The sequence below is a fragment of the Pelodiscus sinensis genome, chromosome 1, assembly GCF_052426305.1.
Source record: "Pelodiscus sinensis isolate ZL-2025 chromosome 1, ASM5242630v1, whole genome shotgun sequence".
Lineage (NCBI taxonomy): Eukaryota > Metazoa > Chordata > Testudines > Trionychidae > Pelodiscus > Pelodiscus sinensis.
The window spans coordinates 42,554,771-42,843,128 of record NC_143052.1 but is presented as its reverse complement, the minus strand read 5'-3'; the positions used below and the strand labels follow the sequence as shown (position 1 = coordinate 42,843,128).

At 43.2% G+C, this 288,358-nt stretch overlaps 5 protein-coding genes across 18 annotated transcripts in view; 2 read left to right on the top strand and 3 right to left on the bottom strand.

The window, feature by feature from the left end:
- The window catches only part of LOC102456381 (V-type proton ATPase subunit S1), a 105,499-nt gene extending 8,443 nt beyond the window's left edge, over nucleotides 1–97,056 (bottom strand). Inside the window, exons 1-10 of one of the 8 annotated variants that reach the window (XM_014573383.4) lie at nucleotides 96,796–97,056; nucleotides 86,446–86,542; nucleotides 83,507–83,651; nucleotides 67,521–67,647; nucleotides 67,349–67,417; nucleotides 55,068–55,261; nucleotides 51,063–51,103; nucleotides 42,887–42,972; nucleotides 14,450–14,691; nucleotides 13,748–13,801 (exon numbers count right to left, since the gene is read on the bottom strand). In XM_014573383.4, coding sequence (XP_014428869.2) covers nucleotides 13,748–13,801; nucleotides 14,450–14,691; nucleotides 42,887–42,972; nucleotides 51,063–51,103; nucleotides 55,068–55,261; nucleotides 67,349–67,417; nucleotides 67,521–67,647; nucleotides 83,507–83,601 — 908 coding nt within the window. In that variant the 5' untranslated portion in view covers nucleotides 83,602–83,651; nucleotides 86,446–86,542; nucleotides 96,796–97,056. Of the gene's footprint in view, nucleotides 1–13,747; nucleotides 13,802–14,449; nucleotides 14,692–42,886; nucleotides 42,973–51,062; nucleotides 51,104–55,067; nucleotides 55,262–67,348; nucleotides 67,418–67,520; nucleotides 67,648–83,506; nucleotides 83,652–86,445; nucleotides 86,543–96,398; nucleotides 96,506–96,795 lie in introns of those variants that run through there. The other 7 variants (XM_006122584.5, XM_075928732.2, XM_006122585.5 and 4 more) reach the window with 7 other exon arrangements.
- A 24,570-nt stretch (nucleotides 97,057–121,626) lies between these two features.
- On the bottom strand, nucleotides 121,627–178,174 carry IQUB (IQ motif and ubiquitin domain containing). Of its 4 annotated transcripts, none has more exons than XM_075928662.2 (14): nucleotides 177,901–178,174; nucleotides 176,656–176,762; nucleotides 175,518–176,320; nucleotides 173,671–173,805; nucleotides 171,750–171,917; nucleotides 171,466–171,641; nucleotides 170,837–170,992; nucleotides 167,812–168,022; nucleotides 160,930–161,105; nucleotides 149,111–149,281; nucleotides 146,311–146,487; nucleotides 136,875–137,123; nucleotides 125,106–125,291; nucleotides 121,627–122,016 (listed from the first exon to the last, which is right to left on the bottom strand). In XM_075928662.2, exons 3-14 carry the CDS (start codon nucleotides 176,314–176,316, stop codon nucleotides 121,849–121,851), a joined length of 2,772 nt encoding a protein of 923 aa, XP_075784777.2. In that variant the 5' UTR covers nucleotides 176,317–176,320; nucleotides 176,656–176,762; nucleotides 177,901–178,174; the 3' UTR covers nucleotides 121,627–121,848. The 4 variants fall into 4 exon arrangements, with proteins under 4 accessions (XP_075784777.2, XP_006122704.3, XP_075784786.2 ...); XM_006122642.5 differs by lacking the exon at nucleotides 177,901–178,174 and adding an exon at nucleotides 177,687–177,833; XM_075928677.2 differs by lacking the exons at nucleotides 121,627–122,016; nucleotides 177,901–178,174 and adding exons at nucleotides 124,027–125,021; nucleotides 177,687–177,833.
- Nucleotides 178,175–180,260: 2,086 nt separating this feature from the next.
- NDUFA5 (NADH:ubiquinone oxidoreductase subunit A5) lies at nucleotides 180,261–194,063 on the bottom strand. The gene is made up of 5 exons (XM_006122589.4): nucleotides 193,619–194,063; nucleotides 192,952–192,996; nucleotides 190,426–190,542; nucleotides 189,630–189,695; nucleotides 180,261–180,445 (listed from the first exon to the last, which is right to left on the bottom strand). The coding sequence occupies exons 1-5, from the start codon at nucleotides 193,637–193,639 to the stop codon at nucleotides 180,344–180,346; spliced, it is 351 nt and encodes a 116-aa protein (XP_006122651.1). The 5' UTR covers nucleotides 193,640–194,063; the 3' UTR covers nucleotides 180,261–180,343.
- Nucleotides 194,064–197,911: 3,848 nt separating this feature from the next.
- On the top strand, nucleotides 197,912–241,691 carry ASB15 (ankyrin repeat and SOCS box containing 15). 4 transcript variants are annotated; one of them, XR_016349763.1, is made up of 11 exons: nucleotides 197,978–198,124; nucleotides 205,677–205,810; nucleotides 213,284–213,336; nucleotides 213,421–213,552; nucleotides 214,404–214,562; nucleotides 219,205–219,450; nucleotides 229,737–229,908; nucleotides 230,396–230,966; nucleotides 232,938–233,091; nucleotides 235,167–235,862; nucleotides 238,415–241,691. XR_016349763.1 is itself a non-coding variant. In XM_089779047.1 (10 exons), exons 2-10 carry the CDS (start codon nucleotides 205,695–205,697, stop codon nucleotides 235,337–235,339), a joined length of 1,776 nt encoding a protein of 591 aa, XP_089635173.1. In that variant the 5' UTR covers nucleotides 198,115–198,124; nucleotides 205,677–205,694; the 3' UTR covers nucleotides 235,340–236,892. The 4 variants fall into 4 exon arrangements, 3 of the variants coding, with proteins under 3 accessions (XP_089635163.1, XP_089635168.1, XP_089635173.1); XM_089779047.1 differs by lacking the exon at nucleotides 238,415–241,691 and having other exon boundaries at nucleotides 198,115–198,124; nucleotides 235,167–236,892; XM_089779037.1 differs by lacking the exons at nucleotides 232,938–233,091; nucleotides 238,415–241,691 and having other exon boundaries at nucleotides 197,912–198,124; nucleotides 235,167–235,317.
- A 23,146-nt stretch (nucleotides 241,692–264,837) lies between these two features.
- Nucleotides 264,838–270,750, top strand: LMOD2 (leiomodin 2). Its single transcript, XM_006122591.5, has 3 exons — nucleotides 264,838–265,223; nucleotides 268,018–269,388; nucleotides 270,500–270,750. The coding sequence occupies exons 1-3, from the start codon at nucleotides 264,951–264,953 to the stop codon at nucleotides 270,524–270,526; spliced, it is 1,671 nt and encodes a 556-aa protein (XP_006122653.3). The 5' UTR covers nucleotides 264,838–264,950; the 3' UTR covers nucleotides 270,527–270,750.
- Nucleotides 270,751–288,358: the final 17,608 nt, after the last annotated feature.

Below are 288,358 nucleotides of genomic sequence, written 5' to 3'. Positions count from 1 at the left end.
AGTAGAATGGACACAATGTATCAATTGTCTGACTAACAAAGATGATATAACTGAAGTGTCTGAAAGCCAAAAACAGTCCTTAGTTTGAGCAGAAAACTTCTCATTATAGTAGAGCTTCAGGTTATTGACTTTCCTCACAATATTACTTATAATATGTGTGATTTGTATTTCAGTAGCATTGAAGGGTTCCGGTCACATACAGAGACCCCATTGTGCTACAGAATGTCCTGAATTTTCAATAAAACATAGCCTCGTTTTAATTAACACACAATACTTGAACTGTTAATTCTACTTTTCCAACACCAGCAATAACTAAGCCATATTTATCAATGGATAAAGGCTAAGTGATCAGCTGAACCATTTGCACATGGCCCAGTAACAGAGCTGCATGGTGGAGTCCTCACACTATTACGTACCTCAGGGATGGGCAATAATTTTTAAAAAGGGGCCACTTCATAAATTTCTGAAGTAGCCCCAGGTCACCCCAGAAGGGGCAGGACCTTTGGTGGAAGGGCGGGGCCAGGAGACTTCTCGGGCTTCCCTCCCCTCCCCTGCCCTCCCCACAGACCCTGATTAGTCTGGGGGTGGGCAAGCGCATGAAGTCTTCCCCCCTCCCATTGCCCAGAGAGAATCGCCAGCTGTTTTTAAACAGATAGCAGTTCCCTCTAGGTGCTGCAAAGGGAGGAGAACTCATGTGCTCCCACTGTCCCCAGGCCAATCAGGACCTGGGGGTGGGGGAACATGCAAAGTCTCATCTCCTATCCCCAACCTGCCAAGGGCACATGGCAGCTAGAAAGAAACGCTGGCAGTTTTAAACAGCTGGCATTTCTCTCTAGCTGCTGTGCACTGTTGGCAGAGTAGAGGAGTCTTCACATGCTCCCCTGTCCCCAGGTCTCGATTGGCCTGGAGGCAGGGAAGCATCAGGGTGGCTTCGGGCTGGATCCACTATCATGGCAGGCTGGATTTGACCCACGAAGGCCCCTTTGCCCACCTCTGATGTACCTTCAAGGTTTGCAGCATCCTCTATCAACCCTGCAAGGCCTGTCAGTTCTGCTGGCCTGTACATGAATGAAGTTTCAGTCCTGACTCTGCCTACTTACAGCTCCACCATACCCCACCCACTGGGGAAAATGTGCACCCTGTGGGAATAGCAAAGAAGCAGTCACTGTGCCCCAGTGGGCATAGGTATTGCAATTCTATCCAGTCTTTGCAGGGGCTGTGCATAAAATGGAGCAACTTTCTTGTTCCTTCTGCTACTGTTTGCTTCCACCCAAGGCAGAATGTAGCCCTCCTTTAGGAGTCATAATTGAAAATCAAATGAACTAAAGTGACGCAGAATGGAGAGGGAGGGGAGGACATTTTATATATATATCTATGGATTTTGGCACCTTACAGATGAACCAATTTATTAGGGCATAAACTTTAGAATCATAGGGTTGGAAGAGACCTCAGGAGGTCATCGAGTCCAGCTCCCCGCCCAAAGCAAGACAATCTCAACTAAATCATCCCAGCCAGGGCTTTGTAAAGCTTTTGTGAAATACAAATCACTTCCTCAGATGCTTGAAGTGAAAGAAAGACAGGGATACAGAGATGGAAATGTAACCTCAGTACTAATTAAATCACGATGGATGTGGCTCACCTTGACTAGCGATGAAAAGGTGAGAATACCTAAGGTCTGCCATGACTCTCTCATTACAATAAATCATTTCCCCTTCAGGCAGTCTCACCGTCTCATGAATAGTCAAGGTGAGCCACACCCTGTAGGAGGCATGGAGTCTCAACCTTCGCCAGTCCCTGGAGCATGGGGAGGACAGATAGCAAGAGCCCTGCATGGATACAAAATTTTGTATCCACATCTGCATCTGTATCTGCAAAAATGACCTGCTTTTATCCAACTCCATATCCAGGGATGCAGATACATACGGCTATAGAGTGGATATCCGCAAATTTGCAGGGTTCTAGATACAAAATTTCTATCTGCGTGCATATCTGCAAAAATGAGCCACAACTATCTGCATCTGTATTTGCAGATGTGGATACCTGTGAGTAAAAAGTGGATATCCATGGATTTACAGCAAGGGTGGGGAATCTTTTTTGAGTCAGGGGCCACTCACCCACAGAAAAATCAGTTGGGGATCACACACAAAGGAAAACAACCCCTCCCCCCACAGAACAATACAAAACAAAAAAATGGACCCCTCACTGATGTGGCCCCTGACTGAAAATGAGAAAAGACACTCCCCACATTACCCTCACACACCAAAGCTTGGGGGGCCCCCAGCCTAGTAGATTTTATGTGCTCCAGCCCTGCAGTAGGGCGGGGGAAGGAGGAGGAGAAAGCTGGAGTGCCAATGCAGGCTCCCGAATGCTGGGGGGAGGCCCTGAGCCTCAGGGGCTGGATCCAGGCAAGCTGGGGACCACATCTAGCCCCCAGGCCTGAGGTTCCCCACTCCGATTTACAAGGTTCTCTGGATGGCGCATGGCCCCAGCTTCCCCCAAAGCATGGGAGGGTGGTGGCTCTCCCCCAGCTCTGGAAGATGTGTGGTGTGCAGTCCTGCTGGGCCCAGAATGTGGGCAGCCTACGATCCCAGCTTCCCCAAGGGATGAAGCCCAGTCATCGCCAGGACTGGGGTAGCCATGCTGAATGGCGGAGGCTGAGGGTGGAGTGTGGGCTTGCACAAAGTGGTTGTCTTAGGGCAGTGAATTTGTAGTATAAGTATAAACAAGGAAGCCTTAGGGCTTGTCTACACAGTGAATGAGTGCACGGTAGTGCAGGATGTGAATCTACAGCACACTAGCTTCCCATGTATTAACTGGCCATGTGGATCATGTTACTGTGCACTGCAAATTAAGTGGATGGTAGTAGAGTCCACACAAGCCGTTGGTATGCAGCAAGCTATTGCACTGTAGATCCATGTCCTGGCTTACTGTGAATTAGCTTGATGTGTAGACAAGACCTGAGTTCTAATCATAAATTAGACTCTTATTTCATCAGCTGGGGGAAGTAATTTAACCTTTCTTTTTAACCATCCCTATCAGTAAAAAAAGGAATGATGATAATTAGCTCACAGCATGTTCTGAAAAGTGCTTAGTTAATGTTAGGAAAGTGTTTGAGGACAACAGATGGTAAGTACAGTACATATGGCTAACTGTTCCCATAATTATTAGGAAGGGTTTACATTTGCAATTTAGATATTTAATTAAACAGGAGCATGATCCAAGATAACCACTGGGAGCATGTCTGCCTCCTTTATGGCAGGTTCCAAGAACACAAAAACATATTCTAGATTGAGGGAGAAAACATACTCCTATTCTGAGTGTTCTCCACACAACCATTCTTTTACACTAAAATCTTTCCAAGTTGCTTTAGATTTCTTCTTCTCCAGATGCATGTTGGATGCATGGTCACAGTACAGTTATTTCCCAATAATTAATAAAATGGACTGGTTTTAGCAAACAGGTGATAATGAGTATTATTCAAACCTATCACAAAGTCCATAAACATGCATTAATGTCACATTTGATATTCTTATATTCTTAGCCACCACCATTGAAATTTAAGATATCTGAGATTAACTTTTTACATTCAAGAGTCTTTTGTTTCTATAGTAGCATTCCTATGAGTTTGGCTTATTTTGAAATTTGGCGCTGGTTAGACAACGTCAAATTTCAAAATAAGCTCTTTCTACATAGATTCAGAATAAGCTATGCAATTTGTGTAGTTTAAATTCCGTAGCTTATTCCGACAGAAGGGTGCTGTCTAGATGTACCCATGGAGTCAACTACCAGGGAGTCAGACGGTGGATGTGAGAAAAGAAGTCCATTCCTTTGGGTGTGACAAATATTTACAGTCAGCCCTTTTGCTGGTGGGTGATATCGATGCTGCGATGGTGCCAAGCTGGGCTGTACCATGGTCGGTGCCAATGGTGCCAGTGATGGAGTCAGAGATGGTGCCGGAGATGGTGCCATGTCAGTGCAGGGTTTCTTAAGTGCTGCATCTGGTGCTGTCTCTCGTGTTGTTTTCAGCACCGACCTGTGGTATCTAGTTAGCACGATGGCAAACAGTTCTGGCAGTTGCTGCCAACTTCTGCCTGGGCTCAGAATGAGTTCTCTTGTGCGGTACCAAATGGTTAGATGGTGCTGTGTGCCAGAGGTGCCGGGCTTATCTCCTATACTCACTCTAGATAAGCTTGGTGCCAGAGGCAGCAATTTGACAAGAGAAACCAAGGTTTTCACTTTTGTCTTCTCAGACGAGGCATACCTCTGGCATACCATACCTCTTGGTTTGTCTGCTTCCTTGCTCCTGTGTGGAGAGTTGTCTCATGAGGGCTGAAGTGACTTTTTGTATAAGTAAGACTTCAGCCTATTGGCGTGGTCTTGCCATACCCTAGCAATCAGGATTGAGCAGTGCAGATACTTCTGTGTCATATGGGCCTCCCTGGGGCACTTTATACAGGAGGCATGGCTGACCAAGGCTGGCATAGCCTCATGATAGGAGCCGCAGCATTTAAAGCCTGGGGAGCCCGCAGGCATAGGGAAACAGGGTGACAAACAATGAAGTACTGTTTTGTCCTGGTTTGTTTTTTGAGGAAAAAGGGTTTTTTTAAGCAAACTGGTAGGAAAGGGGTCAAAACTTGGAAGTAAGGGGGAAACTGAGGAAATGTAATGAATTTTGATGTGTTTTTTTAGGTGAAGAGAGGGCAAGTCAGAGGATCTCCATCTACTGCCGAGGATGGTAGAGAAGGAACAGAGGGGCTGTGCCACACGTGTGCCTAACTGACACCAATGGCATGAGGAAACACCGCGGTTCATGTGACGCACAGAAGGGCACTGCAGGAAAAATCTCCAGAGGTCGGCACAAGGATGCACCAGCACCCAGAGTGGCGCACTCACAGGGACATCACTTGAAAAAGAATCTTTATTCCCCCTATATTCGAGAAAACATATGGTTATGCTAGGAGGCAGTGAAACCTTTTTGAAGTTGGTAGGTTTGCCTCTTGCCCTTCATTCCGGATAAATATAAGAAGCAGGTAGGCAACAGTATGGAATAAGATAGCTGAAACACTAGGAATCACCACCCAAAACACAGGCTACATGCAAGGCTCAGAAACTAAGCTACATGGGTTGTGGGTTTTCAGTAGAAGCTAAATGCAAATGCAGGGAGTTGGTATTATTTTGCATGTTGAGGTGTGCCTGTGTGAGAGGGCTGCAGAGAGGGTGTGCGCATGTTCACATGCAAGAAGCTACCAAGGCAGAAGTGGCAGAAACAATACAGAAGCACACAGAGAAAGCAGCAGGGAAGCCCCAGAAACAGCCAAAGAAGTGTTTGCAGAATAACCCTAAGAAAAAGCCAAAAGAGAGGTTATGGGCAAGCTGCTGACTTGAAAGTGGCTTGGAATTCAGAACAAAGAAACTGTCTCCTGTTGTTTCACTCCCATTGTGCTCAGAGAAACATGTCTTGTAAATAAACAGTATTGAATCAAAGACATACTTTACTCCAGCATTAATTTTTCCCCCTAACAGAAACAATCTGCAAAACTGCATATACTGCGTAATTGCTTGGGTCAAAAAGGAAAGTAATTTTAACTCTTCATAATCTCCCCTGTGCTATCTCTGCTTGCTAATATCTGACTTTTTTAACAAAACATCGTAGGCTTTGTCTACACTACCAAATTTTGTTGCCAGACACTGCCTTTTGGTGACAAAACAGTGAGAGCATTCACACTGCAATGTGACTTTTGTTGGGAAAAACACTCAGCTTTGGTGACAAAAAGCTTCTATCCCTACCAGAGACTTTTTTCTTTTCCCCTCTCTTTATCATTAACAAAGAGCCAGGGTAGGCCTTGTCTACACTAGCAAATGTTGTTGCCAAAAAGGGTTTTTTGGCAACAAAACCTAGAGAGTGTTCACACTGTACAACATGACAAAAGTTGCAACAACACCCAGATTTAGTGACAAAAATACTTCTACCTCCACAAGGAACTTTTGTCTCCTCCCCCCCTCCTTTATTATCGACAGTCATGTAGGGTGTACCACAGTAGGTTTTTTGTTGAATGTATTGAACTCCAGCATGTTTCCCACAATGCTCGACTAGCCACACTGGCCAGCACTGTGAACTCTGCTGCTCTGTAGCCACGTAAAAAAGGTAAACTAATTCCGCCCCTCACCCCCCCCCCCCCCCCATCTGCAAACACCAGGATATTTAAAATCTATTTCCTGGTGATCCTCATGTCATCTTAGGGAAATAGGGATGGCCATCGCTCAAGTTGCTCTCCTGCTTGGAGCACCACAGAGCTTTGGGATCTTATCAGTGTGTGGAGTGAAGAATTGCTTCAATCATAGCTGCAGGAACTGGGACACGTACAGTCACATTTCTCAAGCTTTGCATGAGAAGGGGTATGAGTGGGACACCCTGCAATGGAGAGCCAAGATCAAGGAACTCCCGCATGTGTACCAGCAAGGACTGTCATTCTAGTGGCGCAAAAGTGAGCTGAAAGCCCTGGGAGAGCTGGGAAGCAAAGGGGTGGCTGATGCCTAGTGCTACATTATGCATTTAACACCAGGCACTATGGTACGCTTACCCACATTGCTTCACTCTTATTGTCAACAGGAGAGCTAATAATATAGCCATGAAATGTCAACACTGGGAGGCAGAATCATAGAACACTAGAACTGGAAGGGACCTTGAGCGACCATCAAGTCCAGTCCCCTGCCCTTATGTCAGGGCCACGCAAGGTCTAGACCATCCCTGATAGATGTCTATCCAACCTGCTCTTAAATATCTCCAGTGATGGAGAATTCACAACCTCACTAGGCAATTTATTCCAGTGTCTTACCACCCTGACAGTTAGGAAGTTTTTCCTAATGTCCAACCTAAACCACCGTTGGTACAATGTAAGCCCATTGCTTCTTGTCCTAACATTAGAAAAACATGTCTGGAAAATTTTCAGTTTTGGTGACTTTTGTATGTCAACAGCACTTTTGTCGCCAAACCTTTCCAGTGTAGACATAGTCATAGACTCTGCACCCGGTCTTGCAAGGAACTGTACAGCTAGCTCCTGCATTCTCCTCAGCTCTCCTCCCCCAAGCAACATAACCCCATGGGAGGTGCTGGGGGCTGCAGCCAGGAGGCAGGGCAGAGGCTGAGAGTGGGAGCCAGTGGCCAATTTGCAGCTGGGAGTTGGACCAGGGGCAGAGCTGTGGCTGGGAACAGGGGCTGGCAGCCAAGAACAGAGCTGCAGCCAGGGATAGGGCTGAAGTGGAGCTGGGCGATGCTCCCTCCATGCTGCCTGGGGGGCTGGCCTGTCCTCCTACCCCCGCTCATGGGTGTTTTTCTGCATCCAGTGGGGTGGCACACTCCGCAGTACAAGGATCACTGGTTTATCATTTTTGTCTCTCTTCGCTGGAGTCTCTCCAATTTTTCCTACATCTTTCTTAAAATGTGGTAGCCAAAACTGGACACAACACTCCAACTGAGGATTCACCAGTACTGACTAGAGAAGAACAATCATCTCCCATTTGTTACATATTATACTCCTTGTAATACACCACAGAATGACATTAGCCATTTGCATAACCTCAAAACATTGTTAATCCATATTCAATTTGTGGTCCATTACAATCTCTGAATCTTTTTTTTTTTTTTAAGTATTTCTGCCTTGCCAGCTATTACCCATTTTATATCCGTGTAATTGATTTTTTTTCTTCCAAAGTGAAATATTTTGCTCCTGTCTTTAATGAATTTCATCTTGATTTCAGACCAATTATCCAATGTATCTAAGTTACTATGAATTCTAATCTAATCCCCTAAATTTCTTGCAACCACTCATCTTGGTATTTTCTGCAAACTTTATAAAAATACTCTCCATTCCAGTACCCTAGTCATTAATAAACATGGAATAGCACAGGTCCCAGGCAAATGGTATCCTATGTGACCCTTCTAGATATATCCTTACAGCACAACAAGTGAACATTGGTAACTACCCTTCGAGTATGATCTTTCTACTACTACTCTTTGTAGTACAGTAAACTTCCGATAATCCGGCACCTTTAGGACCCAGGGGGTGCCAGATTATCAAATATGCTGAAGTACCAGAAGGGGGGCTATGAGGGGTCTGGGGTGGGGGATGGGGAGGTCGGTGGGGAACTGCACAGAGTGGGAGAGGGCGGCATTGCAGGACTAACCTGGAAGCACTCCAGCTGTTTTGCCTCTGGCTTCCCCAAGTCTGCCGCTGGTCAGTTTCAGCAGCGGCTGACTTGGGGAAGCCAGTGGCAGAGCAGCTGGGGTGCTGTCAGGTTGGTCCCGTAGCACCGCCCCTCACCTGAGCGGCGCTGCAGAACCAACCCAGCAGCACCCCTGCTGCTCTGCCCCTGGCTTCCCCAAGTCAGCCGATGGTCAGTTTCAGCAGCAGCGGACTAGGGGAAGCCAGGGGCAGAGCAGATTGGGTGCTCTGCCCCAGGGCTTCCCCAAGTCCGCTGCTGCTGAAACTGACCAGTGGTGGACTTGGGAAAGCCGGGCGCAGAGCAGTTCCAATTGTCCAGCTGGCTGGATCACTTCCGGGTTCCAGATGGTGCCGGACTATCAGGAGTGCCGGACCAGTGGATGCCGGACAATTGGAGTTTTACTGTAGTGTCATCTAAGCCACATTTCTCAAGTTTGCTTAATTTGGAGGGAGTATTGGTAAATATAAATGTTTTATTATTTTTGTATGTTAAACTCTCATAATTCTTTGTACATAGATGTGGGAAGAAATGGTGCCGGTGAGCTGCAGTACCTTCAGTTTTGGGGTGCGCCAACCCCACATCCCCTTGTCAGCATGGATCCTGGCTGCCAGTCCCATGCCTCTGCTCCTCAGGTGTCCTGGAGGCTGGGCCTCCTGATGGCTAAGGGTCCAGCTCAGCTGCTAGTGCTAGGTCCCACTTGGCAATCAGCCACTGCTGTCATCTAGGTCCCACCTGCTTGCCAGCCTTGCATGTAGGGTCCTAGCTGCCAGCCCTAACTTAGGGAGTGGTGAGGGATAAGGAGAGGGGTAAGGCGGGTGGCAGTAGCTCAGCATGCCAACCTAAAAAACTGTTCCAGCACTGTCTCTGTATATTGACTATAGTATAATCCTTGCTGTATTGCCCCAAATCATGTCTGAATTCTAAGACTTCATAGTGTTCATTCTTAAACTGAATTAGTGCGTGATCAAATAAAGGCATGCATACGATTTTCTACTAGTTCTGATGCTCAGGAAAGGAATTTCTGTAAACTAATAAATATGTTTATCACCACAAAAGTGTGTTAGAATAAACAAGACTAGGTAATTGATTATGATTATAATCCATTTATGTTCTGCCACATTCTGCAAATGTTCTGCAACATTTGTTAGCACAGATGTTTTCTATGATTTATAAAATAATGACCCATTGAAATATCTTTTTAACTCATTAGAAAGGATTGTTGAAACGTGTTCTTATAAATAAAACCTGGGTTAGAAATCTCTTTAGTTTATCAGTTAGATAAACTAAGGTACCAAAGAAAAAAATTCATAAGTAATTAGGTAAAATGAGAGATCAAATATAGGGCTTTCAAGTGATTAAAATTAATTGTGATTAATTTAGTCATGATTAAGTGCACTCTTAAAAATATAAAAGAATACCATTTATTTAAATATTTTGGATGTTTTCTACATCTTCAAATATATTGATTTAAATTACACAGGATAAAAATTGTACAGTGCTCCTTTATATTTCTTTTTATTGTAAATATTACCACTGTAAAAACAAAATAAATAGTATTTTAATTCTCCCATTACAGGTATTGTAGAGAAATCTTTTTATCATGAGCTGAACTTACGCATGTAGAATTATGTACAAAACACAACTGCCTTCAAAAACAAAACAATGTAAAACTTTAGTCCACTCAGTCCTACTTCTTGTTCATCCAAATGCTCAGGCAAATAAGTTTGTTTACATTTGCAAGACATAATGCTGCCCACTTCTTGTTTAAAATGTCACTTGAAATTGAGAGTAGGCTCTCAGAAGGCATTGTTGTAACCGGCATCACAAGATATTTACGTGCCATGTGTGCTAAGGATTCATATGTCCCTTCATGCTTCAACCACCACTCCAGAATATATGCATCCATGATAGTGACGAGCTCTACTCAATACTGGACCAAATCAGTGCAGACCAATGTATGTTCATTTTCATCATCTGATTCAGATGCCACTAGCAGAAGGTTGATTTTCTTTTTTGGTGATTTAGGTTCTATAGTTTCTGCATTGGAGTGTTGCTTTTTTGAGATTTCTGAAAGAATGCTCCACAGTTCCTCTTTCAAAGATTTTGGAAGACACTTCAGATTCTTAAGCCTTGGGTGGAGTGCTATAGCTATTTTTAGAAAATTCACATTGATAACTTTTTTTGTGTTCTGTCAAATCTGCAGTGAAAGTGTTCTTAAAGTAAATGTGTGCTGGGTCATCATCCAAGACTGCTATAACATGAAATATATGGAAAAATCTGGGTAAAACAGAGCAGGAGACATACAATTCTTCCCCAAGGAATTCAGTCACAAATTTAATTAAGATGCACCATAAACATTGAAGTGTATTCTTTTGGAATGGCGGCCAAAGTACCAAAGGGGATATAAATGTTTAGCATATCTGGTACGTAAATTACTTGCAATGCTGCTACAAATGTACAATGCTGCTACAAATGTGAATACTATTCTCACTTTCAGATGACACTGTAAATAAGAGGCAGCATGGGCAGCATTATCTGCAATAAATGTAAATAAGCTTGTTTCTCTGAGGGTTTGTCTACATTACAGAGAAGATCAACCCTCCTGAGGTCGATCTTCTAGCGTTCGATTTAGCAGATCTAGTGTACACTCCCAATTCAAATATTAAGGGAAGCCCCCGCTGGCATCCTGTACTCTTCATTCTGTGAGGTGTAAGGGAAGCTGATGGGAGCGTGTGTTTCTGTTGGCCTCTCACAGCGTAGATGCTGCAGCGGCTTGACTTAAGGTAAGCCAAATCCAGCTATGCATTTTGTATAGCTGGATGGTGTAACTTAAGCCGACCTGCCTGGTCTAGTGTAGACCTAGGCTAAGTGATTGGCTGAACAAGAAGTAGGAGTGAGTGGACTTGTAGCAGTGGTAGGCATCCTGTGGCCCACAGGCCACATGTGGTCCATCAAGCTTCTTATCTGTGGTCTGCGAGACATTCTGTTTACTGTTGTCCACACACAGGGTTTCTAGATTCCACTGGTTTCTTTCTATGTAGTTTTTTTCCTACTTGTATGACATGCACTTAAAGCAAGGGCCCGTGAAGTGAGGTGTGCGCTGATTACACACAACACTTACTGTAAGAGCCATGTGTTCCCTCTGCTTCCAGTCAAAGCATTGCTATGGGCCAGTCAGCACACTCTGCAAATTCTAGGCACACAACTGGATTTAGCAAAACTACCCTATCCTGAGGGGACCATCTTGTTTATGACAATCTTGCAGCTCACTGAAATGAAGGAGGGCCACTCATGAAGCCCACTCACTAGCCTAGGTTACCCATCTCTGATTTGTGGGCTCTAAAGCAGTGTTTCTCAAAGTGGTCCATGAAAAACCTGAGAAACCTGCTAACTGGCTGCTCCGGTGTGTTTATGTATCAGCTCTGTGGCCATGGAGCCTTGTGGCTCCCATTGGCTCTGGTTCACTGCTTGCAGCCAAGGAGAGTCACAGGAAGCAGCAGCCCGGATCATGCCACTTCCCACAGTTCCTCTAGGCTGAAACTGGCAAACTGGAGCCAAATGGGAGCTGTGAGGCTCCAGGGCTGCAAAGTTTGTAAATAAACATACCATAGCGGCCAGTTAGCATGTTGCTCAGAGTGGTTTCGTGGACCTCTTTGAGAAACACTGTGCTGAAGTTTTACATTGTTTTGTTTTTGAGAACAGTTATGTAACCAAAAAAAACCCCATCTCTACACTTGTAAATTGTGCTTTCACAATAAAGAGACTGCACTACGGTACTTGTATGAGGTGAACTGAAAAATACTATTGCTTTTGTTTATCATTTTGACAGTGCAAATATTTGCAATGAAAAATACCAATATCAAGTGAGTGGTGTGTGCTTTGTATTCTGTGCTGTAACTGAAATAAATATATTTGAAAATGTAGAAAAACATCCAAAATATGTAATAAATTTCAATTGGTATTGTATTTTTAATAGTGCGATTAAAAGTGTGATTGTGATACTTTTTTAATCACAGTTGATTTTTTGACTTAATCACATGCATTAATTGCAACTAATCAACAGCTCTAATCAAAAAGAAAATATAGTGAAATCATTTGCGGGAAAGTAACTTTTCCCTCCCCATAAAGGACTTTCTTTTTCTCACAGTCTTTACAGGAAAAAAAGTTTTTAGGAGTGTGCTTGGAAATGAACCAGTCTCAGAATTCCATCAATTATAAAAGAAGAGAACCGGGTGCCATCATTCCTTAAAGGTGGTAAAGTATACTTTCCTTCTGTATGACGCATAGTGCTGTTTTAATCTTTGACTAAATAATTTCAACTGAGCCAGTTATTTGTGATCACAAATGATTACAGGTTGGACCCCCTGTTCTGGCACCCTCTGGACCTTAACTGTCCCAAATCAGAGAGTTTGCCAGACCAAGGGAAATCAGTGTTCCCCTGCTGGCTGTACCACTCCCAGGCTCTGACACAGGTTCTCCACCTGCTGTCCCAGGGTCTCCCAGGGTTCCCAGGGAGGATGGTGAGGCTTGGCAGCTGCCAGCCCGGCTGCTACAATATTCCCTGGGTTCCTGTCTGGGGACACCCAGCTGCTACTGGCCCTATTGTACCAGGGTTCCCCAGCTGGGGCCACCTGACCACCCTGCCCCACTGCAAGGGCCACCCCGCTGCTGCTGCTGTGGATTCAAGTCGCCAGCTTCCGCCAGCCCCGGCTTCCCACGCAGAGACTACCCAGTCACCCTGGGCCCTGCTGCCACTTTAGGATGACTGGCCAGGGCCAGCTGGCCATCGGCAGCCCCACTGCAACCAGGGATTCCCCGGCTGGGGCTGGGACTTACCAGTCACGTGGCCCAGCTGACGCTGGGGGTTCCCCAGCCAGGGAGGGGTTCCCCAGGCACCTTGCTCCAATAACACCGGGTCCTCCCCAGATGCCACTTGTCCCAGCCAAGGCTCCCCAGCCCCTGCATTGCTCCTGTCTCCAAGGCTCTTTGGCCCTGCTGGACCATGGATGTTGCCAGACCAGAGACTCCCCGATTTGGGAGGTTCAACCTGTATTACATTTAAATGTGCAACAGCAGGTACCCTCTCACAAGAACTGGACCATTAGACTATAAATTCCATTACTGACTCTTGTTTCATTTTGTAGAATGCTGAATACACTGATAGTGTTTACTGAATAATAAGACTGCAAGCATAGTGACGGAAACAGAACTACTTTATATATATAAGATTTACTTCTACATTTGTGTGCATCCTACACTATAACTATATCTATCAATCTTATTGGTTCATGATTCTTCTATACAATATAAAAAGAGTTGGCATAGAAACAAACACTGGTTAACATAATATTTTTGAAAGATATCAAGATAACTTTACAACTTACTACAACCTTATTCCAGAGCAGAAATAGTGAATTAAAAATGGCATTCACATTTGATTCTCTTCTGTTTTGTGTTTTAATTTACAGGTATATTACTCATACCTCAAGCAGAAAGGTTTTCTGGAAAAAACCCATAAGGATACCTTATTTCTAGGCTGTTGAGTCCATCTAGTAACCCAGTATAGTCCAATGACAACCTACGAGTAAAAACAATTAAATGTTACCATGTGTCAGTTTAAATTAGGGCATTGCAGCTTCTTAAAATCAAACTTAAATTTCCAAATTAATACATAAATACAACAAAATTAAACAGCAAAAAGATACAGTAAACTGGACAAAAATGACAAACATTTCTAACAGAAATGCTTCATCTCCTTCCAGCATGTGGTTCAAAGGAACAGAAAACAGAGAATGCATTGACAAGAGACCTTGTTCCATGAACATACTCACAGCGGGATTAATACCGGGTATTTGCACAGCTTCACTGTTGGGAAATCTTACAATGCAATTGCTGTTTCAGTAATGCAGAAAGAATACAACATTGAACAGAAGCTGAGAAACAGCAGCTCAGAGGCACTAGGGAAAGTAAAGGCATCTGTGCTAGCCAAAACTCATTTTAACTGTACTCTCATAATCAAATCAGGAAAAAGACAAAAAGGAAAACAGGCATAAACCCCCCCCCAAAATTAAAGAATTCCTGGGGTGTTGTCTCTGTCATTTTCCAACAAGTCAAGTTGGCCTACAGATACACAATTAAAGTAGTATTAGCCTGTTGAAATTGCACTATTTCTGATGAGCTGTTAGAATCACTTGCACTTTATGGTACTGAACTTTGTCCTACTCACGTTGTATTGGTGGCTGAACAAACAGATGAAGTGAAGTTCACCTTACGGGACACAAATGTTAAATTTGTCAAATCGACATGAATTGAATTGTTGGCTGTGAGGCTGAAATTACTGGCATAAAAAAGGATGCATGTGTTGGTCCCATTGGTCACATTCAGTGGAGGGTCTGGAACTGTCACTGTTGCTTCAACGGCCATTAGTTGTCGTCTGGACTCCAACACTACATCAGGTCTTGTGGGAACCTGGGATAATAGCACATTAATAATTAAATTACTAAACAAAAAGAAAATTGGGCCTGGAACACAACATTTCAGTTTGATATTATCAGTTGGAAGCCAGCTAAGGAGTGCAATCACTAATAGTTCTCTTACAGCTCGTCACCAAACTCATTTCATACAGACCATAGATCTTACTCTAGTTTCCAGTGGGCAGGTAGCCACATCACAAAACCAGTCCCACTAATAGTAGGTAGCAACCTTGTGTCAGGCTTGATGACAGAAGACTATATAGACATGGCACCTATCCTATCCTATCCTCACCTCTCCAGGTGGCTTTTTCAGGTCAGTGCAGAGGCACAGTGGCTGGGATTTGTGGAGACACTTGTTCCTTGACTGTCCATTGCTATACTAATGTGGGTAAAGATGCACTGCCGACTGAGAATGTGTCATTAATCCTAGTTTCATACTATTGAAAACCTTTAAAATAATGATAAAAATGATAAAGAGGTTCAATGGAAAAAGCCCAACATACTGAAAAAAAAAAAGAATGGCTACATCTTATGATCTCCACCAGCCAGGTGGAATAATATTGTTCCTAGTGGTATTTCTTAGGAGAATTATTTGATTTTTTAAAAATATGTTGTTATAAGTTCAGTCTTTTCTCTTATGAAAGGGCAGACAAATTTCAGTTAGCCAGGATGAAGTGCTGGGTTTTTCTATTTTGTCTTTGGCATGCTATTAGTTTAAAAATTGCTTAACATTTCTATATTTTTATGTTTAAAACAGGCTAGTGAATCAATGAGAATTAGGCTCCTCTGGTGTTTTCTGGAACAACAACTTGTAAAGTGTTCAGAGGGCCAAGATGTTGAAGTTTAAAAGTATATATGTTCACTGCACATGCATAGTAGTAGCTCCTTAATAAGAGGCACCCCAGGATTCCATGTGATAGATAATATCTTATAATAGCTGCGCCATAGGCAGCCTGGGTGAAATCCTAGCTCACTTAAGTCAACAGCAGAACTTCCACTGACATCAATGGGACCGTGACTTCATTCCTTGGTGTTAGGCAATCCACACGACATGACTGTGGCTGCAGACTATCGATGGCCAAATCTTGTTCTATTAATGTAAAGTTATTTTACAGCCCCTGCACATCAAGGAAGTGGTCTCTGTGCTAGTACCATATATGAAGGTACAAAGGAAAAACACAGGGGTAGGACAGAGACCACTATTTCCATGGTTCCATTAGCTGAAAGCCCTTCTCAAAGGAGTATCAAGGCCATTATTACAGCTTATTGATTGGACCGGGGGTTTCATTACAGACCTATACCCTATGTGGACTGACACCTCAGAGAATTTGGTCTCCCTAAATTACTACTTAGCTCCTGTATGAGGGCTTATTCCTTCACCCTTCCACTTCCCTGGTTCTCCTGTGAACAGAGAACAGCCATACTCAAATTCTAGAGATGCAAACAATTTGATATTTATTGGTGAAAGATGCAGTTAGCTCAGCACCAAGAGCAGGACCCTGTGTGTTGAACAGTTAGGAATTCTTACCCCCAGGTTTTTGTCCCGGCTCTGGGAAAAGAGTGGGGGTTGTTATCTTTCCTGCAAATCCTGACTTTTTTACTTTGAAACTTTTTGTTTATTTCTCTAGGACCAACTGCTAGCTCCTATCTCTTTATATGGTCTGTTAACTTTGCTTTTGACTCTAAACCCTGTTGTGCCAAATTATTTTAATGACACCCTACTTTAATCCACTATCCTTCAGCAGCCCTAGAACTTGAAAGGCAGCTTCCCATTTGCCTTTATTTCAAATCTCTTACCTGTAGGCTGCAGTGCCTCCTTTTCCTGGAAGGCACCCTGTCCCCATAGTCACAGACCTTCTTCCGCTACTCAAATACCCAGGAGAGTGTCTCTGCCCACATTCATCCTCTGGATCCACTAACACTACTTCCATTTCCCTTTTAATCTCAGGATGACCCCCCCCCCCCCCCCGCCTGAAATGGATCCTGATTCTTCCATATGCCTTTATCCTGGCTTGCCAGAACCCATAACTTCCATCATGAGAGTCCAACATAGTAACCCCTTCCAACCAGCTGTGCAGATTTGTGGGAGGGAGATTTACAGGCTGTTATTCATCAGTATGATGTGATGTATCTGAGAAATGGCACCAAGATATTGGAGGGCATATCTCTTCTCTCTCCCATTTCCCTTGTCTTTCTCGCGTGACCAGAGAACAGCAATACCTGAAGTCCAGAGATGCAAACAATTCTATATTTATTGGCGTTAGCTTCCAACAAGTAAGAATTCAGGATTTATTTGTTTTGAGGGGGTTTAATTTACCTTTTGTTTGCTTTTAATGTCTATAGTAATATTTTTAGGTATATCCTAACTAATCATTCTATTGAAATTTAACTAACCAGTTTTAACTTATTGTAATATAAGCAGTGTCTGAATGAATGAATGAATGCTTCCATTACATCCAGCTGGAATGGGAGAGAAACCCTGGATATGTCTATGTAAATACAGTTTGCTGTTGCTTTGCTTGGATGTGTTAGATATTCTGCTGACCGAGTGGTGTTTTGCTCATTGTAATCAACTTGGCTGGTATTGTGTCACAAATTGTGGCAATATTAATTGCAATGTCTGTAATTTTAGAGGGAATACCAAAAGAAGAAAACCTGGGCTTAACCTGGCACAAACTCTCAGTTTAAAGAATGAGAGTCTGGGTCTGTGGATATAAACATAGTTCACTCAGTTTGCTTAGGCCTGCTAAATATTCAGCTGTTAGAATAGTGTTTTGCCCATTGTAACCAATTTGGATATTGTGGGGTCACAAACTGTGTCAACACTAAATGCAGGAATTGTGAGATATGATTCTCAATGCTTGCAGTTAGTGTGGGAATGCAGAGAAATCAGACTGTTTAACTCAGTTCAAAAGGAGACAGACTGTCAGTGTAAAGAACCTCGGATGGACAAGGCTCCCTTGTGTAAAGGGTATGGACAAGAGCATGTGAATGGGACACTTACATTGCTGGACTTGAGAGCTTGAGAGGAAAAGGACATTGCCCAACCTATTTGAGCTGGGATGTTTACTCGTAGTTTTGGTTATGAACTTTTTTTGTGGTGGTTTCCCAAATTAATGCCACGTTACTTCCCTCCCCTTTTGTTAAAGGTTTCTTTTCTATATTCAGACTCTGTGCTTATAAGTGGAGAATCATTGCCTTCCAGAGACACCCAGGGATGTTGTGTGAATTTCCCAGGTTACTGGGTGGGTGCTCAAGCCAGTTATGTGTTGGATGGATGGAGAAGAGCTTCTAGATAGTGAACCCAGACCTTGCTGCTGCTGGCGCTATGTGGCACAAGAATTACAGTAATTTAATTATTTAACCAGTTATATTCCATCACCTTAACTGGTTTACATCCAGCAAAATTAATTATACAGCAAACAAAAACAATTTAAAAACCAAACAAAATCAATACAAATAAACAATACAAAGGAGGCATAATAACACAAAATAAAAATGTCACAACCCCAACTATGAATAAATGGGTCCTTGCCAAACAGAAAGCTATCAGCCTAAGTTTCCTTCAAATCATCTAGGTCCTGCTCTTTATCTGGAGGCAATAGGTTGGATCATCTTTCTAACAGCCCTAAATTGGCTTATTTTAACATAACTGGTTTGGAATAGGTCAGTACATTACTGTACATTTCCTATCTTATGGATGCCCTTGCTGCTTAGCCAAAATCCTTAGCTTAAGAACAACGCCTCAGACTACAGGTTGAACATCTTGAACCAGAGAATTTGCTGAATAACAGGAGGTCAATATTGTCTAGCAGTGTTACCAAAAGTTCCACTGCTCACTGGTCTCTTAGAAGATATTTATGGGTAAATTAGAGTTAAATAACAGCACAGAACTCTGAGAGCCAGGACTGGTGGCTGTAAACCAACTTTATGGGACTGCAGTAAACTTGGCCACACCCATGATAAGTGGACATCTGGCTAACTAAAATCATGCTGGAGCACAGATGATGCTGGACCAGAAAGTGCTGGACTAGAGAAGTTCAACCTGTATCATATAGAAATAAACTGTAATTTAATTCTTTGTTTTTATATCCCTGTAAAAATGCACCCAAATTCTTAAAGTATAGGCCATAACAGGCAGGCTGAAATATCTATATCCTAACAGCTCCCTTCAAAACAATTAATACGTAAAGTATACACTGGTGTGTTTAAACCCCAAACTGGCAAAGAAAGGGTTAAGGAGCCATCCTGGGCACAGGTGACTTCGCTCTGCTGCTTCTGAACTTAAAAGAGAGCCAGGTCAGCTCAGAAAGGGGCAGACAGGAGAAACCTATTTTGGGTGTCCCCTTTAAGAAGGATACAGCTGCAAAGAGAGGCTCTACTGGAGGAACTAACCTTTCCCTAGAACTAGGGAACTCTTCATTCCCATTTCTGGTGGATCATTTATGGGGCTTTTAATCACACCTTGGATAGGGAAAGTACATGGTAGGAAGTGGCCCCGGAAGGCACTCTGGAGTGTGTGCTATTGCTGCCTCTTGTATGCCCTTAGGTATGAGCCCCATGTATAGGGAGGGCCTGGGCTCCTCTACCACCTTTTGTGAAGAGAGCACAAGCCCCTTCAGAAATAAGGGGGAGGGAGACACAGTAAGGTCTGAGTCAAGAATGCAGTACCCACAGCAGTATGGAAGTGGGTTGAAGACACTTTCTTTTCAGACTACATATATGTTGTTGGACTTCTTTACTGTAAAGGGAATACTTAACTAGTGATATGGCGGAGGACTGAGTCACTACCCACCCAAAAATGGGGACTGCTACAGCATTGGAGTGATTGCTGGCAAGGGACATGGAATATAGAGTAGAGCTGGGACTCAGTGACCTAACCACTAGGAAGCATCAGTAAGCCTAGCCCCATTGTAATTTCTTTGTGCAGGGAGAGGATTATTTTGCTTAAAAGACACAAGCATAATGGGCTAAATTAAAAAGCTTTGCATAATATTAATCTAAATCATGTACTCAATTATATTAGATTCCCCCTCCCATCTTAATACAGAGTACTGGCTTTTAAAATGTAAAGTTGATCCTTTGTGAGCGGAGCAGCTATAGCCATGTTGCGGATGTTCCAGTTTGAAACAGAAATTGCTAGAGTCTGGCTTTCTTTGATGTCATCTTGTTTATTTAAAAGTATTCTAGGAACTCCTGCTCCTCTGAATGCAGGAAGACCCAAGAACAAAAGGAGCAGCTTCTTAGCTTACAGCCCCACCCCCACTCCTTGTTAGCCAACAAGGCCAAAAGCTCACTGGCTAGCTTTTTCTAACACCACACTGTCATTACCAGTCACTGCTTGGCTTTCTTACTTTTTGCTTCTCTCTCTCTCTCTCTCTCTCTCTCTCTCTCACACACACACACACACACACACACACACCCTCAGTGGGGCCCCTTCCTGCCTGCATAGGGATAGCTTCTGAACAGGCACTCTTTATCCTTGTTTTAGGTGGATGCCTCTTGAATGTTTCTTAAACTATCTTAAGTGAAGGGTGCATTAACCTACACACATCAGTTTGAATTAACTCAACCTATAACATTTCACCCAGGTCATAATAATATATTAACCCACATATTTTAAACACAGAAAATATCTCTAAAGAAGATAATTTTACAAAGGAAAATATTCAATGATAAAATAAAACTTTGAATCTCTCCCTAGGCCCTCCTCCCAAAATGTTATTATTTTATTTTTGTATTGAGAAAAAGATCAAAAGACTAAATTATGTTTTGTCTAATAACTGACTGCACATTATGGGGAATGGGCCCAGCATATCACCTAAAAGAGTTTTTCAAACCACTTTCTAATGAACAAAAACAAGACTATACGAGAAAATAACTAAGCTATGGGGATTAGATGAGTATGTTTGGAAAAAAATATAAATGATACATTTTCAGAAGACTAAAGCTTTATTTCCACTACTGCCAATACTTTAACAAGGAGGTCTCATAGAGATTTTTCCTTTTATCCTCTGAAAAAGTCCATATATCAAGGCTGCATTTGCCTGCAGAATCTATCCATTTGTTTCCCTATCTCATGTCCAAGAAAGGAGGCTACACCTTTAGTCTTTTCAATGCACTCTGCTGGAATGCTTTACATTTTGTTGCTGAAAATAGAGAAAGTATATTGATACTATAACACAGTATTCAACTGTTTGTGCTATTTAAAGGAGGGCACAAATAACTTTTACAGTAACCTGGAAGTACCCTGTCTCAGGAAAGATTTGAAAATACCTACTCTTAAGCAATATTTGTATGATTCCCAGGGATAAGTCATCTATCTGTGGCAGGCATGATTTAGCAGGACCAAAAGAGGGAACGAATTCCTTCAAAGGCAGGAGAATCAATCCAGCCCTTCCTTCAAGATGATGCTGGCATTTTAAACACAGGGTCCCTCCAGCACATCACTGCCTATTTCTATTTCAAACATGCATTTAGTGAGCCTTTGTTTTTTAATTTGATGATCTATAGTCTGCTGCAACAAACATTAATTTCTCTTCTTAGAACCATCCCACCCAACGTATACATATAATAAGAACTACACACAACAAATTTCCTTACTTGGAAATGCATGAAGTTTAAATTTCTTTAAGAGAATACAATATAGCCACCAGCTGTGTCTAGACTGGCCAGTTTTTCCACAAAAGCAATTGCTTTTGCGAAAAAACTTGCCAGATGTCTACACTGGCCGCTTGAATTTCCGCAAGAACACTGACGATCTCATGTAAGAAATCAGTGCATCTTGTGGAAATACTATGCTGCTCCCGTTCGGGCAAAAGTCCTTTTGCACAAAAGCTTTTGCGCAAAAGGACCAGTGTAGACAGCTCAGATTTGTTTTGCGCAAAAAAGCCCCGATCATGAAAATGGCAATCGGGGCTTTTTTGTGCAAAAGCACGTCTAGATTGGCATGGACGCTTTTCCGCAAAAAGTGCTTTTGCGGAAAAGCATCCGTGCCAATCTAGATGTTCTTTTCCGCAAATGCTTTTAACAGAAAACTTTTCCGTTAAAAGTATTTGCAGAAAATCATGCCAGTCTAGACATAGCCTCCATGTTCTAACTTTTTAAAGGGTATTATTATTTTTCTTACCCTTTGTCTTTCTAGTGGGTTTACAAATAACAGTTTTGATCTCAGATCTACAGTGAACAATCACTGTTGCTGAGAGAACAAGAGACCTAATGAAGGGGTGCACTTCACATTGTCTTAGATCAAAGTTGGGCTGACGTGGTAGGACTGAAAGTTAGAAAGGACCTAATTCTTCCCTTTGAGCCACACCGTTTGACTCCTAATTCAAAACAATCTGGGTAGTTTTGTTTTGTGACCAAATGAAAAAGCTTCGATTGCCAGTGTTTTGACCCACTGACATTCCTCTCTCTTTCTGAATGGAGCAGATCCTTGGATGAACGTAACTGGTATTTTTCCGATGGTGCTCCCAAAGCAGTGTGGTTCATAGAGCTGGTGCAGTGGGATCCTGGTCTACGCTCCTAAGCACTGTGGTGCGACAAATAACAAATACTCAGAACAGAGATTTGGGGCCAAAGTGCTATTACACATATTGTGCATGTGCAAGAGAATATGACAGAATGGAAACTGGTTATAATAAATGCAATGAAGAAGTACAAAAATAGTGGGGAAAATATCTGTATATGATTCCAGGATAGTCATTATGTGTGTCACTTTGAAGCCAAGAATGTCTGAGTCAGTGAGGAGCAATGGAAACCAGCAGGGTGGAGGAGTCTTTTGATTCAGAGTATCAGCAGGTTGAATCGTTACTGGGATTCACAGTCTATTTCCATCCAGTTTTTAAAGTTCTCAGCCCTGTGACTTTACAAATTACATCTGTACCGTTTATAGCTGCAGTAAGTTCTATCTAACGCCATGCCGAGAGCCCTAGAGAACTCTGATCTCAGAGATAGCCAATTTCTACCCTTACTCAACTACTAATTTCCATGGAGCAGTTTCTTTTGGTTAGCTGAGGGAGACTGCACTGATCAAAGATTACCTGGTTCAGCCGCAACACTCATGCAACACAGGCTTTCAGCTACTAGTAGGATAAAAAATGAACACAGCGTTGTAACAGGATGAAAATTTTCCATTGTAGCTAAGGATCGGGAGCTTGGGGGTATTTGTCCAAAAGGCAATACTACTTTTTCTTCCCCAAAGAGAAGTTTCTCCATATTCTTTTTTATTTGGTTGTTTTATGACCCACATAACAATGGCAATAAGGAAAGGTCCTGGTGGCATACAAACGAGTATGACACTCATGAAGAAATGGCTTATAAAGTCAGCAATATACTGGCCCCTTTCATTGTGCATCATCTGGATGAGATTCTGGCTGCCCCTGTAACTAAGCTGCCCTGCCATATCCCCAGAACTTCTGCACAAGTGCTGACCAGAATTTCAATGGGAAATGTAGTTCCTGCTCCCTCCCCCAGCAGCACGCACTATGATACTCTATTTATTCATTAATTTATTTAACTATTTGGCACCCAGAAATTATTTAATTGTAATAGTATATAAGACTGAGATTTCTCAAAGCTGAAGATGGGATTTAGCCCTATAAAGTTTCCATATAAATTAACAACACTTGAAAATCTCAACCTGAGATCAGTTAGTCTGTACAGGTTATAAAAAAGGGGTACTGTGGATCTGAGAACATATGCATCCTAGATGATCTGCACTCATATGTGTTCTCAGACCCACAGTTGCTGCCAGAATCCAATCTCTTCAAATGGGGATAGAAATATTCTCTTTTCCTTCTGAACTAACCCTCTGGAATATAGGCGGCATTAGGATTAGCAAAAATGCTATTTCGTGAGAGGACAGGCTAGGGAGAAACATGTACTTCATGCGGATTTAGGTCACTTTAGAAATTTAGGCTTTAGAAAAATCAATGTGAAAATGTATTGAACAATTTGATTAAGCTGTTTCAACTGTGGGGCCAAGCCTCAGTTCTTACTCAGACAACATTTCCAGTGGCTTTAATGGGTGCTTTGCCTTAGTGAAAACTGCAAATTATGGCTCTAATTGCCATTGTGTGAGAAATAAACAATCCTCTCACAATTATACTGTACTGATGTTTTCTGTGTCCACAGAAGTAATGACTAGAAAGCCAGTTCTGAATTAGACAATCAGAAAGAAGTCCCTAGTTAAACCCCCACATAATTAGATCTTCTATATGACTTATGGATAGTTTAAATACTGACAATACTTGGCACAAATCACCAGTCACCAGAATACAGTGGTGTATAGGAATTCACTGACACGTGGCATTTCGATGAGCGCAAAGATCCTCAGAAGAGGACAAATTGTGCCAAAGAACGAATGAATAAACTCGTGCTTCACTCAGCAGTCTGTGTGGATCTGTGACCCAGCTATACATTGTAGGGCAGTGGACTTGAGTGCGTTCACCAGAAGGAGAGAGAATTGAAGTAGCAATCCTATTTACAAGTGCACAGCAGGAAATGAATTTTCAAAATAGGATTTAGTTTCACTTGCTGAAATTGAAACGAGCACTTTAGCTCCTCACACAGATTAAACGAAACTTTCAGAAAATGTACTGCTTCTGAGAGTATACTTCTTGCATTTGTTGTTGCTTTCAGCACAGTTGGTAAAAAATCATTAGAAGCTTCCTCGCTAGCATTGTGAAGTGAATCACATTTATTTTACATCTGTGTAAAGCAGGTGTAATAACTGCAATTGCAATGAATTCATGTCACTTCACCTTGTAGACTCTCAGGATGAGGCTCTTCTACCTTTTTTCCCATCCCTACCTGCCACTCTCATCACACTCTATCCCCTGTTCTTCCCTTTTGAGTTAAGACAAGTCACTCAAGGCAGAAAAATCTGTTCTTCTTAAGTAGCTATCCTGGATGTGTAAGAATGAAAAAGGTGTGTGAGTACACCTGCAAAGAAGCAGGGAAGAATATGGACCTAGCATTCTCTTAATCACTAAAGAAGAGGCCTTGCTAATGCTTGCATCAAGCCTCCAATAAAACACGGGCCTGCTGACATTACCATACTTCCAGTCCCCCACTTGTTACCCTAGTCTCAAACACACACACTCTCATCAACAAATAACATGGTTCGGGGTTCGTCAGCATCTATTGTGCTTCCATGTCCTACTGACTCTCACATTATTAAGGCTAGAATTTTGACTTTAACATCTTAAGTTTCTTCAGCTATACATAGTTGAAACAACACAGGGATGTGAAGCAATGCCTATAAAGCACTCTGAGATCTTCAGATGGAAAAATACAAGTAACAATATGGTGGCCGGTTAGTGACCAATGTGAAATGACTTTGGAGTGTCATCTCAACTTCTCTACAGTTTGATGTATACCTCACAGAAACTTCATGGGTACAAGGTTTCACCCCAGCAGATCTTTTTGCTGACTGGAACCTATGATATATCTTTTCAGTACCTCACAAAGAGCTGCAGAATTCCCCTCAATTTTTGAAGAAAAATTATGACGTTTTCTGTTATTTTCTTCCTACAGTATTCAGTTTTGCAAAGAAGGCTTAAACCTCAGTCATCCTATACAGTTTAGCCACCAGTTTATTATATCAAAGGTTTGCAACTGACTATAATGCAACCAGGATAGAACCCTCAAAATAAAAAGATTGCTTTGAGGAATTGAATGATACTAAAGATTCATTTTGTGAGAGGGTTGTTTTTTCCTACATTTCTCAACGCTGGGACAGAGAAAATAAATGTTAACTGTTCTACTCAGAACAGACAGTGTTTTGGTTTTCTATCACATTTTTAAAACTCAGGTTTGTCCTGTTATTCAAACCAGAATTTTTAAAACTAATATTAACGGGTTTAATTGTTTTTAAGATATTGCACTGGAAAACCAAAGTGCTATTGGAAGGAGTATTTAAACAACATATATTGGTCAATATGTAGGTGCTCGCTGTTGCTACCTTTTAAATAATGAGAATAATTATGCTCATAATAATTAACCACTGGAACCATTTATCAGGAATCAGGATGGATTCTCCATCACTGGCCATTTTAAAATGAAGACTGAAGGTTTTATCTTCTAAGAGTTGTTTTGGGGAAGTTCTATGGCCTGTGTTATGCAGGAGGTCAGACTAGATCACAATAGCTTTGGACTTTGTGAATCCTGCCTCAATGTTATTGCAAGTAATGGAAACTCGACCTGCTATAGGTAATCTTCCCAAAACAATTAGGGAAATTGAACCTTCATACCGTTTTCAGAACTCTCAGGGAAAACATGCTCTGACTGGCTCCCTGCTTCCTCACCTCATAATGAAGAGCTGCCAATCAGAGCCGTGGGAGGAAATAGACAGGGAGTAAAATCCTTCCCCTTAGGAACTGAGAAAAGTGTTGTTGTTTTTTAAATAGGGCAGAAGCTGAGGGAAGAGGGGGCAGTAAAAGCACTGCAGGTCAGGGGAGCCCCACTCTCACTTCTCCAACGCAATACAGTGTACAATTTTCTGCTCTTCCCACCTTCTCTTCCCCTCTTTGAAGGTTTATCTTCACTACAGATGCAGGCTCTAGCCCAGGTACTGCCCCTGTCCCCTCTTCCTCCACACAAAATTCCTTTTCAGTAGTTTGATGGTGCTTCCAAACCCAGGTAGTGGACATAGATGAGTTTATGTGTTAGAGCCAGAATGAAAGAAGAGCTCCCTGGGCCAATAACCTACACACTTTACAGGGAAAATGCAAGTTAAATAATCTCCTTCCTCCACACCAGTGTCTTCCCTCTATGCCCAGGAGAGAGATTCTTCCACAATTCACTAGGAAAGCATGCACACACTGCAATTTAGAGAACCAGGGAACATGTCCCCAGAAATCCTACTGAAACACATGGGGGGAAGTGCAGCACCAGTTGGCACACAGTCATTGGGCATGGCTTTGCAGCATGAATGTTCATGTCCTGGCTAGGCTAAACCAGGTGCCAACCCTCCAGGCTAATTCTGCAATGAAGACATGCTCTAGTGCCATGCCATCAGGCCTAGTAGGGTATTGACAGCCACTCCTATTGGAACTGCTCACTTATCCCTCACCTGGAAAAGTGGGTACAGCATACCTAGAGGTCCCCCTTCCCAGTTCTGGTAGAGAGGGAAGAGCCTCTGCAGCTACTGGAGAAATGTACCAGAGAAAGGAGTAGATTTTCAGCTAGAAGGATGGAGTATTGATTGCAGCACATCACTAGCAGACACATAATTAACTGATGTAGAAACAATAAGGAGTCCGGTGGCACTTTAAAGACTAATGAATTTATTAGGATATTAAGGCATAAGCTTTCATCAGCTACAACTCACTTTATCAGACATGGAAGAAAAAAAGAGAATACAGAGATGGCAGTGTGACATCAGTGCTAATTAAATCAGAACTGATGTGACATCTCCAACAGTGATGATAGTGCCTGATAGGAAAATTAGCTATTGTAATGTGAGAACCACTCAACATGTCTTCATGATACAATATATTTGTTAGTCTCTAAGGGTATTTCTACACTGCCACCCTAGTTTGAACTAGGGTGCCTAATGTAGTCATTCAAACTTGCAAATGAAGCCCGGGATTTAAATATCCCGGGCTTCATTTGCATGTTCCCGGGCGCCGACATTTTTAAATGCCTGGTAGTTCGAACTACCTGCCCGCGGCTACATGCGAGACGGGTAGGTGGTTCGAATTAAAGCTCCTAATTCGAACTACCATTACTCCTCCTTCAATGAGGAGTAACAGCAGTTCAAATTAGGAGCTTTAATTCGAGCCACTTAGCCCGTGTCGCGTGTAGCCGTGGGCAGGTAGTTCTAACTACCGGGCATTTAAAAATGGCAGCGCCCAGGAACATGCAAATGAAGCCCGGGATATTTAAATCCCGGGCTTCATTTGCAAGTTCGAATGACTACACTAGCCACCCTAGTTTGAACTAGGGTGGCTAGTATAGACATACCCTAAGGTGCCACAGGACTGTTCATTGTATTTAAATCTTGGTTTAGGGTATTACATTTGCATATGAATTCCAGCTCAGTAGTTTTACTGTTGTTGTCTGGGGTTGGGGGGGAGGGAGGTTGTTTTTGGTTTTTTTGGCCTGGTAATGGTAAATGTTTGAAACTGTGTGACCGGGGTGGGGTTCTGACTTGCGTGCTGCCACTTTCTAGCAAAACAAAAACAAAACAAAACAAAAACAAAAAACAAAAAAACCCTCCCAAAATTAGAATATGTAATTTCCCAATGAAGCACTTTCACCTTCCCATCACTGTTGAAGGTGAGCCACTCTGATTTAATTAGAACTGATGTCACACTGACTTTTCTGTATCCTCGTTTTTTTCTTCTTCAGCATCTGATGAAGCGACTCATAGCTAGTGGAATTTTATGCCTTATTACCCTAATAAATTCAATAGTCAAGTGCCACCTGACTCCTTTTTGGTTTTGCTGAAACAGACTAACTCTGATAACTGATGTAGGTGTGCATGGACCAAATTGAAATACTCATTATAAACCAGTGAGAGTTGCCACCACTAATTATCAAAGATACATTTATTAGGAATGGAGAAGTTCAAAAATCACTCTTTAATCTTTTTAGAACATGATATTTTTTAGGCCAGTTTCATGTTTGTTTGTTTTTCAGATTTGGAGGTTCGCAATACCATCTATTTCAATTTTTATTTTAAAAATTATCCTTTTTATGGAATGTTATTTGAAACCTCTGTATATAATACATCACCATCTTCCATTCTTGGGACCATTCATAATTATACATGGTAGACTGACTAGATGTAATTAGGCTAATGGCATTCCCTGGGTCATATACCCATATGGCTGTAAGGAGAATCTGGGCTTCTGTCCTTCACAATACTGGTGAATCATAGGACAAAGGACAATATTGTTAATAAACAGGACCTCTGTGACTAGGTCTTTCAAGGGAACTTAAATAAAGCATGTCTTTTGCCACAGAAGAATGTAAATAGAAAGATGCTTGCCTTCTGTTCTGTTTTCATCTATTCAGTAGCACAGCTGAGTTTACTGACAATATAGTGGAATTATGTAAGTTAAAGTGTAAGCATAAAACCCAACCCAACACACAAGAGAGAGCATGTTTTGCAAAGATAATCGTATAACTAACAGATGTGCTCTTTGGAAGGAGACTATTCAGAATTTCTTTCTACTTGACAAACTTGCACCACCCAACATTTATCACATGATGACCAAAAGTGCACTGAAGTTCAATTAACCCTTCTAGCAACACAGGTCCAAATGTATAAACTCATCTCCTGTCTCATCAGAGAGTTAATCCACTTCCTTGACAGCTCCTGAGCCATGATCTCAATCAAATGAGTCTCCCTGCACTTCTGAGGTCTCTGTTCCCTGTTCCCCACTATTTAGCGCGAAAGCATGTACCCCTTACTAACAAGCTGACCATAACTGTAGGCTGCTGGAGTTTATGGCTTCAAACAGCAGCATTAAACTTTGAAAACCTAATTGATGCCAGGTGACTGAGGCCAGAAAATAACGACAAATTTCTTGCCAGCACACCCTTGTGTTACATCTTCACTACACCAAAAAATGCTGTGTCCACTGTTATTTTTCACTCCTGTACCCAGTCCAGCCCTCCCACTCTGGACAGCACTAAGCCTGGCCCCTGGTGTGGACATCCCAATATGTTGATTCTCAGCCTGGCAGAAAGATCAGGAACAGTAGCAGAGAAAACATCATCTTAAGAAAATAATAGATTGGGAGAAAAGAGTCATTGCCAGCAATAAGGAGGTAAAGGCTGGTCTGAACACAACTTCCAATAGTCCAGCCCAACTCTGAGACAAGGAATCCTCTCCCATTCTATGGCCTTCTCAGTGGCTTGGCTGAAAGTCTATGAAGCAGTCCAGTTCTTCTTCGCTTTGCATGCAGATATGTATTCCACTGAGGTGTGTGCATGCCCAGTGCTCCAGAGCCTTTTGGTTAGCAGTACCTGTAGAGCGGCAGCACATGCACCCTGTGGCTGTGCTCCCACCCACCACCAAGTTATATGAAAAGGAACCACTCTGAACCCCTTCAATTTCTTCTCATCACCAGTGGCAAGAGTCAGAGCTCTGTGTGGTTGTAGTCTCACAACCTCACATTTAGTCTTAGTCTAGTTTATTTTAGAACCAGTAGATAGTGTTAGCTGATAGTATTTCCAAGTGATATTTTTCTTGAATAAGTAGTTTTTCCATCAGAAAATGCCTGTTTGTCAAACTTGGAACAGCCTGTGGAACTATGTTGATTGTGATGAAATTTTGTTTTAAAGATTGAAATGAAGCACTTTACTTTTATATTGTAATTCTTTTCTAGGATAAAGTAAAACATAAAAATATAATTATTAAACCTCACTGTAAAGTAAAAATAAGGCCTTATCTAATGAGCCCAATGTGTTTCAGAATGAGCATGCCAAATACGTGTGTTTGGCTAACCTGTTTCTAACCACCAGATCACACACACCCGCCAAAAGCCAGGCAGGGCAGCCCTCAGGGAGATGCAGAGCCTGGGACAACTCCCCACTTCCCCCCACCGAGTGTGCCAGGTGCAGGGCAACCCCTCACCACAGGCTAGGCCCTAAAAGTGGCTGCTTAGGCAAGGTTACAGCACTGTTCTGTCCACACATGTGATTTGCTTTAGCCTATCAATTAGAGTAGCTATCACCCTTCCTAGGCAGCAGTATCTGGGTACTTGCACCTAACCATTCACTTTGCCAAAAGTACACTGCAAATCCCCAAAGTCTTGAAATAGATCCCTTCAGTCATGACATTATTTGGGAATACTGTCTGTTTTTGTAATTTTTTAAAATACCTCTGTGTGTCAAGGGTGGTCTAGTGCTTTGTGGAGCTGGATGCATTACAGCAGGTTTCTGTATTTTATAAAACTCTTATGTTGCCTATGGGCTCATTAAATGAGTGAATGTGATATAAATGGAGTATGAAATATAGTTTTATCTTGTTCCCTGCCCACGCCCCTCACCAGTATTAGGTTTATTTGTGCTGAAGCATTTTTCTGTTCCCACTCATTTCCTACTTTATTTTCTTTCTAATGAGCATCCGAGAACATTGCCACTTGGGAATCTGTTGGGTTGTCTTAACAACAACTAGGAAGAAAAGGCCAGAGATAATGCCTTGATCAAATCATGAAATGCCAGGTAAGACTTGAGGAGTCCGATCATGGGCAGTTAAAACAGTGCAGGCTTCTGAACCTAGAAACTCAAGGTGGAGGAGAAGGAATAGCTAAGATTCATGTGGAGGGGAGAACTCTTTGAGGACAGCAGGCTGAACACCCCTGCTGGGAAACTCAAATTTTGACTTAGGGGTTCTACGGTTGGAACATCTGTGCATATTTTATTCCAACATGGGGAAGTACAGAGAGAAGCACATACAAAAGCCAGACCCACCGCTTGAGACCTCCTTGCAAGACCTTGATGCTTGCAATGTGTATGTGACAATTACAGCATTCCCAACTCTTGTCAATATATTCAAGTGATGTGATTATGGCCCCTGCTATTAGAGCTAATGGTGAAGGGACTATAACTGGGTCTGCCACCTCTCATGGCTAGGGGTACTTCTGTACCCTGACTGTTCTGAACAAGGACTAGCCAACCCTGATTAAGACATTAGGTTGGATAGGGGTACTTCTGTTGTGCCTTGTTAACAATTACCCCCTTCTTCAAGGCTCTCCTGTTCCATTCAGCTAAACATAGTCTCACAAGACCTTCTAGCTAGCTGCTTACCCTTTTTCATTTCCCCAGTACAATAAACCACAACTGAAAACAACAACGTAACATCTACTCTGCTAGTCTTGAGATCTGTCCTCCGGAGTTTCTCTTCTACAGCTTACCACATAGCTCCTCTATCTCAGTTTCCTGCTGCTTCTTATAGTAGAAATACCTGACCCAACCTAACGTCTTAATCGGGGTTGGCTAGTCCTTGCCTTCCAGCCCTTAAGGCCAAGCCACTCTGTTACAAGGCCCAACCAAGATCAGGATCCTATTATACTAGATGCTGCATGTAGTACAGAGACAATCCCTGCCCTCAAGAGCTCAAAATTCAATGCAAAGAACAGTGATGAGTTTGTGACACAGGAGCTGAAACCCACTACACTCATTTCATGTGAGGCCCACTAACTTCCATTAAGATGGAAACAATTTTTAATCTTTGCTGAACGGGGTTGGGATTCAAACACACTCTTCAATAGAATACCTCAGCCAGCTCTCAACTCTCATTATGTAGATTATAAACACAAAAAATATAATCAAAAAAATATTAACTCAAGAGACTAATTCGCTTCTAAATACATTTTTTGCAATGGGCAGCCTTTCCAGTAATTACTTCAGTGTCTTTACATTTATTTCCATACCTATATATTTCTTCTTTCACACATATAATGGCTATCAGCAGAACTGAGCCCACAATCTTCAGTTCCACAGCAAAGCCCTTCTTTCACTTTAGCCATAGGATAGTGAACAGTCCTGTGGCACCTTTGAGAATAACAAATATATTATATCATGAGATTTCATGGGAAAACCTCACTTTATCAGGTGAGCTGAAGTGGAAATTACAGAATCCAGAGTATATATAACAGCAAAGGTGGTTATTTGTTAATTGTAGGACTAATATTAATGAATGACGATAATTGAATCAGGCTGCATGTGTCCCATTCATAGCTTTTGTTGTGTAAATACAAATATCAAAGGCATGGGAAAGTGCCTTTGTAGTGCATTACCCAGTTAATATATTTATTCAAGCCCAAGATGATGGTGTCAAACTTGTAAATGAATTCCAGTTCAGCAGTCTCCCTGTGTAACTAGGTAATAAAATTCCTTTGTTGAAGAATGGCTACTTATAAATCCATTATTGAATATCCAAGGAGGTTAAAATGTTGCCCTATAGGTTTATGGGCATTACCATTACTGATGTCTGATTTGTGTCCTTCTAGCCTTTGTTGCAGAGACTGTCTCCATTTTGGCTAATATACATGGCAGAGGGGCATTGCTGGTACTTGATATAGCTCATGATATAATATAGTTTCTAATGTGCCACAGGACTACTCTTTGTTTTTGAAGTTACAGACTAATATGACTATCCCTCTGAGACTTTCAGCCATAGGAGCAACTCAGAGAAGTGAAGCATGCTATTATCCTCTAAGTGAGCCAGAGGGTCATTTCCTGTGCTTCTATCTCCCATTCCCTTCTCCCACTTTTTAAAAGGCACAATCCTATAAGTATTGGTGGCCCTGAGTCAGGAGGGAGATTCAAAGCTGATGCAGAGGTTCCATGTTGATTTCCTTGGGGTTCAGTGTTGCTAAAGAATCCATAAGTTTGCTACAGGAAGTATCTTACCCTGTGGAGAGAAGGGAAAATTCCCACCCAACCCAAATGGAAAAACGTGGCGGGAATTCTATGAACTTTCCTTTGTGTAGTGTTCTCCTTTTGGCCCTTTGTCAGTATTGTGACCCTTTCAAGTTCTTGGCTCAGAGAGATATTCTATACATATGCAAACATCCTGGGCCTCAGACACTGAAGATGTGAATAATTAAAGGTGAGTTACTGACTCATCTGATAAGAAGAGGTTCATTTCTTCATTTCCAAACAAAAGATGAACTTCAGAGAGGGTAGAAAGCACATGAACTCATAAAGCACTAGAGACATAAATGTCTTTGCTGAGAAAAGCAGCACTTCAACATCTAGTGTTAAAGGTTAAAATATTGGCTTGAATTTATTTACCTGGATCGCACATTAGAACACGAAACAAGTTATGGGATATTGCTAAGCATATTTCATGCTCCTTTTTCCATTCAGTTTCCAAAATAACCAGGCTGATTTCCCCTCTCCCCCTAGGGCAGTTCTTTGGTGATTATTTTAAATAACATTGAATAGAATGTGGAGAAATCTGGCTGAGTTAACTGGGAAATAATTAAGTATACTTTTTACAGCTACAAGTTAAGGTTTATTTTTTACATGTAAAGGAGTGTTCAAAGCTTGGGGGGAAGGGTTGAGAAAACACAACTATTTCTTCCTCCTTGTATCTAACAGCTGTCTGTCTCAGTATGGCCTGTGTATCCTTCTTCCAGGTTTGAAGACTATAAGGGTATGTCTACACTGCAGCGCTAATTCAAACTAATTTAATTTGAATTAGTTAATTCGAACTAAGCTAATTCGAACTAGCGCAGGTAGACTTAAAAACTAGTTCGAATTAGCGTTTTGCTAATTCGAACTAGCATGTCCACACAGAGTGGACCCTGAACAGAGGTTAAGGATGGCCGGAAGCAGTGCCGGCAGGACATCAGATGAGGACTTAGAGCGTGGAGCTGCTGTCTCAGGCTAACTGCGGGCTGAGCTTAAAGGGACCCAACCCCCACCCCGGACAGACAGTTCTCAGGGGTGCCCCACTTGCAAAGCAGTCCTGGCTTGGATTGCCCGGAGTACCCACACTGGGCACATCACAGCACTCGGCCATCAGATCGGCTGCACTTGCCGCAGGCTGCCATCTGGAGAGAGGGGGCAATTAAGTTCGAACTAGTGTAGCGCTAGTGTAGCGCCTATCAAAGTTAATTCGAACTAACATCCGTTAGTTCGAATTAAATTTGTAGTGTAGATATACCCTAAGAGAGTAAATGAGTGAGTGAATCCCCTAGTACTATGTGTGCATGTGAGTGCGCATACACCACCCCCCCCCTCAGCCCAGGAAAAGGCCACACACACACCACTCAGCCCAGGAAAAGGCCACACACACACACACACACACACACACACACACACACACACACACACACTGTGATGTCAGAGATTATTAAGTGTGGGTATGTCTACACTACAAAGTTAGGGTGTGTCTAGACTACCTAGTTTTGTCGACAAAAGTGGACTTTTGTCGACAAAACTATACCAGCGTCTACACTACCGCTGAGTTCTGTCGACATAACGTCGACAGAACTCAGCAATTTTGTCGACGCTGGTATACCTCATTTTACGAGGCATAACACCTTCTGTCGACAGAACTCTGTCGACAGAAGGTGTTATTACCTGTAACATTGCGTCCAGACTACAGAATTCTGTCGACAAAGCAGCTTGCTTTGTCAACAGAACTCAATGTGTCTGGACGCTCTTTGTCGACGGAAGTTTTGTCGACAGTATCTGTCGACAAAACTTCCGTCGACAAAACGCGGTAGTCTAGACGTACCCTAAGTTCGAACTAACGGACGTTAGTTTGAACTAACTTTCATAGGCGCTACACTAGCGCGCCGTTAGTTTGAATTAAATTTGAACTAACGGAGCGCTTAGTTTGAACTAGGTAATCCTCATTCCACGAGGATTAAGCCTAGTTCGAACTTACTAGTTCGAATTAAGGGCTGTGTAGGCCCTTAATTCGAACTAGTGGGAGGCTAGCCCTCCCCAGGTTTCCCTGGTGGCCACTCTGGCCAACACCAGGGAAACTCTATGCCCCCCTCCTGGCCCCAGACCGCTTAAAGGGGCATGGGCTGGCTACGGTACCCGTGCCAGGTGCAAGCCTGCCAACACCCAGCCAGCCGACCCTGCACCTGGCTCGGATCGAGCCACCCACCCAATGCCCTCCAGCCCTCCCCCTCTTCCCGGGACCAGGCTGGCGGCTCCCGGGAGCTTTCCTGGGACCGCAAGAGGCGGTCACCCGCCTGGGCTAGTGCAGACATCATGGACCTCGTCCACGATCTCCGCACTAGGCACAGGAAAGTGGCCGGCTAGGGCAGGAGAGCTGCCAGCCTATCCACCCAGGAGCAGGTGTGCATGAAAATCAAGGGGGTCCAGTGAGACCCCCGACCCTGAGCCCTGAGCTTACAATGGCCGTCCTGGGTCAGACCAAAGGTCCATCTAGCCCAGTAGCCTGTCTGCCGACAGTGGCCAACCCTAGGGATCCTGGAGGGGATGGACCGAAGACAGTGACCAAACCATTTGTCTCGTGCCATCCCTCTCCAGCCTTCCACAAACCTTGGGCAGGGACACCACTCCTATCCCCTGTCTAATACCACTCCATGGACCAACCTCCATGACTTGATCTCACTTCCCTTTAAACTCTGTTCTAGTTCTAGCCTTTACAGCCTCATGCAGCAAGGAGTTCCAAGGTTGACTCTTTGCTTTGTGAAGAACAACTTTCTGTTACTAGTTTGAAGCCTGCTACCCATTCCTTTCCTTTGGTGTCCTCTAGTCCTTCTTTATGGGAAATAATGAAGAACTTTTCTGTATGCACCCTCTCCACCCAACTCCTGCTTTTAGAGACCTCTATCCTGTCCCCCCTCCGTCTCCTCTTTTCTAAGCTGAAAAGTCCCAGTCTCTTTAGCCTCTCTTCATATGGGACCTGTTCCCAACCCCTCATCGTTTTAGTTGCCCTCCCCTCTCCCAGCCTCTCTTCCCCTCTCCCACCTCCTTTTCCCAGTCTCCCCAGTTTTGTTCAATAAAGAGAGATTCCATTTTTGAACACAATTGTCCTTTTTTTGTAAATCAAGAAAAGGGGCTAGGGAAGGGTAAGTGGAAGGAGGTGAGGGAGGAATGGGGCACGAGCCCCCGATGGGGAGGACTGGGGTGGAACCTCTCCTGCAGCCCCCCAATTGCCCCATCTCCCCAGATGGCAGCCTGCGGCAAGTGCAGCCGGGCTGATGGCCGAGTGCTGTGATGTGCCCAGTGTGGGTAGTCCGGGCACTCCAAGCCAGGACTGCTTTGCAAGCGGGGCACCCCTGAGAACTGTCTGTCCGGGGTGGGGGTTGGGACCCTTTAAGCTCAGCCCTCGGCTAGCCTGAGACAGCATCAACACGTTCTAAGTCCTCCTCTGATGCCCTGCCGGCACTGCTTCCGGCCATCCTTATGCCCGGTTCAGGGTCCATTTAATGTGGACATGCTAGTTCGAATTAGCAAAACGCTAATTCGAACTAGTTTTTAGTTCTAGATGCGTTAGTTCGAATTAGCTTAATTCGAATTAACTAATTCAAACTAAGTTAGTTCGAATTAGCGTTGTAGTGTAGACATACCCAGGGATAGTAGATAGTATCAGTTTAACCAGAGAGAGACAAGGTGAGGGTGCCAACTGCAAGTGCAGGAGGCAGCAGTTGTAATGCATTTACAATCAATTAAAAAAAGTTTCCATATAAATGGAATTTTTCAATCCTGTCACTGGCAACAGATGTTACAATTATTTTATAGACAAATAAGCAGCTGTTACTATTCTGAATTCAAAGTCATATTCTCCAGGCCCACTGACAGAGAGCAGGGTGGGCCAAGGGGCCAGTTGCTTCAGGGCCCAGTGATTAAAAGGGGCCTGGGCATCCCAGCTGTCACTGCTGCTATTGCAGCAGCAGAGGCAGCCAGAGCCCTGGGTCCTTTAAATCGCTGCTAGTGTGCCAGCTGGGAGTGCCACACCAGGCACTCTGGGCAACTCTCAGGGCTGGGGAGCTGGTGTGGTGCATTCTGGGTGGTGCTGAGGGCTAGCTGCCCCTGGACCCACCCCTTCAATCTGAGGCTCTGGCCCTTCCAGTAATGTTGAGCCAAGCCCCCACCCACCTTGCCCAGGGGCCCGCAGAGGATGTCGGCACCCCGGCATTTCCTGTATGTTTTCTTAGCCAAGAGTATCACATTCACCATATGGAAGTTTTTTAAATGCCTTATGTCATATAGGTCAATGAGGAATTGCATTTTGAATCTACAGTCCTGTCACATACAAAATGCCTATTGACACCAGTAGAAACAACTAACTAGGATCAGGCTGACATTCAAAACCACAAAGTCTGAACAAGCTTCTTGGAATTTTTCTCATTACAATTCATAGGAATTGTAGTGTGGCTCTGATTTTCATGTGGGTCACAAAGGTGAGGAAGTGTAGCTCTATCAGAAGTTTACATGTTCTATAGAAAATGAATTGTATAACTTGGGTTGAGACTCTCAAATTACTACAAATACAACTGTGAAGAAGCTGCTCTTCTTGACTTTTTTAGGTAGCTCCATCCTTTAGCTGTTGCTAGGCAATATGTGTCAATTGCAGTCCCTTCTCTCTATTCTCTAGCTATCTTGTACCTTGTGAAAGAGCTTCTGGCCAAAGCAGACAACTGAAATGGCGAGAGCCATGCCTTCAAGAGATGAACTAAGTATTGAGCACCCATAGACTGGGCCTGGTACCACGGACCTCCCTAGCTTTTTGGGACCTTCATGCTCCCCTGAGAGGATAGGGAGACTCCAAAAAGACACAGCTGCTCTATTCTAGTTAAGCACATACTGGCCTCCAATATGGAAGATATCAGGACCTAGGTAGGAACACTAAGAATTGTTCAGTCACACAGGAAAGACTGTGATTCCATTTCCTGATGCAAAAATAAACCACCAAATTTGCTGCTGAGGACTGACTCCCCTGAAGAAGCAGTGACTGAAGGATAACTCTGTGATACTGCACCTCATATTCTTCACAGTAAAATTACTGTGATATGAGCATGGAATAATTATGATGCATTTTGCATTTTGTAATTGCATTTTGCAATTATGGTGCATTTTGCATGTTGTATAACATGGGTCATGTGAGATATCTTTGGAAAAATTTTGCTGAATACAATTATCCTATTTATATGCACGTATCGTTTTTGTATCTGAAGATATTAATATTGACTGAGGGTCTGTATTTCTAATGTACTTACTCTGGAAAACACCTATTTGCTATGTCTAGACTGCAGACTTCTTTTGGAAGAATCTTTTCTCAGAAGAGATCTTCCAAAAAAACTTCTTCTGAAAGAGTGTCCCCACACAAAAGTGCATCAAAAAAGCAATCTGCTTTTTTGAAAGATAGCATACATTCAGTGTGGTTGCTATCTCGCATTTAAGCTGTGATTATTATGGACGGAGTGGCCACCAGGGCACCTGTGCTTTTTCCTCTTTCTTCTTCTTTCGAAAGAACTCCCTCTTCCCCATCCACAAACGTGTTTTTCTGAAAGAGCTCTTTTGGAAAAAGGCTTCTTCCTCATAGAAAAAGGATTATCAATGATGATGAAGCTAGATAGCTCTAATGGCTCATCAACAAGAAAAATGGGTTATAGAAAAGCTAAGGTATTCCTGTAAACATTTCAGCCAGCCTATATGTAATGGCTGCTATGATTCACCAAGGGTTAAAGAGAAGCTAGATAATTTCATAGAGGTTAGGTCCATAAAAGGCTATTAGCCAGGGGATAAAATGGTGTCCTTGGCCTCTGTTTGTCAGATGCTGGAGAGAGATGGCAGGAGACAAATCGCTTGATCATTGTCTTCGGTCCACCCTCTCTGGGGCACTGGTGCTGGCCACTGTCTGTAGACAGGATACTGGGCTAGAATGACCTTTGGTCTGACCCAGTACGGCCGTTCTTATGGCATGTAACCAGACTGAATGATAAAGAGCTCCATTTTTAGTACCTGTACTTTTCCACAAAACTAGGCTGGGAACTGTTTGAGACAAAGGGTTCCCACCACCTGCTAAAGCTATAAAGGTGGGGTGTGATATTATCTTGGGACCTCACTCCTCACACATGGACGCTCCTGGAAACACTTCAGGAACAAAGACTGAACTGGAGGCAGTGCTGGTCCCAAGCTAAAAGGATTTCTAACCTGTGTGTAGAAATTTGGGGGGTTCCTAGTATTATCAGACAGGTTGAGAAATTGCTAATTCATATCCAATCTTTTTAGCACGTAGGTTTGCTTATTTACTAGGTAACCTGCTTTGATCTGTTTGGTGTCACTTATGATCACTTAAAATCCATTTTTTAAAATTAATAAACTTGTTTTTTGTTTTATCTAAACCGGCGTGCCTTTGCGTGAAGTGTCTGATGAAAAATCTCGGCTTGGTTAACACAGGCTCGTCTTTTCCACATCAAAGGGAGAACAAACAATTTATGAGGTTATGTTGTATAGATCCCTTTGCAGTGCAAGACAATATAATTTTGGGCTTACATTTGAATGGGAATTGTGTGCCTGGGGCACTGGGAAAATTGGATTATGTCTGCTGTTTGCACTCAGGTAACTCAGTTTGGGTGAATGGTGTCACCTGCTGTTGTGTTGGGTGGTAACAGGATGAGGTGAGGCTGGCTATGTCTCCAAGCAAGCAATGTGAAAACAGGGCCAACCCAGATGTATTTCTTAAGAGGAGTGCAGTGGTTCTCACAGATTCCAAACTTCCCTGGGGGTGACAATCTATCATATTACATGTGACAGAATCTAATATCCAGAGGAATCTTGAACTGGTTATCAAAACCAGTTCAATTAGTTCAGCATAGACCTGCTGCTCTATGCTATTAGCCATCTAACTCCAAGCTTGTAGCCCAGAAGCTATGGCAGAAACAAACAGAGAGAAAAACTGGATAAAGCTCTATCTCCTGATAGATTTTCTTTATGTTGCTTCCTTGGCTGTGGTCATCCAGGCCTGCTCACTAACTGCCTCTCAGCCACAAGAGAGCTCTCTGGACTCTCTGACTAAAACTGGTCTTCTCCATCAATAGAGAAAAAGGACTTTAATTATAAGAGGATTTTGATTTCTACCATATTAATTCATTTTCTCTGAGAAAGAGAGTCTGGAATCCTGCCCAGGTTCTGTCGTTGATAAGCATTTCTTATAATTGTTTTAGTAGTGCTTGAGGCTATGGAAGCTTCCACTAGAGAGAGAAGGCTGGTGCAAGGAAGCATTACCACTAGTCATAAATTGCTTAGCAACTGCTATGAAGCAGAATCACCTGCAAGGGAGCTAAGAGGAACAACTGCTAGCTCTGGAGTAAGGATCCCCTTGGTAGAAAGTGCATTTACAAATACAATACCAACCTTTTTTATAAGAAAAGCATCATGATTAAAGTCACTTTCCTTTATCAATGGAGAACGCCAACTTGGTAACAGCAAATCTCTCATACCAAATCTCTTAAAACTGAATAGTAATTAGAAACAGAAGCATTTTCCCATTCCTTTGCAACTAAACTATTTCAAATGAGCTGTCTGAAGGATAAATGCTATATATGATTAGACCATCCAAGGAAAAGTACACTGAGATATTAGCTTATAAATAGAAGTGAATGCCAAAAACATTGTGCTGGATATAGTATAAAGAGTTTAATTTAAATATAGAGGCTGGTGGCATTCTTCAGAAGTAAAAAATAATGTCAAATTCCCTTTCACACAATAAATATTTGTGCTATATATCATGATCAGCTTCTTGATTGCCACTGGGTATTGAACCAATTGCATTAATGTAGGACCTAAACTTCTACAGCATGAGGTGAAGGAATAAATTTGGCTTTGGATGATAGTTGGGTACATTCATATCTTCACTGGACCAAGTATAGATGGAGAAGCATAACACATATTTACACATAGAAATACGGATAGGTGAATGTCCAACAGGTGCTTCACAGGTGCTTCACTAGCTGACTCCTATAGCCCTGTATGGCAGCTGACAAACCTTGAAACTGCTGCAGTAATTTAAGATCACTTGTACTTTGCAAATAATTAGAAGTGGATTCAGTCTGTGGAATATTGAAGAATTAAAAATGACTGCATTACTTAATTATTTAATAAAGTTGCCTAAATTGAGTCACTAAAATCGTTACAGATTTCAATAGTCCTTTTAAATTACTCTCAACATTCCTTGCATTCCTGTGACCAATCCCAATTTTGTTTTCAAAATCTAACAAATGGATCTCTACAATTTGAGAATGACTGTCTTCCTTCTATTTCATACAGAAAAGAACTGTGATAACTCACGGTATGTCTACACTACCACCCTAGTTCGAACTAGGGTGGTTAATGTAGGCAACCGGAGTTTATAATGAAGCCCAGGATTTAAATATCCCAGGCTTCATTTGCATCTTACCGGGCGCTGCCATTTTTAAAGCCCCGGTAGTTCGGACTCCGTGCCCGCGGCTACATGCAGCACGGAGTAGGTAGTTCGGATTAGGCTCTCTAATCCGAACTACCGTTACTTGAGGTGTACCGGTAGTTCGGATTAGAGAGCCTAATACGAACTACCTACTCCGTGCCGCATGTAGCCGCGGGCATGGAGTCCAAACTACCGGGGCTTTAAAAATGGTGGCGCCTGGTAAGATGCAAATGAAGCCCGGGATATTTAAATCCCGGGCTTCATTTGCAACTTCGGTTGCCTACATTAACCACCCTAGTTCGAACTAGGGTGGTAGTGTAGACATACCCTCAGTGTCATTATTACTGTGGACCTTCTGTAAAACACAGACTTTATTACTGATGAAAAGAGACTGACGGAAAGTTCTGGAGACTTAAGTTCACTCTATTCACAGAACATGGACAGCAGCAGAGGCAACAGCAATGAAAGCTTCCTCATACTGGTTTATCACTATATTTTAAACTGAGACCTGAGCTCTGCAAGCCCAAGTCAGCTGACCTAGGACAGCCATGAGATCCTTATATAGATGTACCCTAAGAAGCTGAGGTCCTTTTCAAAGTCCTGCTTTTCAGAATACAGTGCACAATCTTTTCAGTGTGTCCTCTGTTCTTTGTTGCTATAGTTGTATGACCTTGCATTAAAGTTTATGTTGTTTGTTTTCAACCAGCTAGCCAAGAAAAACAGGTCACACTGAGGAAAGTAACCTGTCCTCGTCATTATACTGTATACCTCTCTACTAAGCTGTGTGTTATTTGCAAACATGACTAGATGGTAGTCCAGTGTCTGTATCTATTTGATTACTGTTCCTTCTCCTCAGACTACCACCAAAAAGAGCAAATCAGTTCTGCTGAACTTCATCTATTTGAACTAGATTTAGGCCATCAACTCAGTTCTCTGGACAATTTACAACTACCAACGTGTGGCTAATTTACAACTACCAACAACCTGACCTAGAGCTGAACCATCTAGAGATGAATAACTTGATAATCCTGAGCCAACCAGTGTTTCATTAAGATTCTTCTTATGCAAAGACAAGAATTAAATGGAGAGGGGAATCTAAACATGTTTTTAAAAATTACAAGTTATGACCACTAAAATAACAAATTCTTAACTATCTATTAAAAGTACAGGGCAATCACTGAAAATCCAAACAATTTTTCTGTACAAAGTCTTGTACAGGCCTAACTGCTTACTTGTGCAATCCTAAAAGTCTCATAAAACATTCATTAGCAAGTATTGTTATATGCCATAAAATTGACAGCTCTAGACACGGAAGACTACTCACGCTTGAAGGTCTCATTGCAGTATAAATTGCTGAAAACTGAATTCCTTGTTCTTGCAGAATCGTAGTCAGTCTTCCAATTATTTTGTCTGTAAATACACATTTATATAGCTTACCAAACTCTAAGTTGAGACTCTAAGCTATGATCATAATACAAGTAACAACAGAGATGAGTATTTAAACTTATAAGTACTCTTATTTAAAAACAGCTATGTGACCCCCAAGTTTCATGACAATTTAGAAGAACAGAAATATAAAGTGAGAACGAACGTCAAAATGTCATGAAGTCCAGGCTCCTTGGGACTCAGTAACCCAGACCATCCCTGACAGATGTTTTATGAACCTGTTCTTAAAAACCTCCAGTAATGGAAATTCCACAACCTCCCTTGGAAGCTTATTCCAGAGCTTAAATGTCTTTATAGTTAACAAGTTTTTCCTAACGTCTAACCTGAGTCTTCCTGGCTACAATTGATCCTTGTCCTCTATATCTATCAGATTTTCCACCCCTTCAGTCTTCTCAATTCTAAAGAGGTTTAGTTTTTTCAACCTTTCCTCACGTGTCAGGCTTTTGAAAGCTTTTACTATTTTCTTGCTCTTCCTTGGATTCTCTCCCACTTGTTTACATCTTTCTAAAAGTTGTGCGGTGCCCTGAATTGGACACCCTACTCCAGCTGAGTCTGGATTTACAAAAAGAGAGTAAGACAAATTTACTGCCCCAAGGAAGCTACAGTCCATACAAGACAAGATAACAAATCAGATAAGAGAGGGATTTTGAAATTGAGAAGGAAGTACAATAGAAAGTGTACTTATTTGTAAATATCTGAGAGAGGGCGTTTTAGGAAAGTAAAGGAAGAGAAGATCACCAGCAAATGAGGAAAAGATCTCTAAAGCTGCTAGTTAAATTACAAGCTAATTGAAAATAAAGCTGAAGAATTAGTAAACCATGTTTATAAGGAGAAATTATATAATGTACTCCAGAACATTCAGAGCATATGATTATTGGAAACTTATTAAAGGATTATTATACCTAAAATACATGCACAATATGCACTATACTGAGAGTAAAAATTCTACTTGCCTTTGTGAATGTTGGGCCTGATCCTATTAAGTATGAAGTCAATGGAAGGTATTTATTGACGTCAATAGGAGCAAAAGCAGGCCATTAATTAGCACTGCTGCTAATATTTTTGGGTATGTCTACACTACAGTGCTATTTTGAATTAACTTAATTCAAATTAGTTAATTCGAATTAAACTAATTTGAAATAATGCATCTACACACAAAAACTAATTAGAAATAGAGTTTTTCTAATTCAAAATAGCACGTCCACATTGAGTGGACCCTGAATCGAAGGTAAGGCTGGCCGGAACCAGTGCCAAAAGGGCATCAGGGTTGGACTTAGTGTGTTGGGCTGCTGCTGCCTCAGGCTAGCCGAGGTCTGTGCTTAAAGGGACCCCACTCCCCATCCCGGACAGACTGTTCTCAGGTTTCTCTGCTTGCTGGTCTACCTCGCTGAGGGACAGCAAAGCATTTGTGTCTCGGAGTGCTCTGCTTGCCCTCACTCGGGACACCACGGCACTCTGCAACATGGAACCAGACCTGCCCCCGGGGACTCTGCTGCATCTCGTGGACATGTTGCCGGCAGCCTGGCTGCACTGTCTGAAGGCTGCCATCTGGGAGGACCATCAAGGGGATGTTAGGATCCAGGGGGCCCTGCGGGAGAGCTTCCACCCTGAGAAGCACTAACAGTCTCTCCGGTCTGTGGGGGCTTGTGCCCCATTCCTCCCTCTTGTCCTTCCACTTACCCTTCCCTAGCCCCTACTTCCTGATGTCAAATAAAAGACATGTATTTTCAAAAATAGAAACTGTCTTTATTTAACACAACTGGGGAGGGGGAATGAAACTCTGGGGAGACGGGGGAAAGAAGGCAGGAAAGGGCAGGAGAGAGGGTGCAAGAGGGGAGGGAGAAAACTGGGAGGAGGGAGCTAGAAGGGGAAAGCAAGGGGAAGAAGGGAGAGGAGAAGCTCAGGGATTGGGGTGGGGGTCTCGCCGGGCCAACCGCCTCCCAGCACGGTGAGGGAGGACGCCTCGGCATCCATGGGAGGATGGGGAGGAGGGTCCAGAGGTTGAGGTGGGGGGGGTGTGGAGATTGAGGAGGAAGAGGTGGGAGGGGGCAGGAGAGGGAGGAGGGACAGTCATTGGGGGGGGGGGGGGCAGCAGGCACTGGACCGGCACAGGGCACCATGCTCTGCATCAGGGCCTACAGATGACAGTTCCTTGCTCGGTCCTCCACAAGCTGCTCCCGGCGGAGCTGCAGGTCTTCCCGCATCCAGGCCTCAATGGTGCAGTGCAGGGCTCGCAGGGCCCCCAGGTACTGGTCCCAGTACTCCTGCTGTGTGGTGGTGGTCCAGAGCAGGCTGCTGGTGTGGGAGCATGTCCCGGGTGGGGTGATGTGACCTGCACAAGCAGCTGGTGCAGCTGTAGAGAAAGAAGAGGAGTGGTCAGTTCTCCCTGGGGACACAGTGAATATTGCCCAGCCCCGCCCTGCGACGTGATGGCGACTGTGACCTGCACCGTAAGAGCCGCTGTGATTGCACAGAGGCCATGGTCAGGATGGCTGGCTCTCCCAGGGACTGGGAGCTGCCCCAAGACCACACCCATGCCCCTGTGCTGTGTATTGTGTGGCCGGGGTTGGGGGGAGATATCCCCTGCCTCTGTGTAGAGGGGGCGTCTTGCTGGGTCCCACCCCGGGTCGGGAGCGTGTCAGGTCTCTTCACACATGCATGCGCCTATTGAGCCACGGCACCTGGGTGTCACGCAGCTGGAGCCACCTGCCCAAGGGTGGCATGGTACATGCTCGCAAGTGCACAGGTGGCTGCGTGATCCATGGGAGGCACAGCCCACGCGCTCAGTCCCTGGTCTCCCTCCCCGGGCAGGGGACAGTGCTGGCACTTACCCGGTATGGCCTCCCTGGCCAACCCTGCTGACTTTGGTGCCGGAACAGCTGGCGGTGGCCCCTCTGGTGCACCCAGGTCAGGGCCTTCCGGTCCTGGCACGCTGCCTCCCAGGCTGGTGCAGACTGCCCTGCCCCACACGAGTTGGTCAAGGGCTGGGAAGTAGGGGCAGGTGGCAGCCCCTGCCGTGGCGCACCCCTGGTGGCCCTGGCATACGCCTGCTGCAGCTGTTTAACTTTCAGGCGCACCTGCTCCTGGGTGCGCCTGTGGCCCTTTCAGGCCATGCTGGCCGCTATGCGGCAGTAGACAGCCACGTTCCTCCTCCTAGTGTGGAGATCATGGATGCTGGGGGCCTGCCCCCAAACCTCAATGAGGTCCATGACCTCTGCACTAGTCCAGGAGGGCGTGCGACATCACCTGGCTGGTCCCTGGGTCCTGGGGGACGGCTGCCTGTCACTGGCTATCTGGCTCATCCTGGGCCACTGGGTCAGGGGCAGCAACTGCTGGCAGGGCTGGCTCTGGCAAGTGCCGTCTGGCCAGAGTCTACCCCTTTAAGGGCCCTGGGGCTCGGGGAGAGGAGAGGAGAGGAGAGGAGTTTCCCTGGTTTGGCCCAGAGTGGCCACCAGGGGGAACCTGGGAAGGGCTAGCCTCCAGCTAGTTCGAATTAAATGGCTACACAGCCCTTAATTCGAACTACTTAATTCGAACTAGGCGTTACTCCTTGTAGAATGAGGTTTACTTAGTTCGAATTAAGCGCTCTGCTAGTTCGAAATAAATTCGAAATAGCGGTTTGCATGTATAGTCGCTATTAAAGTTAATTCGAACTAACGGCTGTTAGTTCGAATTTACTTTGTAGTGTAGACATACCCTTTGAGAAAAGATGATAAGCCAAGTCATATAACCATATGGTTATACATGGAGGAATCATTACAAAGTACAGGTTGGACCTCTCTGGTCCAGCACCCTCAAGACCCGACCAATCCCTAATGAGGGAATTTGCCAAACCACAGAAGGTTCCCTGCTACCAGCTCCCTAGACTAGATTCCCTCCTTGCTGCCAGCTCCAATTACCCCCCCCCTTTTCAGGCTGTCACGCTGCTGCAGCCTTGGCAACCTGAACTGTCCTGGCCCCAGCCCTGCTATCAGAGCTGCTGTGTCTCTGGCCCCCTGAACCCTCTATCAGGGCTGCCGAGGCTGCTGTGTCTAGCTCTGGTCCCGCTACTATAGCTGCTGTTAATGCCACATCCCCAATGCCACATCCCCAGCCCTGTTATTGGGGCTGCCATGGCCCTTGCTGCACTACTGAGGCTCTGGCGCTGGTCCCAGCCCTGCCAGACTCAAAGCAGTCAGCCTTCTTGCCACTAGAGCTCCCAGCCTGGACTCCCTGGTCCAGGAACACCAATGGCCCTGCTGGAACATGAATGTTGCCAGATGACAGAGTCCTGGTTTTGGGAAGTCCAACCTTTACCTAGTTTTCCAAAGTCAGTGTCTTGTCATAGTTTTGCAGACATTTTCAGTAAGGAAATCCAAAGAATCCATCATTCATACAATTATACATAATTATGATAATTTACAGCTTATCTAAGATTTACCAACATGTAGCTGAAAATGCTAAGAAAAAACTACATAAGACAAAGGACACTAGTGGTGGATCTCAGTAAAAAATTAGCTTTTTTGGTGTGATTGACAGAGAAGTCAGTCAGTGGGCTAAAATTTCCTGTCTCAGTACCTTTGCTACTTCATATCTACTAAGCAAACCTTTCTGATAAATGAATATTTCACAACGCAGACAAGCAGGCTTCTCATATGGATTCAAAGTGGAGAAGCTACAGTAACTGAATTTAATTTTCATTTATCAGCATTTGCTCCCATTTTATTACCTTTTTAATGTCTTCTATTTAGTGAAATTGTGCCTTCACACTTAGCAGCTTTGGTGAAAATGGAAATAACTGTTTTTCAGCTAGATTTTGTCAAGTTTGTACAGCTAAGACAATAATGATTTCAGTCAAGAATGGTGGCTTTTAAAAGGTGTTATTTTTAAAATGATGACCAAACTTTATCTCCTATAAACACACACATACACACACACACACACACACACACACTTTTACCAGCAACATTAATGACTATTTACATACCATATATTTGTCTAGGAGATCTGAAAAATTACATCCTGATGATTTGTATGCGGTAGGCACAGGCAGCAGTTTCACTTTAAAAAACCCCAACAGTTTTAGTTCCCATTTCAGCAGGTATAATACTAGATAAATGCATGTGTATTTGTCTCATTTAAGATAATCAAAGAACTTCTGAGATAATAACCTATTATTTAGTATTTCACTGAACAAGGAGACAAGCGTAGCTATAGCTACCAAGAATATCAATGACTTTTGCCTTTCAGAAAAGTCTAGAGGCATTCTGTTTATTCAGAGATGTTGTCACGTGAACACACTCAGGCTAGAATGTTTGATAAAGACTACAATTCACCTTATACAAAAAAGAAAAAAAACGACACACAATATCCATTTCTTCTAAACAATCTTTATGAAAGTTTCTTAGATGATAAACTCTTCAAGGAGTGCCATGGAAGGCTTGGTGGGTAGAGGGGCCTGACACACTCCAGGCAGTACCGAGGACTGGCCCCTTTACCCACCACACCTTCCATGGCACTCGGCAGCAATTTAAAGGGCCCGTGGCTTCAGCTGCTGCCACAGTTGCTGCCCCAGTTGTGATAGCAATAGCTGAGAGCACCAGGCCCTTTTGAATCACTGGCCCTAGGGCAATTGTCCCTTTTGCCCCTCCCCTTGTCAGCAGATCTTTCTGTGTACGCCTCTGGGAGGAAAGTAAAGAATTTACTGTGACATGTATACAAGGCTTTTAGATAGAGTTGCTAAACACTGCTACAGGACTGCAGCGTTTTTTCTCATTTTACTGTTGGCGTTGTCAGAAACAATACACAATATTAATTGGGTTACAACATTCTTGTCATGTTACAAAGATGAGACAAATGGTATTTTTTGTTATTGGTCCAAACACCAAATAGTAGCTATCAATTGTCAGTAAATAATATATACAAATAATTAATGACCTTGCAAGGAACTGTGACCTCAAGAGGTCTCCGGACAGCAGGAATAGCTGGCAAATGGGTAGCGTTGTGCAGCCAATACTAAACAGATTTGCTGGATCATGGAATGCATTATTTAGAAAGCTGTAATGGGGGTGCTTCATCTAAAGCAGTTGATGGAACAGCAAAGCAAGATTCCTATATGATTTTGGCCCATCAATTCTACAGACCTTCAGTGGGATTTCTCCCCCCCCCCCTTTTTTTTAAATCAGCAGTTCAGTAACTTTTCATTTTTCAAGTTTAAATTCACTGTTACTGACATTTTCAGGACTTATTCAGCAGCACTTTGGCATCACCCTGGCTGACAAAATAACCAAAAGAGCTGAAGTGGTGTCAAGAATTGAGGAGCCAGCATCTATTTCTACTTTTATATAGCTGATGGCACAACTGAAATGCAGGCCAAGGCCTAGCTTCTGCTGGTCATCTATGTAAAGCGAGCAGGAACTAGCCATTCCTTCCCTGGACCAGTGAATCCCTAATACACATCGACTGGGCATAGCCAACTCCTACATCACCTCTTCAGTTCCAGAATAGGAATGATTGCAAGGGGTGTAACCAGTGAGTGCTACACTCCGAGGCTGTGTCTACACTGGCATGAATTTCCGGAACTGCTTAAAACGGAATACTATTCCGTTTTCAGTTTTTCCGGAAAAGGAGCGTCTACATTGGCAGGCTGCTTTTCTGGAAAAGCCCTTTTTCCGGAAAAGTGTCTGTGGCCAATGTAGACGCGCTTTTCCGGAAAAAAGCCCCGATCGTCATTTTCGCAATCTGGGCTTTTTTCCGGAAAAGACTACTGTGCTGTCTACACTGGCCCTTTTCTGGAACAGTTTTCCAGAAAAAGGACTTTTGCCTGAGCGGGAGCAGCATAGTTTTTCCGGGAAAGCAGCTGATTTCTTACAGTAAATCGTCACTGCTTTTCCGGAAATTCAAGAGGCCAGTGTAGACAGTTCACAGCTTATTCCGGAAAAGCAGCCACTTTTTCGGAATAAGTGGCCCAGTGTAGACACAGCCTGACAGTCCCCACTTGGCAGATTGTCAAGCTCCTAGCTGTCTCATGTTTTGTGCTTTTTTCAGCTGGTGATGTTACCATAGCCTCTCAGAGAATTCAGAGACAGAGAGCCAGTTAATTTCTATTTAAAAACCAAATTCACTTTGTTCTATGAAAAAACAAAGCAACATTAACTCCAGAACTAAGGTGTTCTGGTTTTCAAATAGCTGCCCCTGATTGTAGTGCTGCAGTTCCTGGGTCACATATAATTGCAAGCACATTGTATAGCCACTTAGCCATCAACAGTAATGACTTGTTTGTGTGTGCAATTACTGGTGACCATGAGGTTGCCCAACAATTATTTATAAGTCTCATAATACAAATAATTTGGAGCCCAAGTTAAAATCCCGAGAAAAAGAAGACTGTCTATTTGCATGTAGTAATTTTTTACATCTAGCTTACATACCGTAGAAAAAAAAAGGTTTTAATACAAAAATGTGTGCACTGATGCACCCCTTAACATTCACTCTGTGTGTTGTCTAGAGAACCAATAAAAATTAAACTTAAAATCAAGCACTCTTTGAGCTGCCCCGTTATCGTTTTGCAGAGGCTAGAGAAGTATATTTCAATCTTTTCAATCACGTGTTTCATTTTACCTCACTCTTACCATGTTACTTCTCTCCCTCTTACTCTTACTTGAGCCAGACCCCACCTATTTATATGTGTGCACTGTAATGTACAAACATATGGATCGGGAGGGGGGGGCTAAAATTTATAGAAGTAAATGGGAGGCATTGTGAGCAGAGGATTATCACTAAAGGACAGATGGAATTCACAATATCGATCACAAAAAGACCAGTCATTGTTAGGTCTTGATTCAGTGAAGTCGATTGGCAGACTTCCATTGATTCAGGTAGACATTAGATCAGATTGTCAGTGCCTAAATGCTAGGATTGGCTACAGACATGTAATATAGGTGCACACAGATTGATAGAATCCTAAAGAACTAGTAATAGTATCATATCAACTGTTGGGAGTCACTACAAGATATAGCATGCACTCAGGAAAACAGGGCAAAATCATGAAACACTGGATATAGTGATAGCTTGCTTACCATTTTCAGTGAAAGCCTTTGCAGTAGAAATTCCATTTAATCTATACAAAAAAAGAAAAGATAATTAAGATATTGCATAGACCAGAATAATTGTCAATAAATGTAATGAGTTAAAGATCATTTTGGAGAGCCCTTCCTTTGCTGCTCTGAAAAGCCACTACTCCTTCCTTATTCAATCCATCATTAAAATCCATTTTTTTCCTTCTGCAAAGCCCACAAGAAGCTAGTCAACTGAAAAACCCAAACTTCTTTGCTCCATCAAGCTTCTAAATTCCCCACACCAACAAGCCACACTATTGGAATTAACCTGATCCTACTCTCCTCTTGTCAGTAAATTAAATTTTATCCCTCTCATTATGTCATGTTTGACATAAGCTCCTTAGGACCTAAAACAAACTCCATAAGGAGTCTTTGTTATTTTGAAATATTACTTCAGTGGCAGCTGGAATCTTTTGGTCAGCCTAGGTGGCAGGCCAAGAGCTGAAATCACGGAGAAACTGACAAAGAGCTGAAATCACTAGGTTTGGCCCAGAACTAGACCTATCGTGGAAGCAGGAGCAGGTGGCCAGCAGGGTGGTTAGTGGAAGCGGCCAGCGGCCGGCCAGTAGGAACAGCGGCAGGCAGTCAGCAGGGCGGCTGGTGGGAGCGGATGGAGGAGGCTGGTAAAAGCAGCAAGAGGTCATCAGCGAGGCGGCTTGCAGGAGTAGGCAGCCAGCAAGGTGGCCAGCAGGATGGCTGGCGGGAGCAGCTGGCAGGAGCAATGGTGAGTGGCCAACAGAATGGGTGAGATGCTGCCTATCCCCACCCGCCCAAGGGTGGGAGATGAGCTCTGAAAATCATCCCTGAGCTCTTATCTGCCCTGACCAAGGGCAGCAACTGTGAGTGGGGTACAGAGAAAGTTTGGGCATGTGAATGAGACACTTACATTGCTGGACTTGTGGGCCTGAGAGGCAAAGGACACTGATCAATCCATTTGAGCTGGGATGTTTAATCGTAGTTTTGGTTATGAACTTTTTTTGTGGTGGTTTCCCAAATTAATGCCACGTTACTTCCCTCCCCTTTTGTTAAAGGTTTCTTTTCTATATTCAGACTCTGTGCTTATGAGTGGGGAATCATTGCCTCCCAGAGACACCCAGGGATGTTGTGTGAATTTCCCAGAGCTACTGGGTGGAGGCTTGACCCAGGTCTGTGTGAGATGGATGAAAAGGAACCCCTAGATATTGAACTCAGCCATGGCTGCTGCCGACGCTACCTGGCAGAAGGGTTACATATAGAATGCTGATAAGGTGGTTCCTGAGCTTCTTTACAAGAGTGTGGCATAATCTCTGGCTGTAGTCTTTGGGATAGTGCTTGATGGTTTATGTTGCAAGCAGGACAGGTATCTTCACTGTGCCTAAACATGCTTCTTCTAGGGTCCCTAATGCTGCTGGCAGTGTTCCTCAGTGTAGCAAACTGAATTATAGCTGCTTCCTTTGCAGGTCCACTAAGGTGAGAAGGGACTACCCAGCATCTGCTTCCCCCCTTTGCACAGGGCAGGCAAAAATTGGCCTTTAGGGCACAGCAATAAGCAAAATTCCACATCACAAATAAGAGAATCATAGAAGCACAGAATCACAGGGTTGGAAGAGACCTCAGGAGGTTATTGTCCCAAAGCAGGACTAAGCCCAACTAAATCATCCCAGCCAGGGCTTTGTCAAGCCAGGACTTAAAAACCTCTAGGGATGGAGATTCTGCCACCTCCCTAGGTAACTCATTCCAGTGCTTCTCCACCCTCCTAGTGAAATAGTCCTAATATCCAACCTAGACCTTTCCCACTGTAACATGAGACCATTGCTCCTCGTTCTGTCATCTGTCACTACTGAGAACAATCTCTCTCATCCTCTTTGGAACCCCCCTTCAAGTAATTAAAGGCTGCTATCAAATCCCCCCTCACTCTTCTCTTCTGTAGACAAAATAAGCCCAAATCCCTCATCCTCTGCTCATAAATCATGTGTTCCAACCCTTTAATCATTTTTGTTGCCCTCCACTGGACCTTCTCCAGTGCGTCCACATCCTTTCTGTAATGGGAGAAAGGAGTATTCGACACAATGCTCTAGATGTGAGCTTACTAGCTCTGAATAAAGGGGAATAATCATTTCTCTAGATCTGCTGGCAATGCTCCTCCTAATGCACCCTACTGTGCCATTAGCTTTCTTGAATAATTTTAAAGTTGCTTCATGGTGACCTCAATGTCTTGCAGTGTGGTTTGCAACATTTTAGCATCAGCTTCAAACTATTTGCTTTATCGTACGCAATTCCAAGAGCTATAAATGTAAAAGAAAATGCTCAAAGGTTTGAAAATATTACAGGGTAGATTCCAATGAGCTCAGATGCAAAATAGCCACTCCCACAAAATACATTTCAATGTAACATTTGATTTTTCACCTGAACAATTTACTTTTATGTTTAAAAGCATTTCCATGTGCGCTTTCCTCTCATGACATCAATGACAGAAATTTTTACAGTAATTTATCACTGCTGACACTTGAAAGAGAATGGAAATGCTAGTTAGAGACATGTCAAGTGGTGGTGAAGTTGACAATAGAAAAAGTTATCAGATTAAATAAATAATCAAAGTCCTGTCAAACTCAATGATTTGTATAACTATATTGAAATAAAGCACCTAACAGGAATGCTGACAGCACCTGATAAGACTGTCCATAAACTTTGTGGCTTTTTGTTGAAACAGAAACATAGAAATATATAGATTGCTATTCCAGCTCAAGAGAATGGTCCAGAATAGTTCAGTATCCTATTTCCAATAGCGCTCTTTACCAGAGAGAGATGTAAAACTATCCAGAACTATCAATCATGCAATAACATGCCTATGAAGAGACTTTCCCTAGTCCCAGCAGAGAAAAGATGGCGTATACAAGTACGAATAATTGTATAATTTCCTTTAACATTGTATAATTTATATTTTATTTAATATTTATAATTTCATTATCCTGTCTAATGTATCTAAGATTGATCTCAACATCCCATTCTTTTTATAATTCTGCTAGGTTCTTAAACATTAGAAAACCTTATGGCAGTGAATCCAAAGTTAGTTATGTGTTGCATAAAATAATTCCATTTATAAGTTATAAAAATATTACCATTTAATTTCATTAGATGTTCCAGGTGACACAGATAAAACTGGACTGACCTTCTCTACACCATTCAAATATTGTCATTGGTAAATGTGAAAATACAGAGTGTATATTTAGGGCAACATATTTGATAGCTTTCTTACTCCTGTAATCCCATGTTCATAGGCACAGGTTTTTTTAAAGTTTTTGAGCATTGCTGTGCTCAACATTATAACACCTAACTGATTTAGGATCCTAAATCCAATTTTCAAAAGGGATTCAAGCACTCAATCGTTTCATTGCCAGTGTGATTCAGACTCCTAAGTGCCTAAATCCTTTTTGAAAATAACATTTAGGATTCCAAAGGTGTTGCAACACAGAGCACAGTAATGTCTAAATACATTTAAAAATCTGGGTCTTAATACACATAGGGTATGTCTAGACTACAGGTTTTTTCGAAAAAAGTGGTCTTTTCAAAAAAACATTCTCTGTGTCTCGACTGCTGCTGCATTCTTTCAAAAGTAAATCAAAAGAACACGGCAGTTTTTTCACCACAGAAAACCTCGTTTTACGAGGCACAACGCCTTTTTTCGAAAGTGCTCTTTCGAAAATGTCACTATGTAATGCAAACTGTGCTTTTTCAAAAGAGAGCATCCAGACTGCCGGGGTGCTCTCTTTCGAAAAACGGGCTTGCTTTTTCAAAAGTACTGGTTGTAGTCTAGATGCTCTTTTTCGAAAGAGGCTTTTGTGAAAACATTTTTCGAAAAAGCCTCTTTCGAAAGAGGCTTGAAGTCTAGACGTAGCCATGGTTAATGCACATGGCATTTGCAAGAAGGCTTGAAAATCCTGTATTCAGAAATGTTCATTCAATTCTTTACTGCAACACACACAATACCTTTTGATTGGCTGTAGCTTTACCACAAATATGTTGGGCTTGGATGTGTCCACTTCCAGCTTAGATATCTCAACCTCATCTAAGTTGGTTAGTTTCCAATCCACTGATTCTTGAAGATAATCCAGAAGATGACTGATTGCCTGACTGTCAACCGCTGATAAAACTAAGGAGGAGGATGAAGAATGAAGGAGCTCCTGTAATAAGTATGTGCAGAATTTAATCATCTGTTTCATAGTTAAGACACAAGCGGATTGCTTTTTTATATTCTTGAGTATAATATTCAAATCTGCACACAAATCCAACAATGCAATTTCAAAATTATGAAAAGTAATAAGCATTGGTAGAAATGCCTGAAAAAAAACTCAGTATCATTAAAGGTTTGCAAAGCTTATTTTTTCACCATATTATAAAATTACTGAAATATCAACAATTCAAAATTTTGATCTGCTTTTTTGTTGAATATTTTCACAAAGATAATTCTGCATTTTTCAACCAGTAATGTATTAATATTTTTGCCAACAGGCTTTTTTATTTAGCACATACTCCATGTGAAGTCTTGTAAGCATGCTACTCAAAGGGGATACACTGACAGCTCTTGGCCTGTATCCTCAGAATACATACAGTGCTAGTTTCCTCACACTTTTATACCAACGTGTCTTGACACAGTTATTACATCTTTATGGCTACTACATCATGAAGAAGTGCTTTGACGCTACCAGTCTAATACATGAAGGGCATCAAACTACTGTCAGACAGGAAATTAATGCTCTTTTAACTGAAATTAATCAATATGGTAAGCACAAGTTACAACAGAACAATTCAATATCAGACAGCCACCTTATCATGTCTATACACTTTGCATCTTGAATATTCATTCTTGTAACAAATAATTTGATTAATTATGCCTATTTTGGGATCACAGAATGTCATGTTGATGGTATTTAATTTTTTAAATGAGTATTATCAAAATTACTTCTTGGTTTGCTACTCAAAACCTGAATCACACAATTTGAAATGAGCTGGCTCAGTTGGGATTGATCAAATGGTATAATATCTGCTATTTGATCAGGTGAGCATAATTTTTTTTCTTGGGCTTCTAAGCCAAACTCTCATGGAAAGTGATTTTTTTTAATCTCTTTCTGCAAGAATGAATAAATAATGCTAATGTTCTGAAGATGCTGTTGCTGTGTCACTGCAAACCTATCCTGTCTCAAGCTCTCAAATGGAGATTCTGACAAGTGCTAAGCTCATTCAGGCCTGATGGGAACTGGAGGGGACTGCCATGCAGAAATCCAGTTCTAGAATGGCTGAACCATGTGGGTACTTCTGGAGAAGTGTAATGATAGCAGAAGGGTGCACTTGAAAGGGACTAGTTAGGTCTAATAGTGATAGAGATGCAGCCGTGTTAGTCTGGGTCTTGCTGAAACAAAAGACAGGACTATGCAGCACTTTAAAGACTAACAAAATGGTTTATTAGATGATGAACTTTCGTGGGCCAGACCCAGTTCCTCAGATCAATATGTGGAAGAAAATTGGCACAACCATATATACACCAAAGTGATACAATAAAAAAAAAGAGAACACATAAAAATATTAAACCTGATTCGTCATTTTTATATGTGTTCCCTTTTTTTGATTGTATCACTTTGGTATATATGGTTGTGCCAATTTTCTTCCACATATAGATCTGAGGAAGTGGGTCTGGCCCACGAAAGCTCATCACCTAATAAACCATCTTGTTAGTCTTTAAAGTGCTGCATAGTCCTGTCTTTTGTTTTAACTAGGTCTAAGACAATGCCATGTGACTGTGACACCTGGTTCATAATATGTTCTCTTTTGCATTTCTAAATTTAGGGCTAATTGCCACTATATCTAGTGTTCTGTTCTTAAACTTGTTACAAATTCTCTCTTAATTAGTGCAAGTGTTATGGGGTTGCTAAAGCTTTTCTCCTCCTACTCCTTCTTCCTGTTCTCTATCACATTACATATGAACATAAAAAGGGCCGTACTGGGTCAGACCAAATGTCCATCTAGCCCTGTATCCTGTCTGCCGAGAGTGGCCAGCACCAGGTGCCCCAGAGAGGGTGGACCGAAGACAATGATCAAGCGATTTGTCTCCTGCCATCCCTCTCCAGCCTCTGACAAACACAGGCCAAGGACACCATTTTATCCCCTAGCTAATAGCCTTTTATGGACCTAACCTCCATGAAATTATCTAGTTTCTCTTTAAATTCTATTATAGTCCTAGCCTTCACAGCCTCCTCTGGCAAGGAGTTCCATAGGTTGACTACACACTATGTGAAGAGGAACTTTCTTTTATTAGTTTTAAACCAGCTACCCATTAATTTCATTTGGTGTCCACTAGTTCTTCTATTTAGGGAGCTAAAAAAATAACTTTTCTTTATTGGCCCTCTCCACACCACTCATGATTTTATATACCTCTATCATATCCTCCCTCAGTCTCCTCTTTTCTAAACTGAAAAGTCCCAGTCACTTTAACCTCTCCTCATATGGGATCCGTTCCAAACCCCTAATAATTTTAGTTGCCCTTTTCTGAACCCTTTTCAAGGCCAAAATATCTTTTTTGACATGAGGAGACCACATCTGTACACAGTATTCAAGATGTGGGCATACCATAGTTTTATACAGGGGCAGTAAGATATTCTGGGTCTTATTTTCTATCCCTTTCTTAATAATTCCTAGCATCCTATTTGCCTTTTTGATCGTCGCTGCACACTGTGTGGAAGTTTTCAGAGAACTGTCCACGATAACTCCAAGATCTCTTTCCTGATTTGTCGTAGCCAAATTAGCCCCCATCATACTGTACGTATAGTTGGGGTTATTTTTCCCGATGTGCATTACTTTACACTTATCCACATTTAATTTCATTTGCCATTTTGTTGCCCAATAACTTAGTTTGGTGAGATCGTCTTGGAGTCCCTCACAGTCTGCTTCTGTCTTGACTATCCTAAACAGTTTGGTATCATCTGCAAACTTTACTACCTCACTGCTTACCCCTTTCTCCAGATCATTTATAAATAAGTTGAACAGGATTGGTCCTAGGACTGACCCTTAGGAGACACCACTAGTTATCCCTTTCCATTCAGAAAATTTACCTTTTATTCCTACCCTTTGTTTCCTGTCTTTTAAACAGTTCTCAATCCAAGAAAGGACCTTCCCTCTTATCCCATGGCCATGTAATTTACACAAGAGCTTTTGGTGAGGGACCTTGTCAAAGGCTTTCTGAAAATCTAAGTATACTAGATCTACTGGATCCCACTTGTCTGCATGTTTGTTAACCCCTTCAAAGAACTCTATCAGATTAGTAAGACAGGATTTCCCTTTACAGAAACCATGTTGACTTTTGTCCAACAAATTATGTTTTTCTACATGCTTCACAATTTTATTCTTTACTATTGTTTCGACTAATTTGCCCGGTACTGAAGTTAGACTTACCGGTCTGTAATTGCCCAGATCGCCTCTAGAGCCCTTTTTAAATATTGGTGTCACGTTGGCTACCTTCCAGTCATTAAGTACAGAAGCCGATTTAAGGGATAGGTTACAAACCACAGATAATAGTTCAGCAATTTCCCATTTGAGTTCTTTTAGAACCATTGCATGAATGCCATCCGGTCCCGGAGATTTGTTAACATTAAGTTTTTCTATTTGTTCTAAGACCTCCTCTAATGACACTTCAATCCGGGACAGTACCTCAGATTCATTACCCACAAAGGATGGTGCAGATTTGGGAATCTCCCCAACGTCCTCAGCCGTGAAGACTGAAGCAAAGAAATCATTTAGTTTCTCCGCAATGGCTTTATCTTCCTTGATTGCTCCTTTTATAGCTCAATCATCTAGGGGACCCACAGGTTTTTTAGCAGGTTTCCTGCTTCTAATGTACTTAAAAACATTTTGTTATTTCTTTGAGTTTTTGGCTAGCTGTTCCTCAAAATCTTTTTTTGCTTTTCTTATTACATGTTTACACTTGATTTGACAGTGTTTATGTCCCTTTCTATTTATCTCACTAGGATTGGACTTCCACTTCTTAAAAGATACCTTTTTGTCCCTCGCTGCTTCTTTTACATGGTGGTTAAGCCACGGCGACTCTTTTTTAGGTCTCTTGCTATGTTTTTTAATTCAGGGTATACATTTAAGTTGGGCCTCTATTATGGTGTCTTTAAAAAGTTTCCATGCAGCTTTCAGGGATTTGGCTCTAGTTACTGTGCCTTTTAATTTCTGTTTAACTAACCTCCTTATTTTTGTGTAATTCCCTTTTTTGACATTAAATGCCAGGGTGCTGGACTGCTGAGGTGTTCTTCCCACCACAGGAATGTTGAATGTTATTATATTATGGTCACTATTCCCAAGCGGTCCTGTAATGGTTATTTCCTGGACCTGATCCTGTGCTCCACTCAGGACTAAATCGAGAATTGCCTCTCCCTTTGTGGGTTCCTGCACCAGCTGCTCCAAGAAACAGTCATTTAAGCCATTGAGAAATTTTATCTCCGCTTCTCTTCCTGAGGTGACATGTACCCAGTCAATATGGGGGTAATTAAAATCCCTCATTATTATAGAGTTCTTTGAAATGCTGAGGGAGATTAGAGAGGCAAAATAATGTCAGTATCGCTGTCCTGGTCAGGTGGTCGGTAATATATCCCTACTGCTAATTTCTTATTATTGGAGCATGGAATTACTATCCATAGCGATTCTATTGAACATGTTGATTCACTTAATATTTTTATTTTGTTTGTTTCTACATTATCTTTTACATACAGTGCCACTCCACCACCCACCTGGCCTGCTCTATCCTTTCTATATATTTTATATCCCGGTATGATTGTGTCCCACAGATTTTCCTCATTCCACCAGGTTTCAGTGATGCCTAGTACGTCAATCTCCTCATTTAATATGAGGTACTCTAGTTCACCCATCTTATTAGTCAGACTCCTAGCATTTGTGTACAAGCACTTTAAAAATTTGCCACTGCTTATTTGTCTGTCCTTCCCTGGTGCATTGGATTCCTTTGTATGCGGTTGTTTGCTCTGGCCCATGGTTTGCCCTCTCTCTTCCTCTCTTTCTGACTACAGCTTAGAGAATCTCTATCAATGGATTCTCCTCTAAGAGAAGTCTCCCTCCGATTTACGTGCATCTCCACACCAATCGGCTTTCCTCCATCTCTTAGTTTAAAAACTGCTCTACGGCCTTTTTAATGTTTAGTGCCAGCAGTCTGGTTCCACCCTGGTTTAGGTGGAGCCAACCTTCCTGTATAGGCTCCCCCTCTCCCAAAAGTGTCCCCAGTTCCTAATAATTCCAAACCCCTCTCCCCTACACCATCATCTCATCCACGCATTGAGACTCTGAAGGTCAGCCTGCCCACGCGCGTTGAACTGGAAGCATTTCCGAGAATGCCACCATAGAGGTCCTGGATTTCAGTCTCTTTCCTAGCAGCCTACATTTGGCCTCCAGGACATCTCTCCTACCCTTCCTTACGTCATTGGCACCTACATGTACTACGAACACCAACTCCTCCCTAGCATTACATATAATTCTATCTAGATGCCTCGAGAGATCCGCAACCTCCGCACCAGGCAAGCAAGTGACCATATGGTTCTCCCGGTCATCACAAACCCAACTATCTATGTTTCTAACGATCGAATCACCCACTACTAACACCTGCCTTTTCCTAACTGGCATTCCCTCCCCCTCAGAGGTATCCTCAGTGCGAGAGGATACCGCAACATCCTCTGGGAGGAGGGTCCCAACTACGGGATGGTTTCCCTCTGCTCCCATTGAATGCTCTGTTCCCTTGATACTTTCATCCCCCTTAAGAGCACTGGGGCTCTCAAACTGGAGATGGGACAGTACTACAGTGTCCCAGAAAGTCTCATCAACATATCTCTCTACCTCCCTTAGCTCCTCCAGTTCAGCCACCCTGGCCTCCAAAGCCTGAATTTGGTCTCTGAGGGTCAGGAGCTCCTTGCAAAGGGTGCACACATAAGCCACCCGCCCACAGGAAAGGTAATCATACATGTACACTCGACGGAATAAACAGTATAGCCCCCACTCTGCTGTTGGGCTTCTGTCTCCATTTTTCTAATGAATAAGTTTAAGTATAAACTGGGATTCTTTTTAAACCTCTGGAATATAGATTATTATAAGATTTATGTTTTAAAGAAGGTCAGAAGTCACTAGTGCCCTCTACCCTCCCACTCCAAACTCCCTCTTCAAACTCCCTGTTAGCTGTTCCTGGTCACAAGCTCCCTGGTCGCTGAGTCACAGGCTTATATAGCTCTGGTAGCCCCTCCCCGACTGAGGCTTGCGGGAGAAAAATCAAATAACTCCAATTGTGTCTAAAGGGGGGACTGTGCAGGAAATCAAAACTCTAAAAGAAAACTGCTGTAAGGGTTAAAAAGTTTTCCAGGCCTCTCTCCCTGTAACAGAGAGAAATCAAATTAGCTCTAATCAAGACCCTTACAATGCCTATCTCAAGTTCATGGATACTCCTAGTCTGTCACAATTTGTCATGTAAACCCTTATCTTTGTCACAGTTTGCCTTGTAGACTTCTCCACTCCACATTCTCATGTGCCTTTGTTTTGTAAAACTTACTTCTAGCACTCCTGGGGTGAACAGAAGTCTCAGAGTACTTCTGCTGAGACTTTGATATGTTAAAGAATAACAATCAACAACTGAACTGTCTAAGCATTCTGTATATAGGATACCTAAACCTGTATCTCAGGGCTGTTTTCACTCTTGGGCTATGTCTAGACTGCAGGCTTCTTTTGAAAGAGGCTCTTTCGAAAGCATCTTTCAAAAGAGCCTCTTTCGAAAGATCGCGTCTAGACTGCAGGCGGATCTTTCGAAAGAGAAATCCGCTTTTTCGAAAGAGAGCACCCAGTGAGTCTGGATGCTCTCTTTCGAAGACGGCCTCTTTACATTGAAGAACGCCTTCTTTCGAAAGAGGAACTTTCGAAAGAAGGTGTTCTTCCTCATAAATTGAGGTTTACCGCCATCGAAAGAAAAGCCGCGTTCTTTCGAAATAATTTCGAAAGAACGCGGCTTGAGTCTGGACGCAGGGGAAGTTTTTTCGGGAAAAGGCTACTTTTCCCGAAAAAACCCCTGAGTCTGGACACGGCCTTGGTGTGACAGCCTGCATGCATGCATGCATCATAAAGTTTTTCCTTCTAGATTTCTCTCCTGCCTCACTGATTTGACCTCCGGCCTCGGACCCTTCTGGGGGCTCTGTACCCCAGGGGAGCGAGATTTCCCCATCAGGCTCAGCCAATTAACAGAGGCTTCTAGATTTCAAACCTTTTAGAAGCTTCTTCAAACAAACCAACCAACCAACCAACCAGACAAACACAAGCTCAGCACACAGCAAAAAACTCCCCCCCAGCACACACTCCAGATAGCCACTTACCACAAGGATCCTGTTTTTACTCCTCTTTTACCTAGAGAACACCCTCTCCAAACTTCCTGTTAGCTGTTCCTGGTTGCTGAGTTACAGGCTTATATAGCTCTGGTAGCCCCTCCCCCTGACTGAGGCTCAGCCAATTAACATTCCTGAACCTTTTCTGTCTTTTTTGGTTGCTCAAATTTTTTGCTGTTGCTTATGTTTCCTGATGGTCTTAATTTTAAAGGAGGAAATCCCAAGCTAAGGTTAGACATTGTCATAGTTTGTCTAACTGCAAATCAAAGATACCTTGATTGTATTGTCCAGTTAGCCAGGATGGTAGAAAAATAACTACAGGAATGAAAACAGGGCTAGGGCTGCCTTGGTTCACAGGCCTCTGAAAAGGGCTCTCAGCTCCTTCTACAGGAAATCAGTGTCAGATCTTGCCTTGTTTGTTTTGGTTAATGAACCTGAAGATAGTTAACATGTTGCCTGAGAAAATTATGATGTTATATTTAATGTCAACAGTTTTGCTACTTTAATTCAGAGAAGTCTATGAACTGTATTATGTAGGAAGCCAGATTAGATGATCATTGTGGTCCCTTCTGGCCTTATAATCTATTAACTCCTTGCTCCCTAGCAACAGGAACTGTTCCAACAATATTATTAAACAGGGTGGGTTTTTTTGGCGGGGGGTCTGTTAAAGAAAAATGATTAGTAGTCAGTGTCTGGATTTATAAAAATTGTAAAGACAGAAATTCAAAATCTTATATGGGTATTGCACACTTGCAGGCCCACCAACAGGGCAGGGGAGGATCGGGGCAAAAAAGGCAATTATGCTAGGGCCCTAGGATTCAAAAGGGCCCAGAGCTCCCAGCCAATGCTGACACTACTGAAGCAGCGGCCGCAGCTGGAGTCCCAGACCCTTTTGTATTGCTGCCGGACTGCAGCTATGTGTGACTCTGAAGGCTGGAGTGGGGGGAGGTAGCACCTCAGTCTGGACAGTGCTAAAGACAGACTGTCTTTTGCCTTGCCCCTTCCACCCTAGGCCCTGACCCTTCTGGGGGTGCAGAGCTGTCCCATCCCACCTTACCCCAGGGCCCGCAATAGTTGTCAGCCCCACTGTACACTTATTATTAAGGAACCCTTATGATACAAGCTGTTTAGTATATATTCAGATTAGTATATATTATCAGCATATCTGAATTCTGCACACTTTAAATGGGACTGAACATGCATAGAGCTACCAAAATGGGCCTGATTTTGTATTGCAATGAAGGACCCAGTCAAGAAGAGGCAAATCCATTCCCGAGTAATCAAACTGGATATTGGGGAGATCTTAGGTGAGAAGGGAGAGAAGTCTTCTCCCTAAGCATACAGAGTGACAAACCTCTGCATAGAACTGAGAGTGTAAATATTTGTAAAAGGAATTTCTACTGGCTCTGTCAAATTATTATCTGGAAAAACTTCTTTTATCTTTTTTTTACAAGTTGCCTCTTCTAGATCAAACATTAGAGGAACTTTTTAAACTGATTTCAATGGTTTCCAGAAAGAGAATGTTAATTGCTCTCGTTTGTTCTTAGATATAGATTATGTTTAGATACTTTTCTGTCAATTTTGTAACAAAATGTATTTTTGGGAAACAATTCTTATGTTTCCAGATTTTCCAGGACAAAAACAAACCAGAAGTAGGAAGTCTTCTTCATATAAATGAGAGATCCTTGAAGTCTTTCATCTTCAAAAATGCCATTTAAAATATCAAAGTTGTGAACTTATTTTCTAACATACTGATCAGTTAGTGTCACATATTCAAAACAAAGAACACAGAGTTGGAAGAACCATCTGTTTCTACTCAGGCAATAGTCTTTTGAAAATCAGTGACAATCATATGGAAAATTAGTTTTGTCACTGTTGTTGAAGCTTCCCGCTTACATAATGTATTTTATAGTTTTAGATTAATACCACAACTTCCAGAATGCAACTTGAAATAATACATTATAGTACTAGGAAAAATTGATGTTCTATACTTTAGCAGATAATAGTTATTTCAACTACTGAAAGTATTTGTAAATAAGTAGTTTTTCATTCAATTGCAGTTTCTTAGCTAATGTTGTGATGTATAACCTGATTTTATTTATTTATGTTTATTTTTTACTTTAAAAAAACCATATAGATATCAGGTATGCTAATTCCGGTCATCCCTGCATTTGCTTGAAGACCTACTAATAGTAGAAAGCAATGTCTCAGAGCATGCTTACTATGTATTCTCACACCATAGTTGAAGGGGACAATTTGAATCTTTAACAAAGACAACCTTTATCTAAAAAGTTAGTTAGTCACTGAAGTTAAATAACTGTAAAACAAAATTTAAGAGTCTAAGACGTTCTCTATTCTGGGCAGTTTAATTAAATTGGTAATTGGTTTAAAACTAGCTAGTATCCATTTTGTTTAAGTCAGTTCAAAAGTCTATAGCAATAGGTCTCCTGGTAGAGTAGGAGATAATATTTCAGCCTATTTAAACAGAATAGCTAACTGAAGCCTGTTTTACACAGTTTTGTACTGCTATAATTACTTTGGTTTAGAAACTTAGAATATGGCTGCACTGCCACCCTAGTTCTAACTAGGGTGGCTAATGTAGTCATTCGAACGTGCAAATGAAGCCCGGGATTTAAATATCCCGGGCTTCATTTGCATGTTCCTGGGGGCCGCCATTTTTAAATGCCCGGTAGCTCGAACTACCTGCCCATGGCTACACGCGGCACAGGCTAGGTAGTTCGAATTAACACTCTCAATTCGAACTACCGTTACTCCTCCTGGTGCAGTTATACAGATATAAAGATGCTTACAGCAATATAGTGTATTCCTGTTCAGCAATCATGTTGAAATAGGATTATATGATCTCGTTCAGACAGTTGGTAAAATGATCAATAGTTATTATTACCAATGATGATTGCAATTATTTTCAGTTACATACATATGGCTGTTTTGGCCATTTAGATTATATTTGGCTATTAAGGAGTGCCTATAATGAGAAGTCATGTAGCTGGGCATAGGTACATCTACATACACATACAATAGTTAGCAAAAAGTTCTGACTTACAATAGTAATTACACAACTGCACAGCTGGCAGCTAATTAGATTGTTTTATTTTACATTGTAATTCCACAGAGTTAAGCATCAGTGGAGGGAAAGCCAAAGTTAATACTTTAGAAAACAGTTTGTGGAATATAATTTGCTTGACAAGATTTCTCCCTGTATGCTAATCTTTGTATTTTATTATTTAATAAAAAAATATTTGAACCTTTAGGACAAATTATGTACTTGTAACTTCTTTTTCTGTATTAACTGGAAATGGAAGCTTCTAATTGCATACATACCCATTCATCTCAAAAGCTCAAAACAGCTGTTAATGTAGCTGAACAAATCTAATAACTGCAAATGTCTCTGAGGCTTATAGCCCTATAACTCTCTTTGCAAGTTACATTTTTTCCTTGTATTACACATGCTGCTACATGCATACATTCATACTAAATGAGATCTCTTGTTTAACTGTGTGAATACATTTGCATCTCTGAAGTTCAAGAGGAAACTGCTTAGGTCACATAGCACAGCTAATATTTCTTAATTGCTTATACCACACAGTATGTTTATTGAGATGTAAAAGTCTGTGATCATACAACGTTAAAGATCTCAATTTCCCTAAGATGAGAAAATTCACAGCTGATTTTCCCTTTGTCCCTTTTTATGTATATAGTATAATAGAGTCTTTTGTCAAATGATCAAAACTGTATTTCTTTCTAAAAATATGCTTTTGCTCAAATGCAAGCTATGAGATTGATTCAGGGATTTCTGGATGAAGTTTTATGGCCTATATTCTATAGGTCAGAGTCAATGACCTTTCCTGAATGTCAAATCTATGACTCTGTTCTCAAGTGCACAAGTGTTGCTAAGGTCATATACTGTATATATGGACACCCAAGTGAAAGAAAATGGTTTAACTTAAACAATACATATTTCAATGTAATGTGACATCAGTAGGATTGTAAATACATTATAGAAAAATCCCATTTCCTGCAGATCCGTTTTGCTACATTTATTGTATCTCACTTGCTCTCTCTCTCTCTACACACACACACACAATATTAAAAGTCTGGATTGGAACATTGAGCTCTTAAAAGTTTAGGTAATGCCATAATTAAGATCTCTCATGCAACCTTAATTTGTCCCACTTGTTAGTATGCATTCTGATCTAGTCTTAATCTCAAACTGTTCCCCCCTCCCCATAGGACCCCTTCTTCATTCACTGCATAGTCCCAGTCTCCTCAGCCAGCAAGTCCTGGTCTTATATCTCCAGACTATTAGTCTTAGTTGCCCCTTGCTGATGTGCATTTTGCTGTTCTTCCAGCACTGTCTCCAACAATGCATCTATGACTGTCCTTCACACTAACCAATAGTACCTGAGAAAGGTGGGCATATCAAGTTTGTTGTGCCTATTTCTGTCAGCATGGACAGTATTGAGCATGTTGCAGGAGCATTTTGTAAACTTTCTTAATGAGAACTAGAATGAGAGCTCAGAAAGTGCTGACTGTGGCTGTACAGGATTTAACTTTCAATACTGAGTCTGTGTGTTTAATGTTTTTAGGAATAATTTTTACAGATGATGATCAATGCACAGAATTTGACTTTCAAAAAGAAAACTTCTAATTACAGTAAATGCAATTACTTTTCCGCAATACTTCTGTTAAAATTGAAGCAATTTTTTAAATGTAACTATCAAACTGCTTTGAATGTCATTCTATTAACAATTGTCTGTCACATCTTTCTAACATCTATTTTTGTTTGTTTTTCAAATGCCACCTGGAGGCAACATATGGAATAGAAAGGCTTGCCTGAATATTGTGAAATGGCTTCTCATTTTCATAAGATTCACTGTTACGTGTGAAGTCATCGATGCTAAGCTGAAAAACAGAAGAATGGGATAGGTCACACTGTGTCATCTCAGCTCATTACACACAAGCTGTACTCTGCATTGACAAGATGAAACAAATTACCAGTACATACCGTATCTTGAAGGAACAAGACAAGGTTCTTGGAATCCTGGGTAAACACAGGTTGCAATAGCATATGTAGCTCCTGCTTTGAGATAATATGTCCTTCATGTAAAGTAGCTTCAGAATTCCACAATGAGCTAAAATTAAAGTTAAATATTTTCCTTTATACTTGTTGCAAAGATTGACGTTTTGTTTCACATCAATATACAAATGATGATAATGATATCATAGCCTTTGGGTAAAAATTGAGTGTAATATCCGACAGTCTATTCTAGATGTGAATTCAATAGGACAAATTATATGAAGTCAGTTAAATTAAGCTAAGGATGAACTGGGGCATGAATTATTATTATTTATTACTATCACCTGCCATTAGTATTTATTGTGATTTGTGGAGTGTCAATAATACGCTAGATGTTTTATTGACATGTGTAAACTGATGACCCTCACATGAAGAATTTACATTCTCAGTGCCCAATCCTACAAACACATAAGAACATAAGAACGGCCGTACTGGGTCAGACCAACGTTCCATCTAGCCCAGTATCCTGTCTGCTGACAGTGGCCAGTACCAGATGCCCCAGAGGGAGGGAACACAACAGGTAATCATCACATATCATATATTACTAAACAATATGCTTTCCACTGTGGATGATTCCACAGAAGTCAGTGACGCTGCTAATGGTAATAAACACTGAGGATCCAGTTCAGCAAACCATCAGTGTTCAGCAAAATCTATGCTTAACTAGACCTTAATGGGACATAAGTACATACTTAAGCAGTTTACGGAATTGGTATTGATTTAAGCATATACATTAGTATATTATTGTAATAGACATAGCATATTTTTAAAAGAAAGTTGATGATGCATATTACCTGTGATGGGAGTGATCACAGAAGTCAACTTGGTATTGTTCCCTAATGTGCCAATTAAGCCCCTGATGCAACCTTCTTGCTCTCTGGGGCTCCCTACCACCTGTCCTGCTGGTCCAGATTCTCTGGTCTTCCCCCAGACAAGGCACAGAGTTGGGGTTACCACCTCCCTTCAGAGCAATGCAGACACTGAATTACTTCAAGAAGACTCAGTTCTAGGGCTCAGCACCTAGGAAACCAATCCCCAAAAGGGATCAAAGCCCCAAACAAATCCATCTTTTCCTGTGTAAAAGTTTTACACAGAGAAGGCTCATAGGTAAGTTCTCTTTATCAATGAAAGAGAAATATGCACAATGGTTGCTCCCCCCAGATAAGAATGATTCACATTGGGCCTAATAGTAAACAAACATATTTTATTAAGTGCTAAAAGTAGGATTTAAGTGGTTGCAAGTGATCAAAATAAATTTCTAAATGAAAATGAATGGAATACACATAGCTAGTTCTTATCCATTAAGAAGTTTTCTAATCCATTAAGAAATGTTTACCCTAAACAGCTATTCTTTTTTCAGGTATAAGCTTCAAACCAGAGGGTTTTTTTACTCTGACATGGATTGCCATCCCTCTTCAAAGTTCTTTGTATCCTCTTACCGTGGTCACCAACCAGTAGATCAGGATCTACCGGTAGATCTTGGAGCTTCTGGCAGGTGATCCTGACTGGTTTGGCCAAGAGGCTATCAAAGGCCAGCACTTCAGCTGCCCCCTCTCCCCACTGTAGCTTTTCTTCTGCCCTTTGCCTTGAAGATGCCCCGCCCTCTGGGGAGGCTTCTACTTTCTGTTCAGGGCAGGGGAGGGGGAGAAGGGGTGCTGATGTGAAGGTGCCCCCTCCAACTCTGTATCCTTTCTCTGCAAAGCAGAAAGGGGGCACAACAGGACTTGGGATGGAGTTTTCTGGCTGCTTTAGGGAGTGGTCCAGGGCCAGAGACACCTGAGGTATGCAGTGCCCAGCTGGAGCCCACATCCCTAACTCCTACCCCAGTCATGAACCCCCTCCTGCACACCAATCCCTGAGCATCCCTGCATCCAAATGCCATACCAGAGCCTGCATCTACAACCCCTTCCTACATCCCAACGGTCTGCCCCAAGAGCAGCTCAGAGCCCCTCTCACGCTCCAGATCCCTTAATCCAAGACCAGAGCCTGAACCTCAACCCTCTGCCCCAGCCTGGTGAAAGTGAGTGAGGATGAAGGAGGGAGTGAGAAGGGGCAGGGCCTCAGAGAAGGGGCAGGAAGGAGGTGGGCCCAGGGTATTTATATTTGAGGTAGATCTTGGACTGCACTTACATTCAAAAACTGATCTCATGCTCAAAAAGGTTGGAGATCCCTGTCTTAGGTCATGTCACACAGTTTTCATTGAAGACCAAAGCCGATGGCTTACTATTGCTTAAACACTTTCCCGCAGGGAAGGAATCCTTTGTTTTGCATCCCATCCTCCAATGGAAAAATGCCAAGTTCAAAATGGATTTCAGTACCAGGTGGCATGGTTACATGTCTTTCTAGATCTACCACCTTTGGACTTACAGGACAAAAAAGGCTGTTTATAGGTCATTGAGCTGATCATTGAGCTGATCATTAAGTTTCTGGGGCACCAATAAGGGCTCCCATTAACACATTTAGAACTATAAACAGATTCATACTTTTTATTTCTAACTTCACATACAAGAATGATATATGCACAAAAAAGCATATATAGATCCAGCAGATTGTTACTATAAAATTTACATGTTACATGGCTTGTTTTGCATAAAGCATCTTTGCATTATGCATATTCATATTCAGAAGCCAATTCTCATAATGCATTTGGAGGAAAAACCTCATGCTAACTTTCTTTTATATAAAACATACTTTAAACGTTGGCAGGAAGTATTGTTTGATTGTTTAGAATTCAAGAGACATTTTCCATTTGCTTCCTTTGGATTCTTGTAATGGTCCTTTCATCCTCTAGAGACATGGCTGCAAGCTGTCCTATGTTCTAAACGGAAATAGATTAGCCATTACAAGTGTTCAAAAATGGCCTTAGTAAAATTAATAATGTGGCAGAAAACAACACACTGGTGACAAAAAAAGGCTGCTAAGATTCAACTTGTGAAGCAAAATGAAAACAACTGTTCTTTGGTGCCAGATTTCTTCTTGAATTAACCATACTTAGCTGGGAACAAAGAGCAACCAGACCGAGAGGAAGAAATGCAAATCGATAGAGAGGGTGTTACTGTGTTGATGATGATGACACTTTTTCAGAAGAGGGTATAGAAAATGTGTCCCATTCATTAATCCCACTGCCTTTTCCACTTCATACAGTCTTTTAGACCATTACTAAAGAGATATGAGGAGGATCATGAATATAGGGAAGCTGATGAGGAAAGGTTGATAATAGATTTGTGATGAGGAGGTGAAGCAGTAAGTTGACTTATTGTAGCTAAGGCTAAAAGGCTGCCATTGAAAGACCAATTTCCCTGTAGTAGCATCCTCTATTAGAATCTTTTATCTGGTCTCTGTGGATTTCTGCTGGAGAACCCATCACACCAAAGAACCACTCGACAAATAGATTCAATTGTTTTGTGCCAAAATGTGATTGCCAACTGGAATCAGTAAGATATATGCTGAACATTTTCATCTGGAGATTCCCTTATCAAATTCCTACTAAACTACCATAGTGCAGTCAGACACCATGATGCTATACAATTGATAGACTTCATGCTAAGTTACTACTATTTTGGCATCACATGAGCACTCATGAGATAAGTGAAGGTAACTTCACAATGATAAAAGGCATAAATGTGTTTTCTCATTCTTCAATATTGAAATAACAGAGAGAGAGAGAGTGACAGACAGACAGACAAAGGTGGCTGCCTATTAAGTTTTTAAATAGTAAGGATAGAAATTGACAAAATTGGAGGTGGCATTATATTTTCAACACATTATTTATCACGTGGTTTTGCAAAACTAGATCTAGGAACAGCTTAGATCTTTCACATTGTAATAAAAACATTTGTAGGGAGGAGGTTTGGATAAATTATCCTAGATTTACCTATCTTCAGATCTTAATATTTACTGAAACTGTTTCATAGAATAATCATAGGTAGGTATTTAGGAGGCTATTTAGTAAAATGTTATACATATTACAAACGTATATTTTCAATACTGAGGTAATGATGACACCTTTCTGTTTTAATACTCTAATACTTCACATTGTTGTGCTTGGGTGCAGAACTTTATGGAAAATCCAGCCCTAAAAGAGTTGCCTAGGGTAATACTGCAACCCTGGAGAAACAGGAGTAGAACCTCAATCTTGCATCTTCCAGTCATGTGCTTTAACCTCCGAACCATGATAAATCAATTTTCTAAGCCTGAATCAAATGAGTTCCATTGTAAAGGACAACAGATACACAATTGAGTATTTATTCAGCCAGCTATTACTGATTGTCACATGTGAATACAAGTTCATGATTTCTGAGTCACAACCTTTCATGGGTGAAAATACTTTGGGTGTTCTGCTAGAATGGAGCTGTGATGTTGCATCCAGGGAGAATAGTCAGTTGAGGATATATTTCACTGCTAATTGCCAGTTGAAAGCAAACTATGTTCCTCTGCAAGACTTCTCAAAAAATTGTGGGGAATCACCTTGGGGTCTCAGTTTGCATCCTGAGTTGACACGAAAGCTGTTTAGAAAGATAAAATATCTAGATTCTCAATACTGTAGATTCTCAATCTTACAGAAAGTAGTAGGTGTTGGGGACACTTTCAGGAAAAGGCTTCAAGAATGTTAACATTAAAAACTGGTGGAACCACTTACTGAATTTAGGGTCGAATCCTGCAGTGGAGGCAGTATATTTGCTTTTATTATTTGAGCGATCTTAACATTTGCTGTTTTCATATGCATGTTTGTTAGACCTCTTCATTTGTATTTTGAAATTCATGTTAATGAATATACAGAAAGCCTAAGAGCCTAGAAATTGCTTCAGAGATAATAAGCAATAGCTTATTAAGTTTGCAGATGATACCAAGCTGGGAGGGATTGCGACTAATCTGGAGGATAGGGTCATAATTCAAAATGACCTGGACAAATTGGAGAAATGGTCTGAGATAAATAGGATGAAGTTTAATAAAGACAAATGCAAAGTGCTCCACTTAGGAAGGAACAATCAGTTTCACACATACAGAATGGGAAGCGACGGTCTGGGAAGGAGTACGGCAGAAAGGGATCTAGGGGTTATAGTGGACCACAAGTTAAATATGAGTTAGCAGTGTGATGCTGTTGCAAAGAAAGAAACATGATTCTGGGATGTATTAACAGGTGTGTTGTGAGCAAGACATGAGAAGTCATTCTTCTGCTCTATGCTGGTTAGGCCTCAATTGGAGTATTGTGTCCAGTTCTGGGCACCACATTTCAAGAAAGATGTGGAAAAATTGGAGAGGGTCCAGAGAAGAGCAACAAGAATGATTAAAGGTCTAGAGAACATGGCCTATGAGGGAAGGCTGAAGGAATTGGGTATGTTTAGTTTAGAAAAGAGAAGATTGAGGGGGGACATAGTTGCAGTTTTCAGATATCTAAAAGGGTGTCATAAGGAGGAGGGAGAAAACTTGTTCATCTTGGCCTCTGAGGATAGAACAAGAAGCAATGGGCTTAAACTGCAGCAAGGGAGGTTTAGGTTGGACATTAGGAAAAAGGACATTAGGGTGGTCAAACACTGGAATAAATTGCCCAGGGAGGTTGTGGAATCCCCATCTCTGGAGATATTTAAGAGTAGGTTGGATAAATGTCTATCAGGGATGGTCTAGACAGTATTTGGTCCTGCCATGAGGGCAGGGGACTGGACTTGATGTCCTCTCGAGGTCCCTTCCAGTCCTAGTATTCTATATTTTATAGGCTTGAAATTTGAGAGCAGGGAAACCCCACGATCTCAGCATCAGACTTTAAAATAGCAAGGGAACCCCATGATCTCAACTTAAAATTTTAAAACATCAGGGAAAACCTCAAGGATTCACAATCATTATTCATATAGAGTTTTCAGTGCCTCATCTCCATGCTGAACCTCTGAATGTTTCATGTTTGCATCAGCAAGACACATCATTAAAATATTAAAGACATTGATTACAGATTAATTTAAGCAAAGTTCGTAAATGGCATATGTTTTAACAATTACCTGATAGCAAATCAAACAGTAATTTAAAAGCAGTTTCCCGAGCAGCATTAGCAAAAATATACAAAATAAATATTCCCAGGATTACTCCAGAGATTTTACATCTGCAATTAATAGAAAAATATATGACACAGGCAATGGAATTAAATTTGATTCCAAATCATCATGGTAAAAAATTAGTGGGTTTATTTTTTTGTATAGCTCAACACAGGAAAAGTACAAAGATTTTGGAAGTTAATAAGGCCATTTAAAAATATGGCAGCCTTGGAAAGGCTTACCATTCTTAGGAATTACTGACTATGAGTTGGTGGGCTATCTTTTCTAAGATAATTTTTATTCTGAACATGGAATGTTGTTGACTCCCAGCATCATTGCTGCAAATACAGTCTACATAGATTGGTTCTTATCTCTTATGATGTGTATTTTTCACTTACAGTGTGTGTGTGTGTGTGTGTACCCAGACTGTCTCAAAAACAGAGACTTTAAAAACTGTAGCTCTGGGAACTTTACAAGTAGACTAAAAAGTTATTTAAGGGCACACTGAAGCCAACAGAGAGACTGTCATCCACTTCAAGTGCTAAATGGGAAACATTAGTTCAGACTTTAATTGGAACATTTGTTTAATATTCACATTAACCATATAATTTGCCTGTTTATTTTAAATCTCTTAATTGCATTTGGCTGTGTGTGTTTACATATTTTACTTTCTGGTTAAAGAAGGGGTGGGAATAAGACTCAGATGCTTTGCTTCAACCACTGAGTATAGCACAAGCCTGTGGGAGACAGGTATAGGAACCTGGCAGTTTGCTTTCCCCTCTCACAGACATCCAGAACAGCTGAATGAATAATCTGGTTCTGTGGTCCGTCAGTGAGGTATACAAGGATATTATCTAATCTGTCTTCTCTTGAGGGCCATCTTAAATTTGGACAGTGATTTCTAATAGAAGCAAAAATTTCAATAAACTCTGTATCTCGGTCCAAGAGGAGGACAAACTCTGATTTAATAAGGCTTTTACATCTGTGACTTATGATCCTCTGTACTCTTTCTAGCATGCAGACAAAATCATTTTGGGATTTAACTTTTTCATTTGTGTTTTTCAATCAGCAGGAGATTACTAGAAAAATAATGATATTTTTGCCACATGCAACACACATAAGCAAGCCCATAGGTCGTTAATATCATTTCACTAGGTACCTGAAATCACAGTCACTAGATATGAAATTCACATGTCACCAGTGCTAGTGGCAGCTGCAGAATGAAAATTAATGACTAATGGACCTGAATTTCAAAAAGGTACTGAAGCATCGTATTGTATGATATCACCATGACAGCTGGATACATTGAAAGAATACATTTGGAGTGGCAACACAACAATGGCCTGATATAAAATGTCATCTTACAGTGGAGTATATTTAACTCTTCTGAGAAAAACATTCCCAAAGAAGCTAAGGGATTTTTCAACATCCGTTGTGTGGCAGATCAGAGAGGTTCAACCTGTATCAGTTCTCTATGCCTATAAGTCAAAATAGATTTCCCTTTACAATTTTCACAACTAAGAGAAAAATGATTATTTTAGTAAGGCTACGTCTACACTGCTCAGTCTTGTGCAGGAACATATGCAAATGAGGTGCAGCGATGAATATTGCTGTGCCTCATTTGCATACTTAATGAGCCACCATTTTGCACAAGAGGCTTTTCCACAAAAAATCCCTTTTGCACCAGAGCCTTTCTGCCTGAAAATAAATGGTAGAACAGCTCTTGCACAAGAGGGGTTTTTTATGCAAGAAGGAGCAGTGTAGACTGCTCGTTTTTGAGCAAAAGCCTCTTGCGCAAAAATGGTGGCTCATTACATATGCAAATGAGGTGTGGCAATATTCATTGCCGGGCCTCATTTGCATATGTTCTTGCACAAGATTGGGCAGTGTAGACGTAGCCTTAGTGTTTAGTTTTAACTCTTGCTCAAAATCACTTATAATCTACATTCAATATACAAAGAGTCACCTCTGGTCTTAGCATAATGCTGGGTAGTTATTGGAAAGTGTGAAATGTTTTCACTGACTGTAAGCAAAGAACATTCCAATGACAAGATGCACTTGACTTTACAATTTTGGGTCAGCTTTTGTGAAAATCTTGTCATTGCAGCATCCTAAGCTATTTCTAAGGTTGTTAGAAATATTAGGATGTTATCAACTTGTTTATATACATTACAGAAGAGACCATTTTAGTGTACCATATTTACAGCAAGGATTGGTGTTATATGCATTTTATACTTTGCTCATTGTACATGTGCAATTTCAGGTTTCTCATATCACTGTACAGAATTTCACATTATAATAGTTTTCATGAAAGGCTTCCATATAATATAGTGTGAGAGAGATTTTGAAATGTGTTACTACTATTTGTAAGTTAACTTTTACCTCACAAGTGCTTTACAATGATTAACTATTTTTCAAAACTTCCATGAGAAAGGGATTCAAGTTTTATTAGGCTCAATCCTACTCCAGGTGAAGGCAAGGATAATTTTGCCATTTATTTCAATAAGAATAAGAAATTATTCTTTTTACATCACCATTTTACAGGTGAGGAAACTGAGCCCAGGTCTTATTTCAAAATAATAAGTGGAGCGTCCACCTACCAAGCCTTTTATTTTGAAATAAAGGGCTGGTTATTTTGAAATCTGTACTCCTACTTTTCTTGGGGAATAACACTTATTTCAAAACTGTTATTTTGAAATAGCATTAGTGTGACTGCTCCGCTGCTTCTAAGTTGAAATAATTGGCCTACAGAGGCTTCTCTCAGCTGTGCTTGTGACCGCTCTGGCCACACCTGCCATCTCCACTGCTCCCCTTCTCCTGCAGAGTTTAAAACTACAGGCAGCAGGAGAAAGGTTTGTACCTCATGGTGAGCTTTGCCACCCCCATGCCACACAGCAGCATCTAAGGAGCTATGGCAGAACCCAACACTCTCTCAGAGCCTCCCACAGCTGCCAGCACTCCTGCTGCATCTTCGACTGCCACTAGTCAGGGATGCAAGAGAGCTCCACCTTGGTCTGGTGCAGAGATCCTGGACCTCATTGAGGTCTGGGGTGAGGAGACCAACCTCCAGGATCTCTGCACTAGAAAAAGGAATGTGGATATCTATGGCCAGATTGCTGCCAGCCTGGCTGACAAAGGCTACACCCGGACCCTGGACCAGATCCAGATGAAGGTGAAGGAACTCTGGCAGCCCTAACACAAGGCCAGGGAACAAAGCGGACATTCCACGGTGGCACCACACACCTGCTGCTACTATGACCAGCTGGATGCCATCCTGGACTGGATTCCAGTCACCTCCCCATCCCCATCCCCATCATTGTTGAGTCTGGCCAGGACACTTCTGGAGTCAGCCTCCATGATGGTGGGGTTTCAAACAAGAAAGAGGAAGAGGAGGAGGAGGCCATCTAGGCAACCATGCCCACCAAACAGGGCCTGCTTCTCACCCTGGAGCCAGTCCCCCCTTCCAGGATGTCTCCCAGGTCTCGTACAATCCCGGGGAAGGCACTTCAGGTGAGCTCTATAACTTTCCCTATCTACATGCAGGGACACGGGGAGCACTGCAAGGGGCTGCAAGCTCCTTGCTTAGCCTTCTCAGCTTGAGGGGGTTGCACATCAGACTCTACATGTGGGTGCACATGGAGTAACAGTCCGGAGCACTCGGCCCCATGACGTTCTTACATAGGAACTCTGTCAATCCTTCTCACAAGGTTACTGGAGAAGCCTGCCTTACTCCAGCCTCTGTGGTGGGACAACTTCCCACAACAAGCCACCACTAAGGAGTCTGGGGTCATTGAACCACACAGCAGTGCCAAACATGGCACAGGGTCATGCCGACAGTTGGGGAAGCCCATGGCAACAAAGTCATCAACGATGCTGCCCATCTTCCTCAGAGTGATGACCCCCAATAGCAGCACATGGTTTATGGTCTTGGCTACCTGCAGGAGCACGGCCCCGACTGTGGATTTCCCCATGCTGGACTGGTTCCCAATGGAGCAGTAGCTGTTCAGTGTGGCAAGCTTCCACAGGCAGATGGCAATGCACTGGACTCTGAACATGGGCTTCCCCCTTTTGAACATGTGAAGGCGCACTTCTGCACAGGGATGGCTGGTCTCAGTTGGGTGTTCTGTAGCCTGGGGGCAGAGGCGAGCTACTTGCAAAGCTCCAGGAAGGTGGCCTTCCATATGCGGAAGTTCTGGAGCCACTGCTGGTCATCCCATTGTTGCAGGACAATGCAATCCCACTAGTCCAAACTGGTCTCCCGTCACCAGAAAGCGGTGTTACACAGTGTCCAGGGTATTGAGGGTCATTTTCAGTAGCAGGAGTGCCAGGACCTGGGTGAGGAGGGTCTGAGGTCTGGGCTGGTCCTTGTCCTGCTGGAGTAGCATTTGGGCAGTCTGGATGAACTGCGCCATGAGGTGCAGCATGAGGCCCATGAACCTGGCACTGCTTTGCAGCAGCTCTGGCTCCAAGCTTTGAGTGCTGTGGTATCCATGAGGGCAACCAGAGCAGACTGCATCCCTTTTATGTCCCATGAGGGGTGAGGCAGTGGAGGAGTGTCATGTGAGATGCGGCTGTAGAGAGGGACCCCTAAAAGCACGTGTCACAGATTGCCTGACCAAGCAGCCACAGGAAGTCTTCAGCCTCCTGGTGCCCTCCCCAGAGTGCTTCCGGGGGCTCTAATTCCAAGGAAGGGTCAATCAGTGTGGATGCGCTATTTTGAAACAATTCTGAATAATTTCAATACTCCCCTATAGTGGGGGCACGCTATTTTGGTTTTGTTACTTTGGGAGTTATTATTTTGATTTTATTTATTTCAATATTATTTCCTAGTGTAGACGTGCCCTAAGACAGAGAGAAGTGGCTTCATCAAGAGCACAGAAAGATTCATAGTCAATGCTGAATTCACATTGCTGCCTCCCTAATTTTTCTTACTTGATGGCATATATCCTAGTATTCTTTTAAATGTAGCTTTTATCAAACGGTATTTGTAGGGTTGCTGACCATAACTCAACATATTTACTCAACTGGCCAGTCTCCATGACAAAGGATATATGAACACAAGTAAGATATCAGAAATGGTAACACACATAAACCTGTAATGGAACATTTTAACCTGCCTGGGCATTCAGTCGAGGATTTAAAAATAGTCACTCTTCTACAAAGGAATTTCACAAGCCAATTAGAGAGAGAGAGAGAGAGAGCATGTGGAATTGAACTTCTTATGCAAATTTGACACTGTTTCCCTGACCCTGAACAAAGACAATTAACTGAATGTCCCATTATAAAACCAGCCTTCCATACATTTAACACCTCATTGACATCAAAAGCTAAGTATGGGACATTTCCAGCCCACTCAATTAGCCTGATTAACACTGGCACTACAACTGATAGATACTTTTTTTCCCCTCTCCCTTTTTTCTCTGTTATAAATTCTGGGTCTCCCTGTTTTGTTCCCCTCAAGCACATCTGAAAAATTGTGTTTTGTCCATGAAAGCTCATGATTCTAGTATATATATATTTGTTAGTCTCTAAGGTGCCACAGAACTACTCATTGTTTTTAAAGTTATAGACTAACATGGCTATATTTTATTTGTTTTGATGTTTTTATTTGTAAATAGTTGGAGGCATCTACATGGTTAGTTCCCAGTTTAAAAATACTTGAATTCTGAATCGATACACTAGGGATGTTTAAATATGTCTATTTGTATAAATGTGTAATCGCTGAAATTTGTAGCAGTGAGACATTTACATGCAGGTGGCAGGTGGGACCTAGAGGGAACCAGCTTCCAGCCTGCTCCCCGCATGCATTAGCTCTCTCCCACCCTATGCTGCTGCCTATGATCCAGAGTAGGAATGTTAGATAGCGAGTAATAGAATAGCCGACTATCCACATGAATTCTTAGTGGTTAGTCGACTATTCTATAGTCCCTGGGGACAGAGACAGCGTGATCCGGTCTGCAAGGGGAACCAGTTTAAAAACCAGGTCCCCTCATGGACCGCTGCCTGCCACACTGTGCTGGTGCCTCTGATAAAGGCAGCAGCATAGGGTGGCAGCAGCCCCATGTGTGGAGGGGCGTCCAAGCTCTCTGTGGACAGAGGCTGCTGGGGGGGAGGCTGTAGAGGAAGGTTGCTGCAAAGCAGCCTCTGTCCGCGGCTCCAGCAGCAGCCCCTGTCTGTGGGAGCTCGGACCCCCTGCAGGCAGAGGCTGCTTCATGGCAGCCTCCTCTACTTCCTCCCTTTGCCCCCGCTGCCTCTGATAGAAATTTGGCGCTCACTCATTTTAAGGGCTCATGCCCTTTGCAGAAATTACTCACTAGCAGAGGGAGGTAAATCCTCTGGTCTTTCAGAGAGCACTTTAGATGATGAAATTTAGGAACAATTAAAATTAACACTCTCCCCCTATCTGACCCTCAAAAAAAGAATAACTCACTGACAAAATTTAAAACTAATGAGCTGCACAGGAAGATTATCACAGAAGAGAAGAATAATCTAGAGAGGGGTAACACACAGAGATTCAATTTTAATGTTAACTACAGGCACAGTTGACCATATAAAAGAATATATGGAGCCAGGATAAATATTTAATTAGTCTTTCCAAATTTGTATTTGGCAGAATGGTTGTGAATGGGTCCAATTCCTATCATGGAATAGTCACTCATTCTAACGGTGGAGGGAGCGGCATTAGGACAGCAGAAAATTACCAGAACAACTTTTTACATCTCCATGTTTTAGCCACCATTGTTGTGTATCCACCCTTCCTTCCCTAAAATGTGATATTTTAAAACTAAGTTAAGATTTAAAAGGTTTTATTTAACATTACAAACATTTGCTTTTCTGTCTCTTTGGGTATGTCTACGCAGCAGCATTATTTAAGAATAACTAACGTTATTCTGAAATAACATAGTATGTGTTTACACCCCATGTCTTTATTTTGAAATAATGTTGAGCTGGCGGACTTCTTACTCCAACTCATGGTAACCCTCATTTCACAAGTAGTAAGGGAAGTCGAAGGAAGAGTGTTCTTCCTTCAATTTCCTGCTGTGCAGACAGTGCCAAAAGGTGAATTAAGCTATTTCAACTTCAGCTACACAATTGACGTGGCTGAAGTTACTGATACATCTACTTTATTTTTTAAACTAATATACATATCTTATTTACTTCATTTACATTCTCCAAGAAATAATTTTTCTCACACTAAACACTGCATTTTCAAAATGCACAAGTTCATAGATAAAGGTACGTTTGCTCCTGAAAAAATTGTAGGCATATAAACATGAAGCTAGTATCACTACATTGTCTGCCTGATTTTCTTGCTGCTGATCCTGAATAAACTGTATGGAACAAGTTGCCAACAGCTTGCTAGTGACATTTGTTTTCATTAGTACTATGAACACACCTTACCTTGAAATAACTTTTGTTTAAGCACAACAGCAGCACACTTTATTTGTATTGACAACAGACACAGTATTTACAAGAAATAAAAAGCAGGACAAAGGAGACATGGATTCATTTTTCAGTCTTTCAGGAATAATTTTTGTCTTAAAAATGAAACTATTGCCCAAACCTATTTGTTTTCCAATACACAACTATAGACCTCTTCCAGTTGTCTATTTTAGAGATTCATAAATTAACCTCTATTACCGCTAATGTAGTACCAGCTCCTGAAATTGAAGATTCATCTTTTACTTTTCTTGAGGAAGAAAAACTCAAAGCTAACTAATTTAAATAATTCTCTGTAATTGTGCTGCATTTTTTTTACACCTCTATTCCTCAGGGACCAAAGGTGCAATTTCTACAGATGCCTTAGCATAGTACCGACATTTGTCGAGTGTGGTGATAATCAGTGATGTTATAAAAAACACATTGACCAAAACACATTTAAGAGAAATACATCACAAATTTCACACACACACATCTGTCTTCCATGCAATCCCTCTACTACCTTCATCACTATAGTATCACATTTAACAGAATAAAAGGGCATTGAAGAAATCTAAATTGAAATGACATTTCACATAGCGAGCATTTTCATTGCATTGAAAAGCTTGTAATTTAAATCCTGAATTAATATTTTATACTATTTCTCCATAAACTTAGTCCTTCTTCAAAGTGAAAGTAAATTAAGAGGCAAATGCAAATAAAATTAAGATACTTTTCCACAAAGGACCAGATTCTTATCTTAGATATGCAGATTTAAATCCAAATTATCTGCCCTGAAGTCAACAGAACTGTTCTGCAGAATTTAGTCCAGATATCCTTCTATGATAGATACTCTATAGTGTCTCATATATTGTACATTGGATCAAGGTCTCAGGAGGGGCAGAGCAGACCCAGTACAACTAGCTGTGAAGTGACTTCTTCCCAGAAACCATTTGTCTGATTCTTTTCTCATTTTACATAGCAGTAAATCAAAGGTAACTCCACTGAAGTTAATAGAGTGATACAGGTGTAAAAGGATCAGAGCCCATAAATCCAGACTTATCAAATTTGCATTAGATAAAGGGACATACCCTCATGTTGAAATACAGTTTTTGAAATCTCACTCTCCTCTGTAATGATAAGGGATTCTGTTGATGAAATTAGACATTTAAATCCTCACTAAACATTTTCTGAAACTTCCCTTATTCAATCTGTCACATCTTGAGTCAGCCCTGTACTTTCTCACAGACCACAAAGGTAGTAAAATGTACTTGGGAAGGGCTGCTCCATCTCCAAGAAGAGTTCAAGAACTCATGGCTGTGAAGGAGATAACTAAATTGTTTCCAAGGATTCCAGGCCCTGCCACTAGCAGCAATGCAGATCAATGATATTATGAAGCTACTAAGTGCCAGGCAAAGAAAGTCATTAGGAAATTGCTTGAAAGTAAGTTGGGTGAACTTTCAAGTGTGGGCAGATGGATGGATATTACTATTTTCATCACAATGCCTAGAGGCCACAACTGAGTCCTGTTTTGCTAGGCATCATACATACATATGTACATACAATAAAAGTCTGCCCCAGAGCATTTGCAATCTATATAGATAAAACAGATAAAGGAGGTAAGGCACAGAGATTAAATTACTTACATAGGCCTAAGGTCAGACAACAGATCTGTCTAGGGTACCACAGGCCTATTGTTACCTTTATCTTCTAACTAGCTTCCTCCGCCCTTGATTAGAGTCCTTCCAAATCTGGTTCAATAGTAGCTTACAGGTCATTTTGGATCCTTTACTTTGAAATCTCTCATGTGTCAGGTTCAAAAGACTCATGACCTCCTAAATACATTCACATTTAAGTACCTTCCATGCACTTTCAAAACCAAACCAATATGATACCACAAGTTCTACTAACCCTCTGACATAATGTGCCCAGAAATATGTTCTTTTACATGAGAAAAAACTATATTAAAAAGAACATTATGGTGCAAAATCAGGCACTCAAAAATTAGTAATTACCAGAATTATAATTGCCTGTGAAACCTAAATTCAACTTCCTTATGGGTATGCATTGTGATACAGTCTTTAATTGCATCTTTGTCTCAATGGATGTGGAATGTACCTCAGTTGGTAAATGACCAGGATTTATCACTGAATTTGGTCCACTGAATAGATCATTAGCTTCCCCGTTTCAGGTTGGGTACTGACAGAGTACAATGTGAATGCTGATCCATGTCCCCTCTTCCCCTTTTCATTACATAGAATCATAGGACTGGAAACCATCCCAAGAGTCTTTTAGTCTAGTCCCTTGAACTCAAGGTAGGACTAGGTATGATCTAGACCATAGTGTCTCTATATTGGACTAAGGGTAGAGCAGTCATAATCATATGTGATTTATTACATACACACATACACACATACAATTTGTTCTGGTAAAGCAACTGCATAAAGATTGCTAGATGTTTCAAATTCTCACCTATGAGTTGACCAGAGCAGCACAGGTACATGGTCCACAGCCAGAGTCAATTTGATCAGCATTCCAAGGGAGCAGAACAGCCGGATGAGGGCCATGATCCCACTCAGGTTAGTAAATGACTGACTAGTAGCTCTAAAGAATGAAACTGAATATAAGATGAAGGAAGCTGGATTTTCCGGTTTAATCTGAAGTATCTGGATACAGCTAGGAAACTGGCTGGGGCTGTTTTATATCAAAATATAAACATTCAAAACAACCATGTGATTAAGTCAAGCAACAGTGCTAGAATTTTCCAATAACTTTTAGTGCAGTTGTGCAAATGACTCAAAAACTGTTCATGCTTTGAATCCATGCACAGACCTCTTAACAGATCATTCCCCAGAACATTGCTATGTGGCCCACATTTATTCCAGACCCACTTTTTCTCACTCACTATTACTGTAATTTATTAACAACTGAATTGTTAAACCCTGAAATGGAGTTTATAGAAAACTTTCCTTGCACTGAAGAACCCCCGCCCCCCCAGATATTTCATTTTCTTCTTCTGCTATTATTATTATTTTCTTCACTATGTCCCTAAGCTTCTCACAGATTGTAGAAGCTGGTGTCATCCTTCGATGTTGGTAGGTTTGAAAGCTTCAGTATATCTGGACATAGCAGCCTCCAACAAGGAGGGAGAGAGTATGAAAGTGATAAGGTTGGAACTTAATTAAAACATGGAATTGTTCAATTATCAAGATGCTTGATCCATAAATCAAGAATGGCAAAAGTCAAACCAAATTACAATGTTCTCAGGACCTGATGTGACTTAAATACCTTAAAATGTAATAGAAGATATGAATGGTTATGGAATTTCTTCTACCCTATCAGCATGAGACTCTGAATTCTTTCTTTTTAAAATGGTGCCCCTGCCCCCTTCAAGGACAGAGTTTCAGCCAAGCCATATTTCTGCATTTGAGAGTCACCTGGTTAGATAGTATCATGTTCACTATAGCCATGCAAGGGACTTTCCAATCAGAGTAAAAGATGTGGTCCCAGAATTTAGGAGGCGATGAAGGCAATTACATCAAAGACACAGCAGAAAATGAGAACAGACCACAGAGAGCAGCTATGGAGAAAAGGATGGTGGTGCGGGTGGGGGAGAGGGCAAGTTATTAGTAAATGCAAGAAAGAAAGAATTACTCTTGGAGAAGGACAGTTTGTGCCAGGGGGAGCAAATCATGGTAGTTATCTAAGCTCTTTATGGATTATTTGATGGTTTAAACATTCACATAATATTTACTTTAAATACTGGCTTGGGTGGATTATTTATGAACGGCTTCTAAGAAGGAGGGGTTTGAACGGAAAGCAGGTTGGGAAGAGAAAAAATCAGGAGGAAGAATAAGCCCCAAACATAAGAAACAGCATGAAAAGGTAGGAGTGTGATTCTGAGGGAAACTATCAGGGAGAAGACAGGAAGCTTGAGTGAAGTGAATGAGGGTGGATCAAAACGTGAGCTGAAGTTTTACAGAGCTCTAAAGGTAAGCACCAGTGTCTTGAATTCATGTGACTCACTCCATTTAGTGTATTGTTTATTGTTGCAGTTTATGTATAACTTGAGCAGTTCTTCATATGCTAATATAAACTCAGCTGTGATACAAGAGGAGAGCTGCATTAGAAAAACTTCAGTCCTCCTCTTCCCTTACTCTTTATATCCTCTTAGTTGTGTCTTTTATGCCTTTACCCCCCAGCGAGCTATTACCACCCACCATTTCCTGAAGTGCTGGATTGGCAGTGAATGATAACAACAGAACAGTGAAGATCAGGGTAAGGCAGAACAAGTGAGCTAATAGAAGACAAAATTGGAGAGAGGGAAGAACTGGAGCCTCCAGAGAAAAATTTAGTACAAGCTCGAAAAGTTCAGTCAAAGCAAGCTAAATACTAGTTGGCGCTAGGGAATGACTTATAGCAAGGCTGATCAAATAATGGATTTTCTGGATTGTATGATCAAATTGAAATATCTGGGAGGAAAAATCCAGTTTGATTTGAACCAAAATCTATTTTTTAAAGTTTTTATCAAAATAAAAACGTGAAAAAATCTCTTTGAAAGTCAACTCAAACCAAGGGTTTTTTTTTCTCTTTCATTTTTGAGTTTTTGTACTGATTCTGGCATTTGGATGTTTTTCACTTTTTAAAAATTAACCAGATGTAAATTTGAAATATTAGTTTGAAAGTTGAAACAAAATGTTTTGACTTTTTCTGAACAAAACTGTTGAAATGAAATATTTTTATTCTTGTGAAATAATTCCTCCTCTTTCCCAACTGAAATCTTTTGCTTCATTCAAAATGAATTTAACTAATAGGACTAAGGATCCACAAAACACGGTTTTTTAATGTAAAAAAAAATCCTCAGTCAGCTCTTTACCACTCTTTACCAGCCTACAGAGCCATGGTTTTGATTGGCATGGACAGCAATTCCAGAATGTTCTTAAATTGTGCATGCATGTGCCTACTGCCCAAAAATCTATTAGAATCTTTAAAAAAATTCCCCGGATTACAGCTATTCTGCAGCTAGAGCACAAGAAGAAAGGTCAAAAGACTTACAATCAGGGACTATGCGATGGGGGGATATTTAGGGTACAAAAATGTTATTGTCCAGAGTTCAGGACGTTGTCTTTGAGAGTCCTTCTTAGAGCCCTTTATTGTTACAAGTGAAATTCAAGAAAAATAGGTAAAATTCTTTCAATTTTAGTGACATATTTCGAATGTCCTGTGTGGCCACTCTAAGAGGAACAGTCAGCAAATTATGACATTGAAGCTTCTTAGATTCTTATCACACCCAATCCTTCCCAGATTGGGAGTTCATGCTCAGAAGAGACATCATTGGTTTGCAAAGTGCAGACCACAAGCTCTTTGCAAAACTACATAACAGGAAAGAAAGAAAAGAAAACATAATTTACCTAGAACCCCTTTTCTCTGTGTATCAATAGCTAGTTCCTGCAGGGCTCCACCTCAATGCAGCATTCAGCACGCTGAAAATGGCTGGGCTTTTGGAACCTAGGCAGAACAACAATAACAAATGTAAACCATTTTAACCTAGCCAGAAGAGTCATGTCAGCCCACACACTGTGAGGTGTGTTCTGTGATGAGTCCTTACTACAAACAGAAGAGAGAGAAGAAATCACTGAGACAAGGTTCATAGGCACTGAAGCTTGATGCCTAAAATATGTCTGATCTCGGTGTGGTCATAAAAGGAAAGGAGAAACTAGTCCGATGGATGTAATCATAAGGGGAGAATGAGTGTGTTATGTCTCTCTCCCCATTCCCACCCTGCCAGCAAGAGCTGGAGTGCTGACTGCCCAACAGTGTGAGTTGGAGCTTTGTTTTAAATGAAGCCCTAGAAAGTACTTTGAAGTAGGAATAAGACCCTCCGGAAAAGGGCGCTTTTTCCGGAGGATTGGGGCCAGTGTAGACGCTCTTTTCCGGCTTTTTTAAAAGCCGGAAAAAAGCGGCAGACATTTTTATTTAAATGCCGCGGGGGATATTTAAATCCCCCGCGGATTTCCCTACGACGACTGGTGAAATTTACATGCCCCTTCCGGAAAAGGGGCCAGTGTAGACTTAGCCATAGTGTTTATTCTGGGCTTTGATTTTTAAAAATTAGTAAAAGATTGTAACTTATCCCAGCTGTTACTATATTCTCTTTTGAATAAAGTATCTGCTGGATACCAAATATTAGTAACCAATGTCTTCGTTACCATCAACTATTTAATCTGTATTCCTATTTTATCATTGTATTTACAACTACTTTCGGCACAAGCTAAGAATGTGTTTTCTTAATTGCGATTCAGCCTGTAGGAGGCAGGGGAAAAGGTTACTTGGAGACCCTTTGTTCCTCACCCACTGAGATGTAATAAGAGGGTAAATCCCTGTAAGAGCACACAGCCTTCTGTTGAAAGGAAGGAGACTTAGAAAGCATGAGAATCCTTGCCAAGTTAACTGATTATCCACATAAGCATGTGGGCAGAAAATTGGAGCTTTTCCCTTTAGAAAGCTGAGCTGTGGTGCCTGGTGATAGGGGGAGGGGACAGTACTACCAAAGAAGCCCTGTCTAGGGAGAAAGGTCCATCTTGGTGAGGCCCAGGTACTGAAGATGACTGATCTACTCATATGGAGGGGATCTGGTGGGAGGAAGGTCAGGAAATAAAGGCCCACACCTGCCCTCCAGACTCTAAGCTCCTTCCCATGTCAAAATAAGCATGTGTGGGCTGGAACCAATTGTGGCAAAACTCCTTTCTGTGGCTGTGGAGAGGAACTCCTCATAGATCCCTCAATGGCCCAGAATACAATATAGGTTCTATGGGCATCAGCCTCAGGTTTTGATTCTTGGAATCAAAGTATCAAAATCTTAGCTTTCATTTTTTAAAAGTATTTCTAGCACTTCTGGTTTTGAAATACAGCTTGGAAATGTGATCTTGAGTGTAAATGTTGAAATATCTGCTTAAACATGTAAACAACCTGAATTCATTCTGAGAAGTATGGACTGCCTATTCACCATACTGTCACTGAGTTACCTGTGTAACCTGCAACTCTGGGAGTCCTACTGACACCACCCCAACAGGACTGGGGACAAAGGGCTTCATCACTCCATCACAGCTTTGTTGAGGTGAATCAGCAACAGAGATCCCTACAAATAGCATAGGTACTCAGTTTTCATCTGTTGCCAGAAAATCATCTACCAGGGCAATCAATGCATTGTCTGTCCAATAACCAATTCAGTATCTACATTAACCAGGGCCAAGGAAACCTGAGACCACAAGGTAGTGTGGGAGTTCTCATCTCAGGCTTTTCAGTTTTCTGATACATATTAAAAAGGGACACAGAGTAGTAGATGTTATAGACGTTTGGGCTCAGACTGCAGCCCAAGCTCTGGAATCCTCCTATTTTGTGGAGTCCCAGAGCATGGACTGAAGCCTGAATCCAAATTCTGCACCACAATAAAATAGCCCCTTAGGGTATGTCTACACTAGAGCACTAATTCGAACTAACTTAATTAGAATTAGTTAATTCAAACTAAGCTAATTCGAACTAGTGCATCCAGACCTAAAAACTAGTTCGAATTAGCATTTTGCTAATTCGAACTAGCATGTCCACATTGAGTGGACCCTGAACCGAGGTTAAGGATGGCCGGAAGCAGTGCCAGCAGGGCATCAGATTAGGACTTAGAGCGTGGAGCTGCTGTCTCAGGCTAGCCGAGGGCTGTGCTTAAAGGGACCTAACCCCCACCCCGGACAGACAGTTCTCAGGGGTTCCCCGCTCGCTTGTCTAACTCGATGAGGGACAGCAAAGCAGGCCTGGCTTGGAGTGCCCTGAGTGCCCACACTGGGCACATCACAGCACTCGGCTATCAGCCCAGCTGCACTTGCCGCAGGCTGCCATCCGGAGGGGCCAATCGGGGGGCTGCAGGAGAGTTTCCACCCCGAGGAGCCCGCAGAGCCACCCCAATCCTCCCCATCGGGGGCTCGTACCCCATTCCTCCCTCACCTCCTTCCACTTACCCCTCCCTAGCCCTCCTTCCCGATGTGCAAAATAAAGGACACGTGTGTTCAAAAATAGAAACTCTCTTTATTGAACAAAACTCGGGGAGACTGAGAAAAGGAGGTGGAAGAGGGTAAGAGAGATGGTGGGAGAGGGGAGGGCAACTAAAATGATCAGGGGTTTGGAACAGGTCCCATATGAAGAGAGGCTAAAGAGACTGGGACTTCTCAGCTTAGAAAAGAGGAGACTGAGGGGGGATATGATAGAGGTCTATAAAAGCATGAGTGGTGTGGAGAGGGTGCATAAAGAAAAGTTCTTCATTAGTTCCCATAATAGAAGGACTAGAGGACACCAAATGAAATGAATGGGTAGTAGGCTTCAAACTAATAAGCGAAAGTTCTTCTTCACAAAGCAAAGAGTCAACCTGTGGAACTCCTTGCTGCAGGAGGCTGTGAAGGCTAGAACTAGAACAGAGTTTAAAGAGAAGTTAGATAAATTCATGGAGGTTGGGTCCATGGAGTGCTATTAGCCAGGGGGTAGAAATGGTGTCCCTGGCTTCTGCTTGTGGAAGGCTGAAGATGGATGACATGAGACAAATGGCTTGGTCATTGTCTTCAGTCCCTCCCTCCAGGGTTTCTAGTGTTGGCCGCTGTCGGCAGACAGGCTACTGGGCTAGATGGACCTTTGGTCTGACCCAGTACGGCCATTCTAAGCTCAGGGCTCAGGGTTGGGGGTCTCACTGGACCACCCTGATTTTCATGCAAACCTGCTCCTGGGTGGCCAGGCTGGCAGCTATCCTGCCCTAGACGGCCACTTTCCTGTGCCTAGTGCAGAGGTCATGGATGAGGTCCACGATCTCTGCACTAGACCAGGTGGGGGCCCGCCTCTTGCAGACCCGGGCAGGCTCCCGGGAGCCGCCAGCCTGGTCCCAGGAAGAGGCAGAGGGCTGGGTGGCAGCAGGTGGCTGGCTCGTGCCGTGCCAGATGCAGGGTCTGCTGGCTGGATGCTGGCAGGCTTGCACCTGGCACGGGCACTGTAGCCAGATCGTGCCCCTTTAAGGGCTCCGGGGCCGGGAGGGGGGCAGAAGAGTTTCCCTGGTGGTGCCCAGAGTGGCCACCAGGGAAAGCTGGGGAGGGCTAGCCTCCCACTAGTTCGAATTAAGTGGCTACACAGCCCTTCATTCGAACTACTTAATTCGAAGTAGGCGTTAGTTCTCGTAGAATGAGGTTTACCTAGTTCGAATTAAGCGCTCCACTAGTTCGAATTAAGTTCGAACTAGCGGTTTGCCTGTGTAGCGCCTATCAAAGTTAATTCGAACTAACAGCTGTTAGTTCAAATTAACTTTGTAGTGTAGACATACCCTCAGTCTGAATCGGCTGCAGGTTTTTAATAACATTATAGACACGCTAGTAGGCTCTCATTCTTAACACAGGTGACAAACCGAGTGTGCTACAATCATGTCACCTAATTTCAGCCAGCAAATCCCAAAATCACTTTATTCTGGGTATAACTGGTGATGCTGACTGTACAAAAGGATTATGATTTTCTCCACTGATTCTAGGCTAGGTGACTCAAATATTTTCTCCGTCACAAGAGTTACTTTTGCTGCCAAATCAAGGTATTCTTATCAGGGTATCTTGAACTTTACTCTGAAAAAATGATCTTCTGGCAGGACTGTTCAGGATAAAGTCTTCTGGACAGAGGTTCCCTGAACTCCATATTAAGAGTAGATAATTCAGAATCAAAGGATTTTCCTGACACAAAACCCTCCTGCTAGCAGAATGACTTTTCATTCTAAATTACAAGAGGGTTGCTTTCATAGGTCAAATATTTTACTTCAGCCTGACAAATACTAAGGATCCAACCTAATGTGTTACTGGGTCCTAGTCAGCTAGCTGGAGGAAGTGGCTCCCATGTGGCGGCCAGGAAACTGGGACCTTCTTGTGCTTCCCGTCTTGCACTCCTTGTAATAAGGCCATAAATTGTTCTAGCTTGGTGTCAATCACCTACACCCTTGATCTTGGCCAGTTTATTTTGTCTTTTCAGAGTCCTACCATCTACAGTCTAAACTTTCTGTGGCTATGTCGGGCACACAAACCCTACTGGCTAAGACTCCCCTCCACCCCCACTCCCACCCAAACCTTGACCCCCACATTTTATGGAGAATGGCTTCTTGTTGGAGATTAGGTCTCTGCCTTCAGCTCTAGCTCAGCTCTCCCAGGGTCCAGAGCATAACACTTAGAGATGTTAGTATGTATTGAATAGTCATGTAATTGCATGCAATTTTAGCAGTTACACGACTATTCACTAGTCCCTGGGGGTGGAGCAGGCAGCCAGTGCACTTCCCACCCCACTCCCAGGGAGCTCCCTGCCACTCCCTGCTACTGACTCGCTATCAGAGGCAGTGGGGGATTGCAGGTGGGAACTGGTCCCCTAGTCTTCCAGAAAGTCTTTGACAAGGTTCCTAGCCAAAGGCTTGTAAGCAAAGTAATCTGTCATGGGATGAGAGGAGAGGTCATCTCATGAGTTCATATCTGGTTAAAGGATAGGAAATAAGGGTAGAAACAAGTGGTCAGTTTTCAGAATGGAGAGAGATAACTAGCAGTGTCCTGCAGGGGTCCATACTGGGACCAATCCTATTCAACATATTCATAAATGATCTGAAGAATAGGATAAAGAGTGAGGTGGCAAAATTTGCAGATGATACTAAACTGCTCAAGACAGTTAACTCCAAAGGAGACTGTGAAGCTCTTCAAAAAGATCACACAATAGTAGGTGACTGGACAAGAAAATTGCTGATGAATTTTAATGTTGATAATGCAAAATAATGCATATTGGAAAACATAATTGCAACTATATGTATAAAATGACTAATTTAGTTGTTACCACTCAAGAGAGAGATCTTGGAGTCACTGTAATTTTCTGAAAATATCAACTTAATGTGCAGCTGCAGTCAAAAAAGCAAACAGAATGTTAGGAATAATTTAAAAAGGGTTATAAAATAAGACAGAGAATATTTTATTGTCTCTATATAAATCCATGATATGTCCATATCTTGAATATTGCATACAGATGTAGTTACCTCATCTCAGAAAAGATATCTTGGCACTGTAAAAAGTTCAGAAAAGGGGAAAAATGTGGAAGTAATTGCCAGAGGAGGTTGTGAAGGCCAGGAATTTAACAGGGTTAAAAAAGAACATGATGAACTCGTGGAAGGTAGGTCCAGAAATGGCTATTAACTAGGATGGGCAGAAATGTTGCCCCTACCCTCTGTTTGTCAGAAGCTGGGAATGGGTGGATCACTTGATGATTACCTGTTCTGTGCATTTCCTTTGGGGCATCTGGCATTAGCCATTGTCACGAGACAGGATACTAGAGTAGAAGGTCCTTTGGTCTGACTCACTATGTCAATTATTGTGTACTTACGTTCTTATGTGTGTATAACTAGACAGAAAGGCATATCAACAGGGTCCTACAAGGATCAGTTCTGATGCTGGTCAATATCTTCATCAATGGTTTAGAAAATGACATAGAGAATTAATTTATAGATGATGCCAAATTGGCTCATAACTGCTATCCCAGGTTGGATTAAAATATAAATGATCTGGACAAACTGGAGAAATGGTCTCAAGTAAATAGGATGAAATTTAATAAGGACAAAAGCAAAGTACTCAATTGAGGAAGAAACAATGAATTGCACACATTCAAAATGGGAAATGACTGCCTCGGACAGAATATTGCAGAAAGAGATCTGGAGGTCACAGTGGATCACAAGCTAAGTATGAGTCAACAGTATAACGCTGTTGCAAAAAAGGCCAATATAATTCTGTGATATATTAGCAGGAATGTTGTAAGCAAGAGACTAGAAGAAATTCTTCATCTCTACTCTGCACTGATATGGCCTCAACTGTGTCCAATTCTGGGTGCCATATTTCAGGACAAATGTGGATAAATTTGAGAAAGTCCATAGAAAAACAACCAAAATTATTAAAGGTATGTAAAATATGACTGTAAAAAAAGACTGAAAAAATTGGATTTGTTTAGACTGGAGAAGAGAAGACTGCAATGGGATATTATATCAGTTTAGAATTACATAAAAAGTTGTTGCAAGGAGGAGGAAGAAAAAATTGTTCTCTTTAACCTCTAAGGATAGTAAAAGAAGCATTTGATTTAAATTGCAGCAAGGACGGTTTAGGTGGACATTAGGAAAACTTCCTGTCAAGGTGGTAAATAAATTGCCTAGGGAGGCTATGGAATCTCTATTATTGGAGAGCAGGTTAGATAAACACCTGTCATGGATGTTGTAGAACAGATAATACTTAATTCTGCCATAAATGCAGGGAACTGGACTAGATGACTTCCTGAGGTCTCTTCGGGTATGTCTATACTAAAGAGAAGATCAAAGCTGCCGCTGTAAATAGGATGAAGTATAGAAGATACTCCAGGGTTCAAATTAGTGGTCTAGTGAAGACATACTAATTCAAACTGAGAGGGGCACTCCAATCGATGCCCATAGTCCTGCTTCCATGAGGAGTAAAGGAAGTCATAGGCAGTGTGTGCTCCCTTTCACTTCCTGCAGTGTGGACAGCATCAACGGTTGAGTTAAGATAATTCAACTTCAGCTACATAATTAACGTAGCCAAAGTTGCATATCTTAATTCGACCTTATCCCATAGTGTAGACATACCTTGTCAGTCCTGTGATCCTGTGGTTTATAAAGGAAGAATGTTCCATCTGCTCCATGTTTCAAATGAGTTGGCTGCCTCATAGTTAGATATTAGAGTTAATAAACCACAATGTTGTGTTAAATGTAGATGAGGACACTAAGGCTACTTCTATACTTATCGGCAGATTGATACTCCTGAGGTTGATCATCTGGCATTCGATCTAGTGGGTCTAGACCCATAAATCAAATGCTGTGGGCAGCTCCAGCTGGCGTCCAGTACACCTTCTTTTGTGAGGAGTATGGAAAGTGGATGGCAGAGGCGTAGCAAAGGTGTTATGCGCCCGGGGGTGAAGGCAAAATTGCCCCTCCCACCAAATGGTGGGGCCCTGAACTTGGTGCACAGCTGAGCTCGACCCTGGGAGGAGTGGGGGGAGCATTGGAGAGGGTCCAGCGGAGAGCAACCAAAATGATTAGGGGGCTGGAGCTTATGACTTATGAGGAGAGGCTGAGGGAGTTGGGTCTGTTTAGTCTGCAGAAGCAAAGAGTGAGGGGGGATTTGATAGCAGCCTTCAACTTCCTGAAGGGAGGTTCCAAAGAGGATGGAGAGAGGCTGTTCTCAGTAGTGACAGATGGCAGAACAAGAAGCAATGGTCTCAAGTTGTGGCGGGAGAGGTCCAGGTTGGATATTAGGAAAAACTATTTCACTAGGAGGGTGGTGAAGCACTGGAATGGGTTACCTAGGGAAGTAGTGGAGTCTCCATCCCTAGAGGTGTTTAAGTCTCGGCTTGACAAAGCCCTGGCCGGGTTGATTTAGATGGGATTGGTCCTGCCTAGAGCAGGGGGCTGGACTTGATGACCTTCTGAGATCTCTTCCAGTTCTATGATTCTGTGATAGGGGGATGGGTTGATGAGAGAATATGATCTTGGTAACTAATTGACCATTCATTTTCAGTGGGAAATATGTCAATGGAGGGATGATAGGAGTTACTATAGAGAATTTCTAGGTGTCTGGCTGGTGAGTCTTGCCCACATGCTCAGGGTTTAGCTGATCGCCGTATTTGGGGTCGGGAAGGAATTTTCCTACAGGGTAGATTGGCAGAGACCCTGGAGGTTTTTCGCCTTCCTCTGTAGCATGGGGCGCAGATCACAGCGGGATGACTCTCTGCATCTTGGGACCTTCAAAGTATTTGAAGGCTTCAATATCGGAGATATAGGTGAGAGGATTATTCTAAGAGGGGTGGGTGAGATTCTGTGGCCTGCACTGTGCAGGGGGTCAGACTAGATGATCATAATGGTCCCTTCTGACCTTAAAGTCTATGAATGAATTTTACTGTGTTTTACCCAACCCCCTCCAGTTTGGGGCTGGGTCCCACATGTGCTAACCCTATGGCAGAAGTGGAGGAGGTCTGGGGGCAGAGAGTGGGGAGGAGGTAGCTCTAGCCGGTGGCGGTGGGCAGAGGAGGAGCAGGCAAGCAGAGAGATGACAGGGGAAGTGTAAGGGGACTATACTGGCACCTCACTAGTGTGGCGCCCAAGGGACACTTCCCCTCCCCCTCTCACCCTCCTCACTGCACCACTGTAAATAATCCACCTCTTAGGATATTTATTGTTTAATGAATTACTTATTTTACTAACGACAGACATATCAATTATAAAGTTTTGTGGTTTACATTCTGTTAAATATTTTTTCTCTTTAATTTGCTCATATCCCATTCTCATTAGGTTCATGTCTTTTACATAAAAAATGTCAAATTCTTAAATAGGTAAGTTTTATAAAACACAAGAAAATTAATGTTATATAACCTAAATATGAATTTCATCACTATATTTCAATCAAGCATTTAAAACCACTTTTATAGCAAATGAGTAACACATTGCTTTAATGAATAAAAAGTAAAAAAGATTTTGAGCATATCAAATGTATTGTAATAGAGAAGTAGCTGTGTTAGTCTGACCTTGTTAAAACAAAAAGAAAAAAACTTTGATTAAACAAAGACTGTGAATGGCTCGCTAACTACAAAAGCAGCTTCTGCTCTCTTGGAATTCACACCTCCAGATCAGCTGCTAGAAGTGGGCCTCATCCTCGATTGGATCCACCTTGTCATCTCCAGCATGATCCTGGTCTGCATATTTATACCTGCCTCTGGAAATTTCCACTACATGCATCTGACGAAGTGGGTCTTTGCCCACAAAAGTTTATGCTCCTACAGTTCAGTTAGTCTATAAGGTGCCACAGGACTCCTCGTCGCTTTTGCAGTTTCAGACTAATACGGCTACCCCTCTGATACTTTTGTTACAAAGTATCTTTTATTTTAAAAAATTATAAGTAACCCCAATGCACCCACCTCTCCCCCCAGAGCCAGCCCCTCACCAGCGTCCCCCCATCCCAATGCACTCATGCCTCCCACAGAGTCAGGCCCCCATCCCAAAGCACTCACCCCTCCCCCTGAGCCAGCCCCCCCAGAATCTCCCATCACAATGCACTCACCCCTCCCCAGAGCCAGCCCCCCCAGTGTCCCATCTCAAATCACTCACCCCTCCCCCTGAGCCAGACCTCCCAGTGCCCCCATCCAAATGCACTCACCCCTTCCCCTGAATGAGCCCCTGCCCCTCAGTGCTGGGTGCACCCCTCCCCCCATCAAATCCTTCCCCCAGCCACCTCAGAGCCAGGCACAGGAGGAACGGAACAGCTGGGTAAGGGAATCCAACCTTTAAAGTGGCCGCTGCTGCCACCCGGCCCTTCTGCCTCAGCTCACAGACTGTAGAGAGCCGGAAGCACTTAGCCAACTCTCGGTCTCTGTTCAAAAGCATCACGTGGGCCAGAACAGCTGTGCGCTTCACTCCCAGCCCAGCCCAGCGCCCCCTAGTGTAGCGCCAGGGGGCAACTGCCCCCCCCCCCCCCAACCTTCTTCGCTACACCTCTGGCGGATGGGAACACTTGCTCTCATCGGCCTCCTGCTGTGCGAACGGTGTGGAAATATGATTTAAAATACATCAACTCCAGCTATGTAGTTAACATAGCTGGAATTGAGTATCCTAATTTGAACTCCCACTATAATGTAGACCAGGCCTAAGTGGAAGTAAAAGTGAAAGAAATAACACTCACAATTTGATATTTCCAAGAGTGGTGACTAGCAGTCTTCTTCCATGCTTCAGGAAGCAGATTTTCCACAGGGAAAAGGGAAGATAGTTTGCTCTTTCTGTGACATCTGAAAGCTTTCTTGAAGGTAAAATGAAAATGTGAAGCTTTTTATCTTGCAGCTTTACCAAAACTCTTACGTGAATTCTTTGGTCTAGACTTCAGGTTCTGGCTTGCTGAAATAGTATGTTTCACTGAACTTCCCTAATTCTTTCAACAGGAAACTCCACCTCACTTTTTCAGCCTGTGAGAAAGGAACTTCCTTTTCCCTTTTTCAGCTTGTTAACTCTTTAAGAACCTTTTTATCTTAGACAGATGGGACACAAATATGCTATTCAAAAATGCCTCTACACTTTTTAAAAATATTTCTCTTCAAGTGACTAACATGGGCTTCTTGCCTGGTTTGCCAAATTTGAAATAACAAAAGGGCTTCCTAAACCTGAGTCAAATGATTTGTTAATGCTTCATCAAAGTCCCTTTAATTAAGAGTATTTTTACTTCATCATCATTTGAGAAAAACAATTTGTGTATTTGTATGGCCTTTAAAAGCATAAACATCAAAGACCAATCACATATATAGTAGCCCAGTGTCTGTGAGTCTGTAACACTGACGTACACGGCCATGCCCTATGTGTGTCAACGCCCCGCCCCCTTCCCCTCCTGCCAGGGTGCTCTGCTGAGTGCTGCCCCGCTCAACTGGGCCCCAGCGGGGGAGCAAACGGCGGCAAGCACCGCTCAGCTGGGCCCTGGTGGGAGGGGAAGGGGGGTGGGGCACTGATGTACATGGCCAGGGGGTGTGGCTGTGAATGTCACCACCCCGACCCCCCTTCCCCTCCCGCAGTGGTGCTCAGCTGGGCCGCTGCAGGGAACATTTGGGCGGGAGGGGAAGGGGGGCGGGGCGGTGATGTACACGGCCCCGCTCCCTGGCCATGTTCATCAGTGCCCCGCCCCCTTCTCCTCTCCCTCCCCAGTGGCCCACTTCATTGGTGGGGGGGACCAGCCAAGAAGGGAGCAGTGCTGGCCGGGAAGGGGGGAGGCAACAGGGCTGGCCGGAGGAGATGGGGGGGCCAACGGGAAGCAGGGCTGGTTGTGGGGGAGAGTCAGGCAGAACAGGGCTGGCCGTGGAATATCAGAGGGTGGGGGAGACCAGCCAGGAGGGGCCAGGGCTGGCCAAGAGTAAGGGGGGGTGGGAAGCACAGCTGAGGAGGATGGGGGCCACGAGGGTAGCTGGAAGAAAGGGTGGGGGTGGGAAGCAGAGCTGGCGGTGGGCGGGTGCAGTGGCGCTGGCCGGGGAAATCAGGAAGAGGAACGGGCCAGCAGGAAACAGAGCTGGGGGAGGCGATCGGGGGGCGGGAGGGTGGTCGGGAGGAAGGGGGAGTGGGAAGCACAGCTGCCAGAGGTGGGGAGAGGTGCAGCGGTGCTGGCGGGGAGATCAGGAAGAGGAACAGGCCGGTGGGAAGCAGAGCTGGGGGGTAGCTGCAGGGGGGCTGGCCAGGGAAGATCAGGAGGGGAAGTGGGGGAGAACCGGCCGGCTGGGAAGTGGGGGTTGAGCAAATTGGCAGGCGGGGAGAGGGACTGACCTGGGCACTTGCTGCCTGTCCCGCGCAGGGTCCGGGCAAGGCACGAGCGAGGAGGAGGCTTCCCCTCCTCCTCACACTCAACCGACTAAGGGTTCCCAGAGGCAATTGCGGTCCTGTCTTCCAGCTGGGACTCCCAGCCGCTCCCTCTGTCCATGCCAGGCAGAAGAGAGAGTTACTCACCTTGTATAGTACCTGAGGGTACATCTACACTAGCTCATTAGTTCGAGGTAGGTAGGGTAATGAGGGCAAGCGGAGTTGCAAATGAAGCTCGGGATTTAAATATCCCGGGTTCATTTGCATGTTCCCGGGCACCACCATTTTTAAATCCCCCTTAGTCCGAACTCCGTGCCCGCGGCTACACGCGGCATGGACTAGGTAGTTCGAATTAAAGATCCTAATTTGAACTACCGTTACTCCTCATTCCACAAGGAGTAACGGTAGTTCAAATTAGGATCTTTAATTTGAACTACCTAGTCCGTGCTGCGTGTAGCTGTGGGCACGGAGTTCGGACTAAGGGGGATTTAAAAATGGCGGCGCCCGGGAACATGCAAATGAAGCCCGGGATATTTAAATCCCGGGCTTCATTTGCAACTCCGCTTGCCCTCATTACCCTACCTACCTCGAACTAACGAGCTAGTGTAGCCGTACCCTAAGGTTCTTTAAGATGGTTGTCTGTGTGGATGTTGCACCTTAGGTGTCTGGCGTGCCTCTGTACCTTTAGATGGAGAATTTAAGTAGCAGTGCCCTTGGAAGGCTGTTCATGCAGGGCAGCCAGCATGTACTAGTGCAGCTACTCTGCATGCGCAGCCAACTGTCCCTTCAGTTCCCTGTCTGCCACAGAAATTGGTGACTGTGCAGCAGAGGGGAAGAAGGGCAAGTGATGGAGCACCCACAAAGACAACTGTAAGGGGACTGTTACCCCTTACTAAAACTCTGTGGGAGTTTTGGTTTACCAGCTTCAGAAGGGGAAGGGTTCATGAGACTGACAGACCCCAGAGACAATGGAAAGCAGTCAACACTCCAGCTCAGCCTGACTGACAGGTTGTAAGTGGGGATTGTTCTGGCTCTGTCTCTGAACAAACAAGCTGTGTGCAGAAGAGGTCCTGCAAAGACAGAGAGCTGAAAGAGGAGTACAAGAAGAAGTCCTGCAGCGACAGAACCAGACACAGACAGGCCAAGCAGTGCAGACCCTGTGTTGAGCAGCAGACTGGCAGTGCTCAGAAAGCCAAAAGGAACAGAGAAACAACACAAGGAGCTGGAACTGGCCATCCAGCACAGCCTGCAGCTGGATGTGGTGAGCTACTGGGACCTGCAAAGTGTGGGGAAAGGCTCTGGACTGGGAGAGGGGTCTGGCCACTTAGAGACTGAGGCTGTGTGGTCACTGCCAGTGCAAGCGTGTCCAGCCTGCAGCCCCTTGCAGCACATCCAGGGCTTCTAAGGAAGAGACTGTGAACTGTCCTTACACTCTGCAGACTGCTGTGTTGATGTCCCTGTGCTACAGAGCAGGGCTGTGTGTTCTCATTTAACCATTCTCATTGTTTCTTATTCTATTCTCTTTAATCAGTTGATGTTTAATAAATTGTATTTGCTTTGAACCTTATGAAGTGATCACTGGGCCAAGAAGGCCTGCAGTGTAAAGAGAGCACCTCGGAGTGGGGACACCCTAACTCCAGCCCCTAGTGACTACAAGGTCAGGGATTAAGCCCCAGGAAACCTGGGCCCAGCCTTGTTGGGGTTTCAAGGGCTCTGCTACTCAGGAGAGTGGAGGGGGAGCCCTCAGGATCAGGGAGCCGTGGGGTAAAGGAAGTGGGAGCGGGGACTCAGATCCTTTCGCTGCTTCATTTCACCGGGGTGTATAGAAGCCAGGAAAGTTCCCCACAAGAGCGGGACCATTCCCCCGCTTACACAACCATTTTGAAGAATTTCAGTTTTTCTTTGAGGAACGTCCCCGTGGGAGCTTCACCTGATATCACTATGAAGCAGTACTCGTACTCGGAGGAGGGAGCTTCAGTTCATCGCTATCATGTATGGTGGCTAGTATTGTCTGGTTGAAGTGAGTGCTATGTGATAGGTAAGTTTCAAGTGGCAGCTCTACAAATGTCTGTCAGAGATGTTTTGTTCAGGTATGCTGTAGAGGTTGCCATTGCTCTTGTGGAAAGAGCATGTAGCTGTAGCGGAGGGTCCTGCCTGAAGGTACGGTAAGCCACTCTTATACAGTCAGAGCTCCATCTGGACAGCCTCTTTTTGGAAACTGGCATGCCCCTCGATCTTTCCATAATTGATACAAATAATCTTGGTGAGTTGCATATCTGTCTACTTCTATCTAAATAAAATGTGACTGCCTTGTGGACATCCAGTGTGGGTAGAGCAGCCTCTCCGCTACCAATAGTCCCTGACTTACGAACTAGTTACGTACCAAGCATTTGGTTGTAACTCAATCTGTTCGTAAGTAGGACCCCATTCATTTCAATGGGACCACGCTGTTCATAAGCACGGATTGTGTTCGTAACTCGGGGCTGCGCTTAATGGGAGGTTGGTCATAAGGACGAATGGTCATAAATCGATGCATTCGTACCTTGGGCACTACCTGTATCTGCATGGGGTTTCAGGAAGAAGACATGTAAGTAAATGGGTTCATTACAATGGAAGGGAGTTGGGACCTTCATGAGGAATTTGGGATATGGACAGAGAATGACTTTGACAAAGTCATACCAGTGTGCTTGGTACCGAGGTGACTTGTAGTTCCTCGCTGGTCCTGCAGTTGTCGATGCTGGAGATGGTGCCAGTGCTGATGGGGCTTGCTATGCCATTGGTGCTGAGTGCTTGTGTTTCTTCACTGCTAGGGGCAGCATGAAAGTGCTTGGTACTGAGCTGGAGCACAGCTTTTTTGGTGCCCATGAAGATTATTAAGGTATCGGCAGTGCCAACTTAAACTTTGACTTGCTCGGTACCTTAGAGCTGGCCCTAGTAGGATTCTTAGCCCCTTGGGACATGTCAGTGCCTGATGGTCCTGGTGCCTCTCACTCCAGAGCCTTAGGTTCTGCTGGTACCAAAAGCATTTTTTGAGGTGATGCCCACTTTTTTGAGGGGGAGTCACCTCTGGAAGTTGAATGGGCTGGCTTCTTGGATTGCTGCTCCAATGCAGAGTCCCTGGTGCTTAATCCTTAGGGAGCTGGTTTTTCTGACACTGCCAACAGGGATGGCTGCCTGGGTGGTGTTGAGTGTTCAGGATCAGATGCTGGTCGTATAGTGTTTTCCAATAGGAGCAACTCCACCTGGAGCTCCCTGGCCCTTTCTTGCATGTGCTATGAGCTGCTTACAATGTTCACACTGTAGACAATTGTATCTTGTCTGAAATGGATATGGAAAGCTTGCAGGACAGGCAGCATTTGAAACCTGGGGAACCAGGCATCCCAGGAAGAAAAAACAGAAAAAAGGGGAAAAGGTCCAAACTAATAAAGAAAAAACTTTAAAAAAATTAACTAGAACAGTTAAACAGTCTAACAAACAACAACAACTAACACCACTATCTAACTCTATCTAATAAAATCTGAAAAATATCTGGAGGGCAGCTATCGGGTCTGACTGAAGCTGGCGGTGGCAGAGAAGGAACTGGAGGGATGGTTGGTTGCGCAGGCAAAGTAGCCACAGCAATGTGTGCTGGCTGCCTGCATGTGCAGCCTGCCAAGGGTACTTCTAGCTAAATTCTCTGACTAGAGACACAGTGGCGCTCCAGACACTCAAGGTGGAGCACCCACAGGGAAACTCCTTGAAGAATCTTTACATATATCAGAGCACTTTTAGTGACTGGTGCTTAAGATTTGCTTGGAACATTGTTTAATAGATGTCCAATTGTATCTTGCACTATCAGCTTATATGCATGTGCTATATTGGCCAGAAACACTCCAAAAAACTATGACAAGTCTTTCCTGACAGGCATCTGTGCCTGCGTGTTCTGTTAAAGAAACCTGACAAGGAGAAATTACTCGGGAAAAGAAAAGGAGACAGCTTTTCCGCTTGCTGGGTCTGTAGAACTTTAGAGCCAATCAGGGATTGTGTTCTGGAGAACTACACAATGTCTTTTGGATGAGATACCATCACACTAATGGATGTTGTTTCCCCCAGCCAATTGGCTGGTCTGTGGTATTTCCTTGGGACCAGCTCAGAGAAAAAAGGAGCATCAGCTGTCTGTTGCAATGACCTCAGGAAGAGCATACTTTTCTTCTTTCTTCCCCAGCTCTTTTAATGTTGAAATTTAAACTGGTAATATCCAAGAGGACCTTCCTGGAGATTTAAGTGCAAGGGAGGGTAGGAATTGCATATGGATTCCTGACCCTACAGATAGTCGTCTCTGGGGAAAGTGCTGAGTACACCACTGCTAAGCTGGCTGACCGTTCCCCATGGAAAGAGTGATTTTCACTGTTCTCAGGGTTACCATCTGGGCCAGGGTCAACATGTGATGGGGAATTGAGGGGGCACATAACCCTGCCCCCATGCTATAGGTTGGAGGGGCAAGAGTCCAGAGCCTTTGGGCAGCCTGAGGTCAGCACCTCCCCCTGCTGCACTTACTGGTAGTAATGGGAGGAAGTGGATCAATGTGGCCAGCAGCTGGGGGAGTGGAGCAGGCTGTCACTTTGCTTCCCTAGTCCCCTCTGCTGCCAGTGAGTACAGGGGAGCCAACCCCTGCTGCCAGTGCCAGACCCTCCACTAGTCCTTTGAATGGCATGACTGGGGAGAACTCAGGAGAAGAGGCAGGGTAGAGAGAGGTGAGGTTGTTTTGGCCCTCCCTTGGGCTAGGGGTAGAGTGAGAGTGTGTGTGTGTGTGTGTGTGTGTGTGTGTGTGTGTGTGTGTGTGTGTGTGTGTGTTGGTGGGGGAGGGGAAGTGTCAAGTGGCCAATACCCCCTGGTTACATCTAGACTGGCATGATTTTCCGCAAATGCTTTTAATGGAAAAGTTTTTCCGTTAAAAGCATTTGCGGAAAAGAGCGTCTAGATTGGCACGGACGCTTTTCTGCAAAAGCACTTTTTGGGGAAAAGTGTCCATGCCAATCTAGACGCGGTTTTGCGCAAGAAAGCCCCAATCGCCATTTTTGCGATCGGGGCTTTTTTGCGCAAAACAATATCGCGTTGTCTACACTGGCCCTCTTGCACAAAAGCATTTGCGCAAGAGGGCTTTTGCCCGAATGGGAGCAGCATAGTATTTCCGCAAGAACACTGACAATCTCACATGAGCTCGTCAGTGTTCTTGCAGAAATTCAAGCGGCCAATGTAGACAGCTGGCAAGTTTTTCCGCAAAAGCACCTGCTTTTGTGGAAAAACTTGCCAGTCTAGACGCAGCCCCTCTGTGTCTTTTCTTACCAGTTAACCCTGATCTGGTTCTGTGTACCACCAGCTGCACAGGCTGGAGGAGAGTGATCATATTTCCCCATGCTGAATATGGAACACCTGGAACATTACTTTCATTCAAGTGAGTTCAATGGCAATCAACTGGTAATTCCCAAGCAGTCTCTTGTCGCCACAATCTGCCCACCTGGCTTTGACCTGCTCCACCATCAGTGGAACCCTGTTGAACAGGTTGCATACTGGGCAAGGTCTCCATGCAGCCAACTAGTATCACTGAGGCCTTTGCGATAGCCCTATGTGCAGCTGTGGCACAATAGACATGATGACCTGCATTGTCAGTGAGGGTATGTCTACACTACCCCGCTAGTTCGAACTAGCGGGGTAATGTAGGCATACCGCACTTGCAAATGAAGCCCGGGATTTGAATTTCCCAGGCTTCATTTGCATAAGCGGGGAGCCGCCATTTTTAAAACCCCGCTGGTTCGAACCCCGTGCAGCGCGGCTACACAGGGCACGAACTAGGTAGTTCGAACTAGGCTTCCTAGTTCGAACTACCGTTACTCCTCATTTCACGAGGAGTAACGGTAGTTCGAACTAGGAAGCTAGGAAGCAGCGCTGCACGGGGTTCGAACCAGTGGGGTTTTAAAAATGGCGGCTCCCCGCTTATGCAAATGAAGCCCGGGAAATTCAAATCCCGGGCTTCATTTGCAAGTGCGGTATGCCTACATTACCCTCCTAGTTCGAACTAGGAGGGTAGTGTAGACATACCCTAAGTGCCTGATGATTAGGTTGAGTGGTGATTTAGAAGAATTGCATCATACCACTGCAGATGCTATCACTTGGCTAGATGACTATGCACATGCTAAATAAATAATGGTAATCGATCAGAAATATACAGTACATTCAAATTAACATGTAGTTGACTGAGCCTGTGTTTAAAATAAATACTGTGTTGTTGGATTCTTTTATTTACCTTATCTTTAAGGCTTTGGAGTTCACACAGGGAACGGCGACACACACACCCTATCTCCCCACCCCACCAATACTCATGTACATATCTACATTTCTCCTACACAGAGCTGGTGACTGACTTAACTGATTCTCCCTACCCAGTGCTCTCTGTCCTTCATGCTTGGTTGGACTTCCAGGTCAGAATTGCCTCTCCTGCTACTTTGTGCTGCACCTTTCTGAGGCAACACGTGGGGAGAGGGCATGCAGGGTCACGCACACACAATTTCTGCCAGGGTTCATACTAGATTGTGTGCAGCACCAGCCCTTGAGCACTGTGTGGGAGGGAAGGGAACAAGCTGCTTCCAGCCACAGAAAGGGAAGAGAAGGAGTGGATGGGATGATCTGGCCTATGTCTTTGCAGAGCTCATCTCTTCTCTCCTCTCCCCCATGTGGCTGGAAGCAGTTTGTCCCTTCCTGCCTGCACAGTGTTGAAAAGCAGCAAACACCTCCAGGCTATTGCTGGCTACTGATGTAACTCAGCCATCTCCAGCTATAGCACTGACAGGTAAGGATTAAGTCCTAAGGGAGGATTGTCCACTGAGGTCCAATAAACTGCACTGTTTGGGCTTCCATGAACCTGGCCAGAGAGAAGGCTCAGCAGGAGAGGCTTCCTAGGGGATGAAGCAGCCCCATGTTCCTTGGGAACAGGCCCCAGAGTGAGGAGAGGGTGCTATGCCCTTGCCCTGGTGTCTGCTGTGTAACCTGTGTGCCGGACCGGGCCGGGTCTGGGCACAACTGAGGGCATCCGCTCAGGGTGAATTGCTCAAATTCGGGGCTCCTTACAGCTCCCAGACTGGTGACCTTTCCAAACAGGTCACAAACCAGTCCCACAGAGCGCTTCAGCTGCCTGCCTGAAGCCTCACAAGCAAAACCCCTCTGATACCCCAGTAATATCCGTGCCCCAGATGGCCCCGGGCCTCATACACAGGTGAGGGGGTCTTAGAACCCAATCTCACCTACCCCGAACAAGTTCTGTCCAGTTCCAAGAAACCAGCCACAGATCCCTGGTCAATTTACCCTCTGGACCATATCCACAAATCACGCTGAGCCAATCCTTTAGCATCTACCATCTAAAGGTTTATTGCTACAAGGAAGAAAAGCATGAGAATGAGGTTGCTAAAGTATCATACATTACATGCATCGAATCTCCCAGTTCACGATGCAGGCTCTAGCAGAGATGTTATAGCTGCTAGCTTAAAAGTCCTTGTTGCGCATCCTAGGTCAGGATGGGTCCACAGTTCTTTCTGGCTCTTCGATCCCTGCACTGCTGCCTCTGGGATGAAGTGCTGAGCTGAGTACCAAGATGGAGTCAGCCACATGGCCTATTTATCCCTCCTTCCTGGTCTCTTCTTGGCTACAGCAGATCACCTGGCCCATGGCCTAGCCCTGTGTCCCCTGCTGGTAGCCCCTAGGTATGAGTCACCACTCTTGAGGTGTGTCCTTGGCCTATAGAGGGCTATTGTTCCAGAGCTTTGCTCATTAGCATGTCCATAGGCTGAGCTGCTTTGCCCATAGTTCAACTACATATAGAGAAACATTTGGTATCCACACCAAATACATGATTATAACTTCACATACTGACATTATACAATCACATGAATAGCATATATGGAATCAGAAGAAAGTAGGCTTCTATTTGACACCTCACATGGCCCCCCCTTTGTGCCACTTTTGGGGCCAACACCCCCCCATGCGTGCAGCAGTGATCTGGCTGCTCCCCTCAAAATCCAGTAACGTGACAGCCTGCAGAGACAACATGCAACTGGCCACAGCCCTGCACCTGCCTGCTCTTATCAGACACTGCAGCTTACAGTGCACTGTCAGTGCTGTCCAGAAATGGGACTGAGACCAGGGCCCTGCACATCGTGGGGGCTGCGCCGACAGAGCAGCTAGTAAAGAAGCCAGCCTCGTGCACTGCATCTTTACCCCACCACAACCTGCAGGAGGGCTTAAATATGGGACTGCCCTTTTAGAAACAGGAGGTCTAGCCACTCTAGTCAGAAGTAATAAGCACCGAGCTATTGTTACACTTAAGTCATGTCAGAAGTGTGGAAAATTCTACAAAGCAGGTAAGATGTCCTACACTGAACAGCTTACCAACTGGACTAAGATAAAAATAAACAGGAAGAACAGGTAATATACCAAGACATAGGACAATGGAAGGAGAAAGAAGAGGACTATGATTATACACTCCAGGGGCGGATGAGAGTTTTGCGGGGCCCAGGGCAGCACAATATCGTGGGGCCCCCTCTTTGGAGAAAAACAGAAAAAAGTGGTCCCCCCCCATGCTCACTCCTCCAGTAGCCCCACACTGATCATGTGAGCTACCCCTCCTCATTCCCTCTCCTAACACCTCCCTCTACACACCTTCCCTGCCTCTCTCCTCCTGGTGCTGGTCCCTCCCCTGCAGGTGTCTGCCCTTCTGCTTCACCCCAAGAATCCCCTGGCTCCTGCACCTTCCCTTATCTCCTCCTTCCCTCACTGCCCGTGCCCTTTGCCCTCTTTTTCCCTGATGCTCACCCCCTCACCACCCTCTGCCCCCATTCCCCTCATGCCCCGTGCTCTCACACATGCCTTGCTCCATCCCCGCCTTCCTCACGCCCACCCCTCCTTTCAAGCCTTCTCCCAGAACCTCCCTCTCCCCCTTTAACCCCCAATGCCCTTACCCTCTCCTCTCCCAGCATCACTCTGTCCCCCCTCCCACTAACACCTCCCCTCCTGCCCTTTTCCTCATTGTCTCCACTTGGCCCCCTGGCATTTGTCTCTCCTCCCCTTTCTTCTCCTGACCTGCTCCTCCTCCCCTCAGCACAAGTCCCTTCCTCTGCCATCCACCTTCTGCCTTCCAGTATGCAGGGTGGCCGTGGCCCCGGCCCAGGCCACGTGCCGAACCGTGCAGTGCAATGCTGGGCTGCATGGTTTTAAAGTCCTGGGCTGTGGCGTCACGTCATGTCACGCCTCGCCACACCACGCCACGCCCGGGCTTCTTCCCTCTCAACTGTTGCGTGGCATTTCAGCACGCCATGCATGCGCTCCCTTGGCCCCACGTGGCCCGTACTGACCAACGCCGGAGAATTTCAAAAGTGAGGGGCTGCAGTACCCTGCCACAACACCTCCTACCCCCTCGTCCTCCTCCAGCAGCTGCCAGCCGGCCCTTCAGCGGATGGCCTACTGAGAAATTCCCGATATCCTGCTGGGCCAGTCTGCCCCTGGCGCTGGGGCGGGGTCTATTGAAGTGCAGGGCTCGGGGCAGCTGCCCCGCTCGCCCTGCCCTATATCTGCCGCTGATACACTCATATGGCAGGCTAGAAAGTAACAGAGGTTCATTTAATTACTCTTCTCAAAATTTATTTTTCAAAGCATAAACCTCTCTGAAGAAGTGAATTTAGAGAAGGGTAGAAAAGAGGCATGGCAACTGGGGTCACAGAAGGAACCCTCAGTATTCAGGGAGACATAAGAGACGACACAGGGATGGGTTTGGAAAAAGGACACAGGGTACTGAAACAAGTGACTTAACTGAGCAAGAAAGGGCTGGGGAGAAGTGAGTAAAAGGAGATGAGGCAAAAAGGAGTTAATATTCAGAACATAAGAACGGCCATATTGGATCAGACCAAAGGTCCATCTAGCCCAGTTTCTTGTCTGCTGACAGTCGTCAATACCATATGCCCCAGAGGGAGGGCTCACAACAGGTAATCCTCACATGATCCATCCCCATCTCTCACTTCCAGAGAAACAGAAGCTAGGGACACCATTCCTACCCATCCTGGCTAATAGCTAGTGAGGAATCTAACCTCCATGAATCTATCTAGCTCTTTTTTGAACCCTGTTAAAGTTCTAGCCTTCACTGCATCCTCTGGCAAGGAGTTCCACAGGTTGACTGTGCACTGAGTGAAGAAAAACTTCTTTTTGTTTGTCCTCCGGGAGGATTAAAAGGCAAAAAATCCTGAGCTATAATTCCAGTTGTACCACTGACTCACTTTGTGTCCTTGACAAAGTCTCCGGATCTCTGCCTCAGTTTCCTTTTTGATAAGATGTTGTAAGAATTCATTAGCTAGCAAGTTAATGCTTGTAACTGTTTTCAATGTACAAATAAGTATATTACAAATATTGTAGTATTTCAAGCAACTGTGCTTGAGAGCTTAGACCTCAACAGCTAAAAGTGACAAAATAGAAAATATAAAGGTAATATCATTTTTTCCTAAAACACATTTAAAATGAGTTCCTTGTTTGAAATATGGATACAGAATCTCAGTTTATACACACACATCCTTGTGACTTGTGTAAACTTGGATTAAGTGTAGGGCTTTTCTATGTGGTGGGATAATATACACTACACAGCTGGGATTTCCAAAACATGCATTAACACAGGAGTGGGGAACCTCAGTCCTGGATCCAGCCCCCAACCTCGGGGTTCCCCCCAGCATTGGGAACCCTGGGCTGGCACTCCAGGCCCCTTCCCACCTTCCTGAGGGGCTGGAGCACACAAAATCTACTAGCCTGGGCACTCGTAGGCTCTGGCGTACATTGTGAATGTGAGGAGTGTCTTTCTCCTTCTCATTCAGGAACCATGCCAGTGAGTGTTTGTTTTGGGATTTTTTTGCTTCTCACTTGCGTGCAACCCCCAAATGACTTTTCTGTGGGTCAGTGGCCCATGACCCAAAAATGTTTCTCACCCCTGTATTAACAGGTAAACCATGTTGGTACACTGAAATGTAGGAGTTTCAAATCCAAAGTTAATCAAATTAAACCAAATAAAGGCCATTTTAATTCTGAATGAGAATCCTCATAGGGATTTAATAGTTTAGCTAATCCTCTTTAAATTCACACCTTTAGTTCATTTGGATTAATTTTCCTGAGTGTGCCCTGTCACTAAGGTGTGGGGAGCCACAGGGTAGCAAAGGTGTCACCAGGTCACACCCCCGTCCCAGGCTCAGGTTACAGTGAGCTTGGGCTATTGTGAACATGATGGGCTGAGCATGCTCCCTCAGTGAGTCACACCGGAAATCTCCATCCCCATCTAGATAATGCAGTGCTCCTGGAAACTGAGACATACACACAGGGTTACTAGAGGACAGTTGAAATCACATGCAACATAACAAATCAAACAGAGTGAATACAATTCCCACATTGTCACATCTCTCTCCGCTTTGAGACCGAACTGAGCAGGGTCACTTAGCCAGTGGCCTGGGAAAGTTCAGACCCCTTCACTCCAGGATAAAGCACTGGCTATGACATTAGCGCTCCCCTTAACATGGACTATCTCCATGACATAATCCTGTAGGGACAGACTCTATCTTAGAAGTTTGGCATTGGCTCCTTTCATTTAGTGCTGCCAGGTCAGGGGAGAGTGGTCAGTGCACACTGTGAAATGCCGCCCAAAAACAGAGCTGCAGCTTTCTAAGGACCCTCACCAAAGCCAGGCATTCTTTCTTTATGGCCATGCAGTTCTGTTCCCAGGGCAGCAGCTTTTTGTTCAAGTACACAATGGGGCGTCGCTTCCCCTTTTTGTCCACCTGCATTAGCACCGTTCCTATTCCTGTGTCTGAGTTGTTGGTGAACACCATGAAGAACTTATCAAAGTCTGGGTGGACCAGCACCGGGGCCCTGACCAGGGTCTCCTTCAGTGTGCAGAGAGCCCTCTGGTACTGCTCAGTCCATACCACCTTGTCTGGCTTCCCCTTCTCACACAGCTCAGTGATGGGGGCGGTGATGGAACTGAAGTGGGGCACGAACCTCTGGTAGTACCCTACCATCCCAATGAAGACTATAGGTATCTTGAACAGGGTCCTATGTCCATCAGGGTCAGGTGAGTGTTGGGCATCACCCAGTCTGGTGCTGTTACCTCAGCGCCCATGTCCCAGTATCCCATGACCTTCCTCCCTTCCATCTCCAAGGGAATGAGGCACTTGCTCCATAGGGGCAGCCCTGCCTCCACTCTGTAAACAGAAATTTGTCTCTTGTGCATTCGGCCCCCTCGAGAAGAAGTTATTCACCAGGTGCAGTAACAATGGTTTTTCGAGATGTGTCCCTATAGGTGCTCCACTCAGGTCTCGGTGCATCCTCACACTGGGGATTGGAGAATTTTGCTGAGCAGTGCCCCTCGCACCACGCATGCATACCTAGCGTCTCGCACCCCAGCCGTTTGTGGAGTGCGCACACGGCGCGAGCCCTTTCTGTTCCTTTTCTACCTCAGGTCCACTAAGACTCCAGAGAGGAGGATGGGAGGGTAGTGGAGCACATCTCAAAGAACCATCATTACTGTGCCTGGTGAGTAACTTCTTCTTCAGCGAGTGGATGCTCCACTCAGGTGACTCAGTAGCAGTACCTGCCAGATAGTGGTGGACATTGGAGTCACTTATGTCGAGGAAGGAAGGACTGCATCTGCTAGAGATGCTGAGGGTATTGGCCCCTTCTGTCGAGTGTAGTGCTCTGCGATAGTATGGTGTGACAACCATATGGCTGCTCTACAAATGTCCACTAACGGTATGTTGTTCAGGAAGGCCGTTGCTGTGGCCATCGCACGCATGGAGTGAGCCCTGATAGTATGAGGTGGCCACTTGCCCTGGAGTTTATAAACTGTATGTATGCAGCTTGCAATCCATTTGGATAGGCACTGTGCTGAAACAGCTGTTCCTGTGTGTGGTCCAGACACGAAGAGTCTGTCCAATTTTCTGATTGCTCTAGTTCAGGGTTTCCCAACCTATGGGTTGGGACCCAAATACGGATTGCCATTACATTTCAAAAGGGTCGCCAAGTGTCTCCCCAGGTGGCTCTGCCCCTCCCTTCTTCCCCCATTTTTGAATTGCCTTGGGTCACCAAGTCTTCCTGAATAGTCAAAATGGGTCCCCATCCAGAAAAGATTGGGAACCGCTGCTCTAGTTCTATCAAGGTAGAATGCAGTTGCCCGCCTTGCATCTAGCGTGTATAATATAGCCTCCTTGGAGGAGGTATGAGGTTTAGGGAAGTAAGCAGGTAACTAAATGAGTTTATTTAAGTGGAACTCGGATATGACCTTCGGGAGGAACTTCGGATAGGGCCTGAGTATTACCTTGTCCCCGGTAAAGGTGGTAAAAGGTGGGTCTGCCTTGAGGGCTGCAATTTTGCCTACGCTTCTTGCAGATGTTATTGCCACTATGAAGGCCACCTTCATGGATAGGTATTGTGGTGATGTAGTGGCTAGTAGCTCAAAAGGTGACCTGGTGAGCGTGTCAAGGACCAAATTCAGGTCCCACAATGGCACTAGGGGGTGCAGGTTAGGGTACATTTTCTGCATGCCTGTGAGAAATTGCTTCATCATGGAATGCGCAAAGAGAGAGAAGCCATCTACCAGATCATGGAAAGCTGTGACCACTGCCAGGTAGACTCGGATAGAGCTGATGGAAAGGCCCGTGTTGCTGAGGTCCATGAGGTACTCCAGCAAGGTAGGTATAGGGATAGTAGTGGGATGTAAATTGCGCATCGTGCACCATTGCTGAAAGCATGTCTATTTGCTTTGATAGGTGCTTCTCGTGGAAGGACGTCTGCTGTTTAGCAGGACATGTTTCACTCTGTCCGAACAGGTGAGTTCTTCATTCTGGAACAATGGAGAAGCCATGCCATGAGTTTTAGAGTTTTGATGTTGAGGTGGCATGTGCTGCCGTGGTGCTGCATCAGGAGTTTCAGCACCACGGGGAGAGGAATGGGTTGCTCTATCGATAGGTAATTAAGGTAAGGGAATCAAGGTTGCCTCAGATAGGCTGGGGCTATTAAAATTACTGTGGCCCAATCAAATTGAATCTTGCTGATCACTCTGGCAAGAAGCAGAATTCATGGAAAGGCATAGAGTAGGGGAGCTGTCCAATGAATGGTGAAGGCAATTACATCTTGTGGCCAAAGGTGTCTAGCCGCTTGTGCTCCTTGTCGCAGGGTGTAGACTTAAATTGTGGGTTCTTAGCCTTATGATTAACAGAGCCCAGCACCAGTGAGTTCAGCTGGGTGTGTGCAAAGAGAAAGTCCATATCTTTTGCAGAGACAAAATATTTTCTATCCGCTCTACAGTTTGTAGGCAGAATAGAGGCTGGATTTTGCCACAGAGCATCTGAAGGTTCAAGGATAGCTTTGTTTATCTATCTTCAAGGATGCTGTGGGTTGTAGTATTGTCAAGAATTTGTATTGTTTATCTTGTAGCTCTTGGAGTATAATATCTTGTGATTGGGCTACCTGCCTAAACAGTTCTTGAAACTGTTTCAGATCGTCTGCCAGTGGGGAAGACGATATCTGGAATACTGCTTCATCCTGTCTAGTGGATCTGGGTTCATGTGAGGAGCTCGCCGAGTCTGAGTGAGGTAAGTCATTGTGATCATTAGAACCCGTTTAAGATATTACTGAAGGTGGATGAGCAGGCAAAGAATGCACAGAGATAGGAAGTGGGAGAGTACCTGGAAATGTGCTGTTGTTGCGATGTAGAAGCTGTATGTCTTGAATGATAGACATGGGATGAGCATGGTCGGTAGCCTTCCATGTATCCCAGGGGGCCCACTGAGGCTGGAACTGTTGTGGGGGATATATCCATGGTTGGTTAGATCATATGGGATGCTGTTGGAGGGAATGATCCCTGTATGAATGCCATGAAGTCAGTGATGGAGAAGGAGAGGAATGGCACGATGAGAACCCACTCCTATGCCCGCTTCCATAATCAGTTCTGGGGAGAATGGTGTAGGAGAGTGGGGAGCACCTTGTGGCATATTACTGTGCCTCTGGGAGTAAGACACTACTGCGGAGCGCGGTGAACAAGCTTCCGCTCTTGTGTCTGGTTGAGGAGATTTTTGTAGGTGCTGCGTTTTGTGCAGCACTTTTTGGTGCTGTGGTGCTGAGAGGCAGTCAAGGTCATTCTGCGTGGTCTGTTCAGGTACTGAGGGAGAGCTAATGGTGGGGGCATAAGCGGCTTCATTGGTGCCACTGTTTCTGTAGTGCCGACCATTGAGGCCAGTTTAGATTCTGCCTCGTCTCTCCTGGCTCGTGCAGGATTGAGTTTCTCCACAGTGCTGGAGACTGACGGCACCAGGGTACGAGAGGCTCTGGGTGACGCTGATAGCGATTTGCCAGGGAAACCCACACGGCTTGAGAGCTTTTGCAAGGTGATGAAGCTGCCCTGTCAGCGGGCTTTTGCTGTCCCCATGAGTCTTCTGGTTTGTCCAGTGAGGGTTGAAGAGACTTCTCCCAAAGGGTATGTCTACACTTGCACCCTCTTTCGAGAGAGGGATGCAAATGAAGACATTCAAAATTGAAAATGAAGCTGGGATTTAAATAACCCGTGCTTCATTTGCATATTTGCGTTATGGCGCTACTTCAAAATAGCGCTATTTCAAAATAACAGACGTTGTTAAGACGTGGTTATTTTGAGAGAAAACCCTTCTCTTGAAATAACCCTTATTCCTCATACAATGAGGTTTATGAGTTATTTCGAGAAGGGTTTTCTCTCAAAATAACCATGCCTTAACAGTGTCTGTTATTTTGAAATAGCGCTATTTCGAAATAGCGCCATAATGCGAATATGCAAATGAAGCGTGGGATATTTAAATCCTGGCACCATTTGCAATTTCGATTGTCTTCATTTGCATCCCTCTCTTGAAAGAGGGTGTAAGTGTAGACATACCCACAGGAGAGTTTTAAGCCTAATTTCGTGGTCTTTCCTGGCCCTGGCTGTCATATTCAGGCAGTGAGGGCACGTATGTGCTGCATGAGACTCCCGCAGGCATTTGACCCAGGAAGCTTGGCCATCTGAGATCGGCATCAAGTCTCTGCATGACTCACATCTTTTAAAGCCAGGGGAACCCGGCATATTGAAGAAAAGAGCCGCGGCTGTTGTCTTCTCTTTTTTTTTTTCCTTTTAAAGCGTAATGAATGTTGAAACTGGTGATAACTGACTAAACTATGAAGTAAAGATTAAAACAAATTCTATTAATCTTGTTTTCCTGTCAGGAAGAAAAGCACTGTTCTGATTCTGTCTTCAGCGAAGGATGGTAGAAAAGGAACTGCCAGGATTCGCGCTCCTCCACTTCCCAGAACCACTTCCCACAGTCCTCAGAAGGAACCCTCTTTAGGGTGACATCCGCTTTGAGGATCACAATTGGGTTAGACTGCAGGCCCCTACACTTCCTGGAACAGCTCCTCACTGGCCTTCACACACCTGGCTTTTGTTAGCCCCCCTTCTTTCTACTGAGCCCCAGTCATGGGGAGCAGTATGTCCTACCTCTGCCACCAATAACACCCAGGTGTGGGGAGCCACTGGGCTCTGCACCCCCACCCACAGCCAGCTGTGACTCTAAACCAGCAGGTAGAACAGAAGGTTGATTAGTTCACAGGGACACAGCATAGAACAGATTTGTTAGCACAGGAACCAGAAGCAGTCAATACAACTCATCTTGCGGAGAAGGGGGCACAGACCCCTGAGCTCTGCCCCCCATCTCTGACCCCAAGCCAGAGAGACTCACTCACACACACCCAGCAGCAAATCTCTGTCACTCCAGCCCTGTCTCTAGCCTTTGACGAGCTTCCCGGGGCAAAGGTGCCACATGGGCACATACTCCTCCCAAACTTAGGTTACAGTGAACCTAGGGCATTGGGAACATGATGGGTTTAGCATGCTCCCTCAGTGAGTCACACCTAAAATCCCCATCCCCATCTAGATAATAGTGCAGTGCCCAGGGAAACTCAGGCGCGCACGTGTGCACACCCTCCTCCCCCCACACGGTTATTATAGGACAGTCAAAATCACACACAACATAACAAAGCAAACAGAGTGAATACAATCCCCATTTTATCACATTCCCATGTAGACAAACCCTAAATTAACTATGCTCTTGGAGCTTTGAAGAGGGGGAATACAAAGAGGCCATTTAATGAACTACTAAATAATGTGTTATGGTGGATGTAGGTTATGCATTATTATATGAAACAAAATAAGATATTAAAGAGTAGTGATCTCACTCTTGGGGTATGTCTACACTACAAAGTTAATTCGAACTAACAGTTGTTAGTTCGAATTAACTTTAATAAGGGCTACACATACAAACCGCTAGTTCGAATTTAATTCGAACTAGGTAAACCTCATTCTACGAGGAGTAACGCCTAGTTCGAATTAAGTAGTTTGAATTAAGGGCTGCATAGCCACTTAATTCGAACTAGTTGGAGGCTAGCCCTTCCCAGCTGCCCTGGTGGGCACTCTGGGCCAAACCAGGGAAACTCTTCTGCCCCCCTCCCGGCCCCGGAGCCCATAAAGGGGCACGGTCTGGCTACAATACTTGTGCCAGTTGCAAACCTGCCAGCACCCAGCCAGCAGACCCTACACCTGGCACAGCATGAGCCAGCCACCTGCTGCCACCCAGCCCTCCGCCTCTTCCCAGGAACAGGCTGGCGGCTCCCAGGAGCCTGTCCAGGGCCGCAAAAGGCAGGCACCCACCTGGTCTAGTACGGAGACCGTGGACCTCATTGAGGTTTGGGGGGAGGCCTCCAACGTCCACGATCTCCGAACTAGCCACAGAAACGCGGCCGTCTACAGCCGCATGGCTGCCAGCCTGGCCACCAGAGGCCACATGCGGACCTGGGAGCAGGTCCGCTGCAAAATAAAGGATCTGCGGCAGGCCTACTCCAGGGCCTCCCAGCCAGGGGCCGACCTGGATGCGTGCCCTCATTATGAGGCCCTGGACCGCATCCTGGGGGCTCACACAGTCCATGCCCCCCGTGTGGTGATCGACCCTGGGGCAGAGGGCCCCGTCCCTGACATGGAAGAGGAGGAGGAGGATGCCGAGAGCCAGGAGCCAGCAAGGAGCCTGCCCAGGACCCAGGACACCCGAGGCATCCCACACAGCACATCGGCTGTGTCGTCTGAGGCCAGGCAGGGATCCACATGTGAGTGCCATCATGCTCCCCTTATGTGTATGCGGGTGGCGGGGGGAGAGGAAGCCCAGGGACCGTGCACCTGGGCCTTGCCCACCATGGAGCAGCAGCTGGGTGTCATGCAGGGCCCCTGGCCCGTTCCCCACACGCCAACCTCAACTTGCAGAGGGGGACTGGGTTTCACCCACTGTGTCCCCAGGAAGAACTGACCACCGCTCTTGTTTCACCACAGCCGCAGTACCTGAGACTGCAGGGCACACCACTCCACCTGCAACAGACACCCGCACCCGGGCCAGCAGGTGCACTAGGAACCTGGAGGACTACCAGAGGCGGCACCTGCAGCTACTGGAGCACCAGCTCCGCACCCAGGACCACTGGGTCCAGGAGGACCTGTGGCTGCGGCAGCAGAGCTTGGAGGCGCTGGAGGAGCAGGGCCTTGCCCTCAGAGGTCACCTCCAGACCTTGGTGGACAGGTTCCTGCCTCCTCCTGCTCCAGCCCCTGGAGCTGCCCCAGCTCTCACTCCTCCTCCCACCTCTGCTCTCCCTCCCGCTTCCTCCGCAACCCCCATCCCTTCTGCTCCACACCCACTTCCCCCCGACTCCTCCGCAGTGCTGTGAGATGGGAGAGCTAGCAGGACCCCCAACCCTGAGCTTTCTCTTCCCTTCCTCCCCTTCCTCTCCCTTCCAGCTCCCTCCTCCCAGGTTTCCCCCTCTCCTCTCCCTCCCTCATTCCTCTCTCCCCCCCACCCCAATTATGTACAATAAAGAGAGGGTTTTTTGGCAAAACAGGGCTAGGTCTAGACTACATCCCTTTTTCGTAAAAGGGATGTAAATTAGACGTATTGCAATTGCTAATGAAGCGGGGATTTAAATCTCGCCCGCTTCATTAGCATAAAAATGGCTGCTGCTGGTGAGCCTGGCATTGAAGGCCTGCCGGGAGGGGTTAAGGTGCCCTGTGTACGGCTTCATCAGCCAGGGCTGTAGGGGGTAGGCCGCATCCCCCACCAGGCAGATGGGCATGTCCACGTCCCCGACCCTGATGTGGCAGTCGGGGAAGAAGGTCCCGGTGTGCAGCCTCTGGCACATGGAAATGTTGCGGAACACCCTGGCTTCGTGTGCCTTGCCGGACCAGCCCACATTAATGTCTGTGAACTGGCCCTGGTGCTCAGACATGGCCTGCAGGAGGATGGAAGTATCCCTTGCAGTTGATGTACTGGGAGGCCTGGTGTTCCGGGGCGTGTATGGGGATGTGCGTCCCGTCAATGGCCCCCCAACAGTTGGGGAAGCCGAGGGCGCCGAACCCCTGGATGACCGCATCCGGGTCGGCGAGGCGGACCACCCTGCGGAGCAGCACCCGGTTGATGGCCTTGACCACCTGCAGAGAGACACAGCAAACCGTGAATCACTGGGGTGTCCGGGTGGCTGAGAGTGTTTGTTCCCTTGCACTGCCCTGCGCCCCACTCCCAGAAGCAACCCCCGCTGCGATTCTGCCGCTGTGGGCAGCGTGTAGTACGGCCGGGACAGACCGACCCCTCCCGTGCGGGGCACTTTCGCCTCCTACCCCACCCCCCGTTTTCCCTGGGGCAGCCCATTCCCTCCTTGCAGCCCCTCTCCCCCCTGTCCCAGTGGCTGGTGAGCGCCGTACCTGCATGAGCACTGCTCCAATGGTGCATTTCCCCATGCCACAGGGCGATGGCCACATGCTTCTGGAGGGGGATGGCGGGCCTCATGCAAGTGTCCCATTGCCACAGAGTAGGGGCGAGCCACTCGCAGTGCTCCAGGAAGGTGTCCTTCCTCATCCTGAAGTTCTGGGTCCCCTGTTGGTCTCCCCAGCGCTCCAGGACAATGCGGTCCCACCAGTCGCTGCTAGTGTCCAGACGCCAGATGCAGTGGGGCACGCTGGCATCCGGCTGCTGCTGCCGCTCCTCCATGGCCCCCAGGGAGGCCAGGGAGAGAGGCAGGGGGCTGATGTGCACCAGATGGTGCCAGGCAGCCTCAAGCCATTGCTGGCAGACTTTCAGCAGCAAGTCCAAAAATTGGAGCAGCATGCCCAGGGAGAGCTCTGGCTCCATGGTGCCAACTGCGGCGGCGTCCCCAATGGGAACCACTGACACAGGGAGGTGGAGAGGAAAACGCTTTGCTGTCCCTCTGCGAGGTAGGCAAGCAAGTGGAAAAAGCTGAGAACCGGCTGTCCAGGGGGGTCCCTTTAAGCACGAGCCTCAGATAACCTCAGACAGCAGCTACACAAAGCAATTACTGACCTGATGCCCTGCCAGAACCAGTTTCAGCTGCCCTTAAATGCGACCCAGCGTCCAATCAGTGTGGACGTGCTATTTCAAATTAGCAAAACGCTAATTCTAATTAGTTTTTGGGTCTAGATGCGCTATTTCGAATTAGCTTATTTTGAATGAACTAATTCGAAATAAGTTAGTTCGAATTAGCACTGTAGTGTAGACATACCCTTGGAGAGCACTTGAACCTGGCTCACACTAGCTCTTTTTGTCCCAACTGTTGTTGGATATGCAAAAGTTCTTTTGTTCTTAATACTTGTTCATCCAGTTGGCTTTTGTTTCATTTAGATGGCATAAATGAATTTACTTACATTAAAGCCAAAGCCAAAAACTACAAATAGATTACCTAGATTAGAGAAAAATCCAATAGTAAAAATCCTTTCTGTAACATACATGTAATTGTGAATAATGTTATAGACATAAAAAGGTGAAAATCATTCATCTTACTATGGTAATTTCAGTAATTGTATGGGAAAACATTTTAAAATGTGGAAGACAATGAAAGCAGCAATAGTGAAAAACTAAAACAATTTGTTCTAAAAGAACAGTAATAAAGACCACTAGGTTTGTGTACTATACTTATTACAGTTCTAGCTGACTGCTTAAATGACACTAATGCATGTTGTTCAATTTCAGAATTATGTTGGCTATATTTTGCTCCCTCCTAATGAATAATGTGATTTAATCAGGATTTCAAACTCTTGAGCACCTTTGTCAGATTTTTTCATTAAGTCCTGTATTAATGTCTCATGTCTTCCAAATCTTTCAATCCTATAGAGTCCAGAATGGGCTCTCAATAGCCATCCTCTAATACTACTCCAGTGAAAGACTGATGCTTTGACCTTGTACAAATGTAATTTCCTACTCTTTTCTCTCTGTAAGGCTAGAAATTTCATTCTCACTGAGTCTATCAACCAGCAGCTGTTACGGATAACAGTCAAATATCCAATTCAGTTCAGTTTCAACAGAATTTAGTAGCAATTTACAAACATGGGAAGCCTAAACAGCATGCCTAAACAGATGTTACAGAAAGCATCCTTAAAGACTCAGAGATATACAAAAGACCGGGAGGCAAAGCATTTGTGTAAATGAGCTTCCCTACACTGAACCAAAACATTTCTTTTCTTGTGAATTCTATAATCTTCAAAAATGAATGGCACACACAAATTATGGGATCTAAGATTTCCCTGAACTAATTCCCTCATATTCACGGGGGACCAAATATGAGAGTCTGGTTTTTTTTAATGGCCACTTTTTAAGAAAAATAATACATTCATTTATCAAAGGATGGAATGGTAGCTACAACATTCATGTTTTCCCTTTCACTTGTAGCCTTGTTTTCATACACTGGCCCAGTATTAGGTTGTTCAACATGCTTTGGGGCCAGGGGCGGATATAGGGCAGGGCGAACGGGGCGGCCGCCCCGGGCCCCGCGCTTCAGAAAGCCCCGCGCATGCGCCGTGGCGCCACTGCACATGAGCATGGCGTCACTGCGCTTGCGCCGTGGCAAAGGGGGGCCCCGCGTAATTATGCTGCCCGGGGCCCCGCAAAATGGTCATCTGCCCCTGTTTGGGGCTTTTTACACAACTTTAGGAAACTGGGCCTGCATTGTGTATCAATGTGTATCACTTCAGATCAAACGCTCTTAGACAAACCACTAGGAACAATGTTTAGTTTTGCAAAGAAACACAGAACAGGATAACAGTCTAGCAGCTTCCTCTTTGCTTGTTTGCCTTTTGCTCCCAGCTTCAGTCAGTGTTGAAAATTCCTGCTGGGAGGACAGAGGGGACTTTGTATAACACATCCCTCTAACAAACATGTTCTAATTCCCACAATAACTAAATCCCAACAAAAACAAGCCAATGTTCTTATTTCGTGTCATTTAAACTCCACTCAGGATGTTGGTTAAGTCCTTTTTTGTTCCTACCTGAAATGCAGAACAGAGTAACAGACTCCTTTCAACTTGCTTGTTTTGTGCTCACAGCTTTAGTCAGTCTGAAACTTCCCACTGGGAGAGAAAAGAGTACTTCTTGGCAAGAACCAGGAAGTTCTCCCAGCATGTCATAGCTTGTAACCACAACGTGTAGTTTCCATAACTGCTGCTGAAGCATAGTGGCCTCTGGTTATGGTCCTGGCACAGACAAGACATTGCTTCCCACAGCTCCCGTTGGTTGGAAACGGCAAATCATAGCCAATGGGAGCTCCGAGGCGATATGGCTGTAGCGCTTTAGAGTAAACAAAACATCACGGGCTTACCAGGGGCTTGCTTTCCCTGACAGGTCTGCGACACAAGTTTGAAAACCCCTGAACTAAGAGATAAACAAATCCCAAATAACCTATTTTTAGTATTACAAAATACAGCCACAATTTTACAAACACTGACATATAAGTAATCCCATTAAACTCACTTGGGATTACTCGCATGTGTTAAGTTATTCCTGTGCGCAAAGGTTTTCAAATAAAGGACCTATATTTAGACTAAATGGCCTCAGCTCTTTGAAACACAGGACAAATTAATTAAAATATTATACAAAAGTTTATTAGCAGTGTAATATTGTTTAATATGAAAATTGTGTATAAAGGAAACTTGCTAAATCTCCTCAATAGTATTTATATTGCAAAATGATTTAGGCCCTTGAGAATACAAGAACATAATCTCAGGTTTGAAGAGCCCATGGAATTATGATAAATTTTACAAATTGTGTCCTTAAAAATGTTTTATTTTATGTTTAGAAACTTAACACACTTGCATTCATAGAACATGAAATGCAATTATTACAATAAGTGATCAGGATTAGAATATTGGTTCCTTGGAAGTTAATCTTCATACATATTCCCCAAGTACAATTAATCTATATATTAAACAGGACAATTAAATTAGTCATGTTAATAATTCAGATGACAGCTTTATGTCTGAAGAGTTATGCTTTTGAACCAGCAGGAATAGGCTTAGTTATTAACAGTTCTTTTGCATGAGTCTGATCATCACCTTTATGCAAAAATGATGCCATCTCTGGAATCTGAGAAAAGTAGTTCTTTGACAGGATATGCTTGTGCTTAATCCTATGAATAAATACCATTTCATATGCCTGAAAAGTAAGAAAATCCAAATTCTATTCAATGCAATCAACATTTCTTGTCTACATGTTGCTATATATCCTGCACAGTATAAGAACTACACTAGTGAACTACACACAGTATAACAAACCAAACCTTAAGATTCAAATCCAGCCCTGTTACTTAATACAGCAAAATACAGCAGAAGGTAGGCCTGTGTAGCAGAGTCTTTTAAGGCCTCAGTCTGGAAGGTACTGAGCACCTTTCTGAAGTAATGACTACCTTAGAATCATAGAATCAAAGAATAATAGGACTGGAAGGGACCTCAAGAGGTCATCGAGTCCATCCTGTTTACCTCTGACCATTTCTCTAACTTGCTAAGGTCATTTTGAATTATGTCTCTATCCTCCAAAGAAGTCGCAACCCCACCCAGTTTGGTATCATCTGCAAACTTAATAAGCGTACTCTCTATCCCAATGTCTACATCATTGATGAAGATATTGAACAGTACGGGTCAATATTAAACTCCTATTAAAACTCCTCTTAAACTCCTATTAAAATCAACTGCAGTTTGAAGCATTCAGCATCTCCCCAGATTTGGTTGTTCTACTCTTACTTATATCTTTTGCGTACTGTGAATTTGTATTTTTTATTATTTTAAAATTTTGAAAATCAAGAGGAGACATGTGTGTTAAACTTGTGTGTTTTTAAGTTAATGTGTAAGGAAACTGGACTGAAGCTTGTATAAATGCTCATCAGGGCATACAATTTAAATCCATTCTTGTAGCATTTTATGCAACCTTGGTTTTGATCCAGTGTTCTATTTCTAGAAGATCAATCAATTACCTAACATTCTGCAAGGCAGACGTGTACAAACTACTATGTTTAATATGAGATTCAAATAATTAGATTAAATACACAAAGGGCACTGTGTGTTAATTGAAGCAGCACTAGAATTTCAGTTTTCAGGCTGCAGTTCAATCTAGTCTACTCATGTTAATGAAATAACTTTCACTTTTTTTTTTTACTAAATTTCTGGTGATTAGCAATTCACACCAGGGATGTTAACATGTATCTGTGGACACGGTCTTTTCAGTTAACCCAAATGGTTACATTCGCCCCTTCCTGCCGCTGCCTCTATATGGGTATGTCTACACTACCCTCCTAATTCAAACTAGGAGGGTAATGTAGGCATACCGCACTTGCAAATGAAGCCCGGGATTTGAATTTCCCGGGCTTCATTTGCATAAGCCGGGCGCCGCCATTTTTAAATCCCGGCTGGTTCGAACACTGTGCCACGCGGCTACACGCGGCACGAACTAGGTAGTTCGAACTAGGCTTCCTAGTTTGAACTACCGTTACTCCTCGTGGAATGAGGAGTAACGGTAGTTCGAACTAGGAAGCCTAGTTTGAACTACCTAGTTCGTGCCGCGTGTAGCCGCACGGCACGGGGTTCGAACCAGCCGGGATTTAAAAATGGCGGCGCCCGGCTTATGCAAATGAAGCCCGGGAAATTCAACTCCCGGGCTTCATTTGCAAGTGCGGTATGCCTACATTACCCCGCTAGTTCGAACTAGTGGGGTAGTGTAGACATACCCTATCAGAGTAGGGAGGGGGGAGGCAGGAGCTCCCACAGAGCCACTTCCCACCCAACCCCTATGCTGCTACTTACCACAGAGGCTGCTGGGAGAGCAGGGGGCAGGTTGGAGCAGGTGCTTGCAGGGAGCCATCTTAAAAGCTGCCTACCTATGTGCTCCAGCTCTCACAGAGCTGCTTGTTCCCCTGCACTCCTGCCTTTGATACAGAGGTAGGGGAGCATGCAGGAGCCGGTATGCACGGGGAGCCAGCATTTAAGTTAGCTCCCCATGCATGCCAGCTCCCACAGAGCCACCTCTCCCCTGCCCACTGCCTCCCACAGAGGCAGCTGCGTGGGTGGGGGCAGGTGGGATTCAGTACTGGGCTCTCTAGGATGGAGAGGCAGCAGCGTGGGGGGGAAGGCTGGTGGGAGCTGGTACACATGGAAAGCCTGCCCCCCCCCCCACGTGTAAATGTGTAACCGCTAAAAAATTCAGTGGTTACATGTTTACACAAATAAAAATATTTTAACATCTCTAATCCACACAATCATTAACAAATTAACTATGATATTAAATGTAATGTTAGGCACTAGGGACCAGGCAGCAGTGACAGCCCTAGTTGGGGCTGGCAATAGGGGGCAAAGGGCTGGCCTAGCCAGCCACCCAGCTGGTCCAGAGTGATGCCTGGCCTAAAGCAGGGCCCGCAGCTTGGAAGGGTGCTGGCTGGGGGACTAGTGGCAGGGAACCTCCCCTGGTTCAGCAAATTCCTTTGTTTGCTGCTAGTCATGTCCCGAGGGTGCTGGACCAGAGAGGTCCTACCTGAAACAGAATATAGTAGATTTTGTACCATCATTAACTCAGAGTAAAATGAAAGAAAAAACAGGACTATGTAGCACTCATAAACAGAGGAGGGATGAGGGAGGGAGGTTAATGTCTGTGAGCTAATGATATTAGAGGTGATAAGCTATCTTTGTAATAGCTTCCCCAATTATCACCTCTAATATCATTAGCTCATAGACATTAACCTCCCCCCCTCAGTTCTGAAATTTGATTTGTTCTTTTTATATGTGTTCACTTTTTTTGATTGTATCCCTTTGGTATATATGGTCATGCCAATTTTCTTCCACAATTTGATCTGAGGAAGTGGGTCTGGCCCACAAAAGTTCATCACCTAATAAACCATCTTGTTAGTCTTTAAAGTGCTACATAGTCCAGTTTTTTGTTTCAGCTAGACTAGACTAACACGGCTACATTTCTATTACTATTCAGAGTAACATGTAACCTTTTATAGTCTAATTACAGGTGATCATAATCAAATTAGTGTCAGTGAAACTTAAATGTTATCCTTCTGAAAAAACAAATGTAGATAAACTTACTAGGATATCAACAAAGGGGTAGTGGTTATATACAGGAATATTTCTATGAAGCAGTTATAATGGACCAGTTGAGATGCAGAGGATCTAAATCCAAAACATGGTCAATTTAGTCACAAAATTCTATAAAATAAAATATATCATATAAAAAATGCATTAGTTCCATTTTACCTCCTGAAGGCTCTGCAGCTTGAGGTGTGCTTTTGCCTCATCTTTAGTGAGAAGGATTGTGTTCCAGGGAGACCATTCATAGTGCTTATCCCATCTGACCATGACCAAATCATAAAGATCATTCCAGGCACTAAGAGCTGACTGACAACCCCAAATGTTCTCCACCATGTATTGCAGATCTTGTTGCTGTAATTGAAAGCAGGGTTGAGAAAAATACAGAATGCTTAATTCCACCAGCAAAGGCATCTCATCTATCCAGCACTAAGAAAATGCTTGGAATTAAAATTATTTTGTGTACATACCACAAAATCATTTTGGGTAGAGAAGGGTGAATATCTGAGTCATTTAGTCCACCGTACCACAGTGTGTTGTAATAGGATTTATTTAATTTTTCTCAGATCATCCCTGAAAATCAAGTTCTAATGTACTCTGGATTTTTTTCTCACAATGGTAATTCTATATCTTCTCTTGAGAGATTACTTACTTGCTTATCATTTTAAAGTTTCTTTTATTTAATATATATTTTCCTTGCTCCTTTGTATGTTCATCCCTACTTGTTTGGTCCTTGATCATTAATAAAAATAACTTATCCTTTCACTTTATCAGTTTCCTTTATATTTGTATTTTATAGAGATCATAATTAGTTTAAATTTAATAAGTTATGGTACTGTGCTGTTACTGAAGTCAAATTCAGCATACAGCAAGGACTAAACCGGGCTGGAGGACTGTGGGAGGAGGCAAAACTGAAGTAACCCAGGATGTACAATATCAAAAGGGTCATCCCTTGGATAGCCCTGACAGGTTTTGTGCTTCTCCCTTCCCACCCTCTGCTTCTATCCTACAAAGAGTTAATTATTGTGTAGCGATATTGTTACTCATTCGCTCCCATGGGATTGTGACATCTTGCGGTGGTGCTGTGGGATTTAAAAATAGCTAATGGTTGGATAATGTGTACTGTAAATTCTTTATATAAAGGACTTACAACTGATATTTTCCTCCTTAAAGTCATGACTCACCTATACTGATCTCATGTTTCATTTATCACTAGTCATCTGAAAGCACTATTTTTTAAATAGTCTATGAAGCATAAAGTGGTTTTGGCCTATCGTTAATGCTGAACTTTGCCAAGCTTTTCTTTAATACTCCATCACCAAGTTTTCTTTGTATTAAAGGAAAAATGATGGAAGGATTTAATCAAAAGGATTCTTTAACTAGGCCAACAGACTTTGAGATATGGCTTCCTTTTTCCACGCACTTGAAGTAGGTCCCTTTTCCCTTCTCCCAAAAAGAAATCACTTGACTTTAATTAATGGTATGTACATATTATCAAATCAGACTCCTCACAAAGGATGACTGGAAGCATTCCAAGTCAATACTCTTGCAAAAATGTGACATTCTATACTGTCATGAAGATTGCTTCCAAATGCAGAAGCTGGTCCGCTCCCACTGAGAATTTTGACTTGGGGAAAACTAAAACCATTTCTTGAATTTGTTGGGTAGAACCTTTTTGCCTCTGTTGTTCTAAGGTTATACATCCTAGTTCCCACATTACAGAGTCTCATTAAAGCTGGTCTCACAGCCCTCCATTTCTTTAGCCTTCTTAAGGTTGGCCTCATCTCCACCTGCACTTTCAAAATACGTTTCCTCCATTTCATCGTAAGTCTTTGAGCTATTGCTGTACTTTCTGTTGAACTACATTGAACGTCAAAAAAGTTTACTGAACTTGCAGTCATTATAGTGCTACTCCTTTCCATATTATCCGAGGACCTTTCAAATAATTCAGTTTGCAATAGTGCCTTGCTTTTCTACCTTGTCAAATTTAAAAAACAGTGCTACAGATAGTTCCGCCCTTCAGAAGAGAGGTATTTGATGTTTTGAAGAAAAATCATTCTGATTATGGTGGGAAAGTTTTATCTGACAGGATGGTTTTGCTGTATTTCTTGAAGGTGATCTGATTGTGGATTCATCTACATCTTCATGTACATCTTCTCTTGGAGTCAATTCTAAAGCTGGATCCCCTCAACAGATTGTTTTGATTTCTATCCTGAAATGCTCTGTGATTTTCATTGTCCCAAAGAAGTGCAACTGCCTTTGTGGTTCATAAATGGAAATTCAATCTTGAATGTAGCTAGGAACGAACCTATTAATTGCTTTGAAGATTGAGATTGAGGTCTTAAACTGACAGTGGAAGTTGACTGAACCATAACTAGAAAGATTTTTCACATTGAAGGGCTTTGATGTGCTCTTGGTAGCTGAAACCGGGCTTTATTTGCATGTTCCCATCCAGTCGCCATTTTTAAATGCCACTAGTCCGGACTAACTGCCCATGGCTACTCATTCCAGGAGGAGTAACAGGTAATTTGAACTAAGGACTTAGTTCGAATTACCGTTTAATTGCTGCGGGTAGCTGCAGGCAGTTAGTCTGGACTAGTGGCATTTAAAAATGGCGATCAGACAGGAACATGCAAATAAAGCCCGGGATATTTAAATCCCGGGCTTCATTTGCAAGTTCGAATGCCTACATTAGCCTCCCTAGTTCGAACTAGGGGGCTAGTGTAGACATACCCTAACTGCTTTATCTGAGTTAGTACCAAGTACCATAAGCATGAATCCTTTAATATGTCCCATCCAAAGAATTTGGCACAGCTGAATGTTTTGAAGGGACTTAAGGGCAGCTTCAGGACTTCTCTTGACATATCTGTTAAATTGTCTAGTTTTGATGCTAAGTGACAGATCCCTCAGCTATAGTAAAATGTCACAGGTCCACCAAAGCTGGAGTTGTGACAATTTACCCCAGCTAAGCATCTGCCCCGAATCTTCTCAGTACTTCGCTATGTCGCTGTGCTCAGACATATATGAAATCAGTGGGGAGAGACCAGAGGAGAATCCTACAATGGGACCTAACTGCTTGCAGCTCTTTGCAGATAGTACAGCCAAAACCAGTTATGGTCCTGCCCTAAGCAATGAAGGTAACTGTGATGATTGTTTGTTATAAAAAGTTTGACTGTTTTTGAAGCCCCACAGCTGCTATTTGGATAGCTACCAGAAATATAGAACTGCAAGTTTGGGATAGAAAGGTAAGAATGTGTAAGGTTTTAAAATTAAGTTAAGTGAAATAAGACATCAAAGCCAGACCAAAACACCCTTATCATATAGCTAACTCAGCTGAAAATAAATAAACCTGATTGTAAGGAAAACACTTATGTTGCAATAGCACTACTTCAGTTGGAACAGCTGAGGCAAGTTCTTCGCTGTCAGCCATTAAAAGGGAAATGATGAGTGCAGGCATTAGCGGCCTCCAGCGTTCCAGACAGAGGTAAACATCTATCTGTTTATTACTGCTAGTCAGACAAAGACTTTACGTGGGAAAATTCCACTAGTCCCATGCATAAACTAAAGATCCAAGTTTGAGAATTTGTTATAGGGTTTTGGAAAACAGACCAGTTTTAAATCAAGCAGTAACTTAGCACCAATAAAAAGAAATAAATCTCTTTTTAATATTCTTAAACTGGAAAACTATTTAATAAGAACAAACAGAAACTGTATAGCATGGATAATACTAAAAGCCTAGTAATCTTTTATTCTAGTTTTTTGGTAGAACACCACAATAAGATAGGAAATATGTTTTACACACTGAACATAGTCAGAAAGTGTGCTTCTGTTTTTGATACCTGTAGCTTCTTACTGCTATAGCCCTAAAAAAGTTCTGCTAATCTAGGGCTGTTGGATTACTTTAGATAAACTGGGCTTTGAAAGCACCTAATCATTTAAAAACTGAAAACTAAGATTTTTTTTAAAAAAGGTTAAAAGTGTGTGAATGAGGAGTTTGTTTAAAAAATGGTAACATATCAATTTGTCAAATACAAAATTTCCAATGATTATAGAAGATCAAAAGATCCTGTACTTCTGAAAAAATGAGTACAGGATCTTTCAAAAAAGGATTTTATTTTTGAATGATCCCCATCTAAACAGCCATTTTTCTTTCAAAAAGCCCCTTTTTGGAAAAAAAACCCATGGCCGCCATTATGCAAATAAAGCATGGGAAATTTAAATCCCAGCTTCATTTGCAATTTCGAAGTGTCTAATTTACATCTCTTTTTCGAGAAAAGGGATGTAGTTTAGACACAGCCTTGGAAAAGTAAAACTAACATTTAGTAAATATTAATTCTAACAAACACTAGCAAAATTAAATAAGAAACCTCTAGATACAAATCTTCTGCTAACTGTAAGACTGAAGATTTAAAACAGGACTTCTCTGCTTTTTTTTTTCTTACTTAAGAACTCAATGCAAGACTTCAGTAATTGTAATAATAATTTGTACTTCTTTAGCATCTTCCATCCAAGGATCTCAAAGTGCTATACAAATATTAATTCTCAGGACACCGTTACAAATAATCTTTATTTAAAAATGGCTAGAACAGTGTTTCTCAACCAATGGTATGAGTACCCTTAGGGATACTTAAGAGGAGTCTGGGAGAAACATCAACACAACTAAAATTTGGAGAAAACTGAATTTTTGTTTTAAGTTTTACAGCACTTTATTATTTTTGTACTTTTTACACCCAAAAATGTCATCGCCTGCCTGGCTAAAATTAAGTTGTTTAAACAAATGTGTTGCAATGGTAGAAAAAAAATTGTGTGTCTGAAAACTGTAGGTACTGGCGGTACTTATAATTTTTTTAAAGGGGGTAAGAACATAAGAATGGCCACACTGGGTCAGACCAAAGGTCCATCCAACCCAGTATCCTGTGTGCTGGCAGTGGCCAATACCATGTGTTCCAGAGGGAGTGAACCGAACAGGTAGTGATCAAGCGATCTCTCTCCTGCCATCCATCTCCACCCTCTGACAAACAGAAGATAGGGACACCATTCCTTGCTCATACTGGCTGATAGCCAATAATGGACTTAACCTCCATGAATTTATCTAGTTCTCTTAGTCCTAGCCTTAACAATCTCCTCAGGCAAGGAGTTCCACAGATTGACTATGGGCTGTGTGAAGAAGAACTTCCTTTTATTTGTTTTAAACCTGCGGCCCATTAATTTAATTTGGTGCCCCCTAGTTCTTATATTATGGGAACAAGTAAATAACTTTTCCTATTTCACTTTCTCCACACCAGTCATGATTTCATAGACCTCTATCATATTCCCTCTTAGTCTCCTCTTTTCCAAGCTGAAAAGTCCTAACCTCTTTAATCTCTCCTCATATGGGACCCATTCCAAACCCCTAATCATTTTAGTTGCCCTTCTCTGAACCTTTTCTAATGCCAGTACATCTTTTTTGAGATGAGACCACATCTGTATGCAGTATTCAAGAAGTGGGTGTACCATGGATTTATATAAGGCTAATAAGATATTCTCCATCTTATTCTCTATCCCTTTTTTAATGATTCCTAACATTCCGTTTGCTTTTTAGACTGCTGCTGCACAGTGTGTGGACGTTTTCAGACAACTATCCACAATGACTCCAAGATCTCTTTCCTGATTAGTTGTAGCAAAATTAGCTCCCGTCTTATTGTATGTATAGTTGGGGTTATTTTTTCCAATGTGCATTACTTTACATTTATCCACATTAATTTCATTTGCCATTTTTTTGACCAATCATTTAGTTTTGTGAGATCTTTTTGAAGTTCTTCACAGTCTGGTTTGGTCTTAACTACCTTGAAGCAGTTTGGTATCGTCTGCAAACTTCATCACCTCACTGTTTACCCCTTTCTTCAGATCATTTATGAATAAGTTGAATAGGATTGGTCCCAGGACTGACCCTTGGGGAACACCACTAGTTACCCCTCTCCATTCTGAAAATTTACCATTTATTCCTACCCTCTGTTCCTTGTCTTTTAACCAGTTCTCAATCCATGTAAGGATCTTCCCTCTTATCCCATGACAATCTAATTTACATAGGAGCCTTTGGTGAGGGACCTTGTCAAAGGCTTTCTGGAAATCTAAGTACACTATATCTACTGGATCCCCCTTCTCCACATGTTTGTTGACCCCTTCAAAGAACTCTAAGGGTATGTCTACACTACAAAGTTAATTCGAACTAATAGACGTTAGTTCGAATTAACTTTGATAGGCGCTACACAAGCAAACCGCTAGTTCGAACTTAATTCGAACTAGCGGAGTGCTTAATTCGAACTAGGTAAACCTCATTGTACGAGGACTAACATCTAGTTCGAATTAACTAGTTCAAATTAAAGGCTGTGTAGCCACTTAATTCGAACTAGTGGGAGGCTAGCCCTCCCCAGCTTGCCCTGGTGGCCAACCTGGGCACCACCAGGGAAACTCTTCTGCCCTCCTCCCTGCCCCGGAGCACTTAAAGGGGCACAGGCTGGCTACGGTGCCTGTGCCAGGTGCAAGTCTGCCAGCACCCAGCCAGCAGACCCTGCACCTGGCACGGCTCGAGCCAGCCACCCACGGCCACCCAGCCCTCTGCCTCTTCCCGGGACCAGGCTGGCGGCTCCCGGGAGCCTGCCCGGGTCCACAAGAGGCGGGCGCCCACCTGGTATAGTGCAGACATCGTGGACTTCATCCACGAACTCTGCACTAGACACAGGAGAGTGGCAGTCTAGGGCAGGATAGCTGCCAGCCTGGCCACGCAGGAGCAGGTTTGCATGAAAATCAAGGTGGTCCACTGAGACCCCCGACCCTGAGCCCTGAGCTTACAATGGCCGTACTAGGTCAGACCACAGGTCCATCTAGCCCAGTAGCCTGTCTGTCAACAGCGGCCAACACTAAGTACCCCGGAGGGGATGGACTGAAGACAATGACCAAGCCATTTGTTTCATGCCATCCATCTCCAGCCTTCCACAAACAGAGGCCAGGGACACCATTTCTACCCCCTGGCTAATAGCACTCCATGGACCCAACCTCCATGAATTTATCTCACTTCTCTTTAAACTCTGTTCTAGTTGTAGCCTTCACAGCCTCCTGCAGCAAGGAGTTCCACAGGTTGACTATTTGCTTTGTGAAGAAGAATTTTCGCTTATTAGTTTGAAGCCTACTACCCATTCATTTCATTTGGTGTCCTTTAGTCCTTCTATTATGGGAACTAATGAAGAACTTTTCTTTATGCACCCTCTCCACACCACTCATGCTTTTATAGACCTCTATCATATCCCCCCTCAGTCTCCTCTTTTCTAAGCTGAAAAGTCCCAGTCTCTTTAGTCTCTCTTCATATGGGACCTGTTCCAAACCCCTGATCATTTTAGTTGCCCTCCCCTTTCCCACCCACTCTCTTCCCCTCTCCCTCCTCCTTTTCTCAGTCTCCCCGAGTTTTGTTCAATAAAGAGAGTTTCTATTTTTGAACACACGTGTCCTTTATTTTGTACATCAGGAAGGAGGGATAGGGAGGGGTAAGTGGAAGGAGGTGAGGGAGGAATGGGGTACGAGCCCCCGATGGGGAGGACTGGGTTGGCTCTGTGGGCTCCTCGGGGTGGAAGCTCTCCTGTAGCCCCCCGATTGACCCCCCCTCTGGATGGCAGCTTGCGGCAAGTGCAGCCGGGCTGATGGCCGAGTGCTGTGATGTGCCGAGTGTGGGCACTCAGGGCACTCCAAGCCAGGACTGCTTTGCAAGCGGGGAACCCCTGAGAACTGTCTGTCCGGGGTGGGGGTTCTGTCCCTTTAAGCACAGCCCTCAGCTAGCCTGAGACAGCAGCTCCACGCTCTAAGTCCTAATCTGATGTCCTGCCGGCACTGCTTCCGGCCATCCTTAACCTCGGCTCAGGGTCCACTCAGTGTGGACATGCTCATTCGCATTAGCAAAATGCTAATTCGAACTAGGTTTTAAGTCTAGATGCGATAATTCGAATTAGCTTAGTTCCAATTAACTAATTCGAACTAAGTTAGTTCCAATTAGTGCTGTAGTGTAGACATACCCTAATAGACTAGTAAGACATGATTTCCCTTTACAGAAACCATGTTGACCTTTGCCTAACAAATTATGTTTTTCTATGTGTCTGACAATTTTATTCTTTACTATTATTTCAACTAATTTGCCCGATACTGACATTAGACTTACTGGTCTGTAATTGCTGGGATCGCCTCTAGAGCCCTTTTTAAATATTGGCATTACATTAGCTATCTTCCAGTCACTGGGTACAGAAGCTGATTTAAAGGATTGGTTACAAACTACAGTTAATAGTTCTGCAATTTGACATCTGAGTTCTTTCAGAACTCTTGGGTGAATGCCATCTGGTCGCGGTGACTTGTTGGTGTTAAGTTTATCAGCTTGTTCCAAAACCTCTTCTAATGATACCTCTATCTGGGGCAATTCCTCTGATTTGTCACCTACAAAGGACTGGTCAGGTTTGGGAATCTCCCCAACATCCTCAGCCATGAAAACTGAAGCAAAGAATTCATTTAGTTTCTCCGGAATGACTTTATCGTCTTAGAATCATAGGACTGGAAGGGACCTCGAGAGGTCATCGAGTCCAGCCCCCCGCCCTCCAGGCAGGACCAAGCTCCGTCTACACCATCCCTGACAGATGTCTATCTAACCTGTTCTTAAATATCTCCAGCGAGGGAGATTCCACCACCTCCCTTGGCAATTTATTCCAATATTTGACCACCATGACAGTTAGGAATTTTTTCCTAATGTCCAATCTAAACCTCCCCTGCTGCACTTTAAGCCCATTACTCCTTGTCCTGTCCTCAGTAACCAAGAGGAACAAATTTTCTCCTTCCTCCTTGTGACACCCTTTTAGATATTTGAAAACCGCTATCATGTCCCCCCTTAATCTTCTTTTTTCCAAACTAAACAAGCCCAGTTCATGAAGCCTGGCTTCATAGGTCATGTTCTCTAAACCTTTAATCATTCTTGTCGCTCTTCTCTGTACCCTTTCCAATTTCTCCACATCTTTCTTGAAATGTGGCGCCCAGAACTGGACACAGTACTCCAGCTGAGGCCTAACTAGTGCAGAGTAAAGCGGCAGAATGACTTCACGAGCTTTGCTTACAACACACCTGTTGATACAACCTAGAATCATATTTGCTTTTTTTGCAACAGCATCACACTGTTGACTCATATTCAACTTGTGGTCCACTATGACCCCTAGATCCCTTTCCGCCATGCTCCTTCCTAGACAATCGCTTCCCATCTTGTATGTATGGAACTGATTGTTCCTTCCTAAGTGGAGCACTTTGCATTTCTCTTTATTAAACCTCATCCTGTTTACCTCTGACCATTTCTCTAACTTGCTAAGGTCATTTTGAATTATGTCCCTATCCTCCAAAGAAGTTGCAACCCCACCCAGTTTGGTATCATCTGCAAACTTAATAAGCGTACTCTCTATCCCAATATCTACGTCATTGATGAAGATATTGAACAGTACGGGTCCCAAAACAGACCCTTGAGGAACTCCACTTGTTATCCCTTTCCAGCAGGATTTAGAACTGTTAAGAACAACTCTCTGACTACGGTTATCCAGCCAATTATGCACCCACCTTATCGTGGCCCTATCTAAGTTATATTTGCCTAGTTTATCAATAAGAATATCATGTGAGACCGTATCAAATGCCTTACTAAAGTCTAGGTATATGACATCTTTAAGTGTTCCTTTTGTATCTTGATCGTCCAGGGGCCTGTACAAGGGTACTTGTATTTTTTTTAAAGGGGGTACTTTATAAAAAAAGGTTGAGAAACACTGGAGTAGAAAACATACCTAGCATTGCCTGGATCCTTCAGGGCAGGGGGCTAGCAACGTGGGGGGAGGGAACAGGAGTCAGGACATAGTCTTGAGGAGGGGCTCAGAGCAGGGGGCTGGGAGTGTGGGGGGGGGAGGCAAGAAGGAGGGTTGGAAGTGAAAAGGGGCTCAGGGCAGGGGGCCTCACCATGTGGTCCTTTTCTACCCCCCAGACTCCTGACCAGTAGGTGCCTTCTTTTTTCCCCCAGTTCCCCTCCACTTAGTAGGGGCCTTCTCTCCCCCCTCCCCCAGGATTCCTCCCCACCCAGGAGAGGCTTTTTCTCTTCCCCTGCATAGCTTTCCTTCACCTGGCAGGAGCCTTCTCTCTTCTGCTAGCCCTCCTCTGCCACCCAGTAGGGGCATTCTGCCTCTGCTCAGGCTCTCCTCCTACATGGTAGGGACCTTCTATCTCCACTCAAGGCTTCCCCCACAAGGCAGGGACCTTCTCTCCCACGGGCTCTTTTCACCCGACAGGAGCCTTCTCTCCCCACAAGACTCCTCCAACGTGCAGCAGGGACCTTCCCTCTTTCCACCCAGGCTCCCTCCCCACCTGGCAGGGCCTTCTCTCTTCCCCCATAGGCTTCCCTATTGCTGGCAGGAGGTGTCTCCCGTCCCCGCCCAGGCTCCCTCCTCACCCAGCAGGAGCCTTCTCTTCTCTCTCCCCTCTCCCCCAGGTTTCATTCTCCCCCCCCCCCCCCCAGGCGCCTCCTCACAACCGGAAGGGACCTTCTCTCTTACCCCCTAGGCTCCCTCCCCACCCTGCAGGGGCCTTCTCCCACCTCCCCAGGCTCCCCACCCCAGACTGGCAGGGGCCTTCTCTGTCTCCCCCAAGCTCACGCCTCCACCAACCAGCAAGGTCCTTTTCTCACCCCTCACAGCCAACTGGGACTTTTTCTCTCCCCCTAGCACCCACAGCCATCTTATTTCTCCCCCCCTACCAGCCAGCAAGTGCCTTTTCTCGCCCCTCCCCCCAGTCCTTCCAGTCAGCAGGGGACTTCTCTCTTCCCATTGATCCCTTACCTAGCAGGTTCCTCCTCACTCCCTACACCTCTCAGCTAGCAGGGGCCTTTCTCCCTGTCCAATGGGGCTTTCTCCTCCCCACTGGCCCTGCAGCCAAGGATTGGGGGGGAGGGTTTGGGGTAGGGGGAACTACTTCCCACATCTAGTGGGAGGCAGATTGGCGAGCCCCCAGCTCCAACTGGCCACTCTCCTTTTGGTGTAGCTACCCCAGTGGTCACTCTGCAGTATATCACTTCCCTGCACTTGCTGCCCCCAGTGATCCCTGTGAGTAGCGCATCCCTGCTCTCTGCCCCCTCTCTTTCCATGTTAAGGAAAACATTCCCATTCTAGGCACTTCCTGTTTTCCTTGCTCAACCAAACCCTGACCTTGCTTTAAGCTAAGCTAAGATAAGAAGCTGCATACCAAAATTTGATGACCGTCTTACCATCTAGGAGTTTTTGAAAAAATGGACTTGCAAACAGACAGACTCACATACACAGGCACTCTAAAATATATATATAGATAGACAGGACTTGACAATTAGTGTAATCTACTCGCCCGTGGTGAGTAGATTACAAGCCAACACAGCCGCACAGAGCGGTCTGCGCATGCATAGCGTGCCGAACCACGTGGCTGGAGAGCAGGGCTCGCCGTTGCTTGGTGAGCCCTGTAGATAGATACAGTGGCACAGTAGATTAAATTATATGATTGGTATCACATAGGAAGTATATTGCAGAGGTAGGATTAAATTCAGATCTGTTTATTCCTGGTCCTGTTCTTAGGCCCTCCTTTCTCTTTGCTTTTTTAATTATTTTACAGACACATTTAAAAAAAATCTAACCACATTTTATTAAACTAAGAGCAACTCTGTTTTTGGTGTTTATTTATTCAAGAGAGAACCATTTGTTCCATATTAGAAAAAGTTTATGTAATTTTTGGTTTTCAGTGTCTAAAATTAGAACTACCACTCTATGTAACAATTTAGACCAGTTGCCATTAACATCTCTGATATATACACAGAAACAGGAAAAATGATGCTCAACACAAAAACATTAATTTCACAATCAGCACTACCCTTTCACTTAGTACCTGAACAATGTAAGCAATTTTGGCATCATCCTCGTAATCTGCTTCAGATTTTCTGAGATTTTTTAGCATAAACTTGTATTTTAAAAAGGCTTCTCGACGTCGGGCCTCATTATCAAGCTTGCAACAACGGCGACACCTGCCGACAGTGCGTGAATTAGCAGGCACAGAGAATTCTGTAGATGGCAAGTAACTTTTACAACCATGACAAAAGTAAATATTTGTATAAAGCTTTAATGGATCTGGTGGAACCTGCAGAGGGATGACAAGAATGATGCTCTAATTAATACATATAAGACTGAATGTTCTCCTATTAAATGAGTAAGGTTTTAACATTACCAAGAACATATAATATCTTACACAATGCACCTATTGGCTAAGTTTGCTAAGGCTTTACTAGCAGCTTGATGGCATTTCTGTCTGTCTGAATGCAGTGCAAAATATAACTTTAGAATGTCACACCTGATCAATTCCCAAATATCAGGGAATGTTCTAGACATCATAGGCCAAAATCCTACTGATCTGGGATAGAATCAAAAAAACAAAATGGGAAAACGGGGAGACACATGGAGACACTTTAAGAAATTTTGCAATTGTCTACTGATCAAACAACTGAGTGGTGGCACCCATTAACATCTTCCAACAACACTTCTAACTCATTTCTGTTTATCCTTCCAATAATGTAAAGTGTTGTTGCCACTCTGAATTACTTATCTGTCAGACAAAAAGATCAATAAGAGAAAGAGAACAACCGGAGTCATTGGAGAATGCAGGCACTGGAGAATGCGGGATGTTGGGAGAGATGACATTGAAGAGGCTCCTCCAATACCTCTATTTCCCAATAGAGGTTGGTAGCCACATTTTCAGAACCTGATATGCTTTTAAATTGTCAGGGAACTATCAGTCTGAAAGAGGCCAGATAGATTCATCTATTGTGGAAAATGATGAGGGCTTCACAAGGGAAGAGGTGGGTTCTCCTTCCACGGGTGGTTGTCTAGGTGTTAGTGCCTGATGTACTGCCCTCACATCAGGTTCCACACCAGTTCTGAATCTGGTGGCAGTGGTGTGGGCAAAGCTTTGTCCGAGGCAGGCAGGGAAGTGTGGTAGGAATATGAAAACATCATCAACAGCATGTTCCGAGGAGTCCAACAAGGCTAGTGAGAAAGCCACTGGCCCTGCTACCATGCTGCTGCTGCAGATATTGTGCCAACTTTTGGGAATTCAGGGATCCATGCTTTCTCAGTGAGGGGCTGAATTCTGTTTCCAACTCAGACCATTCCTTTTCTGGTAACGAAAGCAAGGCTGTGAGATCAGCATCCATCCATTGAATGGTACCGAGACAGTGGAGACTGGCGTTGCCATGATGAGCGATGCTGTGAGGGTAAGTACCAATGTTACCAATGCCTGGGAGATAGTCTAAGTGATAGTGTGATCTCTTGCAAGGGGCTTGTGGGTACTAGAGTATGGAGACCAGTACCCCAATTCCAGTGTTCTGTGCCTCATGGAAGGAGAGCACAGTACTGAAGACCTCAGTCTTTTGGGTGGAGACATATGCTTATGCTCTTGGGACTGAAGGCATTCCACCAGTCTCTGGGCAGGGTCCCATGGCTGGCTTGTCCTTGGATTGCAGGGCCTTAGCTACATCTGGCTCCTGGCATGGAGTCTAGGTACTGACAGGCCTATAAGGTTTTCTTACTGCCTGGGCAGCTTCAAGCATTGAAGGTCCCAGCTGTACCTGGAGTCTCCTGCCACTCTCAAAAGATCAGAGATGGATCCCTGGCTGGATTAGAAGGTTCAACCCCAGCAATATGCCTTGTAGTTCTGGGGGGAGCACATACTTGAAACTAGGTCCTTTGCCCAGGGCCCCGTCCCCTCCTTAGATGGTGCCCCTGGGCCTCTTTTCTTTTGACACTTTTTGGGCATCAGCGAGGGAGAATGGTGCTGGGCAGAGGTGCTAGAAGCAAAGTCTGGTTGGGAGGGTTCTGACACCAGATGAAATTACACCTACATGAGGAGGGCCTTCAAGAAGATATCCTGTTCCTTCTGGGTTCTATGATAAAAGTTCTTGAAAATCCCATACTTGCCCTTTATATGGGATTTCCCCATGCACTTCAAATGGTTTGAAATCTGGGGAACAGGGCATGCTCTACTCCAGGGCAAAGTACCAGTTGAGAGTCTAACAAAGCGAAGTTACTCACCTTGGTGCAGTAACTGTCATTCTTCAAGATGGTGTCCCCGTGGGTGCTCCACTGTTGGTGCTGGGCTTGCCCTGGCACCTCAGAATGGAGACTTTTCTAGAAGCAGTACCCCGCTGGACTGCATGCGTGCCACGGTGTCTCATGTCGTTTGTGCTCTTTTGCCTGAATGCGCGGTCCAGTCCCTGCCAGTTCCTCGAGATCGCCTCAGAGTGTGCACGAGGGTGAGTCGGGAGCGGAATGTTCTTGGAGGCATAGGCCTCTGTTATGCAGTCAGTTATCAATTTAGAAATTTGTTGGGAAGATATGGGTTGGCCTTTGGATCTATCAGGTAAGGAGAGAATTAGCCGATCAGTTTGTCAAAACGATCTGATACAGTCTAAGTAGAAGGCCAAGGCCCGTCGAACGTGTCGAGAGCCATGTCTCATGGAGAAACGTGAGGCTTAGGGTGGAAGACCGAAAGAACAATTGGCTCATTGACATGGAAGCTAGATGCTATCTTAGGACAAATGTAGTGTGGAGCCTGAGAACTACCCCCTCCTTATTGAAAACAGTATATGGGGGTGTTGCCATTATGGCAGATAACTCACTGACCTGACGAGCTGATGTAGTGGCTAATAGGAAGACCATTTTCATCGTCAGTAATCTTAAAGGTATGGTAGTGAACAGTTCGAATGATGGGGCCATTAAGGCTTCGAGGATGGCGTCTAGGTTCCATACCGGAGGGGTGGGAATAGGCGGTGGACTAATGTTTGTAAGGCCCCTAAGGAAATGCTTTGTGGTCGGATGGGCGAAGAGGGAGATGCCGTCAATCGGTTGTCTCAATGCAGAGATAGCTGCCAGATGGACTCTGAGGGATGCTAATGAAAGTCCTGTTTGTTTCAGGTGGATTAAGTAATCAAGAATGTTTGGAAGAGCCATTGAGTCTGGGAGCTGTCATCTAGTGGCACACCAGGCTGCGAATCTGTGCCATTTGGAGAGGTAAGTTTTCCTTGTTGTTAATCGTCTACTGAGGATGAGGATACGGTTCACCTGTTCAGAGCACAGGGATTCAGACGGGTTCAGCCAGGTAGGAGCCATGCCGTTAGTTTCAGGGTGCAAAGCTGGGAGTATCGGAAAGAGCCGTGGGTCTAGGTGAGGAGATCCAGACAAAGTGGGAGCTGGAACGGTCTGCGTATGGACATGTGATAGAGGAATGGGAACCAATGCTGGCGAGCCCATGCTGGGGCGATTAGTATGAGTGTGGTTTCTGATCTCACTTTCTGCAGAACCTTGGGAATGAGGACTGTGGAGGGAAATGCATATAGGAGAGGCCCTTTCCAACTGGTAAGGAAGGCATCTCTTAGAGATCTAGGACCTCAACCCACTCGGGAGCAGTACTTGCAGCACTTCCTGTTGCGGTAGGTCGCAAAGATCTATTGTGGGAAACCCCCATCGTTGAAAAAGGGCATGGAGAATGTTGTCGTGTAATTCCCACTCCTGTTCCATAGTGAAGCGTCTGCAGAGAAAGTCCGCTACAACATTCATGGTTCCAGGTCAGTAGGACAGGTGTTACGCTGTGGCGAATGCACCAATTCCAAAATCGGATTGATTCCACACAGAGGGAGCGGGATCAAGCGCCGCCCTGGCGGTTCACGTAGTACATGACTGTGACGTTGTCTGTGAGGATTTTCACCGTTGTGCCCTGAATGTGTGCACGGAGACACTTGCAAGCATTGAAGATGGCCCACAGTTCTAGAAAGTTTAAGTGGAGGCAGGCTTCTGATGCTGACCATTGATCCTGCACAGAGATTGAGTCCATACGTGCACCCCAACTGAAAAGAGAAGCATCGGTGGTGATGTGGTGTTGTGGCTGCTGTTGTTGGAACGGAACGCCAGAGAGAAGGTTCGTACAGCTCATCCACCAAAGAAGTGATAGAAGTACGGATTGTGGAGGAATCACAGGTCTGTGTAGGTCGTGTGTGGTGTGATTGTATACCAGTGTCAGCCAGTGTTGAAGAGCACGGAAATGTAGTCTGGAGTAGTGAACGACATAGGTAGTGGCAGCCATGTGTCCCATAAGTCTCAAGCAGAGTCTCCTAGTCGGAAGCAGGCCACGGCGGCTGCAAGGCTTTATAAAAAAGCAGCATTGTAGCCACATCTCCCTGTTCTTCCTGGCCCTTGCAGTGAGTTTACTGCAGTGCAGGCATTTCTGGGGAATACGAGATTCTCCCAGACACCTAATACAAGATGGGTGACAGGCATTGCCTCCCGGCAAGTGTTGCATTTCTTGAAGCCGGGGGACGACAGCATGGTGACAAATATGCTACAGCAGTGGTCCCCAGCCTTTCGTGGCTGCTGGGTGCCTGGGGCGGGGCCGCCCACGTGCCGCGCTTCCAGGGGTGGGGCCACGCATGCCCTTGTTTCACCACAGACGCAGCACTTGGGACTGCAGGGTGCACCATCCCGCCTTCAACAGTCACCCGCACCCGGGCCAGCAGGCGCACCAGGAAGCTGGAGGACTACCAGCAGCGGCACTGTGGCTACTGGAGCACCAGCTCCGCACCCAGGACCACTGGGTCCGGGAGGACCTGCGGCAGCGGAGCTTGGAGGTGCTGGAGGAGCAGGGCCGTGCCCTCTGAGGCCACCTCCAGACCTTGGCGGACAGGTTCCTGCCTTCTCCTGCTCCAGCCCCTGCGGCTGCCCCAGCTCTCGCTCCTCCTCCCACCCCTGCTCCCCCTCCCGCTTCCTCCGCACCCCCTGTCCCTTCTGCCCCACCCTCCACACCCACTCCCCCCCAACACCCCCGCACCCGCAGTGCTGTGAGATGGGAGAGCCAGCAGGACCTCCAACCCTGAGCTTTCCCTTCCCTTCCTCTCCCTTCCAGGTTTCCCCCTCCCCTCTCCCTCCCTCATTCCTTCCTCCCCCGCCTCATTTATGTACAATAAAGAGAGGGTTTTTTTCGGCAAAACAGGTGTTTTTATTTTACATTAGGAAGGGGGGTTAGGGAGGGGAAAAGGGAAGGAGGGGAGGGTGGAAGAAGGCCCCAGTGGGACATGCAGGGAGAGTTCAGTCCTCCTCCACATGGAAGCTCTCCTGCAGGGCTTCCCGGATCTGGACGGCCCCCCGCTGGGCCTCCCGGACGGCGGCGACGTGGGGCTGCACGTACTGGCCGGCCATGTGCTCAGCCTCAGCCATCCAGTCTGGCAGGAAAGCCTCCCCCTTCTGCTCACATAAATTGTGCAGCACACAACATGCTGCCACTACGGGAGGGATATTGTGCTCAACGAGGTTAAGGCGGGTGAGGAGGAATCTAAATCGGGCTTTCAGGCGTCTAAAGGCCCCCTCCATCACAATGCGGGCCCTGGTGAGTCTGGCATTGAAGGCCTGCCGGGGGGGGTTGAGGTGTCCCGTGTAGGGATTCATCAGCCAGGGCTGTAGGGGGTAGGCTGCATCCCCCACCAAGCAGACGGGCACGTCCACATCCCCGACTCTGATGTGGCGGTTGGGGAAGAAGGTCCCGATGTGCAGCCTCCGGCACACGGAGTAGTTGTGGAACACCCTGGTGTCGTGTGCCTTGCCAGACCAGCCCACATTAATGTCTGTGAACTAGCCCCGGTGGTCAGACATGGCCTGCAGGAGCATGGAGAAGTACCCCTTGTGGTTAATGTAGCGGGAGGCCTGGTGTTCCGGGGTACAGATGGGGATATGTGTCCTGTCGATCGTCCTCCCACAATTGGGGAAGCCGAGGGCGCCGAACCCCTGGATGACCGTGTCCGGGTCGGCGAGGCGGACCACCCTGCGAAGCAGCATCCTATTGATGGCCTTGACCACCTGCAGAGAGACACACCAAACCGCGAATCATTGGGGTGCCTCAGAGTGTTCATTCCCTGGCACTGCTCCATGCCCCACCCTCAGAAGCAACTCCCACTGCGATCCTGGCCGCCGCGGGCGGCATGTAGTACAGCCGGGACAGACCGAACCCTCCCATGTGGGATACTTTTGCCTCCTATTCCACCCCCCTCCGTTTTCCCTGGGGTATCTCATCCCCTCCTTGCAGCCCTCCTCCCCCACCGACCCAGTGAGTGCCGTACCTGCATGAGAACTGCTCCGACAGTGCATTTCCCCATGCCGAACTGGTTTCCGATGGATCGGTGGCTGTCCGGCGTGGAAAGCTTCCACAGGGCGATGGCCACACTCTTCTGGAGGCGGGTGGTGGGCCTCATGCGAGTGTCCCGTCACCACAGAGCAGGGGCGAGCCACTTGCAGAGCTCCAGGAAGGTGTCCTTCTTCATCCTGAAGTTCTGGGTCCCCTGATGGTCTCCCCAGCGCTCCAGGACGATGCAGTCCCACCAGTCGCTGCTGATGGGCACGCTGGCATCCGGGCACTGCTGTGGCTCCTCAACGGCCCCCAGGGAGGCCAGGGGGAGGGGCAGAGGGATGACGTGCACCAGATGGTTCCAGGGAGCCTCCAGCTGTTGCTGGCAGGCTTGCAGCAGCAAGTCCAAAAACTGGAGCAGCTTGCCCAGGGTGAGCTCTGGCTCCATGGTGCCAACTGCGGCGGTGTCCCCAATGGGAACCACCGACAAAGACAGGCAGAGAGGAAAACGCTTTGCTGTTCCTCGATGAGGTAGGCAAGCAAGTGGAAAAGCTGAGAACCGGCTTTCCAGGGAGGTACCTTTAAGCACAAGCCTCAGATAGCCTCAGACAGTAGCCACACAAAGCAACTACTGACCTGATGCCCTGCCGGAACTGGTTTCAGCTGCCCTTAAATGTGACCCAGCGTCCAATTAGTGTAGACGCGCTATTTCGAATTAGCAAAACGCTAATTTTAATTAGTTTTTGGGTCTAGATGCGTTATTTCAAATTAACTTATTTTGAATTAAGGAATTCAAAATAAGTTAGTTAGAATTAGTGCTGTAGAGTAGACATACCCTATGGCTGTGTCCAGACACAGGGGTTTTTTCGGGAAAAGTAGCCTTTTCCCGAAAAAACTTCCCCTGCGTCCAGACTCAAGCCGCGTTCTTTCGAAATTATTTCGAAAGAATGCGGCTTTTCTTTCGATGGCGGTAAACCTCGTTTCACGAGGAACAACGCCTTCTTTCGAAAGTTCCTCTTTCGAAAAAAAGGCGTTCTTCAATGTAAATAGGGCTTCCTCGAAAGAGAGCATCCAGACTCGCTGGGTGCTCTCTTTCAAAAAAGCGGATTGCTCTTTCGAAAGATCCGCCTGTAGTCTAGAAGCGATCTTTCGAAAGAGGCCTGCAGTCTAGACATAGCCTAAGCTATTTACCAAGGAGCCTACAAGATAATGATATTAGACTATGTCTGGTTGTTTAATGAATCAGTTGTGTCACTGAATTAGTATGGCCTCTAATGGCATGATAAGTACAGGCAGTCCCCGACTTACGCGGATCCGACTTATGTCGGAACTGCAGTTATGAACGGGGCTGCCCCAGAGTACACGGACTGCGGGACCTCACGGTCCTGCCGCCCGTGTACTCTGGGGCTTTCTCTGCGTCTCCCTGGTCTGCAGACCAGGAAGACGCAGAGCAAAGCCGAGGAGGGGCTCGGGCAGTGGGGCAGCCCCGCTGCCCGAGGCCCCTTCCCCCCCCCCCACGCGGCTTTGCAAAGCCACGGGGAAGCCGGCGGCGGAGTTGTTTCTGTATGTAAGTCAGAACTGGCGGTCAGTTTCAGCAGCGGCTGAATCTGGACGCCAGTTCCGACTTACATACAGATTCAACTTAAGAACAAACCTACAGTCCCTATCTTGTACGTAACCCGGGGACTGCCTGTATATAATGTGTACATATATTTGTGTGGTCATAAGCCATATCAAACATATTTAATTTTATACAATAATCAGTTTTTGAGAGTACAGGTTGCACTTCCCTAAACTGGGATTCCCTTGTCGAGCAACATCCGTGGTCTGGCAGGACTGTGGATGTTACTGAACGAGAGAGCCCTGGGGCAGGAGGGCCAGCAGCTGAGAGCCCTGCGGAAGGCGATGCTGGTGTTAGTGGGGCCAAGCACTCAGCAGACCGGCGGCAGTAGTGGGGCCATGGCAGAGGGACAGGGGCAGCCCACACATGCTGGCCCAGCAGCGCGGGGTTGTGCTGCGGCAACCCGAACAGAGCTGCATGCTGGTCCTGCAGTGGGGACAGAGCCACAGCAGCCTGCCTGGCAGTAATGTCGGACTGTGGCAGCCCAGCAGGGAAAGCCCATCTTGGGCTCTGGCAGGTCGGCAGCCTGATCGGGGCCACATGCCAGCCAGCAGCAGGGCTGGTGCTGTAGCAGTGGGGCCAAGGCTGCATGGGACCAATGGGGCTGGAACAGCAGATATGGCAGCGGGGTTGGGACTGTGGCAACCCAGCTGGGGCTGCAGCAGGTTGGCAGCCTGATTGGGGATATGTGCCAGCCGGCAGTGGGGCTAGAGCAACAGCTATGTCAGCAGGGCTGGGGCAGCCACATCACCTAGCTGGCAGTGGGTGGAAGGAGTCGGCGGTGGGGAGGGGTGACAGGCTGAGAGGACTGGAAGCAGTGGACCTCCCCGGTCCGGCAAATTCTCTCATCTGGGACTGCTCAGGTCCTGAGGGTGCCAGACAAGTGAGGCACAACTTGTACTATTATAGAAGTTCACAACTAAGTCTCTTGGTCAGGCTTTCATTATATTCCACTTCACTACTGCAGCCTCTTTATACCTTGGTCACTCTAAAACTCTTTGTTTTCCTCCTCCAATACAAACAAAATGCTGCAATGAAAGTCATCTCCCTGCTAACCAAGTCTCTCTCATTGAATCTCTCTCATAGTTCCCCATTTGTTATTGAATAAAATGCAAGTGTCTTGTCACCCTTTTCAAAGTTCTACATAATTCTTCCACTTCCTACCTATCTAAGCTTGTCTTACTTCACTCCTGCATGTGCTCTGCCAGTGCTCCCACACAGAACACTCATTGGTTAGATTCTCAAAAGAAAACCATCTCCATGTCATCTTCCATTTTATGGTATGACCTTTCTGAGCTCATCTGTGAGGTTTCTTCCATTTTGACATGTAAGTTCCTCTTGAAGCCTTTGGCTAATCTTACATTAAAAAAAAGAATATGTCGTTTTTCATTTCCTCTCTCTTCTGTTGCCTTGTGCCTGATGGCCCATTCTCAAAACTGCAAGCTTAGTAGAGAGACTATTTCTGCTTCTCTGCTTGGAAACAGTGAACATATAGTGAGTACTACCATAGAGAAATATCATGATTATAATAGAAGGGAGAAATACCTTAAGTATTCTAGCAACCTCAGGGTTAAAGAGTGGAGTTTTAATATACTGAAGAAATAATGTACATATTCTTTTTCTCAGTCCTTCTAGATTGCATTCTTTCACGCCTCGCATCATGAGATCAGCCTCTCTGTCAATTAATTCCACTATTTCATGGGTGAGTTTACACCCATGTTCCTATATAAAAAAACAAAATCAAGTTACAACATGGATACTTGCTATAAACCATTAGATTTACAACAAACTGATATTAAAACAAAGTATGCAGTGTATAGTCTATATATCATTCAATATTCTAAGGCCGCGTTTCTCAAACTGTGGGTCCCAACCTCCCAGGGGGTCAAGAGCAACATAGAAGGGAGTTGCAGCAACTTAAAGGGGGGTCGTGAGCAACTTAGAGGGGGGTAAGAGTATCACAAAGTTTGAGAACCTCTGCTCTAAGGCTTTGTCTACACTGCCAGATTTTGCCGGCAGAGAGTATGCAAATTAAGCTCTGATTAGCATTTTGTCATGCTTCATTTGCATAATCTATTTGAGCCATTTTTGCGCAAGGGTTTTTTGCGCAAAAACGAACAGTGTGGACGTTTCCTTTTTGCTCAAAAACCCCTTTTTGCGCAAGATCCTTATGTCCCCCCAGGCATAAAAAACATTATCTTCTGATGCAACATTCTTCTACCATTATCTCAAAAATACATAAAGAAACTGCTGTGGAGATGGAAGGTGACAGGTGGATGATTTTGCTTAAATTCACCTTCTTTACTCCAATATAAATCTTGATTTTACAGCAATTCCAGATTTCTCTAAAATGCAGAATTTGACCTGGATCATTACTATTGTGAAACCATCAATAAACAAAAACTATAAGCTCCTTCTGCTGGCTCAGACTGGAGTAGTTGATTTCTCGAGCTATTTCTAGAATTCTATAGATTTCTATTTCTATAGGGCTGTGTCTACATTGGACCAATCTTGCGCAAAAGCAGCTGCTTTTGCACAAAACTTTCTGCCTGTCTACATTGGCCGCGCATTCTTGCGCAAGTACACTGACATTCTAATGTATGAAATCAGTACTTCTTGCGCAAGAACTATGATGTTCCCACTCAGAAATAAGCCCTCTTGCACAACTGTTCTTGCGCAAGAGGCCAGTGTAGACAGGCAACACGAATTTCTTGCGCAAGAGAGCCCGATGGTTAAAATGGCCATCAGAGCTTTCTTGCACAAGAGAGCATCTACATTGGCATGGATGCTCTTGCGAAAAACACATCACTTGCGCAAACGCACATGCCAGTGTAGACGCTCTCTTCTGGAAGAGTTCTTGCACAAGAACTTTTCCGCAAAAGAGTTCTTGCACAAGATCATGCCAGTGTAGACGTAGCCTAGATGTTCTAACTTTGGATCCAATTCTGATTCCATCAAAGCCAAAGCAAAATCCTCACTTTGGTTTAATTTAGATCAGGCTCTTCTATTTCATTTATGTGCAAAATACCATTATATCAAAGTATCTGAGTGCCATCATGATGCTCAAACTAGGAACTTCATTTTTAATAAATCCTGTTAATTTTTTTCTCCACTAAAAATGGGAGAGGAAATCAGTGTTTGTGAGATGTAAAAATAACAATCCAAACCAAGACATATTTTATAGACAAGTTTCTGAAAAGATATATCAAATATAAAATATCTGTAGCATAAAAAATAAATGAATAAATTACATTAAAGTATTTCTCCTAGTTTAATCTGGTTAATATAATTATTAAATGTAATCATAAATCCGTATTAAAATTTAACACACATTTAATATCACAGTGGAGAGTTATAATTTTTAAATTACCTTAAAATCAATACCAATCATACAAAGTGATAGTCAAACATGAATTTATATTAAATTGACATTTCCTAATTTAACAAATAGCACTGGTTAGCACACCAGGCTTTTGTTCATGCCTCCACATCCCCACCAATGTTTGCTAAGAGAAACAAAAGGAAACAAACAAAAGTAAGTTTTTCTTCACTCTGACTACGTCTACACTACGAGCTCTCTCAGCAAAAAATATGCTAATGAGGGACTCATTTGCATGTCAATCTCATTTGCATATTTTCTGCTGGTCCATTTTTGCACTGGGATTTTTTTTCAAAAAACGAGCAATGTGGACATTTTCTTTTTGCGCAAAACCCCCTTTTTCTGCAAGATCAGTAGACCGCCTTTTTGGGGGGCATAAGGATCTTGTGGAAAAAGGGTTTTTTGCGCAAAAAGAAAACGTCCACACTGCTTGTTTTGCACAAAAACCGATCTGCAGAAAATATGTAAATGATATAGTGACTCATGCAAATAAGTCCCTCATTAGCATATTTTTTGCAGAGAAAACACGTAGTGTAGACGTAGCCTCAGTGCACAGTCAACCTGTGGAACTCCTTGCCAGAGGATGCGGTGAAGGCTAGAACTTTAACAGGGTTCAAAAAAGAGCTAGATAGATTCATGGAGGTTAGGTTCATCAATAGCTATTAGCCAGGATGGGTAGGAATGGTGTCCCTAGCCTCTATTTCTCTGGAGGTGGGTGACAGTGGAGGGATCACATGAGGATTACCTGTTGTGATCCCTCCTTCTGGGACATCTGGCATTGGCCACTGTCAGCAGACAGGATACTGGGCTAGATGGACCTTTGATCGCATCCAGTATGGCCGTTTTTATGTTCTTATGTAAACCTTGCTGGTGTATCAGCACCAATTAAAGTACTATGCCTCTGGATATAAGAAGATATAGAAGATATAACCAAAAGTTAAACTTCAGAGGAAGATCAAAATGTACCTTCACTGTATGCTTTAGTGTTAACAGCACATCCAGCCTCTCATCTTTTGGGAGGTCTTTCATACTAATGCTGCGGTAGATCTCAAGCAGTTCTCTGGCACGTAATGTAAATTGTGTATCCATTTCAGTGATTTTTCCGTCATATGCTTTCCATCTCTTTGGCTCTGCACACTTCAGAAACAATTTGTATAACAATCAGAGTTGTTATAATTTAATCAACAGATGAGAAAGCACAATGTGTTACAAAAAGATGTACCATAATCATTAAGAACTCAACTTTAACACTTATCTAATACAGAGGATCTTTCTACCATCAGTATTTCTACAATATATTAAGCCATGAATTCATTTTACCCTAGAATAAAGTTTTAATACTATATGACTTGTAAAAAAAAGCAACCCATAATAATTACAACATATTAAAAATAAAGGACAGTCTCCTATATAGTGCTCTGTTAGTTTAAAATGAAAGTGCTGAAAGTGGTACTGAAATACATGCTCAAGAGCTGATCCTGAAGTTAATGGGAGGATTCCCTGTAAGGATTGCAGGCTTAAGACCATAAAGCCTATTGTGCTTTGAAATATTTTCTGATAGATGTTATTTAAGATGAAATATTGTTATCACTGAAAAGTAAAGAAGTACAGTTTAGATGTACATTCTTTTCTCAGTTAATGAGTCAAGCATTTATAATTCTGATAACAGTATTTCTTGGCATTCTTTGTCTTTTAAACAATAAATTTGGGGAAGATTAGATCCTGTAACAGGGATTGTTATTACTGGACCTAAAGTTTCTCTGTCTCAGATCCAAGTGTGTTAGTGCCACTTTCATATTCCAAAAGAATAAGACTATGGGTATGTCTATGCAACTAGGTAAGTTAGGGTTAGTGGGACTTGAATCAGCTGGCCTGTGTCAAAGAATCCTGGGCTTGAGTATCTATATTGCATTTTTACTATAGTTAAGAATTTCCTGACCTGTGTTGAAACCTAAGGATCTTCTGGCCTGCACACTGCAGTGCATAGACTTGAGTCAAAATAACTATATCTAAGAGAGGCGCCTTCACCCCACCAATGTCACTGCTCTTGGCCTAATAATGAGGTTCACTTGAAGGAAAACTCCACTGCCTTCTCTGCACATTACAAGAAAATTGAACTGCCTGCCAATACAGCCTGCTAAGCAATCCTTTTGTTCTGTGCTCTCCCAGTTACCAGAGCTAGCAATGTGGAGGAGGTGCCTTTTGATTAAATGTTCTCCACTGCTGATAGACATAGACAGTCTGAGCAACTGCTTTTCAGGAACCATGAAACAGAAGATAAGACCAAGGGGAAATGGCTGTGGCTTGTGGAGTGCAGTGCTGAGGGCATGGAAAAGTGGAAGGCTGGCTGAATTTCTGTGAGCTGCATATATCCCTGCGTAGTTAATTGATATGGCCAAGCAGGATGTTGATGCTCACCATGATCTCAATGGAATCCTGCAGAGAGAGGCTATTGAAACTTTTCATGAGGTACTTGTTAATTTTCTGCCACAGATTCCATGGCAGTGCAGCTTTGTCCTCTCCCCCACTGTAAGAAATTCATACAATTCATCAATCACTTGTTCAGGAACCAAAGCAGATCATAGGTGGACTGTATACAGAGCAGGGTGAAAGCCATAAGCCTGGACAAGTTATGCCCTGGTGTCCTTGTTTACCTAGAGCAGGGAGATGTCTGACAGGGTGATACCTAACTGTGGTGAAGTGCGGACAGAGGCTGCTCTGAACAATCAGTGAAGGAAGGAGCTGCTCAAGCCCCCACCAGTTAATGGTTAACCAAAACCAGTAAGCACCCCCCATTAAGGGTGATGTTAATTGGTTAACTTTTCACATCCCTACTCTGTGACTCAGTTTCTCGCTCTGTAAAATAATATTAATAGTTTCCTATCTGCAGAAAAGGTTTTTATTATTTAATTAGTATTTGGCAGCACTTTAAATGGATAATGCAGTAACACCTATTCTCACCTACTGCACAAGGGTACTAGGAGGATAAATTCATAATGTTTGTGAAATATTCTGATAAGGCAATAGGGACCAGATAACAAGTGTGAATAGCGTACATTAGGAAATAAAAGCCTGCAAAATTTTAAGAAACAGTTTGATTTTTTTTAATTACTGTATGTAAGCACAAAAAAACAGAAATAATTGAAAATAGGATTTTAGCACTGCAAATCTGATTGATTCTTAACTATATCATCACTAGGTGCAAAACTATAATTAAATGAGTTATCATGCAGGGCTATCATTAAATGAAGTACTGCTAATTGGAACTGATGGTTTGGAGCCAAAATTGATTAAGAAATCTGAAAGGAAACAGGACAGACTCTCTAATCTATCTATAAAAAAGTTTTCTCAGCTGCATGTCAGAATGACATCATCAGACTACTTGAAAGTGGAATCTCAGCATCTCACTTACATGGCTTCAACCAGAACCAACTGCAAAACTGAGATCTGTTTGTAGATTCTTCTGTAACATGTAGTACGTGAGCAACAGACCAATTAACAGTCTTTGTTTGTTCAGTTTTCTATATAATCAGTGCAAGATTAACAGGCTCTCTGGCTGCAAAAGTGGCTGGGGGGGGGGGGGGAGGAAGAGGGGTAAATGTAGCAAACACAGGGTGCAACCCTCTAGTAAAATCCTAAATCTTTGAATTGCATGGTAAAATCCTGCAAAACTGGAAACAAGCAATTTTTACTCTACCATGACAGAAGGAATATTATTTTGTTTTCCTCATGAATGCATGGTATGAAAAGTCCTTTAAGAATGTTTTAAGGGTTACATTACCCTTCATCATTAGATTCCAATGCCAAAAGAAAAAAAATCAGTCAGTTCTCTAATATCACACTAAAACAGTTAAAATCCTCTGACAATTTCCCAGTGGGTATATGCATTCAATGTTTGGTTCCTACCGCCCTATTCTCCTCTCCCCCATTAAAAATCATGATCTTTGACTCTCTTAATCTGTGGCTTGTGTCAGGAAGAGTTAAAGTCCAAGGTTCACTTTAGGAAGTGCTAACTACAGCTAGCAAAGACAAATTTATAAAACACTTAAGTGACTTAGCAGTTTTAGTCTTATAATGTGCAGGTCTCTAAAACTGGCTCACCAAATCTATAGCGATAGAAATGTAGCCGTGTTAGTCTGGTGTAGCTGAAACAAAATACAGGACTATGTAGCACTTTAAAGACTAACAAGATGATTTATTAGATGATGAGCTTTCGTGGGCCAGATCTGAGGAAGTGGGTCTGGCCCACAAAAGCTCATCATCTAATAAACCATCTTGTTAGTCTTTAAAGTGCTACATAGTCCTGTATTTTGTTTCAAATCTATAGCAGCAGGGATAGAAAGTATGAAAATCTTGGTACAATCTTTCTTTTTTTGTAATTTGTGATGATACTGAAACATGGTACAATAAAAACAAAATGATGCACCTAAAAGTAACATGCAGCTCTTCACTTAAGAAATATTAATGTCATCAAGTATGAAAAGCAAGACTACTAATTCTTGAGAATGAATCTCAAGCTCTCTGATTTCAGGACTATTCATGTTCTCAAGATTGACGCAAGAAATTTAAAACTTCATGGGGTTTTTCCCCAACTCTCTCCTGCCTTTTAGTTTCTTGGCAGCAAAGTGGAATTTACAATAATCTTGTTATCTGAATTGCTTCACAGAGCAGGACTACTGTAATTGCACTCATAAAAGCAGAGCAGAGCACCAGAGGGGAGCAATACAAGAACACAGTAATGAAGAGAGAGAAGAAAGGGAAAAGAACACAACATAGACTGGGCATAGAAAAGGCAGGTGAGAAACAGTACGAAGCCTGAAAAATATGAACACCGAAAACAACAATAAATAACAATAGTCATATAACTCCTCCATGAAACACTCTCGTTGCAACCCTATGGTTTTAATTGTCGTAAAGTAATACCCTTTTAAAACAACACACACAACAAATGAGGAATTAAAAAGAGAAAGAAAGTATTTGGAAGGAAAGGTAATAAACAGAGGGCCAAGAGTTGTCATTCCAAAAATACACTAAAAAGATATAACAACTAAAATTTGGAAGTAATAAGGGGATGACATGAGAAAATCCACATGGAAGCAAGTTTCACACAAGACAACTGCAGCAAAAGTGCAGTCACCTGAAGACGTCAAATATGATGGTGTTATCTTTAAATCGCAAGTGGGGTGACTACAGTTACATGTCAGTACAAGGTTCAAGTTCCAGGCCTCCAATGGAGTCTGGGCCTAATTCTTTAAAGGCAGACAAATGTGAAAAATAAAACAAAACAGCAGTATCAAAATAACACTGTGGTTAATGATATCACTTAAGTGTGAATAAGCAAAAGTGATGAAGAAGCTCCAGTGACAGCCCTACAAAGAAGGAATTAAAATAATCAAGCCCCTTGTTTCCAAGGGTATTTATTACTAATACTTTATTATAGAGACAAGGTGAGTCTTCTATTGGACTAAGTTCTATTGTTGAGAGACACAAACTTTCATGCTTATATACAGTTCCTCACCAGGACACTTTGGTTACCATGACATAAATATGTAACCCACACAAGTTCTGAAATTAAAGAAAGAAACATTTTTGCATCATTGTAACCACATTGCTTTCCTCAGAAAGAGCAGGACAGTGATTGCCTCTTTCTGAGCATTCTAAACCTCAGTCACTTTCTCTCAAGGAATTTCTTCAACAAGTGATGACACAAAAGAACAAGCCTCTCCAAAAACAGCAAGACTGTGGCCTTCGCAGTCTAAGGAGGAGAAGCATCCATCTGGCAATATCAAGCATTCTCCCACAACAGAAACTAAAGCTGCAGGTTCCTAGGCTATTGGTTTTCAAACTTGGGTAGCAGGACCGCCCAGATAAGCCACTGGAGGGCCGTGAGATGCGTCCATAGGCACGGAGCCTTGCACCTCCCATTAGCTGCAGCTTGCCATTTTCAGCCAAGGAGAGCTGCAGGAAGTGACGTGGGTTTCTCTTACCTGCTAACTCCCTCATACATCTCATTTTTCCCACAAGGAACCATCTTTCATATACACCAATGCTAAAAACAAAAAAAACCCAGTAATTCTCATTCTCCTTACCTCAGTGTATAACAGATGTATTAGGGATGCAACAGTGTAGTCAATTAACCGATAAGCAAAAGCTTATAGATTAAAGGTATAGACTACATGCATTTCCCTCCCCCCACCAGTAAATTTTTTAGCAGGCTGGCCAGCAACCTGGCTCAGTCCTGGCTTGTGATGGGTCCTGGACGCAGCTCTGCATTTAAAGTGTAGTAGGAGACCGGTAGGCGGGCAGCCCGACTCAGTTCTGGCTTGCACTGGGTCTGGGAGCTCAGATGCCCCTCCCCTCCCCCGACAGGGGCTGCTGCCACCCCATGCTGCTGTCTTTTTATCGGAGGCAGCAGTACAGAGTGACAGGCAGCCAGTCTGTGAGGGGAGTTGGTTTTTAAACTGGCTCCCCTCACAAACCAGCTCCCGCCTGGCACACACAGGCAGAGAGGCAGCAACGCAGAGTGGCAGAGGGCTCCTTCAGAGTGAGGCCAGAGGGCACTGGCTGTCGGCTCTGCCCCCAGGGACTATAGAATAGTCGACTACCCAATAAGAATTAATAAGGTTACTTGACTATTCAGTTAACCAATATTTAACATCCTAAGCTGTATACATCACAAGGGAAACAACAATGAAGAAAACCTCATACTCTCCAGACATTACAAACAAACAAACAAACAAACCCCAAAAAAGTAAAACAAGTGTGGAAAACTTCACTAATTCTTCAGTTAAAACATTAAAAGCCAAAGACGACTTTGCCACAGAGTTACAATATAGAAATTAAAACAAAAATTTATTCATAATCTCAGTCGCCATGAAGATGCTCCAGAAACATAACTGTTTTGGAGCAGAAGGGAGAAAGGGACAGGAAATGGAAAATAAAATGCATTTGCTGACCTTTGCTCCCTACTTCCTGACAAATCATGGTACTTTGCTCTCTCGAGTTAACTATGGAGCTCTTCACTATACAAGTTGAAACTAAAATACATAAGATGATATTGGGGAACAGTCTCCTTACACTTAAAAAAAGAGGGGTTTAAAAAAGAGGGATGTGAAGGGGGGAATATACTGAGTTCAGATTGAAAGCCTATATTCCAGAGTGGTTATAAACTCAACTGGGGCGAGAAGTAGTGTAGTATTTTATTAGAGAACCATTGTTTGAGCATTAAACAGACGTGACATTAAAAAGCAGGAACAATATAGGTCACTCTTTTTTAGCAGTATTTATGCTCAGATAGGAGATTAAATGATAAAAATTCTTGATTTTGATACCAATTCCATGATTTTACCAATTCTCCTCATTTGTGTACTCATGGAAAAGAACAATACTGGGAGAGTATCCACTAATGCTGCACAGTTATAAACCCACCTACTAATCCTCCCATCAACATTGCAGATGAGCTGTTCATGAGAAAGATCAAATAGATTATCTGATCAGTATCAGTTGAGCAGTTCTCTTACTTCAGCTCACAGATGTTAACTTGAGTGCTCAAAAGAATTCTACATTCAGCAAAAAAAAAAAAAAAAAGACATTAAATAGCATGAAGTATTTGCTTCATACAATACTGTTATGCCTTATTTCTGTCAAAATGTTAAACTGTAACCAAATTTTAAGCTATATTGAAATATTTCTGTTTGTTAGGAGACTTGTAACATCTGAAAGTGGACTAATTAACTCAGCATGTTACTATTTCTTTTTAGTTGGGTCCCTTTTCTTCAGGGTTTCATGCAGAAAAAGTTGGACTCTGGCTATCCCGCTTCCTCTAGAAAAATCACAAAATTAAATTGCTTTTTACTTGTGTGTAGCCTGCAATCCATTTATGGCTACTGACAATCTTCATGTCTCTCAGCAAATTATTTATTTCCATCTTTTCAATATGCTTTACATATAACAAAATGCAAATTAATCTGTCTGATACGATCAGATACCACAAACATCATACTACATAATTTTCCATAAAGTATCAATGACATTTACATAAAACAATTGTTTGATAAAATTTACTACAAAATTTTAGCTGCAATGTTGTATACAAACTTCAAGATTAATGACATGTCTCTCTCTCTCTCTCTGCTTGATTTCTTTGTTGTACTCTCCACCCTTTTTATAGACTTAAATCTGTTTTCCCCACACATAGGTTTGCAAGGCTATGTCTATGCTACATGACAAAGTTGAACTAAGATACACAACTTCACCTGTGCAATCAACTTAGCTGAAGTCGAAGTACCTTAACTCAGCTTTTGGCACTGTCTACACTGCAGGAAGTCAAAGAAAGAACATTTTTCCTTCGACTTCCCTTACTCCTCGTGAAAGCAGGATTACCAGCATCGACCAGAGTGCCCCTCTTACTTTGAATTAGCTGTTTTAGCTAGACTACTAATTCTAACTCTGGAAGACTGAGTGTGGCAGCTTTGACCTTCTTCTGTAGCATAGATGTACCCCAACAGATTAATTTTCCTGTAACATCTAATAATATTTTAGGTTTTCCATTTATTTTTTCACCTGTTCTTTCTCAGATTCTTTCTTCTGATTCTGTCCCACTTTTGATATTATTTTTCTCTTTCCTGTCTACATCTCCTATCAGTATGGTATATTATACATTTCAGGTATTCTTTTGTTCCTTTCACTCATCTCTTCATTTGTTGAAATTCCACTAAAAATCTTTTCCTCCCTTTTTCATATTTCTTTCCTTAGCACATTCACTTCAGAGGTAGCCTTTGGTTTCAATAAATTTTCACTTGGCCCAAATATTCTCTCCTGCTCACATAATAGGGATGAAGTCAACCCAAATAATCTCTTCTCCACTCACCACTCATTGACAGAGTCAGGAAAATACTTAAGAGAGTCTGCCAGCTTCATGCAAATTATAGTTGTCATACTACTCTTAGTACTTCTCGGTCCTTCACAGCTGTTTCAGATTTTCTGAGCTACTTGCAATAAGGAATAGGATATTACTTCTAGCTAAGAGTAAAGAAGACTTCTAAGAACTTCTGGCTGAGCTTTAACATAAGAACAGCCATACTGGCATACTGGGTCAGATAAAAGGTCCATATAGCCCAGTATCCAGTCTTCTGACAATGGCCAATGCCAGATGCCCCAGAGGGAGTGAACAGAACAGGTAATCAAGTGAACTTTCTACTGTTAACCATTTTCAGCCACTGGCAAACAGAGGTTGGGGACACCATTCCTACCCACCCTAGTTAATAGCCATTGTTGGCCATAACCTCCATGAATTTATCTAGATCTTTTCTGAAACCTGTTAAAGTCCTGGTCTTCACAACATCCTCTGACAATGAGTTCCACACGTTGACTGTGCACTGAGTGAAGAAATACTTCCTTTTGCTTGTTTTTAACCTGCTATCTATTAATTTTGTTTGGTGACCTCTGGTTCTTTTTTTATGAGAATAATTAAATAACTTTTCCTTATCGCTATACCTGACACAACTTTATAGACCTCTATCATATCCCCACTAAGGGTATGTCTACATTGCAGGACAAGATCGAATTAAGAAACGCAACTTCAGCTATATTAATTGCATAGCTGAAGTCGAAGTACCTTAAGACAGCTTTTGGTGCTGTCTATACTGCAGGAAGTTGAAGGAAAAACACTCTCCCTTCGACTTCTCTTACTCCTCATAGAAGTAGGAGCAGAGTGCCCCTCTCAGTTTAAATTAGCTGTCTTAACTAGACCAAGTAATTTGAACCCGGAAAGATTGACAGTGGCAGCTTTGATCTTCTCTGTAGTGTAGATATGCCCTTAGTCTCTTTTCTAAGATGAAAAGTCCCAGTCTTTTTAATCTCTCTTCATACGTCTCCTATTCTAAACACCTAACAATTTTTTTGCCTTTTCTGAATCTTTTCCAATGCCAAGACATTTTTTTGAGATGAAGTAAATACAGCACTATGTAGTAAGATATTCTCTACCCCTTTTAATTATTCCTAACATTGTTTGCTTTTTTGACTGCTGCTGCACAGTGGGTGGATGTTTTTAGAGAACTATCCACAATGACTCCAAAATCTCTCTCTCTTGAGTGGCAATATGTAAAATTAGTCCCTATCATTTTATACATATAATTGGGATTATTTTTTCCAATGTGCAATACTCTGCATTTATCAACATTAAAATTCATTTTCCATTTTGTTGCCCAATCACCTAGTTTTGTGTGATTCTTTTGAAGCTCTTCACAGTCTCATTTATTCTTAACTATCATGAGCAGTTTAGTGTCATCTGCAAATTTTCCTATCTCACTATTTACCCTTCTCCAGATGATTTATAAATATGTCTATCAGGAATGGTCCCAGTACGGACTCATGGGTCATTTATTCCTATCCTTTGTTTCCTGTCTTTTAAGCCATGAGAGGACCTCCCCTCTTATCCCATGACATCTTAACTTTACTTAAGAGCCATTGGTGAGTGCAGCCAGGCAGCCCACCCCTTTCTCAAACAATCTTGCTTGCCCTCTGAGATGTCTGTCTGTATACAGAGCAGAGAAGGAACAATAAGAAGATCAGCATAGCCATTAAGCTTTGATCTGCTTTGACCAGGATATGCAAGCTTCTGACTCTGAGTAACGATTAAGGAAATAAGCTAAGCTCGAGGCTGCAAGAAGTGTCGGCTGGCACCTATGTTGATTCGAACATACAGTCCCAGGAAGAGGAATTTCCTACTGAGAAAACAATGTCCAGTACTTCAAAATTTAATCATCTCAATTCTCTCTTACAAGTGTAAATTAAGTTCACAACTTCCTTGTAAGAACTGGTCTCACAGCAGACAGACCAGCATCAATTGGCATTACAGATAAGAAAGAGAAAATACGTGACCCACTGGGTATATAAGTTGGGCCCAGCACACACTCACTTTGAGTGTCAAACTACCATTTACCTGCTGGTCGGGTTAGGTGTTTGACCTCCCGAGGTCCACGGGGACGCCCACCTCGTATTTTTGTCTTTCCGAGGAATTGAGGGACCGATCCTGGCCTGACACGCTGGGACCGAGTGACGCAGAAAGGGGTAAAAATTGTACCTGTATGTGTCCTTTTGTTTTAGTGCATGCATAGAATAGAGCTCTTTAAAGATTAAGCTGTCATTTGGTACCATTATTTTCTATTTCCTATCTTTATTTTCCTTGTAACCATTTTTTTTAAGATATCTCTCTCTCATATATATATATATATATATATATATATATATATATATATATATATATATTTATTTGCCAGCAGTTAAGAAATAGAACAATAGCCATTGCAACCACATGATTTATAAGCTTCCTCAAATAAACCTGTAACTGTTTAAGCTTTAACCTGACTCCTTCAGTTGCTGTAATAGAACCAAGCACAATTTAAAAGAACTTCAGCCAGTCATAAAGGGACAGATATAGGGAGAGCCTGGGCATTTGGATTTGTGTCACACCCAGGTGGCAAAATTCAGTTGGGGCGCTTCTCAGTCTCCCCGAGGCTGCCTGCTGCGAAGGAATTATGAAAATCTAGCAGCTGAAATCTGAAGCGTAATAAGCTCTCCCTGTACACTTATTGGGGCGCCTTTCAGCCTCTTCCAGGCTGCCCACTGCAAGGGACCCCCGGTCTCAACAGTTAAAGTCTTAGGCGTATAGTACACACACACACACACACACACACACACACACACACACACACACACACACACACACACACACACACACACACACACACACACACACACACACCACACACTGCCCTGACCGTCGGCTGACAGTGAGGGACCTTGTCAAAGGCTTTCTGGGAATCTAAGTACACTATATCATTTTTGAAAGGAGTGTATAGTTAAGTCTGTAGTTTCCAGTTCCACTATCAACCTTGTTTTGAGGCATTTATAACTTTGTCATTTTAATTTGCTTGATACTGAAATTTGCCATTCACTACCCTACTTCCAAATAAGTTTTTGTTATTTGTTCCCCTCCACACAGAACATTTCATTTAAATTGAGATGGCCCATTTTTGTTTTTCACACATTCAAAAAATGAATTTTACAGGCATCTAAGGCATGTTTTAACAAACTACAGTAACTGATTTTTCAAACTACACAACAGCATATAAGAGGGCAGAATCAAGTGCTTATTTGTTTTTATTAGTGACACTGGGTATTTTGAGAGAGAAATTAATTCACAGAGTTATTTAAAATTTCAAAAATAGATAATGTATTTAAAGTAACTATTTTTCATGTATGGGTTTCTACATGATAATAACTTATGCTTCATAAAAATGAAAATAGCACATGTTATTCTGACATACTATGCTAGCTCTAAAATGATATGCATTTTTTTAGGGCCTGACTTTGTATCGCTGATGTCTCAGAGCAGAACTGGGCCATTTATGCAGAATATTCTTTTAGGAAAAATTCATCAACTCAGTCTTAATGTCATTATTATAATATACTTATATCTTGCTGTGCCTAGAGTGAAGCACAGATGGTAGGTTATATGATGCATTGTTCTCATATCTCTTCAAATAACTAGATAGGTTATGAAGTAAGTGGCAGCTTGAACTCTGTGCTTGGGAAAAAAGAAGTGTTCATTAAATTGTACCAACATAAATAAAGACTTAAAACCTGCAACTACTGGGAATGTATACTATACATAACAGGTCAACCTAGTTACAGTTGTTTACTTTTGACTGCTTGTTTGTAAATTATATTATGTTTTGAACTTTGGGTACCAGTCATGTTCAGACTGCAATTACTTCACTGACCTTATCCAAAAAGAACAGTATTGCTTTTTGCTGGTTCTCTTCATCAGCATTTAGTTTGTGTCTCCCAATGGACGCAATCAGCTGTGTCTCTTGTTCTAGAAGTGCACAGAGGACTGCCTTTCTTTCTGCTCCTGTGAAAGTGCTGTTAATGTGCTCAATCTCCTCCTGTCTCCATACTATATTAATTAAAAAAAAAAATCTGGATTTAAAAACTTAGAGTTTACCAGCTGGACATTTTTGCTTTCACATTGTCAGTGTGTATTTATTTTTCAGTGTTTAACACCAAACTTTCATCTTCCTAACAAATCACTTGTATATTTTAAGTTAGTTATACATATTTTTCCAAGCATATAAAAACAGCACAGAGATTAATCAAATTATGGGGGCTACATAGATATTCTATGTGCATTCACCTCCTCCAAGCTGCCATTTTGTGCTCCTCAATCTAAAATTTTATTAAGAAAATATCCCTAGGCCCAGAGGAGGAAACAAGCCCAGTGTACCACTCCAGTAAGGACTTACTGGGGCACGTGGCTGCAGAGGAATGAATTACCTATGCTGTGAGCTTTCCCCTCACTCCCTGACAGTGAAGGAAGGGGGAGAGTAAGGAAGAGGGGGACTTCAGCTCCCTCCTCCCTAAAGGGGACCCTTGCCCTCCCACATTACCCCCCACAAATCAACCCACTTCCCTGAGCTGCCCATGCCCTCAGCCCCATGCCCAAATTTCTGCACCTCTTCATACACACCTCAACCCTCTGCTATCAGCCATGCCTCAAACCCCCAACCCCGACTCCTTCACTCTACCACACACCCAGCCCTGACTCCTGCACCCTCCACATCCCTACTCCCTGCCCTGACCCCCACAAACCCAGCCCAACCCCCTGCCCTCCACCCCACACTTACAATTACTATCAAATCCATCCCCTACCTTCTGGCCTGAGCCCTGGGGGGGATACAACAGTACGTGTAAGAAATGTATGCTACTTTCATCTCTGCCTAGGCCTTGTGGTTATGAAACAAATCTTCAAAATATTAATCAAATATAACTGAAAAAATGTATGCTCCATGAGTTTGAAGAGAGCTTGAAATAATAGTGCTGAAAGACATGAACAGTTCCAGTTCATTTCAATGAGGTATTAACTCAGATGTCCAATGGCAGTTAAAAAACCTGTATTAAGTATTTAATTGCTGATCAAAGCATATAAGAAATGAAAAGAAGCCTATTAACAACATCTGTCTAAGCTACTAAAAGTGATATCTCATTTTGGTACCTCACTAGTGGTTGGTGCTTAGAGACCTACCATTTCTGTCCAATCAAAGGGCAGACCCATTGAGGACCAAACTGATGTCCCACTGGGAAACGGGGTCCCATATAAGTGGAAAGAGTCTTTCACGGCCCTTATGCAACCTGATTCACATATCATGCAAGAATACCAACTGACCATGGATGCAAGTATGAAAGGACAATACTTCTGCCAGATGCACCTTGACTGAAGAGAATGCAAGGCCCTAGTGCTATAAGTGAAGAAGGGCATCCAGAATGGACTGCAGAGATAGCTGGGTTGGGATATTCTGTGCTGATGCCCACAAGAGAAAAGCTTAGCCAGGTAAATTGCTATGGTAGAGTGCTTTCTGCTCTCCAAGTCCTGGTCTACATTAAAGGGGAAGGTTGACTTAAGATATGCAAGTCCAGCTATGTTAATTACATAGTTGGAGTTGATGGATCTTAAATAGTGTTTTTGCACCAGCAACACAGAGGGAGGTTGACAGGAGCAAACACTCCAGTCGGCTTCCTTTACTCCTTGTGAGGAACAGACTACTGGCACCAATGGGTGAACCCTCTAAATTCGAATTAGTGGGTTTTCACTAGACCCACTAATTTGAACTCTGGAAGATCAAGTAGTAGACATGGCCTAGTGTAGACATGGCCCAAGAGAACCTGCTGTACCAGACTAAAGCAGACTTGTTTCTCTGGATTCAGCCACACAGCATCCAAACTGTGATGTGGTATGGGCACAAGACCTGACTAGCATCATATGAGATTAGGTCTTGGCAGCTGGGAAGTGGCCTCAGGGATGCTACAGCCAGGTCCATGAGCATTTCAAACCAATGCTGATGGGATCATGCTAAGGCAATCATAGAGACCATGTCTTGTCCTACTTGATTTTTGAGAACACTTTGCTGATAAGCAGACTTGGCAGAAAAGAGTACATCAGGTCTCCTGACCACAACAGGAGACAGGCACTGCAAACTGAGCCTCTGCTGAGACCTGGAAAAAACAGAACTGAGGACACTATCTGTTCAGCCAAGTGGTGAACAGGGTCACTCAGGATCTCCCCAGTTCTGACACTCTGATAAACTCCAAGTAAAGGGACACTTGTGGTGAGAGAAGAAGGACCTCTTAAGACAATGTGTCAGCATGTTCCAGACTCCAGAGAAATGCAAGACTTTTAGGTGGATTACATGCTGAATTCAGAAGTCCCTCAGATGGAGGATTTCCAGGCACAGAGCCAACAACAGAGCTCCCCTGTTTGCTAACATAGAACATTGTCTGTTAGCACCTGCACCACCCATACCACCCAACGGACCATTTGGGGAAGGAAGACGCAGCAAGCCAGATAGATGGTTCCGAGCTCCCTGACATTTATTTGTAATGCAAGTGCCTCTTGAGACCATAACCCCTGAATCCATGGTGTACCAAGATGCACTCCCCAACCGAGATCAGACACATCTGAAATGAGGAAGATCATGGGCTGCAGGCTTACAAACAGCTTACAAACCTTCCAACACCATAACTGGGTCAGACTACCGCAGCAGAGAGTTACGTATTTAAGGTGGAATCATAAAGACCTTGACTAGGTGATGTCTGATTGAGGAACAGACTGGCACCAACCACATCTGGAAGGGATGCAGCCTGTCCCCTCTATCAGCTGGGAAAGACTCGCTACTCCAACCTCGGCAGGGAGCTGCTGCGGTAGCTGAGGAGAAGTGCCCCTCCCCCAGCCAGGCAGCTCCCTACGTCAAGCCCTGAGTCTCAGCCAGGTATCTCCGTGTGTAGAGCCCTAAGCACCTGGCTAGGTGGGGCTCATTAAGCAGTTGCAGGGCCCTGACACTGCACAGCTTAGAGGGAAACTTGTTGTTTTGGCATTGTTCTTGACAAATCCATGCTGGCTATTGCTTATCAATTTTATTATCCTCTAGGTGCTTACTAATTGATTGTTTAATCATAGAATCATAGAACACTAGAACTGGAAAGGACCTCGAGAGGTCATCGAGTCCAATCCCCTGCCCTCACAGAAGGACCCAGTACCAAGACCATCCCTGATAGATGTCTATCTAACCTGCTCTTAAATATTTCTAGCGATGGAGATTCCACAATCTCCCTAGGCTACTTATTCCAGTGTTTAACCACCCTGACAGTTAGGAAGTTTTTCCTAATATCCAACCTAAAGCTCCCTTTCTGCAGTTTAAGCCCATTGTTTCTTGTCCTATCTTCAGAGGCCAAGGAGAACAATTTGTCTCCCTCCCCCTTGTGATACCCTTTTAGATATTTGAAAACCGCTATCATGTCCCCTCTTAGTCTTCTCCTTTCCAAACTAAATAAGCCAAATTCTTTCAGTTGTCCTTCGTAAGTCATGTTCTCTAGATCTTTAATCATTCTTGTTGCTCTTCTCTGGACCTTCTCCAGTTTCTCCACATCTTTCTTGAAATGTGGTGCCCAGAACTGGACATAATACTTCAACTGAGGCCTAATCAACACAGAGTAGAGAGGAAGAATGACTTCTCATGTCTTGCTCACAACACTTCTGTTAATGCGTCCCAGAATCATGTTTGCTTTTTTGCAATAGTGTCACACTGTTGACTCATATTTAGCTTGTGGGCCACTATGATCCCTATATCCCTTTCTGATGTACTCCTTCCTAGACAGTCACTTTCTATTCTGTATGAGTGAAACTGATTGTTCCTTCCTAGTAGAGTACTTTGCATTTGTCCTTATTACACTTCATCCTATTTACCTCAGACTATTTCTCCAGTTTGTCCAGATCATTTTGAATTATGATCTTATCCTCCAAAGCAGTGGCAACCAGTCCCAGCTAGGAACTTAATAAGAGTACTCTCTATGCCAAAATCTAAATAATTGATGAAGATATTGAACAAAACTGGTCCCAAACAGACCCCTGCAGAACCCCAATTGTTATGCCCTTCCAGCAAGATTGTGAACTGGCAGGATAACTGAGAACAGTTATCCAGCCAGTTATGCACCCACTTTATAGTAGCCCCATCTAAGTTGTATTTGCCTAGTTTATTGATAAGAAGTTCATGCAAGACCGTATCAAATGCCTTAATAAAGTCTAGGTATACCACGTCCACCGCTTCTGTCTTATCCACAAGAATAATAATCTGTTCTGGGATCTTTCCAGTCATTGAAGTTGGGTAGGCTGATGTAGAATTCCCTGGGTCCTCTTTGTTCCTCTTTTGAAACACAGGTACTAAGTTTGCCCTTCTCTTCTCTGAGACCTTTACAGTTTTCCATGAGATCTCAAATATAATTGCTAATGGTTCCAAAACTGTTTCAGATAGTTCCTTAAAGTAGTTTTGGATGAATTTAATCAGACCATGCTGGCTTTAATTCTTCTAATTTATCTAAATATTCTTTAACTGGTTCTTTCCTTATTTTGATTTGCAATCCTTTCCCTTTGTTGTTAAAATTAACTGTGTTCAATATGTGATCACAGTTAACCTTTTTAATCAAGGCTGAAGCAAAATAGGCATTAATAATCTCAGCCTTCTTGATATCATCTTCTTAGCTCTCCTTTCCTACTGAGTAGTGGACCTATACTCTCCTTTCCCTTTTTCTTACTCCAATTTATAGAACCTCTTTTATTGCCTTTTAGGTCCCATGGTAGGTGTAATATGCATACGCACACCTATCTTGGCTTGTTTTGTACTGGCCATTACCAGAGCATAGATGCTGATATATACATACATACACATATGACATTTTTTCTGTTCCTAACAATATTAAAATGAGACAGTGACTTTTCCAAAACAATTACATAGCAAAGCATACATATCAACGAAACAATATATAATGCATACTTAAGGGGGAAAATCTATGATATGGTACCTTATCCCAGGAAAGAGCTATACAAAGAAAAGTTTTATTCGCTTCTTATCTCCAGTACCTTAAGTGTTTTTATTTTAGAATATTTCAACTCATTTCTTTAAGGCTTCTTTGCTATGGTTTTAATACTAAGCTTCCTGCTTAGTTCACAGTATCTCATGAAACTTCCAAGAACAGCAATTTTAGTCAACAATAGCATTGCATAGCTGAAAGCTTCGTATACCACAAGGAGGCAGACAAATTTCAAAGACAAAGCTAATAAATATAGTAAGCAAGGTTTTTTTACGGGGCTAAAAGGTGTTTAGACAGAGATATTGGAATTGTCTAGATTCACCTACTGATTCACTGAAAATAGGCAACCAGCTTAAAAATGTACCTTGTAGAACAAATGCTTTATAGAACCAGAAGAATCTTCTTTGGCACAATATTTATTCTCTCTCCAGACTGCAACTATTCCCATGTACTCACTTTACATTTTATTAATAAAATTGCCATATTAAAATATTATATACATTATATAAAAAAGAGAGTTTACTATTGATGCTCAACTTCTTTAACCAAAAAACTGAAAAATATTCTGGCTAGTTCTGGCTGACCCTGTTCCTGTTGTGATTACCAGTAATGCCCTTCACAAATCTCTGGAGGACAATAATCTCATTCTATTTCTGTCACAGTGATTTAGTTTGTGTCGTCTGTTGACACTGTAAGAATGTGAAAGTACTACTCTGTTATAATGAGCATGACTGCAGGTCATTGTATAGACTAGAGAAGCAACTAGTCAAACAAACCAAAACAAAAGCAAATTGTCAATAATTTATATAATGACTGATTTTTTTAACATAAGGTGTTAAAGAGATTTCAAATAATATAATTTTCTTTTACACTGTTTGTACTGGCACAAATTTATTGTGTTGCCTAGATATTACATTTCTGAACTTGCACAACTAAGAATTTTATTGTGCCTGTGAACCAGATGGTATTTAACTAAACAAAAGAACTATGTATATAACCATAAGTTTCAAATTTAAAAATAGCAAGGCTCACTCAGGATTTCAACTCTGATCTTTGTTGAGTCTACCTCAAATAAATTTCTTTTAAAAATGATTTGGACTGGGTCAAACAGACTGCTAATACACTGCCAATTATGAAACAGGTTTTCAAATAAATGCTATAGTGATCCAGATTCCAAACATCAGCAGTAATAAAATGGCCAAGATTTTCAAACTGTCTTGTGATTTTGGAGAGGAGAGGGGAAAAAAGAAAAAAAGAACATAAGAGAATGAGAGAATTAAGAAAATTTGGATGCTGTCTTTTGAATTTTGGATAAAATATCACAAATCTCTGTTGCAATTTAGATGGTTAAAATTCTGAACTATGGATATTAAAGCTGCATTTTGTATGGATTTATTTCAGCTATTTAAGTATCACAGTATTACACTACAAACAAAAATTATATTCTGTTCCTCCAACTAGAGTTAGCATTAGAAATGAATGAAGCCAACAATACATTTGTCAGCTAGCACAATTATCCCCTGTATTTGGTAAGCTAATTACTTCCTAATATGAAACAGAAAATAGTTGTTTGTTAGATAGCATTTTACTTTTGAAAATACTTCATTTTTAAAGTATTTCCATTGCAAATTGAAAAACAATGGAAACATTTCCATTGACATGAGGGGTCTCTGAAAGTTTTTTTTTCTTTAACAACACCAACATTTGAAGTCTGAGACAAATTGAGAATGCCAAGAAAAACTTACATTCTAAAGCATGGTAAAGTAGTTCAAAGTCTTCCTTTGTTTTAGGATTCAATCTTCGTTCATACTCCCTTCTCAATCTTTCTTCCTTCTCTCTTTTTTTCCTTAACTCTTCTTGTACCTCCCATTCTAACCGCAACCTTTTTTCTTCTCTTAATTTCTGTACAACATTTATAGCATGCCATCGTCGGAAATATGTCTGTAATACTATTACCTAAATAGAGTATAAAACAGAAAAATAGTACCAGCTTAAAGTACCATGCTAGAATTTTTTTTTTTTTAAGTAGCATGTAAATTTGTTAGAAATTGCAATTTTGTTTAACATGTACAATAAACTAAATCATGACCATCATTGTACTCCTATCAAACTAGCTGGTAGTTTTGTTGTTGACTTCAGTGAGAGTAAAATTGGGCCCACATGTACCACTGACCATATAGCTTCAAGTTATCAAATGTATGCCTGACTTGTGATTGTAAAATATGGTAACCTCATTATCTTCCTTCAAAGTCCTCCTCAAAACTCTCTTTTGCTATGGTGCCTCCACAAAACTTGCCAAGGATTAGGCTGCAGGCCTGATGACACCTCGGCCTATTACATTGACCAGAACTACCTCATTATTTTCTTGTACTTCCCCATCTAACTGTTGTCTCTTGTCTTATACATAGATTGTAAGTTCTGGGACAAGGATTGTTTTTTTGTTCTGTATTTGTACAGCACGTAGCACAATGGGATTCTGGTCCATTACTATGGCTCCTAGGTGCTACAATAATATAAATAATAATACAGGTTGTATACCTTCCTAAACGTGGACTCTTTGGTCCAGCAACATCTGTGATCCTGCCTTGATCAGAGAACCCTTGGGACAGAAACCCAGAGGCAGAGCCCCTGTCAAGACTGACAGTAGCAGGGCCATGGCCGGTGGAAGTGGGCGAGCCTAGTATCCAGCCGCCTGGCCGGGGCTGCAGGAAAAGGGGGCCAATGTCTGGCAAGCCCGGCCAGGGCCAGCAGCGCAGTTGGACCAAAGGTAGGGAGGTCAGATGGAAACTGAGCCAGGGCCAGTGGACCTTCCCTGATCCAGCAAATTCTCTTGTTCGGGACAGGTCAGGCCCCAAGGGTGCCGGACCAGGGAGGTCCATCCTGTAGATAAAAATGTGCAATAGCATGTATAATGGATACATTTTGACAGATATACTTGAAAATTTGTCCTTTTACTCATAGAAAGAAAGTGAAAATGTAATGGAAAATCAGCTATATTTTGTTTGTGAGCTAGTGGTTAAGGTGACACTACCATTCAGTACAGCACTATATTTAAAAAAAAAGAAGTGAGGTTATGAAAGTAAGAGCACAATCTTGTTTGTTGATTCATAATCTTTTAAACTTCTCTCTTTGTTTGTTAATTTACTTCATTACTTAAGGCAAAAGAATCCCACAATACAGACACCACCATGAGTTTTGGTGTCTCAGATTTGCCATGACAGATGTGGACAGACAGTAAAGAGCTTTCTGCTGAAGATCTCTAAAAGTAAAGAAGTTCTTGATGCAAATATCTGCCTACGGAGACCTTTCAGTAGATCCAAGGAGGCAAAAACCTGCAAATTGAAGTTCGCCATCTGTGACCTTAAGGAAACAGACAGCCAGCCCGAGAAAATGAATGGGCATGGGATTTGGCTCTAAATGCAGTAATTAGCTTGTGGACAGATGACAAGTACTTGCAGCAGCAGAAGACCTGGAGAATGATCCCAAGAGATTCTCAGGAGATTCCACAACATCTTGTAACTCCACAGGACTGCTCACCTATTTCAGCTCCCCTTCAATAATAAACTACATTTATGGAAAATTAATATACTATAAAAATTTCAATTACAACAGTTTTTAAAAGGTTGATTGAATGGCATTTATCAGAAAATGGAAACAAAGATTAGAATTTTTTCTCTCCAGTAAATACATCTGGTCTGTTTCAAAGATGAATGAACATAGACATGCAGAAGTCAAACAATTATCAACAAGATAATAAGAAAGCACACTGGACCTAGTAGAAATATATGTTCTAGAAACATTCAGTTAATATATCTCAATTACATTAACAAAAAGCAAGATGCAATATTCTATATATCAGCTTGCAAGTTTTAAAAATGTTTTAAAAATGGGGCCAAAAATTCAGACTTAGTGTAAAAAGCCATAACAGCATTGAACCTGTCTTGTAATATTATGGAAGAAATCTTCAAAAATGTGTGCCTTTCTTTCAAGGGAAAACTGGAAAATGTAACTAAAATTGTCTACATAACACCATTTGCACACTCTTTAATAATTTCTGTAAGGGCTATTAAAGAGCATACTAAAACAAACTGCAGGCCTAAGGGGCAATCGTATTCAATGCCTAATTCCACAAGATGTTCACTACTCTCATTAACCAAAATCATAATATTGTATAGATCTTATATAACACTTTTCATCAGTATATTCTAAAGCACTTCACAAAAAAAGAGATCAGTGGAGAAACGGAAGCTCAGAACAGGGAAGTCACATGTCCAAGGTCACTCAGTAACAGACCCAGGAACTAAACCCAGATCTCCAAAATTTCAGTCCAGTGCACCAAGTTTAAAGATGAATGGCATATTTAAATATCATGGTGCTGCCATGGATCAACTTATGTAGCCACACATTTATGCATACAATATGCCTAACAAAACTTTATGAGAAAGCTGAGGAAATGAAAACATGTTTAGACAAACTTCCATACACAGCAATCAGGGAGTCACTCATTCTGAGAAAGAATCCACAAAGTCCACTGATCACATTTCTCAAGATGTGCAGTAAGTAATTATTATCTCAATGTTGTTAAAATACAACACTGATAACACTGTAAATTAGCAGATACATGCTTTTCCTTTATCTCACTAACAATCATAAAAACAAAGTTTAAAAATTAACAGGATTTTTGCCATTCATCTTTAAACACATTCTTTGAACACTTATCCAATCATCTCTTTAATATGCCATTTTATAGATATATGGAGAAGAACTTACTGCATCTAGTCTACGTTTATGATATTCTTCTGCAGTAAGATATGTTCTTGGTCTTCTTAACTTGTCAGTCATGTTTGAGACATAGAGGCCAATTTTAGTCATCTGTGTGGAGGTTGTATTTATAGTCTGTTGGCGTTTATTCTTCTCCACAACAGTCTGGAATAAAAACGTAATTCATGTTAAAATATGACATAACCTATGCTGCGGATTTTAGTATTTTTTCAAATTAAAATGAATGAAATTCAGTTACTTAAAATCATGCAAATTCATTTTATTAACTATTTGTTTTTAAGTCTGACTACTTATTTATGTATCAGAGGGGTAGCCATGTTAGTCTGGATCTGCAAAAGCAACAAGGAGTCCTGTGGCACCTTATATACTAACAGATGTATTGGAGCATAAGCTTTCGTGGGCAAAGACCCACTTCATCAGATGTATGTCATGAAGTGGGTCTTTGCCCACGAAAGCTTATGCTCTAATACATCTGTTAGTCTATAAGGGGCCACAGGACTCCTTGTACTTATTTGTGCTCAATTATTTCTCCAGTCAGCTTAATTTCTGACAACCATGTCAATATTCTATTTTGTTTAGCAAAAAATGTTCTAAATGAAAGACCATTAAAAAATTACCTGTGTCTCCCTGCAAAATACTTCAATTCCTTTGTCACGTCGTTTTTTGGGTACTGTTTGTGATCCTGCATTATGAAATTCCACGCCTGTTACCCTATGTTTAAATCCACCCAGAAATGGCTTACGATAAGTAGGCCTTTCGATCTCTACTGCTACATCCTGGAATGTGTCAGAATCTGTTCAGATATAATAATTAAATACAATTATATACTATTCTGTAAGTAATCTGATTACAATATGGCACAAATATTAATATTAATGCATATTTGAAAAATATTGTTGACCTGTTTGCACTCTCACAGTTATGACATCAGGCATGTTGTAGTCTTGCTGCAGTTTAATTGTTTTGATTGGGTACTGTTCTGGATCAAGAGAAAACATTTCAATCTGGATAGTTCCATGAGGCCTAACTCCAATATGCATTAGAGTTTCACCATCCTCAATCAGCCTCCCTTTAAAACAAAACAAAACAAAACAAACAAAGTAAGGCATTCTTCTCTAATAAAAAAGGATACTGTCAAGCATTTTCCTCGGAAGAAATCAAAACTACAGATTATTTTAGCGAAACATGAGTGTTGAGTCAGTTTAATCTCAATTTAGGAAAGTCTGTGTTACTTCTGCCCAAAAGATATTCTAGGTAGCTCTGTCACAATCATACAAAGAGAAAAAAAATCATATTCACTTTCAAGAAAAAAGGCACAGAAATTAAAGTATCTACTTACCTTATTTGTTAAATAGCTCTTTAAAATTCTAGCTTTTACATTAGTTACTTTTTTGTCCTCATTGAAGATTTAGTGTATTAGTAAATGTAATATTTCTATTTTCAAACTTGATGTGGGTGCACAATAAACAAAATGGCCAGAAAGCTGAAATGCATAATCTGATGCAGACCTGTGGTTTAAACACTAACTCAGATTGATACAAACTGTCTTTAATTTTAATGCAATATTTCAAATACATCTTGCTTAATGGAAAGATAGTACTAAAATACATGGAGTTGAGTCCTGGGTATGCTAGGTCTCAGTTGGTTTTGATAAAGTATCCCAATATAACTTTAACAGGTTTGAAAAGCCTAGCCTGCCAATTCCATTGTCTCCCAGCACGGAGCCACTCTGTGTCACTTTTTGGTCATCTCTGGTCTATCCTGCAGTTCCTCCAGGAAAAGAAAAAAGAGAAAACTGACTCAAGCAACAAGTTTTGAGAAATAGATGCCAGGAAAAGCACCTACTCTGTGTCATTGCCACAAAGGAAAAATATTAAAATTAGTAATTTTCCAGAGCAGCCTCTACCTCTTGGATCTTACTCATTTTCTAGTGCCCTTAACCACAAAACACCAACTATTTCTTTTCCAGTCCTACCTAGCTCTCTGGGTACGTTTACACAAGTGTTATTTCGGAATAACTTACGTTATTCCAAAATAACATAGTTCGCATCTACACTACAAGTAATTATTCAACATAATGTAAAAGCAATGTTGAGCTGGAGAAATTCTTACTCTGAGTCCTGTAACTCTCATTTCAGAAGGAGCAAGAGAAGTCAGAGGAAGAGTGCTCTCTCTCAGACTTCCTGCTGTGTAGATAGTGCCAAAAGCCAAAATAAGCTATTTCAACTTAAGCTACACAATTGACATAGTTCAAGATCTGTAGCTTATTTTGACTTTAGCCCTGCTGAGTATATGTGCTCTCTGCTATTAAATCAGATACACTGTAAGATTTCATTTGTTGTAACATTTTCTAAAGAAGAAAAAAAGTATCTGTAACTCTGAAATTTGGGGTCAGCCCAGACATGATATTTTAATGAAATGTTAGAGGAAAATCTTTGGTGTATAATAATAAAAATATAGTTTCAGTATTTGAAAAATATTAAGATTGTGTTTGGTTCACCAACTAAAATATTTGAAGTATGGTTCTTCTGGAAGTAGTTGATGTACAAATGCAAATTTTATTCAATAGACCTGTTTAGTGATTGACACCAGGTCTATTCAATTTACTATATAATATATGCCAGAAATATATTCTTACAAAAAGTACAAAGTAAGGTCATGATCCTGCCATTGGATCCACATGAACAGACTCCTTTATTCTTGTGGACCTTCCCCAAAGCCTGCCTCTGACAATCCAATTTCAGGATCAGGGCCTAATCATTTATGATTTTTAATAGGGCTGAAAAACAAAGAAAGGTTTTTACTAAATCTTTGCTCCGTACCTTGAAACACGACCTGTAAGACATCCTGTGGTACTTTTAGCTGTGATGCAAAGTATTGCTTCAGCTTCCCTACGGACTGGTTAATGTTAAAAGCCATTGTGATCATCTGGATATCAGGAACCAACATGATTTTAACTGAGGAAAATAAACAGAGATACCAATTCCTGTTATATAAATTGAATGGATGATAAATCCTTTTATTTAGACCAGTGTTTCTCACAGTTGTCCATGAAACCACTTTGAGAAACCTTTTAACTGGCTGCTCAGGTATGTTTACCTACTGGCACCACGGCCACAGAGCCTCGTGGCTCCTATTGGCTCCGTTTCACCATTTGCAGCCAGGAGGAGCTGCAGGAACCAGTGACCTGGTCCACACCGCTTCCTGTAGTTCCCCTCGGCTGCAAACAGTGAAATGGAGCCAATAGGAGCCACGAGACTCCATGGCTATGATGTCGGTAAGTAAACACACTGCAGCAGCCATTTAACTGTTTTCTCAAAGAGGTCTTGTGGATCACTTTGAGAAACTGATTTAGATTGAAGAACTGAATTTCAGCTCTTCCAATATTCATAAGGTACTTTTCCCCTCTTCCAAATATGCTTCACGAGATGATTTACCCAGCACTGCTCGTGTCCTTACCTCAATTAATTTTGGTGTTTTTTTTTTAAAATAAAAAGAAAATGTACATGCTTCATTTAGATCATTGCTCTGGGGTGGGGTTGGGGATGAAAAGTTCAATACGCAGGCTGCCCTGGAGAGAGGGACTACCCAAGCCCTCTTCCATCACAGCACCTTGGGGCCTGGTGAGAAGTATATCTCTATGGCTGCTGCAGGTCCAGTTGGCACAGTCAGGGGAGGGATGCATGTCCACTGGCTAGGGCAGGTTCAGGTTTATCTGTCCCCTGTGCTCCCCAGCCAGAGTGAGGAATGCAGCAAACTGTGCATTTTCCCCCTCATTCCCTGACAAAGAGGAAAAGTCAGCAATGTTCTCATACAAATTGGGGGAGGGAGGAGCTTCAGTATCCCCTGCCCTCTGTAAAGGATGCTGGGGAGAGGCTTAAAGTTAGAGCAGTCCTGGAGTGCATCCCCTCCGCTTCCCCAGACAGTTCCTTTCACCTGACTGATGATTCTGGATCTTTTCTACATGGTTTATGAGAAGCAATCCCATTACATTTACATCCCATTGTCATGGCACAACCAAACCATTATCTGGCTTTAAGTTATAATAAGAGGAAGCTGTATACTGAATTTGTGGTCATAGCTCTTACTGTTTAGGCATTCTTGAACAAACAGACAGACACTCACACAGAGTGACACACAACAAACTCTCTTAAATATATAGTAGATGTGCATAATAGTGTGTACATATATCTAGATATAAGAAATAAAATTTATATTATAAACGTTACATTTAAAACAATTTACACCAAAATTACAAAATGAAAACAAATCAGAATGTAAAACATATCAATAGCAGCAGTGCTGTGTGACCTGGCATGCCAATAATGACAGTTTATTTTGTAGTTCTCAATAAAGAGAAAATTCTCAACAGAGAAACAGGGATTGATATATAAAACACTTTTTGCTACCAGGTTAGGAATAAAATATCACTTTGATCTATCTGGTGTTTCAGCAGGTAGATATGGTGTAACACAATTTTTACTAATGCAATATGGTTTAAAGTTTATTTTTACTTCAAAAATATCAAATATTGGATGGAGTCCATGTTGCCTCAATCAGGTAATGAGCAAAAGCCAAGAAACCATTGGTAGGTTGTGAATAAATATAACACAGCATTTGTAAAAATATGGTAGTAACAACCAATTTTTATGTGAAGCAAATTTTATACCTGTTGCTGTAGCATTTGTTGTTGCTTCTGGTAAGGACCTCTCAGATTCCAAATCATCCAGTTGCCTCCTACCTAAGTTGTACATTTCAGCTGCTAACAACTTAACAAATGTTTCTGTAGTAATTTGAGAAATTTCTTCAGTCACTTTAGTTAATGGAGCAGTTGGCTCAGCTGCACCTTGTTCACTTTTTTCAAGCAATTCTTTATTGCTCACAGCAAGAGCATTAACCTCTTCAAGGCCTGGTTCCTGCCCTTCTATGCTTGCCCGCTCTTGTTCCTCAAGACCCAGTTCCTGCCCTCCTACCTTTGCTTGCTCTTGTTCTTCAAGACTTGGTTCCTGCCCTTCTACCCTTGCCTGCTCTTGTACCTCAAGACCTGGTTCTTGCCCTTCCACCCTTGCCTGCTCTTCTTCCTCAAGACCTTGTTCCTGCCCTTCTACCTTTGGCTGCTCATGTTCCTCAAGACCTGGTTTCTGCCCTTCTACCGTTGCCTGCTCTAGTTCCTCAAGACCTGGTTCCTGCTCATGAGCCTCTGAAGTGGGTTCCTGCTCCGGTTCCTCCCCACAAGTCTCTGGAGCTGGTTCCTGCTCCTTCTGTAGTCCATCCTCATTTGACTGTGATATATCTGTCCTTGCTTTCAGAAGAACCGATGTCTCTGCAGTGCTAATGTGATCGGTCTCTGTATCATCTTCTTCTGGTGGCTTTCTGTGTGTGAGATCTATCATTTGCTTTTCAGTGTCTGATACTTCAGTTTTATCTGCTTCACTGTGGCTATCAACCACCTCCTTTGGATCAGCCATTTTCCTGAAATTTAAGATTATATATTTTTAAGTTTCCTGCTTGAATAATTCAGTTTTTTATTTTAAAATTTCATAGTGATTTTAAAATCCCCAACATTTACATCACCAAACATACTTTGCCGTGTCAGTCACAATACTGCCTATTTAATGGTGGCTTGGATCTTTGGTTCAAAAAGTAAAGTATTATTAATCCTTGCAACAGTGGCCTCAAGTCCTTCCAACTGTTTTCACTAACCCTGGGACACAATAGCCTAGCCATTATTTGGTAAAATTTTCCCCTGATACAATTAAGACTTCACTGAGAAAATTCCATTAGAGAGCAGAGCCTCTTATAATTACCTGGTCGGATATTATGGTAACAGAAGCAATGGAACTAATGCACACTGGAATCATCACATTGTTGTCCTTTTGAAGAGTATCCAATCAGTGAGACCTTGCTGAGGTGCCTAAGGCAAAAGAACATTGTTTCTTTGTATCTGTCATGTACACAACACAGGAAAATTATCTGAGATACATTGAAGGATCTCAGAGTGACTTTTCAACTATCAGTGTTCTAGTCTCACTATCAACTTCAGTGGATCTGTAGGGATGTCTCGAGTTCCCTCTGAGGAACCTGATGACATTTTGATACAGTATTGTGATACCTTTATGGGCAGTCACTATACCAAGCTCATGAAAGATGTCAATGCACAGGGTGACATTATATCCTGTTTTGGCCACAACAGTCCTTCATTAAGCACTGCTCTGGCCTTTCAGACATTTTTTGGCAAAAACTGGAATTTGTCCTTTTTGTTTTTGCCAACTAATCAAGTTGTCAAGAGCAAATGGGACAACTACCTACTTTTGTCAAAAAAGTCATGTGTGAAAGAATGTGTGGGGTGCACGTGGTGATGCCAGCCCCCTGCTTGGGAGTGGGAGAGAGCAAGCTCTGGTGAGGGGCAGGCAAGACTCAAGCAAGCAGCAATACCAGCTCCAGACTCACACACGGGGAGGACGGAGGAGGGCAGGTAGGGTTTGGGCGAGCAGCAACATGGGGAGGCTGTCCCTTTGGAGACTGTCCCACTAAACCCCTAACGTGGTTTTATCCGGGGACTGGGACTGCGGCTTGGTAAGGACCCCAAAATGCACCAACGGGACTACAACACCCAGAATGCACCACAGCCCACCGAGCCCATTCTATAGATGCAGCCGTCAGACTCCCACTCCTGGCATTCGAGGCGCCCCCCCGCCCCGCCTCCTTAACCCTACAGCGGTAGCGGCGCTGTGCATGCTGGGAGACGCAGCGTTTCCCGAGGTGACTTTGAGCCAGTCGGCGCCTTGTAATTCCTTCATGCGGGACCGGCTTATACTCCTGCTCGAGCCCCCTTTACCTCAGCCCCAAGGCGTCAGCGCCGCTTCCCGGGCAAGACGCCTCTGCCCCCTCTCAGTCTCGAACGCCAGCGCGTTGTGGTTGCAGCCATGGCAACCTCGAACTTTTACACATTCTCGCGAGATCAGGGTAGGGAGGGGGCTGAGAGTAGGAGCATGCGCGTTATGGGCCAATGTTGGCCCGAAGGCTTGAGAACAGAGCAGAGCCGTAGTGACCTGCGTTTGAGACAAGGGCTCCGCGGCGCGGGTGTGAGCGCTGTAGTCCAGGCTCTGCTCTAGCCTCTCCGCAGCTTACGCATCTGTTCCCTAACGCAAGGGGGAGACCAACGGCCTGTCAAAAACAAAAACCCTGGCGCGCCCTCCAGCGAGACTCTCTCTAAATTCTGGTCACCACCGCACTGAAGCGTGAGCCGGGGGCGCTGAGAGCGTATTCGTGATTAGTTAGGCAGCTTAGATTCTAGCGGCACCGTTGCAGAACACACAGATGCAAGCGCCCACCTGACTTGTGGGTGCAAACCCCATGGTAACGGCATTGTGCGTGCACGTTTTTGAAAATGCGACCGTTCATCGGTCGTCATCATTGTGATGCTCATTAAGTACATTATCGAAGTGAGCCAGAAATACCGGTGAGTGCAGTTATACCCAGTGCTCAGATGCCATAAGGTAGTGGTTGCATTATACCTAGCAGTGCTTTACTTTTTACAGGCGAAGCAGAACTGAACCCTAAGGGACTTGTCACTAACAATATCGTAAGAATTATGTTTATCTTGACTACAGTATGCAAGTTACTCTGTAAAGATAGACTAGTGGGCATTATGTGACTTATGATCTATTAATTTATGAAGTCTTTTAAATTAACACTTGAATTATCCCATATTCATTATAAACCACCACAATACCATTTTAGTTTCAGATTCTGCTTATTTCCAACCAAATATTTTTCCTACCAGTATTACTACCATGACATGCATGGGAAACAAGGGCACATTAAATGAGGTGCATGCTGAATGCACACAACACAGAGCCATGTGTGCTGTTCACAGATTTTTCCATGTCCAAAGTCATACTGAAAATTCCTCTATCACTGACTCTTTGGGCTTGTTACCCCCTCCCCCAAGAAGTAAACCACCTTAGAATATATAATTAACATGAAATAAGTTCCAAATAGCTTACTCCAAGTTGTGTAGTTTGGGATCTTAGTTTTAAGTCTTGGCTTAGGTAAAGGACTGTTAAAATTTGAAAAGTAAGTTATTTGCATTTGACTTACAGATGCGTTTGTATGCTCTATCTAGTATAATCCTGATTCTTAAGGTCCTTAAAAATTACCAGCACACTATCAAAGTAAATTTAAATGTGTGGAACAGTACTGGCACTTCAGTACTTTGTCTCCAATAGTTACAGGCAGTCCCCGGATTACGTACAAGATAGGAACTATAGGTTTGTTCTTAAGTTGAATTTGTATGTAAGTCAGAACTGGCTCCAGATTCAGCTGCTGCCACTGAAACTGACCAGGGGCTGACTACAGGAAGCCAGAGGCAGAATTGCTCTGCCCCCAGCTTCCTGGAATCAGCCTGATCAGTTTCAACAGCTGCTGAATCTGGAGCCTGGGACAGAACAGCTCCTACAGGACCAACCCGGCAGCACCCCAGCTGCTCTACCCAAGGCATCCTGCAACAAAAGCCTGCTCTGCTGGGGGGGGGGCGCACTAGCTGCGCCTCCCTCCCCCCCAGCACACCAGGGAGACCCGAGCAAAGCTGCACAGGCGGAGGGACCCCACCGCCCCTGTGGCTTTGCTCCTGTCTGCTGGGGGAGGTCCAGCGGCTTTGCTGGACCCCCCCCCCCCCAGGGGGACAGGAGCAAAGCTGCCCAGGCGGCGGGTGTCCCGCCGCCTGGGCAGCTTTGCTCCTGAGCAAACGAGCCAAGCCGCCCAGGTGGCGGCTTTGCTCAGGTGTCCCTGGTCTGCTGGGGGGGGGGGGTCCAGCGGCTTTGCTGGACCCCCCCAGCAGACCAGGGAGACCGGGAGAAGCTTTTCTTGCCCTGGAAGACATGGGTGGCGACCCGCCGCCCGTGAGCTCTGGGGCGAGAAAAGCCCCGTTCGTAAGTGCGGATCCGACATAAGTCGGATCCGCGTAAGTCAGGGACTGCCTGTATATAGTTTTGTTTGCAGACGTCATTCTTAGCTTTTTCTCCCCCAGAATGGCTTTGCAAATGTGCCATTTTTAGTCAAAAGTATCAAACACACAGTTTCATCTGTATTTATCTCACTGTGGCTCATCAACTGTGTGTAAAATGTAGTTCTCCCCTTCCTCTTTTTGGTTAAACCACAGTCTGAGATGTGAAATGACAGCCATGGTAATTAAGTGTCAAGAAGTGGTATGTGAAAATTAGATGAATCAGAAAAGAATAAGAAGAAAGTTTCTACTTAATATATTGTTAATTAAATCAGCAAGCTAGGGAAAAAAAATCAGAGTAACAGCTAAACAAAGTTTTAGTAAAGCCCAAGAAAGTCAGACTGGACTTTTACATCCTGCTACATTTAAATAGCTATTGAAGCAAAATAAATTATACACAAGCCATTTTCTTTAAAGACATTTTTATTAACATGATATCAATAATTAAGGGTTTTTTTTCAGTTCTCAAATAGTTAGACATAAAACTATTACACTGGCCATCGCCATTGGTCAGTAGGAGGTTCTTCAACTAATGGTTCCCATGGCTTCCATTGGGCCATTTTTCTTGCTAGAGAGAGCTCACTTTCAGCCTGTTGATGAAAACATAAAATATAATTAAAATATTTTGTATTTTGAGATACTGACTAATCTATAATTGGAGAACACTGCTTATGAATTTCAAAAGCATTCAGATGCCAAAGTTCCATCTAGAGTGATTTACAAGCAATTTAGTCATTGGGCTACAGATCACAATGCAAAGCCATACATTTTATTCTCACTGACTTCAGACATGAAGCCCACTCTAATCATGGTAAGAGTTCAAATTTACAGGAGTATGTGAAACAGCACTGCAGGTATATTTAGAAATTGTGGAAATTTGCATCTCTACTTAACCTATAGCTACAATTATGTCATGAGCAATACGTTCTTACAAGAGTTCCTTAGTTGGGACATAACCTCTTATTTTCTAGCTTTAATTTGCAGATTAATAATTTGATTAGTTGAACATGAGTGAGGAAAAAACTGACTAAAACCAGAATAGCAGCAATTCAACTTGTTTTAAATGCAAGTGTCACAATCTCTCCATGTGTTATGAAAACTGGCTTAAGATACTTTAGGCAAAATGCATCACGTGACATTTTAAAAGTTGCAACATAATGTGTATATTTTGTGCATGTATCATTCTTATGTAAAGTTAGAAATATGAAGTGTGAATCTGTTTATAATTCTAGATGTGCTAGTGAGGGCCAGGGTAATACTCTGGAGACAAAGGCCCAGTACTCAAGACACTAAATGGGTTTGTTTTTCCTGTAAGCTCAAGCTACAGTTGGTCCTACAAAGATATGTGCCCCAGTCACCTAATGCTGAAACCCATTTTGGGTCTTGTACTTTCCCATTCAAGGTGAGAAAAGTTTGAACTGCACACAAAGAATTTCCACCTTGGGAAAAAGGGATTTTAAAAGCAAGAAACCAAATGGCCAGACACCAAAGCTCAAGTTAGGAGGCTGTCTAGTTTGTGAAAAATATTAGAACTGTTAGGGTAAGAATTTGAATGTAACAATTTTCTTAGTGTATTAGCTGGCATGTTGTGTTTATTTTGGTGTGCCTGTTGTCACCTTCAGTCACTTACAATCTACCTTTTTATACTGAATAAAATATTATCAAGCTCAATGTAAGTAATTGTTACCTGACAGAGGTAACCACCATGCAGATCTTCCCTTCATTAATAAACAGGGCTGATCTCATGAGCTGTGGAAAACTTTTATAAAGAGTAAGATGGATTTATTCAGGGCTGTGTTCCTGGATCACCAGTCTTATAGCTGAGCCCTCTCAGAATGGAATTTGTTCAGCTCTCCTAAGCGGTTGTTACTGCAGCTTTGTGCTTTGGCTAGGGGAGATAAGAGCTTCTGGCCCAGCATGACAGGGTAGTGGGGCGCCCTAGAGGACAAGCAGGCAGATTGAGTGGAACGAGAGCGCGCGCGCACACACACACACACACACACACACACACACACACACACACACGATGAAATCCATCACAGCAAGCATAAAATGTAAATTCCTATTTGTATTGCAGTAATTGCTAGAGGGCTCCAAGATAACTGCTACACAAAGAGTGCTTTTGCCATAAAGAGCTTACTATCCATTTGCAGAAAGAAGATTAATCAGGTGCAGAATTAAGACTTGATTTACAATTAAAAGAAATTGTAGAATCATGTTATATAACTCCATATAACACAAATGAGATCATTCACTACAAACATTCGTTACAAATCCTGCCAACCCTAGCTCAGATTAGTCAACGCCCACTCCAAGTGATATTACAACATACTGGTTCCCAAACTATGAATCAGATTGCCTAAAAGGAGTTCAAGAACATTCCAAGGGCAGAAATGTCTTAGCTCCATGTAACCAAAAGGGCGACTCAACCCACATATGTAAGAAAATAATTCAAAGAAATTCCAGGCTCCAAGGGATGCTCTGTAACCTATCCTATCTCTGGCTGGCACCCATAAGAGCAGGGGTGGGCAATAATTATTAAAATCGGGGGATTAATGGGATTAAGATTTTGGTAAATCGTCAAGAGCCACACTTCTGTGGCAGGGGTGCTGGGTCTGAGACAGCAGATGGGGTATAGAAGAGAGCAGGGGTGCATTGGGGATGTGGTATCTGAAAAGAAGTTTGAGTGAAGGAGGAGGTTATGATCTTGGGCAGGGGAGGATTCTGTCTTAGGGGAGGGGTATAGGAGAAAGTACAAAGTCTGGGAGGGAGTTGTTACCTGGGGAAAGGAGGTGCAGATAGTTTGGGTTGTGACCTGGGACAGAAAGTTGGGGGGGTGAAGAGGTGGGGTGTCAGAGGCAGGCTCTGGCTAGGAGGCACTTACCTAGGCAGCTCCCATCCAGCAGCCCTGCAGGAATCTGATAATGGCTCCATGCCTGGCTGCTGGACTAGCTGCTCCATGTGGCTCTGTTCCACGACAGGGAAGGGGGAGTGAGGGAAGAAGGCGGCTTCCTTCTGGAAACTGGCAAATGGGACCTGATAGATTTTGCTAGGAGGCAGAGACAGCACGTGAAGCAACCCCATCCCTCCCAGCATTTAGAGCAATTTGCAGCTAGCTGTTTAAAGCAGCATGAACTGCTGTGTAGTAAGGATTCTGGTGAGGAGGCTGCAGGCAGGATCTGGCCCACTAACTGCCTCTTGCCCACCTCTGCATAAGAGGGAGTCAGCAAAGACCCATACTCCCAACCACACTGGGAATGTGCTTCCTAACTGAAAAACAAGAATGACTGACAGCTCTTCTTAAACTACCCACCCACCAGTCTTTCCTCCCTCTCCGATCATGCTCATGCAGTCTAAGAACATAACAAGCAGGAAAAGTTGTTCAAGCACCACGCTTTTCCTCTCTGGTCTCAACAGGAGTACATGAGCACTAACATTGTTCAGCTAAGCAAGTGATTGGGACCCCTCTTGGCTCAGGGCCCTGGGCTGTAGCCACTAAAGCCCTTGGCTACATCTACACTGGCATGATTTTGCACAAGAACTCTTTTGCGGAAGAGTTCTTGTGCAAAAAGTCTTCCAGAAGAGAGCATCTACACTGGCATGTGCCTTTGCGCAAGAGATGTGCTTTTGCACAAGAACATCCATGCCAGTGTAGACGCTCTCCTGAGCAAGAAAGCTCCGATGGCCATTTTAGTCATAGGGCTTTCTTGCACAAGTACAGTTGCGCAAGAGGGCTTATTCCTGAGCGGAAGCATCATAGTGCGTCTTGCGCAAGAACTATTTCACACATTAGAATGTCAGTGTTCTTGTGCAAGAATTCCTCGCCAGTGTAGACAGGCAGCATGTTTTTACGCAAAAGCGACCACTTTGGCACAAGATCACGCCAATGTAGTCACAGCCCTTATGTTCCAGGCAAGCCCTTTCTGGAGGGGGAAGGCAGCCCCATACGCTGCCATTCCTCTGCCTCCCCAGATTGGAGCTGCATTGCCATGAGCGCCAATAGAAGCTGTCCCCTGAGCTGCACTTGCGTGCAGGTGCTGCCCCTCAGCTCCCATTGTCCATGATTCCCGGCCAATGGGAACTGCAGGCCCCCCCCCCCGAAAATAGGAGCAGCTGCTCCAGGTAAGTGCCCTGCACCCCAACCCTCTCTCCAGTCTCACATCCCAATCCCCAACCTTCTGCCTTGAGCCCACTCTTTGGCCCCAGCCTGGAGCCCACTCCTGAACCCCAAGCAACTCATTCCAAGCTCTACCCCATAGCCCAAGTGGAGACCTCACCAACACCTGCCTCAACATGCAGCCCCCTCCCATACATTGAACCCCTCATTTTTGGCCCTACTCTGGAGCCTGGGAGGTGGGGAAGGGCCATAAAATCTCCAGGCCCCAAGAGTTAATACAGCCTTGTCCTTGGCAGATCTCAGGGACTTCAAGCTGCAACAGGGTGAGCTAGTGCTGACATTCCAGTCCTGCAGCAAGTCAGCCTCAGCACCTCTCCTCCAAGTCTGGAGTGCAAGCAGAGCCCTGGTAACCCTGCTTCTCAGTTTAGGTCCAGGCCAGTGGGTTGTTTTTTTCTTTCTCATTGGTGTGTTCTTCACAACTAAATTTTCTGTTGGTCGGGGGCCCTTTACCCAAAAAAGGTGCGAAAATTAAACATTGAGGCTACGTCTACACTGGCCCCTCTTCCGGAAGGGGCATGTAAATTTCAGCAGTCGTCGTAAGGAAATCCGCGGGGGATTTAAATATCCCCCGCGGCATTTAAATAAAAATGTCCGCCGCTTTTTTCCGGCTTTTAAAAAAGCCGGAAAAGAGCGTCTAGACTGGCCCCGATCCTCTGGAAAAAGTGCCCTTTTCCGGAGGCTCTTATTCTTACTTTGAAGTAAGAATAAGAGCCTCCGGAAAAGGGCACTTTTTCCGGAGGATCGGGGCCAGTCTAGACGCTCTTTTCCGGCTTTTTTAAAAGCCGGAAAAAAGCGGCGGACATTTTTATTTAAATGCCGCGGGGGATATTTAAATCCCCCGCGGATTTCCCTACGACGACTGCTGAAATTTACATGCCCCTTCCGGAAGAGGGGCCAGTGTAGACGTAGCCTGAGAGTGCAGAATTTTCTTAGTACAGAACTAGGCTGCAGAACAGCGGGCTGCTATTAAAAACTTTGAGGGATCCCAGCAGCTGCAGTTCCTAGCCCGCCCTTACAGGAGATGGGATGCAGGAAACTCCAGACAAGCTCAGAACTCTTCTCCCTCTGGATTCCTAGGCTCTGGAGACTTAGGGATGCAGGTGTCTGGGATTTGGGGGGGGGGGGGAGGAAGAGAGGGAAGGGGGAACAGCTGGGATTTGGGGGGGAAGTTGCAAGTGTGTCTGAGGTGGTAGACTCTGCAGCTGGGCTCTGATGGACAAGGGTTGTGTGTAAGTATGTGGTGAGACCCTCCCCACAACTGTGCTGTAGTGTAGGTGTGGACAATAATTTGACGGGGGAGGGGGAGAGATGCCAAGATTTTGAAAAGTGGTCGAGGCCCTCACTTTTCCATGATATCAATGGAGGAGATGCGGGGTCCAGAATGGAGGTTAGGTGCAGAAGGGAGCTTGGAGTCTGGGAGGGAGTTGGGATTGTGAAAGTAGAAAGAATTATACTGTAAGAGAAAGATGAATTGTACTGTAATAATTGAATAAGTTGAAGGAATTCTGTTTGTCTTTTAAGAGGAAGAAGAAAAGTATGTTAATGTTGATTGTAGGTATGCAGATCAAGGTGCTAGCCAATTTGGGCCTGAGTTTAACAGGAAGAGAAACATTAGGCAATTCTAGATAATCAGGGAGATATAGCCAGGAGATTGCTGTGTGCTTGATATTGAAATGAAGATACTTAACCACACTAATAATGTGAAGTTTTGCCACACCCTTTGATCTTGTTAACTTGGCCTTTTGACTGTATAAAATCAAGGGGTTTGTACCTTGTATGGTACTCACATTTTCTGAATGCATTTTAGCAAAGCTTTGCTGAAATAAACAGAGCAGTCTGCCAAATCTGTGAGTCCTGTCTAACTTTGACAATTTGGAGGTCCCACTGAGATGGCAACCGTCTTCGCTGAGGCTGTGTGATCCCTGACTGTTTTGCAGGATGACCGTGGTAGCTGGCACCTGGGCATTTGGCCCGAGCGGTCCTCCGCCAGAACGGAAAGGTGCACAGCCACAGCGAAGTCTACGCCATCGAACCTGTTGGTTCCTGCTCTGTTCTGGTAGGGATCCCGGGATCTAACATCAGGACTCTGGTCAGGTAATTATTTTGTCCGGACTGAGGACTGTCTTGTCTCTGTGTCTATCAGTCTTCCCTGTGGTGTGAGTGAGTCTGGGAGCCATCTCTGCCCGGGGACTGGCCGACCAAGGGGCTCCTGTCCCCGCGGTCTGTGTGACTGGAATCTGCACAATCGCAGCCGCACTGCACCTTGGATAAAATCCTTGGAGTGAACGCAAGGGCGATTGAGGCAGTAGCCTGTGGGCTTCTTTTGTGTGTTGCACTGGGCACCGCTCTGACGAACCCGAATTTCCTCCTTGTGTGATTGGTGTATGAAGTCCTCCTGTATGTGTAACTAGACGTCTAAGCAGGGATAGTTGCCTAAAGGGACCCTGGCTCAGTTTATATATTTTAGAAAGGGTCCGGACTCCTGTAAATTTCTGGAAAAATGATCTAGATTAACTCTGGGGGATCCCAAAACTCAGTGGCCACTGTTAGGATCTTGGAACAAAGACCAAGTGGACGTCTTAAAAGACAAACTTGGCCTTCCCAAAACTAAATTGGCTAGAGGAGAGGTAGATTGCTTCATGCAGTGGTGGGACGAGGCAAATCTTAAATGAACTGAATCGAAGCTCGCCTCCCTTAAAATTCTAATTATAAGAAAAAGCTTTATTGGAAACCTCCTCTCCCACCACCAGACCGAGCGCTTCCCTTTACCCCGTCCTCCAAGAAGACTCAGACCCTCTGGACCCACTATAAACTCTGGACCCACACGGAGCTCCACTTGATTGTAAAAGGTTTTCCAAAGCCCCAGGAAAACCCTACCAAATTTGCAGAGGAATTTTGCTAGTGTGCAATGCCTATGAACCCTCTGAAGCAGACCTCCTGCAACTGTGTAAACTACTTATAACCCCGTAAACAGCAACAAAGAAAAAAACCCGGGCAACTATCACACAGACTGACTGATGGTTTTTTTGTTTGTTTGGTTGGTTTTTTTGGGGTACAGCAACCAGGTAAAAATGGACAGGGCGCCCTGGTGCATGCGTTTATTAATAGCCTCTTATCTGCTATTAGCAGTATGTTAAAGCAAATAAGTGTTGGATGGGAGGCCAAGACCATGGACAAATTGCAAGCAGTGGCAGAACATTGCCACTGCACTCTAAAAAGAAAGAGAAGCAGTCCTCACAAAAGTTGATAGCTCTGCAAATACAGCATTATTCAGGGCAGGGCAGACAGTACTGGGAATGGGGAGGGTACCAAGAATGGGGATAAGGTCAGAAAAGGGGTCGTGGCACCGGGTTTTTGGGATTTAAAGGTTTCAGCTCCGGTCATATCCACCCTGTGGGAACAAGGCATTATTGTCCCCTGTTCCAGCCCCTGTAACACCCCTATCCTCCTCCCAGTTCGAAAAGCTGATGGTAAATCATGGCGGTTTGTTCAGGATCTTCAAGCTATTAACTGCATTGTTGTACCCACCTTTCCTGTAATCCCTAACCCAGCAACTAATCTGGCTTCTATCCTGCCAGATGCAACTCATTTTACTGATGTTGATCTGTGTTCTGCTTTCTTTTCTGTCCCGGTTCACCCTAAGTCCCAGTATCTTTTCAGCTTTGCTGAAATAAACAGAGCAGTCTGCCAAATCTGTGAGTCCTGTCTAACTTTGACAGGATGAAGCAGGCGGTTGTGATTTACGGCAGGGGACAGGAGTGCAGGGGTTTGGGATGGGACCTAGGGTAGGAGGGGATTGTGATCTGGGGCAGGAGGACTGGGGTGTCAGATCTGGGAGGAGTGTAAGAGGGGAACAGAAAGTTTGAATATGTTGAGTGGGGGTGGAGGGGGGACAGTTGCAGAGAGTTGGGACAAGAAAGGGCAGGGGTGCCAGAAGCAGGCTGTCACCAGGATACTTACTTGCCAGCTGCCAAACTAGCCTGCTTGCCCAGTTGAAAATGTTTCCCAGCCAGCCTGCCCGGCCATGTGCTTCATGAATAATTAAGCCAAGGAGAGGGGTTGTGATTCTTCTTAGCTGCCTGTTATTCCAACAAGCAACTCCCATTGGCCGGTTTCTGGCAGAAACCGGCCAATGGGAATGTGGCAGGGGAAGGGCAGATCCTAAAACTTCCCCCCTCCTCTTCAGTTTTAAAACAGAAATGGAGCCCGGCCAGCCACATTTCTGCATAGCGTGCAAGGCTGCAGGGCAAGCTGAGAAGCCTGCCTGAGCTCCCTGCTGCCTCTGCAGGCCAGATTTTGTTCAGGCCTGCTTTAGAAGACAGGGGTGTGGGTATCTTGGCTGTGATGGCCCCACAGTTGGTTAGGGGTGGTTAAACAAATGTATTTTATTACTGTATCTCACAGTTTTATTCAAATATACCATCAAAAGGATAACAGTTATACAATTACTTTGTGTCCTAATGTTGAACAATTCAAGAATTTCACAACTTTGACTCAAATCCTCCCTAAGAATTAAGCAAGAAAGGACTGCTTCTCTGCAGCTTCAACAGACCCAGAGGTCAGGAGAGTTTTACAGTCCATTGAATGAGAACACAGTTTAGTAACACTGTTTAGACATTCAACAACCCTTTAACTAGTTAATTTAAAAAAATATATATAATTTCAAGTTGCCTTTATGACAAATCAATGAACTAAGTATTCAGCGTTTTTATGTCAAACTGCTATTTCTGGAGTAGGATTTCCCACACCTGAAAATACTTAGTCCTAAATACACATAATTCCCATTCAATAGGAATTCTGCTTGCAAATGAGAAAATACAATTATTAATGCATATTTCCCATAAGATAAAGTACTCTGATTTTCACCAACATAAGCTATGTCAAATATGTTGCAGTGCAAAGGATCTTTATTAGAGAAAGTAGTTGAAAGAGTTGATAAGGGAATAGTATGTTAATGTTGGATCAGTGCTAAACTTACTAATTTTTCCTTTCAGTTGCATCATTCCTGTCTTAGAGTTAAAAAAAAATGCAATCTTTATTATTCAGTACTTATTATCTGATGTTCAATATTAGGATCTGTTTATGCCATATCTTGAAGTTTTTAGTTTTCTTGACCTTACTTGAACCAAAGCTTGATATAAAATGTCATTTTTATTCAGAGTTTAAGGCTAAACGAGACCACAAAATCAGTTAGTCTGACCTCCTGCATATCACCACACCATGCCCAATAGTTTTGTTTGTCTAATGACTCTTTTCCACAAAGGCATCCAATCTTGTTTTGACACTATCAAGAGACCCTCCGCTTCCTCTAAAGGCTTCTTTCTGTGGTTAGTAATATGTAATCTCTTTTGGAAGTCATCCTCGCAGATACAAGGGTTAATACAGTGCATGGACTGAACTTTAAATAGATAAAAGCACTGGTTATTTCCATGCACGTGGACCAGGCAGAGGACATTCACTTTTCTGTGATTAAAATATTTAGAACACACATGCTGCTTATTATATATTTAATACTCTCTTAATGCCCATCATTTTAAAAGCTACCATATCTTGTTGCTTTCTTTTAGCAAAGGTGTTTTAAACAGTATTCAACTTACCTGTCTAATAACTTCTTCTATCTGACCACTTTTCAGTTTGTCTTCTAGTTTTTGCACATTAGGTTCCTGTGAATACAGGTAAAAATAAGTGTTTAGGTTTTTTAAAAATGTCAAGTGCAGAACTTTAAAAAATTGACAATTGAACAGTGTCTAGTTTTCTGAATGTACCCCTTCAAATGAGTTAACATCAAGGTGACCTATTTTACAATATAGGAAAAACAATGCCTATACCGTTCTTTCAATTTCTCACTGAAAATGTAAAGAGAAATAACTGTGGGGGTGTATTTCCTTGCAACTCAGATGTACACAGAAGCAAAAAATAGCATTCTGCTGTATCAAACTGTGGAAGGGAAGTGTGGTCATAGCTTTCTGGACAAATAAGATACTCATCCTTTCAATAAGTCACTGTAGACAGACAAAAGCAAGAATGCAAAACTGGAATGAGCTATTTGACCCTACCAATGAAGTGGTTGTTTCAAAAATGTTGAATGGTAAAGAGATAAAATAATTAATTTGATAAACACGCATATGTATATATTACCTACAAATTTAAAGAAATATCCGGGAGTCTTCAAATCTTCAGCTAACTACTTTCTATTTTTAGCAGAAATCAGTGATGAGAAACAATTGCTGTTTTCTAGTTAAATAAACAAAATATAATAGCTTCTGTAATCACAAAACAATATGTAACCTTGATCATCTCTCTGTAACACATCTTCTATATGTTCTTTGAAGATCAAGTGAGAAGGAAAATATTGTGCAAACTAAGCATATAAAATATTTGTTCTATACTTACTGTTTTTACCATGTTAAACCGTTCATTTACAATCTGTTCAGTGTATTTCCTATATGCTGCATCTTTGGGGATGTCCTGCAGTGCAGTAAGAATTTTTGTATACAGTATCCTCAGGTGCTGAAATGATTGGAAGACATGTGAATGCATGCAAACAGTAAATTAATGTTAACAGAAATATTTAAATAATCTATGAGCTCAAAGTAAAATACAGAAAACTACTGCATTCAAATTCACAGTAGCTATAACAATAAAATAGCTTGGTATGACTGCAGAATTCTGACTTCAGTTTGGGCCAGAATGTATTTCAATTTGGACTTTCTATTTGGACTCATCTGTAAAGTACAAAACTACCTTGGTAATCTTAACTACTTTCTTCACAAATTGTGCTGTGAATGTTTTAACCTGATCTCAAGATCTGCACCTTAATTTCTCAGATGTTAGCCAGCACAAAGCTTTAAAGTAAAAAAAGCAAATAAAACCAAAAGATATAGCCACCCCCACACCCAACACTTACTAAAAAGGGCACCTGGAACAGGTGCCAACATTAGGGGAAATTCATTTACATTCATCTGTAGAAAAGTTTGTGGATAAATACCCAAAGTATGTTTTGAAGAAATGTCAGGGGTTAGCAAAAAAATTCACAGCAGCTGGGGCTGCTCCAGTTAATTCCAGTTTCACACTAGGGATGTGAAAGGTTAAGGGAAAAGAGCATAAGCAGAATTATATACACAACAGCAGGATGAGAGAAGAAAATAGCATGTTAAGATTAAGGGTTTAATTGCAGCCCTGATGAGTTTATGGTTTAGGACCCCAAACTGTTATAAATTAAGTTCTGAAATAAATTTACTCTCCTAAAGTCGTAAAACAATCCTGTAGATTAAGGATGTTAAGGACTAGTTGACTATCTAATAAGCAAATGCTTATTAGATAGTTGAGCCGACTAGTCGATTTCCCCCCCTCATCCGCTTGCTGCCTCTATCAGATGGAGCTTGGGGTCAGCGGGGTCTGCTTTGAAATGCACCAGAGCCCCCGCTGGGGACTCTTGTACATTTTAAAGCTGGCATGCCCAGATGCAGCCCAGAGTCAGCTGGACTTCCCGCTGGCCCTGGGCTGCACACAGAGTTCCACATTCCTTCTTTGAAATGTGTAAGAGCCAGAGTGGGGGCTCTTGTATATTTCAAAGGAGGAATGCGGAAGTGCCTATGGATTAGTCAAGGAAAATTCCATCGACTATTTGACTAGTGAATTATTCAATATTTAACAGACATACTGTAGACACGACTAACTGTTTCCAAGTAGTAGTGGCATGGCGTGATCTCTCCCTAGTGGGATTATTGCATAGTTGAAAAATGTCAATATTTCAGAGAAGTACAGTATTAAACTGTGCTTTTCAAATTTGTTAGCTGAAAATCTTATGTTCAATATCAGTGGGTCCCCACATTTTTACCTTGCGCCCCCCCCCCCCACACTCATTACCCTTATCTTTCCTCCCCACGCCAGCTGGAAGCAGAGTTGCAGCTCCAGGAAGGTGCAACATGGACAGGTGTAAGAGGGGAGGGGAAGGAGGAGGAGCCAGGAGCAAGACTTGGTGATGCTCTCTTTCCACCAGTGTTCTCAGTAAGCTGAGTGCTCACGTGGCCACTCAGGAGAGAGTCAAATGCTGGGTTTTTGCTTCTGCTGGTATTGCACAGTCACACATGCCTTGGTGCACATAAAAGTGTATTTTACACATGGATGGAAAATATTAGAGGAACACTGCATCCCACCCCTGAATGTTCCTCCGCACCACCAAGGTGAGAGCACCTCATAGACTGGAGACCTCTGTCTTAGATGAACTAGACAAATACTGCCTTAGGAATGCAAATGAGAATTATCAAGATATATATTATTTGTATTACAGTAATGTCTTAGGTGCTCCAGTCTTGGGCCAAGGCCCCACTGCACTAAACTCTATATAAACCTAGCACTGTGGGTCCCTGCCCTAAAGAGTTTACAATCTAGACACCAATCCAGCCCTGCCACTCCCAACATAACAGCAACATTAACAGGGGGCTGCAGAATCTATTACACGTTGTGGGAAAATCTGTGCATGTGAAATAGTAATTAAATTTACAAGCTACCAGATCTAAGTAACTGCATGCCGTCTGATACGTTACACAGTTCTTTTCACGTCTTCAGGCTCCTACATAAAAAAGCATTACCACTTCATGTTTGCTGGAGATGGGGGACCACAAAACCTTATTGTACGTGATTTTGGAATTTAATTCTAAGAAGCAACTATCAAGTCTTTTTTTAAAATATTTATATAACAAAAAAAAAAACACCTTTATTTTTAAGAACAAGTCTTCCTAGACCAAAGCCAATATTCTTTATCAAAATGAAAGTTTCAGAGCTGGTCAAATTTTGGATTTTAAACTCTTCTTCCTGTAAGATCGTAAGATATTTAACATATACATGAAAAATCATGCAGAACAAGTGAATACTCTGATTTGAAGTCCATGTCAATTAGATATAAAAAATGCATACCTCATGAGGAGTCTCAGACACAGCTAGTCCCATGAGCCCAGTGGTCTGCACAAACAGAATATATTGAGCAAACCAAAGCATTAATGTCAAGTCTGGTAATAAACTACACTTACACCTTACTTTAGCTGAAGCAAAGCACATCTTGGCAAATAACTCCAAATAATGTCACACAAACAAAAGTGTCACACATATCAAGAGGGCTGGCGGCGCAGAGCCTCCATCCCGTCTGGTCTGCCTTCAGATACAGCAGTGCGGTAGCACTTCAGGGTAGGACAGCGTCTCCCATCCACACATCCGCCTCCAAGAGGGGGTAACTGTCACCCGAAGCCAGGCCCCGGGCAGCAGCAACCGGGCCGCGGGCAGCACCGCGGTGGGTGCGTGGACACGCGCAAAGAAGACTCGGGCCCGGCGGGCGTTCGGCAGCCTCCAGGCCTTTCCTCTTCCCTGCTCCCAAAGCGAAACGCGCCGCGGCCAGACTCGGCCGTTGCCCCGGCGTGTAACGAGGCGCCTTGGCTGCAATCTGACGCGGCGGGGGGAGTTTTGCCAGGCCGCCAGCCAGGCCTGCCCGTCCCCAGGGGAGCGGGAGGAGGGAGCATCCCCAGTGACCCAGGCCCACTACGGGAGGGGAACTGGGAAGTTTCCACCCGGGCGCGACCCCGGCTCTCACCTTCTTCAGCACCCCAGCCATGGTGCGCGACACGCGCTGCACTGCGGTCCGGGCACGGCAGCGCTCACTCCCGCCGCCACCGCCACCGGCGGAACAACAGTGCGCAGGCGCCGCGATAACCGTGAACCGTTGGTTAGAGGACAAGCCAATGACGACTGAAGGCCGCAGGTGTCGATGAGGCAAGGCCTGAGAACGAGGCTGGGAGGAGGGGCTATCTCCCAGTGCGCGTGCTTGTGCGGCAAGGTAGTTGCTCGCCCGCGCTGCTGCTTTGCGGGGCGGGCATGCGCTCTGCGTAAGAGCCTCGGGAGCAAAATGAACAGGCGCTGCCTGAGCTCAGCGGGGAGTCCATGAGCGGCTTGTTCAGCGCAGCGCCTGTGCCTGTCTAGCTCCCTCTGGCGGAAGGGGGGTCTAACGGCAGGCGGGCTGAACTCTCAGGAAATCGCAGTATGAATGGGGTCATGAAGCCAGAATCCTAGGGTTGAAAGAGACCTGAGGAGGCCGTCCAGTCCTATCCCCTGCCCAAAGCAGCCAACCCCACTAAAGCCACCCAGCCAGGCCTTTGTCAAGCTGGAACTTAAAAACCTCTAGGGATGGAGATTCCACCACCTCCTCTACAGGTAACCCATTCCAGTGCTTCACCACCCTCCTAGTGAAATAGTTTTTCCAAATAGCCAGCCTAGACCTCCCCCCCCTGTAACTTGAGACCATTGTGCCTTGTTCTGCTGCTGGGTATCTAGGTAGCTAAGGCTGTCACCAGAGCCTCTCACCATCCTCTTTGGAACTCCCCTTCAGGTAGCTGAAATCTGCTATCAAATCCCCCTCCTTCACCCTTCTGTAGAATAAATAAACCCAAATCCCTCTGCCTCTCATAAATCACGTGCTCCAGCCTCCTAATCCGCCCCCCGATGGACCCCCTCCAATGCGTCCACATCCTTTCTCTTGAGTGAGCCTGCTTCTGCCAGCCCTGGACATGCCACATGTCAGGGTATCTGAGCCACAGAGTGACATGGCCTGTAAGGTGACCATATTTTCTGAACCAAAACTAGGGACACATTAGCCACACACCCTGACCCCATTAGCCATTCCCCTGGCCCCCATTAGCCACCCTCCTGACCACCATTACCCATGCCTCTGGAGGTAACACTCTCAGGGTCAAGATGGACACATGACCAAAAGTAAAAGGTGTCATATGACCCCCTTTGAGAACATTCAGTAGAGGGATCTTCCATTGGGTTGATCCTTATCACGTGCCACTGGCATCTGGGGCTGTCTGTAATTTATGTAATGCATTTTTGGTGATTTGCAAGACTCATCCTTTATAACACTGAAACAAATATGGAAATGAATAAACCCAGCTCCCCATGCATGCTGGCTCCCACAGAGCCACCTGCCTGCTCTGCTCCTGCCCTCCTCCCCTTGCTGCTGCCTCTGACACAGAGGCATCAGTGCTGGGGGTGGAGAAGAGCTGATATGTATGGGGAGCTAGCTTTCAAGCTGGCTTCCCGTGCATACCATCTCCCACTAAGCTTTTTGCTCCTTCCCATGCTGCTTCCACCTGCCCTTCATGTGTATCTAAATGTGTAACTGCTGAAATTTTCTACCAAATTTCTACCAAAATGTTTCACCACAATAAACATATTTTAACAATATATCAGTGAGTACAGCAAGTAAATATAGCAAATGAGTGAAGTACATTAAATAATTTCTTTAAAAAGCTTCTAGATTACTTTATACCGTATTTTCCGGCGTATAGGGCGACTGGGCGTATAAGATGACCCCCTATCTTTTTAATTAAAAGATAGGGTTTCATCTTATACCCCAGCGCCCCTCCGCCTCCTTTGCTCCCGGTGTCTCTGGTCTGCTGGAGATGGTCCCCAGCAGACCAGAGGCACCGGGAGCAAAGCCGCAGCAGCTTTGAAAGCCTCGGGGGAAGCCGGCGGGGGGGCATCCCAGGCGCGCCTGGGCTGCTTCCCCGCCGGAGCCCCTCCGCGGCTTTCAAAGCCTCGGGGGAAGCCGGCGGGGGGGCATCCCAGGCGCGCCTGGGCTGCTCCCCCGCCGGAGCCCCTCCGCGGCTTTCAAAGCCTCGGGGGAAGCCGGAGGGGGGGCATCCCAGGCGCGCCTGGGCTGCTCCCCCGCCGGAGCCCCTCCGCGGCTTTGAAAGCCTCGGGGGAAGCCGGCGGGGGGGGCATCCCAGGCGCGCCTGGGCTGCTCCCCCGCCGGAGCCCCTCCGCGGCTTTGAAAGGATGCCCTGGATGCCCCCCCGCCGGCTTCCCCCGAGGCTTTCAAAGCCGCGGAGGGGCTCCGGCGGGGGAGCAGCCCAGGCGCGCCTGGGATGCCCCCCCGCCGGCTTCCCCCGAGGCTTTCAAAGCCGCGGAGGGGCTCCGGCGGGGGAGCAGGCCAGGCGCGCCTGGGATGCCCCCCCGCCGGCTTCCCCCGAGGCTTTCAAAGCCGCGGAGGGGCTCCGGCGGGGGAGCAGCCCAGGCGCGCCTGGGATGTATACCCGGCGTACAAGACGACCCCCGATTTTTGGGGGATGGTTTTTAACATCAGAGGTCGTCTTGTACGCCGGAATATACGGTAATTTATTCTCGGTTGTCTCAACAATTAATTGTCTGTGTTAATTGCCTTATACGTTCTTAATGAACAATAAATTGACAGAATCATAAGGAGGCCTGAGCGTAGCCTTTTTGTTTTACATTGTTACAAGATACCTCAACTTATATTCACCAATGCTGGACTCTGCGGCAGAGATTCTGACCTCATTTATTCTGGTAATACATCCAATGTATTTTAATGAATTAACTTTAATGAAATTTCTCCTAATTTAAACAAGTGTGAAATTGGACTCAGACTTCAAGTGTGTACATAACAGTGCAAGGTGGTTTGATTTTTTTCAATTTAAAAGGGAAAGGGTCTGCATTATTCTTGTATTAAGCATATGTACTAGTACTGATATGGTTATGTGACATGAAGGGAATTATTGGGTTCATGGGTCAGCAATAATAACATTGCTAAATTCTCAAATGAGAAATTTTAATTCTTATTATCAGTTTGTTCTAAGTCCATTGTAGAGAAGGTTCTCTATACTAGTCCTGTCCATCATACTGAATGGTGGCTGTGGAAGAGCACCACACTTGGTCAAGTAACATTGGCAAAGGTATGTCTCTGTGAACAAAATTTATTATTATGAATTTATGTATATTTCAGTGTGCCCAGAGTTCCTTTTTAGAATTTGGACTCTATTGTGTTTGGATCTATGACAATTTGTCTCAGCTTCGGAGAGCTTACAGCAACAATGGCAACTAACACCAGTGAGTAGACCACATGGGTAACCCTCCTTCATCTCAGTGGACTGGCAAAATTGAAGTCCAGTTGGGGTGGGCAACCTGTGACCTGCAACCCATTTGTGCACCATCTCTGTTTCTCCTTCTCCCTCTCAGAGCTTGAATGCTGCGAATAAGCCGATGCACATTGCTCCAAAAGTGCTGGGAAAGAGGAGTTGGAGTAAGTAAGTGCAGGGCACCAGTGCCTTAGTGCACGAGAGGCATGGGAGAAGAAGGCAGAGAGGGATGCACGGGCCACAGGTGGAGGAGCCCTAATGTGCTGCATATGGCACGCAGGCTGCAGGTTGCTCACTTCTGGCTTACAGTCTAATAAAATTAATTTGATTAGAGTAATCAAAGCAAAGGCAGAGATAGTGAAAGCTTGTTTATGGTTCTCATTTCTAATCTTTGATGAGTTTAGCATACTTGAATTTACTTGTGCCTCAATCACAATAGCACGATCAATAGATTAAAAAAACCCAGGTCTTAACTTATTCTGTATCTGAGTTTTGTTTTTGTAGGTAAATAAATTAAGTGAAAAAAAAATCCAGTTTCCCACTCACCCTATGGCTGTGATAGTTATTAATGTCCTTGATGGTATTACTCAGAGCTTTTTTATCAGACTTCTCCACACTGACTATGATGCTTTGTCTCTTGCTTCTGTGTTATGAACTAGGATTGGCTGTCACTGAATCTTTAAAGTTTGGCATCACATCATCTTACCACACCTACAAAAGTTTGAATAGTGAAACTTTGAAGCTGTTTTATGACATATAGTAATATGACAGGATCTGTTACATAGAAGACTACATATTTGTATAACAGCTAAACTTGTCTTGATTTTAGTTCTTTATATATGTCAGCGTGTTACTATATTTTGTTGCTAATATTATTTATTTTCTTTAAAAAGAGCTGTTTAAACTAATCAAAGCACAGCTAATTTTATTGTACCAGTCATATCTGATGTAACTTTTTATGAGATTCTAGAGAAGTCATGCACAATACTGCCAGTGGGGTGGAGTCTGCTTATATTACAGTTGTACGAGGTCAGACCTTAATTTAACTTCCAACTGCTTACTTAATTTTAGAAATACCACAAGACGGATCATCGTGCAGAGTACTATTCCTGTCCGTTCAAAATACAGGCTCCACAGTAACAGTGACAAGATGATGGGTGGAAAAGGTGAGAATATGATATGTTTTATCTGTAGCTTGCCATTTAGCCTAATGGTGAAGTAGATTAAAAATGTGAATAATTTGTAACAGATTGTATCTAGATTTAAACTGCTATTAATCCCTATTTTGCTTTGAATAATTTCTTCAGGCTTGGATACCTAAAGGCCTTCTGATTACAGAAAACAAAATTAGGATTGTGTAGTTTAATTTGCAAATGTGAAATCAGATTAACACGTCTTGTTCACATAGCACTAAACATCTGCTTGATATGCTTAATAGTAATAAATCTTTGATACATCTGTTTCTAAGCAAAGACTAAATTTCCATATTTTGTGAGTATTTCAAATCTTTTTGATTGAAAGAAAGTAATTTAAAGCAGAATAAATTATTTTCTGTGAAAATTGATTCTTTAGGTTTAGGATGCATAAAAACTCAAAAATTAAAAAATCTGCAGTATACAATAGTTTCTTGGGAATTTATTTTTTCAGAATAAATTTTTTAAAAATTGTTCAGTTTATTAAAATATGGAAATATTCTTGTGCATATGAATATTACTGTATCTGTACACAAACAGCAATATTTTTTAGAAAAAACAACCAGTATTGCATCTAGCAATGAGCTTGATCTGAAAAAATGATGAATAAGTTTTCCATGGGTAAAGGAAAAGGAATTTTTCAGTTGGATCTTTTAATGACCTCACTGCTACTTTATACACAAGTATGTCAGACAAAATATGCTTCTCATGTTGCCAATGTACCAGTCTTCTGCTATATCCCATTGTAATCTTAGTGGCATATCCACATTTCAACAAATCATTATCACACCCACACAGCATCTGACCAGCAGTGATATAGCAAAGCAGGCACACAAAGCATTTATAAACCTCAATCAATGTCTACTATGTGCATGTGAGTTATTTATTTTATCATACTTATTCCACCATGTCATAGTCTCTTGGCTCCTTTATTCACTTTTTCCATTGTATTATTAATTATGTTTATAATCTCATGCAGAATATGTGGTAATATCTAGAAAGACACTTTGAAGAAAATAGATACCAAAACCACTACTTACCTCACCCCACATTGGCTGAGTCTGTGCTCTAGCAGAGTTCTAAGTAACTGTGACCTAGTGAAATCTGAGAAACCATGCAGAGGAGGGATTTGTTGTTCCAGCAGGTATTGACCTTGTGGGACCAGAAAGAAAAACATAATTTTATAATAATTTGTTAAGTGTTCACGCAGCTTTTCTTTTAGTGCTGAGGTGGGATTGGAAATGTATCATATTTTTTCTGAAGTGATTTGAATTTATGATGTCATGTTTTATTGAATTACGTGTATTGCTACATTCTGTGAAGATCTTGATCCTACCAGGTAGTGAGTGGCTTCAGCTCCCTCTGGAGTCAATGGCAGTTGAGGGAACTCATTACCTTGCAAGAGTGAGCCCTACATGAACTTCTGCCATATGTAAATTGTACCAAACCACTAACAGGGGCCTTATTCAAGGTACTTACAATCTGAGGCCCACTGAAGTCAATGGGAGTTTTTTCCATTAACTTCAGAGGACTTTGATTCAGGCTTTAAAGGTACGTGTAGACAACGAGGCTATTTCGGGTACCGGAGGCTACCCCACATCTTTTAAACATGCCCGTTATTTTGAAATATTTTTCAAAATAACGGATGTGCTCTTTCAGCATCACAGTAACCCTCGTTCCACGTTATTTCGACTGGTCATGTTATTTCGAAATTTGGCGCTCTGTAGACACACCCTAAAAGTATAAGGGAGTAAAGATGATCCGATTTTTTTTAATTGAAAAAAATGCCAATTAATCAGAACAAACTTTTCAAGGCAATGGATCAGCTTTGACAAAAAGGTTTCTCAGGTCCAGGATAGAATTTCTGTGTTTGTAAGCAAGAAAGAAAAAGAAACTAAGGGTGCCTTCCCAGCACCCTAAACTCGAAATAAGACACAATTTGCGCTACGCAAATTGCATATCTTATTTCAATTGTATTTCAAAATAACACACTATTTTGACACATCCCTTAACCTTTGTGGAACGAGGGTTGTGGGGATGCTGAAATACCGCTCTCGTTATTTCAATTTTTTTTTCAAAATAACGGATGCATTTAAATGACGTGGGGTAAATGTACCCGCAGTCTAAATGTACCTTTAGAGACCTCCTCTCGCCACCACGTCACCCCTTAGCCTAGGGCATTCACTTGGGGTACGTCTAGACAGTGGGGCTATTTTGGGAGGCATCCCAAAATAGCTACCCCGCATCTTTTAAATGCGCCTGCTTTTTCGAAATATTTTTTTAAATAATGGGCACGCTGTTTCAGCATACCTGTACCCCTCATTCCACGAGGGATAAGAGATGTGTCGAAATAGCATATTACTGTATTTTGAAATTTGGCACTGTGTAGATGCACCAAATTTCAAAATAAGCTATTTCGAAATACAATCGAAATAAGATAGGCAATTTGCGTAGCGCAAATTGCCTATCTTATTTCGAGTTTAGGGTGCCGTGTAGATGCACTCTTCATAGGCAGGTGGATTTTCAAAAGTTTCCTGAAGGAGAAAGGAGAGAACTTGATATACATGAAACCTACCTCTCCATGGTGGAGTTTATTCCAAGTGTAGGGGAAAGTGTGAAGGAAGGCACAATGTTTTACATTACATCCTAGTGTACATATAGCACCACTGAACTGTTTTAGTTGGAAGCCAGAACAGATGGATGCTATTCAGTTTTTCATTTTACATCTATAGAAACACTGTGCTAAATTACTATGTGGCGTCATTGTGAATATTCCAAGTGAGTCTGCTGCTTTCCTCCTCTCTCTTCCCCTCTGCAGCCAGGAGCAAGAGAAAGCCACAAGATGAGTACTTTTTCCTCACTCCCTGATAGTCAGGGGCCGAGGAATAAGAACCCGGTGTGTACAGCTACTGCCCTCCTCCGCCCTCTCAAAAAGGCACTGGTGGGGGTTAGGGGCAGCCCAGGAAGTGGGGACTGCATCCCCCCAGCCAGCCCCTTTCACCAGCCTGGCTACCTGCTGCATAGCAAGGCAGCCTGCAAGAAAGCCCCGGGAGCCCAGCTGGGAACAACAACCGAGCACCCCCGCTGGCTGGTTTCCTGCTGAAGTGCCGTACCGGGTCGCACTGGCTTACTTTCATATTTAGTCTCAAAAGAAAAATAGAGGACATAAAGACATCCTTTTTTGTATCAATAGAGTACAGAGGATAGAGCAGCAAAAAACAGGACTGTCTATAAAAGAGGATGAATGACCACCCTACCTATACTTCTTGAAAAGTATAGCTGTCCTTTATGTAACAGCATACATTTATTGGTTTCTTTGTATCAAGTTAACACGTTTCAATGAAGCAAAACAGATTTTTTTAGACGCCATTGAAATTATAGAAGTAGATACTGAGATTGAAATTATAGAAGTAAATATTAAGATAAGGAGAAAAATAAACTTGGGAGAGAACTTCAAACCAAGGATTCTCTTACAGGCTAACCAAGTGTACTTCCAGCAGGATGGGATGAAAGGCAGTTCAGTCCTTTTACTTTAAATATTCTTGCTTTTGTGGATTTAAGTCAGGCTGCCAACTTTTAATGCTATTTGAAAGTGTTTATGTCGTTTAATCTGCAATGCATTTACCTTGAGGCGCTCGTCCTCATGTTGACATATTTATGAATTTCTTAATAAGACCTTAGAAAGAGATTTGGAAAATACACTGTCAGTCACTTTACTTTGTAGGATTAAAAAGAATCCTTTGTACTAACCTCTTTCAAAGTTCAACATTGAATTTCTTCCTCTTTTGCTTAACAAAGCATGGAAAATGTCAGAAAAGGTATTTGTCTACCTTTTTCTTTTGAGCAGGATCAAACTTCAAAGTCTTTGATAAACTTTTTTTGCACTGTGAGGAGTTTCACAACTTTTCTCTGAAATTCTTCTGTTATTTACAGTATGGAAATATTTTATAGTGCTTTAGATCCTTCCTAGAATTCTGGTCAAAATCCTCGAGTCTTTACAGTCATCCTTGTTTCCACAAGGAGTTTGCTCGGACTCTAGGATTTGACTGCTTGAACAGAAATGTTACAGACAGTACCTTTTGTCCCTGGTTAAGTCTGTGCAATGGTGTGAAGAGCTCTGAAACATGATTCTGTACCCTGCTGACCAGTTCATCAGCTATTCAAGCTGGTGTGTGAAATCTTTTTTTGGATAACTATGTTGAATCCTGGCTCTAAGATACAAAAGTAAAGAGAGGAGGCTGTATTAGAATCTCCCTGACTGCTATGAGCTAGATAGAATCCTGTTCTGCTAAGCAGGAAAAAAAAGATTTATGTGTCCACAAAAGATATTTTTTATTTCTGGAAGTTATTACTGTCAGAGCTGATAGTCAAAGCAAAAGATGTGTATGTTTACCTTTAAAGGCAATGGGATGGTGAGGGTGTTTTCATTTGCCTTCAAAGAGTGAAACCTTATGGGTGACAATGCTGATCAAGAGTCTTATATCTGAGCATTGGGAGAAATGTGAATTCATGTACAAGGCTAGCGTGATAATATTGCAAAAGTCTGAAACCGGAGTGCTGCAGTGACACTTTCAGCTTCTGAGTCATCCTGACTCTGTGCTATTATTGATCAGTTTTTGTTTTATAGAGTATCACAATATGATAAATAGTTAAGCATTTTTGTATGGGATTATAGTACTTGTGTATGATGTTTTAAAATCAGTTTTTAGTTTAGTGCTACAGTGCAAAATACCTGATTCACAGAAGTCAGGTTAGCACTTTATGTGTGAAGAACTGCTTAAGTGATCTGCAAATCCTTCTGACAAAATTCCAGCAGCATTACCAATATGCTGGATGCCATTCTGGAGGCCATTCTATGAGAGGTTGTCAACATTATGCTCATTTAATTCAACTGATTAATATCTGTGCAGCACTAACAAAAGTAAAGCACTATGAAAAGTGCTAATTGGCAGGCGCAGTAGTTTAAGTCCCTTGTAGGTAGGCACCACTAGTTAAAGACTAAAAATGTCCTAAACTGTTGATGTCAGTTCAGTCACAGAGACCTTGATGGAACACAGAGCTGGCCTTTAAAGTATGGGTGGGCAATAATTTTTGAGGGGGAACACTCCAAGAATTTGGTAAGTGGTTAAGGGCAGTACTATTCCATAATATTAATGGAGGAGATGCAGGGTCTGAGATGGAGGTTGAGTGCAGAAGGGAGGTCAGGGTAGTGGACCAGGATACAGGAGGAGGTGTGGGGTCTGGGAGGCTGTTTGAGTGAAGGAAGGAGCTGTGACCTGGGGCAGGAGGCTGGGGTGCCAGAGTGGGGTGCAGAGGGTTTGGGTTACATGGGGTGAGGGTACAAAAGGGGACATGGGTTGGGGGAGGGAGGGGTTGGGGTGCCAGTGGCCATAGGTGGCTCCCAGGCAGCAACCCAATGGGTCCCTTAGGCAGAATCCCTGCCTTCCATGCTGCCACATGCTGCTCAGAGCAGCCACCTGTGGCACAATGAGCTTCTCTGAGTACCACAAGTCCCAGGGGGAGAAGGGTTGTTTGCACACTTCCTGCCCTGTAAACACCACTCAGGCAGCCAGTGAATAACAATTACAAAATTGTCCTTCTGCAGGGAGTCATGTAAATGCTCTTTTTACTATATTCTGCAGTTTTGTAATGTGGTGGTTGATATCTTAAAAGGTTTAAAATGTAAATATTAAATACTTTGCAAAATAAAACTCTATAGCAAATAAATATACCTACCTAACTCTCTAAAGCAGAGGCAAGCAAAACATAGCCCATGGGCGGGATCCAATCCATCAAGTTGCCAGATCCAACCTGTGGCCCAGTGGGAACCTCGGCCAGGCTCTCTGTCTGCCCTATCCCTGCACACCACTCGGAGAGGATGCAGAGGCTATGTGCTTCTCTGAGCACCATGAGCCCTGGGGGGGAGAGGGAAGGGTAAGCTTTGTGCACTGTCCCTGCCCCCAGCACAATCTTTCAACTCCCATTGGCCGGAAATTGGGGTGGTGCCTCTGGGGAAGAAGAGGGGCAGCAGCTGGGCCACAGAGAAGGGGCAGGGCTCCTGCATTTGTCCCAATTTTGCCTTTGGAGAAGGTGATGAAGTGAAGGAAAACGGGGTATAGATTCCAGTCTCTATACAAGGGACCCCATTCCTTTAACTAGGACCCTTGCTTATGAACATGAGTTTTTATTCTCAAAAATATTCACAAATATGTATATGATATATTTGGCTATCTCTAATCATGTGGTGAAATTTGGATACCTTTGGTCACACTGCATAGTGCTTTACTCCACCAACAATCCTATTTATTTAAATGCAGTTACTCTTAGGGCTTTTCTACATGGCTCCCTAAGGTGAGAATCTATAGCTCACCAGCTTGCTGCACAGTAATATCCCATGTGAATAGTGGTACAGTGCAGTTAAAGTCTCAGTGTGGCTTAACATACTATACCAAGCTGCACTTGTGAATTTTCACTATGATCATTTACAGTTTTTATTTTAATTAATTTTATGGGAATATATCAGTGTTTGTTACTACTACAAAAATCAGATGATGATTAATGCCAAAAAAAACTATTAATAATTTTTAGTTAAGCATTTAGGTTTATTTTGGTGGCTGGAAAGATGGGGATAAAGTATTCAATAGAATACTGCTTTGAATTCCAGTCACCAGTTTTCTGCAGAAATAAAACAGAACTCAAAACACAATGCCATCTCTGAGTTTAAGGAAACAATATATTTCTAATCTGCAGTAAAAAAAATTCTTTTGAATAAACTATTTACTGTTGTAGACTTAGAAATATTAGCCTATAAATATTTACATTTAATTCTTAGGCCACACCATTTCCAGTGTGTACAATCAACTTTGTCTTTTTCTCCTATATTGGGTTTTTGATTTTTTTCAAACGCTTCCCTCATTTCTGAAAATATATTCTTATACAGATTTTTGTTTTCTTCCCATTTAGTGTGTCAGATCATTAAATCATTATCCTCTAACAGTTTGAAATGTGCACATGGTGGGCGAGAGATTCATCAGTATGTTGATATGTGTATGCATTTCAGGCCTTGCATGCATGCCTGTTTATTTATTGTGCTCACCACTTGTCTAGACTAAGATATAGCCTTACTTCAATGGGTAGCTTTTCATATGCACACAGACAAATGTATTATTGAAATAAATGTATCCCATTCAATGCATTGTACTTTCTGAATTTAAAATATATATATATATCTTTGACAAAAGTTGAGTAAAAAATCAGGGGAAAAAATGCTTTTTGTAAAATCGGAATTATTTTTGGTTAAAAATTGGTTTAAACCAAGAACAAAGGGGCTTAACTATGATGTACCTGCAGTAGTGTCTAAATAGGATGTCACTGTACTGCAAGATGATACACTCAAATTTTAGACAGCTGCACAATAATTTGCTATGTTATACAAGCCTTAGAGTGAAGTATCATTCACCATAAATATGAGTGGTAGAATATGGATCCCATCAGTACATTTTTCTTTTTTCTTTCTTGATAATAGCTGAGCTTTTCATATAAGATGATGGAAGAAAATGAGGACTCTACTGAAGACCATCTCACTGCTTATGCAATTCAGCTTAGTATTCAAGAATCAGTTGAAGCCAGTCAATCAACATCTTCCTATTACCATGACAGGTACCTTAGTAAGTCAGAAAGCACATACATGTGATGAGAACATAGCAAGTTTTTTAAGTGTTCTGGACACTTAATATTTAATATTTAAATATTTTTTCATTTTAATTTTAGTTTGGCTATCATCTGTGTTTACCGGTTTGTCAGCTAGGCACTGTGTGAATAAATGACTATGTATGTATTGTATATTGCAATATAACTTTCTTCATTAATTACATGCTAATAAATAATTCTCTCTGAAAAAAAATGGACAGTGCTTTGTTTGTAGTCACTTGGTTTGTCAACACTGCATTGTAAACTCAAATTAGCAGACGCTGCCTTTGTTAACCTAGTACTTAAGCTTCTACACTCAGTCCATGTCCAGAAATAAGGTCAAATTTATTAAGGTCGATGTTTTTAGCACCCGATTTTGTAAAGTCAGAGGTGTATATGCACAAGAATTTGATGCAATTCAAAGTAGTGCATCCCCAGTAGGAATAATGCACTCCTCTCCTCCCTCCCCCCAGCTTGAAAGCAACAGCAAACAGTCTTTTTGTGCCCTTTTCTACCCTGGTTATTCATGTAGATGCCATAGCAGAGTAAACATGGAACCATTGTGAATCCCGTTGAGTATCAATGCATTATGGCAGTCATATTAACAATGGTGACCTTATGCTTGAGTATTTCTAGAGTGAATCGAGGGTCTGCCAGAATGAGGAAAAATCTTGGGAAGCCATGAACAGACTCTGAGTGATTGGCAAATGCCTCTGGGATTCAATTCTTTGGACACAGTGGAATGCCAGTTCTTGTGCTGTGAGACAAGCACATACTGATGGGACTTCATAGTGATGCAGCTATGGGATGATCAGCAGTGACTGCAAAACTTTCGCATGCATAAGGTCACTTTCATGGAAGTTTGCCACTTGCTTTCTCCCACCCTGATGTGCGAGGATACCAGAATGAGACCCACTCTGACAGTGGAGAAGTGGTGACAGTGGTGATTGCCCTGTGGAAGTCTGCAATGCCAGATAGCTACCGGTCAGTTGGGAATCAATTTGGAGTGGGGAAATCTACAGTGAAACTGTTGTGATCCAAGTAGTCAAGGCAATCAACACCTTTCTGCTGTGGAGAGTAGTGATTCTGAGAAACATGGAGAACATAGTGGAAGGTTTTGCCGTGCTGGTGTCGGGGACTCGAACCCGGATGGCCTCTGTTCGTTGTCTGACCGCAAAGGGACAGGCAACACCAGCAAGATCCAATCACAAGCTCTTTATTGAATAGTGCGCACTTACAGTAGAGAGCGGCCCGTCTCCAAAGAGAACCAGTCCCGATTTCATTTACAGGTAGGCTTATATAGACAGTTCCGTCGTGTCATAGACTATTCGCCCAAGCAACCCCCCCTTTCTTAGTTAGAAACTTTTAGTGTTCATGCATATCTTGGCCAATCATACATTGTGGCCTTAAGCAACTCATAATACATCAGCAACTTTCTTATCAGCTGAGCAGACCAGTACCAAACAACGAGGAGACAGTTTGTTAAGATCCGAGGGAGAACAGAAACAGGGAGTTACCTTGTCAGTTCTCAAAACAAGCTGTTCCTCAATACAGCTGGTACAACAATGTAGCTTTTTACTTATCTTACTCCCTTGCTTAACTCACGTCTCAAATTTTGTTCAGGGACTACCCAGAACCCTTTATTACATTTGCTTTAGCATAACTGCACTAGGCCGACTATTCTAGGACCTAACACTGGGGTTCCCTAACTATGGTGAGACAATAGACAGAACACACACCATATCTTGGCAACCAGCCACCTTGCCAAAGAGTACATAAACAACAAGGGGTACTTCTTAATGGTGCTGGTGGATCATGAGGGCTGTTTCACTGACATCAGTGTGGGATGGTTGGGAAAGGTGCATGACATGCATATCTTTAGGAGCACCTGCCTCTTCAGAAAGCTGCAAGCTGTAACTTTCTTCACAGACCAGAACATTACCATTGGAGACATTGAAATGCCAACAGTGATCCTTGGAGACCCAGTCTACAACTTGCTCCCATGGATCATGAAACCGTACACTGGCAGCCAAGACTGCAGTAAGGAGCAGTTCACTTACAGACTGAGCAACTGCAGAATGGTGGCACAATGTGCTTTGGGACATTTAAAGGGAATGTTATGCAGTCTACTGACTATGTTACACATCAGCGACAGCAACATTCCCATTGTTGTGGCAGCCTGCTGTGTGTGCTATAATATTTGTGAGAGTAAGGGGGAATGTTATATGGCAGGACGGGAGGGTCAAGGCACAGTGCCTGTCCATTAATTATGAGTAGCCAGACCTCAGGGTAATAAGGAGAGCACAGGGAGGGGCACTGAAAATCAGAGAGGCTTTGAAAGACAGCTTTGTGACTGGCTAGACAGTGATTTGAGAGCCATGCACTTTGCTCTTAATGAGGTGTTCATTAATTCAGTGTGCTTGCCTGATGTCCCCCTCCCCCTTCAACACAACCATAAAGAGTCTGTTGTTCAGAAATCATGCATTTTCATTTAGGGAATACAGCAGGAGGTGGAAATTTTGTGAGGGAGTTGATCACAGGTGAGAAGCACGGCCTTTGCTTCAGAATGCATCCCTGGGGGTTGGGTGTGAGGCTGCCCTTTACTCCCCTCTTTCCTCACATTGCAGGGTCACTGGGAGAGGAGGCTATGGAACTTGGTGAGGAGGGAATGTGGTTCTGCAGGGGCTGTAGAGGGTGTCTGTGCATGTAGCTGTCCTAGAAGCTCACCATGTGGTTCATCACATCACATCTGCATGGTCATCAAGACTCTCTTCTGATTCTTCACTTCCAGCTCTCAGCATACTCTCCTGCGCTCATGCTCCACTCACACCTCCAGCAGCAGCATATTCCTCCACTCCCTTAATCTCTCCCTGTCCAAATGGGCGAATTGCATTTGCTCCTTGAACATGTCATCCCTAGTCTGTTTTCACCCATGGATTTGTGCCAGCCAGCAGAGCCAGTGGGGAGTGTGCAGCATGCTTGCTATTGTCCCGCTGTAATGAAAAGTAAAGGGCAGACTTTACAAGAGATACCGTCAAGTGTAAAACCTAATCTGTTATCATAAAAGGGAGGTCTGTCTTAAGACAATGGAAATGTGTTATGTACAAGGCCACAGTTATGCTTTTAAGTGACCAATATGCACAGATTTCTTAGGGGAGCAGTTGGGGAGTAGGGGATCATGATAAGGAACAGGCCAGGACTCAATCCTGTGGGGGAAATGGGGTTCCTGGCATGGGGGCAGGGCAGGGTCTCAAGCCATGCTTCACTGGAGACAAGAAAATGGAGTTTTGCTGCAGAGGCATCAGCTAATTTCTTCCTCTGCTTCATCCAGGTTGTCATGCAAGATTTCAGTCTTCGAATCACACTGAGTGATAGGGAGCAGATGGTGACAGATTTTGGCCAGAAATCTGGGCCTTGTGCTGCTATGCTTTCTACTGCAATGATGCCAGATCACTTACTGCTGGCTTGGCATAGAAAGGTATCCTACCATGGAAGATGGAATAAGGAAGGCCTTGTGAGAAGGATTAAAGAGTTCCTTTATGACAGCTTTATAGAGATGTACAAGGAGGATTCCCACTCCATCTCCAGACCCTTAACAAGCTGTTCTGGGGTCTCCCTGCTGTGTAGTAACTGTGGCTGGCACAGATCACACCCAATTGCCTTAACCTACTTGTAGCATGATAAAAAATGTGAACTCACCAGAAGAGCCCTCCGTGGAATCAGTACCTGCCTGCAAGACATCCTGGGAGGAGGGGATTATCTTCAACATCTGCTTCTTGGACTGAGCCGTTGGGCACTCTGGTGCTTCTCATGGAGACATTGCTGCGAGCCTGGCTGCACTTGCTGCAGGCTGCCATCTGGGAGGTTCATCGGGAGGCTGTCAGTATCCAGGAGGCCCTGTGGGAAAGCTTCCACCCTGAAGAGCACTAAGAGCCTCCCTGGTCTGCCCCACTGGGGGCTTGTGACTCATTCCTCCCTCATGTCCTTCCACTTACCCTCCCTAATCCCCCTTCCTGACATAAAATAAAATACACGTATTTTCATGAACACAAACTCTCTTTATTTAACAAAATGGAGGTGGGGGGTGGGGGAGGGAATGAAACTCTGATGAGACTGGGGAAAGGAGGCAGGAGAGAGGGTGGAAGAGGGGAGGGGGAAACCTGGGCGGAGGGAGCTGGAAGGGGGAATCAAGGGTAAGGGGAAGCTCAGGGCTCAGGGTTGCGGGTCTCGCTGGACCAACTTGATTTTCATGCGAACCTGCTCCTGGGTTCTCATGTGGCCTTTGGTGGCCAGGCTGGCAGCTATCCTGACATTGACGGCCACATTCCTCCATCTAGTGCGGAGATCATGGACATTGGGGGCATCCCCTCCAAACCTGAATAAGGTCCATGATCACCACTCTGGACCAGGAAGGTGCCCACCTTCTCTGGGTCCTGGCAGGCTCTTGGGAGTTGGCAGACTGCTCCTGGGGACCAGTGGAGAGCTGGCTGCCAGTGGCTTGCTGGCTCATGTTTTGGGGCCACTGGGTCAGGGGCAGTGACTGCTGGTTCTGGGCTGGCAGGTTTGGAGCTGGCACAGGCACTGTGGCCAGACTCTACCCCTTTAAGGGCTCCAGGGATGGGGGGGAAGGAGAGAGAGTGGACACCAGGGCACCTGGGAAGGTTGGAGGCCCCCTATTTCGAAATAAGTGTCTACACAGCACTTATTTCAAATTAACTATTTCGAATTTGGCATTATTCCTCGTAGAATGAGGTTTACCAAATTCAAAATAAGCACTCTGTTATTTTGATTTAATTTTGAAATAGCAGTTTGGCTGCATAGACGCTAGTAAAGTTATTTCAAAATAAGGGCCGTTATTTCAAAATAACTTTGCTGTGTAGACATACCCCACCAGACTTCCTAACTCCCTTCTCAAAATGTGATTGCTCTAGCCCTTTCTGTGTAGTGCAATCATAAGAAAACATGACTGTCCATCAAACTTGTCTGGCCAGAGGACAAAGAAAGTCATTCATGGGAGTGTAGAATACTTTTGGTGGACTTCCAGAGCACAAGTGCAGTGCACTTGAACCCTGAGTGAATCAGGCTCAGACTCTCTACCCTGTTGTGGGCATGGGTCTGGGCACTAGGATTAGTGTGGCTTGATGGAAGGAGGGTAGACTTGAGTCTGAATTCAAAGCATGGGATTATATTGCAATGTAGACATTACCCTGAGTATTCTGTAGTTATAACTACATTTAAAAGGCTTTCTGGGGAGAATTCTGGCCAGTGTGCAGAAAATGACATAGTAGCCACACTGATACATGTATATTTTGTAAAAGAAGCTTTAGGCCTGGATGGAACAAAGATTCATGCATACGACTAACTTTGTGGATGTGAGTAATCCCATTGATTTCAGGGTTGTGTCCTTAATGAGCCTCCAGAATCTAGAGCTGAGAAACCCAAGGCAAAATATAGGTCTGTATAGGTGTGGGGGGGCGGGGGGAGGAGGAGGGAGAAAAAGCTCTTTGCAAGAGTATTTGACATAAACCCAAACATGCAGAACACACCTCTGATTCATAGATTCCACCTCACAGCAGAGGTCTAGAAGAATGACCTATACCAGAGATTGGGAAGAGCCAGAATACAGGAAAACACTTTTGTCTCATGACTCGCCATGGATTTTCTGATGGATAGTTGTGCAATGCCTGTCAAAATTTCACCCAATTATAGTAACTGAAGAAATTGTATTTAACTATCTGATCTCATAGCACTTCCACTCCCAAAATGCTCACTGAAGTCAATGGGAATTACTCTTACAGACGAATGTAGGGTTGGACCCTAAAACAGCAAGGCTACGTCTACACTGGCCCCTTTTCCGGAAGGGGCATGTAAATTTCACCAGTCGTCGTAGGGAAATCCGCGGGGGATTTAAATATCCCCCGCGGCATTTAAATAAAAATGTCCGCCGCTTTTTTCCGGCTTTTAAAAAAGCCGGAAAAGAGCGTCTACACTGGCCCCGATTCTCCGGAAAAAGTGCCCTTTTCCGGAGGGTCTTATTCCTACTTTGAAGTATGGCCAGTTTGAAGTAGGAATAAGACCCTCCGGAAAAGGGCACTTTTTCCGGAGGATCGGGGCCAGTGTAGACGCTCTTTTCCGGCTTTTTTAAAAGCCGGAAAAAAGCGGCGGACATTTTTATTTAAATGCCGCGGGGGATTTGATTTCCCTACGACGACTGGTGAAATTTACATGCCCCTTCCGGAAAAGGGGCCAGTGTAGACGTAGCCCAAAAGTGTTAGAACTGTAGTACAGTTACACATTTTTAATTGTGGAAAAACAAAACTACTGAGTTTTGCATTAAAGGCATATTTAGTATTTTTTAAAATAATTAACATACTTATTAGCATAGGTTGTTTTCTGTTTGAGCCAACTACCTTCAAACATAACATGGAGGTAGTATTTCAGTTATAGATGTTGAGTAAAATTTTCAAAAGTGCCTAAATAATTTAAGAGCCCACAGGTCCCATGGGCTTTCAATGAGAATTTGGCACCTAAATACTTACATTATTCTAAAAAATGGATCTTCAGTTTCTATGTCACTAAGATGATTTTGAAAATATTACCTGTTAGCTACCTCTATTTTTGAAACAAAACTTGGCTTTAATGGGAGTTGTATGGCCACCATATGTTTCTGATCACTATTAGCTGAAGAAGTTTTTGTAAAATGATGTACAGTATTTGAAAATGAGGATGAAGACAGATAGGTGTTAACCATCTAATTCAATGTATGACTCTAATCCTATAATGGGATTGCTGGAACTCTATGTAAGTAAGGGCCTGTCTGTGGCTCTCACTGCAAGAAAGCCTATTTATTTACTGAAGCCTGTGACTGGTGCCACTGTCCATTTCCATGTATGATTTGGCTGATTCCCACTCTTATGCTGCTATACTCGTCATAATATCTCAGGATCCTGGCTGCCACTGGCATTTTTACCACTGTATCATGGAGCTCTGCTCTGAATAGGTCTAAGTACAGCTCTGTTTGGTTATGTCTATAACTTGCATGTGGATGAGCCTTGGCAATGGATGAGTGGGCTATATAGGATCATGTGCCCTTCTCCCAAGATTTGCTGCTTGGCTTGTGCTGGGCATGTTCACATGGATAAGCATGCTCAGTAACACTGCTGAAGCCGGCTGCCCTCATTCTGTTCCCAACCCTACTATCAGCAGGCCTGGGTCATCTTTGGCCTGAAGCCTGGGGTCCAAGTCTGTAACTTCAAATTCTCACCCTGTATAACATTCCTGAGTATTCTGCCAGGTCACATGGTGAATCAAGATTTGTAGCTGAGATTATATAAACCTAAAATTGAAACCAATGGAAACAGGTGATTAAAACCACTACAAATTGTGTTTTAATGTAATATATATATTATGTATACTTGATATAATTTTTCATCCCTTCAACAGATTTGTACCACCCAGTGATCAAAATAGGAAACTTGTAGCAGCCATAAGACAAGGTACAAATATTGAAATAAAATATTAATTTTGTAAAGCACTTAAATTGTCCTATTTTTTCACATATGCACTATATTTTATTTCAGGCCAAATATTAGATCTTCAGAACGATGTGAAATATAAATATGCTTTGGATGAAGCTGATGAAAGAGGCTGGTTCCCACTTCATGAGGCTGCAGCTCAGCCAATTCAGCAAATACTTGAAGTCATTTTGGATGGTGAGTGAGCTCAAGACACCCCAGAGGGCTATGAGATGGGAAAGATACAAGACATGACCGGTGAAAAAAAACCAAGGAGCAATAGACAGACAAGAATAGAATCAATAACTGCAAAATGTATGAGAAAACTCTTCTCTGTTGCATGGCATGGTCAGTTATATGGGCCAAATTCTCTTCTGGTGTAAATTGACATAGCTCTGTTAACTACAGTGAAGCTGCAACAATATACACCAGGGCTACGTCTACACTGGCCCCTTTTCCGGAAGGGGCATGTAAATTTCAGCAGTCGTCGTAGGGAAATCCGCGGGGGATTTAAATATCCCCCGCGGCATTTAAATAAAAATGTCCGCCGCTTTTTTCCGGCTTTTAAAAAAGCCGGAAAAGAGCGTCTAGACTGGCCCCGATCCTCCGGAAAAAGTGCCCTTTTCCGGAGGCTCTTATTCTTACTTTGAAGAATGCCCCTTTGAAGTAAGAATAAGAGCCTCCGGAAAAGGGCACTTTTTCCGGAGGATCGGGGCCAGTCTAGATGCTCTTTTCCGGCTTTTTTAAAAGCCGGAAAAAAGCGGCGGACATTTTTATTTAAATGCCGCGGGGGATATTTAAATCCCCCGCGGATTTCCCTACGACGACTGCTGAAATTTACATGCCCCTTCCGGAAAAGGGGCCAGTGTAGACGTAGCCCAGCAGAGAAGTTGGTCGATTTTGAATGACTTTGTTCACAAAAGTACAATTATTCAGATAAGTGTTTAAATTAATTTTCATGCAGATATTTATCAACACGGTATTTGTGTTATATCCTAAATGTCTGTCATTTTAATTTTGTGTTTTATTTTCTACTTCCTGAACTGTAGCATCTTATAAATCGATGTGGGAATACAAAACATGCGATGGAGAAACACCATTAACTTTGGCAGCAAAAGCTGGTCTTGTTGGAAATGTAATAACTTTATTGGAAAAGGGAGTTTGGCCTAATACCACAAACAATAAAGGAGAAACTCCCCTTCTCATTGGTAATGGCTTCCTTCTATTAGTTAAATCAATGTAACTCCCGGAGTTTTCAGTGTTTTAAACTGTTGTGTACAGCTTCTGTCTTCCCCCAAGCCAACCATAACAAACCTGTGTTAATTTAGTAAGTTTTCAGAGTTAATTGTTGACTTTCTGGTCCCTATGGGCATGTCTACATTGCATCATATGCCCAGCATTCGAACTAAAGCTCAAATCTAACCCCTCTCTCATCAACACAAAATTGGGCTGATGCAGGGCTCAAACTCAGGGTCTTAGGATCCTGCACGGGCGGAGGATCTACAAGAAGTATTCCACAATCCCATGCTCAAACTTTCTTTGTTCTCTAGACCAGTGTTTCTCAAAGTGGTCTGCAAAACCACTTTGAAAAACCTGTTAACTGGCCACTCTGGTGTGTTTACTTACCAGAGCCATGGAGCCTCACCGCTCCTATTGACTCCATTTCACCATTTGCAGCCAAGGGGAGCTGCAGGAAGTTGGTTGCAAACAGCGAAACTGAGGCAATAGGAGCCATGAAGCTCTGTGGCTGTGGCACTAGTAAGTAAACACACCAGAGTGGCCAGTTAACAAGTTTCGCAGACCACTTTGAGAAACACTGTTGCATTTATCTCTGCATAATGCAGTGTAGAAACTGAAGCCCCAGACTGGATCCATGGTTCAAGAATTCCTAACCTATGGCTTCAAATGAGTATATGCACTCAAGCCCTAAGTTAACAAATCCAGGGCCCACTAACTCAAATTCTACTAATCCTGCCATGTAGACATATGAGTCTGATCCCTCACTGTCCAAGTCTGTGGGAGCTTTGGTACTACCTGAAATGAGTGTAGGAGGAGATCTTGCATGATGTTATAGGGGCATGTTTCAGAAGCACTCGTGTTAGGTTTCTTCCCACAGTAATCAATTTATGTCCATAGAATTATAAATATCAGATAAAATGTAGGTGAAAATAATGAAATACATTCTTAAGATGAACAAATAGAGTTTGGGCTACGAAAGCACAAAGAACATGGTTATAAAAAGGAGTTGATCTATAGACTAAACAGAAGGAATAAATTTGTACATTTAGGAAAAGTACTTCAAAATAGCTTTTAAGAAAGTTGTCTCTAAGAAGTTTTACCAACTACCTCTTACCAAGAGATTGCCAAGGTATCCTGGGGAATTTCCACTCTCATGCGATATGAAAAACTTATTCAGTGGACAGAACAAATGGCACCAGTCTCCAAAAGAGTCATCCCTTAGAAAGGGCAAATCAGGGCAACCACTCTGGGTCCCACATTTTGGGAGGCCCCATGGGCTGTTACAACTGGCCAGTGCCGTTGGTCCTGGAAGATGAATCCATCACTTCCTAAAGGCCTGCTAGCTTATTAGAAGTTAGTGGAGACAGTGGTGAGCTAGGCTACCCACATTTCAGTGCAGCAAGCTCCCCACCCCAGCCAGAATCCTGAATCGCCCTGGCACTATGGCCAACAATAGGCTCATATAGCAGCAGCAATCAGCCCAGCACCAGGCTGGATCCCTCCTGCTATCCAATCACCAATGTAGAGAGGGGTCATCAAGTGGGCAGGGGGGGCTGATTTGTCCTAGGTCCTACATCCCCTTCTAAGCCAGTGGGAGTTGAGTTGTCCGGAACCCTGCACTCCCCCAGGGCTGGTCTTGTCCTCCAAGTTCACTGCCCAGATGAGATCTATACTTAAGATCTATACTTAAGTGCCAGAGATTGATCTTCTGGTGTTCAATTTAGCAGGACTAAGGATGTTAAAATGTGGTTAATTGACTAGTCGATGGAATTTCCATTGACTAATCAATAGGCACTTCCGCATTCCTCCTTTGAAATGTACAAGAGCCCCAGTAGGCTCTTGTACATTTCAAAGCAGGAATGCAGAATTCCAAGTACAGCCCACGGCCAGCAGGAAGTCCCACTGACTCTGGGCTGCACACAGGTGCCTGCTTTGAAATGAACAAGAGTCCCCAGCAGGGGCTCTTGTGCATTTCAAAGCCATGGAGGCTGGGGTCAGTGGGGAACTCACAGTCCCCCGCTAATCCTGGGCTCCATGCTATGGGCTCTCTTGCCCTTTGGAATTGTGCGGAGGCAGTAGCTTCAAAGGGGCAGTGGCTGCACAGCTTATCAGCTGTGCGGTGGCTGCCCCTTTGAAATTGCACTCCACATGATTCAGTGGGGAGGCAGGGGAGTCCCCAGCTGACCCTGGATTCCATTTGGCACTTCCTTGGAAACCCAGGTTCAGCTGAGGACTCCCTAGTTGATCCTGGGGAAATGTTGCGGGGAGCCTGGGATCAGTTAGGAATCCCCAGCTGACCCCAGGCTCTAGGACTGCCCCTTTAAATCCCCGCAGAGGCAGTGTTTTAAAGGGGCAGCCCACCGCACAGCTGATCCTAGGATCAGCTGTGCAGCTGCCTCCTTGGGGTTTCAAAGTGGCAACGCTGCCCTGCAGCACTGCCACTTTGAAATGTCCCTCCCTCCCCTTTGCTGCCTCTATTTTATATTGATTAGTTGACATTACTATCCTATAAGCAAATGCTTATCAACTTGGATGTTTTACAAGTAGTTGTCTGTGACTGGGGATGGCCTACTGGAGAATATATATAATGTAATTTTATTAGATTTATAGGCTGACTTTGTCAGAAGTAGTTAGTTATTTTCACTTTCAGCAAAATGTGTGGGAAATGGTGTGCAACTAAATTAGTAAGTGAAACTTCTGTTCAAAGACAGATTATTCTTTTGGAACTTTTTCTACTGATATATTTAAATAAGCGTTACCATATATTAGTAATTTAGCTTCACCAGCTTCTAGCTGTTGTTAAAAATGAAAGTACCCAAGGTCTTATGAAGAAAATCAATCTGTAAAATTAATACATTCCCCTCATCATACATACTGAAATATAATTAGACTTATTAAAATGTTACATTTGATGGGTATTAACTTTTACCAAATCTAATCCCCAAGAATACCCAATGAAGCAATTAGTGTATTAAAATGTTAAGGCCTGAGTCACAAAAGATCTGTAAAAGTTTCTTTAGAATGTATTACTTTGTATTACAGTACAGTAATTTCAAATCCATAGTACTTTTAAGGTAAGATATTTATAGCCATTGCTGTTTGATAAATACAAGAAATTTTTTTTTCTTCCCCATTAAATTTACTCCGCTGGAATTTTCTATTTATGATTTTCTAAAAGGTGGAATTTTGCCTGTGAAGTTTTCTTACATTATGAGGCTGTTGTCGTTTGGAATTGAGTCCATGGGCATGTAGGGTGCTCTGCACCTTACGGTTCAGTGCTAGTCCCAGTGAAGTCATTGAGAGCATCATCAAGCACTTACCATTCAATATAGAAAGAAACTCAGTATTGCTTTTCATTTAACTTAATGACTCCTGAACTTACTCTATAAGGCCAGCTCTATACTAAAGAGGAAAGTCAAGATACACAATTCTAGCTTCATTAATTACATAGCTGGAGTCCAAGTATCTTAAATTGCATTTTGGCACTATTCACACAGTGGGAGGTTGATGGGAGCACATGCTCCCATCGACTTTCCTTATTCCTCATGAGGAGCAGGACTACCAATGCCAACGGGAGCATCCTCTCAGTTTGAATTAGTGGGTCTTTACTAGACCCATTAATTTGGACACTGGAAGATTGACTGTGGTAGTGTTGATCTTTTCTGTAGTGTAGACAAGCTCCAAGACAACTACAGATTAGAGAACTCTCAAGTTAGGTGCATTCCATAAAATCCTGTTATTATCATTATCACAGAATAGAGATCAGCTGAAACTAAATAATCACCAAGAATGTTTTTGATAGGAAATCTTGTAAATGAATTCAAACATATATGACAGGTTATTGCTGAGGCCTTGGAGTATCACAGAATAATGGAGATTTGTCCAAAAATTCAGGGTGAAAATCATGCTAATCCCTTGAACGCAAGAATCTTGGTGAAATCAATGAAAGTTCCATTATAGATTAAAGATATACTACCAAACTCATACTAAATGTGAAAGTCAAGACAAAGCACAAAAAAGTCTAGAACCATATGAAAATAAAGGTAGAAATATTACTGTTAAATGTTAAAATCTAACCGCTCTTGATCTGGGTAGCAAAACATGCATGAATAGAAAAGTTTCACATAGACAGGTAAGTTGTGCTGGTCTTGAGTTGCTTAGTTGTCCATTACAATTTCACATTTCAGATTTCACAGTTGGATCCATGAAAGTCCAGATTTGGCCTTTAAGTATAACAGATGTCAGTATTATCTTGGCTAGCAACATCCAGCAAACATCAGTTTAGACATTAACATTAGAAATTGACTTAAGTTGGATACAGTTGGAACACTGGGGGAATGCTGCTGAATATTCTTTAGCATTAAAAGTAAGGGGCCTTCTTCAACTGTGACAAATGGTAGTGCATGTTATACACTAGATACAAGTTGGAAAGAAGAATGGGCAAACTAGTTAAGTAGTGAATTTAAATCAACATAGTGTTGAATAGAAAGCCAGCTGACCAGCTTATTTTTCTCCAAACACTGAAAAAAAATGTAAGCCTGACAATTCATCTTTTGGCATGTGTAACAAGATCTCTCTGTCTCTTTTTCCTTCTTTTTCAATATTTTCAAGCTGTGAGACAGGGTTCTTACGAAATGGTACTGACTCTGATTAAATACAACTGTCGCATCCACCAGCCATGCGTAAAACGCTGGTCAGCAATGCATGAAGCTGCAAAACAAGGCTGCAAAGAGATTGTTTCTCTACTTCTGAAGAATGGAGGAAATGTACACTTGAAAGATGGTTATGGGGTAACGCCATTAGGAGTTGCTGCTGAATATGGTCACTGTGATGTGCTGGAACATCTTATTCATAAAGGTATGAAGGCAGGTAAACGTTTGTGCCTCAGCAATTGCATACAAGTTGTCTTGTTACCATAGCATATGTGAGGTCACATATATTTGTTCACATTAAAATGGAAGTGTCACTGATCTTGCAATATTTTAAGAAAAATAAATCTTGAAGATCACAATGAGCTGGGGAGCAAGTTTAGTCTAAAAAAATCTATTTTAATTTTAGCTTGTTAGTGTTGGTTCCCCATTTGATTGTCTCTTTCTTCACCTTCGTTCTAACAATAATCTACTCATTGCTGGATTATTTGTTCTGTGATCACCAGGAGACAGCAAGGGCATGTTCACATGGCAATCAAAATCCCACTGCAGCAAGTCTCAGAGCCTGGGACAGTTGACTCAGGCTTATATTACAGGGCAAAAAATAGCAGTGTAGATGTTCCAGTTTGGGCTGGAGCTCCGCTCTGAAACCCCTCAAAAGGGGAGGGTTGCAGAACCTGAGCTCTAGCCCAAACCCAAACGTCTGCACTGCAGTTTTTAACCCTCTCCTCTCAAACCCAACTCAGTTGACCCATTCTCTGAGGTTTGCTGCCGCACATTTCTTACTGAAGTGTAGACATATCCCAACACCTCCTGCTGGTTCACATGCTCCCCCATATACTTCCCCTGGTGTGGTCTGCCACTCCTGGGTGATCTAAAATCTTCCAGATCTGCCAGTGCAGCAGGGCTAAAGTGACTTCCTGCTGCTAGCTCCATGCTGCTGCTAGCACATCCCTGTGGCCTGGGGGAGGTGTGCACAGAGCCATCTCATCCATAGGTGCAAGCTGTGAAACTAACAACTCATTTTGTGAAATTGACTAGATATTACTGATGCCAATGTCCCTGATTTGATCACAAGCCTCTTGATAATTGGAGCTTTTTTTTTTTTCCTGAAAGCCCCTGCCACATTATTAGAATTAAGCCAGATCTGTAAAGTTTACTACCTGATGTCTCATGGCACCAGTATCAACTCTGATTGCTCTGACTTAGTACATTATGTGTTTGTTGGTGCATGGTATTAGAAGAGATTCTCAGGTTTCTTCTTGGTTTTTTTTTAAGGAAGACTTTTGGTCTCATGGTTTGTGGAGAAAATCTAGAAAATGTGCCCCAAGTTCAGCCAAAGACCTCAACACTAAGGCTATGTCTAGACTGCAAGCCTCTTTCGAAAAAGCACATCTAGACTACAATACGCGGATCGGAAAATCAATCCGCTTTTTCGAAAAAGAGCATCCTGACTTCTGGACGCTCTTTCGAAGTTAAAAGCCACCTGGAACTGCTTCTGCCAGGGCATGGGGGCAGCATTTCTTTCCGGGTGCTGCTGCCTGCCCTTTGCAGAGATGCGTGGTTAAAGGGATGCCCCTGAACACCCTTTGCTCTGCTTCTGCAGCTGCCTTTGCTGTCCCTCGAGGAGGTAAGCAAGGCATTGCAGTGCTGGTTTGGAGTGCTCAGCTTCCTGGGACACCCCAGCAGGTTTTTTGTTTGGAGGTTTTTCTGTTTTAGACCCGTTTTTTCAGCATGGAGCCAGAGCTGCCCATGGGCAGACAATGGCCCCACGCCATCATATTGCAAGTGTTGCTGCATCTGCATGACACAGTCATGAGGCTACTTCCCCATCTGGACCCAGACCAGAGGTACGAAGGGATCATCCATCATGCAGCCCCACTGCCCTTGCCTCCAAACTTCTTTGTGGACAGGCGTGTTTGGAGGCTTGACACCAGCTCTGACTGGTGGAACCAGCTCGTTATGCAGCTCTGGGATGACCAAGAGTGGCTACGCAACTTCCGGATGCGAAAGACCACTTTCCAGGAGCTGTGTACCTGGCTCGCTCCTGCTCTGCAATGGCAAGACACCCACCTGCGGCCCGCTATCCCCGTGGAAAAGAGGGTCGCCATTGCCCTCTGGAAGCTGGCAACCCCCGACAGCTACCGCTCCATGGGACACTAATTTGGAGGGGGCAGGTCTACTGTTGGATACATCCTGATGGAGGTAAGTCATTGTCTGGGGACAGTCACAGTTTGGGGTGGGAGGAAGGGAGACTGTCAGGAAGGGCAAAGTGGAATGTGAGTAGGAGGGAGCTCCTCCACTCACCCTGAATTGTTGGGGGGGGAGTTCTGAGGAGGGGATTCCCGGGGTGTTTGAGAGGGAAGGTGGGTGGTGGGTTCTCCTCCTAAGAGATAAGGCACCCCTTCTAACATTTTGTTGTCTGTCTCTTTCTGCAGGTGGTGAGGACCATCAATTCGGAGCTGCTCAACAGGCTCGTCTGTCTAGCAGATCTGGACAGCGTCATGGCCGGCTTTGCTGCCCTTGGCTTCCCAAATTGTGGAGGAGCGCTCGATGGGACACACATTCCAATCTGTGCACCGCCCCATCGAGCAGCCCAATTCATTAACAAAAAGGGCTACTTTTCTACGGTCCTCCAGGCCCTGGTCGACCATCGTGGCCAGTTTTCTGACATTTGTGTTGGGTGGTCAGGGCAGGCACATGATGCCCACATCTTCAGGAACTCGTATCTCTACCTGAGGCTTCAGGCAGGAACATTTTTCCCGCATCACAACTTTGCGGTTGGGGATGTGCACATGCCAGTGTGCATAGTGGCTGATGCCGCCTACCCCCTGATGCCGTGGCTGATGAAGCCCTACACTGGCCACCTGGATGCGAGCAAGGAGCAGTTTAATGCTCACCTTAACCAGGCTCGCAACCAGGTGGAATGTGCATTCGGACGTTTAAAAGGCAGATTCCGGTGCTTGCTCACATGCCTAGACATGGGGGAGAGCAACATCCCTGAGGTGGTGGCCGCGTGTTGCGTTCTCCATAACCTGGTGGAGAGGAAAGGGGAGGCCTTCCTACCAGGGTGGGGTACAGGTGCTGATGGTCAGGAGAGGCACTTTGCCCAGCCCCGGACAGCTGCTATCCGCCAGGCTCACCGGTCTGCTGTTTGCATACGGGAGGCCCTATGGGAGCAATTCTCAATTGGAGGCCACTGACTCTACTGAGGGGCTTCTGCCTGGGGACTGGGCCCTGGCCCAATAGAAGCTTCCCTCCACAACCCATCTCCTGACTCTGTTTGGAGAAATAATAAACACCAGGGTTTGTCTCAAAATAATAAGTTCTGTTTTATTTTTTTAAATATCACTCAGTGGAAAATAGTATAACTGTTGCAAACATAAAAAAGCTTTTGTTCATTTTTGATGTAGAAAATATACTTTCATGCCAAACTATGTACAATAAACATTTTGTTTAACACATTCCTTGTCATTTAACTGGGGCGATGGGGGTGCTTGAAACCTGGAGGGGGGAAGGGGACTTGAAACCTAGAGGGGGGAAGGGGACTTGAAACCTGGAGGGGGGAAGGGGATCAGGTTGCACGGTGCTTGCCTGATCTCAGTCTCCTGCTTGGGCCTCGTGTTCGGGGTCCACCATGGCCATGGGATTGGGTGGTGCGCCTGTCGGTTGGCTGGATAACAGCGGGTAGATGCTCTTGGGACTGGGAGGCCTGGGGGAGAGGAGGGCCAGGGGGAGAGAGGGCTGGGGAACTGGGAGGTCCAAGGGGGGAAAGGGATGCTGCTGTGGAAGGGGGGTTTGGTGGGGCAGGGTCATGGGGTGCTGGAGGAGCAGGACCAGGCACAGGAGCAGGCAAGCCGCAGACCTCTCCGAGAGTGGCACTCAGGGACGTGCGCTGCTGGACCAGCTCCTCCATCAGCCGGTCATGCCATCGAACCTCTGCCTCCGCCCTCTCTCGCAGGATGGTGTTGAGCTCCTGCACGGCTTCCACATGCTGCCTCAGGATGTCTGCATACACACGCCTGTGTCTGCGGCTCCCATGTCCCTGAGATGGAGGTGGGACTGGGGTGCTGCGGCCCTATTGCACGGCTGGTCCGGCTGTGGAGGAAAAGAGGAAGACACAATCAGTCATAAAAAACTGGACTATATAGCACTTAAAATACTAACAGGATGGTTTATTAGGGGATGAGCTTTCATGGCCCAGACCACTTCCTCAGATCAGAGTAACACGGCTACATTTCTATCACAATCAGTCATGTGTGCAACAGCTGTCCAAAAGGGCATGCCCTCTCCCTTGAGACAGGGGAATCAGACATTCTGAAGGTAACACCGTGTGTGACCTGGGCATCAGCCTGAGCATTACAGGTTTCTCTTGTGCATCACCCACTGTGCACCCACCTACCCGCCCCCCAACCTCACTGCACTCACCTGCTGCTTCATCTCCGGCGTCAGATGACACCTGGGAGGCCTCTGGGGTCTGTGTGACTGGCTCCAGGGTGAGGGTCGCCGTCTCCTCACTGTCCTCCTCTGGCACCATGTCCCCATCTCCAGACTGCTCTGGGTCCTGCTCTGGCGTGTCCACCACAGGGTCTGCCAAGCCTGACTGCACGAGACGCCGTGGTATGCATGCTTCACCACCACCCAGGATCTGGTCCAGCTCAGTATAATAGGGGCAGGAGTGGGGGGCTGCCCCAGAACGGGCGCTATCCTCCCTGGCCTTCACATATCCTTGGCGCAGCTCCTTAACTTTGGAGCGCACCTGGTCCTGGGTGCGGGGATAGTGTCCTTTCTGGGCCAACGCCTCTGCCATGCGGCCATAAATGTCCGCATTTCACCGCCGGCTTTTTAGGGCTTGTAAGGCCTCCTCCTCTCCCCAGAACTCGAGAAGGGTCTTGAGCTCTGGCCCAGACCATGACGGTGCCCACCGTTTGGAGCCCCTGGTTGGGTCCCCAGAAGGCTCGCTAGAAGAGCCAGGAGGGTCTTGGGGCTGGGACATGCTGCACTTAAATAGCCATGTGCTCTGGCTGCTTTGCTGCCACAAGTGGCTGTGAGGGTGCCTGTCCCTTTAAGAAATGGCTGCAGACAGGAACCAGAGACATGCAAGGCACCAGGGCTTCTTCCTGGAGGCCATTATTTTCGAAAAAATGGCCTCCCCGCATCCACACTCACTTATTTTTGACAGATCTCCGTCGAAAAAGGCGTTCTTCCTCGTGCAACGAGGTTTACAGCCGTCGAAAGAAAAGCCGCGTTCTTTCGATTTAATTTCGAAAGAACGCGGCTGCACTCTAGACGCAGGTGAAGTTTTTTCAAAAAAAGGCTACTTTTTTCGAAAAAGCCCCTGAGTCTGGACACAGCCTAAATGCCAAATCAAAATATCCCAAAGTGTAGGTTTATCTGTGAGATAAAGAAGCCATTCTCTTTTTAAGGGGCAAGGGACTGATTTATGAGTTTTGATCTCTTGGAGTTGGCAAAACAATATTGTAACTTGATAATGTTTTCCCCCTGTGTCCAGGAGCCCAGACAGAGACCAGGTTCCTACAAAAGATTTGAAACTGAGTCCTCACCCTAACACTCCCACGTCCTCTTGCTGGATTAACTACAATAAAGGGAGAAGCCCTCCTGTTGCTCTGCCCCGGGCTTCCTGGAATCAGCCGCTGATCAGTTTCCATCTAGCCCAGTAGCCTGTCTGCTGACAATAGCCAGCACCAGGTGCCCCAGAGAGGGTGGACCGAAGACAATGATCAAGCGATTTGTCTCCTGCCATCCTTCTCCAGCCTCTGACAAACAGAGGCCAGGGACACTATTTCTATCCCCTGGCTAATGCCTTTTGTGGACCTAACCTCCATGAAATTATCTAGTTTCTCTTTAAACTCTGTTATAGTCCTAGCCTTCACAGCCTCCTCTGGCAAGGAGTTCCACAGGTTGACTACACGCTGTGTGAAGAAGAACTTTCTTTTATTAGTTTTAAACCTGTTACCCATTAATTTCATTTGGTGTCCTCTAGTTCTTCTATTATGGGAACTAATAAATAACTTTTCTTTATCGGCCCTCTCCGCACCACTCATGATTTTATATACCTCTATCATATCCCCCCTCAGTCTCCTCTTTTCTAAACTGAAAAGTCCCAGTCGCTTTAACCTCTCTTCATATGGGACCCATTCCAAACCCCTAATCATTTTAGTTGCCCTTTTCTGAACCCTTTCCAAGGCCAAAATATCTTTTTTGAGTTATAGATGATGTAAGCAGGATCTGAAGGAAGTGTCCCTTACATCTTGAAGTGAGGAGAGACCCTGGATGTATCTATGTAAATTCTGTTTACTTCTACTTTTGTTTAGTTTTGTTAAATATTCAGCTGATGGAGCAGTGTTTTTCTCATTGTAATCAACTTGGCTGGTGTTGGATCACAAAGTATGATAACACATATATGGCTGTGTCTACACTGCACCCCTTTTCCGGAAAAGGGATGCAGATGAGACAAGTCGGAATTGCAAATGAAGCGGGGGATTTAAATTTTCCCCGCTTCAGTTGTATAAACATGGCTACTGCTTTTTTCCAGCTCGGGGCTTTGCAGGAAAAAAGCGCCAGTCTAGACGGGGATCTTTTGGAAAATAAAGCTTTTTCCGAAAGGTCCCTTATTCCTCTTTAAAATCAGGAATAAGGGACCTTTTGGAAAAGACTTTATTATGATAGAGCTAAAATAGGCACCACAGGAAGTCTCTTTTATTATTTTAAATTTACTGCAGAGGATGCTGAAATTTCTTGTGGCTGGACTGTGCTTTGGGCCAAGAGCTAAAATCACTGGTTTTTGTCTAGAGCCAAATCCATCACAAGCTGGCAGAAGCAGCGAGTGGTTGGCTGGTGAACCAGAGGGAGCAGCAACAAGCAAGCTGCTGGCAAGGCAGCTGTCAGGAGCAGCGGACAGCCAGCAGGGTGACCAGCAGGAGCAGTGGGTGGGTGGCAGGGCGAGGGTAGCATGATGAGCAGCCAGCAGAGCAGAGGTGGCATGACAAGCAGCCAGAGGATGGTGTCGGCATGATGAGCGGCCAGCAGAGAGCAGTGAGCAGGCTGATGACACCCCCCCCTTCCACCCCAACTCAGGATGGGAGGCGAACTCTGCAGATGCATCTCTAAAGACTACGTTTGCCTTGACCAAGGGCAGCAACTGTGAGTGGGGTGCAGAGAAAGGTTGGGTGTGTGAAGGGGACATTTTCATTGCTGGACTTAAAAACCTGAGAGAAAAAGGACCTTGCCCAATCTACTTGGGACAGGACTTTTACTCATGGTTTTGAACTCTGGGTTGTTTTCCCACATTAATGTCAAGTTACTTCCATCCCTTTTATTAAAAGTTCCTTTTGTAAACTCAGACTCTGTGCTTGCGAGTGGGGAAGCATTGCCTCCCAGAGGTGTCCAAGGGTGGTGTGTGAATTTCCTAGGTTACTGAGTAGGGGCTCGAGCCAGTTCTGTGTTGGATGGATAGAGAGGTACTCCTAGATGTTGAACCCTGCTCTGGCTGCTGCTGGCTTCACCTGGCAGAAGGGTTACAACTAGAACTCAGGAGCTGCTTGCTTCCATCCCTAAAATCTGTCCATTAAATCGCACTGCTCTATAAAATTGGCTATTGCTTGACTTCATTCACAGATTTCAGCTAATTTTGTTGGAAAGAAATAAACATTGTCTTTAAATGATTAGGCCATGGTGAAGTAGAAAACATTTATAATTTTATAACTATTATATGCCTCTCAGTGTACCCTGGTGATATAGCCCTTCCTGAATGCACAGTTAGATGAAAGGAACTGGTAACAAAACTAGTCAGGAAAGATAAAGCAGTGACCAAGAAAATGGACTTCCTCTCAAACACAGTAGCTAAGTTTATATCCTTGAGGAGGGATAAAATAAATAATAAATCATACTTTGTTCTGGAGAAGCTGCTGATGTATTACTGCATACTGCTACTGACTGAAGGCTCCCTGTGGGAAACTTGTGCAGGTGCCAAGCCAGCTGGCCAACTCAGAAATTTGGCTAGCAGCCAGAGGGATGTAATGTGATGCCTACCTAGGAGGTGGAGCAGGATCTTGCCTGGTGTTTGTAGTTCAGGTAATAACAAGCATCATGGAATCAGGCACCTGCACAAGGGTAAAGCAGGAATAGGAGCCAAACTGAAGGTCAGAACTGCAGTCAGAAGTAAGAGGGGTAAATCAGAGTCCTAGTCAGGGATGTCACCAGGAGTTGGAGCTAGGACTCAGAAACCAGAATGGATAAGGGAGCCTGTGGCTGGGGCAAGAAGCACTGCTGCAGGCATAGCTCACATTAAGCAGTGGCTGTACTACTGCTGTTGCAAGCCTTAAATAACATCTTTTGGCCTCTCTACCCAATCAGGAAGCACAACCATTTGGAGGGGGCTTATTGGGCTCCATTGAGCTTGCTGGGTTGTCTACGGAGCAGGCTGGAAGCCAAATTTGCCCCATGACATGTAACTCAGAGATCCAGTCAGGGAATTATTGGTCCACAGGTACTTTTCTCAAAGAGCTGTAGAGGCATAGGCCTGCCACTTAATAGGAATGCAATCAGAGACTGAAAGAGGGTCTCAGAAGGGGTAATTTACCAGGAATCATGACAATCAGGAATATATGCTGACATTGAAGCCAACACTGCAGATTCATCTCTTACCATTAGGAATGTATGTTTCCATGTCGTTTGCTTACCTCTTGTAGCCAAAACAAGATGGCAAAGGCACAGAAAAGGGGTAAGACCTTTGTAGTCTTAAAATATTTGTATTTTAAATCTTTGTAGTCCTAAAATATTTCCAAATTTTAAAACCTTTGAAGTCCTAAAGTATTTCCCAATGTTCAACCATATTTCCATTGTCTGAATATTTTCTAGTTGTTCCTCTTGCACTCCCCTTGATTCCATGAAAATCATGCTGACTGGCATCTTCAGACTTATCACATGCAGCAATTTACACATCTGTGTTTTCTGGATACACCTCTATGTGTGGCTTGTGCCCTTCTCCCTGGTGAGCAAAGCATCCATTTCCCAAATATGCTGTAAAACTCTTCACTTGATTCTACTCTGTTAGAGCAAACAGTTGTTTTGTTCTGATCTATCCTGGTAATATTTTCTCTTCCCAGGAAGATTGGCAATTACAGTCCTGAACCTCTTCTCCCCTGCAAGCTCTTTCAGCAAACTTGATCAACAGATATCTGAGACAACATCAAGAATTTCCATTTGCTCCAGCTACCCTGGGGTTGTGTTAAAATCTTAAAATGCCTTTGCTGATGCTGTCAACAGCATTTCAGCTTTGGCAGCATCATGCAGTTCTTTTGCATCCTTCCATGAAGGATCTTTTGGAAGTCTTAGCACTAACAGTAGTCAGATTTTGTGCTCTCTTATTTCAACAAACTGACAGTGAAACTGCCATGGCAGGCTCTAATTTTTTTAAGCTAAGTATTGTACGTTGTGGACAAGTGTGAGAAGAATGTAATCTTTTTTCTAAACTGTAATGTGTGTGTTGAGAAAATCTTTGGTAAAGATTTGTGTAGCACCATTGAGGGAAGTAATATACAAACACATAGATAGACATGGTCCCTCACAAACTAAATAGACCAAATAAACAGAACACAAGGAAAATATCAAACATGCATGTCTTATGTTCTAGCAATATATTTTCCCACAACCTTCCTCCTTGATTGTTGACCATGTGTTCAGGCCATCTACACTACCACTGTTGATCACTGTCCTCTTTAAAAGTGTTTCTATATATCCAAGCAAATATCAGTGCCAGACCTTCTTTTGTAAAAGACAATTAATTGCATAGTGTTCACTTATTCACATTAATATACCTTTCCCTTTGGTGCAGAAGGTTGCCTCTCCAAACTGTTCAGTATTTTTGACATATTTTAGGCCTTATAAACAAGCCTGCTGATGAGGAGAAAAGGGGGCAGTTGTCCTGGGACCTGGCAAAGGAGCTTGGGACTCTCAGCCACTGCTACTTCCCTGAGCCCTTCCTCTTGCTTCTGCCCTGACTCCTTCTCCCCCGCCCCACCTCCAGCCCCCTGCCCTGACGAACCTGAGCAGTGCCTGGTAAATCTTCTAGTAATATATACGTTAGAAGTGACAACTGACAGCAATCCATTCCACTCAAGAAGGAACTACTTCTGCTCCTTCCCCAGACATTTTTTAACATGCAGATCAGAGATTAAGCATGTTTTTTAAAAGGATTTCAGAATACTGCAAATCTTCAGTTAAGTATCTCAACTCAAAGCAAATGTCACTCAAGTGATTTCTCTCCATTCTCCTAGTATATATCTATTTGTATCTGCAATGGCTGAATTTTACATTTAATTTCTAAAAAATACTATAATTTTTTCTATGAAGTTAGAGGCATCATTTTAATAACTGAACATGAAGAGAAAAGAAATTCAGGACATTTTACAGGGAAGATATCTCTTCCAAGTTCCTTTGAAAATAACTATTACCTATATATCCTTCCACCAGGTGGTGATGTTCATGCTTTAGCAGATGATGGTGCATCAGTACTATTTGAAGCAGCTGGAGGAGGTAATCCAGACTGTATAGCTCTTCTTTTAGAATATGGAGGAAGTGGTAATGTGCCTAATAAGGCAGGACAGCTCCCTATACACAAAGCAGCTTATGAAGGACATTATCTGTGAGTATAATTGTAGGTTTCATATACTCCACTATAATTCTGCAACTAGCACTACATCACAGTAATGAAGATTTAATTTAAAAGTCCAAATTTAAAGGTCATATTTGACAACTATGTATATTAGTTTTAATTAAATCTTATATGTGGCTTCAGCATATGCAATAGAAAATATAAAACAAAAACCTAGCAGAACTAAAAGGAAGTCACTGGGACAATCTGTGCTGATTTAACTCATTTCCTTCAAAAGGGTTCCAGATGGTATAAGTCGGTACAGATATTTTTCTTTTGGGATTGTTTGGGAATAAATGAACACGGTTTCTGACTGACTACAGAGGTGAAATGTTTAATTAGGTCACAACTGGACATTCTGTTTTCATGAGGCTGGAAAGGGGTTGATGTCTGGGTGAATTTTAGTTGGAGTCTGGGGAGGGGACTGATGCGTGGGTGGATTTTAGCCAGATGAAAATTTTCTTCATGATCTTTTTAGGTCACTGAAATATCTAATACCTGTTACATCAAAGGCTGCAATCCAGAAAAGCGGGTTAAGCCCCATTCACTCAGCAGCAGATGGCCAGAATGTTCAGTGCCTGGAACTCCTCATTGAAAATGATTTTGATGTCAATACTCTTCTGGCTGAACACATTTCTGAAAACTATGATGATGAAAGGAAAACAGCACTCTATTTTGCTGTTTCTAACAATGACATTCTCTGCACAGAAGTGTTACTCAAAGCTGGTGCAAACCCAAACAAGGATCCTCTAAATTGTCTTCTTGTAGCACTGAGAGCTGGCAACCATGAAATCGTACGGTTGCTTCTATCTTATGGAGCAAATGTCAATTGCTACTTCATGCTTGTGAATGACACTCATTTCCCCAGTGCTATTCAGTATGCTTTGAATGATGAGGTAATGCTGAGGCTTTTGTTAAATCATGGATATAAGGCAGAGAGGTGTTTTGACTGTATGCATGGCGACATCTTTGGAAGTTCTTTTCTGTGGTCACTTCCAGAAGAGGAGGTGTTACCAGGATGGACATCTTGTGTAATAAAAGATACTCCAGTAAGCACATTCCCCATTTTCTACTCTTTTTCATTTTTCTCTTCAGGGTAACCTTGCTTTACATTTATTTCATATTTTAAATCAGACATTAAGATGTCATGATGCTAGCATACTTGTTGACCCTACACCGCCTCCTCTCCCATACACACAAAATAACCATTCTTCAGTTTTTATTCTGGGATAAAGAAAACACATGTAGAATCATTTTACTTTTGCAACTGTGTCAGAGCTAGTAAGAAGGAAATATTGACTAGCAATTTTAAGGGAGGAGGATGGAAGGCAGGAAAATGGGTTCTATTCCCAACTCAGCCAATTATTTGCCAGTATATTTTGGGTTAAATCACTTAGGGCATGATCCTGCATACTCTTAAGTATGTGACTATCTACTCATGTGGTAAACCTATCTAAATCAATGGATTTACTCACACAGAGTCGCCAGGAATGAGATGTTAGGCCAAATTTATGAAAGTCCAGATTTTTGGTGTCCAGCTTGAGCTGTCCAAGACCTCATTTTCAGAGCCTGTGAGAACCCACAACTTTGACTGAAGTCAAGTGGGAGCTGTGCATACTGAGCACTTCTGAAAATCAGTACTTGGGTATCCCAATAAATCAGACTCCTAAAGTTAGTGTGTGTGTGGGGGGGGAGGGGGAGGAGGAATAAAAATGTAAGAATTAACCTATCTATACTTCAGATTCCACCTATAGATAGAATAATAATATCTACCTGTCACAAGGGGGCTGGGAGACTTGCTTTATTGATGTTTGGATAAGGCTTTGAAATCCTCAGATGAAAGACTGTGTAGTATGGAAATGCAAAGCATATAAAATGGGGCCAATACAATTAAATGCAGTACTTATGACATACCATTCTTAGACCATTTATATGTTTTGTATATAATGATGGGTTTAAAAGAAAAAAATATAATTGCATTTGGTACCAATCCCTTTTTTTTACTGAAGTCAATGATGAAATTCCCATTCAGTGGAAGTAGATGCCTTTTTGGATTCTGCTACCAGCAGGCATTCCCACATAATTAGAGTTAGGCCTGCTAACAGGGGAGGCAAAAGGAGCAACTGCCTTGTGGCTCGGTGAAACAAAAGAACCCAGAGCTCTTAGCCACCACTGCCGCTACTGCAGCAGCGGGCAGGTCCTTTAAATCTCTGCTGGAGCATGTACATGGTGCACTCCAGACAGCACTGAGGGCTGCCTGGGGGAGGTGCCATGCTCTCCAGGTGGCACTGAAAACTGCCTAGCTCCAGTCCCACCCCCTCCATCTGAGGCCTGGCCTTTTCTGCAGGTGCTGTGTGCCCCCGTTCCTCACTTTGTCCAGGGTCCAGTGAAGCTATCAGGAGGCATTAAGTTGTTATTGGTAACACACATAACTATTATTAGTGACACACACGAGGATTTTATAATTTGGATGCTTTTTGATCAAAGATTTCCAAGGGTAACAGATTATATCATAGACTATTTTGAGATTCCCCCAAACCCATTTTTCAGTGATATCTTCAAGCAAATTTTCAATACAAAGAATATCCAAAAATGTGGAGTTATGATAGTAGTAGATAAAAATGAGGAACACCTAAGAATTAATGTACTCAAGGTTTTTCCCTGGGTGTAAGATTGTTTGTACAATAATCATCAGCATACATGCAATGAAAGCTTAATTTTTTAAAGAGAGATGTTTAACTCTACTCCTAAAACCAAAGTCAAATAAAACAATAGAAGTTATTAAGATATTGTTATCTTTGACATTTTGAAAAGTGGCCTTCAGGTTTCTGTCCAATCAAATAAAGAAGTGTAAATTAGAGAAGGTTGGAGATGACTTTTTAAGTCATCCATTACATCCACATGAGGCATCAGTATAGGACTGTTGTTTACAGGTTATTTCTATTAATACATTCTTTAAAATTGCATCACTTTGTCATTAATGAAGGTGGGTTTTAAGAGAAATCTGTTTTTCCTTTCAGTTCTGTGACTTTATTACTGTTCCGTGGTTGAAACATTTAGTTGGAGAAGTGATTCGTATTTTGATAGACTATATGGATTATGTTCCTTTGTGCTCAAAACTTAAGGTTGTCCTAGAAGCACAGAAAGAATGGCCAGAGATTCGTCAGATATTAGGTAAACATCTAACATTAATTTAATGATTTGATCCAGTATGAAAGGTTTGTAAAAAAACATTGCTATAATTGCCAGACTATGTCTAATTCTAATGTGTTATATCTGAATCACCAAGTCTAAAAGCCAGTTCCTAATCCCTGCTCTCCGATTGGGGCAGATCCTCAGGTATAATCAGTCAAGGTGCCACAAGGCTACTCATTTTTAAAGTTACAGACCAACATGGCTACCCATCTGAGACATAATTCCATTGACATCACTGCATTAGCAATTTATACCAGTTGAGGATCTGCCACACTCAGTATCTTGTTCTGGGGAAGCCCTATTTATTTCATTATGATATTTATAATCGTTGTTTAGAACTTGCAATAACTCAAACACGCAGGATGTAATACTGCACTTTCAAGTGTTATTGTGTCAGTGGGCATCAAAGGTGCTGATTATAAGATGTTAGTACATAAAATCACAATCAGTGAGGCTGACAGTCTTACCTGACCTCTGGGCAAGGCTGGGGACACAGCTCCATGTCCCTGGACAGGACATAGCAGAAGAGGCAGGGCTGGAGCTAGCTTCCTCCAGACAGCCTCAGTGCTGCCCAGAGCACAGAGTGCAGGCCTCTGCTGGCAATTTAAAGGGCCCAGGACTCTGGCATCGGCCAGGAGCCTTGGGACCTTTTTAACTGCTGGGCCAGTGGGGAATTTTGACCACTTGTCAGAGGGCTGGATCACCATTTAGAACTTAACTAAAATAAATAAGCATATCAATTAAAAATAGGGAAAATATAATGATCATCCCATATGAAAATAAGTACAATAAAATTGGCCACTGGATGTCACTATTGCTTCACAAGTCTCAAGCAGGTAGCCTGGTTAGTCTGTAACTTTAAAAACAACAAGTAGTCCTGTGGCACCTTAGTGTACATTTACGGGACAAAGTTGAATTAAGATACGCAACTTCAGCTACGTTAATTGTATGGCTGAGGCTGAAGTAGCTTAACTCAGGTTTTTTAGCTGTCCACGCTGCAGGAAATCGAAAGGAGAACACTCTTCCTTTGACTTCCCTTACTCCTCGTGGAAGCAAGACTACTGGAATCAACTGGAGTGTCCCTCTCAGTTCAAATTAGCTGTCTTAACTAGACCAGATAATTTGAACCCTGGAAGATCGACAGCAGAAGCTTTGATCTTCCTCTGAAGTATAGAGGTACCTTTAGGGTACTTCTAGACAGCGGCACTATTTTGGGATATTTGCAATATTGCAAAATAACTATTTTGCATCTTTTGAACAAGCCCATTATTTCAAATTATCTTTCAAAAGATCAGGCATGCTATTCCAAACTCCATGTAAACCTCACTCCATGAGGATTAAGGGATGTTTTGGAATAGTGATTTATTTTGAAATTTGGTTCTGTCTATACAGTGCCAAATTTTGAAATAAGCTATTTCAAAATACACTCGAAATAAGCTATGCAATTTGCGTAGCCCAAATTGAATAGCTTGTTTCGAGATAAGGGTTCAGTGTAGACACAGCCTTAAAGACTAACAAAAATATATAGTATCACGAGTTTTGTGGGTAAAACCACTTCATCAGATGATGAGCTGGAGTGGAAATAACAGAACCAAGATATTTATAATTAAGGAGGAAGAAAAAAAAATACCTGTCTATTGTACGACCAGTGCTAACGAGGCTAATTAAGTGGGCTGGGAGTGTCCCATTCTTAGCTTTTGATGTAAAAATGCATTTGTTAGAGATGGGGAGACTGGTTTATATGGTGACATCCAGTTAATGTCTTTGTTCAAGCCCAGGGAAACAGTGTCAAATTTGTATATAAAGGTCAATTCCACACTCTAAGTAACTGGCTGGTGAGAAATTCCTTTTTAGAAGAATGGCTACTTTTGAATCCATGACTGAATGACTATGAAGGTTAAAATGTTCCCCTACAGATTTATGTGTGTTACCATTTTTTATGTCTGATTTGTGTTTGGTCAGTTTTAAAGAAGTAGATTTACAGAAATCCTTGTTGAGCCTTTCTTAAAGTAGTAGATTACCATCCCCCATATGTTTCTCTCATTATTTTTCAGAGAATCCTCGCCCATTAAAGCATTTGTGCCGCCTGAAAATACGTAAACTGATGGGACTAAGGAGGCTACAGAAACAAAGATCAATGGCAAGACTTCCGCTTCCACCTGTACTCAAGGGCTATATCCTATTTAAAGAATATGATCTTTATGGAAAGGGGCTAAATTTAGCCTAGATTTAAAGAAGTTGTTTAAAACTTGTAAAATTCTTTAGAATTTTTGGCTAGATTGAGAATTATTTAGTATTGTTATATTTACTTAAAACAGTTGATATTTGCTGTAAGGGCAAGTCTACACTGCAGGGCTAAAGTAAAATAAGCTATGCATCTTGAGCTATGTCAATTGCGTAGTTTAAGTCAAAATGGCTTAATTCAGCTTTTGGCTCTGTCTACACAGCAGGAAGTTGAAGGAAGAACATGCTTCCTTCAACTTCTCTTACTCCTCAGGAAATGAGAGTTACAGGAGTCGGAATAAGAAGTCCTCCATCTCGACATTATTTTGAAGTAACAACTTGCTGTGTAGACGTACCCTAATAGGTCTTTTACGAGAAAATCCTTTTTAAAGAACATAGCATGTAAGACTCAGGTTTTTTTTTTCTGTTTTTACTTAACATTATGTCATGCAATATGATATTTTAAGAGCATGGAGAAGGAGATGATAGTCATTGTGCAACCCAGAACCTCTTGAATTGGATTTTAGGTGAGTAATACGTACACTTCAACCTGGGAAAAAAGCATATTTAATATCTACTGCAAACAGAGTTGTCTTAGTGGTTTCTCTATGGAATATGATAATAGATCAAGTTTAAAATGCTAGTTTATTTTTAAAAGTGTATATGTAGAAATTAGATGTACGATGAAAATAAAAATGTTCCCTGTTTCATTTGTATAACAACACTTAACTGAGCAACCTTTTATGTATTTGGCTTGAAATGTAATATATTTTCCATTTTAAATCATGGTCCTACTGTTAAATGCTCCAAAATAATAAAACAATTATTTTTATTTAGATTTAAAGAAACATAGAATCATAGAACACTAGAACTGGAAAGGACCCCGAGAAATCATCAAGGCCAGTCCCTGTCCCCACAGCAAGACCCAGTACCATCTAGACCAGTGGTTCTTAACCTTGGGTGCACGTACCCCCTGGGGGTATGAGATGCCCTTTCTGGGGATGCGAGACATGCCAGATTTTTATGATATATGTTAGGTTTAAAACTGACCTACTTCAACGATTTTTAATAAGGGGTGTGAGAACATATTTTGAGGACCAAAGGGGTACAGGCTGCAGTAAGGTTAAGAACCATTGGTCTAGACCATCCCTGAGGGTATGTCTACACTAGTTCGTTAATTCGAGCTAGGTAGGCAAATCAGGCAACCAGAGTTGCAAATAAAGCCCGGGATTTAAGTATCCTGGCTTTATTTGCATGTTCCCATCCTTAGTTCAGATTAACTGTTACTCCTTGTGGAATGAGGTATAACAGTTAATCCAAACTAAGGATTTAGTTCGGATTAACTTTAAACTGCCACATGTAGCCGCAGGCAGTTTGTTCGAACTAAGGGGATTTAAAAATGGCGGCCAGATGGGAACATGCAAATAAAGCCCAGGATATTTAAATCCTGGGCTTCATTTGCAACTCCGGTTGCCTGATTTGCTTACATAGCTCGAATTAACGAGCTATTATAGACATACCCTGATAGACGTCTATCTAACCTGCTCTTAAATATCTCCAGAGATGGATGATGAGCTTTCGTGGGCCAGACCCACTTCCTCAGATCAAAAATCTGAGGATTTTTGATCTGAGGAAGTGGGTCTGGCCCACGAAAGCTCATCATCGAATAAACCATCTTGTTAGTCTTTAAAGTGCTACATTGTCCTGCATTTTGCTTCAACTACCCCAGACTAACACGGCTACATTTCTATCACTATTCCAGAGATGGAGATTCCACAGCCTCCCTAGGCAGCTTATTCCAATGTTTAACCACCCTGACAGTTAGGACGTTTTTCGTAATGTTCAGCCTAAACCTTCTTTGTTGCTGTTGAAACCCATTGCTTCATGTCCTAGAACAATTTTTCTCCCTCCTTTTTGTGACACCTTTTTAGATACCTGAAGACCGCTATCATGTCCCCCGTCAGTCTTCACCTTTCCAAACTAAACAAGCCCCATTCTTTCAGTTTTACTTTGTAGGTCATGTTCTCTAGATCTTTACTCATTCTTGTTGCTCATGCTAGTTCCCTCTCCAATTTCTCCACATCTTTTTTTAAATGCAGTGCCCAGAACTGGCCACAGTACTCTAATTGAGGCCTGATCAGTGCAGAGTAGAGCAGAAAAATGACTTCTCGTGTCTTGCTCACAACACTCCTGTTAATGCGTCACAGGATCATGTTTGCTTTTTTTGCAACAGCGTCACAGTGTTGACTCATATTTAGCTTGAGGTCAACTATGACCCTAGATCTCTTTCTGCAGTACTCTTTCCTATTCTGTATGTGTGAAATGGATTGTTCCTTCCTAAGTGGAGTACTTTGCATTTGTCCTTATTAAATTTCATCCTTTTTACCTCAGACCATTTCTCTAGTTTGTCCAGATCATTTTGAATTATGACCCTATCCTCCAAAGCAGTTGCAACCCCTCCCAGCTTGGAATCTCTGCAAACTTAATAAGTGTACTCTCTATGCCAATATTTAAATCGTTGATGAAGATATTGAACAGAACCACTCCCAGAACAGACCCTTGTGGAACCCCACTTCTTATGCCCTTCCAGCAAAATTATGAACCATTAATAACTTCTCTCTGAGAATGGTTATCCAGTCAGTCATGAACCCACCTTATATTAGTCCCATCTAAGTTATATTTTCCTAAATTATTGATAAGAAGATCATGTGAGACAGTATCAAATGCCTTACTAAAGTCTAGGTATATCACATCCAGCAATACACAATACAGCAATCATCATTTTTAGTCATACTGTAAAGCTTTAGGGGAATGATATTATGGCTTAGCCTTCTGTGGCTTTGGTGTTCTTTCACAACAGTTGTGCATGTCAGTGAAGTTTACAATTAGTCTGACAGCCATCAAAAATATTGTAAGCCCAGAGTGTTCCTTTTGCTCTAAGCCTGAGGTAGAAACTGATTTGGACCATTTAGTAAACACTGGAATATTGTCACTGCTTTCACACAAGTGGGCTGCACCCATGGTTCAGTTTAAATTTGTAGAGATTTCAAAGTGGCACTAAATCCAATTTTATTTGCAGATAACTACAACCACTACTCTCACATTGAAGATTTCTTTGCCAGTCTTAGTAATGGACAGTGTTTCAATCAATTGGATTTGCTCAATGTGTACAATGGAGATTTATCTGCCATTTCATAAATATCTCTCAATCAATATGCAAAAATTTTGTTACAACAGTTGACTTTTGGTATCACGTCAACACTTCCCTTTTCCAGAAAGCTGAGGAAGAGATCATGAAAAGATGGAGTTCATTTCTACTTGGATGATATTCTTGTTACAGGAAAGGATCAAGAGAATCATCTTCAGAATTTGGACACTGTCTTGCAGTGTTTAGAAGACTATGGACTGAGAGTATGTCAAGATAACTGAGTTTTTTACAGTTTCATGGACATGTAATTGATGTCAAAATTGTGATGCCTTACTGATGGATCATTGGCTGTTACTTTTATTTTTTGGATGGAAACATGGAATTCTGTCATTAGCTGCTACTCATGAAACAATGGGCATTGCTTCTTTCAATGCATTCCTATAATCTTCAATTCAGTAAAGGAACTCAGCAATGCTGATGGGTTGTGATCTGTGTTCCCTGTAAACTGTGTGCTTGTGCAGTCTCCCAGGAGAGATTCAAATGCTATCCAGCTAATTAGCAGAGTTCTCACAGCTAGGTTTTTGTTTCTACTGGTGGTGCACATTCGCACATATGTCAGTGCACATAAAATTTTATTCTGTACATGGGTGGAAGAAATCCACACAGAGTTGATGGAAGAGATTAGAGGAAACATTGGTTGTGATGACTGACATGCCTGCTCTGCCATCAACCCAAAGAAACTTCAGAGAAAGTGTTTTTTCTGTTTGATGGATAGGTTACCCATCATTAGCACAGACATCAACAAAGAAACAGCTAAGGATTATGTGCTAAGGAAAGAAGTGGTATTACAAAGTACTGTAGTGTTGGATTAAAAAAAATCCCAGTGTACACTATTTATGTCATGTCAATATGAATTATCTGTGAATCTCAGTTGCATATATTGGAAAATGCAGGTGATCATTCCAAGATCATGCCAGTTTCAGGTTTTGAAAACTCTTCACAAAGAACATTTTGGCATTGTGTGGATGAAGGCCTTACATAGCCTGGAGTCATTTCTATGGCCAGGGAGTGACAAAGATATAGAAAGAAATGCTAAGTGTACTACGTGCCAACAAATGCAACATGATCCTGGCCCAACTTATCTACCCCCTTGGTCATGGCTTCAGATTCATTGGACATTTATTCATGTGGACTTTACCAGACCCTATAGAAGGTTATGTTTTTGGTTGTAGTTAACACCTATTTGAAATGTCCAGAAGTTTTCAGAATGGCTTCTGAGATCTAAGCTTCTTAAGAGCTTATTTTGAATCATCAACAGAAACTGGACAAGTTTTTGCTTTTCTACAGGAACACAATACATGCAACAACCCTGGAGTCATCTGCAACTCTAGTCTTGAAGCAATCTTTGCATACCTGTTGAAACCTGCTGCATCCTGATATTGTGTCACATACAGCCAAATCCCAAGCTATGCACATTCATTCATGATGTGAGACTCATCATTGCTCTTTTCAAGTAGGAAACAAAGCAGACTGACTACTGTGACTGTGACATGAAATGGATACCTGAAAAATGTGTAAAATGCACAGGACCTCTTTTGTTTGTGGCAAAACTATCTGATGGTATTTTATGGAAGAAACATGTGAACTCATAATTTTGACAAGTACCAGAATCCAGGTATATTCCTTAGATCAAACCTCCTTCAGTTAGAACTCCTAATTTTGATGCCTTCGTGAAAGAAACTTTGATGGCAGATCCAGTTGATTTCTTACCCTGACTATTCCTGTTGTTCAGTGCACTGCCACACCACCATCACCATGTTATCCCAAGAGGGAAAGAACAAGATGTGTGCTTGAACGTATATGTTATTCAGTTGGCCCTGGTATACAGTAGGGAGTTATTTTGAAATAATCATCCTTATTTTGAAATAATAAATGGAACATCCATACTACTAAGCTCATTATTTCAAAATAATGTGTTGGTTATTTCAAAATCTGTACTCCTGCCTTCCACAGAGAAGAAAACTTTTTTTGAAATTATTTTGAAATAGTGGTAGTGTGGATGCTCTGCTGCTGCTATTTCAAAATAGCTACTCTCCAGAGTAATTTGAAGTAATTACTCCCCAGTGCTTCCTGGGGCTTTAAGTCAAGGTAACGTGCCCATATTAAGGGAGCCTGCCTTGGACTAACTTTGAGGCTTCCCCATAGAGTGGACACACTATTTCAAAATAGTTATTTTGGGAGTTATTATTTCGAATGTAGCCATTTCCAAATAATTTCCTAGTGTAGACATGCCCTTTGTGAGTTGCTGTTCCTGACAGAGTAATACTTTGCAACCTCAGACACTGCAGTAAACCATCCACAACTTCAGTTAGGTGAACATTTTTAAAGTAGGGTGGAGGAATGTGATGTCCTATCCCTTTATGTTTCAGCACTCGCCCTTCCTCCATGCAAACCTTTCGTTTTATATTGGTTTCAGTTTTGCTGCTGGAAGAATAATAATCTCTCCTTAGCAAACAGCTTGTTTTCATTAGTTCCCTCTGTCTGGATTCTTCCCTGCTGGGTCTAAATATAACAAAACCATCAGAACATCTTCTCACGGATTATGGTAGGTTCTTTGACATTGACAATTTTTAACTAAGGTTGAACTTTTTTTTCTAAAAGTGATATTATATTTCAAATAGCAGTTAATTCAGGGAAATTTTATGGCCTGTGTTTTGAAGGAAATCGTACTAGATTATCACAGTAGTCCCTTCTGGTTTTATAACGCATGAATTATTGGAGCTGAGAGACAGCCTGGAATTGCCAGTTTCCAATTTCCTTGCTCCAATTTCCTTTCCAGGCTCCTAGTTCCCACCATTACACTTTATACTTTATATGATATATTTTGTACAGAGTGCCTTGTGTGGAATCATTTCTAAACTGATAATTTGCTGAACATCATTATTCCACTTAAATGTCTATAATAGCACTGCATGTAAAATTATGAGATTTTTCCTATATGATTGTTACTGAAATGTATTGTACTTCTGTGTAATGCAGACGAATGAGTATATCAGAGACAAAGGCACACTAGCATGCCAGGTAGGTGCTAAAAAGCCATTACCTAATTAACTATCCATTTACAAGCAGGATTTGGGTATATGAACAAGAAATTTTAATTGCATCACAGGAATGTTTCAATCTGCATGTCCATATCCTAGTGTGTGTGTGTGTGTGTGTGTGTGTGGGGGGGGGGTAATCCTCAGAGAAAAGAGGAGAGTATAAAAATAAGATGACTTCCACATCATCCTTTCCTAAATGGAAAGGATTACTTTCCATCTAGGGAATGAGGCTGGGACTAAAGAATAATGCTAGTGTTACCCCGATGCTCTGTAATTCTTGAATGGCTGAGAAAACATTCATGGTACCATTGCTAAGAGTAATTTTGCATGCTAGTGGCTCTACGTGAGCAAGCCAGGTGTGGCTATGCTGGCAGCAAAGCAGTGTAAAGAGCATCCCAGGCTATAGAGCTAAGGGGACACCACTATTCGTTGGTGCAGTTTGTACCCTGGGGAATGTCATGCAGCCCAACCTTCCTCTCTGACAAGAAGCCAAGAAACTGGAAACCCTGGGAGTAGATGAAATTCAATGATGATAAATGCAAAGTAATGCATATGGGAAAACATAATCCCAACTATACATATAAAATGGTGGGGACTAAATTAGCTGTTACCACTTGAGAGAGAGCACTTTCAAAAAAAGGCATTCTTCCTCATAAAACGAGCTTTTTCTCTGATCGAAAAAACTCCCTCATTCTATCGATTTACTTTCGAAAGAACACAGCAGCCGTCTAGAAGCGGGGAAGTTTTTTTTTTTAAAAATCTACCTTTTTTTTAAAAAAAACCTGTAGTCTAGACATACCCTTTGTGTGTCTTCTCAGTTCTGCCCTTTGGGTTTCAGCCCTTGAACCTCCCAAGCCCCAGCTATAGGGGCTTTTCTTCTACCCCTTCCAACTACTAAAATGGCATCTTGTGTTAAAGCGTCTTTACTGTGCTATGAAGTAGAATAATCCAATGAGATTGAACAGAAGTAAGAGAATTCAGATCTCTCAGTTTCCTTGATTTTGGCTGCCTGCAGACTCAATAAGAGGGTTATGATTGCATTAGCCTCCAAAATGTGAAAAGTTATCTTTGCAAACATAAGGTCTGGAAACATCTTGTAAATAAAAACTTAGATCCTATGCAATTTTAATGTCACATGGCCACAAATACATCAGATAGAATGCCTGTGGGGCATCTGATTTGTAGTCTTGAGCAACAAATTTATTTTACCTAATACAAAGCACTGATTTTAGTGGTTTGACTATGTTCTCCAAAGGTATGTCTACACTACCCCCCTAGTTCGAACTAGGGGGGTAATGTATGCATACCGAACTTACTAATGAAGCCCGGGATTTGAATTTCCCGGGCTTCATTAGCAAGTTCGGTATGCATACATTACCCCCCTAGTTCGAACTAGGGGGGTAGTGTAGACATACCCCAAGGCTTAAGTATATTGCTAGCATGACTGTAATGTGAATAGTTAATTTATTCTGGTGTACATTTCCCTGCCAAAGCAGACAGCATGCCATATTATTATACAGGATAAATGCAAAGAGTAAGAAGGGTTTTATTGGATGGTGAAAATATTTCTGTATAATTTGATCTCCATTTCTTATAGAATCTGAGACATTATATGGGAGAGACAAACAGCTGCATCGGGCAGGTGAGCTCCCAAAGCAGCCAGACTTTTCAGCTGTGGTTATTTTAGCTCCTGCTTTTCGATGCCATCTTTAGCTGTAGGTGAGATCCTGCTTTTTTTCTCATTTATAGCCTGGTTCAAAAGACCAAATTCTAGCTCTGAACTGTGGATCTGAAGGGGGCAACTCATGTACCTTGTTACTGGCTACCCCAAAACCTAGAGGCCAGACACTGCAGGCCCTTATGCTGAGCTGTGAAGAAGTCTCTAGGGGCATATCTACAGAGTAGGGCTAAAGCCTAAATAAGCTACGCATCTTGAGCTACATCAATTGCATAGCTTAAGTTAAAATAGCTTATCTCAGCTTTTGGCACGGTCTACACAGCAGGAAGTCCAAGAAAGAGCACTCTTCCTCCGACTTCCCTTATGCCTTGTAAAATGAGTTGGAGTAAGAAGTCCTCCAGCTCGACATTATTTTGACATTGTGTTAAAATAATTGCTTGTAGTGTAGAGGAGAACTATATTATTTCAGTATAACGTCAGTTATTCCGAAATAACACTGCTGTGTAGACGTACCCTAGTTGAGCTTATAGTTGGGGGGCATAGTCCATGTGTTCTAGTTCAAGTGCTTCAGAATTGTCCTTCCTTGCTTGGCTTATTCGGCTTACTCCTGTTTACAGCAGCAGGAACAATCTACTTGGGCAACAAGAATAGGAGGGCAGAATGTGGTCACAAAGTATTGCTGGGATGTACTGATTTGGGGAAATTACGTTGGCCTTTAGTTGTCCAGTAATTTGGAATCAGATAAAAACTTTCTGGAAAGTAGACCTGACAGGTGTCTTTGGTTTAGTGTGTGATGATATAAAGACAATATTTACAGAAGAGTGTCTTTTATCTCTTTACATTTCCTGCCGTTACTCCAGCTATGCTGCACATTTTACCATTCCCCTCAGTTTCCTTCTCTGCTTTCTTTCATGCAGCCTCCTACAACTGGAACTCTCTGATCTTGTCTCCTTTTCTTCCACAATCTGTCCCAAGTCTTGTCTTTGAATATGCTTCTTCCATGAACCCTATAAATACTAGTCCCACCATTCAAAGAAATTGTATCAGAAAAAAGTGAATCATCTCAGTGAGAATTTGCAGGGACACCAGTAGAATTTCAAAACACTGTGGCTGTGTCTAGACTGGCATGATTTTCCGGAAATGCTTTTAACGGAAAAGTTTTCCATTAAAAGCATTTTTGGAACAGAGCATCTAGATTGGCACAGACGCTTTTCCGCAAAAGCACGTTTTGTGGAAAAGAGTCCGTGCCAATGTAGACGCGCTTTTCCGCAAAAAAGCCCCGATCGCCATTTTCGCGATCATGGCTTTTTTGCGAAAAACAAATCCGAGCTGTCTACGCTGGCCCTTTTGCACAAAAGTTTTGCGCAAAAGGACTTTTGCCAGAATGGGAGCAGCATAGTATTTCCACAAGAAGCACTGATTTCTTACAGTAGGAAGTCAGTGCTTTTGCGGAAATTCAAGCGGCCAGTGTAGACAGCTGGAAAGCTTTTCCGGAAAAGCAGCTGATTTTCCGGAAAATCTGGCCAGTCTAGACACAGCCAGTCAGTTTTATTAGTCAACTGTTATGCAACATCGAGAAATCCTTAGCTTAGCTTTGAGCAGCAGAGGTTAAGACATACACTTGAACCTGCTGCCAGAGGAACCACATTTGTGGTTTACTTGCTCTCTCTCGCTGTCCTTTATCTTTGTTTCAGGGGAGAGAGATCGGTACCCAGTTATTATTATTACTTCCTGCAACTTCGCCCTATTACCTTCTTCCTGAGTTCAAGACTCCCAGCTTGGACAGGTATCAATGTTCAGCTCTTGAGATTTCCACCATGCCTTTAGTGCCTTCCACTGACAGGGGCTAGTTCCCAGCCAGTCCTTAATAATCTTTCCTAGACAGTTACATTACAAAAGAGCTCATGTGTCCTGCTTTATTCTATCAATGAAAAGCAAGACCAAGCACAGAGGGAAACCAAGGCATGTATTGACATCATAAAAATGTTTTCAAAATATTTGCATTCATCACAGAAGTGCACTGAGTAAATGAACCAAAACTGTCGAACAGTTATTTTAAAATGTATGTCTGGGGATGGGCAGCACAGGGCGGGTAAGGCATTCTACCTTTGAAATAGCCACAGAAATCTCACTAGCATTAGTGGAAGCTGTGCACATAAATCAGAGAAAGAATAGTGCTGTAGGCATCTGTGGCTGTGTAATTTGCTATAATAAAACATACACAAACTATTACCATTCGTAAGGCTGGTTTTATAAAGTGGAGCTTTAGGGACATATGAAAGGCATCCATTTAGCTTTCATAGTTGATACATAATTGATGTTTCAACTAAAACCCCTGACTATGACACAGCTGCAGGGCAGAATTATTCTCTCTTGTCTGCACTGCAGTGAGAACGTCCATAGCATATTCCATGGTACACAGAACCCCCATACAAAACAATACAAAAACAATGTAACAGAGGGATCAGTTTTGGTCTTATATTGTACATCTATTTGTAGTTAGGTCCCCATGTATTATAATTTTCCATTATAAGTGTTTTGAGTTTTTTTTCTATTCATTTTTAAAAGTGAAACCACACAGCTTTTCACTTATCTCTTAGGAGATAAGTGAGCAAAAGAAATGACTGGTGTATCAACAAATAGTATAGCACTGCTGCTTGTGCTATAGAAAATAGAGCACCCTTTTGGTCTGAAATGCAAACTACGGGATGATAGGCCTCCAGTTGTCCCCAGGATCGTGAAACTGCAGGTGACTTTTTTTTATAGCTTTCCCACTTCTGAGGAAAGGAATTCAGTACAGGACTGAGCCCAAACTTTTTTTTCCCTATAATTACATAATAATTCAATAAACACCAGCTAGCAGCTGAACATCCAAATGATCAGATTTTTTCCCAAACATCCAGAAGTATGTCATATTTGCCTTAGTCACAGGGACTAGCTATCTCATAAACAATGAGAAGTTCTGTGGCACCTTTTCGACTAACAGAGTTATTGGAGCGTAAGCTTTTGTGGGCATGTCATGTATCTGATGAAGTGGGTATTTGCCTGCAAAAGCTTATGCTCCAATAAATCTGTTAGTCTATAAGGGTGTGTCTAGACTACAGGGTTTTGTCGACAAAGGTGGACTTTTGTCGACAAAACTATACCTGCGTCCACACTGCCTTTGAGTTAGGTCGACATAACGTCGACAAAACTCAGCAGCTTTGTCAACGTATGTAAACCTCATTCTACGAGGAATAATGCCTTTTGTTGACAGAGTTCTGTCGATAGAAGGCATTATTGCATCTACGCTGTCCTTTGCGTCCACACTGTTATGTCAACAAAACTTCTGTCGACAAAACCCTGTAGTCTAGATGTACCCTAAGGTGCCACAGGACTTCTCGTTGTTTATGCAGATTCAGACTAACATGACTATCCCTCTGACAGCTATCTCATGGCACTTATTAGGAAAGAAGGAATTAATGATAGTGTTCTCCTCACATTGCACTTCTTGTAATTATGCACTCTGTACCTAACATATTGCCTCTTGCATTTTCAGTGGGACCCTGGCTGTATTTTCCATAACTTGTCCTAAAGTTTTGGGCATGTAGCTGAGCAGTTTCAGAGCTACTGGTATATTTCACCAGAAGGGTGTATGTACTTCAGCAGTGAGTGAAATGGTTTCTATATATAGTTTGAAAAGCTGCTGGTAATGCCTATACTGCATGTTGAGAACCCTCCTGAGGGATAAAAGGAGCTATTTGAATATAAGATCATCATAATCATGTAGCTATTTTATCTTTTTTTTGCACTGTAGTAACTGATATTGAGGAAGTGTATGGTCAGCAGAAATGTGGAGAAGTACTTGCTTTGAGCAGAAGCCAAATGGAAATAGTTTGTGCTATCAAAGGCAACAGGCTCATCTCCCATTACAGGACATGATTCTTATTTTACTAACACAGAGTGCTAAGGAGGTGTTAACTGTCTAGGGAGAAAAGGAGAGTGGAGAGAAAACCTTTGTACATTTAACTTTTGTTTACCTACATTGGCTTCTCTATTTTTATTCAATAAGGGGAAGTAGAAGTACAAGGGCTGATTTATTTTATTAGCTCAGTGCCTGTTTCAAGGACAATATTGGAAGTTTGCTGCATCATGTGATTCAGGCTTTGCTGTATAATAAATCAAGGCCATGAGGATCTGGGTCACTTGAAATTGAGGTTGGGGGCACCAGGCAACAAGCTTTGATTCTTCAAAATAAGGTGGGCTGGTTCTTGGATCACTCCAAGCCTCCCAAGATCCCCTCTGCCTTTTCCCAACAAACTTTTCCTTCCAGTGCTATCCTCTGAGGAGAGTGCTCATCCTAGCCCGCCAAATACAAGACAGGTTCTCACTCTCTTGCCAGCTCCCCCAGAGAACTGACTCATTTTCCTGCCTGTCATGAGTTCTTCATTTTCTTGCCAACAGATACGGCCCAATTAGTCTCAGCCAACCAGTGGCATCACGTGCCATTATCTGCTGCTCTGTGTGAGTCAATGCTGCACCATTTTCCTTCTGACAGCACTGCTCAGATCTCCCAGAAACAGGTCTATACTGCATAGCATTATTCTGTAATGGAAAAGCTCACCTAAATTCTTCATGAAGAGACCCACTCAACTGGGTGAAAGCAGTCTAGTCCCCATTATATCTCTTTTGGGAAATAACCAATGAATGTTCCTTTCTCTGGGATGTTGCCAATGTTCACGTCCTTTTAGAACTTAACACAACATTAAGTTTCAGTGAGAAAATGTTAATGGTAATACTATGCTGTAGAAGAATGGACTCACCACTGGGGCACCTACTCATGGTTGGGCATGGCTTAACAGGGCTGTCCAGAGTAGAGCTCCCTGCTGATAGGTGCTCTGGTTTCAGACAGGTGCTCAGTCTCTTCCCATGATTCAGCTGTCTGACCAGGTCGTATTTAAGTCCACTCCTTCTGGGGAGAGAGAAAATCCAACACAACTGAGTCAAATCACTTTACATCAGGGATGTTGGTGCTGACAATGGGCCCTGTAATCTTCACATCTTTCCTCTCAGGTTAAGGGATACAACTTCCCCCAGGCCCTCTCTGTCCTTTGTGCCTATAATCAGGTCTTTCCATAGTCTCACCAAGCTGGCCTTTTTTGGAGGGCTAGGATTCTCAGCGCTATCCTATAGAATAAAAGTATAAACATAGCCCCCCTTTTGCCTTCATATGGCTTCACCTTTTATCCCACTCTTGATCTTCAGCTGAATATCTTCTAGAGTTCTTCCTACACACTGAGCCCAGGGAGAGACTACAGAGTTATTTTTCTCTCTCTCTGAAGCCCTCTCTACTACAGTTGTAAACTTCCTCTCTTCATTCTAACTCTCATCTCTATTCCTCCCTAGGAATCATCAGTAATTGGAGATGGCCTACCCTCCAGGTGCAGTTAGGTACTTTAATAGAACTCTTTAGTGCCAGTTAACTCTTTTCATATAAGAGAAGGTAGACACCTCATCACATCCTATTTCCTTTAAGAAATAAGCACCATGATTTGATTTGGTTCAGGGCTTACATTTAGCCTAGGATTAATCTTTGTTTAGATTTGCAGTTATAGGTAACCGTAAGGTAATATGATTAGGATGGTCATATTTCCCCATACTGAATACAGGACACCTGGTAAAATTACTGGCACTCAAGCAAGTTCAAAGGCAATCAATTAGAACTATGCAATACAAACATGCAAAGTAACATCAAGTTGACTGAGCCCCTGTTAAGAAGAAATACTGTGTACCTGGAGTCTTTGTTTACCTTCTTATCTTTAAGGTTTTCATGGGAAGAAGTAGCACACACACACTCCTACACACCCTTCTCATACGGGGATAGGGTTAGGGTTAGAGGTATGTCTAATATAGGAGACAACCACCTAACCTCAAGATGATTCATACCAACAACTACAGGACATACCACACTAATACCAACCCTAGAACTTTCCCTTGCAACAAACCCCATTGCCAGCTTTGTCCACATATTCACTCTGCTGATACCATTATTAGACCTAACCAATTCAGTTATAAGATCAAGAACACATATTCCTGCTCATCCAGAAATATAAATTATGCTATCATGTGCTGACAGTGTCCGTCTGCTATGTACATTGGACAAATGTCTAAGACACTTTGCCAAGGAATCAATGCCCACAAAACAGATATTAGACAGGATCACAAAGAAAAAACAGTTTCTTGCCATTTCAACCAGAAAGGGCATTGTTTCAGGGACTTAACTACCTGCATCCTGCTTCAAAGACATTTTAACAGCAGACTTGAAAGAGAATCCTCTGAACTGTCATTCATGCTTAAATTTGACACTTTACACCTTGGTCTCAACAAAGACGCTAATTACCCTACCCATTACAAATATAGCTTCCACAGTTATCACCTCTAATATCATTAGCTCACAGACATTTACCTTCCCCCCTCATCTCCCTTCTGTTCTGAAATTTGATTTGTCCTTTTCATGTGTGTTCATTTTTTTTTATCCTTTGGTATATATGGTCATGCCAATTTTCTTCCACTATTTGATCTGAGGAAGTGGGTCTGGCCCATGAAAGCTCATCACCTAATAAACCATCTTGTTGGTCTTTAAAGTGCTACATAGTCCTGTTTTTTGTTTTAGCTGATCCTGGTGCTACATTTTCTCAAGGCACATGTGCAAGGCAGGCTGGGTAATTTCTTCTCCTCCTCCCCCAATTTCTGTCAGGATTCATACCTGAAAGTAGTCAGCAGCAACCTTTCAGCACTGTGTGAGGGAAGGGAAGAGAGCTGTTTCCAGATTCAGGGGAAGGGGATAGAGGTGGATCTGGCCTGTGTTTTTGCAGAGATCATCTTTTCCCTTCCACCCTCCTGCTCCACTGTGGCTAGAATCAGCTTGTCTCTTTCTATCCCCACAGTGTAGAAAGGCAGCTAACACCTCCATGCTAGAACTGGCCACCAACATAACCCAGTCACCTCCTGTCCCCTGGCTATAGCACACAGACAGAAAAGAATTAAGCCCTGAGGATGCAGGCCCAGAAAATTTGACTGAAAAGGGGGCTTCATTGAACCCACCTAGAGAGGTGGCTCAGCAGTGGAGGGGTCAGAGGGGACAGAAAAGCCCCACACTGCCTGGGGGTAGGATCTAGGATGGATCCAGTGAATGAAGAGTATGCTAAGCGCCATTTCCTGGGGGGTCTGCTGTGGATCCTGCAGGGACAAGGTACAAAGAGAGCTACCTCCCCAGCACTCCAAAGCTTAGCTGAGGGTCAGAAAAGTTCCCCATGCGAGCACTGTGTGGGGTTTGGCCCCTTCTGACCAGCATCCTGGGTTGTAGGGTCTTGTGCTTTCCATGTATTCCATCCCAGCCAGAAGCAGTGGTGGGAGGAAGGGCCAGGCTGTTGGTGAGCTGAATGATCTGACCAGGATCTGGTTCTCCACATGACGCACCCTGCAGGAGCTCGGAGGGCTATGGAGCAGCAATGGGGCTGGTGGGGTAAACAGGCACACCAGGGAGAGGACAAAGAGAGGAAGCATGTAAAGGGCAGATGGATGAACAGCAGAGGCAACACATAACTGGCCACCACCTGCCTGCACTCACCAGCCACCACAGCAAGCAGCCAGCACTCAACAGGGACTGCACTGAAGGACCAGCAGGAGGACAAGCCAGCCCCACACACTTTAACTTCGCCCAACCATCAACCTTGCACCCTACCCCATCATCAGCTTCTGGACACGCCCCCCCATTCACCTCCAGTGAACAAGGATCTGGCCATTGAACAAGGATCTGGCCAGCAGTAAGACCTACCAGTACTGATGGAAGGGGAGAGACAGAAAATACAAGAGAATGACACATTTTTTTAAAAAAAAAATGCAAAGACACCTGCAGGAGAGCTTAAGTACATGACTGCCCTTTTGAGAACAGGACATCTGGGTCACCCTAAATATGATCATCGTTAGAGTTAAGGCAAAAGCAGAGTTTAGAGCAGGGTGAGCAATAATTTTTTAAGGGGAGGCCACTTCAAAATTTTTCGAAGTGTTTGTAGGCTGCCATGGAAGGGGGGGAGCCTTTAAATAGAAATAAGTGAAAGGGCTCACACCTCCCCTGTGGCTTCCAGGCAACGTGGTAAGGCCAGGAGCTGCAAGCCCTTTCAACTGCTTCTATTTAAAGGGCTCGTGCCTTCCCTGTGGCTGCTAATGCATTACCTGGCAGCCACAGGGAAGGTGTAAGCCCTTTAAATAGAAGCAGTTGAAAGGGCTCATCCCTCCCCAGCTCCCAGGCAACTTGTTAGGGGATGGGGCAGGTAACTGCCCCACTCGCTGGATAAAAGAGCTAGGTGGGCCACATCCTGCTCGCTGACAGGCTCTTGTCCAGCCCTGGTTTAGGGCTAAGCTAGGATTTGCTATTAAGAATAGTGTGGGGGTCCTGGCCCACCCCCCTTCTCTCTTCCTTGTCTTTTCTTCCCTTTTTACTCGCTAGCTGCTGAATGGCCATTGCCTCTAAAGTTTGTTTCACTGGGCATGCGGTGTGGGGGGTCTGGGCCCACCCTCACTCCCAGACCCCAGCCCAGGGCCCTAAGGACAGAGTCTCCTGGACCTGTCCCACTGGAGGGGGTATGTCCCCTTAACCCACTGGTGCGCCCGGCTCTGTGCCCTGCCCTGGGCTGCTTCCACCTCGCCTCCTCCGCGCCTCTCCGTTTCCTTCTCCCCTTCCTCTCTCCCTTCTCCTGCCTCTCCCCCCTCCCCCGCCGGCACTTCCCTTGGGGCTTTTATCCCCCTCCCCCTGCTCTTCCCCCTGGGCTTCTGACATCACTTCCGGCCGCCATTACCCTGCGGCCGTGCGCCCCGCGTTGCTCAGCAACGGTTGCTGGCTCGCCGCTCAGCTAACGCGCGGCGGCACTACACAGCCCGCACGTGAGCAACTCCCATTGTGTTGCCCCCACTAGTGAGAGGGCAATCGCGGGGTCAGTACGGGGTGGGCCCGTTTTGGTGGGGTAGGTGGGCCCCACCCCGTCACAAATAGTGTCAGGGTAATGGAGGTAGTTAGGGCTAATCATTAAGATTAGGGTGATGCATTTCACACTTATAAATACTAAACATCAGTCATGATTTTAGTCTGGAACCTGCCTTAGAACCTGCCCAGATTATAATTCTGATTTGCAAGGCAAGAAAGTTTTGGCTCAGGCCCATCTCTAAACCCTGATCTCTTTGTTTTTCCTCAGCCTGGATAGAAGGGAAGGAACCTTCTCTACCATGTGATACCTTGTTTACAAATCACCAGGACAGATGATCTGAACAATGGAATCATCTGGCATAGAGAAAAGCATCTGAAAAGTTATTCCTTCACATGCCTGCAACCCAGGCTTTGTCCAGCTTGCTTTGCTGATACCACAGTTAAATGTAGGTGATGACACATAGCTTCCAAGGACAGCTCAGTACACACAGTTTTCTTTCAGCAGTTGTGTTTGTCTCTAGGATAAAGCAGATGCAGCTTGTCCCATCAGTCTGTTTTACAGCCATGTTTAGAGGTCACATAGGGTTGGCTTTTTTTCTTTTTTGATCTTTTCTCTCTAAAGAAAGGCCTTTGAAGTGCATATTTAAGCAGAATTACTTTGTGATGGTTTAGACACTTTTGAATGCAATGTTAAGTGGCTACTCACAGCAAAAGCAAGTATACTGCTACCTGCGTACGCGCTGTACAAATTGCACTATGAATTCCCACTGTACCTGTAGGCGTAGCACCTAGGAGAGTCTTTGTAAAGATGGAGAAAAGAGCACAGAGAACATGCAATGAAGAAGGGGAGAGGGTGCAGGGGAAATCCAGTGGTGGAGAAGAAACACACAAGGGGCATGCAGTAGGGAGTGAAGAGAAGGGAGAAAGGAAATTATAGTGGGAGGATAGAGAATAGAGGATGTTAAGTGGAGAAGAAAGTTAGAGTCTAGAGGAAGAAACAGAGGGAAAGAAAAGCAACAAAAGGTAAAGAAAGATGAAAAATAACCCAAAGAGTGAGAAACAAAGGGGACAGACAGATGTCCTTTTTAATTTGCATAAATGTATATTGTTTAAAACATGAACTGTGGTAACTGAGCAGTGCTCCTGAAGCATGGAATTCCAATTCAGCTGTTTCCTTTACAACCTAAAATATGCATGGCAGGCTTCCCTCACGGTCTGTGATGGACCTCCATGGGCATGATTTTTACCTTTTGGGCATTGCACACAGGCTTTCAAACAAATGGGCCAAAGTGCCCAAACTTTGGAAATTTATTAGAAACCTGACAAAATTTCAAACTATTACTTGAAACGGTTGATTGATGGGGATGAAATGGAAGGAGGGGAGTGTCTGGAAGGATATCCTCATCCAAAAACTTGGAAAATATTTTATGAGAGAAAAATTAAAGTCTTCACTAAATATTAACTACTAAAGAGAGGTTTAGGCCCTGTATAACTACTACTACCATTAGCTAAAGAAGGTGTGGAAAAACACTATGGAAAACACATAAAAAGAAAGTTGTATGAAAACGATCTTCAAATGTGGGAGTGAATTTGCACTTATAATAATGCCCATAATTCCTAACTTGACTCTGCATCCTACAGTGGTTAAAAAGGAAGTGGGTAAATTAAACAAAATGCTTTCATTTGCCCAGTGAGAAGTGGTGAAACTCAGTTTACCCTTAACTGCTCTATTGCTTATGAACCAAGGAAAGAAGTGCAGTCCCTGTATATGTGGCACGTTTAGAAAGGTTTTATCAGCGTGAGTTTATATTACTGAAGCCAGCCTAAGTGATATACTTTACCCTAAGTAACTGCCAATCTAACCTTTAAAAAATCACACACCACTATTGTTGTTCTTTATTATTGGAAGTACTGGTGACATGTTGCCTGATACTTCCCATTAGAAGAGCCTGTTTTCAGTTGCTTATAACTTTGCCAAATTTTGATTGAGCTAACCTTTGTCATACTGGCTGGCTGGCACAGGATGACTTGTTTTGGGGAAAATTTCCACCAAAAGAGACATTTCCAAGAATGAGGCTAGGGAAAAATACATTATTTTACCTATATTTTAAAAATCCTGCCTTTTTTTTCTTTGAACCGCCCACTCCTTAAGATTTAGAGCAAAAGATATGAAATTTGGCAGGAAGGGAAGCAGTACCAGAAAGCAGCTATAGCAGGGTCAGACTACTAGCAACATACCACGCATAGCTGACCCTTAGCCCATAGCAGCCAGAGCAACCAGTCTGCTTAATGTGTTCTATGCTGCAGTTGTGATTGATCTTGCTGCCTGTGCCTACCCCTGCCCAGCTCTGCTGTCGGCTGTGCCCCCAGGTGCCCCATAGCCCTGATTCTTGACTCTAGCTTGGCTTGCCATTAATCTCTAGGTCTGGATCCCTCCATGGTACTGACCGTTAGGCACCAGTACCTAGGTCTTGAACATGAAACTGGCAGAAAGCTTTGAATGAGGGATGTGACTTTGCCATCCCCGTAGAATTGTGTCCAAACATTGCCAAGTTACTAGCCTTTGAAAATGGGCCAGTTTTGTCCAAAAAAACCCCCTTTTACGCAAGATCCCGTATACCTCCTTTTTTGAGGCATAAGGGGTCTTGCGCAAAAGTTTTTTTTTGTGCAAAACGGACCCATCCACACTGCTTGGTTTTGCGCAAAAACCTCTTGTGCACCGGCAGAGTTATGCAAATGACAGCCCGACAAATACTAATGAGCGTTTCATTAGCATACTCTCTACCAACAAATACCTTCAGTGTAGACATAGCCTCAGTGGACAGGATGTTTGGGGGATATAGCAGAGTTGTTAATGAGAGTATAAAAATGCAAAGAGTTACAAAGGAGTTTGTAGTTACCTAGTTTTGTAAACTAGGTGACAAAATGGCAGATTAAATTCAATGTTAATAAGTGCAAAGAAATTTACGTTAAAAAATAATCACAACTATACATATAATCTGATGGAGTCAAATTTAGCTGTTACCACTCAAAGAGATCTTGGAGTCATTGTGGATAGTTCTCTGGAAAAATCTGCTCAATGTGCAGCATCAGACGAAAAGCTAGCAGTGTTAGGAGCTATTAGGAAAGAGATAGAAAACACAAATATAATGCCATTCTATAAGCCAGAGCTGGGCAAAACATGGCCTGAGGTCCAAATCTGGCTCACCAAGCAACTGGATCTGGCCTGCGAACAGAGGGGGAAGCCTCAGGTAGTCTCTCTGCTTGACTCGTCCCACCCACATGCTGCTCAGAAAAGTGGCTGCCGCAGGCATTTCTATTTCAGAACTGTGAGCCTGGAGGGGCTGGGGAAGGCTTAATATGCTTTACCCAACCCCAGCACAATCCCATTGGCCAATTTCTGGGAGCAGCCTGTTTGAAGAACAGGCAGCACACAAAGAACAGGCAGCACCATGCCCCTGCACCTCCAGCTCATAGTTATTCACACACTCACATGGCCCCTTCAGCCTGTGCAGGGGCGAGAAAGGAAGGCAGGAAGGCTGCCTCAGAAACATGCTGGGCTGCTGGCCAGGAGTCATGCAGGTAAGTCTCCCAGCCAGAGCCTGCCTCTGGCATCCCAGTCCCCCTCCCTCAACTCTCTGCCCCCCATTATTTCTCCCCTACCCCACATAACCCAAAACTTTCTTTCCCCTCCTTCACCCATACCCCCTTCCATATCCTGCACCCCAATCTCCTGCCCCAGGTCACAACCCCTTCCTGTCCTAGATCACAACCCAGACCCCTGTACCTCAGTCCAGTGCCTCACGTCACAACTGCCTCCTTCACACAAACTCCCTCCTAGACTCCACACTCTCTTCTGCACTCCAATGCCTTACCCCAAGCTCCCTTATACACTCAACCTCCATCCCAGACCTTGCATCTCCTCCATTAATATCATGGAAGTGTGTGGCTCTTGACCAATTTACAAAATCTTGGCGTGCCCCCCATCAGAAAGTATTGCCTACCCTTCCTATAATCCATGACATGCCCATACCTTGAATACAGAGTGCAGTTCTAGTCACCCCATCGCAAAAAAAGTATATTAGAATTGGAAAAGGTTCAGAGAAGAGCAAAGAAAATGATTAGTTGTGTGGAACAGCTTCTATATGAGGAGATATTAAGAAGACTAGGACTGATCAACTTGGAAAAGAGACGACTATGAGGAGTCATGAGAGAGGTCTATAAAATCATGAATGGTGTCAAGAAAGTGAATGAAGCGATCTTATTTACTCTGGCACATAATACACAAACTAGGATCACGTGATGAAATCAAGAGGCAGCAAGTTTAAATGAAAAGAAGTACTTCTTCACACTGTACATAATCAACTGTAGAACTCAAAGCCATTGTGAAGGCAAAAATTATAAATTGGTTTAAAATTGAATTAGATAAATTTATGGAGGTCAACAACTGTTAGCCAAGATAGTCATGGATGCAACCCCATGCTCTGACTGTCCTTAACCCTCTGACTACCAGAAGAAGCATCTAGCACTAGTCATTGTCAGAGACGGGATACTGGGCTAGATTAACCATTGGTCTGACCCAGTATGGCTGTTTTTATGTAACGGAGGCAGAAGTTGTAAGAAAATGGGTGATATTTTCAAAGTTCAGTCCATGAATGCAGCACTGGAGAACTGGATTCCATCCCTGCTTCATCTACAGAATTCCCATGGGATGCTAGTCAAGTCACTTCAACCAAACTTCACACTAATTGTTTGTTCCTCATTTGTTGGTAGACCCAAGTGTCTGATTTGTAGAAGTGGTAAGCACTCACAGCAGCAAATGTATTCGATGGGCGCTCAGGTTTGCCTGTATGAATCTGTCTACCATTGGGGGGAGACACTCCCAGCTGAAGTATTGAGCCTGGTTCATCTAGTACAGTGTTTCCCAATTTTATTTGGCCATAGAACCCTTTTAAACTCAAAATAATTTTGCAGAACCCCTAATAACAGTCTTATATATGGAGCTGAAAAAGTAGACCACAAAAAAGTAAGGCTAATAATAAACAAATGCTAATCAACGTCATGATATGTAGATTAATTTATCATAGTCAATTTATATTTGTCTTGATTAAATTTTTAAATACAAGATATCACATGACTATACTAACATAAAGTATTTGCAAGAGCACTGCCTGCACACTCCCATACAAGCAACTAGTTTGACAGCTGAAGCTTCGCCTTTGTCCGACGCGGCACTAGTATATTTGTATTGAGTCACCTACGTATTGAGTCATCCTGAGAGGGAGTACGGGGATTTACCGTGGTATATAACAGGCGATCGCACCACTGATTGAGTGCACAGCGCTGAGTAGTGACATCATCGTTGCCACTCTCTAGCTAAGCTGGCATTACACAGGGACACTTATTGTGGCAAGCACAAATGAAAATTGTTTTCAATAAAATTCATAAATGCTTAAATACTAATTATTATTTTTTAAATCATAAAATGTTATTGTAATGGAATTTTCTCACTAAACCCTTATTTTCACTTCGCGGAACCCCGGGGTTCCACAGAACACTATTTGGGAAACACTGATCTAGTACATTGAATGAGGCAGGAGTCCTGTGGGAATATATCATGTGATTATGCAAAAGCGGCGAGGAGTCCTATGGCACCTTATGGACTAACTGAAGTGTTGGCGCATAAGCTTTCGTGGGCAAAGACCCACTTTGTCAGATGCATGTAGTGGAAATTTTCAGAGGCAGGTATAAATATGCAGGCCAGAATCAGGCTGGAGATGATGAGGTGGATCCAATCAAGGAGGATGAGGCCCACTTCTAGCAGCTGATCTGGAGGTGTGAATTCCAAGAGAGGAGAAGCTGCTTTTGTAGTTAGCGAGCCATTCACAGTCTTTGTTTAATCCTGAGCTGATTGTGTGAAACTTGAAGATGAACTGTAGCTCAGCAGTTTCTCTGGATTAAACAAAGACTGTGAATGGCTTGCTAACTACAAAAGCAGCTTTTACTTTTACTGCTAACTACACTGCGCAGGGCTTCCCCCGTATCCCTGCAAAGCGGCGGAGGGTTCACTGCTCATCGTGCTGTTCCCCGGTGACCCCCCCTCGCCAGATGTAGTGTGGGTCCTGGCAGACCCGTCACAGGGGCATACTCCCAGTCCAATCCCCCTTTCCTCTCCTTCCCCAGAGCCAAACACCTCCCCTCCTTGCTGTAACCCAGTCCCCTTTCTCCCCCAACCTTATGTCCTGGTCCCAACAGACATCACCGCTTGAAACGCAACCCCCACCTTTTCCATTATTTTCAATTGGAAAATTGACCCCGCATAACACGTTTTCACTTAACACGATCATTTTCTGAAACATATCTATAATGTTAAATGAGGAATTACTGTACACACAAGGGGACAAATTAGGCTTCTAAGTGCTTGACTTTGCAACCTTAATAATGTTCAGTATAAGTAGATTTTGGTATATAATATAGCATGTATGTCACATAAAATCTGTTCTACAAATGTTCTAGACAGTTTTTAAAAGTTTGTTGGGACTTTTCCCTTATCCCTCAACTTGTAAAGTCAGAGGCCCTAGTTGTCACTACTCCAATTATATTGAACTCATATCCCCATTGCTAACAACATAAAATAGCTCTTCCATAGTTACTAATCTCATGCTGGGAATTGCCCTTTTCATGCTTTGTAAAGTTCTATTCCTAGCACTAGACTGCTACAAGATATTCAATATTAAAGATGTAGCATTGATGTGTATAGAAAAAGCTGTCACTGGTCCAGGGTTTCATCTTGCCCAGCCTGGGCATCAGCCAGGAGTAATATTTAGCGGGGGGAATCCACAGTTTGGTAAGAAGGAAGAAATATTTTTCTGGCAAGTTGTTTTTAAAAATTGGCAGCTGTTTGAATCTGCTCAGGGTGTGAAAAGATAGAATTAGTCTCAGGGAAATAGATATGTTGAGGTTGTCAAAGGTGCATTGTAAAGTAATTGACTCATCTCATGGGTTCCTCCCCGTATGGACACCAGAGGTGTCTCCATGCCCCTCCCCGTTCCTGTGTCCCCGATACCAATCCAACATGACAAAATCCCTCTAGTCCTGAGGATGGGAAACTCGCGCTTCAAAGCTCTTGCCCCTGCTACACTGCAATTTCCCCATGGTGGTGGAGTAGAAAGACTCGGGCCCACCCTCTCTCCGAGCCCCGGCCCAGGGCCCTAAGGCAGGGAGAGAGTCTCCCTGAACATCAGCTGGGGTAGTTGCCCCTAAACCCACCCGCTCTTGGGTTCCACGGCCCTGCCCTGGGCCGCTTCCTACTCCACCTCCGTGGCACCTTCTTCCACCTCCTCCACCAGGGGGGGTCCCCTACTCACCTCCTGGCCAGTTTCGCCCCGTCCTCTCTCCTCGGTGCCTATCTGCCACTTTTCAATTATCCCGCCGGCCCGGCAAGTGATGTCATCCACCCGCACCCCGGCGGCGCCTCTGGTGACGTCATCGCAAGGTGCCCCTGGCCGTGCGCTACCTCCCGGCATGGCCGAGTTGACAGACGCCAGATGTGCGGCAGCTCGCCCAGCCTCTGCACGCTCCCCGCCATTTCTGGGGAGTCCGCCCCGGCTCTCTGGAGTGTGGGACTAGAGCTCCCCATCACATGAATAATAAACTCATTTTTATATACTTAGCAGCGTGTGTGTGTGTGTGTGTGTGTATTGCATAGATTTTGGGGGGCTGAGAAGTGCAGTGAGCCATAAGAAATATTGCCATTCAGGTTTTGGACCATTGACAGCTATTTTATTTGAATCTTGGGCTATGTCTAGACTACAAGCTTCTTGCACAAGAAGCTTTTTGTGGGAGAGATCTTCTGCAAAAACTTCTTGTGCAAGAGAGCGTCCACTCAACAAAAGCACATTGAAAAAGCAATGCGCTTTTTCGTAAGAGAGCATCCAGACTGCATAGACTCTGTCTCAGAAGAAAGCACTGATAGGTATTCACAGAATGGCCACCAGGGCATGCATCTGTGCTTTTTTCGGTAGGGGTTTTTTGCGTAAAAAGAGACAGTTCCCTGTTCACACACACCTTTTTGTGCAAGAGCTCATAGAAAGAGGAATAACTTTTGTGCAAAACCCCCTCCATTCTGTTGATTTACTTGAGCGAAAACGTGCTTGAGGTGTGGACGCTCCATGAGTTTTTGCGCAAAACCAGCCAGTTTTGTGAAAAAACTCTGCAGTCTAGATGTAGCCTTGATGTGTCTAGGGTTGCCAGGTGTCCGGTTTTGAACCAGACAGTCCAGTATTTGAGCTTTCTGTTCGGGAAATAAATAGAAAAAAAAAAAGTCCTATATTTTCTAAATAAGATGTAATGTAGATTGTGATGTAATGTCAAGTGTGTCCGGTATTTTTGTTGAAACCATCTGGCAACCCTAGATGTGTCTCTTTCTGTTTTATCAATTAGATTGTAAACTCTTCCGAGCAGGGATTGTCTCTTACTATGGGTTAATATACTCCTAGAATAGCAGGGCCCCATTTCTGATTATTAGGCTTGGTAGAAGCTATCCCAACACTATATACAAATATATTTTACTGTGTGTCTGTTTGTGTTTGTTCAAGAACTCCTCCTAAACTGTAAGAGCTAAGGCCGCCAAATTTGTTCTGCAGCTTCCTCTGACCCTAACTTAAACCCAGGTCAGGGTTTGGTTGTGCCTGGAAAACAGGAAGTGCCTGGAATGGAGCTATTTCCCATAACATGGAAAGGGAAGGAGCAGAGAGAGGAGGAATGTGAAAGGGAGGAGTGCAGAGATGGGAGTGATGTGACACTGAGAGTTGCCACTGGGAGCAGCTATAGCACCAAGAGAATGGCCAACAGGGTTGGGCTCCACCAGTTTGCCTGCCAGCACATCAGTAAGGAATTTCCTGCCACAAACCTGGAGCTTATCCTGCCCCCTCCCCTCCCATGGAGAGCCTGCAGGCTATGGGAGGTGGGGCTGGAGAGCAGCCTGGCCCCTCCCCAAACAGGCTGTGGGAGGACAGAGGGGAGCCTCACCCCCCTCCACCCAACAGCCTGCAGGCTGGGGGGAGGAGACACTGGAGGGGGTGCAGCTGGAGGGGAGAAGCTCCTGGAGCTTGGCCTTCCCACAGACAGCCTACAGCCAGGACCCCGGAGACAGCCTGCAGGCCACAGGAGAGGGGTAAATGGGGAGGGGCACACTAGCAGGGGAGCACTGCCCTGGCCCTGGCAGGAGTCATCACCGGAGCAGCACCACCCTCATCGCCAAGGGCAGCTCCTATAAACCCCCACTCTTCCGTACCCCCTGCCCTAAGGCCTGCTCTTCCCACCTGCCTTGACTTCAGCACCCCCTTCCCTTGCCCTGAGCCCCCTACCTCTCTGCTCCTGAACCCCCGTACACCTCCCAACCCTCTGCCCTAAGCCACCTACCCCCGTTACCTCCTCACCCCCAAGCTCTCACTCCAGCCTTCATTTTCCTTCAAATTTTGAAAAATACAATCATTGAAATAACACTTGTATATTCAAAGAAAGAAAGAATGAGAAATTCCTTCAGTTACAGCATGTATATCTGCTAGTAAATTCTATAGCTAGCCCAACTCTTGTCACCACTGTGGTCACATTATGCCACTCTCATAGTATATGGCAGGGGTGGGGAATCTAAGGCTCAGAGGCTGGATGCAGCTCCTGGCTTGCCTGGATCTGTTCCTTGAAAGTTGGGGCTCCCCCCAGCATTGGAGAGCCCATGCTGGTGAGGGGTGGGGTTTTTTGTTTCTCACTTGTGTGCAGGCCTTCACTGATTTTTCTGTGGGTCAGTGCCCTTGACCCCAAAAATGTTCTCCACCCCTGGTATATGGGGACGACAACAGGCTAGAGGAGAATTCCTCCATTCCAGGAGCTGCATAAGCCTGTGCTAACCTATGGTGGTCATCCTCACAGCTCCCAACATAGGGGGCATGCCAGAGTTAGGACAGTTTGTTACGTTTAGGAGAGGAAATAGCTGTAGCACTTATATTCATAAACTATGGGAAGGCTGCCATAAATGAAAGAAGATGCTTAAAGATACATTTGGCATCTGCTCTTCTTTGCCAAGATTTCTGAACTACACCTTCCAGGAGATGTAATACAGATTCTAGCTCCAAATAAGAGCTGGTCAATGAGTGGAATTTCTATTTCACAGGATATTCCAAATTTTTTAAATTTTCAGAGAGTCAAAATTCTCCAAAATATTTTGTTTGAACCTCATTAAAACATTTTGTTTTGACTTCATCATTTCAATGACATCATAACACAGATTATATCTGAAACAATAATGTAAAAATTTCCTTTTGAATTTTTTGAAAAAAATCAATACATTGCCATGCAGTGTTTCAATTTAATCAGATCAGTATTTTCTGACAGAAGCTTTGTCATTGAGAATTTATTTGCCTAGCGGTACCCAAAATGTTTGTTGTAAAAATTCTGCACATTATATATAGATTACATTGGCCTGTTATTTCACAAACTGCAAGCAAGTAAACTACCATCTTAATATACTGAAGGATTAAACCTTGCATTTCATGCATTCTGCCATCAAAACCGTAACTCTTCAACACAAAAGTTAAAAGAATAAACAGTACCTATTTTTTTCATATATATCATCAGGTAATCCCTAATTTGTGTGTAATTTATGCGATTGCAATTTATCATTTTAACAAAAGAAAAATGAGCACACCTTCCATTGTGCTCAAGTATCATCTGACATTTGACATGTTTCATTTTCTTCACAGTAGCCCTCCAATTTGGTCTCCATAACAAACAATAAACGTGATTGGCACATTGTTTTCAGGTTAGGGTAAGATTTAGCCAGCATGAGCAATCTGAACTCACAGGTCATTCGGTTACATGACAATCCACGTGCATTACTTTAGTCACATGGCTTTGCAAACTACTTCAGACTTTTCCACTAATCCTTTAGGTATTGATTCATTTTGTATTCTCCAGCTTTGATCCCACTTTGGTGGGATACTAATCTAAAATTCAGATAAAAAAGTGAAATAATAAAAAATTAAAACATTAGGTTTTGTTGTCTTTATATGAATGGCATTGGCTACATCTCCTCTGCACAGTGTCGACGAAGAACAAGGCCTTACATAAATAAAGAATATACTGATGAACATCATAGATTTATTCCTAGACACCATTCTAAAAAGCAGACAAACAGTGATGGTACTGAACAAAACCAGCAGTCCCAAATCTCTACTTCTGTTGTCACTGAATATAGTCTTAAAACCCTATGAGCAAAAAAGGCTGGTGTAAGGGTAAGCATGGAAACACTATTTTTATAAGCTTGTTCTTGTCTTATTTTGCTACAGCAACTTTTCCCTGGTTATGGACAATGGCACAGGCTGTGGAGAAGACCACACAGTGCTGGGCTAAATGTCTGAGAACAGCATCTACGGTTTAAGCATTCAGTTTCTTTCACTCTTAACAGAAAAAGGTGGCATATTATGTATTATTTGAATGATTCTATATGATCATGTATTTAAAGTCCATGTTGCAGTGCCTACATATGAAGGGGCAGAGTGAAGGTTGAATTTTCAGCTTTCATGCTGTATTTTCTTACTGTTGGGTGCCTACGTGTGTAAAAATAATATCACACTGTCATCATTTTTAACGCTATAATACTGCCCCATCTCCTTAGAATTAAGAAAAGGAAATCATAATAGGTACTTGCCTCCTGGAAGAGAAGCAGATGCAGCAAGTTGTAAAATGGCCAGTATAAGAAGCCAAGAATATGAGAATGGCCATCCGGGGTCAGACCACAGGTCCAACTAGCCCATTAGCCTGTCTTCCGACAAAGACCAGTGCCAGGTGCCCCAAAGCTATAGATGTATAGTTGCTGGATTCTGTCAGAGCTAAAGTTGTGATAGTTGTGGACTTCAGGCCCTGTTTCTACACTTAGGCCCTATGAAATTCCTATTAGAATGAGTGGCACTTTGTCATCGAATTTTAAATAAAACATATTAACTTCTAATAAACTTGTCATTCTAATTCTCCCTCAGATCATTGTTCCAAAACTGAAATCAAAATAAACAGCATTGCTGTGTAGCCAGTTACATGCTATGTAAGAAAACCCATAGTGGTGTTTTCTGTAAACTTTGGAATGCTGACGTGCTCAACTACATGTTACATTCCTGCTAATGTCAAAGCCTTCACAAAGCCTTGGCCTCATCATATTATAAGCCCCCCGACTAATCATGAAAATGAGTGGAACTTCTATTAACAACCATGCAGTTATTTTATTCTCCACCACCAGTAGCAACTCAGAAAGTACATTTTCACTGTTCCCCTTCCATTGTTGCTTGAGAACAAAGTCAGCGTAATTCTGCTTGTTTTATTTCCTGCCATTCCCCCTCACTCCTGCTAAGTGCATAGGGTAATACACTCTTCTGCTCTCAGGCTACACTAAATATGGTAATGGTCACTGTGTCAATAATCCCCCTGTTTAAGGGACCTACAAACAGTAGTGATGTGACATTCTTCCTGTCAAAATGTCTAGCTGACGTCTGATGCTTAAAACAGAGCATGCTTTCATCCCTTCATGCATTGTCGTAACTCCCATGACAACTCTTAAAAGGGTGCCGCAGCTGGTCAGGGAAACAGTTGCTGACCAAACGAGATACAGCCTACTTGATTCAGCTTTCTTGAATGCCTAATTATTTCAACTTTCTATCGGCCTGACCAAACGGGACCATGTCGACCTTTGGCTATAGAAGAGAGCTTAGTAAATATGAATCCATTGATGAAGATGAACTCCTCGCTTCTCTGACTGATGAGGAGCTAAAGGAACTGGAAAGGGAACTAGAAGATATTGAGCCTGACCGTAACCTTCCAGTGGGGCAGCGACAAAAGAATTTAACAGAGAAAACGCCAACAGGAACTTTTAGCAGGGAAGCGTTGATGGCCTATTGGGAAAAAGAGACCAGAAAACTCCTAGAAAAAGAAAGGTTGGGGGCGTGTGAACAGGTAGGATTTTTCAGAGCCCTGGAAATGTTCAGGCTCCCTCTTCTATGATTTTCCATCATTTACTATTTTTATTTTCTTCTGATATACTACAGCATTTGAAAGAAAGGTGCTAGTGACAGTCTCTTTCTTGAGTGCTGTGAATTGGCAACAGCAATTTTTGGTTTTGGTCTTGCAAGGGCTTAAAAACTCCACTGGGGGAAAAAAATCTGTAAAAGCAATTGGCAATAGTTATTTTAAATAAGTCATAATACAGCAATGATTGAAATGATTTTACAAAATTAGGTACAAGTAGCCAATCACAAAAGTTATTATTTTTTGGAAGCTAGGGGACTGCTTTTTTCTCTTGTAAAAATTAATAATCAGTATTGGGTTTATGGACTGAATCAGTAATAATCAGGAAGAGAATTCTGAATTTTTAGCAGAGAAGAGATTGGGAAAAAAAGTGCAGCTGAACCAAGTGGCCAAATTTTCACATGGTGTATCTCGGGATAGCTTCATTGCAGTCGATGGAATTAAGCTGATTTACACCAGGGGAGAATCTTGCCCAGTATGTGTGTGTGTTGTCTTATCAGAACACCACTAGAGGAATTTGTAAGCATAGAGGCCTGGAGCTGGTATTCAGTCAATCAACATATTAATAGAGTACTCATCATGCACTCTGTCTCAGGGAGCTTTTTATAAATAGTAACAATAGATGCTAGTTGCCTAGAGCTCTATAACTGGGTAATAATAATTAAGGTTTTGGTCCTGTGAGGTACTCAGCACCCTTAAGTCTCAGCCTGAGTTGAGGCCAGCCAGCACCTTGCAGAAACTGCTTTTAGGATTAAGCACTATAAAAGGCACATTTTTTAACACCTGGACTATAACATTCAAAGCACAGTGTGGAGTTTTAGCTGCACAAATTCCAATGATTTTGCAGCTAAAGTTCAAGTAGGAATAAGACCCTCCGGAAAAGGGCACTTTTTCCGGAGGATCGGGGCCAGTGTAGACGCTCTTTTCCGGCTTTTTTAAAAGCCGGAAAAAAGCGGCGGACATTTTTATTTAAATGCCGCGGGGGATATTTAAATCCCCCGCGGATTTCCCTACGACGACTGGTGAAATTTACATGCCCCTTCCGGAAAAGGGGCCAGTGTAGACGTAGCCTAGGTGTTTGTAGCAATGGTGCATTGGGATATAATCCGATCATGATGACAGAGAGCAATCTAGTGAAGAATTTCAAAGAGAGACGTTTTTAATTTTAAGCTCACCAGTAATGCTTATAGCTAACTATCAAATTAAAGTATGGATGTCATATGAAAGAGAATTTAATCACCTTCCCTCCACCCCATTTCGAACACAATTCTAGCAGGTTTCTTTTTACACTAATCTTCTAAAGTCACTGAAGACTATTGCCGATCAGTTACAATTAGTACTTTAGAAAGTTCCAGACATGAATAGGTGCTCAACAACCATACTGAAGCGTGTGCTATAAATGCCTAGGCAGATAAATGTGTAGGGAATCATTGGGGATGTTCTGTGCCACAGACATATTCTCAACTTTTCAACTTGCCTGTATATGCATGACACTTATAGAACTAGGTCTTGATCTTGCAATGAGGCTGTGGTGCTGAAGGATTTTCTGGGTGGTCAGCAGCCTCTCTGCACAGAGCTCATTTTAGGATCCCATCAATACTGCAAATTCTACATGTTTTGAGCTCCTAGTGAATCACACAAAGGGTTTGTAAGACTGGGCCCATAGTTTGTTAACCCGAGGCCTTTTTCACCTCCATAATCAGGCTTCTGTGAGCACGGAAATGATAATACACCTATTTTGTGTCCTGCAGCAGAAAACTGTTTTTCACCCAGAATTTTACTAAAAATTCAGTATTATGGATTTATAATCTATCAGTCTACCAGGTTAAAGTATAATTAGAGTAAAGCCAGGTCTGCTGACTAGGGGAGGAGGGTAAAGAGGGCAACAGTACCTGGCACGTGCTGCCTGGGGCCCTGGCACAGATTTAAAAGAGCCACCGCTCCTACAGTGGCAATGGCATCAGTCAGACCTCTGGGCCCTTTAAATCACTGCCAGAGCCTCAGGCAGCATGCACCAGATGGTGCTGAAGGATTGGCTGGGGGATGCTAGGCTCCAGCCCCACCCCTTCCTCTGGAGGCCTGCCCCTTCTGGGGGCCCAGAGCACCCTCACACACTTTGCCCTGGCCCGGTAGTCTAGATGGGGATCAGCCGACCTCAGAACCCTTTGTCGTCAGATCCTTTATGCCTTGTGAAACGAGGCTTACAGGATCTGACAACAAAGGGTTCTGGGGTTGGCTGATCCCTATCTAGACTACCGCACTGTGCCGACAATCAGCTGATTGCCACAGCGCGGCAGCCATTTTGATATACATGAAGCGGCAATTATTTAAATCTACACTTCATTTTGCTATGTCTAGTAAACCCATCTACATGGCACTGTCGACGGAGCCATGTAGTCTAGACACACTCTTTATGTGTATCTGTGTTGGCTTGTTATCGGCTAGATCTTCCATTGATGTAAATCAACATAGCCCCTTTGACTTCAGTAGAGTAAGCCAATTGATGCCAAGGATTTGGCCTCTGGAGAAAGGGAAAGAAATTTAAATAATTAGATTAGATGAGATGTTTCAGTTCTTTAAAATTTTCATGGTTCTGTCTGATTATATTAAACTTTTAATATTAATTTAGTATAGTTTCAGTATAATTGCTATTGGGGAAAATCAAAGTAAAGTTCAATATTTTGCTACCATATTTAATAACAACACCTACATTCCTATTCAGGATTCAAAGCAAGACGACAACAATTCAGAAGAGACCGAGGAAGAGTATTTCACAGGAACTAACAGTGAAATTTCTGAGGAGGTATACACTGAAGAGGAAGAGGAAGAGGAAGCAGAAGAAAAAGAAGAAGAAAAAGAGGAGGAGGAGGAGGAAGAAGAAGGAGACAGGGATGAAGGTGACTCAGAAAAAAAGGAAAATGCTGCAGTTTGTGAAAGGACTGTGACTTGTGAAAGTGGCAGGAGTTCTGACCACTCCGAACACAAGAAATGCAACAGCCAAAAGGAAAAGGAAAAGGAAAATGTCATCAATGGCAATGACACAGAAGATATGAGCTTTAAAACAAGTGCCACCCACCTTTGTGGAAACCCAACGGTTATTGAGGATACTTTGGAAAAAGTTCAGAACAATGACCCTGACACCACTGAAGTCAACTTAAATAACATTGAAAACATCACCATACAGATGCTTACTCATTTCGCGCAAGCGCTCAAGAACAACACAGTGGTTAAGATGTTCAATCTGGCCAATACTCGTGCTGATGATAATGCGGCAATTGCTATTGCTGGGATGTTAAAAGTGAATCAGTATATAACGAGTCTGAATGTAGATTCAAATTTTATTACCGGCAAAGGGATACTGTCCATCATGAGAGCTTTGCAGCATAACAAGATTTTAACAGAACTACGATTCCACAACCAACGGCATATCATGGGCAGTCAGGTTGAAATGGACATTGTTAAACTGTTAAAAGACAATACCACATTGGTGAAGCTAGGGTATCATTTTGAGCTTGCTGGACCAAGAATGAGTATGACTAGTATTCTCACAAGAAACATGGATAAACAACGGCAAAAACGTATGCAGGAGCAAAAACAGCAAGAGTCTGGTTGTAATGGAGCAATCAATCCAAAGACCAAAGCCTTGCAGAAAGACACTCCTGGGTCCTCACCTTACACATCCCCTAAGAACTCACCTTGGTCCTCTCCAAAACTTCCTAAAAAAGCTCAGCCTGCCAAAAGCCAGCCTCTGGCTTCTCCTTCACCCCCTCCTCCTCCTTCCCCACCTCCTCCTCCTCCTCCTCTCATTGTTCCAGAGAAGAAGGCACCAACTAGGGGTATAGCTGAAGTCATCAAACAACAAGAGAGCTCCAGGAATGCCTTACAAAATGGACACAAAAAGAAAAAAGGCAAAAAAAGCAAAAAGCATGAAAATAGCATATTGAAAGAAATTAAAAATTCCTTGAGATCAGTCTCAGACAAGAAATCAGAAGAAGGATCACAACCCTCTACTCGGCCCTCCACCCCACAAATATCTCTTCATGATAGCCTTATGGAAGCAATTCGCGGAAGCAATATAAAACAGTTAAAGCGGGTAAGTAAGGGCCACATTTAAGTAATGGATTACAGCTCAAATACTTCACAATCGAAAACATGCATCATGAATTTTAAAACATAGGTATTTAATAGAAGATTGCAGTTTGAGAAATATTAGCATAAGTACATATTTAGGAGCAGATTTACATTTGAACCTGCTTTAATGCTTTTCATTTTAATTTGACCTCAGTTTTGGCAGAACCCAGGGTGCTGACTGAACCAATGTTCAGACTTCTTGGGGCATGGGATTTGCAATAGAAGAGGGTTGCTGTAGAAGTGAATACAATAAGCAATGAGCCAGAGGTGAAATTTTGCTGCCTTCAGGCATAACTAATCTTTTTCAGCAAAGCCCTCATTTTAGAATTGAATTGTGAAATGGGCTTGATTTCTTGGTTAAGGAAACACGACGTCTCAGTCTGACACCTCTTTTAATAGCTTCAGTCTATGGAGGAAGGGATGGGAATGGCTGCATGAGCAGTGGAATTAGCTAGGGGTATGTCTAGACTATATGGCTCCGTCGACGGAGCCATGTAAGCTAGTTTACCTGAATAGTCAACGAAGCGGGGATTTAAATAATCCCCACTTCATTAAAATGAAAATGGCCCCCGTGCTGTGCTGACAATTAGCTGATCCTGCATAGTGCAGCAGTCTAGAGGGAAGTCTTTGTCAACCGCTACTGTAAACCTCATTTCACGTCAATGGAGCCATGTAGTCTAGACATACCCTAGATGTCCACACACATACCTAGGTTTCCAAATAGGATTGTACTCATACTGGTTAGCCCCTCCTGCCATCCATGCAGCCACAGCTCCATTACTGTTTTTAGTGTGCTTGTTCAATGGAAGTTAGCACAAGTATTTTCTACCTGGAGGTGGAAAATTACACGTCCAGATCCAGTGTAAATGTTTTCTTCAGAGAGAGAATGAGTTTTCTTCTCAATGTGTATAATGGCATCTATGTACTATGGCAACAGGCACTTAGAAATGCATGTAAATCACGATCATACTGAATAAGCATAATATACACACATACAGAAAGACAGACAATGAGGCTTCTTCTTTTCCAGCAAGTATTGTAAATGTAATGAGAAAAAACCCACTCTCTTGTAGGTGGAAGTGCCAGAAGCTCTTCGATGAAAGCATGGAATATAGAAGAGCCAGAGCCAAAGTCATGGGAAGGCTACTGAGTTGTTCAATGATGATAAATAGACGACGTTGTGAGCTGCTTCCAAAGTGCACTCTTAGAATGGAAACTTTTTCTTTTTAAAGAGATAGACCTATTAAACTTTAAACAATGCTTTAAGAGCACATAAGCTTTTTAATTTGTAAATATGGAAATAAACATTTTTTATGTAATGAGATTTCTACTGGAGAAATAGCGGTTTATTTAGATATTCTTTTCAATATCTGGTTGTTTGCACATCACTAGACATGTTCTTTACATTGAGATGTAATTGTTTAGTGATCGGTGTTTTTTTCTTTTTTTCATGAATTTACAATAAATGTGGTTTGAAGCTTTTAAGCAACCAAAACAATTTTAGTCCCAGGTTTCTGTGAGTACAAACCAGTCAAATGTGTCATTGGTTAAACATCCAGTAATTGGACTGAAGAGGTTGGTGTAAATGCCTAAAGGTCTGTGCAGAACTGCTAAGCGCGCACGACACCCATTGACTACAGTAGGATTTGCAGGTGCTCAGCACTTTTGATAATCCAGGCCTTGGTAGCTAGAGTTTCAATGCCTTTTTAATTATAGTCAAAAGCAGAGCAGTCATTAAAAAAACCAAACAAGATTCTTACAATATCAGTTAGAATCTAATATGTAACAAAAGAAGTAATCGTAGGTTGTAAAGCAAATATTAGATAGATGCAAATGTTAGAATGCGGTGTACAGTGCTGATCACCATGCCACACATCAAAGAAAGCATGTTATAGTCCCAGAAAATGTGCAATGTAAGGCAGCAAAGATAACAGGTAGTAGAAACATAAACTATGCCAAAAGATTAAAGAAATTGATCTTATTCCTATTGTTAAAATGACTTGGAAGTGACCTTGCCATGTCCATAACAATGACAAGGAGTGACAAAACAAACAAAACTACAATTGGTGAACTGGAAGATGGTGTTGAATTAAGAGGTCTTGATAATTAATACAAAGAGAAAAAGATGTTTGAAATATGTACACTGGAAACATATCTCTCATACAAATGCAAGTCAATACATTTGGGCTACGTCTACACTGGCAGCTTGCGCAAGAACTGTTTTGCGGAAGAGTTCTTGCGCAAAAAGTCTTCCATAAGAGCACGTCTACACTGGCATGTGCATTTGTGCAAGAGTGTCTATGACAATGTGCAGGACTATGTAGCACTTTAAAGACTAACAAGATGGTTTATTAGATGATGAGCTTTCGTGGGCCAGACCCACTTCCTCAGATCAAAAAGTGGAAGAAAATAGTCACAGCCATATATACCAAAGGATACAATTTAAAAAAAAGTGAACACATATGAAAAGGACATATGTGTTCACTTTTTTTTTTTAAATTGTATCCTTTGGTATATATGGCTGTGACTATTTTCTTCCACTATTTGATCTGAGGAAGTGGGTCTGGCCCACGAAAGCTCATCATCTAATAAACCATCTTGTTAGTCTTTAAAGTGCTACATAGTCCTGTATTTTGTTTTAGCTACACCAGACTAACACGGCTACATTTCTATCACTATATGACAATGTGGACACTCCCTTGAGCAAGAAAGCTCTGATGGCCATTTTAGCCATAGGGGTTTCTTGTGCAAGAAATTCATGTTGCCTGTCTACACTGCCCTCTTGCGCAAGAGCAAGAGCTCTTGTGCAAGAGGGCTTATTCCTTGTGGGGACAGGAATAACTCTTCCAGAAGAAGCCCTGTTTTCCGATGCTAGACTGTAAATTTACTTGCACAAGAACGCGCGTGCAGTGTAGACACCCGGCAAGTTTTTGTGCAAGATCAGCTGTTCTTGAGCAAGAAGCCGCGAGTGTAGACGTAGCCCGTGAGGGGAGAAGAGGAATAATCCCCAAAAGAGATTCAATGGGATGGAAAAAACAGAAAAGCTGACTAGCGATAAAGCAGAAAAAGAATGCCAGATTCTATGTGCTGAACTACAAGTGGGTATGTTTTGGTGAGAGCCAACAAGATTTTGGAATCAATGTAACAGAGATGTCACATCACTGACTACATAGTGGAAAGTCTCTCTCAGTACAGCATGGGTGAGTCTCCCTCTAGAATATTAGTTATAGTCCTGAGTACTTCTGCTGTCAGAAAAACTATGATCATCTGGTGAGAACTCAGAGAAAGTTAGCCAGACATGAAATTCAAAGAGATGTGAGTTTGTGAGGAAAAGAGCTAAATATGTTTCTTTTGTTTCAACATTAAATAATAGACATTCTACTTCTTTCTATGTATTGGAAGGATATAAACACCAAACTGAAAAATAATAGTTTATGTTGGCCCCATCAAATCTAATTACCTGAAACTGGAAACAAATAAATATAAGCTAAAGTTCTGGAAATATTAAGATATAAGATTCTTGAGAGATGGCCTGTCCTTAGGAGGGAGGTCAAAGACATAGGTTGCTTGTGAGTTAAATACATCAGAATGGATGAAGCATACAATACTATGGTGCAGACAATACTCATCATCAGGGGCAGGGGGATAGACTAAGGAAACTAATGGCTCTTTTCCATTTCTAATTGCTTTTATATTGTAAAGTATAACTTATCAAAAGCAATTGATAGTGCACTGAGGTGCCTTCCATGACTTACCCTTTTGTCTCACTGTCACAATAAATATGGTCGGTCTGATTATCCATACTTTGGAAATCTCTACAATTCTTTAGACTTTTGAGGCCCAAGGCACAATCCCCAGCCTCCGTCAAGCCCATGGAGGTTTGAAATCAGGATGCTTGCAGGGTGGAAGCAATATGGCAACTTTACACTGGAACACAGACCGAAACCAGGATGAAGCCTGCAAGCCCAAGAACTTTTGTACAAGGAACCCTTTCTGAAGTAAGTATGAGGTACCATGAAATGAGGGGCAAACATGGAATGGTCCGAAGTACAAATGCAGGATTCAGGGAAAGTCCAGTGCAGGAAATTTGAAGGAAAAGAAATATGTGAAGGCAGACAGGGAAAAGGCAAGCAACAGGGAGAGGGAGAAAATAAAATAAAAAGGGAGAAAAATGTACAGAAAATGAAAACAAACATAAAAAAGAGGAAATGAAGGAAAGTTGCAGGCATGTATGAAGGGAATGGAAAATCTGAAAAAGGGAAGAAAAAGCAAGAAAACACATACCCAGCTTGCAGGTCAGTAAACACTGCTTAATTTATCTGTATTTTTAAATACTACATTTATTCTAAATGCCATAATGGGGCGGGAGTAGCGAACAGACATGTATCCGTGTATAAGTTAAGTACTGACAAATGACGACAAATTGTCCAATATTTCTGCAGGGTGCTGTGGCCCTCTGTGCGCATGGAGGTGAGTTTTTTTCGATAAATTACAAAAACAAGAAGGTCCTGATCACTTGTGGCCTTTCAAGAGCCCGTGGCACAATTCATGAAGTGTTATACTGTGCCCAGGTCAAATTCTCATTGGGGCATTACATTCTGCCTACCTAAATTTCCCAGTTTCAGTTGGAGAAACTGCAAATACTGTCTTCTGTTCACAGATGTGCTAGTGGGGGAGGTTTTGAGAAGCTTTGGGGAAATACTGACTTGATCAATATTTTGCTACTTACTTGAAAGGAAAATTAGGATGAGTTCCCTGTCTCGCTAACGTATCCTCTTTCTGTTAATGTTGCTAACTTCTCCCTTTTACAGAAGGCTTACAAATGATGTTCAAGAGCGATTTGTTTGCATTTCATTAGATTCGCTTGCACCAAATGAGAGGCACACAAAAACATTCTGGGAGATATTGTTTAGGTTAAAATGAGACATGAGGGTTTGTGTAAAGGTCTGAAAGCCTCATGCTCATGAAATGTTGCCAAGGTTATGTTACTGTCTGGTTTAAAATCTCATAGGGAACAAGCAGCACCACAAATCTGTAATTTTCCTTGGGTCTATTTCCTGCTTGTATGCTTAGTTCACATTCTATACTATTCTCCAGGGTTCTCGAGGCAGACAAATAGTTTCTTTTAAAGGCTGACAGCCTCCTTGTTCAACCTCTAAAGAATGTTGTGCTTCGGTCAACTGTACTGTGTCCAGCAATCTGCTGTCTTTGAAGCTAATTGTAGTACCTTCACAATGGCATCCAACCAGGGCCGGATATACGGCAGGGCAAATGGGGCGGCCGCCCCAGGCCCTGCACTTCAGAAAGCACCGCGCATGCGCCGTGGCAAAGGGGGGCCCCGCAGAATTATGCTGCCCGGGGCCCCGCAAAATGGTCATCTGCTCCTGCATCCAACAATGCAAATATGTTCCTTATCGGATTTTGTGAGATTTGTTGCAGAAAGTAGTGGTGATCGGTGTTTCCTCTAAGATTTTCCACCCATGAGCCAAGTGAGTTTTGTCTTCTGAACCGGTATTGAGTTCATGTGGCTTGTTTGGATGTGCCACTGTGGCACCCAAGTTATTAATAAATATCTTATAAACCTCTCCATTTTCCCTCTGCTGCCATGCCTCCCACCCTCCCCTCACCCCATCTGCTCCTCTGGTGCTCGCTGCTGCCCCCATCCCTCATCCTCCTCTGTAGTCCTGGATCCTGCCCTTCTCACTCCCCTCAGCCCTTTGGGGACCTGCCCCTCTCCCCATCCTCCTTGACCCCTACACCTGCCCTTCTCTTCCACCTGTGCACCTCCTCCACTAGCAGCACTCTGATCGTCTGTAGCTACCCGTCCCCATCCCCTCTCCTAACAAATCCCTCTACCCATCTTCCCTGCCTCTCTCCTCTGGTGCCTGTCCCTCCCCTCCATGTGTTTGCCCTTCTGCTTCACCCCCACAATACTCCTGGCACCTGCACATTCCCAGTGCTTCTGTAACTGCCACTGAGCAGATCTGAACCTGAGACTTCTGAAGTTTAGTGTAGGAGCCTCTACTATCTGAGTTAAAAGACAGTTGGCTCTCAGCTTAGGCTACAGAGCTCCCTTATTCTTAGCTCTTGCTGTAAGTGGTTTAAGTGCCACTACACGGGACAGTGAATCACACTAGGTGTGTGGGTTACACTTCCCCCTTCCCCTCTTTCTCCCTGGTGTCCAACCCCTCACCACTCTCTGCCCCAGGTCTCCTCATGCCCCTCTGTGCCTTCACGCATTACTTGCTCCATCCCTGCCTTCCTCATGCCAACCCCTCTTCTCCCCCATTGTCTCTCCCCTCTCCACTCCCAGCATCACCCTGTTTCCTCCCTTCTCCCACCCCACTGAAATCTTCCCTCCCCTCTCCTCCCCCCTCCTGCCCTTTTCCTCATTGTCTCCTCTTGGCCCCCTGGTATTTGTCTCTTCTCCAACCTGCCCTTTGGTACCTGCCCCTTTCTTCTCCTGCCCTGGCCTCCTCCTCTCCCCTCAGCATAAGCCCCTTCCTCTCCTCACCACCTTCCCCTTAGTTCTCCCCCTGACCCTTCCCTAACTTTTTACCTTCAACATGGAAAGCAGTTTGCGGGGGCTGGAGCCGGGGCCATAGTGCTATTTTTAGCACTGCAGTCCTGGCCCCAGAAGCTCCCACAGCTCTGGCCCCAGCTGCTTCCAGGGCGGCACTGCGTGCTAGGACTAGAGCAGAGGCCTCCTGTGATGCTATTTTTAGTACTGCGGTCCTGGTCCTCATGGGCAGCCCCGGCTCTAGCTGGAGTAAAGTGACTGCTGCATGAGACCTGTTTCAGCTGGGGCAGCCTCACCGGACCAGCCTCACCTCATGTGCCATGGCTCCAGGCAGAGCAAAAGGGCAGCCACCAGCCACCAGGAATCCAACAGGCCACCAACCAGCTGGTGCCACCACCACTCACCTTCCATTCCAGCTGGAAGGTGAGTGGTGAGAGCTGCTGTGTGGCTCTTAAAATGAGGTGGACATACCTACATTTGTTAGTTTAGAGAGAATGCTGGTGGTGATGCTGCTATGGAACTATGTGTCTGATGCTACTCAAAGGTAAGTGAAGCAAAGCAGGTATGTGCATAGTAAAAGAGATCTGATCTAGCAAACCTTTCCTTATTGGATTCAACTGGGTGGTCCAAGAGCAAGAGCTGAAGTGAAAAGCTGACAAGGTAACCAATATTTCTCTGCCCAAGCTATAATGGCCTAAGAAGGATCTAGGTGCAGGATTGCTGGCTCACATGCTACACCCATTAGGAATGCCCTGCTTAATTTCTTCCTTAATCCTCCATTGAAATGACAGAGGCCCTGAAGAGAAGAGATCCTGCAATTGGATGAGTAAGAGGAAAGTAAGGACCAGATTCTGCCATCCATACTCACACTGAGCGGTACCTTTCTCTGAGTGAGATCCCACTAATCTGGGCAAGTAGAGTACTACACAGTGTGAGCAATATTGGCAGACACTGGCCCTTTAGCTTTTACATAGTTACCTGGTAGTCCAGGAAAGGTGCCTAAGGTTTATAGACAGGAAAGCAGCTTATAATGTACATAACATTTTACTTCACATTGCTTTTGAAATCTCACTTTCTATATATCCTCACCTAAAGTTTCTGGGTAATAAGAATGGCCTTTGTGCTGCATTCTGCTCACATTTGCAGAGGATAGCATGCACACCCTGGTTGTGGGTGGGCATGAGTTGGACCTCCTGGAACTTGCCAAAACACATATGGAAGACTCTAAAACTAGAGCATCTCTGAGGCTGCAGATGAAACTGGTTGCAGGCCAGAGAAGACCAAAACCAGCAAATCAACCTCACATAGTTCTTCAGTATCAGAATAATTTGTATTTCCAATAGAATTTTCAAAAGAGCCACCAGTGGAAACTTTACAAGCTATTTTTCCTCCAGCAATGCATTTTCTTTATACACAGCTAGATCCTGACATAGCACTTAAGCATGTGCTTAACTTTAAGCACATGAGCAATCTCATTAACACATACATGCTTAAAGTTAAGGTTTGACTTAAAAGCTTTGCTGCCAAAATGTTCAGTATCCTGCAGAATCAAGCCCCTAATGTCTACACATCCTTTGAGTTTTAGGACAGCAATTAAAATATAAACAAGCCTTTGTGCTCTGCCATAGGACACAGTGGGGTTGGAATCTTTTGGAAATATAGAGGGAATTTTTGACTCTGTTCTTGGACAAATTACATATATGTCTCAGTTTCCCCACTGATACTATTATCAACTTGTCTTAGTGCTGTAGTGTGAATTCAAATATGTTTCTATAAGCTCCTCAAATGGAAGGTACTATAAGTATTATCATTAGGCTAATCAAGTGTTCTAATTGGCTGAATACCTTTGTGCAATTATTAGTGTGTATATGCACAATTCTTAACTGTTAAAGGGCCACAGCCCATTACAAAACACAGGAATTTCTGCTTAGACTGCAGAAAGCCATACATCCATAAGACTCAATAATGAACCATCCTGTTCACTAGGGATCACAACTATGAGAGGCTCGAACAAACACCTGGCAAAAAATAGGAAAGGTGTTCTCCAGGAAAGTAAACTATTCTTAAGCCACCAAGGTAGGAATTGGAGAACTACTTTGGTGAGACTAGAAGAACATTCATTGAAAGAGAAAATGTGTGGAATTTCTGTGAACCGTCATCCTATGACAAGAACACACTAGGAGCTGACAAAATTCAAAGTCAGATCCCAGAGATGATGTGTGGGGGAGGGGCATCCAGTGTCACATGCTCCTCCCCCTTTGCTGTTTGCTTTGCACTGAGCATGGTCACATGGATTTAGCATGTGTCCTCTCTGTTGGCTCCTCAGCTATTCTGTTTGAGAGTGGCTGAGGTCACTCAGCAGGATGGGCCCAGCAGATAATTTTGTAGGACTAACCAGATAGGACCTCTACATGGCACAAAGACATTTCCACACTGGGTCAGACCATTGCTGCATCTTGCAGGGACAAACTATTTCAAGGGGAAATGCCCGTTTCTTCCGCCTTAATAGAATGCACTTAGTTAGCTGTATAAAAGTGGGTAAACATTTTTTTAGTCAACTTGGGTGATAAAGCTTACACGTAGAAACAGAGAAAACCTACCATCATCTTAACTCATGTACCCATGTGGTACTCACAGCTGTAAAACGATCCACATCAACCGCAATGAATTTCATAGGCACTATAGGGAAGAGTTTTTATACCTTGCACAGAAAAAGGGCTAGTCCTTTGACTGGGTCTATTGACTGCTCTTAGTTCTCTGCTTGTGCACTTGTTCCTTTCTGTCACAACCAGAAAGAACAGGCGGGAGTGCTCAGTTCACTATGCTCTTGCTGTTTTGAAGCTCTCAGCCAAGTTCCAGTATAACTTCCCTTTCTGACATCATTTCTTATGTGAGTCTCATCATATGTCTAAGCATGTCTGACTGGGACTTTTCAGTCCCTGCTGTATCTTTCACTAGGTGTATCATACACAATAGTTGAAGGCCAGACTACTGTCACATTATAACTGCTGCTTTACTCTGGGCCACAGCTGCACTGAGCTACCATGACAATTGTTGGGAGGACCCTGTAAGCTCAGAGCCCAGTACGTATGAGAAGTTTAGCTCACACCACTGTACCATCAGCCCCTGCTGTCAAACTCCCATTGAAATCAATAAAAAGCCATTGCACAGATGTGTGGCCTGAAGGATTGTGCACAATCAGGCAGTCCTGAATATTAATCCTGGCTTTGCCATTGGCTCACTGTCTAGTATCGCCTTAAGAAAGTCACCTGATCTTTCTGGTTTAGATTCCCTATCTGTAAAAGGGGGCTAATGCTCATCCACCTTCCACACAGGGTTTTGGTAGGAGAGAACAGTTGGGGTATGTCCAGATATGAAAGTTATTTCGGAATACCAGAGGTATCCCGAAATAGCTCCCTCACATCTTCACAAGCCACCCATTATTTTGCAATGTTTTTCAAAATAATGCGCGCAATTTCGGCATCCCTGTAACCCTCATTCCTCGAGGGTTAAGGGATGTCTCAAAATAGCACTTTATTTTGAAATAAACTTGAAATAAGTACTTATCTTGAGTTTAGAGCGCAGTGTAGACATAGCCTTGCTGTGCTTTGAGCATATAAAGTTATGTGCAAGTGACACTGTGGAAGCGGAACAAGCCCATAAAAAATGGAAAATAATAACTAGGCCCAACCCTCTTTACACATGGCAATTAGACTTGATCAGACAAATACCACCAGTTGTTCTGAAGCAGCCAGCCACTGTTGCTTCAGTTACAGCATTGTGACACCTCTAATGTCTGCACCCCAGAATAGATATATAGCTGCAACTTCAGAAAAGGGTTGTGCAGTAACTGGAGTACCAAGTCTAAGCTCATTAGCAAGTGTATATCTGGGCTGGAGGACAGCCAAGGGTCTCCAGGTTTGAGAAATTGCTTGTCTCCAGTGGTGGATGAGCCATTGGGCCAAAAGGGTCCTGGAAAAATAGGTGCCCCTGTGCCCCAACCTGCTCTGTCCACTGGGTGCACTGCTGGGATCAGGGTCAGGATGTGGGGGCTTGCCCAACCCACATGACCCTGCTTCTGGGATGAAGGGTCAGGGTGTGGGTTGTTTCACCCATCTGGTGTTACTGCGGAGGTTCAAGGGGAGCCCTTGTGCCCCAACTCCATTTCTTCAGCAGAAGCACCAGGGATGGATTGGGGACTACAGGTGGAAGGGATGAAGAGAGGCCTCCACTTGCTCTGGCCTGAGGCTCCACAAACTCCTAATCTGCTTCTGCTTGTCCTAGAACTTCTCTCCCACACCTTGCCTGAACTGTCAGGTCTCAAATTCTCCCATCACTGCATTTTAGAAAAATTATTAATGAAGATATACACTAAATGCCATGTCATTTCCAAGGACTTGCTCTAAGTATTGAGATCAGCTCTGTGCGCTGCATTATAAGCTGCTGCATTGTAAGCATTCAGCATGTTCATAACTTTTTAATTTTTTTTAAAAAGTCTTTACTTACTATGCCAAAGGGATTAATTCCTCCCTGAGGCCTAAGACCATAGTAAGGTTGACATTTTAAAGCATCAACTTAAGGATTTTTTTAAAGTAGTAGAGCGAGGAAGTAGCGTGCAACATACCACAAATAAATAATCACTCACTTCAAAGCTCCAAATCCTCACATTGACCTTACTACCACATTGATTCTTTGATGGCACCTGCTTAGCTACTGGAACTTTTCAATTTTTCCTAGAGCTGTCACTTAATCACAGTTAACTCACATGATTAAGTCAAAAAGTAATCATGATTTTAAAAAGTAATCACAATTAATGGCACTTTTAGTCATACTGCTAAACAATAGAATATCCATTGAAATTTAATACATATTTGGATGCTTTTCTACATTTTCTATTATAATACAGAATACAAAGGGTAGAGGGCTCAATTTATTTTTTATTACAAATATTTGAACTGTAAAAATGATAAACAAAAGAAATAGTATTTTTTCAGTTTACTTCATACAAGTACTGTTGTGCAATCTTTTTATCATGAAAGTGCAATTTGTAAATGTAGTAGATTGTTACATTAACTGCACCCAAATAAAAACAATATAAAACTTTAGAGTTTACAGGACCATTCATTCCTAATTCCCATTCAGCCAATCAGTAAGAGAAACAAGTTTATTTACATTTGCAGAAGATAATGCTTCTTACAATGTCACCTGAAACTGACAACAGGTGTTTGCATGGCACTTTTTTAGCAGAAGTTGCAGGGTATTTATGTGCCAGGTATTTTAAACATTCATATGCCCTTTGTGCTTCAGCCACCATCCCAAAGGACATGCTTCTATGCTGATAATGCTCCTTAAAAATAAATTTGTGACGGAATTCCTGGAAGGAGAATAGTCTGTCTCTTACTCTGTGTTTTACCCACATTCTGACATACATTTCATGTTGTAAGAGTCTTGGCTGATAAAATGAACAACATGTGTTGGGTTAAGAACACTTTCACTGCAGATTTGATAAAACACAAAGTATCAGTGTGAGATTGCTAAAGATAACTATAGTGCTTGATCCAAAGTTTAAAAATCTGAAGTGCTTTCCAAAATCCGAGAGGGATGAGGTGTGGAGCATATTTTCAGATGTGTTAAAAGAGCAACGCTCCAGTGAAGAAACTACAGAAACTGAATCACCAAAAAAGAAAATCAGTCTTTGCTGGTGGCATCTGAGATCAGAGATATTTTGCTGTATACTCATTAATGTTATATATCGATACAATTTAAGGTTCAGGAGGGACACACCCACACTCACACCTACACCCACCCACACACCCTACCTCTGTTACAAATTCTCCTGTGAGAAGAACTTGATAAAATAAACTATTCCAAAACTAATGATCATTTTGTCCTTCTTCAAGCCAAAGAATCCTTTCTAGATCTACAGTATTTTTTCAACATCCTAGAGTACAACATTCAGAATCAGTCTTAGCTGATTTACTCTTTTAAGTATATTTTCTTTTGATGGTACTTAGATGCCATAGAGATAGATTTATTGATTTTTAGAGACACACACAAATCTATGGCAGAGAAAAAGGCAGTTACAAATGCTCTTACTGGCAAATGTTTTGTGGTTTGAAAGACTTGTCAGAACTGTAATATGAACTTGTGGATCCCCTGACATATCCTTGTCAAGAATTCTCAGAGGAATAGCCGTGTTAGTCTGTCATTTTAAAAACAAGTTTTCCTGTGGCACCTTAAAAACTAACTATATATATAGTACCATGAACTTTTGTGGGCAAAACCCACTTCATCAGATGAAATGGAGAATGTTGTGTTTATAGGCCTTGGTTTCATTCCTGCATATTTGTGTAATGGGCACTGCCTGAGATAATGCAACAAAACCCCTTATCACTTCTGAAATCCCAGCCTTTGCTTCTGCTTTACACATTCTGCCAAGTACTCATATGTGTTGCAGATAAGTTTGGCTGTTTTTTTTGCACAGTGTTCAGACTTCCTAATACCCTGCTCCTGTGTTTACTTTTGTAACCTGTGTGTTGGTCCTACTCTCTCTGATAAGGTGACGTACAGCAGAAAGGAATGCTGGTGAAAAGCAGAGACACCCTAATGTAACATCTACTTAGGTTGCTGGTGTGCTGAGACCACTGCATATCATGCTGCTCAATATAGCTTCATTGGTTCCTTGTATTCAATCCATCTTCCTGTAGCCCTCTGCTGTCTCTTGTCTTATACTTTGATTGGAAGCTCTTTGGGGGCAGTGACTGTTTTTGGTCCTATGTTTGTACACTGCTTAACACAATCAAACCCTGGTGTAGCTCCTAGGCCCTATCTTTCAAAGAAATTATAATAAAGATATTTACAGAACAATATAGATACTGAACAGAGGGAAACATCTACTGGAATTCCCAACATTGTAATATCACCACTTTTTGACAAACTTGTACATAAAGTAGGACACCAATTAAGCACAAATGGTGAAATTCAGACACGTGCCAAAAAAGAAAATAGTAAATTCAATATAGCACTATAATGGATTCCTTCCGCACAGGAATTCTCATTCCATCAGTATGACAGTCCAAGAATTTAACTTTCCAAGGCAGTACAAGCATTTCATTTTAATGAAAGTTTTAATTATGTGCTACTTGAAAGGTTCCATGGATGGATGGCACAGTGGTCAAAGCATAGCATGGGGGCATCTGGAGCAGTTGGCGTGATTCTTGACTCTGTCAGAGACAGCCTTTGATATCTTGGTTAACTCATTTAGTCTTTATGCTTCAGTTTTCCCATCTGTAAAACAAGGAGTATAATGCTTTGCTACTTTACAGGATTACAAATGTATCTGAGTCTTAATTGATTAGTGTTAGTAAAATGCTTTAGAGATTCTGAGATGTCAGATGTTACACATAAGTGGAAAGACTTATCAGTAATTAAAATGGGTTAAAAATTCTGTGTCTAGCATAAATGTAATCTTCCCTTTCACAAGCTCTCCTGATCAGGGCAGGAGCATGCTGTCAGTTTGCCTTACTTTAGCAGCACCAAAGGAAGGCCTGAGCAAAGATTTTGTTTTCTTCTTTCTCCTGTATTTCAAAATGAATGCTGCTAAATTAGAACCTCCCTGCCTTAGTAATAATAAAACCAGGAGGTTAGATATAGTTTGCCCTTGTGGTTCTTGGAAGAACTCCCGGTCTCTAAAATGACAGTGCAGCTGTTCACAGAAAATTATTCAGCAAGATTAATAAATTCTGTAGCTGGTTCTCAGAATATATAGCAAGCCTGACAGTTTGAAGTACCATATGGATCAAGCGGTTCAGTTGAAACAGAGACCAGGTACCTTTTTACCATGCTGCTATAACATTACATATATCAAATGTAGGTAGGAAAACATATTGGAATGTAAAAAGAAAGAAATCCATCTAATTTCAGAGCTATCTGGCATGATTTTTCTCCAGTGTCCCAAGGTGATCTAAGGGGAAGGGGAATATAGATTGCGACTGTCATCACACAGCAAAAAAGGTTATTACACACTTCAGAGCTATTGGCTGCGCTTACTAAAATATAGCCAGAGCTTTAGTGTGCAAAGAGAACAGGATGCCCCCCTCCTACCAGGAATAATAGGCACAGGCAAAGCAGTAAGGTGAAACCAGTAGGGGCCAATCCAACAGAGCTGCCAGTACTAAACCCACCTTCTATGCTTAAAACCTTCAGAATCTCTGGGTTTTGAGATGCACTGCTACCATGTACTGTGGTCTTGCCGTTGTTTGGGGGGGTTCAGAAATGGAACTGATCCTTCAGTTATTTGGACCTGGTCAAATGTAATGTTGCTCTTGTATCTTTTAGACAGAAAAAGCTTGGCAATAGTTCATGGCAGCCCAACAATGAAACATCTGATTTATTAGGTACACAGCTCTCAGTGACAGGGGAAGAGATGATACAGGTTAGACAACTACTGGCTCTGTAAGAATCACAACCTTGAGCAGGAGGGAATCATCCTTAGCGAGGACTTTGGGTGCAATACAAGTTTAAACCTCAACTTCTGACACTGTCAATCACACCAAAGCACATCTGGTATGGTGGGTTGGGACATGAACTGCTACAAAATCCAGAGAGTCCATTTCACTTATCAACAGGCAGGATTAGCACGGATTCCATAACTGAAAGCCAAAAAATGTGGTTCACAGAAACTCCACATTCATACATATAATTCAGTTAGACTGAATGCACTGAGAAATGTTCTGCAACTGGCTCTGTAGGGTTCTGCTTAAACAGGAAAGTAGGATGAAGGGATTTTGAAAATGTCAAAAAATTAAAGTTAAAAAAGTTTAAGAGGTCAAAGTGGCCTGACTCAGGTACTAATGTTTCCTTATCTAGTCTTGGGTTTCTAAGTTACTGGACACCAACAAATTGATTTGAGCATGACATAGTACTTATAGGCATGGATAATGTAACTGCCCAGTTTAACTCCATGGTTTGGCACCCTGCGGAGCTGTGAGGGGCCTGATGCTGCTTCTGAGAATGAGATCCAGCAGAGAGAAAGAACAAAAACATTAGGTAAGATCCATTCTCTGAATAAATGTGCTTAAGGTTAATGAAATCAGATTAATTTTTGTAAATGTAATCTCCTTACCACAGTATCTGAAAGTCCTACAGCCTAATGTATTTATCAACACTCCTTACTCATTACTTCCAATTGAGTACTATTATAACCATTTTACAGATGAGAAACTGAGGCACAGAAAGGATTCATGGATTCTCTATATGATGCTTCATCAAGCTCCAGCAGGGGTATCAACTGTAATATACACCAGAGTCTCACACACTAAATGGCCCATGTGAACACTGCTGGTGGGCACTAAAATTTTCACACAGTCGTGCATTAATACACACTAGGGAACTTTCAGTGCATGTTAGCAGAGCCCAGGTGGGTCAGTTAATATGCAACACATTGATGTGCATTCCAGTTTATACCTCTGTTGGTGCCCATAAAGTACTGAGTAGACAAAATTTGTCTCAGGTCATATAATGAATCTGTGGCAGAGCAGGAAACATGAAATTTGGTCTCCTGAGTCCTAAACTAGTGCTCTAACCCCCAGAGCACCCTTCCTCCAGGACAGCCAGAGGAGTCAGTGAATTCTGATACATGGGGCTTATGGCAACTCGGTTCAACTTCCATTCATTATGGAATTACTATTAAAAACTTGTATGCCTGTGACACAGTGTCTGCCCCACACTGGCCCTTTATGGGTTAAAACCCAACCCTGAGAAAAGGCTGAAACAGTGGAGCCAGCAGCAAAGACAATTAGGGCCCAGCAGGGGCTGTTTAAATAAGGGCTTCTGTAGCCGGGAAACTGACTCACTCTTACTCCAGTTGTAGAGCAGGAGGGGACCTGTCTGCCAGGGAAGCTAGAGGCTTCCTGACTTACAGTGGGGCTGAAGAAAGGCAGGCAGAGCTGGGGAAGCTCTGGCCAGGCAAGCTCCCAGGATACATGGCCTGAAGCAAGGCCTGAGGCTACTAGAGCTGCAGGGAGGCAGCAGGTCCACAGCCCTTGCCCATGATGAGTGGCCATTTCGGACTGCAGTTTGCTCCTGAGGCAGGGGCTAGATGATGACTGGCTGTGGGTCACTGAGGTAAGATGGGTAAAGGGGAATTGGGGTCTCTGAGGGGAAGGACCCCAGAGTGTGGGGGCACTGTCAGAACAGTACCCTGAGGGGAGGTTGCCATGGTCTGGGAGGGATGGTGGATCCTAATGCAAAATGGTGGAGAATAAAAGCTAACAGCAGTCATGATACCAGCCAGAAGGGAGCATTCCAGGGCTAAAGACCTGATTCCCTGAGTGACCAGCAGGAGGTGCAATGGCGGTGAGTCCTCCCAGGTAGGGTTGCCAGATGGTTTCAACAAAAATACCGGACACACTTGACATTACATCTTATTTAGAAAATACTGGACATTTATATTTTCTCAATTTGTTTCCTGAACAGAAAGCTCAAATACTGGAATGTCTGGTTCAAAGCCAGACACCTGGCAACCCTACTCCCAGGTCACAGTGCCATATAGGCACAGTCCTTGGCAAGGGGTTGTGCAGAGATGCATACTCCTGAGTTTGTACCAGGAGACACACTGTTTGAGGGAGGCAATGAACCTGATGCCAATGCACAGAAGTGTAGTTCAACACCAATGTCGGCCATGCTCTGCAGGCCATTTTGAAAGGAGAGGCAGGCATGGCATAGTGTTAAATTCAGCTTGCCATTTTTATAGGCCACATGGGCAGGATGGGAAGGGTCTCCTTAGGACTCTGTCCCCCACCCCACACACATTGCATATGCCTAGAAGGGACTTGCAAAGTCTGGCCCTTAATGTGTGTCTCATGTTGAGGGAAGAAATGATAACTTACCACTCAGTAACTGTACATCTCTACTCTTCACACATCTAGTAACAACCCCATACACACCAAGCAATCTGTTATTCACAGGCAGGCACAGATACCTTAGGATGTGGTCTGAGGAGAAAGTCTGAGATACAGGCCTTGAAACCTAAAACTGCCTTCTGCCAACAAGAATGCTCCACCTAAATAGCCTGAGAGAACCTGCTTCAGAGGAAAAAGTGCCTCTGACTGCACATCACTGGTTGTCACCTACACTTCACTGGGAGCCATTTGGGGGTACCACAGAATCATAGGGTTAGAGGCCACAATTATCTAGCCTAATTCTCTGCCAAGACGCAAGATTTATTGTATCTAACCATCCAAGACGGACAATTATCCATCCTCTTTTGGGGAAACCTCCATTGAAGGAGCTTTCACAACCTCCCTTGGTAGTCTGTTCCACTGTTCTCATCATTGGGATGTTTTTTCTGAGATCTAAATTTGTTATGCTGTAGGTAGAACCCACTGCTTTTGTCTTGCCCTCTGTGGCAAGAGAGAACATTTTTTCTCCATTTTTTATGGAAGCCTTTCAAGTAGTCACAGACTGTTATGTCCTCCCTTAATCTCCACTTTTCTAAAGTAAATGTACACAATTCTGTCAAGCTTTATCATTAAACAAATACACCATATTCTTAATGGGGACTGCATTCTGAAAGAAGTGTTTCCTGAACCCCCTTTTCTGGCCTTCACATATCCACTGGTCAAATCTTGACAAACTCATTATCCAAAGCAAATTGCCCAGAGACAACTCAAAGTGGCTCCACCAACCCTCTCATAACAGATGAAAAACTTGCAGACATATCACCACTCCTGTGATGATCAACACACCTCCCACCACTCCACAACACGCCTTTCAAGAGCCTATTATCTGTGGTTTACCTCATTCAGCACGCTCATTGCCCCAGTAACAACTCTGTGGGTGAAACAAGACAATTCCTATGCTTGCAAATGAACTTGCACAAAAAATATTAAAAGTAAAAAACACAGTGTTATTGCTGGAGAAACGTTTTTCCACAAAACACCATTCCATATCACCCACAGGTCTACACAACAAAGCACTGAACATTCCACATCTGCATCCACCATCTTGGCTGCTGACTAGCCTTTCAGGATTATCAAAGCAGCAGATTTGACTCCTTGGGACAGGAACAGTGACACTCCTGCAGTATTTTCCTCTTACATCCCCCAGATATATGTTTTGATAAAGAAAGGATGGCCTTGGGATCTTAACTGCATTTTTTCCAAAGGGAATCTCTGACTTCCATCTTAACCAATTGGTCACTTAATTGTGCATTTACCTATTTTATATACATACAAAATGATGGGGACTAATTTAGTAATAGCTACTCAGTAGAGATCTTGGAGTCATTGTGGATAGTTCTCTGAAAACATCCACTCAGTGTGCAGCAGCAATCAAAACACCAAGCAGAATGTTAGGAATCATTAAAAAGGGGATAGAGAATAAGACCGAGAATATCAATTGCCTCTGTATA

What these genes read in the sequence shown, in the direction of transcription:
- NDUFA5 (XM_006122589.4), bottom strand. Translation starts at nt 193,639, where the DNA reads ATGGCTGGGGTGCTGAAGAAG. An exon ending in TGGCTGGGGTGCTGAAGAAG is followed by an intron (nt 192,997 to 193,618) that starts GTGAGAGCCGGG and finishes CTGTTTGTGCAG; the next exon opens with ACCACTGGGCTCATGGGACT. An exon ending in GGTTTAACATGGTAAAAACA is followed by an intron (nt 189,696 to 190,425) that starts GTAAGTATAGAA and finishes CTGTATTCACAG; the next exon opens with GAACCTAATGTGCAAAAACT.
- LMOD2 (XM_006122591.5), top strand. Translation starts at nt 264,951, where the DNA reads ATGTCGACCTTTGGCTATAGAAGAGAGCTTAGTAAATATGAATCCATT. An exon ending in GGTTGGGGGCGTGTGAACAG is followed by an intron (nt 265,224 to 268,017) that starts GTAGGATTTTTC and finishes ATTCCTATTCAG; the next exon opens with GATTCAAAGCAAGACGACAA. An exon ending in ATATAAAACAGTTAAAGCGG is followed by an intron (nt 269,389 to 270,499) that starts GTAAGTAAGGGC and finishes ACTCTCTTGTAG; the next exon opens with GTGGAAGTGCCAGAAGCTCT.
- ASB15 (XM_089779047.1), top strand. Translation starts at nt 205,695, where the DNA reads ATGATGGAAGAAAATGAGGACTCTACTGAAGACCATCTCACTGCTTAT. An exon ending in GGAACATCTTATTCATAAAG is followed by an intron (nt 219,451 to 229,736) that starts GTATGAAGGCAG and finishes TCCTTCCACCAG; the next exon opens with GTGGTGATGTTCATGCTTTA. An exon ending in GCTTATGAAGGACATTATCT is followed by an intron (nt 229,909 to 230,395) that starts GTGAGTATAATT and finishes TGATCTTTTTAG; the next exon opens with GTCACTGAAATATCTAATAC.
- IQUB (XM_075928662.2), bottom strand. Translation starts at nt 176,316, where the DNA reads ATGGCTGATCCAAAGGAGGTGGTTGATAGCCACAGTGAAGCAGATAAA. An exon ending in CTTACAGGTCGTGTTTCAAG is followed by an intron (nt 171,918 to 173,670) that starts GTACGGAGCAAA and finishes TTTGTTTTAAAG; the next exon opens with GGAGGCTGATTGAGGATGGT. An exon ending in CACTAAAGCATACAGTGAAG is followed by an intron (nt 146,488 to 149,110) that starts GTACATTTTGAT and finishes TTTTTTATATAG; the next exon opens with GAACATGGGTGTAAACTCAC.